This window comes from Gasterosteus aculeatus, chromosome 1, assembly GCF_964276395.1.
Source record: "Gasterosteus aculeatus chromosome 1, fGasAcu3.hap1.1, whole genome shotgun sequence".
Taxonomy (NCBI): Eukaryota; Metazoa; Chordata; class Actinopteri; order Perciformes; family Gasterosteidae; genus Gasterosteus; species Gasterosteus aculeatus.
The window spans coordinates 7,527,430-7,769,280 of NC_135688.1; the positions used below are offsets into that span (position 1 = coordinate 7,527,430).

General features: G+C 42.5%; 10 protein-coding genes across 28 annotated transcripts in view; 4 read left to right on the forward strand and 6 right to left on the reverse strand.

Annotated features, from left to right (window-relative positions):
• pdgfd (platelet derived growth factor d) overlaps window positions 1–3,941 on the reverse strand; it is a 38,667-nt gene extending 34,726 nt beyond the window's left edge. The window contains exon 1 of the mRNA XM_040187316.2: window positions 3,294–3,941. Coding sequence (XP_040043250.2) covers window positions 3,294–3,411 — 118 coding nt within the window. The 5' untranslated portion in view covers window positions 3,412–3,941. The remainder of the gene's footprint in view (window positions 1–3,293) is intronic.
• Window positions 3,942–52,996: 49,055 nt separating this feature from the next.
• Window positions 52,997–131,515, forward strand: gria4a (glutamate receptor, ionotropic, AMPA 4a). Of its 5 annotated transcripts, none has more exons than XM_078104052.1 (18): window positions 52,997–53,459; window positions 56,253–56,411; window positions 84,204–84,443; window positions 87,048–87,100; window positions 87,328–87,459; window positions 89,947–90,000; window positions 91,085–91,243; window positions 94,452–94,619; window positions 95,131–95,235; window positions 95,740–95,850; window positions 102,999–103,205; window positions 105,643–105,858; window positions 106,271–106,431; window positions 114,618–114,816; window positions 118,152–118,399; window positions 121,312–121,426; window positions 124,322–124,569; window positions 128,694–131,515. In XM_078104052.1, exons 1-17 carry the CDS (start codon window positions 53,366–53,368, stop codon window positions 124,565–124,567), a joined length of 2,667 nt encoding a protein of 888 aa, XP_077960178.1. In that variant the 5' UTR covers window positions 52,997–53,365; the 3' UTR covers window positions 124,568–124,569; window positions 128,694–131,515. The 5 variants fall into 5 exon arrangements, with proteins under 5 accessions (XP_077960178.1, XP_040032313.2, XP_077960171.1 ...); XM_040176379.2 differs by having other exon boundaries at window positions 124,322–124,459; XM_078104045.1 differs by lacking the exon at window positions 121,312–121,426 and adding an exon at window positions 122,564–122,678.
• Window positions 131,516–134,375: 2,860 nt separating this feature from the next.
• Window positions 134,376–138,971, reverse strand: msantd4 (Myb/SANT-like DNA-binding domain containing 4 with coiled-coils; the record flags this gene model as incomplete). The annotated part of the gene is made up of 4 exons (XM_040184913.2): window positions 134,376–136,840; window positions 137,674–137,973; window positions 138,065–138,160; window positions 138,702–138,971. Coding segments are annotated over 4 exons (1,404 nt in total), but the record flags the coding sequence as incomplete, so codon positions are not given.
• A 1,112-nt stretch (window positions 138,972–140,083) lies between these two features.
• On the forward strand, window positions 140,084–147,302 carry aasdhppt (aminoadipate-semialdehyde dehydrogenase-phosphopantetheinyl transferase). Of its 3 annotated transcripts, XM_040184901.2 has the most exons (8): window positions 140,453–140,880; window positions 141,000–141,113; window positions 141,500–141,629; window positions 143,153–143,274; window positions 143,843–144,004; window positions 144,440–144,488; window positions 146,209–146,277; window positions 146,709–147,302. In XM_040184901.2, exons 1-7 carry the CDS (start codon window positions 140,737–140,739, stop codon window positions 146,226–146,228), a joined length of 741 nt encoding a protein of 246 aa, XP_040040835.1. In that variant the 5' UTR covers window positions 140,453–140,736; the 3' UTR covers window positions 146,229–146,277; window positions 146,709–147,302. The 3 variants fall into 3 exon arrangements, with proteins under 3 accessions (XP_040040820.2, XP_040040835.1, XP_040040829.2); XM_040184886.2 differs by lacking the exon at window positions 144,440–144,488 and having other exon boundaries at window positions 140,084–140,880; XM_040184895.2 differs by lacking the exons at window positions 141,000–141,113; window positions 144,440–144,488 and having other exon boundaries at window positions 140,467–140,880.
• A 7,488-nt stretch (window positions 147,303–154,790) lies between these two features.
• On the reverse strand, window positions 154,791–183,084 carry gucy1a2 (guanylate cyclase 1, soluble, alpha 2). The gene is made up of 9 exons (XM_040182012.2): window positions 182,075–183,084; window positions 176,805–176,866; window positions 175,662–175,786; window positions 173,666–174,570; window positions 166,152–166,364; window positions 165,047–165,319; window positions 164,209–164,352; window positions 159,952–160,106; window positions 154,791–159,846 (listed from the first exon to the last, which is right to left on the reverse strand). The coding sequence occupies exons 1-9, from the start codon at window positions 182,387–182,389 to the stop codon at window positions 159,627–159,629; spliced, it is 2,412 nt and encodes an 803-aa protein (XP_040037946.2). The 5' UTR covers window positions 182,390–183,084; the 3' UTR covers window positions 154,791–159,626.
• Window positions 183,085–186,428: 3,344 nt separating this feature from the next.
• cwf19l2 (CWF19 like cell cycle control factor 2) lies at window positions 186,429–200,347 on the reverse strand. 2 transcript variants are annotated; one of them, XM_040191695.2, is made up of 19 exons: window positions 200,142–200,347; window positions 199,237–199,347; window positions 198,838–198,954; window positions 198,367–198,477; window positions 197,951–198,070; window positions 197,544–197,637; window positions 196,506–196,621; window positions 194,974–195,577; window positions 194,567–194,786; window positions 193,397–193,511; window positions 192,555–192,656; window positions 191,030–191,158; window positions 190,382–190,519; window positions 188,350–188,562; window positions 187,770–187,886; window positions 187,485–187,640; window positions 187,278–187,358; window positions 187,043–187,144; window positions 186,429–186,739 (listed from the first exon to the last, which is right to left on the reverse strand). In XM_040191695.2, exons 1-19 carry the CDS (start codon window positions 200,232–200,234, stop codon window positions 186,599–186,601), a joined length of 2,880 nt encoding a protein of 959 aa, XP_040047629.2. In that variant the 5' UTR covers window positions 200,235–200,347; the 3' UTR covers window positions 186,429–186,598. The 2 variants fall into 2 exon arrangements, with proteins under 2 accessions (XP_040047629.2, XP_040047620.2); XM_040191686.2 differs by having other exon boundaries at window positions 196,506–196,624.
• A 421-nt stretch (window positions 200,348–200,768) lies between these two features.
• On the reverse strand, window positions 200,769–209,180 carry alkbh8 (alkB homolog 8, tRNA methyltransferase). The gene is made up of 12 exons (XM_040191709.2): window positions 208,929–209,180; window positions 208,239–208,372; window positions 208,036–208,136; window positions 207,754–207,885; window positions 207,503–207,598; window positions 207,230–207,334; window positions 206,651–206,721; window positions 205,016–205,122; window positions 204,265–204,425; window positions 203,838–204,112; window positions 201,751–201,900; window positions 200,769–201,516 (listed from the first exon to the last, which is right to left on the reverse strand). The coding sequence occupies exons 1-12, from the start codon at window positions 209,064–209,066 to the stop codon at window positions 200,866–200,868; spliced, it is 2,121 nt and encodes a 706-aa protein (XP_040047643.2). The 5' UTR covers window positions 209,067–209,180; the 3' UTR covers window positions 200,769–200,865.
• Window positions 209,181–211,644: 2,464 nt separating this feature from the next.
• On the forward strand, window positions 211,645–212,938 carry sln (sarcolipin). Of its 2 annotated transcripts, none has more exons than XM_040191854.2 (2): window positions 211,645–211,786; window positions 212,222–212,938. In XM_040191854.2, exon 2 carries the CDS (start codon window positions 212,329–212,331, stop codon window positions 212,422–212,424), a length of 96 nt encoding a protein of 31 aa, XP_040047788.1. In that variant the 5' UTR covers window positions 211,645–211,786; window positions 212,222–212,328; the 3' UTR covers window positions 212,425–212,938. The 2 variants fall into 2 exon arrangements, with proteins under 2 accessions (XP_040047788.1, XP_040047780.1); XM_040191846.2 differs by having other exon boundaries at window positions 211,647–211,786; window positions 212,229–212,938.
• Window positions 212,891–217,834, reverse strand: kbtbd3 (kelch repeat and BTB (POZ) domain containing 3). Of its 2 annotated transcripts, none has more exons than XM_040191731.2 (10): window positions 217,550–217,834; window positions 216,998–217,260; window positions 216,754–216,919; window positions 216,261–216,443; window positions 215,690–215,863; window positions 215,311–215,592; window positions 214,901–215,143; window positions 214,503–214,793; window positions 214,248–214,397; window positions 212,891–214,064 (listed from the first exon to the last, which is right to left on the reverse strand). In XM_040191731.2, exons 2-10 carry the CDS (start codon window positions 217,255–217,257, stop codon window positions 213,942–213,944), a joined length of 1,872 nt encoding a protein of 623 aa, XP_040047665.1. In that variant the 5' UTR covers window positions 217,258–217,260; window positions 217,550–217,834; the 3' UTR covers window positions 212,891–213,941. The 2 variants fall into 2 exon arrangements, with proteins under 2 accessions (XP_040047665.1, XP_040047681.1); XM_040191747.2 differs by having other exon boundaries at window positions 216,998–217,257; window positions 217,550–217,801.
• Window positions 217,835–218,819: 985 nt separating this feature from the next.
• fam168a (family with sequence similarity 168 member A) lies at window positions 218,820–240,745 on the forward strand. 10 transcript variants are annotated; one of them, XM_040191835.2, is made up of 8 exons: window positions 218,820–219,051; window positions 228,559–228,666; window positions 229,360–229,451; window positions 232,175–232,255; window positions 235,013–235,158; window positions 235,294–235,480; window positions 235,606–235,732; window positions 235,831–240,745. In XM_040191835.2, the coding sequence occupies exons 2-7, from the start codon at window positions 228,605–228,607 to the stop codon at window positions 235,716–235,718; spliced, it is 681 nt and encodes a 226-aa protein (XP_040047769.1). In that variant the 5' UTR covers window positions 218,820–219,051; window positions 228,559–228,604; the 3' UTR covers window positions 235,719–235,732; window positions 235,831–240,745. The 10 variants fall into 10 exon arrangements, with proteins under 10 accessions (XP_040047769.1, XP_040047752.1, XP_077961123.1 ...); XM_078104997.1 differs by having other exon boundaries at window positions 218,872–219,051; window positions 235,249–235,480; XM_078104993.1 differs by having other exon boundaries at window positions 218,876–219,051; window positions 232,175–232,254; window positions 235,000–235,158; window positions 235,249–235,480.
• Window positions 240,746–241,851: the final 1,106 nt, after the last annotated feature.

Here is a 241,851-nt window from a genome sequence, read left to right on the forward strand (position 1 = left end):
AGGAGTCACTCATTTGCATCCTTTTTCTGCAAGTATTTCTATGCAAAAGGCCTTATTGAACATTTCGGATAAACATGATACACACCACCTGATAGGAGGACAGGGCAGGTTTGAGTACTGTAATTACACTCACACTGCTGCAGACTGATGACATCATGTCCCCACTCCATTACGCCAAGAGGTTACCCGAAGACGTTATGGTGCAGCTGTAAAATCTATGTATCATACTGTCGGATGCCAACAAGCTACTTAACCTCACTGCCGATGAGCTGCTGCACAATACAAATGTTCTGAATACGGATTTTCCTTGGTGCTTTACTATCATTATAGCACAGTATGGCCCCGAGGCCACGCAAAAATGACACGAGTGAGATGGATGTCAGATACACCTCTCTGCTCTTAAAGCTGGGCGTATAACCTCCACTGCAGTGTCAAAGAGACTTTTGTCTCTTTTGCTCCAGCTTCATTCGATAATGTGTGTTTTGTGAGAAATTGTCGTCAGAGGCAACGCCACCGTAAGCTGTCAGACACAGTAAATGGAGCACGACATCACACTCACCTGTGGCGCCTACGCCTCGCTCAACTCAGCGTAAGGACACATGTCAGCACTCCCACTGCATATGTGCATATTAGTAAATAACCTGTTCCTTTTTTTAAGGGGGGGGCTGACCCCGGCTTGGATGTCCATCTTTAAAATGTATCTGCGATGTACGTTCAAGTGTCTACAAAGGTATTACCCCCCCGCAGGTGGTTTGTGTGCTGTGTAAGTGTGCTGGTGTGCGTCCCCGTGGAACTGTTTGCCACATTATATTTGCTCACGGAGGCGACAGGGTGAAAAGGCTTTTGATTAAAAATGAAAGATGGGGGAGATAAGGGGAGACATGAGAAAGGGAGATTGAAAGAGGAGGGTCTGGAGAGATGGAGTGATATGTAGCCAGGCAGAGACTGATAAGACAGCCCTGACAGACGAAGGCAGAAGATAAGAGAAGACCTATTTTTGGGAAAGCAGAGGAAGGACCAGAAGGACGCCAGGAGCCTTTAGAAAGTATTGTGCTACTTTCCCTGAGTGGCAGTTATATTATCTGTTGAGTGGCCTTAATGGCCGCATGATACAGATACTGTGTGTTGCAGTAACAATTCCACTGACTAAAAGCGTGGCCATCTTCTTCAAGCAGCATCTCAATTGTTTCATACTTTTGAGTTAAACTGTCACTTAAGATAAAGGTAAAGCGTGTGTGTTAGAAAATAGTGTTGCATAGCTATTTCGTCCTTAAGTTAGTTATGCAATAGTCCAGGTGGGCCATGCAGTTAAACACTTCCGGTCAATATGTCGACGTGCAACATGAAAAGGGAGTCTGAATAGAATATTGTAGCTTTTCAATTAGTGACGTAGACTTCAGAACAGAGTGAACACAGATACAGGCATCCCTAATTTCAACTATAGACGAACACCTGAAAATAGAATTAACAGAACGTTACAATCCAGAAAGCTCCGGCAAAACGAAGGACTAGAAGGTCCCAAATGTCCAGCTGGGGCCAAACATTCAACTTTCAGAGACCAACTATTGAAAATAGAAAAACAGGAGCATCTCACACTTAAAAGTAGATTGATAATACTGTACTCCCTGGTTCCCTCTGCATACAAGTGCTGCTTATACACACACACACATGATGTGTAATAGTTTTTATCCTATTTGGAAAACTTGGTCTCTTCATCAGAAGTATGTTGTCGGGTCAGAAATGCAAAATTGTGTGTTTACAGCTGTTTTGTGAGTTTAGTTTTCTATAAGTACACTCAGGTCCCCTTTCCTCAATACGCACACAAACACGCTTCAATGTGAGGCCAAAGCAACGAACCCTGAACAAATACAGGAGAAAAAAACCTAGAGGGGAAATTCCTGAAAATGAGCTATTACATTCCATCGCAGCATTTAGATACACACACACACACACACACACACACACACACACACACACGCACGCACACGCGTACAAAAGTAAACACAGGGACACGTTCTCTGGCAACTCCATCAAGAACATCTTCAGAGAGTGGCAGTGATCAAAAACAGTCACGCCATGGCGTCCGTCACACTACGGTAAATGATTAAACATTCACATTGTTTTACAGACAACAACTCTCCTCTGAAATATTAGAGGCCTTCGCAGTGTGTTACACCAATTATGTGTGTTTTGTAACGGCAAGTGGAGACAGCAAAGGGAAATGTCAATCAGGTAGTCTATTTTCTTGCAATTTAAATTCCAGCAAATTAATCAGGCTTAAGTATGTGTTTAAAATAAATATATGAGAGGCCTATTGGGGGGTTTAAATCACTGCTGACCACTAAACAAAAGAAGTTTGACTTTTTTCGCCTCAAAAAGGTACGTACACTGTTTATTTAGTAGCAACAACTGAGATGCAGATTTGATTAAATCCTGTTGGAACAAGTAATAAAAAATGCAAAGAAGCATAAAAGCATGTTGGAGTTTTGTCATTTCCTGCTCCGCACTTTTTCCCCCCCTGTGACAGAACAGACCAAATTCTCCACCACATTGTTGGTGCAGCTGTCATCTCCTGACAGTGTCAACTTATATTTTTGGCGATAAGCGGTTTCCTTGTCATCACTCTTCTGTCAGCCGGCTTTGTCTCACAGTGCAGCTCACCAGTTGCTACGGTGTCTACGATGCCATTTCTAATCTTTAGTTAAATCCATGACTTGCCATAACCATGTTATTACTATGTTAATAACACAAACACACATACACACAGGAGTGAGACACCAAGGTTACAACCTAATACAGCAGAATTTATATAATTCATTTGTTGACTAGCACAGTGTTGTCTGGGACAGACATGAACTAATCTGACTAACAATTAGGGGCAGTTTGTCACACTTTCTCTTTTGTTTGTACTGTACATCATTTTACTTTTCTTTCTCTTTCCTTCTGACCCAACAACTAGTTACACAACAAGTCAAGTGTCACACGAACAAACAAGTGACCACAAGGCAGATAGAAAGAGTTTTAAATTTAAATATGTCAATATACCATTGATCTATCAAATACAGGAGTTCAGCTGAGAAAGATTATACATACAAAAAATCCCAAATATCCAATATAATATATAATTTCCTGATCTAAACAAAAATAATAATAATAAAGACCAGCAATTTTCAATGGGTCAAGTTAAGACTATTAGCTACAGGCTGATTAAGTATTTTTTTTACCTTCACATCATGATCACTACAACCAGACACACTGAGCACAGAGGAAAAGAGAGCAGAAAGAAGACTCACCGTCCCTCCTGGTGTTGCCCCTCAGCACTTTGAAGGTGGGGACCTCAGCACTCACGGCCCCGGTTAAAATCCCCAACAATAAAACCGTCCACGTCTGGAAAACCGCCGGTGACCTCATGGTGAGTAACAACAAACCGGTGCAAACTTACGAACTTGTCCCGTTCTCCTTCCAGTGGCTTCAATTAAATGCGCTCCAGTCGAAACGGTCCTCGGTACAAACACGGCTTCCCATTCGGCGACCCGCACGCGCTTTTTATAGCACCTCTTCTCCTGCCGCACGAGAGCCACTTGTTGACTTCTGCGTCGGACGCCCGGCGCGCGCGATGTCCCGCCTGGTGCCAAAATGCCCCCAAAATTCCAAATATTTGTCCTCGTCTGAAAGTTACGTACGCGGACCACCGGGAGCAAAAAGTTTAAAAAAAACTCCGACGCAATTAAGCGCAGGTGAAAAGGAGTCACGTTGAAAGTGCTGCTTTCACGGTCAGACGTGAGCTTACAGGCGCCGCGCCTCTTATCACCGCGAGGCAAACGAATGATTGTCCGCTCGCTCAGAAATATCCCGCATAGTTTACTGGTTTGTGCGCTACGAAAAGTTGGCGCCTCAAAAACATTTAGTGGCGCGCGCTGTTTGCGCGCTCATGTGTGTCTGCGTGTGCCCGTGTGCGTGTCAGGGAAGAGGAGGAAAAAGACAATTTAAGAGAGACTTTGGTGGGGTGCAAAAATCTACCTGCCCAACTATGTATCTACCTACCTGTATATCTATCTACCTGTCTGTCTGTCTGTCTGTCTGTCTGTCTGTCTGTCTGTCTGCCTGCCTGCCTGCCTGCCTGCCTGCCTGCCTGCCTGCCTGCCTGCCTACCTATCTATCTCTCATTAATATACCTGACGCTCATGTTGATGGACTTTCGTCCTCAAAGTGGATCGAGGCCGACATCTTTCTAAAGGAAACCCTCAGAGGAGAGTGCAGTCATCAGCTCAACAGGGAGGAGGTCTCTCTCTCTGTCTGGAGTAAGATCTTCCCTGGTAGGCATCACATAGTGAGCCAAAGAAACAGCTGACATGACATAACTGTGATTCTGGTGACAGAAAGAAGGCCATTGCGTACCATCAATTAGGGCTATAATTTTTTTTTTTTTTTAATAATCTTGACTGTCCTTTTTCATAGACTTACACGTTTTGGGGATTTTAAATAGCCTATATAATCATCGTGTTGCCTGGCTCTGTGGTATTATGTTATTCAGATTATTATCTGTTTAAATTAAGCTCCTGCAACGCGACACAGTTGACATGGTTGCACTTGCTGAGGATTTTAAGGGGCAGAGCCGGTTAATGAAATGCCAGAAATGATTCAATAGAAAGCTTTGTGTAAGCCAAGGGCTGAGTATTTCAGTATTTTACCGAGTATGTTCCAGAGTTCAAAAAGCCCTCGCAGTAAATGTCAAGGTGCTACATGCGCTACACTGGCCTCAACACTTGTACCCTCATAAGAGTTATAAAGTGTATTCAACGTCCACATTTCTTTTCAGGCCACTTTTTCACACACACGTAACACCTCATTCCCCATTTAGAGTTATTTTGACTTAATGATATTCACTTGCCAACTTAAAGTTTCTGCTGACTCAGCACAATGCCTCCCCATTAGCAAGCAATTGGCTAATGAGTAATGCAGCACCTTTAAAATTTACAACCACTTAGGGAATGATATAGGTTATTAATAGAGAGGGGAAATGAATTAAAATTAAAAGATATTAGACCACCCTCCTGAGCTTCAAAGGCATAATTCACCCGGGGAGTGAATTTCTAAGTACACATAAAGATCGCTGGTGGGCACAGATGTGTGGCTGGCCTCGCATTGCACACACACACACACACATATATTTAATCTGCCTCCTTACGTCGCAACGGCAGCCTGCCAAGGCCGTAATAGGATGGAACATTTCTGGAAATCAACAAGAACAATCATTTCAGAAACGAACACAATTATTGACGTCAATGGTAAAAACAGACAGCAGGGCCCTGCCATGACTCAGTGCTATGAATACAGCTTTTAGCAGAAGGTTTGCAGTATTATCCAGTGGATCGGTGCAGATTCCGTAGCGGATAAACTATTTTAGATACTGTATTTTCTCCTGTGCGCGTGTCTGCTTGAATGATCTGGCATTAGTCTTGCCTTCCCTTGAGAGGCTTCACGGTGAATAGAAACAGGCCGCCGTCGAGTAACCTTCCCCGCATAGCGTGCGTCTGTGTGCGAGGGGGCGGCAGGCCGGCCTCAAGGCTGAAACGCCAATCACTCTATCAAAAGGCAATGATTTAATCCCCGGCACTGATAAGAGATGAAGTATATTAAAAGAAAGGAGAAGAGGTAAAAAGGAGTAAGAAATGGTAGCAATTGGGAATGAAATATTTTCACTTACAAAATGAGAGCTGACTTTTCTTATTGGGGAAATACGACAGAAGCAGTTTAACTGAAATTAAGGACTTTTGTAGACAGAAATGGTGCAGTCAGTCAGTTACTTAGTCATCACTTGTTGCTTTTTTTATTTCCTATGGTTAATAATTCCTTTTTTATTCATCTCTGAGTCCCTTGTATTCATTCATGGCTTATCAAGTCATTTAAGTGCGAAAATTCTTCAACCTCAGTTTTGTTCTGGAGAGAAATGACTCATCAAGTGTGGGTGTAGAAAATTGTCTTGTATGTGACTGAAAAAGTGATAATTGAGAAAAAAAAATATATAATGCAACTCTGAGGTTAAAAGTTCAAATTAGAAATCATGTCGTGCCTTTTAAAACGCAGATTTATTTTCTCCTGTGTGCAGACACATGATGTGAGATGTGCTTCACAGCTCACAGCCCAGACAGCACAAGTCATAAGTGAAGAGAGCGAAGATCTCCCCCTTTTCTTTTTTATTTCTCTTCATAGTTCTTGTTTTGTCTTTTCCTTCTAGTCCCCTGATAACGTCTTCGCCCTTACTTTTTTTGTGAATTCCACTGTTTTAACTAATATGATTTCAGCTTATAAATATGGGCTCAGACAGAAACAGTGTATATGTTTTTCACAACGGATGTAGCATCTGTTTATGTTGAACAAGAAACATTTCTTACTTCAGTTAGTACTTAACACCTAGTACGTACACCAGCTAATCACAAGGTAAAACAAACAAAGGACCATATTTACAGTAGATGTGTCCTTTTCCTGTTAACCTGTTAACGCAAGGTTTCATTCAAATGTTCTCCTTTTCTTTTCACAGATTGAACCAAAACACTAGCAGTGAGGCCGACTTCCATAATAGTCTGGATAATGATAATAATAATTTCATAACAATGAGCATAAACATGAAATAAAACTTTCGTTTTCGTGTGTGTTGGACACGATGTCATATTTACATGCATAACTATACTAATTATTGAGATCTGTTGGAGTTGGAACAAAGTCAGACTATGGAATTAGCTGTTAATGATCCAATTCATTCTGTGTAAATATACAATATTTTGCCAAAAGAAAGCAACACACGACATGTCACTAATCTATTGTTTAATTTTGCGCATGTCTTCAATGTGTCTGTTCGGGTCAGACGGGCAGATTCCTCCAGGTTCCCACAGTAGCCGCCTGTCTTGGCAACCCTCTGGGAATCTCTTAATGATCTCACCCACCGTGTGTGTGTGTGTGTGTGTGTGTGTGAACACACAACTCAAGTGTGTGTGTAGGTGTGTGTGAACACACAACTCAAGTGTGTGTGTGTGTGACTATGCATATTTGTGTATCACAATGTGAGAAATTGGGCGTGCAGGCGGGTTTCATGTGCTGTGGCGGAATTGTGTGACCGTGTAGGAGAGGAAAGCGGTGAGTTCACGTCTGTGGAGTGTGTGCGTGTGTGTGTGTGTGTTTGTGTGTGTGTGCGTGCATTTCTGTTCTGACAGGCTCCGTTCAGCTGTGTTCCACTCCCAAGGATCTGTAACTGCAAGGTGAGTTATGACATCCTGTAGTCAAGAGGGATGTGACCCTGTGACCATCTGTGTGTGACGCCTATTCACTTTGAACACACAAGATAAACACACATTTACAAGCACGTACAAATCACCTTTCATGATGGCAACGATATATATATGATGCAATATCCACCATTAATTAATTAAGTTTAACTTTGTAAATCAAAACCAATGATACCTCATGAAAATGATGCGACTCTCTAATGAGTGATTAACCTTGCCCACAGGATATAAACTGTGGCGGCAGGTTATTGAGCCTTCGTCTGTAAATCATTCATATATTGTCATAGTTTTGTATGAAAGAAAGTTTATTTACGGTTTAATACATTACTTCCATCTCAAACCATAATGCAAATCCCTGTCCAACAGCATATTTTACTCTTTTGCTTTAATGCATTTTAATTTATTGTTATAGGTTTAAAATAGTTCAGAAGCAATCATTTGGAAAAATAAGAGAATTTGTCCCTTTGTTAGCACTTTCTTCATGTTGATCAACAATTACCATTTGAACAGCTAAATTGTACTATCGTATCATGATAGAATCAACTTGCTACGCAAGGCAGCTTTTTATGGTATAATTTCATGTTCTTCTGGTGAATTCATGTGAATTCTGCTTGTGTGTCTGTCTGTGTAACTGTGTGAGTTGTTGTCTGATGTGTTTGTGTCAGATTATTTGAGGGCATTAAACTGGTGTGATACAAAGGATGAAGGGAGGGTTATTGTCAAGCTTATCTGTCATCCGATTCGCTGCACTCCGCCGCCACAGTTCTCACAGTAAACAACACAAATGCAGATCCTGCAGGACACATTTGCACACACATAGAAAAACATACAAGCACTCATAGGAACACATGCCGTCATGTGTTGGATGAAACAGGAGGACAAAGTAGCTCGTCACACCAAGTAGTGAACAAAAGTTTGGTTTAGTACATCACTTCCATTATTATAACCATGGTAATAATAAATCAAGCAGGGAAATCCTAACTAGCACGGCCCCCTCAAAGCGCCGACACCTCCTTCATCGCCATATGCCTCGTCTCAGAGTTCACTGAAGCCAAACAATAATGCCTTTATCTCCTAATTTACACTGCGCTTCATCGGCCAACGCGGAACCCTTCCACCAAGTTTCACCTCCTTCTCCCTTTGGTAGATGCTGAAATGTTTAATGCACCTCAGTCACAGGACATTATTATTTAAATGATATGTATTTTTCTGTTTGAACTAGTTCAAAGTGGAGTTTGAATTCTTGCTTTATAACACAGTGATGGCAAAGAGTTATTGGCTAATTTGCATGCTAGGCAAACGTGATAGAGGTATGAGTATGTACGACCATGTATGGGTAGTATGTCCCGGTACCGTGTTGCTCCTTTGGTGCATGAGAATAAATGGGTATAAAAAATGTGGAGTGGACTATAATGGCCCCAAACACACATGTGAACACATGAAGAGGTGGATTAGACAAAGAGTCAGTGACAACCTCCCTCTTTTGTCTTGGTCTCTCCTTCTCTGTAAAGCTGCGTACAGTTCTGTTCCCCCTGAATGTAGCAGAGGACTCAGGATAAGATGGTGTGTGGGATCCCCAGATGTTTAAATTTACAACAACTGCCATGCCTGAAGGTCATCCGTTCAATTTGATGTGACCATGTAGCTTTCGATGGAAATGTCAGAACGTATTTTGTTTAATTTCAGTCTCAAACTATTTAACGTCTTCTCAAGGAAGGAAATATACTCCACAGCCATCAATCACATTTATGACAGAGTGAATGTTAATAAAATGTTAATCACCTGTCACTCACGGCATTGCCTTAGCGTCCCGACCCTCTAAGTCGGTTTTATACCAAGGATCTCAGTCCACTGCAAGACCTGCGCCATCCGTTCGAGGCCACAGCTGGCATGCATTGTAAATATCTGTAAATATCCGGTAATAAACGATGCTGTTCCAGATTACATCCAATGAGACAGCATGTGTAGAGCAGCTTTGTATAATCCCAGGCAAAAATGAATCTCAAGTGGTGAAATTGCTGAACCTAAAGCAAAGTATGCAAAGTAAAAGTGATTACCCGCCATGCTCCCCAATTATTCTGAAAAATAATTCTCTATATGTCTCTGCTGGGGCTCAGTGGAAACAGGTCAGTGGCCTTATTTTGCATTTCATTTTACATTTATTTTAAACTTTGTTTATAAAGGGAAAGTCTTCTCCAACAGTGGCCTACTTTACATTCATGAACTTTCTTCACACCCAACAGGGAGCTACTGTTGACCAGGTCAGTTGAGGATTTAGGGGTTAAAAGGCCTTGTTTTTGTGGCTCAAGGGATCAAAACGAAGGATCCTTTTCACAAAGGCTGTCTTTTCTCACGGTTAGGTTGCTGCAACCCAAATTAAATAATGAAAGAAAACGTTCATCGGGGCAGATCAGAAGGAAGTGTTTTAGATTCTGATTATTGTTGTTTTTCTCCTTTAAGAGTGTTGCACACTCAGCAGATCCTTACCACCAAGTGTCAACGACATTAAAACTGATAATAGTTTTACAAAAGCCTTTCTGTGTGCATACAAATTGAAGACGCACAAATGATTATACTAATGAATGAATGGCCGCACTGCAAAATGCAAAAATGAGATTAACTGAAGATTTATTCAGTATTACGAATGACTTTGTTTACTCGGCCCAATCCCAAGCTGCTGGCTGAAGAAAGAGAAAGATGAATATAATGTCTTTGTGACCCATCAGGCAACAACTGCCTGCGTGCATAATCCAATCATTTATCAGCGAGTCATTCACTCCCCTCCAGCTCGTGGAGCAATGTGATCGGCACACAATAAATACATGTTTGTCAAATACAAAAGATTGTGAATTCCTCGGTGCCGGCAGTCAGGCTTGGCTAAAAGAGATGTATTGCTTGCTAGTCCAAACGAAGGTGTCAGGCGGTTCCTGCCATTTCGCTCGCGGCACCTTTAGGCATTCTGAATGAAAGCCCCCACTTACAATCGCTTAGTGTGTAAAACATTTTACGGTATGTTTTCGTATTCTTACGGTCAGGGCCTCGGGGGAATGATTTTTTTCCACAAATTTGCCCACTGAGCAGAATTGGTAATCGTGTCCGGGTGAGAAAAATGGAGAAGATGGGGATGTATTGGAGAGAGAGAGAGAGAGAGAGAGAGAAAGAGAGAGAGAGATGCTTACAAAGTCAAGAGTATGATCATCAGTACGCTGCTGATTCAGCCGGGAGGATCAAACATCCGTGTCTTTTGTCTTGAATTCGCAGATTCTATGTTTTTGTCTCACATGTTTTTTCGGCTCTTTCTCTCTCTAATCAACACTTTCTCTTGGCTTTCTTTTAGCCCTTTTTTAAATCATCCCTCCAATCCCTGTTTTTGTGGACGCAAAGCTTAGTGTAGACAATCAAACAGTGAATTCAGAAGAAGGTGCTGCAGGTAAAAAAGTTTGAGAGGCCTTACTCAAACATTTTGTATTGATCCAAACACTTCCATCTTCTATTTTCATTGGGTTTGTTCTAAATTGTTGGGACATTGACATTTAGGAAAATGGAAGATCTAAAGCCGTGACTTTATTTTAAAATCATGGTCTTCTCTTTTTCTAAACAAAACACGTGTTTATTTGTATGTTTATCATCCATGCCCCATCATTGATTGATGATGCTTTTAAAGTATTTGTAGCCAAACAGGATGGCAAGAGTCTGGCATCTGCCACTTTACTTCAGGCCGTGAAGTAAATGCTGTGTCTAATTATTATATGACTGTTTGGATTGATTCTCAGGCACTTTTGTACACAGTCATTGTCTCCAGAGGATTAACTCAAATTACTTTGATTTATACTGAATCAATGGTGCGGAAGGAGGCACTATCCCAACACTAACGTATTGTCTCTCTGCACCATCAATTCTACCATCGACTTCTGATTTTAGCAACAATGAGCTGATGTTAGCATGCTTAAATGCTAATCAAAGATCTCAAACGTGGTCAATATGATGTGATTATGTCCAATTTGAAAGCACAACCTCCCAGAGCCGCTCAGATGAGGGAGGCTCATAGTCTTGTTAAAATGTCCCATTTCAGTAAATGCCTCATTCCGACTCTCCCACCTTTTCTTGGAACGAGCACTTGCTTCCTTTTTTAACATAATCACTACTTCTCAGGCTCTCCCTGTCACATATACACACACAATCCTTCACCTCCTCCTCCTCCTCCCTCCCCTCCCATTGTTACGCACCATCGTCAATGCCTTTCATCCTGTGTCCCTCCATCCCTCTGTGCTCTCCCACCTCCCTCCATCCTCTGTCCTCTAATCATCTCTCCATTTTTAATTTCCCCGGCAGACAGCTCCAGTGCTGGGCCATTTAGTCATGGGCTTTAATTAGTAAAAAGCAGATTAGGAAGACCACTCGCTACCGTGCTAATGGTATACAGTAAGCACACACACACGCACACGCACACACACAGCCTTGCATGGCAATATTATTAATTCTCAAATGCTCACTGATTTTGTGTTTGTCCATGTTTTAAGTGAACATATTTCAGAACACATGCTGGAACCTAACGGAGGTAAAACTGTGCATTGGAAAGGTGAATGTATTGTTTTCAAATATGAAGAACACCCCCACACGCACTTTGTCAAACACGCTGAGACTATTGTGATGGGAATCATTGAACGTCGCTGATGATGTTAGTTCTATTTCTGGGGTTTGTGTTTACTTTAAGAGGCCAGCTGGAACATTCATGCAGAAGCCTTATTTCAATTCAGAATCAGAAATGAGCTAATCTATAACGGTGGGTCCAATCAGAACTCCCCTGACACAGCTGTCATTTAATGGCTTTAGAGGATTTATAACAAAGTCTAACTCGTCTAGTTTAAGCAGGTTGATGACTTATTAAGCTTTTATATGTAAGAATGACAAGTTGAACAGTTGTTCCGATTGTGGTATCATCTTTAAGTGAAGGATTAAAGTAATTCTGCTTGATCAGGTAAACAGAAGAGTAGAATTATGACTGATGAAAAGTCCTCTATGGATGTGTGGGAGCAACAATGCCAATCACAACCATCATTAAGCCCCACATTTAAGTGAAAACCGATAACTAGTGCATTTGCAGTTTGAACAGAATGTGTCATGTACTATAAATGTAAAGATCCCGATACTCTTTCTTCAGACCTTCAGATGTTTAATCCAACTTGTAGCAAAGAAGATTATCAAAGCAGACAAGAAAGTTAACTCTCTCTCCGAATGCTGCAGCTGCTGGAATAGAATCTTGTTTGGATTAGAAGAAATGTGCGCTTCTTCTTCCCAGCACCGACCAGCGTATAAGCCTGTTTGTGTACAAGTGTGTGTGTGCATGTGTGTGTTATCTTCCAGTTGTCTTGTAGATTGCATGTGTCTTAATGTGCGCAGTGGCCAAATGAATATGCCTGAATCATATTAGGTGCTTTCTGTACGTGTGTGTGTGTGTGTGTGTGTGTGTGCATTTACTGTTTTCTGTCCGTGTTATCGCTCCTAATAGTTGTGTGAATACACATTAATTTGTCCTTTCCTTCTTTTTTCAGCTGCTGCAGTATGCAACATCAACAGCTGTTCTCTGTGCTCTGTAGCACAACAAAGACAGACTTGATCGTGAAATGCACTTTGAGGGCAAGTTTGAGTGTTGCGTTCAAATTTAGACGTGACTTTCCATTGCGTGAGACGAGCACAAACTTATTTCTGAAAGTACAAATTGTTGTTGTGTAAAATGCTTTTGGTTTGACGTCGTCATACTTTACCGCCCCCCCCCCCCCCCCCTGCCTTTCACTCTCTTTATCTCTTCTACCAGTTTTCCAAACACTTACTTAGTTTATTCGAGTTGCACTTTTCAGTTTCTTGTCTACTAACATTTCCTTTTGTTCTCTGTAAACACCCACACACGTCCAAAAGCTAAAACTGTGACTCACACTGCGTGAGTGGCTTTAAGTTTAACTAAACGGTCTGAATATCAATGCTCTGTTTTGCCTATTAAATGTGTGGCCTAATCTCTGTATTATTAATCTGACCTGTGTTCTATGTTTAGGTCAGTGTAATTATCAAAGTTAGCTGTCAAAACAAAGTGATTTAGTGAAGTATCCGAGACACTTTTAGGAGAACGGGAATAAAGTGATCCTTTTATATACAGCCAAATTACTCAGCTGCTTCTATAGTATTGGGAACAATTTGTGAGAACCAGGAAACAGGAGTCAATATTTTTGAAACACACAAGTATTCCCACAAATTTCTGCCATTAACTCATATTATCTCTTTTTTAAGAGATGGTAGCCTCGCAAACCCAAAACACAACGTATTCATGAGATTTAAAAGATTGATGCCATTTACGCTCCCATTTGGAGAGAATAAAATTCTGTTTTCTTGATAGATTCGATGGCAACATCTCATTGTTTATCCTCATTGTGCCAATGTTTCTTCTTTTTTCAGAAAGTAATTCCAACGTAAATATTGTCTACGGATTATTAAGTGTAATAGAAATAAAGAGGTTCAGGTGCACGCTAGCAGGTTTTGTGCTCTCATCCAGTCAAGAGTGCTGAGGTTTCAATTTAATGTCTCAGTGAGTGAGACAGCTGTCAAGAATCTATTGTACAGCCTTTAAATAAATCTGCCTTAAATTCATCCATGACCTTTCCACACACACCTTCTCCTCTGCACTGTTGACTGGCTGGAGGAAATGGATGATTGAATTCACATGCCGCACGTGTGTGCACAAACAAACTAACACACACACACACCCTGCTTGATTGTTAATTAATGGTGAGTTTATTTGTCTTAAACTACTTTACCAAACATCTTTCACACACCGATTCCATTATTATTCCAAAGCTTAGCTTTTGTACATAAAATATTGCCAGTAACTGGTCAGTGTGTTTCATCGTTCCGTGTATATAGTGTAGTGTGAGAAAAGCAGCTTTCAGAGTAGAGTCAGGAAACTCCAAGAAGCTCTTTCATCTCCGAAGATGAGACAAACACTTCCCTGTCTCTTCATCTCCATTTCTGACTGCATAAAACTGCTCCTTAATCAACCACTTAGCTTCAAACTCAGTCGGCCTCTTTTTCACACAGGGACACACACCTACACACACACAGGCACACAAAACACAGACACACGTGCCGTGATGTCTGTGAATGTTTGTCCTCCTGCCTTCAATTCCTCCAGAAGGTCACGACTACCTCTAGAATGCGCTGGTGTTACGTGTCTGTCATCTACACTGCATCTTTGTGTGCACCGGTCATTATTGTTTATTATGACCGCTATGGACCAATACTGTACCTGCCAATTACCCCCCACACAAACACACACACACACACACACACACACAAACACACACGGCTACACCGAAGGCGTTGTGTTTTCCTGCCACCTGGATTGAATTCCAAGTGGCAGAGCTTTGCACTGCGGATACGGCCAATGCCGATTAAACTGCTATAAAATAAATGACACAGTGAGCTGCTGATGGGCCTTCCACTCATTATCCAAGCCCGACAGGCCCCATCGACCCGCAGGGGAGATGGCTGCTTACGTTGCCTCTATGTGCGCAGGAGAATGTGCAAGTCGTTATGATGCACCCGTGTGTTTGTTGTATACTCCATATCTCATTATTGAATATGTTTGGATTAAGTTCAAAGCAAGCAAGTATGTATTTTGTGAAATTTTGCTTTATTAGTTCATAAACCGCCTACTCGACTGGAACATTTTGAGAAAAAGGACACCCGCACGAGAAATGTTTTCACTCAAAATCGGGTTTTTAGATGCCTCAAAATATAGTAAAGACCAATAATAGATCCATAAATGATCTCTGTTAAGACACGTTGGATTGTTACAGTGCACACAGTGGGAGTGTTGTGCAGTGTGTGGTTTGACTGACTATGTGGGGTTTTATTGGAACGCTGTATTAATGGAAGCTGCGTGTGTTTCAAGGTCCCAGCTGGTTTCGGAGCAACACACTCAAGTAGTGTGCTGATTACCTTTACTTATGTGTGTCTGTATTTGTGTGTGTTAATTAGTGTTTATAGTGTTGCTCCCTAGCCAGTAAAACCAGACCAGCTGTAAAACAACCTAATTGCCTTCACAGCCCCGTGAGATAGAGGGACAGAAGGTAACAGGGACGGAATGGCTGAAAGAGGGATGGAGCAGAGAACGAATAAAAACCAGGGCAATTAGCTAATAGCAAAATGCCTCTTTTAGAGTGAATAAAGGAGGAATAAGAGCCGATCTGTTCAAAAACGATATATTCATTGGAACAAGTAAGAAAATGGGTTAAAAAAAGCTCTGAGTAAACTCTCACATCAATACCGTAGTCCTGTTTTTTTAATTGATGCTTACATCAGACTGACACAATTCAACTATACGTGACTCTTGCAGATGTTTTCACTTATTTGGACTAATTATATGGATTAAATCAATTTGATTTTGGTGCATCTATGCTGGGAATTGATGCGGTCAACGCACTTTATGTGCTAACTGCAGGTAGTTGATCCGCCCCGACAGGTGCAGTCACAGTATTTAAACTGAAACACAGTGCTGAGACGAGCTGTTAATAGCTAATGTAAAAATGCGTAGGTGATGAACGGCATTTAATTGAGTTCCAGTTTAACCTGCATTTGTAAAGAGAATATGAAACCAATTAAATGCTAAAGTCTAGCACATGTCTGTCCTTGCATGTGGACGTAAACGTCATTGTACGGATTGTGTGTGTGTGTGTGTGTGTGTGTGTATGTGTGTGTACCGAGGCCTCGGAGGTTCCCCTTGTCATGCATTCTGAAATTCACCCCGCGGCCGTTCCACTGAGCAGCTGCTCCCTCTCATCTTCTGCTCCCATTACTCTCAAGACCTCCCTCTATTTTTCCGTCTGTTTCTCTTTTCCCTCTTCGTGGCTCTCATGTGGTGTCAATCGTTGGATTAAGCTCATGCACCGCATCTGTTAGGTAAAATAATTGACACGGACTTCCACCTGGCGACACCTCACGGATCTCATTATACTTCCACTTACTCTATGTTGGAAAGCTTGCTGTTATTTGTTTATTCCCACTGGAGAACCTTCTAGTATGAGTGTATTTTCCATTTATGTCATCAATTTCCAACTGATGTCTATTATGAAGCATCTCATTCTTTGTTCAAGTTCAAATTAGATAAGCAAGATACAACTTGGCCTCAAGTAACAAATCTAGTGCATTCGACACCAAATTAAAATAACAAGAATTAGAATTTGACCAAAAGCAATGAGCTGAACGTTGGCCTTTGCGCTTGAAACTAGTGAATGTTTAAAATCCCACGTTGCTGCTATTCCAAATTCAAATTCATTAACCCCCGCATTTCTTTCGTCAGATATTTTGTTTGGATTTTACTTTGTTTTTGATACAACAGATTGTCCTTATCATTGAACTCTGATTGCCTAATTGCCTTTCTGTAGTTCTCAGTCTCAGTCCTCCATCTCCCCTTTCAAATAGAGGAGGAATGAAAGTGAAACATGACATTTTTTCTATTTCTGTTGGCCGAGTAGAAGCAGGCTATTGAATACTGGATGAGAGCGGAGAAAGACGAGGACAAGCAGGACGGCTGCGGTTTGATGGAAGTGACTCTCTTTTCTCTCCTGCGTGGTACAAAACATAATCGCTCAATTGCTTATTTGGTGCGTGTCTCTCCCCTTTTGCTTTAGTATATCCAGCACTACTTTTAGTTTCCCCATCACTGTCACTGCTTCTTAAATCTCTTTTACCTGTCCTTCTTTTTCTTAAAACCTCTCTTCCTCTGTGTTTCTGACAAACTCTTTTCCGATCTACACCCCTATCCCCCCCCCCTCGATGGGCTCTTTAGATTTTTAATGAGCCTATATTTATCCTCGCTGGATAGGAAGAATGTTTCTGAAGCATTTTACCCTCAACAGCTTTTCTCCTGTCACCTTGGACATTTCTCCCCATCTGCTGTATTCAGTTGATGCCTTAGAGTCTCATCCTTATCTTGTACCAGCCCCATATTTCCTTTTAAGAGGCTTATTATGACATTGTAGATACATTAGTAGAGGAAATGATGGCCAAAAATACTTGTATTCAAATAACAACCAGCTTTTTCCATTAGCCATCGCTGATCCCTTTCTTATATTTTGTACATTTGTGGATCTGGTGACATGGAACGCCACCATTCATAATTTAAAGATCCCGCAAATATTTGCATCTCTAAAAAGAAAGGTAGCACTGCATGGTGAGAATGGTCAGATATTCTCCTTCAATATCTTACCAACTGAAGCGTTCTTAAGCAAGACTTTTAGGTAGTATTCTCAGGGCCAAATTTTTTGCAATTCTCCACTCTGCCAAATCTGATCTCAGTTAGATAATGTTTGGCGTCAGTTAGCGGTTTACATCCCTCCATTGACATTGTTTGCATACATGGTGTAAATATCATGTGAACTAGTGATTAAAGAAAAAAGAAATCCCTTCAAGACGGCTGGAGAGTAGTATGCACACTTTATTTATTAATCACTTTCCAAATGTAGGGCAGGTTTATCCTAAAATTACCTAATTGCTTGATTAGTGACCTTTAACATGACTAGTTCTCCTTCATTGCTGTGCTCTGGATCAGGTGATACTCGCAACAAGGCAAGATGAAAGTGGAAGGCTAATCTATTTGTTCTTCATAATCCGATCCAGATTTTCTAGGAATTGACCTACAGTGCTGCTGAAGCGTAACTAAGAGAAATGTATTATTTAAAATAGTGAAATCCCGTCGTACGTGCGGCAGGGTGTTGAGTTGCTTTGATTACGTTTCTTTCTTTAGAAAGATATTACATTACACTATCAACTTTATACTGGGATGAATAAAATACCCTACCTGAGTATTTGGCCGTTTCAGCTGGGCTCAACGTGTGTGTTCAGTGCTGGAAAGTATGCTCATGATTGTTGTGTTCACAAAATATAGAACGGGTTTAAAAAAAAGAAACTTTCCGAACACAGCCTGCCCTGACGCTTGACAAAAAGCCATGACCCCCTCATGGAAATTGTTGGCACTAAGACAGACAAATGAGTGCTGGGTGGAAGCTGAAGTGAAATACAATAGCAGGAAACACACACACACACACACACACACACACACACACACACTGATGGAACTGTGAAAACTGTTAGATGCACGAATGCTCAAGAGAGTACGAACATGCTGAGATAGGAAAAGACACAAATCCACACGCACAGGGCTTTTCTCTACTGATAAAACTGTTATTTTACGTTGGTCGGTGGGGCATCAGTGTGACATTAAACTTTAATAAGAGCCTGCTTCTTCTCTTACCACCTCGCTGTCAGGAAACGGTTCACCTTTGGATATTACACAAACACATCTACTCCTGAATACCTCCTCAAGTCTACCGCTCTTACCGTTCACACTTTACTCCTCTCGCTTAGTCCCACTTTCACCAGAGATCCATCCATACTTTCTGTTAGTGTGTGTGTGTGGACGACTGCATGATGCGGGCCGAACTGTTGGGATGCACTGGCCTCTGTACTCCTGTGTGTCAGCACATGTGATGGAGGACATTAGCAGGTGATCAGGAAACTGGGAACTCCAGGAAATTCCTCAGGTCATGGGAGAGTGCAGCTGCAGGAATGTGCAAAGACAGCACATGTCTTCAGATGAATCAATGCCCCCACACGTCATACACACATCATCAAATCAAGGACCTCACAATATGTGCAGCTTTTTTGGGGGGCTGGATTCATCCCCCAATGCAAAGTTACTCGTCAATTGAAAGTTTTAAGCAAGATGCATAATAGCAATCTGTCAGTTTATGAATGGGAAGTTTTTTTCATTCATTGCTGATATTTTTTTATTTGCAGACTATGGTAAAAACCATGTATTCACATTAGTTCTCTTTAAAAAAAACAAAAGAATAAATAGCTGTAACTAACGCTGGATGAAACTAATGTCTGTTTAAGTTGTTTTCCGAGAACCAAAAAAAGATAAGAATAGATCAAAATGATTTTGTGTTGCATTTTCAATGCAGGACCGAATAGGAGGCAGAAGTACATTCAGTTACATGAACGAGCAATAAATCAAATTGAAAATGTTGGAACGTCAACGTTTCTAGTTTTTCATAGTTGTATGGCAACATACAAAAGACAAAATGGCAGACATCTTAATAAAATAAAATATGCTTTTGTGGTAGTTCCTTCTTGTTTCCACAGTAGTTGTTGCATCTTACATGGTTTGTGACACTATTGCAAAGATAAAATATCTCGACACAGAGACAGATATGCAGAAAATGCCTGTCGAAGACCTCAGAAGTGTTCCTGTGGTAGTTCCTGTCACAGTAACTGTCCACGTTTTTTCATGATGAGTCACACGCACAGACTCACATGGTGCAAACCGTGCCAGCGTCACTGTCATGGCAGGTTGAAAAGCTGAGAATTGACTTTGCCTTATACCGAAATGATCCGGCTTGTTGTATAAGTGATAACAGAATGCTCACACTGTAAATAAAAAGCTACTTTAAGACACACACTGCTCTGTTAAGATAGACAAAAAAACATTTTGACCATATGCACTGCCAGCATCACAATTTATTTTATGTTTTTTATCACTAAATAATAATATCTTTCTCCTACAAATAATGCCAATCTAGACAGTAACGTCAAACCAACATGGCGGCCCTGCTGCTCTTATTATGGGGCGGGTGCTCTTTTTTTCCCCCTCTTTGCTGATGCCATTGCCATTGCCATTTGCCATTGACATTTGCCATTTTAGATGGGATCAATCAGACTCAAGGTTTGCACTCATTACTCTTTAACCTTGTATTAATTGTGTTTTGTTAGAGCCATTTTAACTGATAGCCTTATATTTCTGCCAGTACCCCACACGTCTGCCAATCAACTATTCCACATCCTTATGTTAAATGATAAGGCCTTGATCTCTGGTCAAATGCTCTCCTGCAGTACTCTGATCAAAAAGAGGAAATTACCACACTGGCAATTGTAACAGGAACCATGATGCAGTAACCAACAGGAGTTAGAACGACGTGTCGGGGGAGTGAAGTATGAAGGTGGGTTTGGGGCGCTGAACTTACCTGCTGTCTGCGAGAGAGGGAGAATGCTAATGAGACAGAAACAGACAAATGGTGTGTCAGGAGGAGACAGGGAAGCAGAGAGACAGAGAGGCGAATGGCAGAAGGCTGGGGAAGTAATGGGGGTGGTGAGAAAGAGATAAATGGTATGAGAAAGTTAATAACAAGCATTGTGATTCCTCAGCTCTTATAGGAGGGAGGAGGAAAAATGGCTGAAATGTGAATTCCCTCTGAGGTCTTCCACTGTGATAGAGGAGAGAAGAATGAGACAGGCAGGTAATGAGAATAAATAAGATGAGAGACGCCTCACGTTATTTTAAGGGAAATAATAAAAAGCACTATGGCCCACAAAAATAGTATTCACGTCAAATGTAATCACACAAGCAAAGATAATATTGGAAGGAAACAACCAGCTTCTGGTTGTTCTCGGATATTCCTGGGACACCTTCATGGCCCACTGTAGAGAAATAACAATAACCAAATAGGGACATTAATTGTGTTTGGTATAGAGATAAAGGGACAGTTCACACTTTCCTCTCACCTGTAGAGGTATTACTTCAGCTACATTGTTTGGGTGTGAGTTGCCTGGTTTTGGAGATATCGGAAAAACCTAAATCTCCTAAATAAAATGGAACTGAATGAATGCATAATATATTTACGGGAATTATGTGAGTCATTTTCCTTTCAAATATGGTCTTGAATGATCACAATTCCAGACATATTGCTTATTTGAGAATTTGCTTTAGCATTTAAGGTGGCACATACATGTTGGCTCCCAGTCAGCCCCCGCTAAGTGAGAGACAGATGCATAAGGTGGCGAAGGAGAAGCCGACGCAGAGCGAAGCGATTAGCAGAAGAGAGAAAAAAGAAGTACGAGAGATCGCGAAAGTGAAGACGAGGTCGGCTGTAAATGAGGTTGAAGGATTTCAAGGAATGTGCATGTGTGTGCGTGTAAAAGTGAGCAGCCTGTATGTGTAACTCCCACGATGCTATTTGCACCCCGTGCTGCAGTCCTTGAGCTCCTTATTGTAGAGGCAGAGAATGAATAAATGGAGTAAAAGAAGGTTTTAAATTCAGATGGTGCAACGGAAAGAGCTAAAGAAGGAAAACATAAGAGTGGCTGACGTTTAGAGAGGAAGGACAGAGGATGCACTCAGAACATCATGTAGCTTCGAGACTTATTTCTCTGTTTGCTTCTTAGACAACATCAATTAAAACTAATCATCAATCAAACAGAAAGATATCAAATAAATAAGCTGAAGAAAAGACAAATTTTCCATTGCGTATGTTTTCATTTGGCAATACAAAGAAATTGGACAAACAGAGATTGAACGAAAATAAAGAAAACAACTGAAAATGTCTTTTCAGCGAGAAAAGATTATTTAAAAACATGCAAATAGAGAATAAGAATGAGAAAGTATTGAATGTAAAACACAAAAGACATAAAAAGGAGAAACACAAATAAGTGGATGTTCCTCATAACATCGGTGGCAAACTTCAACAAATGTCTCTCAATTGTCAGTATTGTTTTGGGTTACTGATGCATTTGTAAACATTATTATTATCAGAAGCAGGTGAAATCAAATAATTCATTAATCGTTTTCTTCCTAATTGATACATTCTATCTTCATCGTCAGTTGGCCTCACCGTTGACTCATTTTATTTTACATCAAAAAAAGTATCCAACAAACATTTAATATATAATATCCACTGCACATTTATGAGGATTAAACCTAAATGATGACAGGTTGGCACAGATTGCCTGTATGGTAATCTCCATTTCCACTGCAAGGGGGGGCGGGGCCAATCGCGAGTTGAGGACAAAACTAAACAATGAATTAGTTAATGTGCAGTTGCACAAAAAAAAGAGAGAGGAAATGGCATTCCTAAGATCAAAGGTAAAGTTCCGTCCTCTAGTGCGTGTGTTGGAGGAAATACACAGCCGAAGAAACGGAGCGATGAATGAAAGATGAGCGCGAAGAACGTGGAGAGGAGGTTAATCGCAAAGCTGAGGTTCAAGGTGGTTGGAGAATAAAGCAGAAAGGAATCACACGGGAGAGAAATGTAGAGCGAGTCTTTTGAAAAGTTAAATCTTTAAAGACTGCGGAAAAAAATGGAGCTGTGAGATGATTCATAGTTAGATAAAAACATATCTTTTAAATGGTACAATAGATCAGGTAAGGTTTTTTACCCTCTCTCTCTGTATATAAATATACATATATATATATATATATATACGTACATACGCAGAAGACCGACCATATGTAACGTGTGTATTCAATGCTATCGTTGAAAATAAGCTCATTAGCAGAGGAGGCATAAAAAAGACACTGGTGTATTTTACATTCCACATTTGCAGCAGATTCAAATCTCCGGGGTGTGCGCACCTTGAGGCTGACACAACATTTGACAGTAGCAGTTGTAGAGCAATCTGTGTTGTTGCTCCCTAAACTACCAGATTCTTCACAAAGACAAGCCAGGCGCCAGCCGCCGGGTACAATATCGCTGAAGTATTTTTCTGCCAGTTGCCAAGGGACAGTGAAAATACAACTTCAATTTCATTTCATGCCTGCGAGCGCGACCGGCATGATTAATCCGGCCCTAACGGACCCCCATCCCACCTCCGACCCCCCCCCCCAAAAAATACTTGACATGGCTGCAAAGCCAGTCAGTAATGACGAGGTCGATCTTCTGCGTCCTCAGGAGCCTTTTCCAACATCTGCTGCACTACTGCATTTATTAATCGGTTCCTTTAAGTCAGTTAAACATCTGCGAGAGACGTGGGCCCACTTAATCGGATACTCGCTCTCTCTGTCAGAGATCATCATTTAAAAGTAGTCTACGCCTCAAACAGCAATTCTCCATGTCTACTGCAGCGTATGTTGTGTGCGTGTGTGTGTGTGCGTGCGTGTGTGTGTGTGTGTGTGTGTGTGTGTGTGTGTGTGTGTGTGTGTGTGTGTGTGTGTGTGTGCTCCCGGCCTGTCTGTTCTGTGCAGTGCAGATCTGTGAAAGCTCAATGACATTTGTGTTAGCTGCTAACCACTGTAGGGATGCGGAGGTTGGAGTTTTCAGTAGTATCATACGTTCACAGAGCGCACACACACACACACACACACAAACAGACAAGCTACAGGAAAACCGGCACACACTCACTGAACCGCACACAGCCACACACACGGTTGTTTGAGCACTTTTGAAAGCACACAGATGAGGTGCTGAACTGTGCTTATAAATGTCTGACCCTTTCAACACATGGACACACACTCACACTCACACATGCATGAGGCACAGATGTATCGGACACACATCTCTTATAACACTATGATGTTCTCCACTTAACTCCTCTTTTCAGTACGTTGGGCCTGTCCCGTCTCCCCTCTCCTCCCCCAATGACAAAAACTGCGTCACTAGCCATTAAAACGTGTTTTTGAATTTGCTCTTTTGTCTTTTCTTCACTGTCCTGTAGATGCTTCCTGCTCACAATAACCAGCCTTTCTTCATTTCCTCTTTCCGTTTGCCTTTCGCCCTCGCTCCACCTCCCTCTCCATCACTCCTTTCAGTGTTTCCTCACCTTTCTCCTGCTCCCTCCCCTTCTGTTTCCCTCATTCGTCTCGCCTCGCGGTGCTCTATGAACTCCTCTTTGTTTGTCTCTTTCTCTCGCTCGCCCCTCGCGCGCCTCTGCTCATCCATCTCTCGCTCTCTGCTGCGAGGGGAAAATTGAATGAGAGTTTAAATCCCATCTGAGATTCAAAGGTCTCCGCAGTTATTAATTACCTGAGATATTTCTATTGGCGTAAGCTGCAGGGAGGAAAAACATAACCAATACATGTACACATTTTTGTATATATATATATATAAACTAAATACAATAAGCAGTGAGCGAGGGGTAAACAGCCTTTTGTTTCTACTTCTTTAACCGTTAATTTATCTGTGTAAATGTAACATCACAGGCTGAACACACGTGTGCCGTCATCTTGGTTCATTGTTTCCGCGCTTCCGCTGGTTACCCTTTGTTTAATGTCAAATTACAATTCATTTTGGGTAACTCCCTTGAGGAAAGGCCAAGTGTAATGCTAATTCTGAGTAAGGGCTCATCAAGGACTTAAAATGTCTGCGAGAGAGCCCTCATATACTCATATATGCTCGCAACTTCTACAGCGGAACGGACCTAAACCCTCAAGGACGTTAGACCTGGACCCCTGAAAGTGAGATTCTGTGAGTGTGGAGATTTGGGATTGAGCCACAGGGGCGGAGAGAAAAAGGACTATGACACTTCAATGGGATCTATATTTCTCTAAACTGCATGCTTTTGGAGTATCAAACAGTGCGTAGTCTTGAGAGGTGGTTTTAAAAGGTTCATAGCCTGCCGCTGTTGTCAGCATGCACGTACATCTACAACAAAGGGCTGTGATCAAAAGAGGTTAATGACAACGTTCGGGGAAACTTCTCAAACCACTTCTGCAGCAAACCGAAAAGCAGCAAGAGATGGTTGAGCTCACTTGTTATGTCAGGGCTTCACAAGCAAAACATTCAGAACTAATGGAGGAGCCACTGTGAATAAATGAGCCTAATCTGTGATACCGGGGATCAAGTGACTGGACCCCCGGAGCAGCTGCTCTGTGTTGTACAGGTGCAGATATTCTTTTACACGCTGGTAAAAGAATATCATTTGTCAGAAGTGCTTCAAGGGTGAACATACTTGATCACAGAGAGGTAAAGTATTTTAGCAGAGACATTTTGATGGAGTCAAATGCAGTATCAGAGCTGGGGGCTGGAGTAAGGAGACGTTTATAGGCAGGGGGAACAAGAAAGAAATCCCCAATAAGATAGGCAGAGAAATGGCCGACTTACGGCCGGGATGGAGGTACACTGAGCACCACTCAGTAAACACATGAATATGTCTCTTGAATAAATCAATGCACTTGGGCTTCAGCCAGTCGATAGAGAGCTTCCACCCTTCAGTAATGGAAAATGAGTTTTAACGTTTGTTCCCATAATGCTTTGGTGTATGTCAACAGGTAGATGCTGCCATAGTTCACACTGGCTTCACTCTGAAACCTGGGATTTGCTCAAATTTGGTGTTCAGGCACCTTTGAAACAATGTCGAATTAGCTATTTGAGGTGGCTGTTGTCACTCTATGGATGGACCAACAACCATAAACCATTTCTTTGATACTAAACTGTTAATTCTTCTGCAAGTATTGAGTGACGAGGAGCATCTTTCTTTTGTTATTTCTCAGTGGATTTATTTATATCTTTTTACAGTTATAATTTGATTGAGCAAATATCCTCACGTTATCATGAGCTGAAAAGCTCTCTGGTCCTAAACACACAACTCTTCATTCCAGCTAATATGGAGGGGTGAAAGGTAGTTGCGTATTGAATTTTCTCTTTTACATTTGTTTTGTTGCGTAAGGCAAAATTGGGAACCTATTTATGACCGGTGTTCCCCGAGCTGTGAAAAGTAAAGTTGAGCATTTGAACTTATTGAGTACTACTATATAAAGCACAGAGCGTATTGCACACATTTAATACATGTTATGTTTGTTTGTTTCATGAGATTGTTTTATTAGGCAACGTGTCGCGTGTTACACACCAGAGCCACGTCAAATCTCTCTCGGAATCGATGGAAGCACAAATCAAATCAAAATCAGATTGGGATTTCAGGGGAAAGTCAAGCAGTTGTGTGTACGCACATACTTCTCCAGTCTGCTACACAGACGCACATAACATGGACGGTCGATTTGCCTTTTGGATGAATAGTCATTGGTGTGAAGCAGCTGTATCAACTGGAGGAAAAGCCTCTATTGATAAGGCCATAAAAGATGAAGCTTCTTAGTATTAATAACTGACCACAAAGCTCTTCTCTGTATATAATCCAGATATCATTAACTGTGGCCCTGCTGTCACACTGGTAATGGCTATAATCAGGCTTCTTGCAGCAGTCAAGTTGTGTGTGTGTGTGTGTGTGGGTGTCTGTGCACAGCTAACTAATGGAGGAGTGTAGAGGAGCCCTTTGAGCCTTGTTTTGATGGAGAATCGATGAAGCATGACTGGATGCGTAAAGGGAAAGATACATTTCACGTGGGAGTGGCTGATTGTAGTATAATTCTTACAGCCTGTAAGGTTTCATTACAGGGCAAAAAACAGCATTTGTCTGTCATTTACTACATGTTGACTATGTGTGTGTTTGTGCATGCCGGTATATAATATTTACAATACAAATTATTTTTGTTACGCTGTGAAAGTAATTCAGGTTATTGTAAATATTATAGCTATAACAATCTTCTAAATATAGGGATTTAGTAATCAAGGAGAAAACAAAGAAGAAGAAATGTTATTTTCAGAACAGATTTATTTTTGCTCACTCGTTGGCTGTCTGATGGACAAACAAATCTGCTCAAACCAATGCACACGCCAGCTCATGTGTTCAACCATGTTGAGCACATGAGCACATCTGTGCAAACACTGCAGTTGTGATAATACCAGAATAACACTGCTTCCATTTCAGAACACGGAAAATGTTCATAATTGATTTTGCGGCACACAAAGTAAAGAAATGGACAAAGACAAAGGACGGATGGAATTATTTTAAAATAATGTGGATTTTGACCATTTTTAATACAGTGAATAGTTCTCATTTTGCAATTTGTTGACCATCTTAAGCTTATAATATTTTCAAAAGAATTCTCACTCACTGCTCTCACCCCTTCATCCAGCATTTTCAAACAGATATTTATATATTCTATAACACTCAAGCACACTTATGCTGCAACATACAAATGCCCTCAGAAGTTTTCTGCTGAAGGTGGTATTGAGTGGAAAAGCTGCTATTTTAGGATTAAATATGCAGGAATTACCTTGAAATATGAAGAACACGGTTAATGCATTAGTGTGTGGGTGCGTGTTTAGTAGAACAGATGGGTCTATATTTTCACAGTGGTTCTCAGTATAACTCACTGTATTTCTGGTCCAATAAACCAGAACCAGACTATTAATGGCACAATTATCCACCCACATTTGTCCACAGCTAATCATTTGTTTTATGATTTACTTTTTTTGAAGGTACAAATACGTGTGCCATCCAAACAGGTTCAGTCGAAATGTTGCCGCCCACGTAGTTTGATGAGGTCAGCACCTCTGGTTGAGACAAAGCATTGACCTCAAGCTGTTAGGGTCTGGGTGGCATCTTAGTCAGGACACAGGACACAGGACATTAACAAATCTGGTAACCAGGGATTAAGGGTCAGGTCCTATTTTTACACAGAGACGATCGTACCTATGAAAGCACTGGGTTTAATAATGATATTCGTTTGACGCAGTACGGCTGATTTAAACCTTCTACATCAGCAGCGACCGAATTCACACAGTCACTCAGCAGTGAACATACTGAACGCCATGAAAGAATTATTGAAAAATAAAGTGCATATTGTATTGTCATTGTGACAATGAAAGCTTATTTACTAAAATGAACTTTCATGAACCACTTTATTTGAAAATTAGAATACTTCTTTCTTCTCTTATTGAGTTACTGACCATTCTTAATTTCTCATAAAACAAAGGGATTTGAGTAAAGTTGTCACTATGGCCGTTTCCTTCCCATTGTTTCCAGAAGCGCTGGAGGTTCCTGCCTGCACAGTGCTGTGCTGTTGTGATAAGGTGACAATAGTAATTGCGTACGTAACAATACACCATAGTTAATCTGTTCTTCTTTGCTTCATTAGTCAAATCCACACAATAAATACTGATAATCTAAGAAACACGCACGGACGGGGTTAGCTGTTGGACATGTTGAAGTATTTCGCTTGGGTGTCACAGTGAATAAATGTGGCTTTATGAACACATGATGTGTGTTGAGTTTACTGTAACGGCAGTAGGAAATCAACAAAAACATAAAGGACCAATCAGACTTGCTGAATATTTGTCTTTCTTGTGAAACGTCACTTAAATTCACGGTCTGTCTTCTGATCGTGACGAGCAGAAGCAGGACGAGCGTGAAGCCGTTGACTTGTGCAGGTTGTGCAGCGTCCGTGTGTGTGTGCGAACGAACTGTCAAATGGCAGTTTAGATATAAATAGAGTGGAAGTCAAGCAGGTTAAAAGGGGAAGTAAACCCCTCGGCCATTTATTATGAATGACATGACCGGACCACCCATGGCGAAGGAAGCCCTTAGCGCAGGAAAGACGAATTGCAGCGTAAAAACGAGAGAAGTGAGCACAAGTAGAAGTATAAATGATGATTGGTTTGGCAGATAATGGGTCGGGTTCCCTCCCCGATCCGCTAACACTATGAAGAGCGAGCTGCTACACGGAGCAGCAGAAGGTGTCTTTGCCTCATCGTAAAAGAAGAAAATGGATTTTTAATCATCTGGGGCCTCGTGTGGAATTAACGGTTTTTGACAGCCAACATTAACTGGCAAACACAAGGCCTTTGGTCTGTTTTCAAGGTCCGGGACTTGCTAACACAATCATTTCTCACTGACGGCCTTGCCTGCTGTAAAAGCTCCACCTCATCAAATAAAGAGCAAAAACTAAGATCAAGCAAACACTTTCAGAGGATGGGGGCACAGTGTGAAGCAAGAATAAGTGACTAAGTTGACTTCATCAAGTTCACTTTCATTAAATCAACTTAATCTATGCTGAAGTTTCTGATAGACTTATAGTTTAACTGTGCACTTCTCCACCACCATTTGTTTTACTTTTTACTCCCCTACATGGATTTAAATACTTAAGTTACTGATGATTTTCAGTTTCAAATTAATAATGTAAAATATAATGAAATAATACAACTTCCACTGTACCCAACATCCAAAATACTGAAACATAGTTCAAATAAACTCCATTCTTTAACATTGAATAATTTACATATACATGCGCTTTTTTTTAATCTAATAATTGCAATGAATGTATTAATAGCAACCGTCAGTCTTATACATATAGTTTGTATTGCATAGGATAGTATTTTCCAAATACATACTTTTCAAGTATTCAACCCCCTGCAAGTGATAGCATTTGTCCCTTGGTGAAGGCCGTAAACACATTATTCACATTATTATACACATCTTTATTAGGAAATGAAATATCTCTAACTAAACAATGTCAACACACCCCAATTAATTAAGTATGACGCTCTTATCCTTTCACTAATCAATGAAGCTCTTTATGCACTCCTGTAAATGCAATTAGAAGGCCTGATTTTTCCAGATTTGGTGGTTTGTGCGAAAACAAATAAAGTGAAGTGAATAAAGTGAAGGCTAGGTAGTGATAATAATACCGACTACAAGCATGTGTGTGTCAGTCTCACTTAAATTAGTTTGTTTAAACATCGTGACGTAATTACATATGTAGCTGACAGACAATGAAACGGGTTCATAGCCGTAGATACGTTAAATATTCTGAAAATTACCAAGCAACTACGTCGTGTCTCGTTGCGTCTTTGGGTCCCAGCAGCTGTTCCTTTGTACAAACACATCACACAAACACATCCACAAGTGTTGTATTGTTTTTCACTTTGTCAGCTCTTCAATACAGAGCAGGCACCGCACACTGTGGCTAAATAATTTCCCTGTAGTGAAGAGAGAAAGAGGCCAAAAGAATACACTTAAACAAAATAAAGGGAGTGCAAATATCAGAGCACGACGCTAGTGAATATGTGATAAAAGCTTTTTGAAACCAGCCTGCAGACATTTGACAGAGAGAAACACTGCAGGAAGATTAATGTCACAAAGTCATCGAGAGTGCATTCCCCTAATTCTTTCCTAATGTGCATTATTGGCGAGAGGGTGCTCTCTATAGATTATACTCAGAACAAATGGAAATAGCTTTACAAAATCAATTATTCTGAAATAAGATATGTTATAAAGTAAATTACTTATTGACTAATTTATTGGCGCATTGTTTATTGTGCATTAATATATCAATACAATAAGTTTGCCAACAGAAAAGGGAGAGAGGTTTTTTTGTATTGTAACATTTTTACTAATTTAACACTTAAACTTTTTGTAGTTTTGTCACTTCAACTTCAACAACTTTGCATTCTATTGCACTATTGCATTTTTTCTAAGCCCTACTGAGCTCTGCGGCAACGTTTATTCAAATCAACCCCCCTACTACCCGCCCCACAGATTTAAATAGACAACATGAACTTCAGTTTGACCCTCACTGACTTCAGATAAATAAGAATGCAAACCCAGGACCTTATGATTAAGTAACTGACATTACAAGCGAGCCAAAAAATCTCACAAATGTCTGTTACATCAGTGCATCCTTAAGAAGCACATATTACCCACCTGAAGTAGCTGGTTTACAGCTGTGACTATATGCCATTTAAATCCTATTACTGCTATCATGTAATATGTAACCAAATAACAAGGTCAAGCTGTTTTTGGATGTGCTGCAAACATTAAACAGCTCAGTTAGCAGACTGTAAAGTAGTCTGTTGCCAGATTGTCTTTGAATTAGCTACATTTCCTTATCTAAAGTGCTCACTTTTAATTACTGTTTGAGATGAGAGCGATTAGCATTAGTTGTGTGTAACCCTCTGGATTATACTTTATTATGATCCCTTTGGGTATTTTCCTTATGTTTCATGTTCAAAGTCATTTAGGATGTAATGTGCTGTTAATGGGTTTGGTCCGTGTACGGTGATACTGTAACACACAAATGCAGCCTCATTAGTTTTCATGAGAGGTAATAAGGTTTATAGGTAGAGAAGTAATAAACACAAAAATAAAAAATATTAGCCTGGCATGTTATCATCCTGTATTTTCCTGTTTAAAATAGAAATCTTTTTATGTATTAATCAAGATAAAAGTTTAAGTGCTTGGTATTGATTGGTTGGGGGGGGAGAGCAATTGTAGGGGTGTGTGAAAAAGACACACACACAGACATTCTCAGACATTGTGGGTGTGCACTGATTAAACACAACATTGTTGGTTTGCAAATGTGATTCAACAGGAAACAAAGAAGAACCTGGCTGTGATTGCTCCAGCAGTCACAGGAGCAGACCTTTACCCAACAGCAGCGCTGGTCCACTGGGAGCAACCGGAGCCGATCATTGGCCACTTCAAACAACGGCCGTGCCACAAAGAAGTGTGTCGAGTCGACTCAACGGCGCCATCGTTTACCCGCCACCGAGGCTCATTGATTGATCAGATTCATTCTTTGATATGGTAAAGTGTTCACAGAAAAGCATCCGGGGACAATTGAGCAGAGAAGAATCCTGCTTCCGTCCGGATAAAAGAGTTGCCATTTTTCACAGGAACTCACAGATGCTCTGCATCTGCTAACGTTGAACTGCCTCAGCTACCTGAAATATTTGGTCAATAAAATACATGTTATTTGATTATTTAAGATTGACCTCAAAAGGTGTTGTTTCACACAGGTTTAGAGTAAAGTTATAGCTCCCTGTTGACAGCTGTCCACCTCTCGCTGTGTATTAAGACTCAAGTGTATCTCTGTTTGGTCTACCAGACCCAAGAGTAATAAGGACAATTTGTATCTGTATTTTCGGCTTAATATGTTGATCAATTACTACATTTATTTAGGGCACAACCCCGTTGTTTTATGTGGTCGGTTTGTACCTCGGTACCAAAAATTTGGAGTAAAGTTGAATAAGACCATATATTCACACTTTGAATGTTTATTTTTCCTGTTATTTGTCAGACACTAATTCAATAATTCATAGTTTTAAAATACCATTGAGTTGATAGTAAACACCAGTAACTGTACAGAGGAGCAGTGCTACATTTGTCCTCAGTTGGGAAATTAAATCCAGACAATCTAAGTGCTGAAAATCAAGGTTTGATTTTGTGCAGACATTCGTAGTCTTTAGGGGAGGAAGTTTATTGATTCCGATCCCCTGACGCTTTTCTTTTAGCACTTTTGTTGCCAAATTGAAAAGTGAAGAACAGACTTTCCAAAATGTGGCCGATTTTGCCTGCATTAGCATTAACATGTGGGTCAAGACGCAGCCTCACTGAGCAGCTAATGAGCGTTTATCGCTCATGGACCGGCTGAGCGGTCAGGTGAAGGTCGAGTCAGGGCTTCTAACTGCAGGCAGTAATCTCAGAGTTTTTGTATTGATAACAAACATTAACAATAACTTGATGGAAACTAACCAAGATACCAAGATATCTTCTTTGCTATGTTTCATAACCAAGTAAAAGTTTCTAAAAGTAACTTTAGAGTCATCCGCTATTAGCGGTTTACTGATATTGATCTACATTTTGTGGGATTTTGTACTATTTTGAGAATCTTCATGAATCTGTTGTTCTAGAAACTTTGGGTTAGTGAATATTCTCTCAAGTAAACACACACACACACACACACACATCATACATTCACAAGGGCCAAGAGACAACCATCTCAGCCTTAATTGAAAGATGTAATCTTGCAAATGGAACTCATGAAACACAAGAAAAGAGAGAGGGACAGAGACAGAGAGATAGAGGGGTAGAGAGGGAGAGAGTCTGAGCCTCAAGAGACTCACTCAGGGACACTTCCGTCTGAATGAAAATAATAATAATACAGGTGACCTTCACTAATCTCTTTTCATCTCGTCCTCTCTCTTTTTATGCTCATCCATCTGTTCCTTCATCTTCTTCATCTTCCTTATCGTTCCCTTTATCTTTCTACTTCCGCACCATATACCTCCCCTTCTCCATCTCTCTTCCTCCCTTTCTCTTCAAATCTCCCGTTCCCTAATATCTTTCCCCATCTCTCACTTCTATTGCGCTCCTGTCATCACTGGCACTTGTCCACTCAATCACTATAATTTGCTCCTCCCATTCACGCTTGCTGCTGATAGGTACCACATCCCTCAGACCTTCCTCCTCATTTTTTTATACTCCTTCATATCTTCTCTTTTTTATGCCCATGTGTCCCCCGTAACATCTTTCCCTCTAAATAAAATGTTGCACGCCAGTAAAATATCTGTGTGTCTGGGAGTTGTTGCTGGAAGGCCACAAGCTCTGAGGGCCAAGTGGAAAAATCAAAGAAACAAATTCTGCACTCATCACTTTGACCCATCAAAGACAGCTCATAATTTACGTTCAAAGGGTTTTGCTGTGTTGCTGTATTTTTAATGGGACTTGCTGTTTTGTTAATAGACTTGGCTGCCTACAGTTCCTAAAGAAAACAAACTGATACAGGTATATAATAAGAGATATATAAGATTTCAATTTGTGTAGCAGTATACAAATAACATTAGTAACACTCATTGTCTGCCTTGTGGCAAAATTGTATTATGGTCTATTGAAACTGATCTCGGTAAAAAATTAGTGTCTTAACTTGTACAACAAATTATTTCTACTTATTATTTCTACTTCCAAACAGAGAACAAGTGCTGCAGGTGGACCGATGGGCTTAGAATACAGAACAAGAATACACTTTGTCATTGAAAGCATTGCAGTGTAAGAGCTGTAGGTTCAACACAGACCAAAAGCAATAATATAAAGTCCAGAGGAACAATTTGATTGACAGTCATGAAGAATAGCAGTGATAGATTGGCGCACCTGTAATACAAAAGGTGTACCTCTTGGGTCCGCGGGGATCCCAATTGGTTGCATGACGGTTAAACTTGTTATTGTGTTTGACCAACACGCAAATATTCCAAAGGAGAAAAGCGGGCTTCACCATAAGGAGCTTTAACAGAGCTGCTGCGTGCTTGTCTTCCTTATTTTTCTTTTGGCTGCTGGAGTGAAAAAAACAGAAAGAAAGCAAAGAAAGACGCCCAACCAGGTTCAAAGGCAATCGCTGCTGCTGACACCAGCTGATCACTAAAACTCACTATCAGACACCTGCAACAAAGACAAACTATCAGGGCCGCCTGTGGCTCCACATCACACAGGGCGAGAGCTGACCCAGATGAGCTGCGGCACACTGCTTTACCAACCAAAGAGTAAGTGATGGAGAATCAATGGGTTCGAGATACGGTCACAGTCTCACTCGCTGCCTGAAAGTGAGCGAGGAAGGAGAAAAACGCTTCGTCGAAGGAGCTCATCGGGAGGCGGAACACACCCGTTCGAGGTGTTCATTTAAAAAGAGATCAAGCTGATCGAATGAAACCTTTTGAGCTCATAAATGTTCCGCCTTCGAACAGACATCAAAGCATTGTGCTTATGATAGCGGCGAAATGCTCTGCATGTTCACACACCATGAGGAAAAACAGACACACTTGCCCAGCAGGGCCTTCACAGCTGGGCCTATCGACAGACAGGCAAAGGCCCGGTGAACAAAGTCATACTGCAGGTAAGCCAGGTACAAAATCAGCTCAATTTCCCGTTTAAAGGGAAAGGTCCAAAAGAAGGCGGCCCATTGGTATTTAAACATGTCTATACTATTTAGGCCTGTTTAGGTCTGTTGTGTGAGATATTCTATAACCGCCTTACTTATAATATTATTCTTTTTCTTATTTTCAGTTAATGTTTAAACGGTAATTATTGACACCCCTATGGGAGACTGAATCGCCCTATAAATTGTCCATAGAGTCTCTGGTGTCTGTTATATCAAAGAAGACTGCGTGAAGAATGAACGGGAACGTTTTAAATTAGACAAAATGCTATTAAATGGGATACATGTATCACATGGTAATCTGGAGCTACGTAGATCGACACAGAAAGTAAAAGGCAGAGACGCGTGGAAGGCTCGGGGTAGTCGTGACCGACAGTTGAGAGTTGAGGGTGAGGGGGGATTTTTAAAGGAAGGATTCTTTGAGGGAACTGAAAGGAAAAGAATCTGAAGCAAATGTGTGGCATGAGTGGAGAATATTTAATGTTCAAACGGTTAAGAAGCGAATCAAAACGAGCAGAACAAGAGCTACTGAGCAGTCGCCAGATAGCGAGCAAGCTCATTCAGAGGGAGAAATTGTCGCGGCAGACAGTTGTGAGGACTGTCGAGACGGAGGGGGGAGGGGGGGGGGGGGGGGGGGGGGGGAATAAACAAGAAGAAAAGTGTGATCCAGAAAGTGATGGGGTGCAGCGACAAGCTCAGAGAGGGGACTCGCCTTCCGCTCAGCTGTGTGTCTTGGCCGGCTGTGAAAAGCCGCTCTCTTCCTGTCAGCACAGGAAGCCCACAGGGCGCCATTGTAGGGGACTCAGAGGGAGAGACGGGGACTGAGAGAGACAGAGGCAGACGGACGCTTGAATAATTTAGTGGAATTATTGATGAATTTAAGTTTCAGAAGGTTAAGTGTTAGTTGATATTCAAGCCGCACTGGTTTGTTCTTAACAGGCCTTACTCTTGATTCTGTGTTTGCATGTCTGGCCACCAGGCGAGACTCATCAAGAATAATAAGTGGCGGATTTGTGTTTGTCTGATTGATTCACGTTACAAATCAGCACTAAACAGAATAAGGCTGCCTTTGAGCGTTAAATTACCACTGCTGAGCCCGGCCCTCAACCTACAACCCCCTTCCCTCCATCTGTGCGCTGTTTATAAGTTCATATAATTACGGGTAACTTTTACCCCGGGTCTCTGTTTCACAGTTTACTGCCCTATTTTAGGTAATAATTGTCCCCAATGCCAGGCACAGATTGGTGTCAAAGACTCTGCAGTGATGATTGGTTCTCCTCCAGGGAGATGACTCTTTCAAGCTCTTTCAGTGAATCGAGGAAATCTTTCGTTTCACTTCATTTTTGTAAGTGATTACTCAAGTCACATACCCAGAAGAACCACATTAACAGCTGTGCACAGCTGTGTGCACTGGTACAAAAAATGACTCATATCTTTTGACTCATTCTAACACTTGCATTAATTGTCCCGATTTGCACATAACAAGATTGACAGACAATCTCATGCGGTTTTATGTTTTTTTTCCATTATATAATGTTGATGTAATAGGTTTGGTTTATCAACCCTTAAACAGAATAAAATATTGCTTTTGAGATCAGATTCAGAGTCATGCAACAATCCCATCCAACTAACTGCAACCCCTCAAACGCAGCGTTGTATCATCAAACAGGCTCCTTGGTTCGTACGAGGCCAAAGCAGCTTGAGATAGACAGAGATGAAGACATTGTCCCCGCAGTGGAAAAGAAACCAAGAGAGCTTGGCATCTGTTTATTTGCTGATGTGGTTACGCATGATTTGCCGTGTTTACATGACTGCACTCAATAGCCGACGATGACGTGCAATGACACATCGAGAGAGGCCAACGAGAGAAAGAGATGCAGATCAAGCGGCGATTAGAGACAAGTGCTATTAGGGAAAAGAAGAAAAGAAAAGAAAAAGTCCCTAAACGTGTAAGAAACCCTGGAAAGAAAGGGGGATGGGAGAGAGGAAGTGAGGTAGTGGATGAATAAAATATGTTTCACACTCATCATAAGGTGCGTAGAGGGATCCAGGGATCTCCATTTTTTCTTTTTTAGCCGGTCTATAACTCCTTAGCTAAGTCCTGAGGTGACATGCCCTGTTACTCTTCTGCTGCCATTGGAGTTTGTAAGTATTGATCTGTAGATGATCTTCTACAGGTTATCTTCGTTATCTCTTTCTTCGTTACCAACCCTCTTTCCCATTCACACAGTTTTCTACTTCCAGCTACTTTTCGCAGCCTTATCCATGCGCCCCCAACCCTGTTTTACTCTCCTTCTTCTGTCCTGTTCCCCCTTTTGTGTCTTGGTCCAAATTTTAAGCCATTCTTTCCTTTCATCTTATCTTTCCTTATTCCCATTCTCCCATCAGACCCAATCCAGTTCCTCCTCCCATTTACTCCACTCATTTCCCTTGCTAATCCTGACTTCTTATTTCATCTCCTCTGCCCTCCTCCATGAGCTATTGCTACTACTCCTCCACCCCCAACACATGTCGGCATGGATCATTTGTAGGCCAGTCATAGTAGCCCGTTCACCACACGCCTTTATACTTAAGTAATGCCAACGTGTTGTATTGCGGGTCAGTAGACAGAGGCCCCGGTTTTAAATGGCTAAATTTGACTTTCGCTGATTTAAAAAAGCTTTTTGTGCTTTTTATAGGAGTCACAATCAGTGAAGCTTTCGTTCAAATCTGCATCCCTTTTACTTTTACTTGTTTACTATCTAACAAGACGCAAAATATGTCATGAAGCACATGGAATTACCTGTGAATTAATGTATCGTGCAATTTGGACCTAAAGAAAAAGCAATGACATATGAATCATTGTTAGATTGACAATGAGAATTTTCATAAACCTTCAATGAAATACAACTTAACAACTGCCAGTATAAACACGGCCTGTAATGGTTTACAATGAAAAAAATACCTTTTAAGTGGCAAATAAATTCAAATATATTGCCAGCTAAGTCCTAACCATTGTTGGAGCATCTAATCAAACTACTTTTCTTCTGCAGAATGACAAAATACTGCATTTGCATCATCTGGCAAATAATTGAATAAGAAAAAAAAATGATATGGTTGATATTTGAAAAATGACTTTAAGTAGCTGTCTCATTATAGCAAAGTTCATCTTCTGTGTGTTAGCACAATGCCCGTGTCCGATGAAGTGTTTACTACAGTGTGTTACTGCAGCAAAGCTGCGATCTGGAATGTGTTCATCTTGGAGTGGTGATGACAGCACACATTCACCCACATGCATTGGTAACACATAAACACACATTCCTCCCTGTCACACCCCTTTATCATCACGATCATTTATTAAACGCGGCTTCCGCCAAAACGAGTGAGGCTAAGACTGAGTGAGCTCAAGGGGAGGAGGGGTCGCTTTCTTAATTAAACGAGAGGAAAAAAGAAAAGGAGCACGGCGCCACAGGCTGGGCTCCTTTGAATAAAAAACATTTATCTCATTCACAGCATTCCCCTGCTCCTTGTTTCTCCCTCTCTACGTGGGCTTGGTTACTCCGTGGCAGAGAACAACACAAACACACACACATACACACTCAAACACATCGCAGTGTGTTCCGGCTCATTTTCCGTGAAGAGGTGTAACGTGACCATTGTTTCTTCTCAAGTCCCCAACTCGCTAAATTATGTTTATTATTGTATATTATCAATGTGAACCTGCCAATTTGCCACATGCGCTGTTAGACTTACATCTCAGCGAGTTTGCCTTGGAGGGCCAGCACACAGTGAGTTTCCTTTCACGTCACATGCAGCATTTATCATCTGAATTCAGGCATGCATGTCATCCAAGCAAACCTTCAGGTACACAGTAATTATGCTGTTTAAGTTCCACCTCACATGTGCATTCTCTCTATTCCCTGATCCCTTTTGGAGACATCTAAATGCTTCTTAACATCGTTAAATTGGTAAATATTCTGATAGCAGGCAGAATAGAACTTTCCCACCAAGAAGGAGATGGCAAGTTTGTTAAAATATTGAATCCAATTAAGGTTTAGATAGCAGCAATCTATTTTTGTGGAAACTCTACTGCAGTCTGTTACAGACAACCTAAGCTTTATTGATAGCGACAAAGTCACAAATGTTGGATGGTTATTCATGTTTCAGGGCACGCTATGCTTGCCAGCGAGGACACGCTGTCAACATCAAGCAACATTTTCCTTTTCTTAATGGCTGGATGTAACGTTCTCACGAGCAAACACGCCGCTCTCCTCAAAATGAGAAGTAGCTTGGGCGGACTGATGGTGAGCTTGTGTAAAAATCCCTCAACCTCAGTGCTGAAGTTATAAGCCATAGTTTTCTCGATATAGAGGACCTTAAATAATATGTACTGAATTCCAGTAGCGGCTGGACACATCGGGGAACAATTGAACAGGACAGGAAGGAAACCCTCATTTCCCCATTACTCTCCATTTATAGCTAGTTCGTGGAAACAGTAAGGACACTTATAATCATTCAACGAGGAAACAACCCTAAATTCAGCAGACCGATCCACTCGGCGGCCAATTCATAAGTGGCTTCCTCCAGCTGTCATCTGGCCTACTGGGCTTTCATGTAAGAAAACGCTCCCATGAACTAAGAGGACTGCCGGGTGGCGGCATCATTAGTTGAGTCACTCCCGTCATGCGCTTGGTTAGGTGCGTTCTCCTCACCAGCTGCTTCAGCCTGATCCTCACCAACAGGGGAGATACCAGATGAGGCAGAGGTAACGCATCAAACTGTTTTCCGCAAACGCAGCGACCCCCAAGAATTGAGTTAATCGTGTTAATTCAGGGAAAACCACAGGGGACAATGAATCTTAAGATAAAAAAGAGCGACTCTTCCGTCCGATTTCAAAGGCCTGCATCCGGTTGTGACATCAGCACTGAGGGCGGTTAGGAAGCAACTATTTCCAATGGGCTCTTTCCCTAAAGAGTGGCTTGAAGAGGAAGATGGAGCTTCCCATTTATTATATCCTGCGGTAATTTGATGTCCTATCAACAAGATTTACCATGTTGGTCTCCTGTCCTTCCCGTTGTGTGTGTAAGACACAACACAGGAGAATGAGTGTAACGATACGTTCCTAGTGGTTGAGTGCAGATTGACCGCCCCAGAGAAAGAGTTAGGTGTCACCGTCAGAGATGTTTCTTCTCAAAAGGTAATCTCTTATTTACTGTGTTGCTGGTGGTGCTGAAGAGCGTTGTACTTCTTTTCAGCCCTAAATCTTTCATAGCATTGGTTATTTTCTCTGCCACTACAAACATTGATTCAGATCTTTTTGGAAACGGTTGCACGTTATGTGATCACTTTATGGTAAATTAGTATTTTGACATTTTCACTGCTCAAAGAGTGGTTGCTAGAGGCAATGCACTCTAGAGGCAAAAAGACAGACAATGTGTGAAACGGAAAATGTCATTCATGAAATGTGAAGAATGCTAAATTACTAGAAATCAAAGATTACTTACCATCTTTATTATTCTTAACTCGTGATATACTCTGCTTGGATACAACACCTGTTTATAGCGAAATGGTATAACTACTAATATTTGGGGTTTATTTATAGGGAGATGTCTCGCGGCACTGTGGGTAAAGGTCATGAAAGGTTAGCGACTTCTCCCCCCGCTCACAGTCAGTGCTCAGTGTCAGAGAGAACACAGACGAGATGTGGAAGAGTTTGACAGGAAGGTGGAGAAAGATAGAGCGGAGAGACTGGGGTGGAAGTAACTATAACATAAATAGGTAGGTATGGGGAGTCAAGAGTGAAGAGAAGGTGAATGATGTGAACGTGAGAATGGGTTATAGGAAACGGAGAAGAGGACCATATATATGTAAAACAAAGAAAATAAACATAAGATAGTAGAAATAGGAGGAATTTAGGAGAGCGAGGGGGTTTCACACAGAAGACCACTGACGGATGGTTGGCATTTAGCTTCCCTCTACCTCCGGAAATAACTAATTAAGCATGGTATGGTGTGTGCGAGTGTGTGTGTGTGTGAGTAGACGTGTTGCATGAGGACAGAGCCAGGTGACGGTAGAATAAGGGATTTCATTTGAATCAGAAATGTGTTGTTCTATTAAAACCCATTTCATGTTCACGCTGTGCCCGGTCTCACAGCAGCATGACGACTTGGCTTCTTTGTAAATACAAACACAGCTTTATTCCGCTATTAGTTCAAGGTTTTATATCCTACGGGTTGAAACCTGAAACACACAAGTCCACTGAGTGATGTGTTGAAGAGCACGAGATGATCAAACTGCATATACTCTACATGTTGGCATGCAATTTGATCATGATTTATTTTAGACTACGGGCACAAAGGGAGGGGGTTTAACGTTTGCTAACGGTACCAGGTTCTGACACATAAGCTTTTGTTTTGATTACCTCTCCTGTCCCATCCACCTTTCATATTGTCAGCCTATCCTCTCTTGGAATAAATTACCATTTCTCTCAGCCCTTTTGCACGCACCTCACAGTGCTCCTAATGCCGCTGTGTCTGAGAGCTGTGGGATTGCTTTCGTGGAAGCATTCCAACACAGTTACGACGGAGGTATAAGACCTGCTGGCCAGTCCAAAGATTATTTTGGGAGGATATTTTCTAGGGCTGCACGGTATGGCCAAAAATCCATATCACGGTATTTAGAACGATTCTGACGGTATCCCGGTATTTGACCGTATTGCTTTTTCAAGTAAACACATTAATTCATTGACCCCGCCAGCTGTTCGCCGCTAGCTGGACAACTTGCTCGCAACTGGCCAGCGAGTTGTTAGCGCATTAGCTCGTCAGTGTGTTAGCTGGCTGCTAGTTAGTTAAGATCATGGCCTGTAGATAAACTTCTTTGTTTGGTTTAACATCCATATTATTGTCATGAGATATAAATGCAAAAAAACAACAACTAGATTCCATTGTTTAATACACAGACGTCAATATGCTTTGTAAATTTTGTAACAAATTGTTGCCATATTTTTCAAGTTTGTTGAGTTTCTAGCTCAGGGTTCTTAATAACATATTTATTCTCTCGTCCATCTGGTTTCCCTTTCTGTGGCATCTTTATGCTGTTGATTATGAATATATTAAGGATTACCAGTTAGTCAATAAGAAGTCCAAATATTTTATTTTGGATACTAAGAGGATGCTATGTGGCAAAAACTGTTTAATTACAGTAACAAAAAATGAGCACATTGGCCGGTCAGATCGTGTTTTTTCTTGAATAAGTACCGCTTCTCAGACTAATTAGTATAGTTTCAGGGTATTTGTCTGATTTAAAACAAATGCGTGGAAATATTCAGAGAATTGTCCACAAGTGTCGCCTCTCCTGCACTTTCGCACATAGGATGATAATAATTTGTGACAATTCATTTCAGTAACAGAATAAAAAGAATGAAAAAAAAGAACAACAAAACATCCAAATTGATCTGTGTTACCATAAATCTCGTTACATGCCCACGAGGACTTCAAATTTTGCCATCGATGCATTCTCCTCAACTAATCCATAGTGCGCATCCCTCTACTACTCACCTGAGCGTCTTTAGTCCTATGTGGAACCTAGTGTGCACAGCAATGGGAAGCAGAGTGGATAACCAAGCAGGCCTCTGAGAGAGCCCCGCCTGTGCACTATTGTTACCTCAATGCTGCAGAGGCCATGCAAACCGTCAGCACACATCGGCACACCTGTGCAGTGCTCAGCTTGAGTCCATTTGAGTGTTTCAAAGAGGATAAACATTGTTGAACATAACATCATCTGTTAGGCACTGTGTCAATTACTAGCTCACAATGGGGTCCTTCAGAACGGAGGGCTCAAAAGCCAGGCAGAGACAGGGAGGAGTGGGGTGGGGGGGGGGGACACCAAGAAAATTGACCACAATAAAGAGCTACGAAGAGAGAGGCATCTTCAGCTACTGACACCTATCACACTTACCCACACGTTCATATACATTTTGTGTTCATATACATTTTGAGCTGTCTGTGTACAATGCACACACCCGAACTCCGTTCTGCTTGAATTTGGGAAGTTGACATAAATAAAAATACTCACACCTCTGTTCTCATGTGTGTGTTAAATCTACACATATAACCTCAAAAAAGGATTGTAATAACAAAAAACACTGCTCATCCAGGTGGCACAAATTGTTGTATGTGGTTTTACAGTGTTAATCAGTCATATATATATATACGCCGATTAAAACATCAGCACAAAGGAATAAAACAGAATATAAATCAGGGCTTAAATAATTGATTGTAATTTAATTTGCCGACTGTCATGCACACAAGTATTGCCATGCGAGGCTCGCCACACACAACAACACACATACAATGCAAGTTGAGGCACATCTGTAGCGCAGATGAGAACGTCTTCGGTTCAGGGTGAAAACAAACGCTCCATTATTCATGTTAATTAAGAAAACAGCTCCGTTCAATGTTGCACACAAAAGCAGAACAATGAGAAAGGAAGACGTGGAAAACCGCAATTTTCTTTATTGTCAAAAACGTGCACATATTGTTACACACACACAACAAACTGCTTGCGTTCCACAACTGACCGATCAATCGGGTATCTTTTTTCTAGTTGCTTTGAGGCTGACTCACCCAAGCAGGTGTTTTACACTTTCTCTATTCGTAATCAATTTGCAAAACTTTTATCTGTAATTACTGTCTGTAAATTACATTGAATGCTTCATTTCATGCTGTCACACTACTACAGCTTCACATAAGCTTATCTGACATTGTGTCGATTTTACACTCATATTTTACCATTTATAACGGTAGTGTGCGTAAAAAACATGTTGAGCAGAACTTCTTGTTAGATCGAATCACAATATGTAGATGAAATCAAATTAGCAAAAAGTAGACAGGGCGTCATTGAAGGTTGTGGGAATTCAATATTTACTCTGATAACGCTGCGGTTTCTTTCAGGTACAACAGAAGTAAATAACCTTGAGATATGCCTGCCAAAGACTAACAATTTCCTCTTCTTACAGGAACTGTAAGAAAATAGTTCCCATGGTGAACTGAATACTGATGAGAGACAAGACGTGAGCAGGGAAGAAGCCATGTTGGTTCTAAAATGCTATAATTCTTTCAATTTCCACAACCCTATATCCCCTAAACACTTCCACCCACTCCACCACGTACATACATGCACGCGGGTAATGGTTATTAGGTGGAAAAGCAGACTTCCCCACTTCCTTCTTTTTGAATATTCATGAGCACCTGCTTTCAACCGAAACCTCACGAGATCCCAACTACAACATTATCAAGGACGAAGAAGTGCCCCTGTTACACTTAAGATCTAAAAAGATGGAATGCCTGCTCAGAGATAAATAGTTGTATTCAATGGGGGAGAGATGTGTAATTTTCTCTATAGCAAGTGGAAAGAGCCCTTCTGTATTACTAAATGTCTGGAGCAATAAATGTTGTATAGCTAAATATGCTCTCCACAAACTGTGTCCTGACGGGGGCAGTTCATCGAAAACCTCCTCGTACATAATTTAACCTATGTTATGGATGTTACGTAAATTAAGTTAAAGTTATTCAGCCTTGACTTATAAGATATGACATGAACAGCGGCCTTCTACTTTAAAGTTTGTTCTTTAAACTACGACATATGACTTCTTACTTTCTTACCATTATAATTGCTGCAGCAATTAGAGGCGGCCACCAAACAATTAACGTAAATATAGGTGATCATAAGCCGCTTGTACAAATTTCCCATGGGGTCCTTTTTGGGGAAAGGGCCGTCTCAGTAATACATGTTGTAAGGGTTGAGGTATTGTAGCATGAGTGGTCATTGTAGACTTCCTTTTAATAGTGGTTGTAATGCATCTTACATTTATAATCAGTAAGATGCATTGAATATCAAAATTGTGCAACCAGCCATATTCAAGTTTATCATCAGTTCTATGCATTATTAATATTTGAACAACACAGCCTTCACCTCTCTTTCTCTTTATCACTTCAAATGTTTAGGCTTCATGGTGGAATTAAAGTGAATGATATGTTTTGTCTGTGTGCGTCAGTATTAGTAGGAGGTGCCGCCTGTCGGTTATTGAGAGTGAGCTGCTATTTGGCCTGCTTAAAAGCCACGATTTGCTTACAAAGCACATTTTAATAGTAGATCCCAAATTACTGGTAACATTGCTCAAAGGGGCAATTACACAGATTCATTTGTACAATTATTTAATCATCAGTGGGCTCTACCTATCAACAATGTGATGAAATATAAGAACAGACTCCACAAGCTATTACGGGACGTATTATCATTTAAGAAATAGTGGTTTTGAAATCTTATTTTAACATTTTTAGAGAGGCCTCCTTGTTGTCTTTTGGGATCATTGACAAATGGTTTTACAATTAAACTGTTCTAAGAGATCAAATATAACATAATTCAGGACAATAATAACAAGCTGGAAGTCTGAATGGCGTAGTTCATTCTAAAGTTAATATTTTAGAATCCTCCACTTCCCTTTTACAACCTTCTGCACACGCATACTCTAAGTCTCACGTGAGGTCAGGGTGAAGCAAGGAAGCAACAACCATAAGTTGGAGATGATTCTTGTGATGTGCACAGACACAATAACACAGATGACAAGTGAAGCTGATGTAAAATTGTTAATGTAAACCCCCCGTCTAGCTCTTCCAATCCAAACGTGTCTCTGAGGCTGAATTCTCTTAAGGCACATTGTCATCACAGAGATGTGAATGTCATTTCCAAACACACGCATGCATGCACAGCTGTTTGACTGAGGCTAAGATCATTGTTGGGAAAGAGATTCGTCTGTTGGTTGTGAAGATATTTATACGTTATAGATTAAGAAAATCTGTGTGACGGAGTTTTAAGACGGGAAGAAAATTGAATTTGAAAAACACAACAGTTGTGCAAAGCATGTATTCAATTACATTGTGATTGTAATATTAGTGATAGCTTTAAAAAGAAATCCAGAAAAGAAAATCATTTTAAGGACTACACTATCCATTATTCATCAAAAGTACAGTTATCAAATGATCAAATCAAATGAAACAAAGAATTCCATAAATATATATATATATATTCCACACACGGTGTCTGGACTGGAAATAGTATGGACACACCAACGTCATTGTAAAATGAGCAATGAGATGTGATTGACTCCTGGTTTAAAATTACATTATCATAGTTTCTATTTTTTTATTGATCAGTATTTTTTACCAGAGCAAACCTATGCCCTTATTAATCAGATCATAGCTTATACCACAATTTGAAAATGCATTAGAATGTTATATTTCTGATAATACAAAAGATAGTTTCACTCCTATTCTTAAATATTTAACTATTTGACTATCAGAGATCATAATTGATTACACACTAAAAGTCTGATCTTTAAACCAAGCCATGAATAACAACACAGCATTGTTTTGTGGCTTCCTCGGAATTAGGCAGCAGGCTTTTCAGGTTAACTTCTGACAGTCAGAATTGTGTTTGAGATAAGTTAACTTTTCCTATAAACATGAAACGCATCCTGAAGGAGCTCATTAGCCACAAAAGCCTAAAGCAAAGAGTTAGAACTACTCAAAGTTAAAAAAGTGAAGCTTTTGGTGCCAAGGGTGGAGTGCTCAAACTACAACAAAGAGGCTTCGTATCCATAATCACTGTCATCTTTTGGTTGTGTGTTGCAGACCTCATGGGTTTTCTTCCAGGTGGAAGTGTTCAGTATAAATGCTGAAGAGATAAATACTCGGATTGAATGTATAATGCAAATATTTTGGATGGCTCTGGTTTCAATATCCTTTATTACTAGTCAGAAAGGTAGCAAGTCAAAAGCCAGAACAGCAGTGAAGAACAGCACATTGAATTCCCTTTTTTCTTAGTCTTCAAATGGCGAAAGGAAAAGAGGATAGAGACGGATACAGACAGAGAGGGAAAAGCAATATGATCTGACCAACAGGGAGGAAGAGACGGAGGCAGAGGTTTGTGACCGCCACATTAGCCTCTGTGCTTGTCTCCCTCCAGCATCATTAGCATATCATTAGAAAACATCTGAACTCACAGATGTTGGACTCTTAGCCTGGCAGGCTTGCTGGGAAGCCAACACACAGTAACACGTGCACAAACAAATCTAGCGCACTCTCAGTTTGAACAGGCACACACAGTGTGAACTCCCAGATGTTTTACGTTGGCCCGTGGCAGGATCAGAGGAGAGGAGATAGGAGCTGGCACAGATCTGACTAAGAGATCTGTCTGAGAGATGCACGGAGATATTCTGCCTGCGTTCATTCAGTAAAAGTAAACGAAAGTACAAAATATTGAAAAACGTGCCCGCAGACCCAACGTTACGTGCCGCAGTCTGTCCATTTTCCAAGTTTTAATGCGTGCACAAATGCATATGCATGTGATTAGATCTGTATTTGTATATCATGCATCGGTATCGGTGCACATTTTGGTTCATACGCCCATGTTATCAAGGCGGTTTATAGCCATCTGCCAGCCTGTGGGGACAACGCTGTCTATGATCTGTCAAACAGCCTGCGTTTGGTAGTCCTCGCCAAAACCCGTGCTGAGCATTTAGACAAGGTGTGTGAAGATCCAGGACCATCGCACAAGAGGGTAATGATTATCTGACAGCGACCCAGGGATGGCATTTAAGGGTTTTGGCAACTGGCCCAGCTAAGTCATTCGCCCGCCGGCTCGATACCATCTACAAGGACTCATAAATCAAAAGTGATGAGAACAACTTGAGTCCTGTGCATACAGCAGCTGCAGCTCCACAATGGATAAGGTTATTCTATGAATTATTATTGGATTCTGGGGTTTTGATGTAAATTATAAATTATAAGTCTATTCAGTTGTCAATCTGGTGTTTGGTGGAAGCAAGACCCAATTGCTTCTTGCTGAGCTCCTCCGTGAGCTTCTGTGCTTTTACATTTTATACAGATATACTAAACCCTGTAGTGCAATTAATTGCAATGGATCAGTGATAAGCAAAGGCTTTACTGGTGAAGACTGGGGAATTCCGGGAACAATCCTTCAGTATGAATTTCAGAGTGTGTGTATCTACTGTGTGTGTGTGTGACTGTGCGTATATATCTTGTTCAGTATTGAGATCAAAGTTTAATTGAAAATTGTAGGTCCTTACCTAACATTTTATTTCTACAGTCATACACAGTTCCTACAGACCAACCCGTTTTGTAGTTAATGGAACATCCTACCCAGAAAATATTCATCAACATCCCAGGTTGATTCAATGCAAAACAATTAATGTAGCAAACATATATTGTGTGTTGTTCTGTTAAATCACAATGCCCTCCATCTGCAGAAGATGATCCACTAAGAAACATCACTGCACCTTTTCTAAATCCATACCATTGTTGTTGATCACTTGAATTGCTACTTAAAAAATAATTTAAAATAATTTAAACAACAATGCGAATATGAATACCAACACAAATGGTAATAGTAATAATACTAGTTCTTATTATAATAATTATAAGGGACAACCACTTACTATATCATTAATATACGCATTGTCATGTAATGTCAACCTGAGCAGAGAAGAAAGTCTCCCACCATCTTTAAAAACAACAATGCATTGTGGCTTGTCGAGCAAAGCTGTGCTGGCTTATTCGCTGAATTAAAAGCTAAAACACAGGTCCGGGTGCCTGTAATATAACCTGGAATTAATTCTTTTCGCAGTCATATTGGTGAGTTATGCTGCCGCATAATACCATTTATTTACAAGTCACGGTTTATCGGTACGTGCCTCTCTAATTTGACAGGTCCAGGAAAGACTAAGTAGAGTCTCCAAACCATAATGAGAGTTCTTCTTCAGTCACTCATCAGTGTGCTGCAAACATCTTTCACAGTTCTTTAAAGGTTGGTGAAGCCACAGGATGCGTGGGCTGTTGTCACAGCCTTGTTCTGCTATAGAACAAGTTGCAAAGATTTCTTGTGACACTCTGTAACCCTTTAATTTGTGCAGACAGTTTTAACAGACTAACTCAAGTAGAGATGTGATTTTTAATAAAAAGTGAGAGGCATGAATCTTTAACTTTAAAATAACTAACACCCAGGACTATTTTGCATGCTCACTTCCTGTTCTTTGCTGGTGAAATCTCCCACCCATCCTTTCAATAAATACATCAGCCAACTCACACGGGTTGCTACTGCATGTTATTAATACGCTGTTCATCTGCAGCCATTGACTGGCATTGATTCTCACCTTACTTAGACTAACGCAACGACTCTCCAGCTGCAACCTAATAGTGCAACACCATCAATTGATTTGCATTTGCTGTTGTTCCTTTTGTCTGTTTGCAATGGGACACACGGAAGCTGCTACAGGATTGTGAGAGAAGAAGAGGTGAGCGAGAAAGAGCAAACGCAGATTTCCTTTGGCAGACATGAGGAGAAAAGAAGGGGAAGAGAGAGAGGATGGAGTAGAGAGGATGGAGGGATAGAGAGAGGCCTGGTGGATTCTGATATTACCCTAATGATCTGCTCAAGGAAAAGCAGGAGGGTAAAGGGAGGGATGGAAAGTTAGAGGACTATTCGACAGTTAAGGCAATGAGTCATGGGGCACGCAGCAAGCTAAAGTCAAAGATAAAGTAAAGGCAAAGCGACGCTGCGTGTGGAGGGCAGGAAATGGGGAAGGCACAGGGAGGAGCGTAAGGACGTTTAGATTGATGAGTCATCACACACATGGAATGGAAAAAGAGAAGGAGAAGAATGGATGGATGAATAACCAGTGATGAAAGTGATGGGAAGGAGGGTTATTCTTGTAACCTTTCAGGCAGGAGTGTTGACAAGTGGCCCGGATGACTGCTGGCCCTGATTCAACATAACGCCCGTGACACAATCGGCAACGATTTGTCAGACAGGCCGACGGACAGACAGCCACGCAGACAGACAGGCGTCACCTCCAAATATCGCTGTGCGAGGAGATTTTAGAGGTGGTTGTTAGCAGGGTGCCAGTACAGTATAAAGTACAATCCATGAGAAATCTTCTTGCACACATGTTCTGATATTTTTGCTCTGAGGACCATAGATATCTGTACAACATTGAATTGCAGTTTATCCAACAGTTGAGATTTCCTTTGAGGCCGCCGCTGGGCCGGCTAAGTCACATATGTTTACCTTGAGACATGGCATTATTGTTGTTAATTTCTTATTCAAACATGAGAATGTGAATATGATCTCAATCTGGTTGCTCTAGGAATTGGAGTCAAAAGCGTATAGTCTAATATATTCTTGTCATAAATGGGATTGCACATAATGATAATCTGCTGCCAAAATGTACTGTTGAAAACCCACCAGTTGAGAACGACTGTCTTAGACCACACCATGGTTTTGCCAAATTTTACCCAGTAGTATGTGAGTCTGAGTCTCAATTACCAAATGCCTACCGGACTCTAGGTTGATGGTCCTTTATTACCAAGAGGGTTTATTGACTTCGCACTAAGTAATTGACTTTGGTCAATTAAGGAGACCAGTATGACTTTATTTGGACGTATTGTATTCTGATATATAGATTAGACGAGCAATATTTTTAAATGTGACATTCCCATTTTGATTTTGCCCACAGCGGAACAGAAAAGTGTTAAGAATGTGAGTCCCAAAGAAATTGTTGGTAAGTAATTATTTCAATTGCCGATTGGATCAAACATTTGACTATATCCATAATTTAACATTTTTAAAAGAAGTAAATACGCAATAGTTCATGAACAGTCTGGGTTAAAAGGAAGAAAGGCAAAGATGGAGAGAGAAAGAACCTGACTTTTTCCCATCTGACTGACGTAACTGTTGTTAATAGAATAAAAACAAAGAACAGCTCTAACTCTACAAATGCTCACTCAAGCAATGAACCTAACAAATCTTTTACTGCAAATTGTCTTGTCTTACTCCTAATTTGTTTTTGGCAGCACTATAGAGCACATTCATGTCTCACTGAATACTACAAAACGACAGTTTTTACTCAAATATCTTTTGGGTTTAAATTTAAGCTGCACTACTACACCAGAGGAACAGGATTTCCACAAGATCCAAACACATTCTGTTTGCACTGGCAGTGCGTTTGTTGTAGTGGTGCAACCAAACCAAAACTGTTTGGTTGCATTATTGCGTATTTCACTAAACAAGCCAAAATCCTGTCAATGACAAATAAGGATTTAAAATATGACCTCATGTTGCATGGACGTCCTCAATGGCATCGGCCAATATATACTTTAGATGCGGCAAAGCATTTTCTTTTTAAAATTGTTTTTTCATCCTCCGCCTCTGTTGTTCTGCTTGTCACCTCAAACTAATGATCCCGTAATACAACAGATTGTTTTTCGCCACCTGATCAGTCTAAGTGTACACTTAAATATGAGCCATTTACATTTCCTTTTACATGAACTGTGTGTCTTTTAACTGGATTTTGATGCAAACCCAGTGGAGGAAAAAAGGACCAGGAACCGGAATCATAATCATGACAATCTTCCTGTAATGTTCACTTAGTCGTTTTCTCCTTGAACCACATTAATAAAACTGCAACGTGAATATTTTAGAATGATCGCGTGTATTCACAATATGGTTCCTTTTCTTAGGAGGCAAAAGGAATATTGTGCTGACCATTTGCTGACGAACCGTTGATCCCAGAGGACCAGGGAAAGAGAAGGCTGATGAATTTGATATTATTGGCTGTTTTTCAATAATTTCAACATTTCTAATGTGCTGTATATCTTCCTTGTGGGTGCCTGTTTCATATATGATCATCTTATTCAAGATATATGCTCTTCATGATTACTTGTATTGCTTACTGATGACAGAAAAAAGCTGAATAATCATAATTAAGGCTTTCTGAGTGCCACGGAGGTCATAGGTTGACCATAAAGGGGGTCATATGGAGTTCAGCGAGACAAATGCCATGTTAGATGCCTTTAAACACTCAGCAAGGCCACTTCGTGTAAACAGGACATTCTACCAATGAAATCTTACAAAGGTGCTGTGTGTAAGTGTTTGAACGGTTTTAGTGCAATCACATATTTCTTTTTTCTCATGTTTTAAGCTTATTCAGTAAGAACAATACCTTGTAGGACTGTGCAAGCATTAAAACGAGCTGCTGGAAGACAGAATGTGTCGTTATCACAGCCAGTACGTATTTGTTAAATAAGTAAGATGCAAACTGCCTTTCCGAAACAATTTTGTTTGTTGGTTTTAAACAAAAAATGAACTGCAGTGAATCCCCATTACAAACGATTGCACAGATGGCTTAAAGGCCACAGAGTCACAACCTGCAGCACCAGGCTATCTCACCAATTAGCACACCTTTATTCAGAGATAAGCAACTAATCGGTGTCATATCTCCCGTCGTGGCGTTTCTCTTTTTGCAGCATCACCTGCAAGACTTTCAGTGGCACGTGGTGTCAAGAGTGTCGAAGAGCCAATTCTCCCCTTTGCCCCGTTGCCCGCGTATTGCGCAGTTTGATTTCAGCACCACGGACAGAGCCCGCTGATGGTGGCGGGGGATCCGAGGGCGCAGACGTGCTGTGCTCGGTGTGTTGCAGCCCGCATTACACGAGTGATCGATCACACCGATCCGCTGAAACAACAAGTCTATTGTGGGCAAATGCACATGCGTCATATAAGCATCGGATGTTAAGTAAGCTTTGTCATTAAAAAAAAGGATTCAAGTGTAACCGAATTAGTATCCCGTCTGTGTCGGACCGTGGAGGGTAAAGTGTCAACATTGAATCTACTCGTGTGCTTAACAGACGACTGGGAGCCCCTCCGGGGATGGACAGACCGCGTCTCTCAACGGGACAAGCCGCGGAGCGCTTTTAGTTTTAGTGAAATGAAACTGTGTAACCGCGCGGTCCCACAACCGTCAGTCAGTTTTACCGACTTGCCACCAGCACATAAAACCCCTGCGAGTGGGGTTCGACAAACATAATGCACTCTAACACAAACTACTCCAGGCTTATTCATCGTCTCTCGCCGTTTTATTTCATTGCTTTTTTTGTGGTTTGCCTCATGCGTCCTTTTTTCTCGCTTAAACGCTTTTACCCATGAATGATCCGGGGTGTTGACCGAAGAAATGTGAGTTCTGTCGGGCTAAACGCTGTCAGGCTTACACAGAGGGGGGGGGCACGCAATACTGCGCGCAATAACGCACACGCACAATTAATCGCGCGGGTTGTCTTTTTTTTGGTTTTTCGTTAAATGAACCCGAATACAGCCTTATCAATACGTTACAGATGCTCGTTACGTTTTTGTTTTTTTTTGTTTTTTTTTACAGCGAGTTAAATGCGGGAGGCAAGCGAGCCACAGAGAGAGAGGGAGAGAGAGAGAGGGAGAGAGGGAGAGATAGATGGCGCGCATGTCCAGTTCTTCCGTGCGGCTTGCCAATCATTCTAGCGAGTTTCCCCACTCTTTCCATCCCTCTACATGTGCGCCAGACACACAGCTCTCCTCTGAGCGGACACTGCGGGGAAAGAAGCGAACGATCCCACCATGGAATAGGAATACTGCTGGACAAACCGGGGGGAAAAGCGCTCTCTCTCATCTTTCTTATTTTTTCCTTTCTTTTTTTTTCCCTGACGCCTTTTCTCTCTCCCCCCCACCCCCACCCCCCCTCTCTCTCTCTCTCTCTTTCTCTCTCCCCCTCTCTCTCTCTCTCGCCCTCTCGCATCTCTCCCCTGGTGTCTATCCCGATGTCTCTCAACAGTTTCTGAAGGGATTGAAGAAAAGAAAAATGAGGATTATTATTTTGTCTTGGCACTTTCTCGGGGTGTATTCCGCCCTTTGGGGGCTGGCGTCCGGGGCTTTCCCCAGCTCAGTGCAGATAGGTGAGTTGGAGGATTACTGAATTTACGCACGGGCACTCAGATCTGAGCCCCTTCACTGCTTCTTATTGGATTCTAGCCGACATCATTCACCAAGGAAAGGGGGGGGGGGGGGGGGGGGGTGTACCAGGACCGTCCAAAACACAGATCAATGGGGAACTTGCGAAAGAAATGTATGCAGGAAAGAAAAGAAAATACAAATATAGAAACACATTTTCTTCAGGTGCATATTTTTCCACTCATCTCTTAGACAATATGTTAAGCGAGAAATGTGTTTCTTTTCTATGGTTTTTAAATGCACACTTCCACTCTGCCTATCCTTTTACGGAATTTGCTTGTATTTTAACGGTTGCTCTGGGAGCTTTATTCCCTTCAGGCTTCTTTACTGTTAGGACACTGCAGTATTCTCCCTCTCTCCCTCTCTCCCTCTCTCCCTCTCTCTCTCTCGCTCTCTCTTTCTGTGTGTCTCTCTCTCTCTGCCCTTTTCCAGTTACCCTCCTGTCAGTGCGGAGGAAGCCTGTCTTTCAACCTGCCTTATAGTTTACAGATAAAGTTAACTGGATCTGGATCGTCACTGGTTTTCTCAGTGGGACCACACATGCATGCAGCGTCTCTCCCTCTCTCTTATACATACGGGCATGTCTGTGATAATGCATGCACTGCATCACTGATTGTGGGGCCAGCTGGGAGGTCCTATAATGAGATTCGCTCCTTGACTCTGTCTCCCTGCAGCTGCCGATGAACTTAATACGCTAAATGTTTTCTGCTTGGCACACACAAACAGAAACACACATATATTTGCAAACGTCTTCAAGCATGCCTGTGTGCCTGTACGCTATGTAGTCAAAAAAAATGCCCACATGATTTAAATGCTCCTTGTGCACAGAGCTGCAAACATGCATTCGCATATATGTATACTTTTTACCCAGGGAACATATGCACACAAAGGGTACACACGCGCATGGACATGCCTACTCCACTAGCACATTTGATCGTGCAGAAACACACGTGAATCTTTGCCACTGACGGCCCCCCTTAAACAATCCAATATACAGACGTGATCTTTCACTTGACGAGCAATTTGCATATCTCTGCATTGCACACAAGTGTAACGTCAGTGGAGGCACGGACTGATTCTTTTTGGGTGTGTAAGAGAGACGGACACAGATGAGTTTCTTTGAGAAAGTGGTGCAATAACGTGTCATTTTGGTACATAGCTACACTCCTGCAGTAGGTGTCTGTGTGTGTGTGTGTGTGTGTGTATGTGTGTGTGTGTGTGTGTGAACATGTATAATTCTACCCTAAAAGTATTCATGTATGTGGTTTTTGTTTTGCTTTGGTTACGCTATACTTTGGCGGATATTAAAAAAGAAAATGAGAAAATAACACAAACGTTTAACGAAACACAGGCAGACACACACACAAATGACACAAATGTTATGTGGTGACGATTGCTTGGTTCAATACGCTCTCCCTCCTGGCCACTCACCTCTCATCTTCCCTCCCAGCCTCCCTCCTCCCTCGCCTCCCCCTTTCTCTGTCTCCTGATTAAATGTCAAGGCTTCACAGTATGTCTGTGTAATCCAATTCAGTGGCGTTGAATCTGATTCAGTTAAACTTAAGTCACATCACTTTATTTGAGTTCAGTTCAACCTTCCGCGAGAAGCAATGTAGGACTAATGTACAGGATTAGCATTTAAAATCCATACAAATACCAATACAACAGGATGACAGGACCCTACGAACCCTTAGTAATACCCCTTTCACAAAGTTGACACATCTCATGTTGCCCGAAATTGTACCTCAAGCTTTTGGCATTTTCTGTGAACGTTTTGTCAATACATTGATTATGGCTCAGTTAAGGTAATTCTATCTTTGCTGGCCTGACCTACAAAGGGCTGGGCAAGATGTGGTTAATACGTGGGGATTTTATTACATGTTGTCTTAGCCTGATGCCTTTTATTCCCCTCCATTTTTCAATGGCAAGTAAATGTTATTTTTGATCCATTCTCATGTTCATTTCAGCAGTTGTTGGAATTATATTCCAGCAGCAGTATTACCGGTCTCAGGTTATAGGACACCTCTGAAAAGGTCACATGACCCAAAGTTGTCTCAATTTCAAGCAGAAGATTTGATGCATACAGTATCTTGAGAGAACACCTCTCTCTCTCTCTCTTTCTTTCGAACATGTTCTTCAACTACTTCCTCAACTCTGTCTATTTTTCTTTTTTTTATCATCATCCCCTCTGATTCTCATTTTCCCAGATGAGCCATAATGAGGGATTCTCTCATTTGATAACATCAACTCAAACGTAGCGCTCACCTCCCTCTCCCTTTTCTCTTTACATGGTCCACGCTCCTCCTTTATTTAATTAACTGACTGTCTACCTTCCTTCTCTCTTTTTTCCTTTATGTTCAGTCCAACTCATTATCTCTTGGACTGCCTTCCTGTCAGCTTAGTTGTCTCTCTTTTCTTCTCTCCTCCTCTCTGTCTTCCCCTCGTTTCATCAATGAAAATGTGCTGTATGGGTACCCACGTGTGTGTCTGACATAATGTTTAAGTGTATGTGTGAGAATCGTTTGCAAGACAAATTGCTTTTGGTAACAAAGCTAATGGAGATCTCTCTCCTCTCTGTTTTCTTTGCCGTCCTCTTCCTTATCTGTTATTCTATCCCCACATTACTCTCCTTCCTGTCTCTCTCTTCGTCTGCGACCACACTCCTACACTGCCCTTCTGCGCTGCATCACCTCCTTTCCACAACTGCATATTCATCTCCTCTTTGTCCCTCTCTCTAGGTGGTTTGTTCATTAGGAATACGGATCAGGAGTATACAGCCTTCCGATTAGCCATCTTCCTTCACAATACCAGCCCTAACGCTACGGAAGCTCCCTTTAACCTGGTCCCACACGTCGACAACATAGAGACCGCCAACAGTTTTGCTGTCACCAATGCATGTAAGTACTCGAAGCAGAGGCCCTTTCCCTCCTTTCTTTATTGCCGTCTCTCCACGTCCGCTGTTTGGCCTGATTCCTTCGGAAGAATTAACTTGTGTTGTTAAAGATCAGACTGCAACTTCTTTGGAACAGAAGTTTATGGTAGATATAGTTTGACTGTCTCGTCCACAAGTTGCTGAATAGCTAAAACCTTGAATATCTTGCTTTTAGGCATGATGAATACAAACGTTGCCTGACTGCCAGGCATTGTTAGACAATACACTTTGCACTACAGATTCCTTCTGCAAAAAAGAGGTAACAAAACCGTTCAGAGTTACAGCGTGTTTTAGCCCTCAAATCAGTCTCGGAACATTTGCAGACAGCGGTGAAAGTGGGCGGGTTCAACAGTTGGTGCTTGTGTCCTCTGTGATCTTTTGAATGATGACAGCGGATGTTTTAACATCCCTTTCTGTGAGTCGAGATCTAATCCCTCGCTTACTGTCCTCCTGGAATCATGTGAACAAGGATATGTAGGCGAGCTGAACAGTTCAGTGGTGCTTGGCACGCTGTCTGCACTGTATTTGTGCCGTGAATATTAATATGTGAACACAGGCCGATTATGGCCTAGCAGTGCATATTTCTTATGATGAATATCCGTGAGAATAGACATGGAATAAGGAACAAGCATGACAAGCTGGAGCCTTTTTGTAAAAAACGCGGGTTTAATTGAAATTATAGTATTCGTCGTTCACCAGCTGTTCATCCCACAATTCTGCTTTGCAGTTTTCCCCGAAGCAAAAGTGTGGGATGATACTTGTGATCTATTTTCCCCTTTTAGGTTTTACTTCTGTTTCTTCAACTTCATTCGTCCTGTCTGGCTGGCCTCTTGAGGCTCCACTTGCACTGGCATCACAATTTACTGAAACTGATTTGATCCTATTTTGTCATTACGAAGGACAATTATTGGCATAATAATTATTAATGTTTGCCAGGACCGTGAGATGTCCATATGGATTTGATTACTCTGGCTTCTTTTTTAGAGTGGAGCTTTACCGTGACTCTCTGCATGTATTTGACTTGGATGTTTGATTATTTGCTTTTGTGACATCTGCTGAGTGGCCCTTGTTTGTGCCACACTGATCTAAATGTCTTTAATGTTGTGTAGTGTCTTTCTGCTTTTGCTTGTGAATAGTTTGCTCTTCTGAGAACACATTTTTTATGTATTCTCTTTTTGTCTTTTATCTCATTCAATTTTTTTTCTTACCTAAAAAATAGAGTAGTGCGGCTGAGCAATGTGTGGTAATTTGGTGGATTAAATAGAAAACCACAAAATCAATGATTATCCATTTTGCATTTTGCTGCCTTCTCCTTAGAATCAAACTTTCCCTTCTCAGGTATGATAACATATATTCTCATTTAGACAGTGTCATGATTGTGCTGCAATGTTTCACCTCCTTATCTCATTAAACTCTAACAAATCGACCACCGGGTCTGTTAACTAGGCTGGACAAATAAGATCAATACAGTGTAATACAACAATACAGTTTTTCTCCTTTGGGTAATATCGTTTTGTTTAACAAGATTATTGAGGAATCTTGAGATTGTAAATGAAAGCTGACTCCAGCTACTCAAGTGTCAAACCATGCTACTGAAAATTGGTTCTCAAAGGAGTCCTGAAATATCTTCTAGCATTGTGCCAAGCATGAATAAAATATATTTGGACTATTTATGTGAAGTATTAGTGCAGGATTTAACTTCCGAATGACATTGTAATGTCCAAGTTTCTTTGTCTCCTATCCCCTGCACATGAATGAATAATCTAGTTAATGCAACTCCTAATGATTTGAAAATGAATAGTCAATTTATTACCTCCCACCCACAACCTGCTGCATCTATTTCTGTCCCCTGTTTAGCTGTTATGCGTGGGAAGGCACATGTTGAATGCTCATCAGGTGGCATTGTTATAATATGAGGGGCGTTGTATGCAATTTCATTCGGGATGAGTAAAGTGGTGTGCTGATGGAAAAGACATTGGGCCCCAAAGTTCTACGGTGTTTTCCTAAACGGGCTCAAGTACTGAAGCCCAACTGAGGCACTATTTGCTGGAAATCACTAGTTCTACTAAACCTAATGACCTGCTGGTGGTTCAGTTACAATAAAGGTCACACTGTTCCACTGGCTGTTCCTCGATTGCCATGAACGTGCTTTTTTTTTCACTAATGCACCAAATATGCATTCATCTATTGCTAAACACACAGACGCACATGCACACTCAAACAGTCATAAGACGAGGAGCTTTTGGCACAACGGAGCTCTCATATGTGATCCGCCTGCTCTCCGCGGGCTACGTTTAGCCTCCTCTCCGTCTCTCCCTATCTGCACCTCTCTTTGCCTCCCGCTCGACTTCTCACTTCTTCCATCTCTCTCATTCTCCTTTCCGTCGCTTTCTCCCATTGTCTCCCCGTTACCTCAAATTCTCTCTCCCCCTTCCTCGCCTCCTGTACTGTATACTTCGTCATGTTTTGCCGTGGCTCCCGTCTCCACGGAGATGGTGAATGGATCTCTAAATTAATCCCTGGCTCTTGCGCCGAGTGGCGAGCAATGCTTAGAATTACAACGGGGAATTCTGCCTCTGACCTTGGCCAGTTGCTCTGTATTCTAGTATTCAGGAAGCGTGAACGGATCATAAAAAAAACCCTGGTCTTCATCGTTTTCTATATTCCCCCGAGGAATACACTATAGTTTATTGTCCCAGCGCCACACATTAATATATCTCCTTCCTTGTGGTTTCCTGCGTTGTATTGCATACCTGTGGCTCTTTTATTGTATAATAATCCTACACTATATCTGTTTAGGTGTGTATTTATGTCTGACTTTTGCTTGCTGTGTTTTGCATACAGTACGTGTGTATATTTTGTATGTGCCTCGGCCAGAGAATCACACTATTATACTGGGCTCCTCACCAAATGTATTCAATGGCTTATAAAAAATAATGCACATGGATTAGCATGACCAAAAACCCACCATGCATGTGTGCGCATGTATGGTAATATTTCTGCCAATGCTGAAGGCATGTGAGAAAACCTGTGTGTCACCGAGGTGCACGGGCACATATGAGCGTGACTGTGTGTGTGTGTGTGTGTGTGTGTGTGTGTGTGTGTGTGTGTGTGTGTGTGTGTGTGTGTGTGTGTGTGTGTGTGTGTGTGCGCGTGCTGCGAAAAAAAATCCGCTGAGACTGAGCGTGATGAAGATAGGCAGAAAGTGATAAGGTGAATTAGGGACAAAGGAGAAAGAAATGGAGAGGAAAGGATTTGTAACCAAGAGGTGGTTATGCCTGGTTGGTCTGCCGGCGCTCAGAGACACAATGACGTGCTTCCACGGCTGTAAATGTGATTCTCCATACGTGTGGTAACACTTGTATTTGAAGAGATTCCGGTCCAAAATGAAGAGAAGTGTTTGATTGTATTGTATTTTGTCCACACGGAACAGTATGTATTAATGATAGTGATTATGATGTGTGCTGTGGCGGTTTGGATGATTGATGGTTGCAGTCACTCATTTGCCATCTAGAATAAATATTGATTGTGCTTATAGTGAATCATTTACAAATCAATAATGTTAATTTAATATTGACTGTGAGGTATGTGGATTGGTAATGGTAGTTAAACCGGCACTGACAGGCATGGTTTTTAGTGTCTGCTCTGAACCATTAATAAAGGCAGTTTTGGGGATTCTCAACGAAGGTACTAATTGATATTTTCATCGTATATCAGGAGCTTTAAAACTTTTTTCATTTTCTCATCCACTAATGGTCAAATACCGAACAGATCGTGTGTGTGTGTGTATTTTTGCATGGTGGCTCATGTGGGAGAACTGGGGCCCTTAAGGATCAGTGTGTTTCATCATTGTAGTGTAGCCTCAGCAGTAATGACCAACAAGTAAGCAATGTCATTAGACAACGCCGCAATCAATCCGCATGTGTGCTTCAGGTAATCTGATTTAATTTAGTCGCACAGACTATTCATTTATTTATTCATTTCTCATTTCTGTCATTAAAAAGTTGTGAATCAAAGCTGACATGTTGTTGCACGAGCTTTAACAGCACCAAATGTTCTCCTTCCACAGATAGGGCCGAAGGCTGTGGTGCACAGGCAACATTAGCCTCGACCATTATGACACACTGTATTTTAAAGAATACAAAACATCAGTTGTTCAGTCTCATAATATCAGTATGAATGGATGTTCAGACATCTCAGGGCATGTCAATTACATTCGCTAAGCAATGATGATAGTTTGTATTCCGGGACTTTAGAAAGCACAAAATAAGGCTTTAAAAGCAGAGGCAATGAAAAAAAACCAACAGAGGCAATTTTAATTAGGTATTAAAATGTTAATGTTTTGATTTTTTAAATACTGATAACATCACAACTAGTCTTGGACTTTAAGATGCCGGTGATAATCATTAAAGAGAGACTGACATTTGGGGCACAAAATGTTTTAGTTATAAGGGTAAACAAAAAAACAATGAAACAGCAGTTAGGGCAAGTATTCACTCGAGGCAAGAGGAGATGGGGTGAGACGCTCTTGTTGCAGGTTTTACAGACCAGGCAGACTGAAGCTGGTGGAGTAACATCCTCCGTCACATGCTGAAACTGTCAACCATTTTCCAATTCAATGGGGAAAAATGGTTGACAGTTTTTTTCTCCCACCCACACTTTTTTTAACTCTGTGGCGTTTGAAAGAGGGGTGGCCTGAGAAGAGCTGACAGCGGATTTGAAGTCCTACCCATTTCCTTTAGCAAACACGTGGGTGTTCATGCAGGATGGAGCCGTGCTCACAGTAATCGTCTGTGACGTCTTTTTGTTGTGCTTCAGTGTCTCGACATTTGCTGCTGTTGTTTTCATGTTTTCTGATCAAAGGATTCCCATTTCCCTTCTCTTTCATTCCCTTCAGTTTTTCTGCATGCATATGAGCATGCGCTCATGCATAATCACAAACACAGACATATACCTAGTTTATTTCTCACCGTCAATTTCCTCGAGTCATGCTCCCCATTTATCCGTTTTTTCCCTTTACAGTATGTTACTTAGTACCCGTCTCTCTGTGACTCTCTCTCACACCCACCTCTGTCTGTCATTGCCCCGTCTCGTTGCTCATTAGCTGCTAAGTGGCTTTTGGCCCGGGACGAGGCCGTGATGGATGCGTGGCGGATTTATTCGAACTCAAATGGCTACTGAAGCAATCACTACACCTGCATCTTCAAATATGTCACCAACAGGCCCTATGTTTGCTTTGATTTAATTACCCGTCTCCCTCCCATTGCCACAAACGATATTCAGCCCCACCCCCTCCTCCCTAAAACACACCCAGACACACACACCTGCACGCGACAAGAACTAGTCCCCAAACCCTTATGTGTGTTTGTTTCCATGGATTTATGGTGTGGATGAAAGGAAGGGCATTAGTTAATATTGATGAGTGCTGCCACTCTGTGCTTCTCACCGAGGCTCACTTAGAGATGAGAGGCCTGACCTTTACACACACACACACACACACACACACGATTTCACTTAAAAGAACCCAAGCAAAGGATCCGTTGGTTGTGTTTGCTCATCTTAAACACTGAGATTTTCCCAAACCTCAAGTGTCGGCATTGAAACAATTCATCCCTAATGGCCAATTAGTATTTTGCGAGTGTAATAGATTATTAGTTAACAAGCAGGTTATTCATCACACTTTACAAATAGGAAGCAAAGAAAGCTGTTTAACCGATGAGAGCAGCAGCGGGAAGAAAGAGAAACCCACCAATGGAAATGGAGGAATTAATTATGCACCTTGTGGCGATTATCATGGGGGGCTGATACACACAAAGAGGCCGCCATGGCAGTATGAAACATGAGACACAAACAATGTGCACACACTCGCACACATGCCCGGCGTTGCAGTTTAAGTCATCTGACCTTTTTACTAGACGGAGAGGTGGCTGCTGTGTATGTATGGTGCTGTTGTTGTTTGTGTGTTTACTGGCCGTAGAGGTCAATTTCTTTCTGACAGCATTGGTATTTGGTGAGCGTGTGTCCATAATTCAAAAGGCACATCGCTGTTTGACTCGCATTTGAACTCTTCTTGCTGAGGTATTTAAGCGCATCAAAGGGCAGTGCATCGGGCTTGATGCGATACGGTTTGAGTCCATTTGGACTTGTTTATCCTAACTGGCTCGGATGTAGATGTGTGTCTGCGTATGTGATGACGCTGCCTAAGCCCCGCCTCCGCTTTGGAGAGAACGGAGGCAGCGCGATTGACTAAAATGTAAAATGTGACATTTATTTATATTTAATATAAAAATAATCACAGTATCAAAAATGATCCCGTTCATTTTCATATATATATATATATACTTCCGGTTGTGTTTCATACTTCATATCCGCATACTTAGGTAGTTCCAGCGGGAGCATGTGCGCCACAGCCCCCGGCTTCCGCTCCGTCCTCCGGCGTGCGACCTGCCCCTCCACCCCCACCCAATCATCTGACCCCGCCATAATATTAGTAAGAACCACGGGTGCATAAACACATAAAAGGTTATTTTGGCAGTTTGGTAGTTTACAAATCCCCCCTTTAAACACACCAAAATCTATATTTTATTTGCCTCGTACCACTCAAAAAAGAGAAAGGGTAGAAGAAATACAGTAATTTGTGTCACACTCACAGGGGAAAACACACCAGGGCAAGAAGTGTAGTTAACCCAGGGACACCAGAGGCGGGAAACTACAAAATAAAACAGGAAATGAACCCACACTGGGACACTTCCACCACTGGTCATGCTCACCCCGTTTTTGATTTGGGTGCCTGAACAATCCTTTGATCTGGGTGAAGTGAACTGAAGTTCTCTTTTTCATGCTCATCCATGAAAGATGAATTTTGGGCAAAGTGAAGATCTGTACATAACGTCTAATGAGGCTGCATTAACAATTAACAATTATTATTGCACGGACAATCCACTGTATTCCTCCTTTTTGGAAAGTAAATAAAATATCAAATAACACTATATTATAGAAAATACTGGTTTGTGATAACCATAGTGACACTTCTTTAATCTGCACTTCTATGATGACAAACTCACTATTTAGTAAAGCATTGAGTTAGGAAGTGTACACTAGCTCAGCATCAACATCACCTCTTGGCAGTGCTGAATTAGTTCAAAACAAGGTCAGAGCCGTCCCATCTGGGGCCCTTTTAGTTGCAGGAGTCACCAGAGGGTGTTTACTAAATGGGATCACCAACTGCCTGGAGAGCCCCAGAGCTGCTGTTTTGTTTTTTCGCTGTGTAATATCCATAGGGATGGGGGCACCGCTCACTGTCCACCCAGAGTCATTTTGCAGTGGGTAAACCGTCTTCACACGTGCATAAGTTATCCCGAGAAGAACAGATGTATTTGAAGAATTCTCTTTCCCCTTTTGTGTCCATCCATCCCACTGCAGAAAAACATGTTTTGTAATTCCAGTAACAAATTAGCATTAATCAGGGGCTATTATTGTCTGTTGATTGAGCAGCTGGATGGAAACGCTCCACTAAGAAATCCTAGATTGCAATTGGCGATTGTCAGTGCAGACTTTAGACTGTAGACAGCACATATATCAGTCCCATGTAGGAACATATCAAATTTTATACAGGAGGAACCAATGACGGTTTTCTTACTTTCTTTCCTTCCTTCTTGCTGGCTGGCTTGATTTAAGAATAGCAAGCAATGTCAGCTGGTCCACCATTTGCCTCTAACATAGCCTTTTACACCACCAGCAGATCAATTTGTTTTCTCATCCGCTAAACAGCTAATAAGAAAATATTTATTTGCAAATTTAGCTAAACCTCAGCGTGTGAGCTTTCTTTCTTTCTTTCTTTCCACTTGTGGTAAAACGATCTGACGGACAGATGGAGGAGCAAAATTCCGTCTGACAAGTTGTGGTGTTTGTTAGACAGTATGTGAAAGTAGAAAGGAAGGATTTGGGTGGGGAATGGGTTTCATGTCTAGGATGGAAGGGGAGGGGCGAGACGGACGGGAGAACGGAGGGCGAAGCAGAAGAAATTAAGAAATACAGTTCAGAGCCCTGCATGCAGAGATTTACTAACTATGCCGTTTTTATATAATCCAATTTGTCTCTTTGGTGAAAAGCAGGCTGTGTGATAAAACACATAGTGGTGTCTGCTCGATGTTCTATAAAAATAGTGTCTGTAACGTATGCGTGAACAATGAGGATTGTGTCTGTGAAGACAGTAACAGAGTCATTAAAACAACTCCACCCACAAAGAGCATCAGCTATGACCATCAGCTCTGGACGTGGACTCTTTGTCTTATCACGGCAGTGCCGTACAAACTGTATTGGAACCAATGCACATACACGTCAACTCACTTTTCATCATGCTCATTCACACAACTATTGACACACACACATTGTCCTTCATCTCGCTTCGCTCGTCTCCCACAGGCCCTATCCTTGCACACACACACACACACACACACACATACACACACACACACACACACACACACACACACACATACACACACACACGCGCGCACACAGCCAGTCACACGCTCGAGGGGATGGATGATAGTACAGATGGCATACTGGAGTAATACTCTCCATATGGGAAGGTATTATTGTCAGAGCAGTCATCTGGGGGACGGAAAGAGGGAGATTAAGAGAAGCTGAGTTTCTGTTGTTTATGGCCACAAGATTGTAAATTAATGTATTGGATAATGTGGAAAAAATGCAGCGAATGTTATAGGTTCATAGTACGAAATGTAGTTATAAAAAAAGCTCAGGGTTTTTATTAAGCTACAATAGTTATACACAAATCCTTTTGTGTTTATGTATGTAATGTAGCAATATGTATATGGCAAGAATAAACTGTATAGCTCAGTTTTTAACATCATACCTTAGTATGCAACACAGACTTTCTTCTCACAGATGCTGTCTCCCAGGTAATTCAATGGGATATAGCAGATGGCTTTAGTTATTGTGGTGATTGATTGTAGTGATACTTGGTTACCCATTTTAGGGAATACCTGCGGGAATACAGATTATCTCCTTCGAAGGATCAGCACCATTAATAATACAATATTACAGGCTGTTTTCTCGTTTTAGCCACTTTGAATTTAACCAAATAATCATACCATCCAAACATACAGGGACTGTACAGCCTGTCGTAAATGTCCTTTTAGAGTTATATATATATATATCCTGACTGTATATCCTGACTGTAAATGTACATGTAATGGACTCAGTAATACAAATGAGATATTACCCCTGTTTATTCCCTGTTTAACTTTTGATATAATAGTGGAGTGCTTGTTCAGACAGGATGCTTGTCCTGAACGTGACGATTGCGATGCCCCGGGAGGCACAGCTTGCAGCGTTGTCAAGAACCTTGGCATGGGTGCTTGTACCTGCCAAGTGTGAAGTTGATTTAATAAACAGTTCTCAAGATATGCAAAAGACAGATATACACATGCATACACGCGAAAAACCCAAGCATGTAGCAGCATCGGCGTTGGCATTAGCATTGGCACCAGGGGGAATCCGACCAAAAGAAAATGCAGGAAAGTCTGGCGTGAATGCGGAGAACGATTTGGCAGCGAGTGAGTGAGTGACTGGGGTTTAAATACTGAAGTAAGTGAGTAGGGTGGACAGGTGAGTGTGTTCGGGGTGACAAGGTAAATGTTAACATGCACAGAATGAACTGATTAGGTGAGTGAGAGGTGGAAATGAGAGGGTAGACGTGACAGAGCTGAGACAACTTGTTTGTATTTTGATATCATTAGTCTGATGGATGGATGTTTCTGATTGGCTGGCTTATGTCTTTTAGTGGCTTCACTTTTGGAAATCCGATTTATTATTTTTTCCTGAAAAACCTGGACATTTTATAAATCATTGTTGCTTGTTACTCCATCTGTTCAGAAGGATGGTGGAAGGATGTGACAAAATCTCAAAAGGCACATGCAGTAACCCTGATTTTGCCACTGAAACAATTAAAAAAAACAATAACAAGCTGTTCAACAATAGCATTTCCCTCATAAGAGAAACTGCACGTCATTACTCTTCATACTCCTCCAGATCACTTCCAGACTGTAGAAACAACTCTAAAAGACTGAAGGCCATAGAATGTGGCATCTTTTTATAGAGCAAATCCATTTTTCATGAGAAGACTTCTGTGTTTGGTGTTCCCTGTAATTTCTGTATACAATGCTCACGACAGAGAAAACATGAGAGATGGGAGGAAGAGATGTGAAATAGACACTAACCACACGTTAAGCTTGGGAAACTCATTTTTCATTACAAATTGGATCAAGCCTTTATATTTTGTGCATTTGTGCTCATCTATTCTGCACCTTTGAATTCTTCTTGATATTTGAGTTTGTGTATGTAATTATCTGCCCTGTATTTGTGATTATCTGCATGCAAAGAGATCATTTTCAAGGTACAAAATTAGTCATTATCAAGCAGACAGCTTGAATGCTTATTGTTCAGGTAAGGTTCTGAAAGTTCATATCAACATGTGTAATATGGTATAAGCCCAGTGGTTGCAGGGAGATGTGTGTGGCTGACCTAAGAGACTCCTGTGTATTGTCTAACACATCAATGCTAGTTATCTGGTAAAAATATACAATTATAAGCAAAGCAAAGCAAATAAGCAAACTGATTTTAGCCTTGCAATCAATATCCTGCCAACGTACTGTCCTTTTCCCCCTGGTCCAAGGCAAGTTAATCTGTAATTGAAAATGTTTACTGAACTCAAGGTTCTAACATTTAACATGTCTTTGCTTTGATTGTAACATGCTTGTTAAACTTGCAGCTGTTCCCTTTGGCTGCACAAAAAAATGTCTGCGTTGCAAAAAGACACATTTTTACACTACAGGTCATTTAGCTGACGCTTTTATCCAAAGCGAATTACATTACATTTTTAACCCATGGCTTTTTACATTTTGCCCAGGGAGCCATTAGAGGTTAGGCATCTTGCTCAGGGACACTTTCGACATGGAACATGGGGCAGTCAGGAGTCAAACCACCAACCTTGTGCTTCCCAGCACACCCTCTCTACCCCCTGCGCCACGACAACACTTAAAATGTAATTTTATACAAATGTCAAGGGAAATCTCTTTCAGATAGCTTTCTAATAATTACATTCTGATGATGTGTGTGTCTTTCATAAACTATTTGTCACTGTATTCAGTGCAAATCTTCAGCATCGGATACCCTCTCCTACTCTATAGCTTTAAGATTTAATACATGTCTGCATTCAGGTTGAAAAACTGTGAGAACCTTTCAACTTCCACTGAGCAATACATATTGAGTTGCTGTTGAGAGAGGTTATAAGCACTACTCGTTACTTTCCCCTAACCACACTTGAACCAGCCTTCTTCTGGTCCAAGCCCTGTTTTTCCATATTACAATCTCCCGACAAATGGGTACACCTTGACATTTAGACATGTTTGTATTCTTAATTCTTGTAAGTCTATAAGATGTAAAGTAGGATAGGGAGTCCAACGGCAAAGAATTTCAAAAGCATTCTTTTTTTCAGAAGGAAAGTGAAAAGCCGCGTTTATTCTCCATGTATGGTTTGTTGTTGCGAGGCTTAAGTGTAACTCTTTCAACTATGACCATGTGTGGTCAAGTCTCAAGAGAACATCTGTTTATTTCATCATGTTTTTCATGTGTGTTTGCACAATTCATATAATAGGTGCAGTAGTGCAGTAGTGTTAGTATAAGTTCATCTGAGGTTATGATGTGCTCACTCCAGGGAAGTGCCTGAGCATCAGGCGCGTGCACAGACATGTTGGGGGGGCAGGGGCTCAAAACAAAACAAAAGGGCACCCATCGCCAATAAAAAAAAATAAAAAAAAATAAAAAAAATTAAATAAATAAAAATCACAGTAGAATATTTTCATTCTATGTATTTATTTTTGTTAACAAACTGACTCAAACCATCAAATTGAATAAATAAATGAATATCTGGAAAAAACATTACAAACATGACAAACGTCAGTAAACAGCTGGACAATCAGAGATTTTGTGAGTTTGTTTGTTTATTTTTTACGAGGGGCGCGGTGGGGCTCTGAGCACCGCGGAGCATGTTGGGTCGAAATTCTAATAACTCGAATAAATACCCCATCAGATATCAGAACACATGCGGGGAATTGATGACAGAGAGAGTAATTTTCATTCTTAAATATTGATTTAATTGGGCTCCAGCAGAAGGGGCACTTTTCTCCTCCGGGGCAAAAGGGCATTTGCTTAAGCACCACCAGTCTATCTGTGCACGTGCCTGCTGAGCAAACAAATGGTAAAGTGACTTGTGTTTGTCCGAGGCCTTTCTAGACCTCTCAAAAGCGTTTACACAACACGCCATTCACCCAATGACACCCCTTCGCACACTGATGGCAGGGTTATACCAGGGGAGGTGCTCCTGCCCATCAGGACAGTAATTATTCACACCCATCCACGCGAACGATGGTTAAGTGCCTTGCACCTTCTTACACCCAGTAATGCTGAAGTGTTTCTGTGTGTGCGTGTTTGCATGCGTGTCTCTTTAGCTTTCATCAGAAGAAGTTGACTTTTTGCCCGGGGATAAGTACTGTTTGCTGTGCCGCAACCCCGCGGTGTGTCTGTGTGTGGAGCCTCCCAGGGGGACTGGAGGTGTACTTACACTCAGTGCAGAACTGTGGATACAAAGGAACAATGAGAGGGAAACATCTTGCTCTCTGTTACACTCACCTCCGTCTCTTCATCGCACCATCCATCATTTTTTTTATACAAGTGTATTTCGCTGAGCCTTGAGAGACAATAAGTTAAAGAATTTCCGAAGATAAATACAGAGACAGACCCGTTTGTGTAGGCATTAGTTTATACTTTAAGAATACATGCAGCCACCCCTCTTGAAAGAGAGCTTGAGAAGTATATTTTCTTTCACATCAGTCTTTTGCGTTTTAAGGAACTAAGAAAAATGTTGTTTCCTCACAATGCTAGTTTAGTCAATGACCACTCATAGAATCATCATCCGTGATGTCGCCATGATAGTGGTCAAAGTTGGATGTTTTTCGGTTTTGTGTGCAATTCACTAGAAATGTCAGCTTTGACTGTAGGTGTAAACAAGTGGAACATCAAGGCAATCTCAATGTTTGGCTAACAGACAGGGGGAGTAAGATAAAATGTCTAAACACAATTACCATCACCATGCTGCCTCTTTTCTTTCAAAGTGAATTAAGGATGGATGTTTTAAATATATTTTTCATCCTACTTCTGAAATATGCAGATATCTTTGTGAGGAAATAATACTTCCATCTTCTGCATTTATATTGGAGATAACAAATATATGCAATTAGCCTTGTGACAGGCCAATCGAGGGGAAAACTGTTTGGGTGAAAGCCACCAATCATACACACTAAATCACCCACTATCAGAGAACATTCGCAATGAGAAGTGCAAGAATGAATTACAAAATAAAACCAATAGCAATGTAGCAACAAAAATATAATTGAACTTAAGTCGGTAAATTTATTTATATTAATTGCCATGCATACACCTGCATACTAGACTACAACAGTAGTGCACTACAAGTATTGCAATTAGTATGTTATTGTTACATTTTCATTTACAGTTGTTTTGCTTCCTTTTTCTTGTAGATTAGGAAGTTTAGAAGAGTTATCCCCCAACTAAATGGCCCGTATCTTGCACACTTACCTAAAGAATGCATCTTAGTCTTTTGTAACTTTCAGCAGTTATGTTGTTTCTGCATTTTGCATAAATTTCTTAATTTACTGGTAAAATCAATTTAATTACAGTTATTAGCTCTAGTAATCTAATAGGCTATATTCAGACTATTTACCATACAGAAACCTGCCACCACAGTAATCATGCAGATTATGCAGTCGTCACTTGCTAATTGGTGTCATCTGTCATGCTAATCCACATTCTTTCACACCAACTTCCCCCGGTTAATTCCCTTGTGTCTGTGGCTCATTTTAGTCCTTGACAACTACATTAGCATTAGAAATGCCATGTCATTACCAGACAAGTTTGTTTACAAGTTTTCTTTTAATGATTAAGGTGTTTGTTTCGGTTTCCAAAACCTTCTGTGTGAAGCGATCTATGTTTTGCCGCTCAGCGGGCGACACCCAAAATCGGGATGCTGTTTTTAAAAAAAAAGAGTATTTTCATTCACTCATACACAAAGTAGCATTTTCTCGCCCTCTGTCTCCTTCATGCTCACCACTTAAGCATTAAACATTAAACAGAAAAAGCATGAGCATATGCAATACGGTGGTGTCCTCCTTTAACCGCTGTTAACCACGTTCTGTTTGCCGAGGCACATATTCAGCAGATTCCACGTTTTCATGTCAAAAAGTGCCAGAACCTCATTTTTCTACATCAACAGACATCGCTGAAGGACCATCTTACACGTGGTCCAGGGGACTGAACCAACGATCATACCGTCAAAAGCACAACTGGCTCTACGTGTCTGGAACCACAGACATTCAAGCATATGCTGTGCTGTGATAAGACGAGCCAGTCAACATTGACGAGCTTTGAACTGAATTGAATTGACCAAATCACATCAAAACAAGTCAAATTCAATTTGATGGTGGAAGAAGACGCAGGAGACGAGCAGCACAACGAGGTGGACGGTCTGGAGGGAGAATAAGGAATGGGGAAGAGTGAGACAGCGGGAGAAATGGGTGGTGGGATGAAATTCACTTTGTAAAATCACTGCTCAGTTTAACCCTTGTGTGGTGTTCATTTCTCTGTCACACAGCCGGTGTTGTGGGTCCGTTTGACGCGCTGCATTTCGGGAGTTTTAATTCAACAAAAATTAAACAATTTTATGTTAAAATACCCAACACTTCATCCCAATAAGAAGCAATACAAACAACAGACTTGGTTAATATTGGGAGCTCAGACCTCATCGTTCTCACCGGGGGTCATCTTGTCCCAGCTTGTCTCGTGTCATGTTGTGTCCACTGAGTCCCTGAGCCATGTCCAGGACAAGTCTCATCCCTCGATTTATAGGAGGTGTAGTGGTGGTGAAGACATGTGACTGAAGGTACACAGGATCTAAAATGTACACGCTTTTATTTGCCTCGGGTCCAGTGGACTGAACACCATGAATGCAATATAAATGTGTTGGGGGGGGTTAAGGCTGCCGCATGCTTCTGCGTCTGCGTCGTTGCGTCGACGCACTCGTTTCAACTCATGGTTCTAAAAGGGTTGCGTGTGTTGCAGAGCAATTCACCTCTAGAAACAGGTGGAGTAACGTGTTTTTGTTGAAAAAAACGTCTTTGTGTGTGGAAGTCGATGGTTTGTTTGTTTATTTTTCATAGACTTTATTGCCCCGTGCATCGCCACTGCTGCTTTTCATCGCGGACACATTTGTCGCGTATTTTCCTCCACAACTTTGTTCACTTCTCGACCGGCAAACCGGCGTTTGCGGCGATCTCCCTCCGTGAATCCAACCCGCTTCTACAACCCGCCAATGACGGCTTGTATAAGCGGTCATATTTACACATTTCTTCCGACAAATTCTTCAATCTGATCCGTTCTCTCGTCAACATTCTTCGTTTTAATAATGGCGGTGTCGGGCTATGAAAGCGGAAATGTGAGACTCCGTAAAGGACGTAGTTTGCGGACCAATCGCAGCCTGGTGCGCTGCGGGAGGCCTAGAAAAATGGGTTGAGAAACGCAAGGACGCAAGGGGGTGTGAAAAGGCACGCAAGGGACACGCAAGGGGGTCTTGCGTCTGCTTCGCTCTGAAAACGCAGAAGCACAAACCAGGCTTTACAGTGTGCAGTCGATGAAAATGGGCTCTGATACAGGTTCTTTGCAGAAAACTAGCCGGGGACAAGAAGTCGAGTTCAAAAAAATAATGAATCGTATTATTTTTGTTTTGATACAAAATGGTCCCTCAAACCTGAACACCATACAAGGGTTAAATCGCTAAATCCCTGTGGACGGCCTCAGCTGGAAGGACAGACACAAACAAACACCTGTGAGTGTGTAGGTATGTGTGTGCGTTAGGGTGTGTGTGTGTGTGTTTCACGCACACACAGGACATATTTGTAATTGTTTTTAGGACATTCTATTTAGTAATATTCTGCAATTGCATATGATAGATAGATGTAGTACACATACACACACAGACACACAAGCACGCACACGCGCACACACATACACACACAAAAAACACCCTTTTGAGCCAAAATATCCTATTTGCCTTAATATTGCATTCCTGTCTCATCTCACTGCTTCCAGCAGACAACACATTCACATTCACATTCAATTCAATCTCTCTCAAATGTTTCTCTCTCTCATGCCACTATCAAGCCATTCTTTTTACAGTGAAACTGGAAAAGACAGGGACACAGATGAAAGGATAGTCAGAGACGTGTCTTGCATTTTTTACAGTGACATCAGGCAAGGGTTGTTGCACTGCTCTGACTATCTCTGCAATCTGTCACGCTGCATTGTCATGCTTCAGTCAGCGGTCACCACTTTGTTCCATAAGGACGAGTGAGACGGACAACTTTTTCATGTTTCAATTCCTACATCAAACTGGAGATCAGATCAGTACGGGTTCAATGTCTCAGAGGGGCGTCTTCACTGTGTAAAGCTGAGTTATCTCTTCCCCGTGGAAACCGCGTGCCGCCCATAAATCCTCATCCGCACCGATGAATTCTAAGTGGAAATTACTAGACGTTTGGCACAACTTTGCACCCTCTAGTGCTTTTGTAATTCTTGACTTGTGTCCATCGAGAACCAAAGAGATCTTACTTTTAACTCAAACTATCCCAATCCTAATCAAGTAGTCTCTGCATAAACCCAACCAAAAGTTAAAAGTTAAATGTTAGCTGGTATAATGAATCTTGACGGAACAAACAAATTTTCCTGCCAGAACAGGAAAGGATTATGTATCGATGTGAAGGGGAACTTTCAGATTTCTTTTCACTTTAATCTGTAAGAGTTTCAATTCACTTCATACCAAATAGTCAACTGTTTGATTCAAATAGAACAAATTACTAATATAGTTCCAGCAGTCAGAAAATACATGCACACTTCTGCTATAATATCCACATATGTTATCTTTCTGTGGGATTGCTGAGCGGAACATTCCTCATGTTTGGACACTCTTTTAAAACAGAACAATCTTCCTTGCCATGTTACCATTTTGGAAAATATGGTCTGAGGACGTTGTGTGAAATTGAAAAACTCTTAGAAGGTTTTTGCATGTCTACAAAACTGCAAGAAAAAGTATAAACGCCCATCTGAAGAGAGGAGTGCATGCCACGAGTGCCATAACAAAGGGAATCAGTGGTTTCTGCAGGTTTGTCCGTGTGATCGCTCTTTCAGACGGAGATAAAGGTGCCTTAGTCCTGCAGTATGAGTCTAGCATAGTGAGTGAGCTTCTTCTCCCTTCCTTACTTTATCCCCCTTCTCCCCCTGTCTGCTGTGATGAATGGTTTTGATGTCAGCCTTGCGTGCATGCATATGTGTGCGTGTGTGTGTGTGTGTGTGTGTGTGTGATGAATGACTACGTTACCGGACAGGCCCACAGGGCTTTAGCTACTGTTAGTAATGCTTAAAGATGACTGGAGTAAAAAGGCTCTCTGTCAAATCCCCCCCCCCCTCTCTCTCTCTCTCTCTCTCTCTCTCACACACACACACACACACACACACACACACACACACACACGCACACACATACACATATATGCACTCACAGATTAGCCCTGTTTAAAGGACTCTGTCCTTGGGGTATATGGCAAAGCACCATGGCAGGTGACATGCAGTTTCCTTCCACTTTTCTATTACCTTCTCCTTGCCTCCTTCTCCCCTTCTCTCTCTCTCTCTCTCTCTCTCTCTCTCTCTCTGGGGCTGCAGGTCTCATTGGTGAGGTAAAGCTTTCACATGGTCAGTATAGTATATGCAGCTGTGTGTGTGGGTGTGTGTGTGTGAATGCATTTCTTATGCTGGGAGCGGACATGATTTGAGACACAGTTTTACCGTGAGACTCTCAGGTTTAGTATAAAAAGATTCATAACAGACCCCAGTGACCACAGGTCCTGGGGACTTATCTTTTTTAATAGTGTCACCATAAAAAAAACATGAGTAATGTTTTATTCCTTGCAGGGATCGAGCTATAAAAGGCTGGAATGCTGTATAATATTGCTGATTAAATGTTCAACAAAAATATTATAATAATAACAGCCCTTTGCCATAGTGATGTATTTTATAAAGGGCAGGGAAGAAACTGCTAATTTCCATAACAATGACATTAAAACGCGTATGGCAGCCTTTGTTAGCTTTGCCCGCCAATACATTCAAGGATCTTTATTAGGGAAATACTTTCTTATATTTTTGAGTTAATGGTCAAGGGCTGTGAATGCAAAATGGGGCATTGAGAGATACTATGGTCACAACTCCTGGTTTGTTCATCTCGTTCCTGTTTAGCTTTACAGCTCAATTCATGAAATGATTACATTTGTGATTATTTAAAATGTTGTGGCCAATTATGTTTCTAGGTGCTCTCTTTACTCCACTCCCCCTCCAAGGACTCTCTGCTTGGGGTCAGTTATCTGACATTCTTTGATATTGTTGTGACCATGTGCCGAACATCGTACAGCATAATACTTCACTTGCCTCTCGCAATGTTACACTACGTGTGTTAAAAGCGCCACAGGTTATGGAACGCTCCAATCTGTGAGTGTATGTGTGTGATCGGCTCTGCCAGTCAAGCCTCATGGTAATGTGCTGAGCGAAAGTATATGAACTGATGAAACTAATGAAGCGTCATAAAAATGTTGTTAATTTTCTCATGACTTTACAGAAAAGGAAACAGAAGTGCTGATTGGTCATATCCATGCCTCATTGGACTGAGATAGTACCAGCTACAATAAACGATCAAGCCTTCGATGTTCAATCGCTTTTGCACATAATTATCTGCCTGCCCCCTTTCTTGTCCCTCTCCATTTTCACTGTTGACTCATGTGGAGAAATTCCACACACTTAATATTTAGCAATGCCTATTAAAGACCTGGATTACCTTAATGTGCCGCGTGGCAACAGGATATAAAAAAGTTGTGAAATCCAAAATTGTCGACATATTAAATGACAATTTAATATTAATGCTACATATTGCACATTATATTTTTCTTTTATCTTGTTTTCTTTAAAAAAAAATGTATGCATGTCGGAGTAGGGGGTCTCATGTCCATGTCCAAGCAGAATGAAGATCACTTGAGTTATAGGAGAGCTGTCTTTCTCAACATACTCTATTAATAGATGTATTATTTGATCAATTATAGACTAACTAAGCTCATATTAAGTTTCCTTGATAAATCTAATTATGTTGTATTTATTTTTATGTTTCTGCTACAAAAGCCACATGCTCTACTAACTAATCTTAGATTGATGTTAGATTTAAAACGGTATATCCAGATATATTATATATATCTTAGTTTCAGTATCTTAGTCTTCTTCTCAGGCTGCAAACACACTCTGCTAATCAGGTTGGCAGCCTCTATGTGACCTGAAACGCAAAGAGCAGAAGAAAAGAAGGCAAAGCCCTCACTGCATTTCAGGCTGCTTGTTTATAGGTTTTTTTAAAACACTTTTTCAAAACAGCACGCTGTTTTTGAGCAGTTTTTCGAACAATAGAAACATATCAAGATGTAAATGTAAGCAGCAAGTCTGTTGCTCTAGTGGCACCAAATATGCACATATCTGAAGACTGCTATTCTTCCAGTAAATCAATCAAAACCGAATAGGAGTAAATTAAGAATACTGCTCTAGAGAAACAAAATAATACGTCAGCCAGTTGGAGACTTGAGTGAGGATCGATGCCAGCATCATCCTCTTTGTTCCCTAATTACCTGTGTGATGAATAGACTGTGGAAGCCGTTAGGTTCTCTCTACCTTCCTCATTTATTACACAGCCATATATACAAATGTTAATGCTTATAATTATTCTCAGGTGAAAACTGTATCCTTGCACAGGCGTTGATGACTTCCTATCTTTTTAAAAACAGCTTTCCCCTCTTGTCTGATTACACAAGGGAGGATGTCGAGTGTCAGCAACTATTAGCATATTCACTAACTGCGACAGCACCTATGGCCATAAAGTTGCCCCTCACCCCCCCCCCCCCCCCCCCCTTCTCCCTCTTGGGTACTTGCCCTCATTTTTCCTCAATCAGTACTCTTATTCTTAGAAGCTTTATTCATGCAGCTTGAGGGACGGGGCCTGGAGGAGAACGGGGAGGAAGGGTGGTGGGGGAGGACAGGTGGAAAGATGAAATCAGACAGGATGAAGAAGTGACAGCGTGGAGTGTGGCTTCTTTTAACCTTCTCACCCACTGTGCCCTCGCAACTGACCCACGGGTGCACGGGAACGAAAGAAATGGGCCCTGGCTATTTTTTTTTCTCCATCACATTCACACATATCAAGCTTTTGTTGAGCTTCACCCACACTGTAACAAAACCACCTGGTGACGTTGACGCCGATAACCATGGTAACTCACTCCTGCTTGTGTGCGCACGACCAGAGATGAGCTCCTGAGTGAGTTTATTCTGAGCAGCGGGTAAAAGGCACCGAGAGGTACGGCTGCTCGTGATGTCTTGGCCGTGGCGATCCCGCCTGAAGGCCCCATCTTTTCGGGGAACGTTTTTTTTCTCAGCGCCGCCCTTGTGCTTTGTCGGATGCGTTATTCAATGAAGGCCTGGAGCCCGAAGTGGGAGACGTGATTTGGCCTGCCCAGTGTCACTTAAGAAAAAAATACCAAGAGTCAATCTAACCATTTCATGGCACCGTCAAACACCAACAGGTGAGAACTTATAAGCACCGTTCAAGTCCTTTCTTATCCCTTGCTGAGTAACTAACGTTCTCTTACTGAAACCTTCTGCATGTCTGGCTTTTTTTGCTCCACGCTTCTTCTTTTCCTACCTCAATGACTGCAAAAGAAGCCCCCTCTTCCTCTCTACTCGAGGCGCTAGAGGCCGACAGGAGAAGGAGGCAGACAGAGGGATGAATGGCCTCATTCACTCAGACACACACCCACAGCACAGCACACAATACACTATCACTCACAATAATCACTGCCCTGTTTATGAAGCTATTGCGGCTCAGTTATCTTGTAAACTATGTTCTGGTGGAGAGGATCAGATATGAAATCCATAAGGTGGCTGAGCTCCCCTGCCGGACTATTGATTGCGAGGCTTTATCTTTTATCTTGTCTTTCTAATGCCGCTGATGAGCACACTTGAGGCCCGCTGTCAGTATAGACGTCTCAACAACGGAATATTCTACATTGGCATATATAGTTTTTTACGGAAGTATTTGGTTAAACTAAACGTTCTAGAATGCAATCTGTTCGTTTTGAGTTTTAATTACCGCGTGCCACACAAACAACACATTTTATTACCCAGAGGTCAATCAAAAGTTTTGGTTTGGTGCTCTCGCCTGAAAAGAGATGGTTATTTCTTGAATAAATCTCCCGTATGCCATCTCATATTTGTCTGTTATTGAATAGCGAGCACGCTCCCTCGAAGAATATTGATCCTCAGGCTTTTAGCTTGTCATCATCACACTGCTGCTGAGGATGGATGAGTTGTTATCTGGGGAAAACATATTCTGCCTTGTTTATCTGGGAATGAGGATTATTGTGAGTCTAAAGATAGCCGTATTTTAAAGTTATCGTAATAATTTCATGACATTATATCGTGTGACATAAAAAATTTTGAGAAATTGCTTTTCTAACCTCTCAGGTGGTAGTTTTTCTTTCTAAGAAGTCAATACATTGTGCCATAATCCATAGTGCAAAAGGGCTCTCTGCTAGATAGTGTGTTTATTGCCTCCACATGAGTTCAAAATTGATTTCACAGAGTGAAACAGTCATTAGTTTTACTTTGATATAATATAGTGTTTGATATCATGCAGTGAGCGATGCATCTCACAGTGTTGTGTGTCTCCTTGAAGTGGCTCTCAGACCTGTGTTTTGCTTCATGGTTCTACTTGGTAGTTTTTGACTTTTCCATTATCAATTTACCTTTTGATGAATTAGTCTTTTGCATACAATGTGTTGGATAATCCTCTACAGGATGCAGTGCAAATTTATGGAAAACAACACACAAAAAACACGAAACTGGAGCACAGATGCGTCAGACAGCAGTTTTTTTTCCAAATCTTTTCATGTGTCCGTCTATTTTCTTTGTCATTGTATTCTTCCAGTAATGGGGGGTGATGGTCCTGGTACGGCTGTTTAATAACGTTTTCTTTATTTTATGTTCAGCCTTGGTTAGAGGCCGCAGCAGCACCTTCGACTGGTAGAAAACGCTCTTCCCTGTTATCTGGAGACACTTTGGAAAGGACCAGAGATAGTTTACCAATATTATATGAGAGAAATGCATAAACACTTAAAAAAAGAGAACATTAATATAATTTTTTGATAAAAAACAATTACTAAAACAACAGCGTAAAAGAGGTCTAAATATATTATAGTAAGATTATAGTTTGCTTCATGAATAATTTCAATTTTTAGAAATAAATAGCTATCTTGTATGCAGAGGTGGTGTCCGTCGATATGAATAATGTTTTTTATATTATTCTGGGATTATAATAATGAACTAGTGTTTGGATTTTCTGCCCAAGAAAAAGAAAACATCCCAACTATAGATGGCATTTACATAATCTAATGTAATCTAATTTCTAATGTTGTACATTGTACATCATCTACATCCTTCATTACTGACCTCCAGAATTGACCTTGTGTCTAGCTTAACACTTCCACTTTGGAAAGCTGAGAGCAGCTATCAAACACTAGAGAAAAATAGGTGGTGCTACCCAGCAAGTAAGTACCATCCACCAAGTGAGAGCGGTGCCATTTAAATCACTACGGTAGAGAGATCGCCCCGTTTTTCAACAAACCAACGTGACCCAGAAAGCAATGGGAATGAACTGGCCTTTTGGAGGCACTTTATTGACATATGCTGAAAGAAAAAATGTGTTTGAGGTGTATTGTGTACCACCAACTTGCAACAGAAAGTATGTTTCTGCTCCCTAGTTTGCATTTTTATCGGCACAGTGAGAAAAACAACCCTAATAACTCATCAGTAAAAATGTTCATTATCGACACGTTGAATTGGTTTTCTGCCAAGAAATGTAATTTTGCATTCCAAAGTCTGAGTTTCATATTTAATAGACTTGTGTGAACCATGCTTCCCCCTCCTATTCATTCTGCAACTGTAACTTCAGTTCACACTAAAAAAATATTATCTAGTTTTTGGAAAAACAAATAAGCGATTTCAATGAGGGGCAGACAGAAGGGTCAAAAAAAGGAAAATGATGATATGAAGGAACCACACTGTCACGATGGAGCCAAGTAGGTTTTTATTCTTTGTTACAATAAGTCAAAGGCAAAAGCCCCTAATAGTATGCATAGCATGCTAGCGCTAATGCTAGTGTTTCATTAGCTAATGTTCTGAGCGAAAGTATATCTCATTTCAACCTCTTTGGGTAACAAGTGTCTCTATTACTTCCCAAGGCCAAATGTATAAGCATTACTCGCTCAAAATCTACAAAACCAGCATGAATATTAAGAAAATCCGAAACTATAGCGTGAGAATCTCGGAGCGTAGCTGAACTGTTGGTAGACCCTGATTTTGACCTGGCCATTACCACCGCTTCCGTATACTGAGGGAAAGGACATGACAATTGGTCAATTACGTAATTAAAAGTGCACCGATAGGATCTTTTGGAAATGGAAAAAACTATAGCAGCCTCCAAAAAACAACATGCTCTGATTGGGAAATGGACGATGATAGGAGTTTCGTTACTTCATTCCTCTTATACTTCCTTTTCCCTGTATGTGTGTATTTGTGTGTCTGTCCATGGCTAATCCTGCATTCAGCTGTTATACCTTTATTCTACATTTTGAACTAGTTGTGTCAGTCGGGATTAGAGCTTTAGACATTGCAGAAACTCCACCGCTTGCTGCGGGATGCTCCACTTTTCACTTCTCTCTTAAAAAAGATCTCTCGAATCCCACACAATGCTGGATCACAAACAAAAACGGAGCCCGCTTCCTTAGCCAATATTACCATATTACCGTGTTTCTTTGGCCGCCTGGAGAACGTCTCTGCAGCGAGAGGGTGATTCAGACTAACAGGCAAGAAGCAACTGCAGCATGAGGACCGAAAGTTGTTGATGAGGAAGTGGGCGTATGCTTTTGTGTGTTCAAAACGCGGATCGGGGACCATGTCTGTTATGTGTGTTTCTGTTTTTTTATCATGTGTAATAAAGTGTTAAATCAGGAGGAGATTTTCTGTGAACATCTGTTCTTGCTGTGATGCGTAATACAAACAAGTGGCCAATTTTGAGGAAGAGGCTGAGCGAGGTGAGGAAAGAAGGAGGCAGGGGAGAAGTATGAGCCACACTCGGAAAACCATTTGAGGGTAAAACTAAGCTATTTGTCTGTATAGAGCATCATATCTCCTTTTGAAATGAAGTGATCTGCCAAGCAATGCAAATGAATGACAGGTCCTTCTAAATGCCCTGTCTAAAGGACACAAGGTAAATGAATCAAAGAGAGGCAGGGACAGCTGCGAAAGGAAAATCTGCCAATGCCGAGCCTTGATATGCTATGTAGAGCAATGCAGCTAAAGAAGAGGTCTTTTAAAGAGATGCATGGAAAGGTATGCACAGAGAACAAAGAGCGAGCCGTTAGGAACCCAACCGGCAGGAGGGTGTACACCACAATAATCTCATATTGAGATGCTGAGACAACAAGCGAGGGGGAGGCAAGAAGATGTAGAGGTAGAGGAAGTCCCAGGAGACCTATTGTGTCCGACGCTGTTATATTGTGGCAATGATGCACCATGCCGCTGGTCCCCTCCTCCCATTAAAGTTTCATGAAGCGAGCTCAGTACCCATATTTACAATGACGCCACTGCCTTGCTCATTCGATGGTGGAGGGCATTGCAGAGAAACGAGCCTGTGGAGATGTGCATCAGAAAGGAAATCAAGGCAACACGTTTGTCGGAGTCAGGGAGGCAAAGCAAGCATCAGAAAATCAAAAATAAGGCAATAAAGCAGTGAGAAGGTGACTGATAGCAGAGCGAGAAAAAAACAGTAAGAGTTGGTGGATGAATGAAGAATACGACACATCAGGCTTTTGTTATGTGCTGTGGGCCTCTGTGTGTGTTTGGGAACAGATGTCTTGATACTGTTTAAAATAGAAGGTTTGGGGATTTAGGGTATCTACATTTGGAGATGGATGGAAGATGAAATATACAGACACGGATGCCACAAACCGCATCCAGGCCTCCACTCAGTCACCCAGGGAGTCGTTTTCATGAGCGGTCTATTTTTGCTGTGCTGTTTTTTCAATTTTCTTTACCAAAACACAAATTAATTTGAAAGCATAGCAATGGCTTTGCCATGACATTGCTGTTAAAGAACATTTGTTCTTTTCATCATTTGTTTGTTCTTTCCTTAGACAGTGTTTGGATCCCATTTCTATCAGCCAAGATACACTATTGTGAATGAACAGTAAAACAAGTATCCAAGTATATGAAACCTCTTACCAAACCGTCTCTGCTCGCTGTTCGCTTCAGTCCTTTTCATTTGGCGTTTTTTTTCTTTATTTTAGATCAACATTTATCCAAGGACAATAATATCAGAACCTGAAATAAACTTCAGGGATTCAGTGCAAACATCATTATGCATTCCAGTTGTTGGAACTGTATCATATTATTTCATCTACCCGTATACAATACGGGTAGATGAAATCCAGCGTTCTGATTGGTTGAGAGTGAGTCACGGGGGTTACATTATTGAGCGATGATGTACAGTTGCTGTTCAACAAATTAGATTTTGAGCAACCGTTGACATTTCAGCTTTTATCTTGGTGGTGATCGCCAAAAAAAAAACAGAAATCCCACAAATGATCGGTTTCGGGTAATGCAAGCATTTGCAACCGGACAATTAAAGTGGACGTCATGAGCGATGTGAAGGAATGAGATGGTGCGAGATCTTGCAAGGAGAACCAATGCTGTTTACATGCACGTACGGGGACTATTTTTTTACTGAAATTCGATCTATTCGAACTATTTTTTGCTGAAAGGCAGCTATTTACTTACTATTATTTCTCTGGTAACCGTATTATAAAAGCAATAAGGTACTTGAGGCAGTACTTTATCTTCAATATTGTAACAGTTCGAGGCGTTCCCCTCTGCTGCGCGTCGGGCCTAACAAGTATTTGCTATCATTACCATCTGTCATGTTGTAATGTGCTTTGAATCAGCAAAAAAAACCAAGTGATTAAGTTTGTTTACTTTGAGGACATGTCTCAGCTCCCAGTGAATGACGCATGCTAGCATACGTAGTCTGCTAGTTCTCTGAATTCAAGACATTTAGCTGCTGTCAAAATCAGAGAGTAAATCCCTGCCTTATCACCTCCTGGGTGCAGGGTCCTCGGCTTTGTTTAATTGCCAAAAGCCAAAGCGTCAAAGCTGAATCTTCCTCAGTATTTACCCCCAGTGAGGCTTATAGCTGATAATGGAATTATTTTGAGTCCCAGGAGGAGGGAGAGAGGGAGGGACAGAAAGAGGAGGCAGTCACAGAGGAAGAGAGGGAGAGGAGATGACAGAAAATGAACGACGGAGGGATCAAGAAAAAATGATAGATGTCGTCGCTGCTTTCTAAAACAAAAGAGTGGAGAAAAACTATGAAATTAAGTGATGTGCAAGGAGATCAAAAAGGTTGTAAAGGTCACACAGTGAAAGCCGGTTGATGCCGAAAGCAAAGTCTCTCGTCCCTTTTCTCACGGTTTACTCCAGTGTGACGTATTGCAGGGTGGAGAGTGAATTATGACGCAGGATAGAGCTTATGCCTCCAAACATGCCCGCCTGAAAGAATCGAGCTGAAAGGATGAATGGGTCTAAAGAGAGGAAGGAGGAGATGAATTAAGCGGATGAAAGAAAGAGAAACATTAAATAGTGTAAAAGGAAAAAACGAGTTGACATACTTTCAGTCACTTCACTCGCCGGGTCCCCGGAAAGTGAAGCACGTGTTTTTGTGTGCGCATTTGTGTCACAAAAGGGAGGACTCTCCGACTCCCTACAGCATTTTTTATTTGTTGTGCAAACACAGATTTGGTCAAGCCGCATTGACGAACCGAAGAGATTCTGGTGGAAATAAGATTTCTGAGCGGAGGAATCAATGCATTTCTCTCGTCTCTCTGTCACGGTTGAAAGCTTTAGGGCATCTGAAGACTGAGTTGCATGGTTGTAGTGGAAAATGACTTCACATCTGAATCGAGCTTGCGTTGTTCAAGGGTTTTGTAACTGTGTTTGTGTGTGTATGTGTGTGTGCGTGGGAGTTTGCATGCATGGATGTTACACTGTAAGCTCCAAGCAATTTGGGCGGTTTGACTGTAATTTGAGAAGATTCCGATGTGGCTTGCAGGGGTTTTAGAAAATTCAGATTTTCCCCCATGTACGTGCAAATAACTGTGATTGTACGTTACGAGAATGTATATGAGAGAATGGGCGACTCTAAAAGAGAGGTGGTTTGCCTTAAATGCCATGAATCAGTCTCATGTTGTTTTGGAAGATATAAAAGTTTATAGAAAATTCACAGAATCCTCTATAAAAGTCTTCATTCATTCATTTATAAAGCTCCCAATTCTCAAAATGCCCTTGTCTTTCTTCTTTCCTCTTAATCCCCCCCCCCCCCGACCCCCCTACCTTCCGCCCAATTTCGTCCTCGCACCAGTCTGTTCTCAGTATTCAAGGGGGGTCTTCGCCATCTTCGGCCTTTACGACAAGCGCTCGGTGAACACGCTGACGTCGTTCTGTGGGGCCCTGCACATCAGCCTGGTGACGCCCAGCTTCCCCAGCGAAGGAGAGGGCCAGTTCACCCTGCAGCTCCGGCCGTCAATCAGAGGGGCTCTGCTGTCACTGTTGGACCACTACGACTGGAGCCGATTTGTCTTCCTCTACGACACGGACAGAGGTGAATGCACAATGACAAATGCATTAGCAACTTCTAAAGAGAGTTGGCGTTTCAACATAAAAGAAAAGTCACACAATCTGAAAACCGTTGACTTATTTTTACCAAAATAGAATTTACGTCTTGAAATGGGTTTCCACTTGAAAAAGTGTGAAGAATTATCTTGAAAAGTCGATCCTTTCTTTCAAAAGATAGAATCAAACGTTTATTCCAATTCCGATAAAAAAGGTCAGAGAGGGATTAGGAGCAAGTATGAAAAAGAGTCTGTTGTCCCTCAGTTGTATATTCTGCATTGAATCCGAATGACTGTGACTTGAGCGATGTTGTGTCCTCATGACGCTGCCGCATGACACTGGGTTTTGAATATTCTTTTCAGAACTATTATTATAAGGCCTATTTTGCTTGTTTAGGCTTCATTTAACTCCCAGCTACTGGCTGGGATAGTGAACCCGCTCTTTCCTGGTGAAAGGGTCTAGCTGCAGAAACAAGGATGTAATTTGGCACTTTTCAGCCAAAGACCACAGGGTTTGGCCTCGACTCTTGCACCATTCACCTGCCTTCAATTTAATCATCCCAACAGGCAGGGCACGTAGCTTAGTGGAGCAGGCACAGCTGGAGCCCACGGCCCCAAACCACTGTCATGGGAATGCTTGGCACGTTTTCTCTCTTTTTCTCCCCCTCTCTCTCTCTCACAGTCGCACACACACACACATACACTAAGCCGCTGCCACAGGGGGAAAAAACGCAGGTCAAACATGATGCAGAGTCCCCAGACCATAGTATAGTTGCATGTTCGGGTGGGAGAGTGTGTGTGAGTGTGTGTGAGCGTGTGTGTGTAGTTGTGTAGGTGTGTGTCTGTGCCTCTGCCACCTTCCCTCTGGTCCGGGTTGTCTGGTTTAGGACCCAGGGGGGGAGCAGAAGGAGAAAGGCGAGGGACAAAGGGGAGCCGGAGGGACAGGTAAGGTGAGTCAAACTGCAGGTGCTACCCTAAAGAGACAGCATAGGAAAGACAGGTGAGAAAAAAAGGGAGGAGCAGACAATCAACATGACAGAGAAAGAGACAGGAAGAAGGAGGGGGGGGGGGGTGGGGGGGTTAAGGAAAAGGGCAGGCAAGTAAGAGGACAGTAAGGATGGAAAGCCTGTGGCGATATACAGTAGCACATAACAGGAGGAGGGGTTCGACATTGAGAGGGAAGAGGGAGAAATGGAGCGGAGGATGGATACTTAGTCTGGGCTTGACTTGGCCGAGGCAGGGCCCTTCATTATAGGCTCCCATCAGGCCCTGCTGCTGGTAATGTGCTGGAAAATGGGCAGCAACGCCGTGATCTGTTTTATGCTCCCCGCTCTACTCTGCTCCACAGACGGCCTGCTGACACACACTCACACGCACGACCCGAGGTGTGTGTTTGCACCAGCGTTCCAAGGCGAACGCGTGCCCAGATTCACGCACAAATTCACATACAGCAGATTGATGTTTCCACATCCATGCATGAATTAGATTCATGTAAATTCAACAACATAAGCAAACTGCGTGGACGTTAACAGCTCGCCGACATGCGTTATCCGAAGCATTCATTCAGGACACGGAGAAACGTATTTACGATATCACTTGAGAGGCTGGGAAAGACACACCACACAAAAAGACAAACACATTTCCGCACACACCGTGAGAACTGAGGTTCAGATGTTCCTTTTTTTCTATTCCACTCAAGCAGCAAATAGCTGCTTGCACAAAAGCTGAACAACAAAATGGTAGTCGGCACTTGCACCGCTGTGTGTATATTTTCTACAGATCCCATTCTTTTTCAAAGTCAACGAGATTTTTAGAGGTTTGATATAGATTTCAACAATCGTTATGATGAAAATGCAGCAGCTGTGTAACGATATTTGACCATGACCATGAAGGGGTTTTTGCTCATTATTGTTATTTTTACAATTGTTGTGACCCATCTTGGCAGCTTTCCAGTGTAATACACTTGAATTCGTTTTCGCCTGTGTTTTCACCTGCTGCTCATGGGATCATATTAACGCATAGCGACTTATCCAATCCCAACGAGAGCCACAGCCCAGTTCAATCTCAATTGTGGAGGAAAAAAATGTTCCGTTCTGTGATTTGTTTCGGGATATTAAATTGCTGAATTGATTGAAGTGGTTTTCTACTACTACTATTTGACAACAGTTAAATTGAAGTTTGATGTCAATGAAATGTCACTATTGAGGGTCTATGTTGTTTTTGGACATGGCACGTTGTCCTGATGGGCTCCTTGTGCTACTTAAGGCTTTTGGGAAGCATTTCAAGCAACAACCCTCTTAAAAGTAACGTCACATCAGAACTAAAACGCTGAGACTAAGACTTGTAAGAGTACGCTAGATTTGAAAAGGTCATCTAACCAAAAGACCTAACTCTGTTCCAACAAAATAAATTGACGGCACCAGCCCCAGATGTTGTTATTTTGTGCACATTTTGAGGTATTGAGTTTTACGTTTTAAGATTCACCTGAGAAGTAAACACACAATATGATTCATCCACAAGCCAATTACAACTCCTACCCATCAGCTTTAATTCACCCTTTCTCTCTTTCCCTTCCGTTGCGGTCTGTTGTCTAGGTTATGCAATACTGCAGGCAATTATGGAAAGAGCGGGGCAAAACGGATGGCAGGTCAGGACACACAAAAGCACAATTTCCTGGAAAAGGCTAAAAAAAACACACACACACAACGACACTCTTGTGTGGCAAACATGAAGAGCATGTTTGACTCACACAATCACACATTCAACCAACTGAACCAATGGTTTTGTGGTAAATGCGTTTGTATGCATGACCTCATTCATACAGTGCATGCTTTTAGTGTTTGTATGTATATGTAAGCATATGTTTTAACCCAGGTGAGTGCTATCTGTGTGGAGAGCTTCAATGAGGCAGCTTACCGCCGACTCCTTGAGGACCTGGACCGACGTCAGGAGAGAAAATATGTTATCGACCTGGAACCTGAAAGACTACAGAGCATCCTGGAACAGGTGATGGCTGTTTCCACTGAATCGCTTTCAAAATTGAACTTTTACATTTTTTTTTCAGCATTGTTTAAAAAAGCACATTCTTTACTATTTATTTAATTTGTTTGATTCATTTTCTTGAAGATGGCTCATGTAAGTAACAGGACTTAGTTGGTTGCATTACACTAGCAGTATGAAATGACATGCGTACAACTGGTTTACCAAAACCTTCCTTAAAAAGATGATATAGGCATCGTTATTGTGTGTTGAGATTGAGTGGGTGGAACCTTCGTTTTACTTTTCTATGTATGGTTCTTCCTCTTGACATGTGACTTATACTGGACTGAATTGTGGACTGAATTATTATTATGAATTGAAAAGATTAGGATCTTTTTTTTTTAGGATCCTAATCTTTTCAATTCAGTGGGAGGAAAAAGGGATTGATCGATGAATAAAAATCTTACAATTAACCATTTTAGATGCCAAACAGCTTCATGTAGCTATTTATTATTGTACATGAGATGAAGTATTACTAAACACAAGTCCCTTGCTACAATAAATCACACAATAAAACAACAAATCAATATTAGTTTACTATAGGTACGGAATGATATTTGACACTGATCTCGGACCTAAAGGACCCTGCAGCCTTTTAGATCATGACATTCTTCTTTCATGGAGGCCACACTATAGTTCCATATGCCACTGTTACTATTACTGACAACACTGCAGACAGGCCTCATATTATATAGCTGCATTTAGCACTTAATTACATGGGAAAAACATAAAAATGACATTATTAATACCTTAAACCATAGAGTACATATAGTCTTTGTTGCAAGTAACCTTCATTGAATTCATTGAGAAACGTAGTAATCATACTACGCCATATGGTTTGTTGCGTATTACTGGTGTCTGTCTCCTTCACTCCTGCAACAACCCTCCTTATTCTCTCTGACATCTGCAGTAAAAACAAGATTTCAGTTTTTCCCTGGAGTTCATAGTGTGGAGTGAAAAATGTCACTTCCCCAACAGTTAAATCAGCGAATGATTGTAGTGTATTGTGCATACACACCTGTACACACATATAGAGGCACACACTCTGGCACCTTGCACTTGTCCATGTTACTTATATCATCTGTCTTGCTTGACAGTTTAGCTCTGACAAGGTAGTCCAGATTTGGGCTGTGTGTGTGTGTGTGTGTGTGTGTGTGTGTGTGTGTGTGTGCTCTTCGACTCTGGTGTCACTGTCACCGTATCACATCGGCCCACTATCTGCACACCTGAATAGCCCAGTGAAACCCGGCCCTCCGTGCCCATATTACAAACAGACACACCAGATTTTAAATGCTCCGTGTCATACAACTACACACATATATACACAAACATACACACACACACACACCAGTAGCAGCATCCCAGAGATACAGACAGCAAGACGGTTTCTTAATTGGCTTCTGTTGCGAGTAAACAGACAGACAGAGAGACTCACACTGCCACTCACACACACACACACAATTCTATACAAAGACAGGCCAACAGACACAAACCCGCACTCCCGACACAGTGGGCTCTGTAGTGAGGCGTTGGCAAGCGTCGCTGCTCTGAGACAGCGGATGCTCTGTTTGACTGCCCCTGCCAGCTGCGATCTGTGTGCGTTTCTGTGTGTGTGTGTGTTTGTGTGTGTGTGTGTGCGCTACATAGCTTTTGATATGTGTGGATGACAGAGATAGAAAAGAAAGTGAGACATTTATTCATTTAGTTCAGGCACAATTTTTAAAATGAAGATTCCTCCCTTGTTAAATATCTCACAACGTGTGATGTTTCCCGCCGTCCTGCTGAGCAGTTGCAACAATGACAAAATCATTCAACTGATTTCAGTGTTACGCAGAATTACATTTTCAACATATAACCGCTGTACCGAACTGTCTGCTATGCAATCCCACACAACCACACATTAAATCATTGATCATTTCAGGCTTTATTTGGAAAGAACTGATGCTTTAGACAAAGCTGCACAGCGTTGATGATGTGTTTTTGAATCAAGGCCTCTTTTTCAAGGTTAATACAAAAAACAAGTGAAACATTTTCCTCTCATGGGATGCAGGTTTTTTATTTATTTCATGAATTTGAACTAGACATTTTAACAAACTTCTAACCCAGAGAACCTGTTTCTGAAGCGAAATATTCCAAGAGGCTGCAGAGTCTTAGACAGCGTGGTACTAAGGACAAGTGAAGTCCTCACCGGCTCACCGCCCCCTCTGCTTTTAATCAGTATAAGAATATAACCACGACCACAGATGGTAGGGTCTCCTTTATTTGTGGTATCAATTGCTTTCCCTTTTCTCTGACACTGAATGAACTTTTAAGGTATCTGGCAAGTTAATTAACTGGCCTGTCAATTAATTGTGAGTTTTACATTGTGCGCCCTGGTTTGCACGCGCATGCATTGTTGATTGAAGAGCAAATAAATGATGTTTTTCTTTCTCTCTCTTTGTTTTTTCTCTCCAGGCTGTTAGTGTGGGGAAACATGTAAAAGGTTACCATTACATCATCGCAAACTTGGTAAGAACTCTAAATGGCATTGCTGGTTGTTGGCTGTTATTCTGCTAAATGATTTGCAGACTGAAGGTGTAGTGTTGTGTGTACATTTTTCTTTCCTGCAGATAGTGCAGACCAGAACTCGAATCAGTAAATTAAGTATCGCTTCAAGCGTAATAACTAAAATCATGTTCCACGGCAGTTCTCCCCGGGACGGTGAAAAGGGGTCCTGTGAGATCAGGTCGGGTTAGAGAGGCTTTTAGCAATTAGCATCCATCAACCCATGATAACCCTCACATGTTTTTACACTCTAAATCTGTCTTTGGCCTGTTCCCAAAAGGATCCTCCACTGACACTTCACCATGAAGTGTCACCGTGCATGAAGTCACACTCTCAGCTGTAGAAGCCCCTCATATTGAATAGACATAAATAATGTGATAAACTAATGGAGCGCATGGGTCCCCGACCCTGTGTTGGAGGAATTTGACGTCCACTCTCACCGCTGTGCAAAATACCAAGTGGCAACTGGGAGGTTCCACTTACCTTGTAAGCCAGTGTTACACAAATGGTGACGTCTACACGGACTCATACGCAATATGGGTCAACGAAATGTTGTGGCTGCAAGCCGAGGTAATCCACAAGGCTGCACGCACCGTGCACACCCATTACCGAGGCTACAATTGTTAACAGTTAAGCCGCAGACAACTACAAAATCACACAAAAAGACAAGAGAACCCGGCTCACGCTCACTCGCCGTCCAGCTTTTTATCTTACACACGAGGTCTTTACCTATTCAATCACGTATTCAATCGTACAATCAATATATGAAGGAAGAAAAAAAATTCTGTAGTAATATTTGCAAATAAATGCTTTGCGGTTTGATTGTTGGATCCTGCCGGATAGAGTAACATTTTGAAAGAATTTCATAGTGACAAATACTTTTTAAAGATTTTCCCCATTGATCTCCCACAATTTAGCTGTTGAGGCTATGAGGGGGTTAATCAGGGGATCTCTGACCCTCCAGAGACACCAAGTATTTTGCACGTGGCGCTTGCGTTGTTCCATATTTCAGTCTTTCTTTCCATCTCTCTTTCTTTCTCTCTCCCAGGGGTTTAAGGACATATCTCTGGAGCGGTTCATGCATGGCGGGGCTAATGTGACGGGTTTCCAGCTGGTGGACTTCAGCAGGCCTATAGTTATTAAACTGATGCAGCGTTGGAACAAATTGGACCAGAGAGAATACCCCGGATCTGAGAGCCCACCTAAGGTGATATAAATTTCCAATCCTTAAATATAGGAACTGGAAAGATTCTTCCCCAACAAATGTCATTTGAAATAGTTGCAGTATCGCGTTTTGATTAAAAAAAAGTCATTTTCATTGTCATTTTGATGCTTAAATTGAATGAAAACCAAAATGCAAAACTTTAATTTACTTTAATTTAGCTAAAGATCCCTTTTATTCTATTCCTTCTGATGTTCAACATAAACAACAACATAACAATTTTCCCAGATAGGAATGAAAACATGTGTATAAGATTCAGTTATTCAGTGTCAAGATTAACGTAATGAGATTAACGCATGCCGATTCTTCGGATCTATTTCTTATGTCTGTCGTGCATAATATTTCCTCATTTTATATGAGTCAACTTCATCTTTTTCCTCTCACCTTTTCCTAGATTTTCCCTCACCATGTCCAAGGTTCTGTATCCAAATGCATCTGTATTGTATATGTTTCTCAGCCTCTCACCGTATTTCCCTTCTCCTCTCCATTCACCATTCTCTGTGGAGTTACTCTCACTAACCATGTTTCATGATAACTTGTAATGGTTACAAACTGATTTGTCAGTGGACAATACGCTAACATTCTGACAGACTGTGTTTTTAACTATGATCACAGGATATTTGGTTACAGGTTGGTGATGCTCTTTCGCCTTCATTGTTCCCTGTGAAGTGATGTGATGTAACTCTGGTACATTTGCTGGACTCTGTTAAAATTCTTTAACTGCAAACGGTCATACGGTTATTTCAAGAGGCCATTTTGATACAAACGTTTTTTTTTTAAGTACTGACATGCGGCACATAACGTTTGATTTGTGCTTATGTTAACTGGAAATATGTCCACCTACCTATTAAAAAGACACAATATTGCCACAATCTGGCTCTTTGGCTCACACCAACGTGCACTCACTCCTGGAGGACACAAACAGCAAGTAGTTGTGATGAGTATTAAAACGCTGCGTTTTTATGTTGATGTTCTTTTGTTATTGGAATGTGATTTTTTTTTTACCAGAGGACCAGTGTCAACTGGCTAATCATCGCTCCCGGATACAATATACCCAATTTATTTTAACTGTCAGGTGAATCAATTGACTCGTTAGTTTGTTTGTTGGGAATATACTAATTGTAAATGTTTGTGACAAAGAGACAGTGAACATGATCGCACGCATTCAAAGGTTCTCTTCCCAAAATGTTGTTTTACCTCTGACTTTTTGCAAACAAATACATTTCAATTATTTATCACAAATAACACAAAAACAGGTATCTCCAGTGACAGCAGATGCCACCAAAACGCTCGAGGCTAACCGGTGGCTGCGTGAAAACTGAGCTCAGTTAGCCTTGGGCCAACTGCTAGCCTCGGGCCAAGTAGTGTAATAATGCGGCGTGTGAAGAGCATTGTGGAGACGGGTCCCTTTCACCCTGAAGAATGGAGCCCTGGCGAGCTGCTTTTGGCCTTCGATCAGAATCTCCTAAACCGTTGATTCCCAGCTGGCTCGGCTTTGAAGCGAGCTCCAGTGTGGCGGGAAATATGTTGAATTATAATGAAAATGTTCGGTTGTATCTCAATATTTTTTAATGAGTGTTATTGTAACTGCTGTATGAAACGTTGCTCGTGGCTGACTGGCTCGAGGCTCAGTGTGCAGTGCTGGATGTCCTTGAGCCATAAAGTTGGTAGTTTGAACCTCAATACATCTGTGTGTCCTTGAGGGAGTCACTCATGTTGCTTCGCTGCTCTTGAGCACTTTGGAGGGGTTATTATAGAAGTCACATTTCGTGAATGTTATGCAATGATTGAATCAAACCGTTTAGGTTTTACTTATTTATTCCGTATTGCATGCAGCCTTTATAAATCTTGGTCTGGGTGCGATGAACTTGTACGCGGCTGTTCGAGAATGCGTGTCGGATTTTACCTGATCTCGGAGATTTGAACAGACCCAGAGAAGACTATCCAGAATTAGACGTTTTTAAAAACCCATACTCTTTTCCACATGACCCAAAGCTGTTTTCCATCTTGTAAGAGAAAAAAAACAGCATGCTAGCTGGCTCAGTTTTGTTCTTCTAAAGTCATCACACGTCAGTTTGCCTAAAGGCGTCTTTAGATTCAAAGGGGAGAGATGAAAGGAGGACGACGTGGTTGTGCAGCCTTCCGCGCCTTGTGGGATGCAAATTAGGGGACGTTACTAAGAGAGTAAAACTACCTGCAGAGGCTCGGAGAGCGCCGGCTCAGTCTCTCAGCTGACGTCCCTCAGCTGACGTCCCTCTTTCCTCCCGTTTTCATCTCACCACTCATTTCCGCCGCGATGTGACGGCGGCCCGCTGTGTGTTTGAGTGCCTGTGTCTGTGTGCTGCTGTGTCTGTCTGCGTGTCGGCTCGGTGGGTTGTTGCTTCTGAGCGTGTGCCGTTGTTCCCAGCTGTGTGTTGCCTATTATGAATTTGACAAAACAGTCGGTCACGATCACCACTGAGTTTCATCAGAGAAAGGAGATAAAATTATGTCTAACTATTTCACTTTTCCTTACTCACTGTAATGTTTTAAAAGGCCTTAAAAATAATACATTTTTGTAATTTACTCTAGCGAACTTACAAACAGCTTCTTTGTATTTTATGAAACCGTATTTATAAATCTTGGGAATCTACAATCAAATGGAAGAATATCACCTTATCAGATTAACAATATGCTTGAAACACATTTTCATGTCATTGTAATGACCCGGAAACTGTATTTGAAAACTATAAGCTTGTCTAAAACTGATACATTACATTTTCCAGTGATGCGGAATGATGTTCTCTGGTTTTAACTGTGGAAGTCAAATAAGAGTTGTTGCACAGGTCAGCATGTTTGCATGTTGGTGAGTTTGGTTACATGGATTGATGCAGTAATACAGCTCTTGTATCAGATTAAATTGGTTGGTTAGCACACTACTGCATTCTACCTTTGCTCAGAAACACAAAATTCTTTACTGATTTTCTTCAGCTTTATATTTTAAAAATAAAAAATGCAACAGGGTATTGTTATATTTGTTTTAGGAAACATTTTAGCACTTCAACTTCAAATCAACTGTATGAATGGAATTCTTCCTGTAACAGTGTGTACTGGGTGACAAAGAAGAGGTATTCATCGACACGGCAATTTCTTTGTTTAAAACTTTTCACCAATATAACATTTGTTTTCGCTCTGTTTTCCCTCCATTCTTCAGTACACCTCATCCCTTACATATGATGGCGTCCTTGTGATGGCCGAGGCGTTCCGCACCCTTCGGCGTCAGAAAATTGATATCAGTCGCCGTGGCAACGCTGGTGACTGCCTGGCCAATCCAGCTGCTCCCTGGAACCAAGGAATAGATATGGAACGTGCACTGAAACAGGTCGGCAAACTCTCAGACAGGGGTTCACACCCACAACCAACACACAACTTGTATTGGTATAATTGTGGGGATATTGTGATGTCCTTCATTCACATCTCAGGTCTCATCCCACCCCTTCCACAACCATAAAGCAGTCCCAATTCTAACCGCAACTTTAGAAAGCAAAGTTTCACTCTAAAATGGACTACTTGTTAACCTCGTTAGAATTTTTGTTATGTGACTACTAGATTATTTTTGGAGAATAAAATAATCATTAATGATTAAGTTAGAATCCTCAGAATTTGTTCTAAAATCAAACCCCATTCTGGATACTACTCATGGTCACCATTGTTTCTGCGTTTCCCTCACTGGATTCAGAGGTGATGGGAAGGGATGCACAGGAAACTATGCACGCGGTCAATCCAGCATTGGTGTTGTTAATATTATCTGACAGATATTTGCCTCACTGCTTACTGGTTGTGTTTGGATGCCATATAAACGGATATGAGTTTTTTTCTTGTTATGAATGCAGGTGCGTATTCAGGGCCTGACTGGAAACATCCAGTTTGATCACTACGGCCGGAGGATCAACTACACTATGGACGTGTTTGAGCTGAAGAGCAACGGACCACGCAAGGTCGGTTGTCCTCATAGAAACAATAATAAACTACACTTTGAATCTGTCCGTCTAACACCATCAGAAAAATACCAAATGCAACTTCCATTTCCATTCCATTCAATTCTTGTCATTTATTGTCAAGCTGTTGTGCTGAAAAGCAATGTAAAATGTGAGAAAATTATATATAGTTAGTGTTTTTGTAAAAGGATAATAACCGTAGTTTTTAGCTTTAATCCGTCACGATTGTCAGTTTTTTTTGTAGCTGCAGCTGAACCACCGTCTCTTGAGTTTTTATACATTTTGGGGAGTACATTGAGTACCAGCTCCCAGTCAATCTAAGGGTACATACAACTCAAACTCTACAAAAAGTTGGAGGAGGAGATTTGGGTTACTAAAAAAACTGTAGCATCTATGATAAAGAAATAGACCTCGTGTTCCAGCTTCCCAATTAAAATTAATTGATCTATACTGACTGACTGATCGGATGTTTTTTTTTTTCTTCTTTTCCTCTGTGTCCTGTAGATTGGCTACTGGAACGACATTGACAAACTCGTGTTGGTCCAGAATGAAAATGCTCTGACCAATGACAGCACGGCGATGGAGAACCGCACGGTGGTCGTGACAACCATCATGGTAATCTCAGACTCCTTTCATTTCTCATTTATTGTGGGTGCTGTTTGAGATATTTTGGAAGCTGTCCTTCAACACACAACAGTCTTTTCAATTTCTGTGTCACCAAAACCTTGCACACACCTGATTTTCCATCTCACATCTGCTTCATGTCAAGGCTTAATGTTTTTGGAAAGGCAAGATTAGTGCCAATGCAAGGTGATTAATAAGCAATTTTAGAATTGCTAAATAACAATTCTTTGGTTTATTGGTCAAGCATGAATGAGGTTAAACAGCACTAAAAATAAAATAAAATGTGTTACAGGCATGCCTTTACTTCTACACTATTTATTTTCCGAGGTCACAAGCTGATTAACAGTAAAGAAAGAAAATACTTCTAATTGTTGCCCAAAAGGATACAGAAAGCCAAAGGGCGAGGTACAACGTGTGGATGTGATGTGGCAGAGTTGTGTTAATGCCAAAGAAAACACAGGCTGGAGCAAGATGGGCGCGTACAAGTTGAAGAGAGCACACAGAGCTCTGCTGGGAGGGAGTGGCACTTATCCAGCTGGAAGATTACAATAATGTCTCATTAGTGGGGAAATCTAAAACTGACCTTAGATCATTTAGAAGTGACCTCGAATGGCTTTCACACAGACACCCGTCTGCAGCCCAGTTTAATTGCTCGTCTTTCTTACACAAACAGGGATAAAGGACGGCTAATTGCTGGATTTGTGCACATCCTCTGCTTACATTTGATTTCACTTCACCCATCTGCAGCCTTTTTATGGTGGCCATCCTCTTCCTGTAAATTCAATCAGTCTAATTCAATTGGCCGTGCAACATGATGCAAGTGAAAGCAACTCAAAAGAATATTCACAGCCCTGAGATAAAACAAGCCACAGGCGTGTCAGCCCGGGCAATTCGGCACTTTGTCTCAAGCCACTTTCGGTTTATGCAGCAAACAGAAAGTATGACTAAAATATCTGTAGTTGTACTGCTTGTGTGATTTGAAAAGAGGGTGAAAGTCTACACCCTGTGGCCGGTAGTTGCACCGGCTGGTCAGATTTTCACAGAGGAAATAAAACACAGGAAAGAGTTCAGACAAAAGAATTTGAGCTTGACTAATTGTTCTCAGCAAAAGTCCCGCCTCCACACATAACATGCACAAATGCACTGGCAAGTGCAGGCTGTGTGTGGTGCCTTTAGCCCGGCCCAACACAAGTAAATGGAAATGTATCAAAACAAACAAATAAATGAAAGGGTAGGTTGTTTTTTCTTCGACAGGAATTGTAAAATATATATAAAATACCATTAATAATGCATCAATTTTATGGGGTTGAAAAAGAGGTTCAGCTTTACTTTACTTATTTGATACTGTCGACCACTCAATACTTTTGGACAGGTTGGAAAACTTGGTGGGGCTCTCAGGCACAGTCTTAAGCTGGTTCAGGTCATATCTACAAGACAGGAACTATTTTGTTTCCATTAATGACTTCGTATCAGAAACAACCGACGTAACGTGTGGAGTCCCCCAAGGTTCGATCTTAGGGCCGACAACATCTACATGCTCCCACTAGGACAAATCATGCAAAGAAATAAAATTGACCACCATTGCTACGCTGATGACACCCAAATCTATGTAGCGCTATCACCAAACGACTATCGCCCCATAGATTTTCTGTGCCAGTGCATTGAGCAAATCAAAGACTGGATGTGTCAAAATTTCCTACAACTAAATGAAGACAAAACTGAGATCATTGTATTTGGTGCTAAAAACGAAAGGTTTAAAGTAACCCAACACCTTCACTCTCTGTCCCTGAAAACATCAAATAAAGCCAGAAATCTGGGGGTTATTATGGATTCAGATTTACACTTAGAGAGTCACATCAAATCAGTAACAAAATCTGCCTACTACCACCTCAAAAATGTAGCACGACTTAGAGGACTCATGTCAGCTCAAGACGTAGAAACACTTGTACATGCCTTTATAACTAGTAGGCTAGACTATTGTAATGGTCTCCTTGCAGGTCTTCCAAAAAAAACTGTCAGGCAGCTCCAGCTTGTTCAGAACGCTGCTGCTAGAGTTCTAACAAAGACCAAAAAATGTGAGCACATTACACCAATTCTTAAATCCTTACATTGGCTCCCAGTATGTCAGAGAATTAATTTCAAAATCCTACTGCTCACATATAAATCACTACATGGTTTAGGGCCAAAGTATATCACTGATATGCTTCCACTACATAAGCCTTCAAGATCACTAAGATCTTCTGGCACCAATCTGTTAGTGATTCCCAGAGTAAATACAAATCATGGGAAAGCATCATTTAGTTACTACGCAACAAACAGCTGGAATAAACTTCCTGAAGATTTAAGACTTGCCCCAACTCTGACCACAATTAAAGCAAGACTGAAAACTTTTATGTTCAGCTTCGCCTTCTGCTAAATTTTACCTACATTGCACTTTTAACCTCTGCTTTTAATTAAACAATTTAAATAAGATTTTAATTTATAATTTTATTAGCTGTTTTTAATTGTCTTTTAATTCCTACATTTTATTTCACTTTATTGTATCAAATGTTATGATGTGAAGCACTTTAAGTCTGCCTTGTGTATGAAAAGCGCTATACAAATAAAATTGCCTTGCCTTGCCTTGCCTTTACTGCATTCGCCTTTTCAATGTCTGTTCCCTCCCGACTTTTTCCCACCCGTGTCTGTCTGTCAGCTGATTCTTTCCAACCTCACGGTCCCCTTTGTGTCCCTCTCTCTAACTGTCTCTTGTGGTCTATCTTTAACGCCGCTCATCTCATCGACCCCCACGCTCCTCATTCTTACCTCCTCTGTGTATTTCTGTGGATGGTGACCTCAGCAGGCCTCGGCTGACCTTAGCTCAGCCACCTCCTCCTCTTTGCAGCCTCTGATGAAGAGGAAGCCTCTGCTGCGACACTGATGCCGGGTCTGCAGACAGAGCGACAGGAAGACACGCACGCTCACCTGGGTTGTGAAACCTCGGGAAAGACAGAGGACAGACATACTGATAGACGGAGCGTCTCTATGGCTTTGTAAAAAATAATCATTGTGCTTTGTCTTGGTGGCTTTTGACCTTTTTGATTGAAAGAATTGAATCAGCATCAAATCAGAATAAATTGCAAAAAAAGGAACAGATGAGAAGGAGATTCACTGCCCGCCAGGCTCTGGGTCGCCTTACTCACTGTGCTGCTCGCGACAAAAGCTGCAGTTGGACGGGTACCGTGGCTGCTGTCAAGATTTAACACTTGGCTGCACAAAATCATCAGACCATCAGACAGCCCTGTTAATTCGGATTCTTTTCCCTCCCTTTGACGATACAACGATCGCCAGCACCCTCTCTGCTAACGCTGCAGAGAACTTGCGGGAGAAACTACCTCACCAGAATGTATCATTCGTTCTATTGCTCTGAATTATTTTGTTTTATTTATTGGCGGAGACTGAAAAGCAGACAGCTCTCTGTCTTGCACCGCGCTGCTCACCTCCCACCATGTGACACAACTCTGACTCAATCTTCGTCTTTCTGCTGTGTCACTCTGTAAAACTACTCAGTCAAACCTACTCGGCCAACTTTCCTCTACTGAATTACTGAATCACTGCAGATCCCCACATGGTGGCATTATAAATGTTTTACTGCGTCTAACTTTCCCACTTCCATTGTAGCAAAGTGCATTAATGGGGATTGATTGTGCGTTGACGTTTACTTCACTTGTTAACAAAGTCCTTGAGGAATTGAGATCATTACAGCCTAGCGTACAAAGCGATCCTTTAGAGATTTTAATATTCAATTTTAATATTAATTAATTAATTAGAAATATATAAAAGCCAATGGACTTTTATATAACATTTCAATATAACAGACTTCAAATCGATTACATTTGTAATATTGACAAATATTAAGACGATTGGTATTATGAAAACAGAGAGTGACTGCTTTTATTTTTTTTACTGATCGTCTGCCTCACCTGCTTAAGGGTGAAGTTGCTGCAAAATAATCAAACCGGCTCACTGGCCAAATACGTCACTGGATAGATGAATACACTGATTGCAGTATTAAAAGTGCATGAACTGCCTGACCAACCAAGGATTCTTGCCTGACTCGATGACGGAACAGTAGGGGGGCTGTCATTGAGAACAGCAGGGGGTCTGTCCAGCAAGGTGCACGACTTTTCCGTAGCTGTGCATCATGGTTTACATAGAAACTCCTGCCTGGCTTTTTGACTCCAGTGTGTTTTTTATGTCTTATCAGCGCCAAACATTTGCTTTTGCAGAGCTGTCTTCCCTCTTTCCCTCTACCCGTTTTCCCTCTTGATCTCCATCTTTTCAATCTTTTTTCCGTGTTGGTTTCCTCCTTTTCACATTGTCATTTCCCACTGTCTCTTTATCTCTCCTTCCCACTCCCTTTGCTCTAGCTAGTTATCTTCTCTTCTCTCTGTAGCCGTCTCGGTTTGTATTCCGATCTGCTCCTTGATCTTTCTTCTGTTGTGCAGCCTGCACAACCCACATCCATATCTCCATCACCATGTCCATGTTCTCCCTTCATTTTCCTTTTAACCTCATCCAGCATTGGTGTTATTACCTTCACTCCAAGACAAATGCATCTGGGGCGAACTGATAATAAACCTTGAGGAGGCTTTAAAGTGAAACTGTATCACCATGGCGGAGCTCCAACTGATTTGTGTGCATCTGTATGTGTGTGTCTGTGTGTGTGAGTGTTTAGTTTCTGGTTGTGTGTAGTTTGTTACATGATATATAATTAAGTAGCCTGCTCTGATTCCAAACCCTTAACCATCTGCTATGATTAATAGGAAGGCAATTTGAAGGAAGAGCTAATGGAGATGCTCGCATACTCCTTGTTAGTAAATGGTTCCCTTTGAGATTCAACGATTTAATATTAAAATTAGCTTTTTACATTTTTGTTGGGGGTCATCAATTATATAATCCCTGTGTGACACACCAACTAGAACGCTGAATAAATATACTCAACCCATAGTTCAACATTTTGAAAAATACTGGCTTTGGATTCTTTGAGGCAGTTCATGGAGAATCATTGATAAAACTCTCTCATGTCTGTTTGCTTAATGTCAGCGGAGCCTGCAGCGAGTTACCTTCAGCATCATAGAAACTGGAAACAGTAACTTTGACTAAATAATAGGAAATGCACTAACTAAGATGCCACTGGTCTTATACGATCTCATTTGAGTGAAAAACAAAGAGTAACAAATGGCAAAAAATGGCTGTTTTTTGGTTTTGTTCCCTGCAACCAGACGGTGCCGATAAGACAGTTAATCACGGTGCTAAGCTAAGAAAATCTTCTTTTGGCTGAAGCTTAATATTTCTCAGACAGATCGTAGTGGCATCAATCTTCTGTTCTAACTCTCAACAAGGGAGCAAGTAAACATATTTACCAAGGTGTCATTTGTTTAATTTAATACCTATTTTGATATAATAGTCAAAAAAGCTGAATTGATTTACAATGAAAACTGTGTGAAGTGCTCATCTTTTGTTGTGGTCTTTAAAAAGACGTCTACCTACTTGTAAAAAACCCACACAAAATATTCTCATATTACCATTATTACTTTCGTTTGCATGCAACAAACTCTGTATCATTCCAAACTTTTTGGATCTCTGGGCTGTTTAATGTCACACCAGGTGGGAAACTATCTGGTTTATGATGCAAAGAAAAAATATCAAAGAGAAAGAAACACAGCAAGAGGATTGTGAAAGCTGTAAGTTGCGATGAGCAGTGATTAGGGCACAATCATGAATCACACTTGGATTGAATCGTGCTTTTTTCAGCTGTGTGAAATCATTTGTTTTAAACTGTTTGCTGTTTATTATCATTAGGATTCATGTTGAGTCGATGGCATTAGTGCCCCAGAACACGCTAATGTGCTTGGTAATGATATTTTAGGGAAAGTGTTTCTTTATGTTGACATTGAACACAATGATGTGATGACGGTGGCCATTGGGCTGTGTTTTTTGTGTCCGGAAATGTTATATTTATGACTGAATAGTAGTTTTTGAGAAATGTGACAATGCTTTGCACTGGATATCTTTGTTTGTTTTTTTCTAAACTTTTATGTAAATAATTATTATATTTGTTGATTCAAATGCATGAATTACGATTCATACATATAGATTTCCTTCAAAGGATATTGAATTTCCCAGATTGAAGAATGATCTTTCGAAACCTTTGTCAGAGGGATTATGTTGCTCACTTGGCCCATTTAAAAGCATGTACGAAATCTAATTTGATTAAACAATACTTATTTCCACAATGAAACAATTTCCTGAATGAAGAATTGAATCCAAAACATGTTCTCATCTTTTATTGTGTTTTATGATCTTTATAAGTGTTGGATATTATGAAAGCCGGTTTGATTAATTAGATGAGATTAGTCTTTGATTAAAAAGGGTTTGATAGCATTTTAATAGGCTTGGTTTCAGTTGGATTACAGGGTGAGCAGCCTCAGGCATTATACCATAACTCACTGCTCCTGACAAATGAGCTGCCACTCAAAAGTCACTGTGTGTATCTTTTCTCTGTGGGTATCCTGCATAGGTGTGGTAATGTCCGAGCGTGATCCCTAACACGCCACCTTGTTGCTAGACAACATTAAACTCTCTTTGCCTTCATCTTAATTTTCCACATGCACATGAATCAGTCTCCCTCTACTGAAACATCGCCTCTTTTTTCCCCTCTCCCTCATACATTCCATCTCCTCTCAGCGTTAGTGTTGCACTGAGTCAGGTGCAGGTCCCAGTGGAGGCATGTTGAGTCAGACAAAGGCATAAAGGCACTAGATGTCAGACACGTAACATATAAAACATCTGCTCAAAAGCTGGTATCTCCCCCATTTTCTCAACTGTACAACTGTTTCTGTCACGTTTTAAATGGTTGCTGTGTTTTCCTGACAATATGTGTATCCTGTATGGTCAAATCAGTCTCTTATAGCACATACATTTTAGAATATTAATGTTCTTATTTTGATGGTGAGGTTGGTGTCCAGGTGAACGTGGCATTTGTGCTTATCTGTGGTACAATGTTAATATACCAAACTGCTTTATTTTTCCTCTTTCAACAACCGTCATCTTCCTCCAAACAGTTGTTTTTTTCTCCCCTTATGCTGGTTTTGTAGGAGGGTCCCTATGTGATGCTGAAGAAGAACTGGGAAATGTACGAAGGCAACGAACAGTTTGAGGGGTACTGCGTGGACTTGGCCTCGGAGATCGCGAAACACATTGGAATCAAATACAAGATCTCCATCGTACCGGATGGGAAATATGGAGCCAGAGATCCAGAGACCAAGATATGGAATGGCATGGTTGGAGAGCTCGTGTATGGGGTAAGTTTGCGTGGCAAATATTTGCACTATTGATTAATTTGTTATTGAAGTGAGTGAGTTTTACTAATGATGGTAAATTGTGATTAACACGGTAAATAACATTACAGAAAGATGAGACCTCATGCATCAAAACTGTAACAAACTGTTTCAGAAATGTTGAACTTGCCTTAATTTAAAATGTTGTGTGAAAGTTTAATTTTAAAATGTATTAATAAATCATTCATTTATTTTATATCATAGATCATACAATCGTTAAACATAGACCTTATTTAATGCGTCCAACCAAAAAAAAACGTTTAAAAAGTCTGTGAATTTAAGGTGAGCGAAACCGTAAAAAGGAAGAAAATGCTCATTTTTAGGAGTCAGCACTATTGATGCTGTTAATATTACACAGTAAGCTTCTAGGAAAGACAAAGTGCTATGTACTGTGTAGGTGGATTTATTGTTCAGCAATCCAGTACCGTAACATTACAAATAATGGCCTTGGAAATATTGTGTTGAATCAACACTTCTCTTGCACAGAGTTCACTCAATGCATCTTACAGCAGCGCTATTACATGGCGTTTGTGTGTACCCGCTATTGCGACCTCGCCACAAGCTATCCTGCAACAGATGAAAAATGCTAAAAAAGAACTCCTGTACTGTACATAAACTTATCCTGATTCCTCCGTCCTCCTTAGCTTAGACAGTTTCCTGCAAAAATGCCGCGTCTTGGAGGGTTCACTTATCCTTGAGAATTTGGCAAGCATGCTAATTGCCTGTGACGCGCATGCATGGTCTGGGATTCCACGCTGCTCGCTTGTTGCAAACTTTATCAACATGCAGGAGAGAATGTCAGTTGACATTTTGCGGAAGAGTGAAAGTGGAGACGCTTTCCGCGGAACATTGACAGAATTAATTAGCTTCCAGAAGCTGTATGGTGAAAGGCGACGGAGCCAAACAGCTGCATTGACTAACCGGGTTTGATATCTTGCAAACGCTCATACTCATCTTTTAAGACTGTTCTGCTACATGCTTCTACTGCTTCTACTTTCACATTATTTTATGTAGTGTATGTTATTTTGTGTATTTTGGGCATTCCTCTGCCTTCTCCCCTCCGGGTTCTCTATTCTAAATATATATTATTTTATATATATTATAAATATATATTATATATTATTTTTACCCCGCCTGCATAAAAGGAGGGAGGATGATACACATGCAAAAGGGATTGCAAAGCTTTTGTCAAAGCCCTCTCAAGAAGTTAGTTATACTGTCAAAGATTGAGTGTGCAAGATTTTGAGGACCCCATCTCAGAGGTTGCATACACCATAAAAGGGACGTTTCTGTCTTGTGCCAAGCGCGTATAAGATCTACGGTAGCTGACGCCAAAGTGCTAAATCACAAACACAGAAATGGTCGTATCCGGGGACAGTTTTTGGTTTACTCGTTCAGAGCGACTGTAAATACTTGGCAGCTGGCCGTGTGAGGAGCACCTGCTCCCTATGTAGATACAAACCGCACATTACTTTGCAAATAAAACTTAATTCCGGTGAATATGCACTCAAAAAGAACATAATAAATAATGTTATCTTCCCTTTCATTCTAACACGCAGCTGCATTGAAATAATTCTTGTAGACTTTGTGGTAGTTGGAGCGCATTTATATGGCGTGTCTTCTCAAACAAATGTATTTTTGGACGCAGTGACGCTACGCAATGACACCGGTGTCATGAAAAATAAATAATCTGGTGAATCCTTCCTCTACCTTCCTTCCTTATCATGGGCTTACATCTTTACCGTGTCTTAATGGCCTATGAGAGGTTCGGGTGGATTTGGCGTTCTGGAAAGGCCCTTCTCTCGATCACTGTGGCTCTTACGATCCACACATCGACCTTAAGCACCTTAACCTTGCCTCATGGATAATTGCAACTAAGTGTAAAAAGGCCCAATTTCCCCATTGCTAAAAAAATGTATGGGTTTGTTTGCGCTGTAAACTCATGGGCGCAAAATCGTTTCAGTTTGGGACCTTTGCAACGTGCGATCAACCACACTGTCAGCAGCCACACTCCATTGTTTGTAAAGTATAGATTTTGCCTGTGTGCATTCCACCAAATGTCCTTGCAGACTAATTTATATTCTGTCAGTGTGACTTTTCACGTGTGAATTGCTTCTCTGTCATCCTGTTTTTCCCTTTTACCTCGTCCATCTCTTTCAGCATCTTCCCTTCCCCCGCTCCACCAGAAATCCCTTTCCCTGCCTCTTTTGTTTCTTTCACTTCCTTCCTTTACCCTCACTTCAAACATTTGAGATTTTTTATTGTGCCGGTCTACGTTACCTGCTCCTTGTGTTTTCAATTTTTTTTTTAAGATCACCATCACTCTCCTGATGCACTTCAGGTCCATGTGCACATCGCTACAATATGGCTGACACCATTTTCGCCCTCATCGTCTTTGCAGAAAGCAGAAATTGCCGTTGCTCCACTGACCATCACTCTGGTGAGAGAAGAGGTGATAGACTTCTCAAAGCCCTTCATGTCGCTGGGCATCTCCATCATGATCAAGAAGCCCCAGAAGTCCAAACCGGGGGTTTTCTCTTTCCTGGACCCGCTGGCCTACGAGATCTGGATGTGCATTGTTTTCGCTTACATCGGAGTCAGTGTCGTGTTGTTTTTGGTGAGTGATTTTTTTCAAACTAATAGCCGTTGGAGTTGGATTGCAGGTGCTTGAAGCACTTTTTAAGTTTTAGGGATAAGAGAAGAAGTGTATTATCTGGCTGACGGGATAAAAATGAAATGTGTTTAAAGAAATACAAATTTGAATTCAGAATGAATTGAATTCCAAAAAAATTCTAAAGGAAACATTCTTAAATAGCAGGTTACATCACATTGTGCGACTTGGTTTTTCCGTAAGTTTTCTTTTGTGCGGGATGTTGTTTTTAAAGTTTACATCGTCAAATCAAGTTGGCATGACTGCTATTATAGTTAATTGTCTGCATATTCAAGGAAACAATTTTTTTCTTCCAGTAAAGTAGTCAACCATTCCTTTGTGGACCTCTAAAAACCTCCACGCCACTTGTGTCTTCCAGGTGAGTCGCTTCAGTCCGTACGAGTGGCACGCGGAGGAGCCGGAGGAGGGAACCACAGAGCTCGGCCCCACTGATCAACCGCCCAACGAGTTTGGCATCTTCAACTCCCTCTGGTTCTCGCTGGGAGCTTTCATGCAACAGGGCTGCGACATCTCGCCACGGTGAGGCCGGGAAATGGAGTGTGTGAGAGAAAAGGAGTGCTCTGTTGTGCGTGAGAGGCCCAGAGCGGGTAAGAGATACTGTTGTTTACAGGGATGTGTTCGTAAGAGAGCTTGAGGGGACGGAGATGACGTGTGGCCGTCTAACTGGGCGTAACGTTAGAGTGCTTCGGTATTAAGCTGTGGTGATTCAGACTCTTGTCCATGTGAATCACTCCCTCTGCACTTTTAGAGCTTTCTAGCTGAACTGGAAGGCCGCTGCGGAAGCTTAAGATGTGCAAATGAATTCACTCATACGTGCACGTGCACAAAAACATGGAGGTGAGGAGAATACACCGGCACACTGTCCAGCTGTCATGTCCATGCGGGTGTGGTGTGGTGGGAGATTTAACAGTTTGCTGGATGTGCATGAATTTTTAATTCAGGACGGAAGAGGCAGAGTCCGGCTGTATTTTTAGAATATTTATAAGAATATGGCATTTTATTATTGATAAACTGAGAATGCAATTTAGTGAAATATTCATGCCATCATGCTCGGGACCTTTAGGGAGTGAATCTAAAGAGAGGAGCAGATAGCAGAGAGTGATCGAGGATGAGTTGAAAGAAGGGAAAGGTGTGAGCGGTTGTGCAAACTGCGTGACAGAATAATAAGAACTGGGAGCAAAGATGTGTGAGGACACTGCCAGCTTCATCACGGCCACATCGACACCACAAGTGGTCAGCGGAGCTATGTAAAATTCACATTTACTTTTAATTTCGCACAGATACAACATGTTGCAGCGAAGCGTGCAGCCCCTGCTGGGATGTTTAGCCGTATATGTAAAGCATTTCTTAATGATAACGAATGGAGCTTCCTACATTTCGTTAACTCTCCATTTGTTTCAAGCAAACGGTTGAGATGACGTTGTAAATATTAAAAACCGTATACACAAAAACACATTAGTCGCTGTGCAGGGTTGTGCAATTTTTTACATTTTTTAGGGTTTTATCTTTTAGCTGTTTTGAATACTAAACGTTCAGGATTATGAAAATGTATTAAACGGCTTTCCGATTTCTTTAACCTCAGAAAGCCTCTTTGTTTCAATAATAACTTTAATTCATGACCAGACTCACTGACACGTATAATCTTTAAGAATCTGGTTCTCATCTCACAGGCTTTACTTCGGCTTTAAAATCTCGTTAAAAAGCGTATCTTCCAAACGTTTCCGCTGGACCCCCATTAACATTTCAATTTTGGGAAAGCAATAAAAAGTTCTACATTGGCTGTTCTGCTTCTCATTCGACCTCCTCCTGCGCTCTCTCCTCCGTCTCTTTCACACTCCTCCCCCGCTCCCCGACACCTGTCGTCTCCTACTCCTCCCCGCTACACTGTGACTGACAGGCCAATTCTATCCGCGACACACAAAATGGAAAGAAGACTCACACCAGCCGCACGCACACACACACACACACACACCAAAAACACACACGATATATGCGCACAGAGTAAATACACACAAACATTTCACACTCTAGCATTGCTCATGGGCACATGCAGAAAAACACCCACTCGGCAGTTTCACAACAATCCAACACACGCATGGCGACCTCTCCAATCGCTGGCTTCGCCTTGTCGTGGCTGTGTGTGCGTGCGCTACAGCTGCCGTGGCGATAATGTGGTGCTTAACGCGAGGCCAGTGTTTGTCATATAAATCACCTGGCCCATGTCACTTGCAATAAAGCCCGACCAAGATTACCGCAGTCCTAAATGCCCGGTTCCATTAGTGCAATCAGAAATCTTTCATCTTTTCTTCATGGTTCCAAGGAGGTTTCAACGAGAACGTCACAACCGCCTACGTCTCTCCCGCTTGACGACAGCTCAAACAATGACGATTGATCATGTAAATCCAAGCTGATGTCTAATGAATCATCGCAATGATTCAACACAGAGCAAAGGCAGTAGGTTCTACAGGTGTGTTTAGTGGCACGTCTCTGTTCTCAGGCTGTTCAGACGGCAGATTGAAGGCAAATTGAGTCACCGTTTGTTTTTCCAAATGGATTTCATTTATTTTCTTATCAGAACAGTGTATTAAATGGCGTGTATATGAAAAGAGTGGGGCGAAAGGTGTTGCTCGTAAGAATAAACCTGCAGCTCCTGTCAAATAGCTCGAGCTTACAATGAGTTCAGCTCAACCAAACCAAAACAGCACAGACACTGTTTTGGTTCAATATTACTGCTCTTGTTTTCTTCCACAGCACAAACACTTAAATTAAAAGGCCGTAGTCGAGCATTGGGCAGCTTAAGAGCCACATATTTCCTTGGAGTTAGATTCTAAGTAGCAGATGTATAAGTAAGCTATAATTCAGCTACATTGATCTATAGGGGGATGACTCCACAATGTCGTGTTCACAGCAGCTTTCCAATGTCCCCAAATGGTCAAAAAAATCACTTGTGGCATTTCTAATTAAGATACTCAGAGGACAACGGCGGATGTTGAAAGGAACCAATTGGTAGAAGGTGTCATCCAACCACATCTTATGTCAAAAAAATACACACCGAAGTCAAGTTGTGCTGCGCACAATACGCACTCCACTCTTCACCACCACACTTCGCTTTTTAATGTGCCGCGCTCTGCTGAACCTTTTGTTCTGCCTAAGCTGCTGCTGCAACATCGCTCACCCTGAGCATCCCGGTCCCATCATCGCTGCAGTCACCTGCAGCAGCTGATTAGTAGAGTTCCTTCCTAATCTCTCCATGCGAGACCTTAAGTGTGCTCTGCAGTGAGTGATGAGGCCCGACTGACTCGCTCAGACGTCATGTAGTCCAACTTGTACCCATTTATAACCATTCCGCGCGAGCTGACTGACTGGTATTAAGTAATGACACAATTTCTGATAATGCTACAAAAGGAGGACAGTGGCAGAAGAGTAAAATGAACATGTTCGTTCGATTAATTGATGAATAAATGATATAATCCTTCAGACCAGGCTTTCTGCCATGAAATCCCGATGGATGAGCCTTCGCCGTGACACCGTTCTCCGCAGTGACACTGCATCAGGCTCTTAGAAAAAGGAGATCGTGCACATCATCATCAAGCATATCATTTTTCTATTCTTCAGTACATTTACTTTCCCATTGCCTTGTTCGCCTTTGCAGGCCGACAACATGGGAAAGCCTACTTCAGTTGGCAGATATGTGCTATACGAGTCACTACGTCAGCGTAAACCTGCACGCATCTTTCAACCTCACAGAAATATCAGATGTTTGAAAGTTACTTTCATTACAACATCAAGGACACTGCGAGACACGTTTGCTTATTCTCTCTTTCTCTCCCTCAGTAATTCACTCAGAAAAGAGAGTAGAAGAATAGGAGTTGCTCTACACTCTGCCAGAGTATCAAATCCACAGGGTCTCAATTACAGTAGCACTCTTTTACGCTTGGTTTAGGCCAAAAAGGCAGCTGTAACTTTACAAAGAAATGTTGGCCGGTGGAGCTTAAGTTTGTGTGTGGATCGATGACACAGTAGATCTTAAAAGGCACTTACACAAGGTGGCTGCGATGAATGATTAAACACTGTTAAAAGAAAATCTGTTCTGACACAAAATAACGTACTAAAGTGATTCTATCAACGCCATATGAGTCAGAATGCAGTGGTTGGTATTTTACGTAAGCGCTTGCAAATTGGACCCGCTGAGTACCTTCCACCATTCCACCAACTACTTTCTTTGCCTCACGAAATGTGTCATATTCAACTCGTTACTAGTTTCATCCTCCATTCGTCCGACCGCAGGATGCTCTTCCGTGCACCGGTATTATCCATTTCATCCGCCCTCACACTTGTACCGTCTCCGGTGGGTATCAGGCATTGAGGTTGTCATTAACTGTGCAGCCGGGGGGAGAAAGGCAAGGAGGCGCAGGTAGATTTTCTTTTTACAGACTGCTTGAAATGCCTTTCACATTTATCTCATATTTTTATCTCTGGTTGGCTTCTCACCATTATTAGGAGTCTCTGTCTGTTAACTGCTCTCAATCTAATACACTGGTTGTTTGACTTTAAACACTCGGCGTGTGTGTGTGTGTACTGTGTGGGTTGGAGTATTGTGTAGTAAGCTGCCGTATAGGTCCATTGGTATTCAGTGTGGGTCCCTCTCTCCCTGCTGCAGTCATCTCTGCAGTCTGGCAGACACAGTACAACACACACACACACACACACACACTTCTATTCAACTCACCCACTTTGCCTCCTCCTTCTTGATCCATCTGTAATTCTTTCTTTTGTTTCTCGGAGCCTTTTTTTTTTGCTCTTCCACTAAAGGCCTTTCATGCTGTTTTGTGGTCTATCGTCACCTTAGTCAATGGATCTTTCTATAACTACAAATTACTGCGTGAGTGTGCTGGCATGTGTGCGTGCTCATGATAAGAAAAGTTTTATTTTCTGTGAGACAAACGCGTCCTCGATCTTTTGTAAACCGACTTCTGTTTCTTTCACCTTCATCAAGCTGAAGCTAATGCCTGGAAGCAGACCTGAACGCACACACTTTAGAGTGACCTTGAGATGGCATTTTCACCACACACACACACACACACACACACACACCTGTCATATTTCAGCCCGGGCTTCTGTGTTTGTTGTGCGACGATCGGGTCGCCTTCCCTCGCCAGGGGCGGTGACATGGTGATGGGCAGTGAGGTGATGGGTCAGGAATTCTTTCTCAAGTGGAAATCTATAAAAGGGCCGAAGAAAAAGTGACATGTTGTGCATTAAGGAAGACTGAGAGTAAATGTAAGAGGGGTAAAGAGAGGTGAACTGAACATCTGAGAGGGATTGGATCTGTCTCCGTCAATAACCGTCTGACATTACAGCTCTCCTGTGTGCGGATGTGCATGTGACTGCTGCTAGGTGAGAGCACTTCTGCCTCTGACTGTGAGTGTGTGTGTGTGTGTGTTTGTGTGTGTGTGTGTGTGTGTGTGTGTGTGTGTGTGTGTGTGTGTGTGTGTGTGTGAATGTGTCGTGTGTAAGTATTGAGCTAATGGCCTCGGGTGTGTTGAATAGTTAATGACAGCAACAGCTAACGGTTGGACTAACTAACTAACTAGAGAGCACTGAAGCTTACTGATTAATGATCTCAAGGTCGGTGACTCAAACTGTTTTTACCAGTAATAGTTGTTGTAGGGACACACTGATCTGCCTTTTTCAGTCCAGAAATATCCGGACTTTGAGAATGCCAACCATTAATCCAAAGAACAGCGCTTCTGCAACACTTCACACATGTAAAACTGCTACAGCATATGTGATATTATATCATTAAAAAAATATGTTTATAAATCCGGTTACTGTTTTACTGACAACAACTATCCGGCGCTGGCTCATTTAGTGGTTTTGGGTCGGTACTTGTATGTATGTATGTATGTAAGTATGTGTTGGTGCCGATTAATGTGCATGTGTTTGCTTGAATGTGCTTGTGTGCTCTTATGGCAATTACATTACATTCCCAAGATGTTCTTCTCAGATGATTGTGAGACAGCGTGACCTGAGGTGAGAAGTTGATGTTGATCTCTGTCTTCCATTAGTCCTACTAAGAATAAAACAAAAACTAGCGTGCAAGATCAAAAGCACACAAAGCCTTAAACATATGTTAGGTGAGGGAATTCAAAAATGCAGTGGATGAAAAGAAAATGTGTGTGTGTGTGTGTGTGTGTGTGGGGCGGGGGGGGGGGGGGGTGACAAAGTGTGTGTTTGAGAGGGAAAGAGAGAGCGGGAGAGGGGAGCAGCGTGCCATTAATCTTTCAAACAGAGGATTGGGGAGGCAATCTGTCGGCTATCATAGATGATACATGAGCCGCCATCGAACATGTTGCCTGTTGCATACCAACACACACACAACACAGCTACACACAGGGGGAACACGCACGTTAGCACTGCCACAAACGCATGTGCATGTCGCCTCCTAAGCGGCCTGCATGCACACTCTACCAGTCTCATTCGGTTGGAGCCTCCAGAAGGTAAACTTCACTCCCAGGACAAACACTAGTGAATAACTTATTCCTCTCTTTTTTCATTTAGACACATTTAAAAAGATACACACTGCCAATCATGTTCTCAAACAAAAATAGTTTTTCACTTTTCTATAGATTTGTTATTTTTTTCATGCCCACCGAGACAAAGAACTATATCAGGTGTTCTGTCTTATGCTACAAACTCACAGCGACATGTTCTCTGTATTCCCAGGACTGTGCATTCACAGATTGAAGCAAAGCTGCTGCAGTGAACGAGCAGAGTTCTCTTGCAAATATGAGGCGGAATATATTGTTCAAGTGGCAATTAACACTCCTCTATGCTGGACGTGTCCTTCTTAACCCTCACAGCAAAAATAAAATGTGAAGAAAAGTAGTTACTGGATGTAACAATCGATTGCAGTATTGCCCCACAATGTAAAACCCGAATAGTACATGAGGAAAGATCCACTAAGGTTTTGCAGTTTGCAGGCTATTTAGGTCTACTATTAAACACATCTAGTTCTGAAGCTCAAAGCTTCCAGTTTCCTCACATTCTGGTGAAATCATGACGGTGATGAACGTACAGATTGTCAAGCTGCCCTTGAAACTTCTCTCCATCTCTTCATCTGTCTTCCTATTTCTTCCTTTGCCGTGGTTTGCTTTTATCTTCCACCGTTCCCTTCGGATGTTCGCCGTAATTACACCTTCACTCCATCTGAACAGATTAAAAATGCCCCTCGCTGCCTGTTTACAAGGGAACCAATTAAATTAGACGCCCATGTCGGCCGTTGGTTTTGAGAGTCACATTTTCAGTCAAAAATGATCTCTATCTTTCCAGATAAAAAGAAAACATCCCCGCTGTCCGCTAATAAGTATGAAATGAAACAGCTCTTTCTCAGGAATCCATACAGTGTATGCCAGATGCATTCATTCAGGTAAACAGATCAATACCTCAAGGACACATGCCATCAATTTATACTCGCATCCGTGTGTGTGTGTGTGTGTGTTTGAGGATTGAGAGGTTTGCTGCAGAATGTCAAGTTTCTCCAAAGGGGGACATCTTTTGCCGAGTCAGTCATCAATGCACCTTTCTTGAAATTCGGGCCGCATTCCTTAAAACCCGTCCTAAAATCATCTGTGTATGAATGCTTTTACATCAGGGGGCTTTTACCAAACAGCAACAAAAATGTTGGGCAAAAAAAAGGCTTTCTGCAGAAGTTAGTTAATGCCGCTGTAATCCATATTTTTCACATTAACATTGGCTCAATGGATTGTGCGCCATGTCAGAGGGGTCACTAACAAACAATTAGCAACCATATCTGCTCTTTACCTCAGCTCTGAATAACTGTGATAAATTGTATTAATGTAAATGAAAAACATAAGTCAATTTAACCTGCCCTTTGAAATATCTGTCATCTGAATGTTAGATGATGCAACAAGGCCTTTCTCTCCAAATGTTTTCTTGAACCGCACTTCTTTTTTGTAAGACCTGAAACCAAATATTACAAGTCTTCCTTTTAATTCTCCGTAAATGTGATGGCTCTCATACACGTCATATTCAATCAAAATTAAAAAAAATATTTTTTCCCAGTAGCGTCTCCTTTTTCTTTCTAACCTTTGTTAAAGCACGGACATTTTTATGGCACTTTTTGTACCTATTATAAATTCAAGGTCTTAAAAGAAAAAATGTTACTTCTTTCTCTCGTCTCTCCCTCGTATTTCTTTAAAATGCTCACTCTCGGCCGCTCTCTTCTCTTCCATTTTACCCAGTGCAAACAAGTTTACACAAACAAAACAAATTGCCACTTACTTTGATGCTTCAGTTCGCAATTGGTAGATAAAGCGAGTAAACAAGGAAAGGGAGACGTGAAGGAGGATGAGAGAGATGTGGGAGTGACCCGATTACAATCTGTTTCATGGCGCCTTTGTTAGTGTTAGCGCTCAATTGGTTCAAGTTCGGGAACACAATTACTCTGCCGCAACTATCTTTTTCACAGTTAGGTGGCGAAAATGCTTTATTAAACCATGGCGTGTTGTGTTGCATTTCTCTGACTCGGGAACTAACCTTGATCATTTTTCCTTTCCCTTTTCTATTTCTCGTCGTCCCTCTTCTCCTTCTGCTACTTTCTCGCCTACAAATCCTTTTCTTTCTGTCGTCGTTCTTCCCCTTTTGTTTCCTCCCCACCTCTCCGACGTCTATCTCCTATGCAGGTCTCTGTCTGGACGAATAGTCGGAGGTGTGTGGTGGTTCTTCACCCTCATCATCATCTCCTCCTACACGGCCAACCTGGCCGCTTTCCTCACGGTGGAGAGGATGGTGTCGCCCATAGAGAGCGCGGAGGACTTGGCCAAACAGACAGAGATAGCCTACGGGACTCTGGACTCGGGCTCTACCAAGGAGTTCTTCCGGGTATGGACTCTGCACACTCAGTGAATTCTTCAGTGGTGTCGGACTTAAGTTGAGTCGAGTTATTGCCACCGAGCTGAAACGCGAAAAGCTCCACATAAGCAGCAGGTCTCAATGTTGATGCTACTATTAGAATCCTGATCAGAACTTAACACAGCTTATTTATATGCTTACAGAACTGTATTTGAAACTTTTAACACAGGTGTTGACCACTAGCGTTGCTTTGAAGTTGTATTTACGAGCTGCTTCCCATTTTGGTTGCATTCCAAAGTACAAAAAAAGGCCAAAAGCGAGCAAATATGTACAAAAATCCAGGTTCCATAACATTTGAAAACATGTAAGACATGGATGTACATTTTCATACATAGTGCTTGTGGTCTTCATTTCGTTCGTTATTTAAATATCATGGAGCATACTGTGTCCCTTGGAGGTGGGGAAATGCCAATCTTCACCTCCGTGCAATCTATAACGCATTATCGACCACTCATTGTGCAGCATAAAAAAAGGCATGAACACGGTGGAGGTGTCCACACAGAACATTGCACCATGTAAGGGGATCACAGCTCCAAACACAAACCCAACATCTTGGAGTTGGTCTGAGACACATGGAAGCAAATGAGAGGGAGGTGTTGCTTTTATTGATGTCAGACCAAAATCAAGCAGCAGAAACCAGCTCCGACTGGGACGAGAACAAGTGACAAATGACAATGTAAACCAATTTACTGTGAGCAGGTGGGTGGAAGGGGTGAATAGATGACTTTTCCTTCATTTTGAACGGAGAGCGTTACTTTACGCTAAGTGAGGCTGAAATGCGTGAATTGATGGGCTTCATCAAAGTTCACACCAAGGTTTCTCGTCTCCAATCCGTCAGATGAAGCAACGATCATACTAAAAATGAAAATAAAGCAAAATAAAGGGCAGTGAAGTAGAGATGAGCAGTAGAGGTGGACAGAGCGGGAACAGAAAAGTCCGCCGGGAGCTGTTGCCGTAAAAAATAGTGCGCAAGAAATTACAGCGAGTGAAGTGGCCCAGAGGAGACCTGTAGTGGCTTCACCCATTAGCCTATTCACTCCAGTGGATTGCAATTACATAAGCAAGGTAGAAACACAAATGGGTACAAAGCTGATGAAGACAAAAAAAAAAAAAAAGAATGATTCTGCAGACAACGGCAAAAACAAATCTGCTCCGTTGGGTAGTCACGCTCTGTGGGAAAATTGAGAATCGTTTGTCCACTCATGCCTTGTGTACATGCGTATATATTATATATATATATATATATATATATATATATATATATATATATATATATATATATATATATACATACCAACTTGAAGTGATGCTTTGAAAATGTGTGTGCACCAGTGTGTGTACATGCGGATGTGGAGGAGGGGGGGAGGTTGTAGCAGACAGTTTGTGTTTCTGTGAGCGGCTCTGGCATCATCAACATAACGAGCCGGCTGAAATCTGTGGAGGGTGAAAAGCAATTTACTCTCCCACAGCTGAGGGGGATTCGCCACCACCATTAATTATCGGTGTGTGTGTGTCTGTGTGTGTGTGCGTCAGTATATTTGTGTGTGTACTATAGGTATGCCCATATGTATATTCGGCCCCATACGTAGCCATGTATGTGTGCGTGTGAGTGTGCAGAGCAGATTTGTGTGTGTAAGATGTATATTTAAAGGCGTTGGCCGAGGCGTGGATGCCTGAAGGTGACTTGCAGCATCCGTTTCCTCCTTCCCCCCCTCGCTCATTGTTAAAGAATATGGAAAGAGTCACACCGCGTTGTCACACATCCATCCCTTCATCGTCACTCACACACACACACACACATACAGTCAGATCCAAATACACACAGTGCACAACACACATTAGTGCATACACCTTTTTGCTGTGGCCAGAAACAATGGAGCGTAGTAAAATAAGATGAATGGACTGAGGAACGAGGATTAAGGAAGGAGAAGGACTGGAGGGGGTGATGATGAGAAGTCTTTTTTTTAATTAATGATTCTAAACAGAGTGAGAAATGATGAATGGGGAGAAAGAGAGAGAGAGAGAATAGGTAGAATGGAGAGAGGAGGGTCCTGCTGGTCTTTATCGATGTGTGTGACATTATAATGGAATAGGTGTCCGTCACGCACCAGTAACACACTTACACAGGCGTACACAGACCCCCCCCCCAGACCTCCCTCCCGCCCCCCAGGCTCTGGTTTCTGTGGCTCAGGCCGCGGCTTGTAGCTCGCAAAGCGACAGAATAATGCTTAATCACCGAGAGAGAAAGACAAGAAAGAAGCAGAATGCTTGCGGAGGATGACAGTTTGACTCCTCTGCTTGTTATTTTCACTCTTGAGTGAACACATGCAGTGAATTCATACAAACACGCACTGTATAGACTGGTGCACGTGCACACATACACACACACATGCCCAGAATATAATACCATCCTTTGCATCACACCAGAACAATGTCCTCTGACATTGGTCGTCTGAATTAATGACCGCAAAACCAGATCAGTATGCAACTATTCCAGTCATAAACTCATTTAAAGTAAGACTGATGGTTGACTTGCCGAGGGAGGTGTAGTGTTACATTTCAAATGTGGTTTTAAATATCATTATGTGCCAGAGGATCAAACTGGAAGATGGAAGACGGAGCCCTCCATCACGAGGGTAATTGTATTCAAAGGAAAGGAACAATCAGCCTCAGCTGTTTTCTCCACATCACACAACTCTGGAGCAATAAACGAAATGCAGTAAAAAGCACATCAACTAATGATGTGAACTTTGCACGAGCTTAATCTCCAAAGTATGCTGTTGTTTATGTTGTTCACGTGGGAAAAGCACTCATCTCTAATATATAAATACAATTGAATGTCATTCTTGTTGTTTGTTACTTTACGTGTATTAATGGTTCTAAACTAAACCTTCTAATACGCTTATGCATCCCTGAAGTGAACACAACATTCTGTGGCAGAGCGCACACTAGAGACAGCACATGTGCTACCTTAGCAATAAACATTGTACTTATGGGCTTTCTGGTCAGTGATAAGTCAGACGCATGGGGAGGGAGATGGTTTGGTTGCAGGAGGAAGAGTAGGGTCAGGTCTTCACCGATAGAGGCTGGGCATTTAGTCACTTTGTTTCAAGGTCTGGACCAAAGCTATGTGGCCATGAGCGGTCTGGCCTAGATGGACTCTCTCCCCCTGGTGATCTTGTCCGCCCTGGACTATGAAATCGGTCATCTGTCAGACAATCTGGCCTGGTATGTTAGCGGAAAGATGCCCACTCATCCCTAATTAACACCCGCTCTTCTCCTCCCTCCGCCCCTCCGCACCACAGAGGTCCAAAATAGCCGTGTACGAGAAAATGTGGTCGTACATGAAGTCTGCCGAACCAACCGTCTTCACCAAAACCACGGCGGAGGGCGTGGCGAGGGTCCGCAAGTCCAAGGGGAAGTACGCGTTCCTCCTGGAGTCCACCATGAACGAGTACACGGAGCAGCGCAAGCCGTGTGACACCATGAAAGTCGGGGGGAACCTTGACTCCAAAGGATATGGGATTGCTACGCCGAAAGGCTCACAGTTAAGGTGGGTGGAATAGTGTGACAATAGGAGACAGTAACAAAGCTGATACTGTCCTATTGCTGCGATATTCCACCTACCCTGCTGTGCCTTTTACCCTTCACATAGATACACCTGTCACTGCTGTCGGGTGAAAATCCCCCACAAAAAGGTGGAGGATTCAGTTACGGGTGACCATTATTCGGATATTGATTGTTCGTCATAACAACTACAAAATTCCCTTTAGCGATTTTGTCACCAGTCCAATTTATGTATTTTTCTATCATTAAGAACTCCAAAAGACATAGATTTTCACCCAGCAGCAGCGATACTATTGGTATTGTACATTGAATATGCCAATTTTCTTTTTTGTTTTCATCCTTTCTTGTTTGCTTGATTCCTTGATTTACACTTGGACATGCTGACATCCTCTTCAAGCATTTTTTCTCCATCCACGCTTGTACTTTTAGGGCCTTTTAGCTCCATTTTTGTGTCCTCTGTCGCTGTCATTTGTCTATCCCTCTATGGACACGTCCCATCCGTCTTTCCTGTTTTAACCACTCTGTTTTTCCACAGGGCCATCTCGCAGGTAAATTTGTCCATTTGTCTGCCGTCTCGTCTCTTTGTTCCTTTCATCCTCAGTGATGCAAGTCATGATAGTGATGATAGTGATGATGATGATGATGGTCATGATTATTGTTGAAGAGATTTATTTACTCAAATTGACTGCAAGGAGGGGCAGAACCTCAGACTGCTGCTGCTGCAGCCAAAGCCTTGAGGGGGAATTTATAGAAGAACAGGAGGCGAAAAATGAAAAACAGGAAGTAGAGGGGCCTGGCCAATGGGGGGACTAGAAACTAAAAATAACACAGGATCCCACATCAAAAGCTATAAATGAGAGAAAACGAAAATAGTTCATTCAATTGTACACAGACTAAACAAAAAACATATTAATGGTAATTGGACAACAACAAAATAAACCCAGATCCGAAAGTAATCATTAGTTTATTTGAATAAAATGCACATCACGGTGTGTAACCCTTAAAAAGAAACCATAAGCTGGAGGAAGTGATGAGAAAGTGAGTTTACGCTCTACAGTTGGTCCTCTTGTTTTGATTTCACCTCAGCAGATACTGAGCCTACAGTAACAGCCCCTGTCTGTTTAACTACAATATCAGTGCAAGTAATTCATTTTTTCCCGTTGCCTGTGTGACAGCAATATACCGAGACTTTGCGATGTTACAAGTGACTGAGGGAAGAAAATTGGCCAAATTCAGCAAAGCCGGACCACTTGCTCTCCCCTTCTCTCTCTCTCTCTCCATCTCTCTCTTCCAGCATTTCAGATTTGTCTCGTGAAAAGTAAAAGACAAACAGCACATTAGCCTCACATCCTGTCCTGTAACTTTCCCCTGTGTAGTGTGCAAACAAGTTCCACTGAACCCGAGTCACTTGCTGTTTACACAACGGTTTCTCCGTTTATGAGGGAAAAGTGACAGACAGCGAGTGAATAGGTCCTCTTTTTTTTAAGCCCCCTTCAGAAGACATTTCTGGGACTATCCACGGTTGTCTCTGGCTTCTCTCAATCAGCGGGAACCCGATCTAACAGGTGCACAGGAGGCAGGTCAGGTGAGCCTGCCTCTCCTCTCGGTGCGCTAATTATGCTGTTAATTTGACTTGATGATGTTGAGAAAGAGGTTGAATACTGGTGATGTTAGGACTGTATGTTTTTTCTGAATATATAGCTGCTTTTGAATTGATTATTGTTATGTGACTGCTATCATAATGGCTTAAACAGCTATTTTTGAACTGTTTTCATCCATACCTCTTTTGTTGATGAGATCAGTCATGGTTTGTAGATATGATCACCCCAGAGAACACTGTCTCTTTCTCAATCTCTTATATGTCTTCGCTAAGAAGTTTTACTCTCACTTTCCTATTATAAACTGACAACCTTTCGGTCACAGGTACGCTCTTACCTGCAGTCTTCTCACACACTCTGTGATGACGACTTCCAGGTGGACGCCTACGGGCAAAGAGGCAGAGTAGAAAACAAGCAGACAGCAACTGCACTGACATTTCTTGTATAAGAAAAACAAAAGCAGGACAAAACATGAATTATAAAGGGCATACATGAGATAAGTTGGCAAAATCATTCAGCCTCCGCAGCAATGTTTTGCAGACACTTTTCTGGCGCTAAGGGAGCAGGCACGTTTGAGGCAATTGAGACTTTCGCAGGAATAGTGAGATGGTTGTTGGAGCAATTTAAACATGCTGCTTTCAGATCAATCTACTATAATCTTTGATATACTTTATCAGAATAAAAAATATATATATAATGTAATGTAATGTAATGCATATTGCCAGGCAGCCACACTGTCAAAAAACGGGTGGAGATTATAAAAAAAAGAAGTAAATCCTTGATTTCAATATCATCATTAGTTGATGAAGGGCTTAGAAGAACACACAGGAATTAGCATGCGTTCCTGATATTTAGCCTTGTGTATCTGGATTTTGTTTGGAGTAACACACATATCCAGAACCACACACAGAGAGTCGTAGTAAGGCAGGAGAGCATCGGGGGGGGAGACAATAGCACCATCAGCAGGCTGCAGAGAGCTGGTTAAGACACCTAATGTTACAACGTGGTGCATCTTGTGTTGGTGCAGCCCGTCGCGAGTGAGCAAACAAACACAGAAAAAGTCAATCAAAGCGCTTTTTAAGTATCTTAATTAGAAAGAGAGTCAAAGAGACAGACGTTGCCTGGGGTGCATCGTTCCCCACTGAACCGCCTTAGTCTTACACGGAACCTCCTAATTTCTCTGCCCCCCCCCCCACCTCCCCTTTTTTCCTTCTGGCTGTGGTCCACGTCCATCTTGTCTGTCTGTCCCTCCAACCTCTGACCAAACTATCTTATCTGTCCCTCCCTTTTTTACTTAAAGAAATGCGGTCAACCTGGCCGTGCTAAAGCTCAACGAGCAGGGCCTGTTGGACAAATTGAAAAACAAGTGGTGGTATGACAAAGGAGAATGTGGCAGCGGGGGAGGGGATTCCAAGGTTAGCCCTCTCTGTCTGACCACACCACCACTAGGGGGACGGGGGGGGGGGCGCCCGCCAGCTAGCTGGCGGCGCGGCCCCCCCGTACCGAGAGTGTAATGCATGCATCTGCCCTGGCAAGAGTAAAGCAGCACGCAGGGAGGGCAAAAGTGACCCCGTAATGTCTCCCTGGGACGCCCTGCAGCTTCAGAGAGAGGCACAATGTTGCATCTGCTGTCAGTGAGGTGTGCCTTTTTATATAAAAAAAGGATCAGACCCAGTGGCAAAGGTACAACACTTGAGCTTGTTGAGTCACAAGAAATGAGACACCCGACATTATTTTAAGATCAATATGCAATCGTTTGCGGTTGAATCATTAAAATGTGTTCATTTTCATGATCACGCAGGGACATTTGTCCCTTTGGCCAGTGAGTTCGTGACACGGGTGAATCAAGCACACGTTCATGATTAAAAAAAAAAACATTTTCACCGATCCGGTGTTGCCCCTCCGAAAGGACAGAGTTTGAAGGTGGAGAGATAAAGACAGCAATTACTGTTAAGACGGGAATATTTGCACCCGAGTGGCAGCTCTGGGGAGACGAGAGAGAAGAGGAGGAGATTTGAGTAAAAATTAAATTGCAAGAAGTAAAGAAACACACCAAACCGAAGCGCATAACTTCTTTTTTTATTCATAGAGTCAAGTGTATTTTTAGGACAGGAGTTTCCTCGCGGCCTTCAAAGTCTTTAGACTTCACGGAATCAGCCAAACATTCCAACGTGCCTCGTGTGGCAGCTCTCTCTCCCAGCTGTGGCCCCGTGCTCGCCCGACGCAAACAGACCTGACTTAACAGTACTTGTCTGTAGCCTAATGTAGCATCAGCTGGGGCAGAATGGGTGTGTTACCTGGAGTGACAAAGGTGGGTCCCACTCATATGTCTGTAGCTCGCCTTAGCTCCTCGCCCCCCTCTCCCCCCACGCCCCCCAGCCCCTCCTCAACGAGCATACACACATGTACTCAGTGGGATCCGTCCTAGGTCACTCGATGTGAACAAGTGTACTTTTCTGTGTAACTGAGCTGTGCAATGCAAATGTGAAATACCATAATAACATAAAATAACATGACCTATGATGTTATTTATGTTATTTTTACACGCAAAGAACCCCGGTAAACCTCGCAGTTTTGAAACTGAGCGAAGCAGGAGTCTTAGACAAACTGAAAAACAAATGGTGGTATGACAAGGGAGAGTGTGGACCCAAGGACTCTGGAAGTAAGGTCAGTCTCACGCTGCTGCAGCCCTCAGAACGCTAGCCTGAAACTCTCACCCTGAATACGCTCCAGATTACTGCACCTACTGTCTTAATATTTTATATTAGCTTGGAACAATTGATCTTACTAGATTGATCACACTAGACTTAAATGTCTATTTAGTGAATACCGGCAGCATTTTCCTACCTGCACTTTGATGCTGAACCATATTTACCTACATATGAAGCAGGATAACTCAAATTCTTACACAGTTTCTGTAGCAATCTGTGGCAACCCCATCTTCATTGCAGTAAATTTTAATTATCATCGGCCAATTTCCACATTTATGCTGTGGCTTTTTATCTCATACACTAGCCCATTTTCCAGAAGGCAATATTAGTTATATAACAAATTTGTACTGGTAGATAAATTAAATTAGTTTTAACTTGTCACTTGCTAGCTTCTGTTGTTTTTTAGCCTTAATGTTTAAGACATATTCAGGGCATAGGATATGCATTTATTTTTTGGAGTAACCTATGGTAATGCTTAATTTTACAGGTCCATATTATTTAGTTAAAATCCTCTGTAGTTTCGTGGATGGTTATTTGGTGCTAATTATAGGGCAATATAGGGTGAAGTTCAATTGCAAAAGTAATTAGCAATTTATGCAAATGTATTATTAGTGCACACAAGGTCAGCTGAAGTTTTCGTTTTTTTAACAGACAAGCATTTAATTGTATAATCAATTCATCATATATTTATTCAATAATAAATGAATACTAAGTTAATAATGAAATGGGTTTAAGTGGAGCAGTTTTTTCCTCTGTTAATATGCTCAACACAACCTACTTAATGTTGACTAAATTTGGACCCAAATGATGACTTGTTTCAGAGGGTTCCTAATACAACATTTGTAGAAAAGTATGGACTTGTAAAATAGAACGTTGCATCCTATATCTACCAGTTGGATAATATATAGTTGAATGTCACTATTTTGTTTCTGTAAAGAAAGAAAAAAAGAAAAATAATGCAAATTATAGGAGCTGCTCCACCTTAGATGTTGAGAGTTTTAGAGCTTTTAAAATACATTCAAACTGCAGTGAGAATAATCAACTCTCAGATTAAAACCTACTGTTCTTGACCTGATTTAAATGTTTGTTTATGCAGCTCTGATATCTTGTTACTATGCTACAGTGGTAGAACCATTCTATATATGTATTGACTAACATAGATGTAAAGTATGTAGTAGTTGTTGTGGTTATAGTAGTAAACATTTTTAACCAATGTCATTTCAGTTTTAGTAAAGTTTAACACTAAACATAACTTTTTTTTCTGAGCCGATATTCATTTCTGTGTTTAACCCCGTGTATCCATTGTCTCTCTTCTTACCCCCCCTTCTATTCCATTACATCCACCCACTACCCATTCATGTCCCTCTGATTCCTCACGTCCATTATTCTTGTTTTCTTACCCCCGTATTCCACTTTACTGCATCCCAACTTCAATCCTATATTCTCTTTTTCACTGACCGACCTAAACACATCATCTTCCCAATCTCTTTTTTACCTTCATTTTTTTTTTTCGTTCAATTTTTCCTTTATCTCCACCCCACCATCTGGCACCTTCACCTCATCTCTTCTCCCAACCCTCATCCCTCTACCTCTCCCCAGGACAAGTCCTCCCAGGCTCTGAGCCTGTCCAACGTGGCCGGGGTCTTCTACATCCTGGTGGGCGGCCTGGGCCTGGCCATGCTGGTGGCCCTGGTCGAGTTCTGCTACAAGTCAAGGGCCGAGGCCAAGCGCATGAAGGTGGACCTTAGCCCCCCCCACTGCCCCAGCCCCTCCCCCAGCACCCAGAACCTTGCCACTTATAGGGAGGGGTACAACGTGTACGGCTCCGAGGGGGTCAAGATATAGGGGTAGGATTTAGAGGCTCCCCTATAGGTGGGGTAACGGTGGTGTTGATCATGGTGGTGGTGCTGTAGATCATTGTGTTGTTGTTGTAGACGCTGATGCAGCAGCCAACCGTGTTGTGATGAGGATGTGGTCAAGCATTGTGGAACCAATATAGCTTTTTATGTTTACTAAAAGATTTTGGCTGTTTTCTTTCTTCATAAAATCTTTCTTAGATATTAAATATTGTTTTGTTAAATTTTGTTTTTAATTCTTCAGCATTTCACCTCTTGTCATAGTGGGGTTGTATTTGTGTGACCTCAGATTTGGTTCCATCGTCTTTGGCTGCAGATGATGATGACGATGATGGTGATGCTCTCGGCTCATGACGTGATTAGACACCTGCATTGTAACTTCAGCTAAAAGTTAACAAAATATGACGGAGAAGGGATGCACAACTCCATCCTCGGGGATTACTGTTGTGCAGAGTACATCTTTGTATACTGTATTTAGCTGCAACTAACAATAATTTTCATCATTGATTAAAATTCCAATTAAGTATGAATTATTTTAAAATATTTTATATGCATTATGCTATTACATTAGAATGTAAAACAGGGCATTCTAATAATAAAGTAGTTACAACTTTAAAAAGTATTCTGCCCCCCCCCCCCCCAAAAAAATATATATTTTAAGGTTATAGAAATTCTATATTGCCAATTCACTACCTTGACTTCACTGTTACTGTGGGGTTCCTCATTAAATGTGTTTTGCTTAGAGCTACAAATTAATTGGCTAAAATGATGGCATTAATCATAAGTCATTTGGGTCTGAGTGAGATATTTCAGGAATTCAAAAACACTATTAAGTTGTTTTTATGTCAGTTGGTGTCTACCCTAATTTGTATAACTGGACCAGTAGGATCCCTGCGATGCCAGAGACTTCTATGGGCATGACTGCGTGTGAAATACCTTGTTTCTAAAGATCCTGAAAGTCTGTTCACCCCGAGCCAAACCAATTTAGGGACTGCACTTAGGTACTTTTAAGGACACCACACTTTCAAAATGTCCCTTAAAGACCTTAATTTAATCTTGTCCATTTAGGTAACATGCATAATTAAGTAAGTTTGAGTCTTTATGGGATTCACTAAACGTAGCGGGGAAAAATATCAGGATTTTGTTTTTCCTCTGCAGCAGTTTTTAATTGGTTTTTCTTTTTGTCTATAGATGATAGCCAACCTGCTGCCATCATTTAAATTAGTGGCATTACGTCCTTTAAAATGTTAAACTCTGAATCTAATATGTTAATTATAACCCAATCCCTTGTGGTGAAAACCTTTACTAATCCTGCTAGGAACCCATTAAAATAGATGGAGTGGTTTCATTTTGATCACCTGAGATGGACTCAAGAATCAATTGTTTTACATCCGATGTCAATCTCTCAGAAACATCAAGTGTCCACATGGGACTCAAGTTTACAGACGGCCCAGTAAGGTAGATAAATATCTGTCATTGCCACAGTTTAGTCTTACCGAATTGGCATTTCCCAGTTGTGGTGGCGAGCAGTCTGCACTGTGTCCCATCCATCCACTGCACTTTTAATGCGTCGCCCTTAAACTGGAGTTGTGTACTCCTGCCGCAGATGGTCTAACGGAGACTCTGACTCATTCCAGCGTTAACAACTTCCAAACAGCCCAGTTACTTGATGGTATAATGCGCAGGAATAATTGATGAAGCAAACACTTCCTATAGAACGGCTACTCTGGGAAAAACACGACTGTGATGTTTATTGATATAAAGTTGCAATTGAGCGAAACAATCCGAATATACTGGACCCCCATTTGACGATCTGCTTAGCCAACCTTCAGAGGCATTATACGGTCAAATGTGATAATCAAACTTGAGTAGATCAATAACCAGCAAACGGAAATAATGACAGCTAATTGTAATACACACAATATTATTATTTATTTGTTATCTGTCTACAGCTTGTCACATCAAGTTTAAATGAAGTACAAGGTTTACCGCGGATAAACAACCGTTTTCGGACTAAATATATCTAGAGGTTCCTTGAATGTTTTCTTAGATGCTCCTTTAAAGTAGCCCGTTATGTTATTTCTTCGCGCTTTCATTGAGCACTACATCAGCATGACAACCCTGACTGAAAGAAGAGTAGGCAAACATTTGCCTTCAGTCACAGTAGACACATTTTAAGAAACGTACCAATCAGAGAGACTCAAGCTACACCCGTTTTACTCATCGCGTGTTGTCAAAAGGCGCACAGCCGATTGTAAGATATGAGACATGACAGCGAAACATCACAGAGTAGCCCGTCTGGTTGAAGTGCCACCCTGCTCAGAGCAGTATACTCAGTCACTCCCTCTCTATAAATCTGAAACCTTAAAGGAAAAATCACTCCTTCATGTTTTTTCCTTTTGTCTTCTTCCAAAGTCCTCACCTTCTAAATGCTTTAAAATCCTCACTTGTATATTTCCGCTTACAAAAACCCAGAAACGCATGGTCACCTTTGAAATGCAGATGTCTACAACCCAAATCCACTCGTCTGCTATGTACATGTTTGTTGTCCCGGCTTGTACTTTTATTTTTGCTGTTGGTTCAAATATGATGCTGTTGCATTTGCACTGTGAGATTTGAATGTGCAGTTTGGGATCCACTCACATATTAAGTCACAGGTATTTGTACCTCCAGTTCAGTTTGTTTGAACAAAGAGAATTGCCTTTCATACGTTGATTGAAATCAAATACATGCACCCAGAGCGTTAGAAAACCAAATGCTATTTGGTGAATTTTGGTCAGAGAGATAGTTCACCCAACAAATATATAAATTGTGTAGCATTCACCTCTCAATGCTCTTTGTCTTCCCAGAAAAATTGTTATGTTTGGATTTCTACAAACCCAAAGCTATATGAAATACACTTTATAATACTGCCCAGTAATTCTTATTTTGTGACACTTTGCTGTCTCTTAAAACTTCCACAGTACTGTTCTGGCTCTGTGTGTGAATGCATCCTCAAATACCTTTGTGTTCAGTGTTTATACTGTACAGGCACATGCATGAAAGTGTTTTTTGGGCATGGGTTTTTATAGAAACTTCTGTCTTTAAGAAAATATGCTGTTTCACAGTTGTTTTAACTCACTTCACCGTCTACTGAACTCTAAAGGTAACATTTTCCGCCAATCACGATGTCAAGTTTGCCAACTGAAAATGTCCATAAGAGGAGATGACAAATCAGGGCGTAAAAGTGTGTTTACCCCATCGTATGTACATACAGACTGCGTGCCTATTCCCTCCCCCCCTAATGTGAGGGGCAAAAATAGAAGGGGGATACAAGGATTACATCTGCTTTGCCAAGTACGTGCTTTGAAATATTCTGTTGAGCACATGGCCCCCATCCAACGCAGTGAACAGCTGTTCATGTGCTTCAGAAATGGTCGTTAAGCCCCATCCAAGAAATGTCTTGTGGGATAGCTTATTGAGTACATCTCCCAGGCCTGCAGTCAGGCAGGCGAAGATCCTCCCACTGTGGCCCGCCCACCCCCCCCCCCATACACCACCCCCCCCCCCCCATACACCAACATGTCCCAGGGCCCTTTGATGATGCAGGTAATTTGGTGTGCCGTGTGTTTTTGACCTGTGAAGGGTCACATAGCTCTACCAAATTCAGTCATATACTACGGTTTTAAAGAAGTGGAGGGAGGGGGGGGCGGGGTCTGTGGTAATAAGTGGAGTTAGGATATTGTTGCGTTGTTGCAGGGCTCGCATTCACCCGGCTCCATGCGCAGGCCGAGTTGTGTACGCACAAGCGTAGCCCCTCCTCCCCCAGGCCTCCCACGCCGCTCGCCGGAAGAGGGCATCGAATGTCCAGCAGCCTTCTGTAATGCGGGGTCGGGCCGGCGGGAAACAAATGTCCAGCTACGCTTATGCACAATTTCAATGGGCAAAGAAAGCTTGTTATCGGAGGAGAGTTTACCCATAGAGTTGCAGACAAGGGTGCGGTTTGTGTTAATAGAACTGGTGTTACGAGATCATGACCTTTGCATATGCCAATGACAAGATTTTTTTCTTCCAGACTAAAGTTCTACTCTGCCATCTTTGCTCTCTTCTCCGTCCACACTCTCTCCCTCATGTAGCTGTCTTTTTCTGAAGCCATGCGGAACAAGGCCCGTCTGTCCATCACGGGAAGTGTCGGGGAGAACGGCCGTGTACTGACGCCAGACTGCCCCAAAGCCGTGCATGCTGGCCACGCCTCCCTCCGACACCCTGGCCTTGCAGTGATCTCCTCCGGGCTGCCCTGAAAACCAAAAACACCTTCTGTGCCTTAACGACACTCAAACATACAGACTCCGACAAGGACGCAAACAGACCCACATGCAATTACACACATGCCATTTTTCTGTTGCATAACACAAACTTGCACAGACAGATACACACATGAATATATATATAATTACAGATTTGCAGAATACTCATCATTTCACTTTCCTGCTGCCATCGACTTCTTTTACAAGAGATGAGTGAAAAACAACTATAAAGTGAACAATGGAGAAAAAAACAATGGACAACTAAGACTATCGCACTTGCCTGCAGCATTCTTTGAATTTTTTTTGGGGAGGACACCATCCGGAAATCAACAAACCGACAGGAAAGCCAGCACGGACTTGAACATGAATTTAACTATGAGCTGTGAATATGACCGCAAAATTGATCATGATGATGATGATGATGATGATGATGATGATAAAGATGGTTGCAGCTGATCGTACAAAAAAAATAATAATAATCTTCGTTGGACAGTGTTGGCTAACGTGCCGCACCCTTGACAGCGCCTTATTAAGATTCCAAACATCATCATCATCATCATCATCATCATCATCATCCTCATCCTCATCATCATGGTCATTGTCATCTTAACTCGCCTGCAAAGAGTGCCAGGTACTACCACCCTTAGAAGACCACAAAACTGTAAGCTTGAACCTTCGGACTGAGCAAATTTGCTACTTTGCCACGGAGGGTTCAAATTGAATGAAATGCTTTCTTACGACGCATATGGGATGATTTCTTGCTCCAAAACCAGCGAGGTAATCAGCCAATGCAGGTGTGAACAGGAGCAACCTCGAAAAACAGACACGTGTGGCTGATCTTGGCCACAGAATTCACAGGGGTTTGTAAATGAAAAACTAGTAGTAATGAACTAAGTCCTTCATCAACAGCATCATCATGACGGTAGAAATCCTAAATAGCAAATTGAAGAATACCTTTTGCTCAATGGCAAAGGCAAAGTTTAAACTGTATATTCAGTGATGGAAAGAAGAAAAAAAATTGAAGGCATGGGCGGATCTCAAATGGCTACCAAACAAAGTGCTTCTCAACACGGATGCTGGGTGAAGGAAAAACGAGTGGTGGAGCAAATGGGAATAATTAATCCGAATAACAAGCAATAGAAAAGGTAAATCAAAGTTCATCATTCGTCGACTGTTTCCCAGCAGGGGGGCGAATGCAGCAGTTTTGTTTCGAGGTGTTGAGAACCACTGGTGTACGGTGGGTGCGCTTCGTTTCACTGCAACTATCGGTATCGTTTTCAATTTCTCTTAAGCTAATGACTCTAATGGGAAGTTTTGTCGTCATTTGAGATCTTCGGTCTTTTTCAGTGGCCCGGGGAACGGTATCGGAATCAGAGAGCTTGCTTTTTAAAACTGTTGTAAATAACTGCGTAGCAAAACAGAACTCACCTGTCTTTTTTAATCATCTTAAATAACAATTCATTGCAATAATGAATATGAAAGAAAATGCCACTTCTTGTAATTAAGATCAAATCTTTTTTTATAACTCTACATATTATATATACGACAAATAAATAAATCTATATATATCTATACGTCTATAGAGAGCTATAGAAAACATTGATCACAGATTGTCCGAGGCCATGGCATACATTCTGTTCTATGGCTGTTTTTTGATAACTTGAGAATAATAATAAGCCACAGTCTCTGTGTGTCCTGCTCAACACTGAATGTCCATCTGGCAGTAACACGGACACACACGTAGAAACGCACGCACACACGTCGTCGCATACACAGGGTTAGCTGAGATCACTCCAGCACCGTAAGAGGTCCGGACCGTTTTATGTGTGTTTGTCTGTTTGTTTCACCAGTAGTTATTCACTGATTTTCAGTGTCTCAACACCAACCTTCAGCTGGTGGCCCTCTGAGACATCATGTAGGTGCCAGTATTCAGCACTGGAGCTCTTAGGCGAGCCTCTGGAGAGGATGGGCTACTGCGATAAGGGAAACGAAGCTGTCCCGACATTTGGCAGGTGTAGCATTTGTGTTGCTTTTCCTTCCCGCCTCGATGCTTTTTGTTATTTGTCTTCTCATCAGATGTAAGTCGGCTTCAGACTGAAAGCTGAAACAAACTCAGAAGGGTTTGCACGCGTTGAGGACGTGATTTCATCCTGCAATAGCAATCTGTCAAACGGCATATGGCGGCCGATGAATTCCTTCCGGCTCTCGTGCTGGACATTCGTTTTACATCACAACCAATCAAAACACTGAAAAGAGTCTAATTGTTTTGTGAAACTCACGCACAGACCTCAACCGCATCAGTCTGCATGTATTCAAGTGAAACTTAACAGACAGAAGTAGGCTGGAAATAATAAGGAAGGCAGTTTCCACCCCTCCTCTCAGCCCGGAGCAGCACTGCATCAATCCCACATGAGAGAAGTGCTGGAAATAGTTCGTACAGTCGATACATTTGTGGAGCTGATCAAACCGTCGCCGCAGCGGGAGGCAGTGAAACTGTACATGACACTGTTCTGTTTCTCTTTTTTCCACCTCCAGCACATAAGTAGACGGCAAAAAGCAGACTGTACACATTCTGGCTTGGACATTATTTCTTTACTTCTTTGTTTTTTGTCTTACCATTTGGTTTCTTTTTCTAGTAAAACATCAATGCTGAACCTGCTCTCTCTGCGTGGTTATTTGTGTTGTAGAGGTCATTTTGTTCACCATATTACATTGACATCTTCTCTCTTTAACGTGGAGTTAATCGGTGTCACTCAGCTCTGTTACAGACTCATTTCCTCACCTTTCCTCCTCGACCGCCTTGTCGGTCAAAAGGTGTCGATGTTCAAACATAAATGTGTGCACCACTTGATATGCCACACTAATCCAATAAGATGTCCTAGTCAAAGCCACACACGTCCGTCCTCAGGTTGACAATTGTGTGTAAAACAATGTGTGCCGATCCGTTTCATGGCTCTCAAGATATTTCCACCTGGACCAAAGCGCTGGACAGAAAAGAAAAGTCATGAGCTTGAACATTTCCATTGTAATTGTGCCCGTTGGGGACTGGAAAATGACCGCACGGCTGTAATGAGGGATTTAACCATCAAATCACGGCTCAAATCAATTACTCGGTGGCTTTGAAATGTCCTCGACATAACTGAAGAATTTAGGCCTCACCAGTTTTGAAATGTATCTGTTCCGTTTACGTGAAGCCTCACAGTGTTCCGTCTCCCCCGTCGGAGACCAGGTGTTAAAAGTCCCTGCTGTGATTTCGTCATCTGGGCTCGGTTTTTCAATCCGTGGGGACCCGACGCCTCTAATGCGGAGCCATCACTGACAAGTATTTCCCATTATTTCCCATCTCTGTCACACACACACACACACAGCATGCTGGGTTACTGCTGACAAGTATTTCCCATTTACCCAAAGATGAAGCAAAATAACAATTTGAGCTGGTTGAGGCCAACCTTTTAACCTTGCACTTTCACGTGCAACTGAACACACACACACACACACACGCCGTGAATCTTCCTCCTTTATTGTCACTTTGAAGCCACAGCAGCCTTTTCACCTTTTCATTATTATTGGCTCATTTCGTCTCAGTCTCGGTCTTCTCTGCATTACCGTCCTCCGGTTCAGCCCGTCCTTCACTTCCCCGCCTCTTTTCCTCTATTCCTTTTATCCGCACACCCCCTTCTTAATTTACCCATTTTTCTGCATTCCTCTTTCTCATTCACAGCTCCTCACTTACTTCATATTTGAGATGTCTCTCACAGTCGGACAGGAAGTGGAATTCCGAGCCGCTTGTGGCCTTGCTGTGTTGACCTGGTAGTTGTCGTAAAGGTGGTTTGCTGAAACGTGCATTCACTGCATACCGTACACACTTAACTATTCTGTATACAGACTTTATGTCACACAAGACATGGCAACGAACACACGCACAACATGACTTGATCACTGCAAATATCCCTTTTTTTGATCAAATTAGCAATGTTTGGGACTATTCATTTTTAATGCAATCTGTGACTAAAATAGGTTTGGTTCATATTAAAGAGTGAATGGAACTGATTACAAGATGGGATCGGGAAATTATTTTTTTCAATCTGATTAATGTTTATCGCAGCTCGTTTCAATCACAGTGGAAATACAATATGTGTTGCATTGCCTCCAACTATTCCCTCATCCTGTGATACATGAACAATTTTCTCATTTAATTAGGAGTAAAAGTCAATTATCTGCAAAACTCAGAATAAAATGCATAGAGGCTGACGGAGACAGAAATCAAATTTATCATTGAAGTATTGAAGCTGGATGCAAAAATCAGTCACAAGTGCAGACACATTAAACCCAAAGTGTCTGCACAATATTTTGAGGACATCATAACAGAATTTGGGTCGTGTTTTACTCTGAAAGCCTTAAATATTTCTTGGCCATCCGCTCTGTGTCAGAACACGCTGCCTAACTTAGAGTGGCAGGAACTGAATTGTGGCACAAAGTAAACTTCAAAACCTTTGTGCTTTTTAATTCCAACTAACATTAATAAAACAATGTAGCTGTGCCATTGTAATGTAATTCCTTTAAATGGCTTTCCAGTTCTGAAGAACTTCCCAATCTCAGTCTGAAAGTCCACCAAAATTGTTAAAAACAAAATCCCGACGGACAAAGTTCAAGTATATTGTGGGATAGTGTGAGGAAAGTGTTTTTTGTACATTAAAGCATGTAAACATGTTTGAGTTCAAAGCCGAAATACATTTACAAAGCTGAAAATGGAATGTTGTTTCCTTTAACTATCAAACGTATTTTGAACGCTAAAAGCTCTCTCCATTTCATGAGAAAAACGGTATTTCCCATCTACACTTTTAAAAGAAAACCTCAGTGAAATGGAACATCTGAATCAATCATGTCTGCTCATGAAGACCTTGAGATCTTCTCTAAAATTGAAAATGTTTCAGCATCTTTCAGCTTTTTCGGCTCCACTAAGAATCCTTTATGTTTTTCTTTCAATTCAGATGTGAAGCTCTGAACTGTAAAATTGCATAGGCTCCTGACTTGATACAATTTTCCTGCTTTGAGGTGTGTGTGTGTGTGTGTGTGTGTGTGTATGTCTTCAGGTTTTTAAAGCATCCATAGCAGCAAAGGTGATTTAGGAGATTAAAAGAGCTTATTGTCTCTGTTGAATTAAAAGTGTATTGCTCCCTTCGGTAGTATATTGCTTTCATACCACTATGACACACTACAAGAAATGTAAATATTAAACGCAAAAAAAAAGACCATCACTGGAATATATAACTTTACTGAAATCCTCCAAAAGTCGACTCTTCAAAGATGCAGGATTCGTGAATCAGACTAATGCTGTCAAACCGATTTCAAACGCCCGTCTCTTCTTATTAGCCTGCATCGATCCAGAGAACACACAGGAGAGGAATGTTTTTGTCTAATTATCTTCTCATTCTCTCTTTCCATTATTCTTCAAAGGCGGAACATCAATGCGAGAGAGGGGCCACACAGGCTGACCGGTGAAAGCAGCACTTTGGGGAACACACATTTTATTTAACGGATCATTAAGGACTTTTTCTGGAGGTCACATTTATTTTCCTCACCAAAAAGGATCAAAGTATTTATAAACACAGATGAAATCATTTTTTAAAAGTTACCCTCACATCAATATTTACATATATTGGAAGAAAATCCTTTTAAAAAGGGCGGCTGGTTATGTGACCTGATGTCAAGGGGCTCGCACACACAATCGCTTAAAAAAAGGAGGTTTGGTTTACAAAATAACCAAGTGCACGGTGTGTTTAATGGACGTAAGCTCAAGCACACACAAGCAAACTATAGTTCCCAGCAGCCCGTAACACAGTTCAATATATTCATAGCACAACAAAACTAGAAAGGGCTGGACAAAAGCAAAGAGGATTTCATTTTCATTTCCTAGCATGCAATAACTTCCAGCAGCAAGTCCACAAATCTTAAAGGCAGGAACAGTAAATCCAGTCAGTTTTTCACAGGAGATTTTTTTTGACACATCACAAAAAAGGTGGAGTAAAGGGTGTTAAAAATCAATTAATCATGGCTGGATTCCATTTGGCAGCTTTTTTTCAGGTCCCTGTGTAGTCTGTAGTGACTGCGAAGTAAATATATCCCGTTACGCTCTCCACAAGTGACGCGGTATAAAATGCAAAAGTGGTTTTCTCGCCTTAACCTAAACTGCATTACCGTAAAGTAAGTCTTCAAGTCTAAAAAGCGAAGCAAAGTGCTTTAAACTTGCATTCTCTCTACTGACAAGCAGGGGGCGACTGTTTGCTAGTTTTTATTCATCAATATAGCATTTTTCTTCAATTTTGGTCTCTTTAAGAGTATGCATTAGGTTGGGCTTAATGTGATTGACAGGTCACTGCCCATAACAAAGGCGTCTATATGCCACTCGTTCTCATTCAAAATACTGCAAATTCTGTTAAAAAAGACGACAAAATGGCCGCCCTTATTCAAGACGGCGACGGCAAGATCGCCAAACTCAAGGCTTTAATGACTATTTGTCTATGGAATTGACGAATTGAAATGTCTGCATAGAAAAATAGACGGCATATGCGTTTAAAATTGGCAGGCAAATATACAAAGTCGCAAGCATTACCATGTAAACTATATTTTAACACATTGACAAACAAAACAAACAACAAATACCATAAAAATCCCTCTCTACAAGTAACAATTCTGTGCGCTCATTTTTGAATGTGAAGCTCACAAACAAGCGCCCATGCAGCAGAAAGAAATTTGGCGCAAGAATACAGAGCAAGTCTCCACGATCCCATTCTTTCATGTAAAACACTTCTACAAAAGGGAAGATGTTTTGCATTCACAGCCTAGCGTTTCATGTTTAACACTGCACGTTGTGTGCATTCGTGTCCTTGAATGAGGTACTAAATATTTCATAAAACAAATAAGTTCAAGACAAACAAGCTGTTCCGATCTTAGATTTAATCATCGTGGCGTCTTTTCTGTCCCATGGCCCATTTTGTGAAGACATCATAAGGCACTGCTTCACCGTGTCGGTCATAGATATGACAGCACTCTCTCTCAGTCTTGTCCGTGGCCAGATTTTAAGTCAGGAATGCTGATGTGAGGAACTTGATAAAAAAAAAACTGTTGCTGATGCAATTCACATTGTGGGTTGTTTTCAGTATTAGACGTACTCATGGATCTAGTAAAAAAAAAAAATCTAACATATTCATCTCTCGCTCTCTTAATGGTCCTTTTTCTCAGTGGCCCTGATGGTCTTTGTGCAGCTGCATTCTCTCTTTCTCCACTTGGAGGCGCTCTCTCTCAATCTGGAGTCTGCCTGCCTCAAACCTAAAAAACTGCAGCCTCTCTTTCTCCAGATGCAGTCTCTCCTTCTCTAGTCTTATCCTCTCCGTCTCCAGATCCACCATGGGCATCCAGCCTTTACCTTCTTTGTCCCTCTCCCTCTGTCCGTCGTGACCGGTAGATGAGGAAGACGTGGAGGAGGAAGGCGGGCATTGTTGTGGCCCCGTGTAAAACGAGGAGTTGACCTGCTCCGATTGGCCGAGCAGCAGGAGCCTCAGCCTTTCCCTTTCTATCTGTAACCGCTCTCTCTCCAGCTGCAGCCGTTCCCTCTCCACCTCCATCTGACGAAGTCGCTCCTTCTCCACCGCCAGGCGCTCCTTCTCCACCGCCAGGCGCTCGGTCTCCACCGCCAGGCGCTGTTTTTCCAGCTCCAGCCGCTGTCTCTCAAAGGCGACCAGGAAGCCCGTCCCAGTGTTGTCGTGATTGGCGTGTCCACTCACAGCATGGGCCGCCGTCCCCGTCGGGCCGACTTGGGGTCCCCTGTTGGTGGTGGAGGTTGGAGCCTTTGAGGAGCCGAGCATGTCCAAGTCGCTGTGCGGGTAAACGTCCCCGTGGGACTCGATGTCGCTGAGGAGGGAGGGAATATCATCTTCGTCTAGTTCCTCATCTCCCATATCGCCATCACCATCCAGCTACGGGAGAGAGGGACACTCTTAACGGGACACTCTGTAGTTTTCCTGCATTTGCATGTTTAGGTTACATTCCATGAGGGAGTCTCAGATATGAGGCAGATGATGAATGGGAAATTTGGGGGAATACAGGATTCAGCGTTTGCGGAAATTGACCAATTGAGACAAAAATGATGGAATCGGCCTGTGCGGCTTTGTGTTTTGTGTGGGATTTTTTAAATTGATAACACTGAATACAGATAAGGCTCAACACCAGAGTTACTATCGCGGACTGATATTATGTAGACTGGATACGGGTTAATTATACTGAGATGGAGTGGGAGTACTTTTTAGAGAATATTTGTGGAAGATTGCAATACCACCGTTTAAACATATGCAGATTTTATCCGGGGACACATTTAAATATAATTTGAAAAACAGTAACATTCACATGTCAAGTTTGAATAAATCATAACGAATTAACAGTTTATCGTAAATCTTTACCTCGTGGACCTAAATGAGCCCATTCAAAAAGGACGGCTTAACGAGAGCCACTTGAGCTACAACATCTGCTGGCATCATCGCTGAGCGAGGTTTAACATAACCACCTCTGCCAACGAGGATATTAATTAAACCAATGAAACACATTAGAAGGTATTTGCATCTCAATATTGGCCACTTGTCTCAATTTGAACACCCGTTAATGTGAGCTCTTCATCAAAAAACCTGAAGGTGTTTGAAAAAAAAGACAGGCTAATTTAATTGATGGAGGCTACGGCTCAATTTGCACATCTAATCTATAGTTATTGTACAGGCCCAGGCACCCATGTGGCACCATGAGGAGTTGTGTTTCTTACTCTGTATTCACTGACATCGTCCTCCATCTTCACACCCGGGGGTGCAACGGTGGCCTGCCCGTTCGCTTCGCCCAGAGACGCCAGCTCCGGCCAGTCGCAGTGACAGTCCTTCGAGAGGCACGAGAGGTCGAGCAGCTGGTCGCACCCGGATCCCAAAGAAGCCGCCTCATGCTCCGAGGAGGACTGGTCGTACTCGGTCTTCGGGGCGGCGGACGACGACGAGGAGGAGGGGAAGGACAGCTCCGCCCGGAGCTGTTTTCTCTTCACCAGCGCACGCCAGTCCAGGTATCGGCGCTTCACCTGCAAAGGAAACGAGGAAGGAAAGGTGGCGGTGTTTAACAGTTTTATATATCTTCATGCGTACACAAATATAAAATGATGATTCAAATACCTCAGCAGCAGTGCGCAGCTCCCCCTCCCCCAGGGAATTAACACCCTGAGCCACTTCCTCCCAGGCCTGTCGCTTCAACTCATTAATGGCTGTGTTCTGATTGCAGACGCAGAGAGAAGAGAAGAAAACACCACATTTTGATTGTTTTACTCTCAGAATTCCACCACGGCTGTTTGTAATGACAAAGCATGAACAATGCAGGTTCCTGTAAAAAATAAGTGTTGGTTTTATATGTAAAACAAAGATGGTTCTCGACAGTACAGCCAAAGGATATTTTTCAGGCCAATATCAATGTATGGATTTGGCACTTTACATGTATTTATACACATACGGTACATCAGCTTAAAAAAAAACATTTGCGGATGCGGTAAGAATCCCGTATGTGGATCCCTGTGTCAGTCTGGTGGTAATAATGGAAAGTATAAAAATAAAATGTATATTTTTGCCTTTCTGCTTTTTTTTTTTAAGCTGACCTATACAAGTTAATTGTGAAAGACAGAAAGTGTTTTGTATGTAATGAAAGGAATAACATAAAAAACTCATTCTGAAAACTATTTTCATAAATTTTACAAGGAGGTTAAAAGTGACTTGAAGGAAGGAATAAGTGGATAAGTGATATTTGTGAAGAGGTCCATACCTGCTGTCTGGAGAACAGCACGTCGGTCCTCTTGTGGATTTCCCTGATGAGTGTCTGTGTTTCTCTCACACTGTAGTTGCTCTTCCTCTTCCTCTTCAGATGCTTCACTTGCAGGAAATCCAGCTTGGCAGCAAGCGGGGGACAGAAACCCCAGAGACAGAGAGAAAGAGACAACTGGGGAAGGCAAGCAAGCAGACAGGCCAGGTGTAGGTATGGATTAAGAGATGGAGAAGATAAAGTTAGAAAAGGGGGTGTGGGTGAGAAGAGACATCACATGAGACATGTCAGAATAAAGGGGGATGTGATTTCCTTCAAAATCACAGTGATTTTTGTGGCTCAGGTATTCCCGTAATTCCCAGGAAAGTCTTCCAGCCCAGATGTTACACTAGATGCTGCCTCTGTGATGCCACGTGGGAGAGAAGTGCGTGAAGTTGCAAAGGTCACACCTGGTCCGCTGGAGGATTAAATCATCAGAAGTCTTCTCATCTCCCAGCGGCAGGCTCCCTTTCGCCTTGATGTGATGCGGATTTGATGTAGCCAACGCCTCAGAGTAACAATCCGCACTGCTGCCAGGTGAGCATGCACAGGTAGAGAAGCATCATTACATTACAGGTCATTTTATCCAAACCAACTTACATTACATTTTTAGGGGAGCTCTTAGGGGTTAGGTGTATTGCTCAGGGACACTTCGACATGGGACATGGGGCAGCCGGGATTCGAACCACCAACCTTGTGGTTCTCAGCGCAGCCTCTCTAACCTCTGCGACACGACGACCCTTTCACCGGCGGAAAGGACTCCTCCGTCTTCCGGTATGTAAATCACAGGTTGGGGTTGAGGTTGTCGCCAAAGAAATAGCGTAGATGTTTACATTTGCAAACATTCCTATTCGATGGTTACTTCTTAAAGTGGGCTACTATAATATCGACCGAATATCTGTGGACTAACGTTACTGAAATATTAAAATCACACGTGTCGCCTTTGCAGGTTTATTGGCAGTATATTTGCGCTGTGCGTTTCTTATTGTAGCCTCCGCGTAGAAAAAACACCTGGAAGCAGTTTGTGCTTCTAGGTTATAATCTTATGTATCTCTCAAATATTTCGGGTTAAAAAAATCGGGGTTTTTTTAGGAACGCTAAGCTATGAGACAGGGTTTTTCTAACCAAACGAGTTTCATCATCAACATCAGAAATGCAACGTAATCCTGTGCGTTCGCTATCAAAACACCACCTCCAGTCAAACATGCTGTGCCGTATATTGTGAAGACAACTCACCTTACACTCACAAACGTACCGTAATCAAAACAACATCGTAGAGGTACAATTTAATGGTGCTTTCAGGTATAACCCGCAAAATAACACACCACGTAATCGAAACAGTAAATATGCCCCTATAAATGGAAATCTAATCAAATTACTTGAAGGAAAAGAAAATGCCCGGAACCGCGCAAAAAAAAAAATTTTTTGTTTACGTTCATCTTCAAATTTTGTTTAAAAAGACACATACGATTTACTTTCAAGGATGGTCCTCAGGTAAGCGTTTTTTTTAATTGCACGATTGAATTACACCAGCTCTAAAGTCAATATACATCAGAGTCTCCCATATCACTCGGTTATTAAAACAAATGATCAAATTCCTTGATACCAAAACGCGTTTTCTTTGGTATTTACAATATTCCCGAGGACACCTGAAGGTGCCGTAAACTGTGCACAGTTACCACTGCTCCTATTGGATCAGTTATCAGTTATCCACCGCGCCCACTTATGACGACATCGAATCGCTTCCGGCTTTCTCTGCACGCTCAGGGCCGTCATACACAAAACGTCTGACGGAATCTCCTTTATTAGTTTCCCTCGGTTATGCACCGCACTGACAACCACCGTCAAAGTAGTAAAGCATCAGATAAAACCTGTGCGGAGTTTTTATTTTTATTTTCTTCATTCAAACCGTACGTGCTAACGCGCGATGCTAACGTTAGCGCAGTAACAACTGGTGGGAAGCCTGGAGTTGTGGTGAAGTCCACATGACTGTTCGAAGATGGGCTCTGTTCGCTGGGCTTTTCGCTGCGGGACGTGGACGCCAAGCAGGTCCGAGTGGCTTTTCGCTGCTCGTTGCGTTCAGCGGGAGGAGAAGGACAGGATCGGACAGTTTGTGTTTGCCCGGGATGCCAAGTCAGCCATGGTGAGTGACGGTAAAACATTTGTTTCCGCCTGTCCACCTTCTGCGCGCCGACTCATCCATCAGGCATCCACCCAACCTGCATCCTTTTCCCATTGTCTGTCACTCCGTTATCTCCTCAGGCCGGAAGGTTGTTGCTGAGGAAGTTGGTGCATGATAGGGTTGGGATCCCCTGGTCGGAGATCAGACTTGATCGATCCCCCAGAGGGAAACCGTACCTGGCAGCACCACTGAAGGTTCATACCATTATTGTTATTATTTCACCTGAATGGGTCTCCATAGAGACGCATACAATCTGTGGGTGTGATGCACAGCATGAGGTTGTAATAAGTTGTCCATCAGTGGGAGACAATTTGATACACCTAACCTCCACTTTAATAGCGGAAATGAAGCTTGAGTCACCAGAACTCACTTACTTACTTATATTATTACTTTTGATGTAACTTGGGCTTGGGTAATATTAGGGACTCATGACATAAAATTAAATTTAAATGATTTAACTTAGCTTTTTTGTGTTTTGAAACTCTGCATAGCTTTCTCCACTCTAATAGCTTTTGGAATATTTGTTTGTCATAGAATTGAAAATATCCAGTTTGATTATTGTCTTACTTTCTGCATCCAGGTCGGTACAGATTCCGTTCCCGAGCCGCCGTCCTGGAGTTTCAACTTGTCCCACCAGGGAGAATACGCTGTGCTCGCTGCAGAGCAGGGCATGCAGGTGGGGGTCGATATCATGAAGATCACAATGCCAGGTAAATGCTGTGGGTAATAGCTGAAGCAGCAATAACAATATCAACAGAAAACTGCACATACATTGAAATCACATTATGTTTTACTGTCAATTAGGTCTTAGGAAAAATAACACTAAGCTGAATGCATGATTGGATGTGAACAGGCTGAAAAGTTTGACATTCATTTGGGGATATTTGCTCTCAAACAGTTAAATTTGAGGTAAGGATTTGAGTTGCTGACAAAATGAGCACACACACACATTGTAACAGACACACAAGAAAAGTAAATGTAATGAATGATTGCCATGAGAAACTTCTCAGTCTCAGTTCTCAGTGTCAGTTCTCAGTGAGTTATGTTGATATCTCCTGTAATGTGAGACTTTGCAATTATTAATTAAATGAATAATGCCAAAAGCTGGAAGCTCAAACTATAAAAGCATTTGTCAGCGGTTTATTTAATCCACTCCAGACAGATCGGCATTATAATTAGATAACATATACATCCTTTTGTATTTTCTAACTTGACCACAAGAGGCCACTGTTGCCTTTTAAATGTCAAAGGTTGAGGGCAAAGCTGCTTGATAGTGGAAATGTTTAGATATGTGCGTGTGCGCCACAGTTACATTCATATTAAAATCACTTTTCCTCCATCCATCTTTGTCCGTCTCGCCTCCATCCTTCTTTCTCTCTCTCTCCTCCTCCCCATCTTTGGCCCTCTCTCTCTCCTCCTCCCCATCTTTGGCCCTCTCTCTCTCCTCCTCCCCATCTTTGGCCCTCTCTCTCTCCTCCTCCACATCTTTGGCCCTCTCTCTCTCCTCCTCCCCATCTTTGGCCCTCTCTCTCTCCTCCTCCACATCTTTGGCCCTCTCTCTCTCTCTCTCTCTCCTCCTCCTCCCCATTTTTGGCCCTCTCTCTCTCTCCTCCTCCTCCTCCCCATCTTTGGCCCTCTCTCTCGCTCCTCCTCCTCCTCCCCATCTTTGGCCCTCTCTCTTTCTCCTCCTCCTCCTCCCCATCTTTGGCCCTGTCTCTCTCTCTCTCTCCTCCTCCTCCCCATCTTTGGCCCTCTCTCTCTCTCCTCCTCCTCCTCCCCCCCATCTTTGGCCCCCTCTCTCTCCTCCTCCGCCCATCTTTGGCCCTCTCTCTCTCTCCTCCTCTTCCCCCCCATCTTTGTCCCCTCTCTCTCTCCTCCTCCTCCTCCCCATCTTTGGCCCCCTCTCTCTCCTCCTCCGCCCATCTTTGGCCCTCTCTCTCTCTCCTCCTCTTCCCCCCCATCTTTGGCCCTCTCTCTCTCTCTCCTCCTCTTCCCCCCCATCTTTGGCCCTCTCTCTCTCTCTCCTCCTCCTCCTCCCCATCTTTGGCCCTCTCTCTCTCTCCTCCTCCTCCTCCCCATCTTTGGCCCTCTCTCTCTCTCCTCCTCCTCCTCCCCATCTTTGGCCCCCTCTCTCTCCTCCTCCGCCCATCTTTGGCCCTGTCTCTCTCTCTCTCTCTCCTCCTCCTCCCCATCTTTGGCCCTCACACTTTCTCTGCCTCCCTTTTCCCTCTAGGTAGCAGCTCTGTGCCAGAGTTTTTCCGCATCATGACTCGTCAGTTTACAGCTTACGAGTGGAGCGTCATCCAATCAAGCGGCTTGGAGCACCAGCAGCTTGCCGCGTTCTACCGCCACTGGGTAACCATGGCAACCATACTGCCCTGTTGTCACATTGCATTGCTACTGGGCATTTCACATCATCACCACGGTCTCACATAATAGTTCTTTCTTTCACTCTCGGTTGTTTTTTTCTTTTTTCTTTTTACAGACACACACACACACAGATGGACAGTAAAAGTGGTGCTAAGTAAAGATGTGGCAAGATTGAGAGGGTGGCACAAAGACGTCAAGCTCTGATATCATCACCACGGTGTTGACTAATGGGAGAGTTCGACGGTTGCCATAGCGATTAGCCGTGTAATACTGTTATTGTGGCTCATTGGCTGCCGAGCAGGCTTGTTTGTGGCTGGACACAAACACATTCACACAAAGTCCCTCTTTAGTGTACACACTGTTATGCATGTATGGATAATCACCATCTGCTCTGCTATTCTGCCACTGAGCCAAAATACACCAAAAAACACACAAAAGAAGCACAAAAGACTGACAATATTGTCTTTGTCAGGCAGACCGATGTCTTTCTCCTCGTGTGCCGGTGATCCTTTTCTGCGTGTAACTAATTGAGTTTCTTCCCTCTTCAACCAAGGCCTTGAAGGAGAGCTTCATCAAAGCCATCGGCACGGGCCTGGGCTTCAACCTGCAGAGGGTGGAGTTTCACCTGCCCCCAGAACCGCTCTCACAGAAATGTGCTCTGCGCCAGACCAAGATGCTTCTAGACGAGGAAGAAGAAGGCGACTGGGTTTTTGAAGTGAGTCTGTTTTGAAGACTGGTGTGAAGAGTGAAGCAAGACAAAAATCAGGATTTAAAAAGACAAAAACAAGAAATACGTCCGTCTTTATTGGTCAAATAAAAAACACCAAAACCTCATTTCAGGACTAGTTTAATTTTAAGCTATCATCTTATTTCCTGTGACCTCTACTATTGTCTTAGCTTGTTTAACATTTTCTATTCCGTTGAATTCTATTTATGTGTTGAATTGCCCCAGAGGAGCTTTGCACCAGGCCAAATGTCACATATTAATGCGCCTACTGGTTTCTTGCCACGGTGGGGGGGTTGAAGAAATACACTAAGCTCATATCCGTCTCGTTAAATTCAAAGCTACAGCAAGAATAACGTAAGCTGGAGGGGACGAAATCTGCCCCTAAACACCTTCATTAATTCTATTTTGTTTATATGATGTCAGATAATTTTTGCTGGTTGCCTGGCAACTTCACACCTCCAACAAGGCTTTGGTAAGCAACTACGCACAACATGTCCTTTTTTAAAGAACTCTTGCCTGAAACCTAAATATTTCCCAAAATGTGAAACCATTACTATTCTATTTCTTCTACTGTTTGTAGAAATGATTTCCCATTTTAATTATAGGTAGGCAGGTAGAATACTGCAGCTAGTGTTTATATAATAACGTCCCAGGTGATCTTACGGAGAAATAACCACAGTGATTGCAGTAAGCGAGACTCCTGCACCTCCTTGTCACGACAGAACAGTCTTCTGTCGCCATTTATTTCCCATTTTAATTCCCCTTTCCTGCTCCTGTGCTCTCCTCAATTCCATTCACCGGCGTCTCTGCATTTCCCTTCAATGTTTCCCATTTTCTTTCCCATCTCTCTCTCTTTCCATAGTGTTTCCCCACTGCTCTATTTTTCCTCTCTATTCCCCCTCGCCTCCTCTTGCTCGTCACTCAGTGGCCGGTGGATTAACAAGTGACTGCTAAAAGGGTACCACTGGTTTAGAAAGCCTGATGTTAAGCCTGATGTTAAGTCTGCTTTCTCAATCTCCCTTGGGGGTCATGGAGGCTTAATGCGGTTTTGGTGTCTGTGTTTTCTCACCGGGGGATAAAAACACTTTAACTATAGGTTGGACGGCAAAGTGAAGCAACCCCAACATACAGGAAGTTTTTAAATTTTAAATTAAAATTTTTAAATTTATAGAGAGTTAGAGAGGTCAGAGAAAGAAAATTAGGGAGAGATAGACGTCAATATTTTGTAATAATCTAGTAGTCTCATTTACGGCTTCTTCACTCCTTGTTTGATAGGACGTTTGGTTTGAATGGCCGTCTGCTACCTCACCAGCACCATAACAACACTTCCATGTTAATGCAAGTAAATAAAGGCAAATCAGAGCTAAAACAGTCAATTAATGGATTTGTTGAGAGAATATTAATCTGTAACCATTTTAATAATGGAATCATTTCTATGATAAGGATCATTTTTGGAGTCACCTTTCAAGCAAACAAGCCAAACAAAAATGCTAATCATTTAAATCCAGCTCACTTTGAGCTTCCTTCTATGTTCCCTGACTCTCCTCTATTTTGTAACTACACACCACCACCTGTTACTCCCACATACACACACTCAGATTGTGGCCTTTAATGTGTATCTTTCCAGCTACAAAGGCAATTGCATTTTCGAGTAGTTGTCCAACATTAAACATTTTTTACCATTTTAAAGACTCAGTAGGTTTAGTATACATATTGTTTTTTGTTTTTTTTTTTCCATCAAGCATGTTTCATGCTACATTAAGGAGGTCAACGTTGAGTAAAAAGGCTTAATTCGTTTACATAAGCAAGGCTGGTTAACGGCATTAACCATGCTAGGAATCAGATTTACCTTTTAAGCTAAGCGTTAACATTTTCCGGTTAATGCATAGTTTGATGTTTCCTGGTATCAAAGGAATCTCACTTTGCTTGGGAATGTGTGACCTCTAAATGCAACACTGAAACTGGGCTCAGCCTCCTTAGAAATCATGCAAACAGATTCTATATTCAGTTGAAGATGCATGCAGGCCGAATGTCTGTATGAAAGTGTCTGATAGCGTTGCACATATTTATTATTCATCATTGATGTAGTATTTGCTCTGAACTTGAATGCATATAGAGGTTTTATTTATCATAATATGCAAGCTATCTAGTGTATGTGCGTTTGCTCATCGGGTGTGCACGTGTTCCTGCAGGAGAGCTTGCTGGATGCTGATCATCATGTTGCTGTAGCACTTGGACCAGCAGACCATGCAGGCTCTTCGGTGAGGGCACATTACACGTACAGCTGCTCTCATTAAGAATGTTTTTCTTAGAATTCACAACGAAATGGGCTTTTTTTTTTCTTTTTTCTTTTTTTTTTTTACAAGTAATCAATCAGATGATGGAGGGACAGTTGTAAACAACAACTTCAATTTATTTTACATACATTTTACCTTATTTGTACTTTAAAAAAAGGCCAAACATGTAGGTTTAAATTTCATGTAATCTAGAACATTTTTCAACCTCATCAAAACTCTTGTTTAGACGCAGCAGATTGTAACATTCAGGCCCTTCACAGCCTAAATAATGAATCTATAAACGACAAAAGAATCACTGTAATGTAAAAACTGACCAATTAACCATTAATTGTAGCACTTAGACGTTCACCTCTATTGCACTAATTAACATAATTTCCCTTCTCTCTCACTGTCAGCGTCTTCGTCCTTCTCCTCCTCCTCCTCCTCCTCCTCCCACCTCCTTTACGCTGCTGTCATTCAGTGACCTCATCGCCTCGGCGTCTCCTCTGACGGAGGAAGACCCCGCCTGCTGGGACAGCTTCAAGATGAAGGCTGAAGCTCCTCAGAGACAGAGGGAAACACGCGCATCCGAATAACCACCTGTCTCATGCTGAGGCCTGCCCGATCCCCCCGACAAACCGACAAACCGACGCACCGGCCTGTAAAAAGTGCAAAAAAAAAAACAACAACTCTGGAGCTGACGTCTCTCAACACAATTCCATTCAAGCCAAGTTTTACAAAGAAGCTGAGTTTTGTCTCTGAGGCCTTTAGAGTTCATACCGCATCTGACACGTCTATCTTTAGATCCTTTACTCGGATGAAAGAAAATAAACCCCGACAGACCAGATACACTCACGAACCCACTGTGCAGTACTTTTATTGTTGTGTATATAGATTGATATCTTGTGAAATTTACAACATTATATTTTTATTTTTAAAAGATTTATTAGTGAAATGTATTTATTTTAACCATTGCAGTAGACTTTCTTATTAAAACTACTGCTCTATAAGTGCCGTATGATTTGTATGTTATGAGAGTCGTGTGTCTGCCTCATTTCTTTCTCCTTCCTTTCTTCATCCTCATCTCTTTAAGTTTGTCTCTTTCTTTTCTTCTTTCTCCATCTTGTCTCACCATCTGTCATCACATCTATTTCAATCAGGAATATTAAGTCAACCAAGATCTTTCCTCTCTCTCTTGAGGACGGCTCGTCGACGCAGTCGTTCTCCATTTTTACCTGGGGACCGATGCGCCTTACTTTAAACACAACATGCCTTACCAAAAACTAAGACTATTTACAGTACCACATTTGTGGCATCACCCACTCCAGCTCGCCTCATCAAAACCTGAGGAAGGCCGATGCGCTCAACGTAAAGGCACAAGGTGTCTGCTGATCTCGGCTCTTGTCTCACGGCGTATTTATGAATTATTGAACTGTTCTCCGCCAATTGAGTTAAAGTCAAACTATTAGAAACCAAGAAACAAAGACAGACAGACAGCCTGAGAGCAGGAATAATGTTGGCTATTATGGCAAATATACCATTTTGTGAACCACCGTAACCTCACACACACACACACACACACACGCGGCCCTGGCAGGCCTGAGGTGTCAGGACAACACATCTTCATGCCACGTACCCCTCGTTCGGGATTCCTTCCACCTGCTTTGCTATTTTCTCACACATGATGATATCGCAAGCGGCGGTTTCTTGAGGTCTTTTGTGTTTAAATGTGAAACACACACGAGTATAGACAGTGTGTCGGAGGAAAATGGGATGCGGCAGAGCATTTGCTTCCACCTTTGCATTCTTTGAGGGGAAGAAAGGGAGCTTGAAAAGCCCACACGTGAAGTCACTGCCTCCAGCTGGAGGGAATCGAGCCTCTCCGCCATCTTTAGTTTCCTGTTTGCTGCAGCAGGGTCCGACTGGAGTCCCACAGACTCTCCTTAGACAGAGGCCATTTTTAGATGCCAGGTGTCAGAGAGGATATCTTTTTTTTTTTTAATGCACAGACTAGTGGGAACCTAAACGCATCAGACTGGGGGAAAATAAGAAGCCTGACGGTGGTAATGTGCTTATCGGCTGAGCAGGTCTCATAACCTTTGCTCTCGAAATATCTTTCTGGCAGAGAGATGGGAAGATGGATCCCACCGACACATCCGTTAGAGTGTCATTGTAGCCTTATGAAAAAAGTGTCCTTTACGTTTTTTAAAGGTTAATGATATAGTAACATTTTTTTATTATTTTTTGTTGTACAAATAATACTTAAGGATAAGTATCTCTAAAGAACTTGTATAGAAACATCATACTATTGTGTGTTGAATAGGAGTCTGAAATCACTCTCAGTGTTTATTTATGTATTATTCCGTCTCCTTGTTCACTCTTATTGTGTATTGTTTATGGTAAAACATCATCCTCATCTTTATGGAATTGTATATTCAATATGTGAACAACATGAATCCTATTTGTCTCGCAGAATCATTAAAAGAAAGGTAAGTTTCAGACAAACTTAAAATTTGTGGAAAAAAGGTTTGATTAATAAGATTTAAGATTCAGTCGACAGAAAGTTTTCTTTGTATTTTGCTCCCCGCAGAGAGCAGCTGACAAGCTGTCAGCTGGTTGAATTTTGCATAACCTTTGTTCCATGTGCAGATCAAGCGTCCTCAGGACACAAATACATACATTCACATTACTTAATCACAACGACTATCGCTGTGTGTGTGTGTGTGTGTGTGTGTGTGTGTGTGTGTGTGTGTGTGTGTGTCCAGCCATCTGCACAAATGCAATCTAGTGCTGCAGGCAGATCTCTAGCATCCGCCACAAGGGCCTGATGAGAGGAAGAAAGCAACAAGATAGTTAGTCCTGTTTCCTTGGTAAGAAACAGGACGGGGACGCAGAGAAAGAAGCCGCAGGATGTGTTGAGGCTTTGAAACAAAAGAAAACAAATGCAATATGATATTACAAAATGAGCAGAGAAAGTTAATAGGTGATATGACAAAAATGAAATGAAATACTTGAATGCCAACAGTTGACGTTAGGGCTGCTAAACTAGTTCTCCCGCCTGGCGGCAGAAATAGTATTTTTCAAAAGAGCCTCTAAACTGGTGACGTGGAGCCTCCTGGTCATGCAGAAACTCCTGTTTTGAAGAGGGGAGATGAAGAGAAAAATGATGCTGGGTGCTGCAATTTAAACAGAACTTAAACCTTAGAAAAGATAAATGAACGAAATGGCCCTTTGGGAGAAGTATAGTTTTATGCCAAGAAGCCTCAAGGCAGAAATATAAACCCACTTATGTTTATCAAAGGATCACGTTTTGGGTTGAAATAAACCCTTTCTGGTCAAAAGATCTGAATGCAAAGTTATCCTTTGTGAAATTACACGAAGACAACATTTTAATCTAAAGCATGATGAGAGGAAGGACCGGAAAGAAAGACACAGGGTAACCCTTGTACACGTACAAACACATCTTTCGTATTCCTTGTTCTGACCTCTAATGTTCAACAAACCTATCAAAACAATAATTCCACATCAGTGTATTTTGTTACACGTTGTTCACAAGCAAACACAGCGAGGATTGTTGTTTCAGCTGAGAAACACAGATCAAATGTCAAACCGGCCGGGGGAATGTTTACTGTTAAACTTCATTTAAACTGTGCGTGCTTCTGGCAGACAAGCCTGACCGTCCGTGGACATTACACCACATACAGGGAAGTGTGTGTTTATGCAGCGTGTATGTGCCTTGTATGGGGTACATGCTTATCCGCCGTTTTCACCTTCATTTACTTTTTGTCTACTGCTTTTTCCCTTTTCGTGTGGCAGATCTATGCAGCAATTAAAAAAGCCATTGAAAGAGAGAATCGTTTCTCCTGGAAATGAATATGAATTCTTAAGAGACGTGTTATTTTGGAATGTAAATTTCACTCTCTCCAATGCTGCTGGAGCTTGTTATGTTGCGACAATAGCAAAGAAAACGTATTTATGGTTCGTATGTTAGGGAAAGGTTGCATGCAATTTATCTCCTGCTTGGCTGCGAATATCACTTGTTTCTATCATTTTAATTCTTTGAACAATGAGGTATAATATTATTATTCATCTACAATGTTATTAAGCAGTAATAAAGGTTTGAGAAAAATACCACGGTGCTAGTAACTTAACGGTTGGCTCCGATATGTGTGTTTGTTTTATCTTGATTGGCAGGTGACTGAGTCCCATAAAGATTGTTTGTTTCACCTCACCACTAATCCAGTGCATGGCCAAAATTCAAATATTAGATTTCAGAGTTTAATTTTATTTGTTTTTAGAAGAATCAAAAGTCTTTGACTGTACAACCATTTTGATGTGTAGTCCGTTATCTTCTTCAGACTGAGGCAATGTTCTTTATGTAATAAGAAAGTAAAATGGCCCGTGATGATCAGAAAATTATAGTAAATGTAATAAAAATATTAATTGAAATGAACAACTTCAGTTGTCTCTGTACGAGTAATAGCTGCATATGTGATTTGTCTTGAAATAAAACTCAAACAAACCCAACAACCAGTGCAAGTGTGGCAGTGTATCAGGCGTCTTAGATTTGTGTACGTGTGCTTCCTTACATTGTTTCCTCCTCCCTCTGTGCATTTCCATTCATCTCGTATGCCTCCCGTAAATCAATGTAATTTACTCACTTACTATCAGTTGCTCTTCAAGCAGATACCAAATAATCGAATCCCCTTTTTTGCTCCTCACAATAACCTCTGGCTTCCTTTTCTGTGAGGTGAGACAGTCAGCAAATAGCAAATATGTTAAAAAAGACATTAAAATAACAGAAAATACACAGTTTCTAAAACACGCAAACACATACTCGAGTGAAAACACATTCAGACTTCCTGAGTCATGATGATCAAAGCCAAGTTAAAGTCCCTCCCAGGGCTGCACATAACTCTGAGTTATCACCAGGTCAGGGCGACCGCGTTGTCTCTCCATCTATAGCTCATATTATCCAAGAGATCGGTATTCAGGCCACACACACTCACTCCCTGGTACACAAACATGCACCACAGGGTTACACAAAATACACAAACTCTTCGGTATATCCTCCAATGTCTGAACCCAAACCCGCTTTTAAGAGGTTCGGTTAAACCACAATGACACACAGCGCGCAGCAGGTGGTGCGTCCCAGTTCTAATCAGCTGGATGATTGCAGTAATAATGGATTCCTCTCATAACATCTTGGGAATGATTCGATTACAGAACGATCTGATTGGTCTGAACGGGTATCTAACGAGAGCAACTAATGAAGTTACATGATGTTCCAGGAAGTAGGAGGGTATTGAGAGCGCGTCCTTAAAGCCCACCCATTACAACACACACACACAGACGCACAGACACACACAGTAACAAGGGGTTTGTTTTATCAGCCGTGTGTCTGTGACCTTCTCGTTCCACTGAGCAGCGATGGGCTTTAAAGCCAAACGGTCTGTGTGTTTTTGTGTGTGTTTTCACTCGTCCTTTAGGGACGTAAATCTGTTGACACAGTTTGCGACGGCCCGTTGAAGGAAACCGCCGTCCTTATAGGAACAAAATGTACATTTGCATTAAATAGATTCTTACAGAGTAGAGAGTTAGCGTAAGGTTAGGGTCAAGTATGAGTAAGGAGTAAATAATTAACGGTTAAGTCAGATTGAGTAGCATCTCTTGTGTAGCTGTAGTTAAAATGTCTGATTTGGTATTTTGTTGGACCACTCGTGTCACTTCTGGTTGCAAAGAAAACAAGATGGCGACAGACAAAAAGCCCACAGACCAAAATCTACATTGTAAAATGACAATGACATATCGATGATATGTATGAAAAGAAACTTAAATGCTTTGTGAAGCTGAGACAATGTGTTTTTTTGCGACATTTGGGTGAATGGCGTATTTTCTAGATCATGCGGATAAAAACGCTGTCTCTATGATGAGGAATATAATCTGAGATTAACCAGGATTTCACTTCTACAAACGATATACATCCAGGTTATGGTCGGAATAATGCGCATCACTTTGTCCGTCCTATGAGGATTAACGGAAGCCAAATGTACACATAGTTGCATCCAGAAGAGTAGAGAAAGATGAACAGGGAGATGGAGAGGTGGGGAGGTGGGGGGGGGGGTGGGTACAGGCTGTCCCACACAGACGCACACATGCAGGGTCACGGCCTGGTGAGGTCGCCTCTATGATCTTTTAATTTGCATGGATCCACGCTAATCCCCAATCCTGCTCATCTCTTTTCCCTGCGAGAAAGGCAGGGCATTTGGATTATTGCTTGTTGGATATCGTCGTCTGAGAGTCGTCTCCTTGTAGTGGGCGTGAGTGGAAACGCCCTGTTAGTGACAGTCACTGACAGTTTATTACCTTACAAGAGCCAAGAGTAAGACGAAGGTCAGTGCTTCTTTCTAACGCTTAATATACATACATCTTCACAGCCTCATGGAAACATATTGATCTGTTGAAGGTTGATGAAGCCCCCCCCAAACAACACACACCCCCTAAAACTGCTATTGATGAAATAATGATAGCAGATATTCCATGACAACTGTGCAAACTGGACACAGGCAGCGGAAAAGCGGATCAATGACTTTGTTTGTTGTGTCAAACCGACCTTACACTTCAGTACAACCGTTCTCCAAAGATATTGAGTCCAATTTTGAACAAAACTATTTAAATTTGGCAACGTCCCCTCAAGCAGAAAAGAAAACATGCCAAACCACAGTCGACGTTCTTCTATACAACGATCAGAAGGCTTCTCTTCTACACGTGCACCCATGAATGAATGGCTGCATAATTCATTGTGATGCAGAGTCGTCTGACACACACTCACACACACACACACACATTCAGTACACACTCCTTAACCCCCACGACACCCTCACAACTCCCTGTCAAACTGTAATGCTGTCAGCAGCCCATAACTCCGCCCTGCTTTATTGGGTTAAATGACATGACCTTTCATACCTTCAATGAATCTATGTGTGTGTGTGTGTGTGTGTGTGTGTGTGTGTGTGTGTGTGTGTGTGTGTGTGTGTGGCATTTCCATTAGCGTGCATGCCCACGCCATGTTGTGCCACAGTCGTACCCGCTCTTCTGTGCAGTGAAGATGGTCTGAAAAATTCAAACCTCCCAGAGCCAATTATTGAAAAGGGGGCATGTTTGCATGTAGAGGGTGCGAGGGGGTAAAAGATAAAGGGCAGAAGGACGGACGGAGGGCTGCAGGGTTGGAGGAGAACATAACAACGGAAAAGGGGAGAGGGAGAACTGTGAGTGCGTAAGAGGTTTCGGGCTTAAGTGTTACTTGAGCGTTATTGCAAATTTAAGCTCCGCTGTGTGGGAGTGACTCTACAAAAAATTACAGGAGAACAAAAATGTAACAGGGGACATCAAGAGGGAAAAAAAAGAAAAAAAACCTCGGCTGGTTACCTTAGTTTACATGGCAACAAATTCCATTTAGCACATTGCATGCAGGCTGAAAATCAGCGCAGGCAGTCGTCTCCTGTCGTTGTTCTCGTCATCTTCTAACACTTTTAACGGTCACTTCTTCAAAACACATCTGAAACTGTTCAGTTACCGAGTGGGTCCATAGATTCCACAACTTCCTCCGACGAACTCCACTCATATTTTGGTGGCAGTACTTTAAAAACCACAAGAAACTAAACAGTACAACAACAAAGTGAATTTCAGGAGCGTAAATCCAACAAAGGATTCAAAAATAGTCAATTGCGGTTTAAGATTCTGGCACAATTGAGTAGTGTGTGTTCTGCGGGGAAGTTTAATAAACTCTTTTACGGTTCTAGATTCCCAGAACTGATTTTGACATCTTGTTGGTCACCAAGAAACTGTTTTTATTTAAACAATGTTGTTAAATAAAGTCTGTAATATAGACTACTGTGAAATGCTCCATGCATAATGTGTGAAGCACTGCGCTCATCCCCCCAATAAGGCGCTGAAGCACAAATAGACAAGGCTGGTAATAGTTTCAGAAAATCCAATGAAACAACCCAAAACAAAAATTAATTCATCACACGTTAATGGAGTCTGACTGGTTATTATTTAAAACCTAATAAGAGAAAACAGTTTAGGTCAGTCTGAGATACACTGACACAGTATACAAGGTGACAATGTGAGGGATGTCTTTTGCAAAAATGAATCCTACACAGAATATTAACCTGAATCTGCGGCTCCCTTCAGCATTGTAGAAACCACGACCATTGCGGTACATTAAGAATGATTGTAACTGATGATTGAAAATCCCTCCTTAACTGAATGTATAAATAAGAAACTGTGTGTGATGTGTTTTTTTAACCATTTTTTTCTGCTGCTCTCATCAGTCACCAAAGAAATGTGTCTCTCCCTGACCCAAACTAAATTAATGTAATATATAATATATAACTAGGGTTTTTATCACAGTATCACTAAAGTTTTCCGACATTTTTATTGTCATTTACAAATGTGTAGATGCACGGATAAACAGTCACAGTCTTTCCTACTTATTAAAGATACTTGGTGTTTTTTTTATTTTATTTACATCATATAAGACAAAAGATGTGCCCTAATGTCAGTCATAAGCAAACAGCTGTCATCAAGCCTCTTCCACATACGCAGGTGACTCCAACAACAGAAACAAACATGGTTCATGCCCAAGGTCGCCTCTGCAAGTTTAGAACATGAAATCAAAGTACCAAACATCGTCCCATTTTTTTAACACTTTGACGTCCACCACTGGTTTCCAAGGAGACACCTGAGTGAGGTCCCAGTGAAATGTCGTAATCATAATATTAGTCTTGACGTCAAGCTTGGGAACAAATGTTATGGCAGCTACTATTCTCATGTGGGTGAAGCTTTACAGATTGGAGATGGATAACATGCGTCCTTAAGGGGGCCGGGATCTTTTTGTAAACCCTGGACGTGGATAGCAAGTGGCCACCATGTTGGCTTCTGCTGTTAAAACCAGGCAAATGTTGAATAGGAACCAGTTTCCCACTCCGGGACCCACTCCGCTGCAAGTCAATGGGGGGGGGGGGAGTGGATGTTGGCAACAAGAGAGTTTAAAACAAAGTCCTGCAAAAAAAAAACACACGTTAAGCAAATGTCTCTTTCAATGACAATGACAGTGTCACGCTCATTTGGTCGCTTCAGAAATCCATTTAAAATTTGAGGAGTAACAAAAAAAGAAGAATATAGTGGCAATGGAAAAATCTACATTTTATTTCTAAATTCTTGAAATAAAAATACTTGAGGGATGGAAGGACACTGGCATGTTGGGAACCCAGCCTGGCTTTAGATGGCACATGTACTAACACAAAGAATCTGAAATAGAAAACGTACAACAAAGCAGTGCAACATGTAATTATGTCGAAATCATTTTGTGAATTATAGCCCCTCCCCCCAAAAAATCAGCAGATTTTATAACAATGTCCATATTTTTATATATTAAATAGATCTAAATTGTACAGATTTGTTACAATAGGCTTGATTAACAAATGTTTGTACACCTACAGTATGCACTGCAGTCTAACGGTCCATTACCAACAACAAGGTGGAAAACAAGTGCCTGCAACCCCAGCGCTTCATAACAGCATCAAACGTTTAATATTACGCTGAGAACTCACATACTTGAAGACATGAGGGGTGGACACAAGTTGCGTGGGTGTAACGCTGGTGCGATGTCCTTTATTTAGCCAAGATACAGAATTCCGGCACTGCTGAAGTTGTATGCGAAGGACACCCGCTCTAGATGTTTGCTACAATTTATTCCTTCAGGACACATAAATGCACATTTGCATCGTAGAAAATGATGGCAGTCAGAGATTGCGGAAGCTGTCAAATACATTTAACAGTGGTTTGCCTACATTATGGGACCCCTAAATCTTTTTTTCTGCTGGGCACGATACTAAAATAGTGTCGGTGCATTTCTCTGCGTAGTACTGACTAGTCACGTTCAAACAGTCTTTGAATGCAGGTAAACAGTCCAAAGGGAGAGCAAAGGAGGTACAACACATTGGCTGAAATACGATTTCTGAGCCCGCCGTCTGTCCATGATTTGACTTTTTATCGGTTTAAAATGTACTTGCAAACAGCTGTGAATCGATTCCCGACAAGCTGTTGCTAAAACCGACTAGCAAAAAATAGCAGCTCATGCGGAAAGAGTTCTTTACGTCTTTTACTCATTTGCTTTACCATCAGGGCAAAAAATGAGGCTCAGCTGTATCCACTATCCCAGGACTTCAAGACTCAGAAACTTCTTACGTGTTTTTGTTAAAAGATGAACCGTTCGCTGGTGTGTTTGGCAATTTTATTGAACCCATTGGAATTTTATTAGGCAGGCATGTCGATATTACTATAAAGAGAAATGTCAAAGTGCTAATCATCTGAACCACTGATGTGTGCATATACACTCTGTGTGTCTCACTGATGTCCCAGGTAGTTTTTTTTGGTTCTCTGTGACATCACGAGAAGATTCAGGTCTTTTTGTTTCCAAGAAAGCGATAAAATCTTATGCTGCTTTCTAAGCAGATGTGGCACAAAAAAAAGCATATGCTGACTTAAATTTTGAGTTGTCTTTCAAATTGCTCAGCTTTAGATTACATGGCTGAACCTAAGTATGGCACCTAGTTCATAGTTAATACACATTTCATTGTAACTATGGCACCTAGTTCATAGTTAATACACATTTCATTGTAACTATGGCACCTAGTTCATAGTTAATACACATTTCATTGTGTTCCTGATATTTTTAGGCTAAAAACTATGCTCCCAATTCTTCAAACATTGGGATCTGTGGTACGATGTCATACAGTAGTTGTCTAGACTGTTTATTGAAAGTAACAGGACATTTTTTTGAAAGTAGGTTATTGTTATTTTTGTTTTGAAGAACAATGACGTGAATGGAAAATATGTTCATTGCCAAAACATTTTGAGGACCTTTTATAGAAAAGTGTTTTCTGGTAGTTAATCTGTCGGGGAATCTGAGGGAAACTGTTGTTCTAACTATGTGTGACAATAATAACATTTAACCAAAGTATTTCACACATTGAAAACATCTTTGATTCAAACACTAGCAGGTCGAAATGCAGTCTCTACATCCCCCTCCTCCCATCCTTTCTTCCTATACGGCACACGGCTTTCTGATGCTGGCGGCAATCTCAGGTGGAGGCAACAAAGCCCTTTGGCGGGTGAATCTTTTGACCACATGGGCTTAAGTTTTCATCTCCCAAAGTGTTTTTCCACGAGCTATCCTTTACTTATTAACGGCAGCATATGTTCCCGCTTGAAGGCCACTGAGTCAAACGTCAAATGTCAAAATGTGCTGATCCTGCCTTTAACATCTGAACGTACACAGCAGACAGCGGGAAACAAATCCTTTGCCTTAGAAAAATGTGCCTAGTGCTGTTGTTGACTAAGAATGTATTTGGCATCATCTTATCTGATCTATTGGAGTTTGAGCAACCACTGTATCGTGTGGTGGCTAAATGGAGAGAAATTCCATTTCCCTTCTTAGTCAAGGTTAAAAAGTTTTACTTCTCTTTACACTAAGATGGTAAGCAGGCACAGGAACTACCACTCATTTCAATTTAAACCAGCTAGATCATTTCAGAATTATTTTGTCATTAATAGGTTAGAATTAGGACATAATGTTGACGAACGTTATATTTACTTGGTTTGATATTAGAGCATTTCATTTATTAATAATATCAATACCGCTAACTAATTAATTCTTCTCAGTGGACATGTGACAACCAGCTATTCAATTGGTTATGAACTAAATGCAAAATGTATATTTAACTATGTCACATTTACAAAAACAAGGACAGCAATGTAGTGCAAGTTTAATTAGGTAATTGTTCAAATAAGTCAAATTAATGACGTTTCTCTCAGACAAAAGTTATTTTCCTATGTCTGTTTGTTGAGCTACACAGAAGTCTTCGGAGGGCCTGAGTATTCCACTGATTAAATCATATTCATTCTACCAACAAACTAAAGAGTCCTAATTTGCATGGGGAAAATTTGATATCCACGTAGTACAAAACTATGCAATAAAAAAAGTTAATGTATGTAAATGTGATCTGTGTCAAGCATGCGTTCTGTGACAATGTGTACAAGTATAGTACGATATTATCAGTACTATATATTATTGGTTGACTGGACAGAGAAACAGATTAATAGATTTTCAAATATTTGAGCTATTTGAGAAGCGCTTGATTTATCTTACCAGTTAAAAATGAAAGATGCAACTAGTCGGGACTCCTGACGGTTTGGTCCGATAAGGTTACTTGCAACAAGGCTGCGCCGAATGTGGCCTTGAGCACACAAATTTCCCTCCAGTGTTCATAAAGGATGTCTTGTAACAAGTCAAAGCATAAGATAAACAAAGCGCTCCTTTTGTTTCGCTTTTCAAATATTCAAACAATATCTTGTCCTGACTCGAGCAGTAAAAAGGCACTGAGCTGGGAATAATTTTCAGTCCTCAACATGTTACCTGCAATAAAATGGCTGGATTGTTGTTGGTTATAGTTTGCTGGGGGTCAGAAGCAGAAAAGGTTCCAAGATCAACTTGGTAATTGTTTTTGGCGTTTGTCTTTAGACGACCCCCCCCTTTTTTTTCGAACCTTGTTTACGCCTCTCATCGCGGGTTCCCCACACCGACCAACCAGTCGGGTCATGTAACGAGCAGAAGTGTGTTTGGCGGAGCATGACATGATTGACAGACAGTTGAAAGGGGCATCTGTATTGTCCTCACTAGTGGTCTTTGCTCTGCAAGAGGCCACGATGCACAGCAAACAGGTGTGACAACGTTCTCAGAGTCCATACATCCGAATTCCTCTGCGTCCGCTCTGTTGGCAGAAAGTTTTCACTTTTTGGTTGCCGTGATCCCATAAATAGAGTCTCTCTGGGTTTTTATTCTAGCGTTGTCGTCTGTGGACCCGTGTCAGGGTGGTGTTTGTGAAAGAGGACCAGCGAAGAGAGCCGAGGAATCCAGCTGGTTCACCATGTTTTGTGTTAAGGTTTCTCTGCTAATTGACCCAATCAGTACACCTCCTTGGGGAAGGGTCCACGCCAGACTCGCACGGTTGCTGATCCTCCAGTCTCTTCAGCCACACCTCCATCGCTCAGAGAAAACAAGGGCATGTTGTTCTTTTCTCACCGATAATGAGAGCATTTCCTTTAAGTTTCAGTCATATAGGCCATCTCGGAGGTCTGAATCCAAGTTTCAAAACAATGCATTGCATATCCCAAGATCCATGTGATCCATATCCTGCATGTTGCACAGGTTCACCTCCAGCCTCTCACACGATGAATAACTGTGTATGCTAGTCTGCCGACGGGACCTACAGACTTGTTTCTCTTAGAAACATGGTCCCAATGCTGTAGGAGACTTTCCTCATAGAGGCCGGCGGAGCGGAGCGAGAGCTGGTCAACGAGGCGTGGCTGTGAGACGTCCCCGCCTCCAGGAAATAACACGTCCCTTGGATCTCTTTGGGGAAATTATCCGGGAGCTCCAGCCGTGAGCGAGGGACGAAGGAAAAAGAGCGGTCGTCTTTCAGCAACCTGTTGAGTAGAGAGGGGAAGCTCTCTTACGTTACCCTTTAATAAGTATTTACTGTTGTGGAGGTAAGATCGCACATTTCTTTGTGCGTACGTGTCCTTACTTACTGGTGAGTTGTGGGACTAACGTTGATGCACCTCGGATGGCTCCCCGATTCAAACTTACTGGCCAGCGTCACGTTGTTCCCAAACAGGCAATAACGGGGCATCTTAACCCCGACCACGCCCGCCAGGACCGAACCTGTGTGGATCCCTATCCGTAGCTAAGAGAGAAGGAGGGGGGGGGGTTGAAGTATTAGTGCAACAACAACAACATCGGCAGGATTTTTAAAGGCAGAGAGTTTAAATGTGTGGTTCGTGCACCTTCCTCCACAAGACGTTTGCACCTAGACGGAAAGCCGAAGTTGGGCTCTTGATTTTGTTGCTGTAATTTCATGTCACTAATGCCTACACTGTTTGCATGGAGCTTAATTGCTCAATCAAGATCCAATCAAGAGGTGAAATGATTAGATGCTGTAACGTATTAGGCAACTTTTTTTGAAAATCAATTAATCAATCAAGTCACTCATCAAACAAGCCTCTAAACATTCCCTCGTTCCAACGTGATGATTCCTCGTGCCTTTGAGAAGCGTGTTGTTTTGAACACAAGGGTTATGTTTGCACTGATCCACTTACTGTAAATTATAGTGTAGCAATAGTGCCTCCATGTTATTATAACTGTTATATGTTTGTGGCAGAATATTTGAAAATCCATAAAATAAATAATTGCTTATAACTGGCCGAAAATCTGTCCGGGCTATGAATCTAATTTGACCACACCACTTCATTGCCAGTCGACCAGCAATCGATTTCACGCAGAGAGCACATATGTGCAACACACACACACACACACATTCACATTCATGACACAGGCACATACATACATGTATATACACACACATTCACATACACACAAAATCTAGTGGAACCCAGCAGATTTCTAATGATCTACTTGAGCAGCTCATCCTCTACGTATTCTCAATGTGCATGTCAGCACACTGCGACGTAGTCATGGCAACAAGAGGCCATGGGGGTAGTGAGGAAGAGAGAGCACAGAAAGACAGAAAGGAATACAAAAGGTGAGAGAGGCATACAAGTAAACTTATAATTAGATAGCGGAACCTTGTAGGCACAGGAGGACAGAAAAAGACGGCAAGCCAGAAAGCGTGCGAGAGAAGAAGAAAGAGAGAGAAGAGAGAGAGGCTGGTAGGTGCACTAGTTTGACCTATTTTTCAGCTAAACTGCTCCCAGATGGCAATGCACTTGTCTGCCCATCTCTACAACAGACAACCGGGGACAGACACACACCCACACACAAGTAAATCTGCATCCAGCACGCTCTCGCCTCTTTATTTCGGGGTCTTTAAAACGCTGCCACAGTAACGCTCGTGCACTCTTCCCCTCCTTTTTGCATATGTGAGTCAGCATCCATAGCGCATGGCCTTCAGCAAGCCAATGAGCAAATGGCACAGCAGCACGGACGACCAATCACATTGCAGCCTCTGACCGAGCTGACAGAAGCATGCAGAGATGAGGTGATTAAAGTCAACTTCGTTGCAATCAGTTGGAAGTTCGTTAAGTTAATCTATCTTAAAGTAATCCAATCTGAAGCAGGACTCCTGCAATACCTTCTACAATCATGCAGGTTATAAGATGTAGAGAGAAGTTCATTCGACTACATGATCATTTTGGAGGATGTTGCCTGGGGTGCTGTTCAACTGCTTTGCACACATTACTCAGAGAGGTGGAATTTTTATTTTAGCTTATAGCCTCATCGGAATAGACAAGATGAACCAAAATGTTATAACCGTTAGGATTGGGGGCTTCATTGCGGCGTTGTTGTATTAGACTGTATTCGTTTAGCTAGATGCACCTAAGAAACTGACCACTGAGTGCACTTCAGCTGCTCTCACTGACTGTGACACATGCAAGCAGAGGAAGACGTTTTATGGTTTTCAGTACTGAAACAATCCGTCTCTCAATTGATTTGTCTAACCTCTGTGCAACGTACGACATACTGCCGATGTAACGTGCGATTGTTTGGAATAAGCCCACATGAATTCATTTGAACAATATTAGCAGTGACAAGATAAGCAATGAAGTTTGTTTTCTCTACGTGTTTCTCTTGTGATATCTCTCTTGTGTCTATTTTTCTCCGTGTCCCATCATCACTCTCTCCACTTCTCTCTTACGAAAGAGTTTCTCAAGGCTTTCATAAATAGTTTGCATAACAGTGCTACATTGGCTACAGTGAGTGCACTCACCGAACAGCATTTATCATGCCGGAGAGATGAATATCCATAACAGTTCTTATAATAACATGAAGTCAGGAGGGCTAAAAAAGAGAGGACAGCACGACAGAGAGAGTATAGTAAAGGACGAGGACGGAGGTAACTGTGAGGAAAAGAAAGTTAAAAAATAAAAGGGGAAAATTAGTTGGAAAAAGGTTGTAGAGGACAGATTGATAGAAAACAATAAAAAAGAGGGGAAGACGTGAGAGAGAGAGAGCGAGAGCAAAGGAGAGGATCAGACCAAAAATTTGAAGATCCGACCAAAGAATCTGGGCACGGCCTTTGTATTTTGAGACAAATGGCCAATACTGGAACCACAGAAGTATACAGATGAGTGTCCTGTCTGTTATTTAGTAGCTATCCATCTTAGCTTCTCTCACACATACACATTTTCAGTCATGTGTTTTTCTAAAACAATATTTTTCAACTCAGTTTTAAAGAGTAAGTCTGCTGCTCTTCCAAACTTTTCTTATTGATGACACATTAGCACAAATAAAGAGCAATTATTCTCTCTCAATAATTAAAACTTAATCACAATAGTCAAATAGATACGTGGCACATAGGAATCTCATGATTAAAAGGGTGACCCACTTCGTGCCGTAGCCGCCCCAAAATGACCCGTGTGTTGCGAACAGCCCCAATCAGCCTCTAGGGCTTCTGAATACATCTGTTTTTAAAGGCCAGGCCTTTCCTTGAATGTTACTCTAACAGAAGTAAATAATGCACTTTGTGAAAGGTTGATTTCATATTTCATAAGTGTTGGTTGCGTTAAAGATGTAACATCAGCAGCATTACCAAAAGAAATAAGTCAAAAGAAATGCAGATTGTGATTCCACAGACATCGTTCTAACTGACTTCATCTATTGCAAATGTTTGTATTTGTTCATTCTGTTTCACTAATAAAACGTGCAATAAAATGCTACCTACTGTATACTATGCTTTGGCATTGCAAGAACAGCACGCAGAGGAAAGCAAACCAAAGGCAGCCCAGCCCGAGGATGCCATAAATAAATAATTTCCTCTTTTCATTCAACTGAATTAACAACAGGTTTGAACTCTATTCCCACAGTTGACTTCTTTCCATCCGCTCCTAATTAATAAAATTATCTTTTTCCGCAAAAGAGAAGTTTGTCTCTCTAACTCCATTAAATACTGGTAAATGGAATTCCACATTGACACATAATACGGATTCTGAAGGAGGATGAAAACTCACAGCAACAGCTGTGTTCTATCTTTACCAGTTATTTATTATTATTTATTTTTAGTTATTTAAGTGTGAAATTGTGTAAATTTACTGTCATTGATATATTGGACACAATATACCAATATGACGCAATCAATATGATGATACTGTTTCTCTATCGTCATAACTGTTTGAAATATTCAGAAAAGGAGGGATGGCGAGAGAGAAGATTAGAGTAAAGACGACTGAAAACAGACACACACACACACACACCAGTCAGAAGCATATGGTACACAAATAGAACAAAACATCACGTGCATACACCCACACGGCAAACACAGGCACATACAATCATGTCCCACTGTAAACACATATGCATCTACAAAAAGAAACATCCACGGATACTAAAGATTCCGGCTTTACTCTGAAACAAGCTCACTGCAAGTCGGAGGAAAAATTCAAATACATTCTTTCAAATTCCATTCAACCATCTGCCAGTGACTCTCACCTATAAACTTAATTATTGGAAATAATGGTCTCTTATTTGTGGCTACCTGCAGCTAGAGTCTTTCAAAAAGAGGAGGAGAACCTCACTCCTTAAAAATCTCCATGTAAAGAAAGGTTTGACTCCCCAAATGATCATTCTGGTACAGGGGAAGAAACACTGTAGTTTGGCCCAGCGCTTGATTGATTGATTGATTGATTGATTGATTGATTGATTGATTGTACATTTGTTTCAGCATTAAAAAGAAGTAAAGGCCTACAAACGGAATACATTTAAATATGTAGGTAAACAAAATATAAAATGGCACACGTTGATAAAGTTGACAAAGGAGGAAAAAAAAAACTCACCTTGATAGGTTTCTCATCCGGTGTCAGCACCTCCTCAGAAAGTTCCATCATCTTCAGAGCCATGTGTGCAATTGGCTTTGCATGACTATCAACCTTCTTGTGAAGTCCTCCTGCCACGCAGTAAGCATCGCCTATTGTTTCGATCTGTATGAAAAACAGCAGCAGCAGCAGAGCTGAAATAAATTAGTGAGTCTTCGGGAATGTGCCATTCACAGCAAGAGTTGGTGACCTCAACAAAGACACACTCGCAGCATCTTGCGTCCCAGTGGCCAAAAAATAAATAATAAAAACAACAAGCATTTATATTGAGTCGAGACGCCACGGCTTTAATCCTCAAGATTACAGAAACACTATCTATCTATACACAAAGTATCTTTATTAAAAGTCTTAAAACAACTTTAATACGATTCTATCAAAGTAATTACAGGTTTATTTTATTATATTGGTAAGGAACCATGAAGAATATCAAATACAAATGCTGGACACATTGTGCAGTGTTAGAGATTAAAGATAGCTTAAAGATAATTCATGTATTCTTAGTGGACAGACATACTTTAAAGATTTAGCTTTTAATACAACTGCAAAGTTTCAAAGACTCCAGGGGGCAGGGGGTGGGGGGCGGGGCTCTAAGTTCTTGGGAAAACTGTCACTTCCTGGAGAACATTTATCTTTAGCAATGAACTCAGGTGACCACATGAACCGGTAAGCAATACCTTAAATGACATTTGACATTCATTCACAGTTTAGAAATGGCCCCAAAGAATCGGGCCCCATCCCGTCATCCCGTCCCCTACTGCGCCGCATAAGGAAACCAGTGTGCGTCTTTCCGTCTACTGACCTTATAAACATCCAGAATGCCACACTGGTAGTCAAAGCGTGTGTAAAGCTCGTTCAGCATGGAGATGACCTGCATAGGTGTACACTGGGCACACACAGCAGTAAAACCCACGATGTCTGAGAACAGCATGGTCACATCATCAAATTTGCGAGCGGGCACTGGCTCACCCTGCCAGAGTTTCTGTGCCACATCGCCTGGAAATATGGAATAGAGGAGATCCACGGTTCTCCTCTTTTCCTCCTCCAGTGCCTGGTGAGTCCGCTCTAATGTGGCCTGAGAGAGGAAGAAGAAAAAAAGAGAAAGGAAATGAATGTTCTGGTCGCTTTGCTTTGAGGAAAGCGCCGGCGGCAATGATTCGAGGATGTGGGGGGTAGTGCGGCAGATTTAAACAGCCGGTGCATGTAAAATGTATTTGTGTATTCATTGGATGGGGTTTGCTTACGAGCGATTGTGTCTGTGGGCGAGCTTCATAATGCAAAAATCTGTCTCATGCGCCGGCCGCTATACCGTTGATGGGGCGAGCAAGTGAACCTCCGATGTAGCTATTTATAACAGCGGCCTGGGGGAGCGGCGGCAGTGAGAGAGCGTTGCAGTGAGCAGATGCAAAGGCTTGGGTCAAAACTCAGTGACTTGTTCAAGGGTACTTTGAAAGCAAATTACAAGAGCCAAGGAGTCCCAGGGGCCACGTTATGAATCCGTCAGCGCAGCCCAAGCATTGGATTAAACAAACTCAAGCATGGACCTGCGGATGTGCAGAATGTTTTTGCGCATTCCACGTTGTGTATTCTCAAAGACGCTGTGGACATCGGTTGTCATTCGCCATTTAGATTGTTACTCGATTGACAGGGTGGCGGGTCTCGACTAATGTGAGCCTGTCAGGGACACAAGATACTTCCGATGTGATCCGCTTTTTGTACATTTAAACAATTGACATATGGATGAACGAATGCGGAAGGCGGAACGTAATTGACTTTTAACATGAAGCCACAAAGGAGCAAAACATCTGAGTGGCTGATGGTGAGATCCGATGAACTGAAAGCTCCTTACTTGTCATGTACTGTACATATACAGTATAGAATAAAACCCCGAAAATGAACCACTCTACCTTAAGTTTGTCCATTCTCTTCTTCAGGCCATCCTGGGCCTTGGCCTGCTCCCCCACCAGGATCACGTCCCGTGTGGCATCGTGGATGGGGATGTCCGACAGGTAGAGGCCTCGGCCCATGAGCTCCTCCAGTTTATCAACACGCGGAGAACCCAGAAACATCAGGGAGCAGGACTCGGGCACGTGGATCATCTGACCCTTCAACTCCATAACCTGTTAGAGCAGTCACATGGGAAAGGAAGGAGTTACTACGGTTGAGTCGTTTGTCAAGGCTGAGTAGATGCAGAAATACACTAAGACAGAGAAGAGTGGTTAGTTTGTTTTCAGCCTCTCGCTACTACGGCTGATTTGTGCTTTTCTTGAACCCACGTGCTCCAATGTAGGGACTTCCACACACCAAATCTGAAAAATGTCTTTAAAACTCTTTTTTAATATAGTATAGTTTTAATTTAGCAATACAAAGTTGAATGTATAATGCAAGTTGACCTGTATAAGAGGAGGCTGTTAAAAACTGGGTTGACCTAGTTATTAGTCATCATCATAATGTCACTGTTTGACCCACATTCTACCCAGATGCCCTTGAACAATTGTCACAAAACAAATCGAGAAGCAAACTTGTTTAATATTAATATTTCCGTCAGAGAAAAGAAACACTTGGGAGGCTGCAGCTCTACCAACAACTGCACCGTTATTGCCAACATAATAAAACACTGCGATTGTTGGTGAATACCAATTGGTTGCAATAGCTTTATGACATGTTCCACACGAGCCCTAAACCGCGCTGACGACACCCACAGGTTAGGGGAGAACAAGCGTATAAGCCTGGAGGTAAAGAGGAGAGCGATTGAAACATGCACGCTGCCGCCCTTAACAATATGACTCCAGCTCCGTCGTTGCCCCGTCCTTCCCTTTCTTTAGCTTCTCCTTTTCTCCCCACGGTCACCTGTCTTTCATTCAGTCGCTCTCTCTCTCTCTCTCTCTCCATAGTGTCAGATAGATTATTCCGCCAGCGAGCACACTGCAGCCCTGTTTTATTTATAGCACACGGCTCTCCTAGGTCTGCATAATAGATACAGTCTACTTCTACACACACACACACACATAGTATGTTATTACACACATAAACACAAAATACATCCAACTGGGAAATCCACAAACTGCTTCCGACTGTCTGTTTCACAGGAACACACATAAACATATATGCAGCCCAAGAATCAACAAATGCAAGTCCCCGGAAACACAACTTGCTGTGACCCACTTTGTATGAACTACTGATTGAATTGAACTTCCAAATTTATAATACTGTTTTTATCACAATAGAATATATTGTATTCAGTTGAAATGACTAATCAGTGAGATCTGGGAACACAACAGTCAAACGACACACTGATTACACAATTACGATATGTGATGAGACTGCTGCAGGTAAAAGTGAATGATTTGTTACAAGTCAGCAACGCAGAACGTACAGCTGGGCTTTGCAACCTGCTGTTCACAACTCCTACTGGTGTGAACCTTGAACAGGCTGCGCGTTAAAGCTGAGGCCACTACGCAGTGCAGACTGAGTCCTGTTTGCACCCAGGAGCCTCCGATGGGGGTTTTCCCTGCATCAAAGCATCCTGATCCAGCAAACTCACGATCGGCGCGGCCTTCCCTCACCGCCAAACCACCTCCAATGCCGCCCCTTCTCGCTTTTTGTTTCGTCGCATCGCCCCGTTACATGAAGACGACTGAAACATCCATCGAGCGACTGCCGCTGCTTTTTGAATTTGTGCACAGTGGGTAGGATGTGACCGGCGTCTCACCAGATTACTCCGCGTGTCCGCCTGTGAACATCCGTCGCTCTCATTCCTGTCACACACACACACACACACGCACGATACGAACATACATGACAAACAACCACACACACATCCCCCTGGAGGCAGCAGCGCTGGCCTAGTTGTGCGTCCGTGTTTAACTCAGCGCTCTCCTCTCCTTCTGCCTGCGTCTCTGGCATCACGGCACAGTGGAAGAGGACGTGAGTGAGCGAAGGAGGAAGGAAGGGCGAAATTAGTGCTTTGGAGAGAAAGCGGCGCACAGTAAGAAGGGGGGAGGGAGGGAGAGACACGAGGCAGAGAGAATAAGGCGGGAGGGCAAAACAAAATAGAAAAAATGTGAGAATTAAAAGCATTGTAGAGACTATATATATATATATATAGCTATAGATTCACAAAGAGGGAAAGGAAATGTGAGGAAGGGAAAAGTAAAATGAAGACAGTGAGACAAACAGTAGGAAACATGCAATAGAAGGCCTATAGCCAGATGGCACAGGTGAACTTCAGAATAATAATAATAATAATAATACAAAGAGTATTTTTTTTTCTGAAAGCGTCTGAAAACAAAGCAAACCGCTTTGTCCTCGTCAACATTCAATAATGATACTTACAATTACTTACAATCAGTCCTTGTTCAAGGTGACTTCATTGTCACCACAGGGAAATAACATTCTGCATTCTGCTGTTTATTTCCTCCACTATTCAGATCAAACCTTTATTGATTGATACCCTGAAGCTTTGTGACCTTTCTGCCACCTGACTTCACTCTGTGTACGTGTTTGTGTTTTCTGTATTTCCGCATGATTGAGGTTTGTTATATACCGCATACGTTTATTCTAATGTTTTATGTCTTTTAGTAGCCAGACCTGAGCAGCACACCCTGCGATGTCACATTCTACATACACCAGATCTATCTTCTTAGTGCACAGATGCAGGCTCCTATCGCCATAGGCAACAGGGAGCTGGAGACAGATGAAAAGGAAAGGATGGAGGGGGTGAGAGTAAAAAGAGCCAGAGGTGGATATACAGGTGGGAAAGAGTGAGGGACAAAGAGAGATAACACAAGAACAAGACACACTGGACTTGACGTACAATCGGCAGAGATGGAGAGAAGGATAGCGGGAGGTGCGACGGACAGCTAATGGATTGTCTTTTGTGAGGGGACTCTGGCATGTCAACACACATTTGCATGAACAAGCACCGAGAAGCAAAGAGTCAATGAGTCAGCCTCTCTCATCCCTCTCATTCTCTCTCTCTCCAACACACACACACACACACTCGTATCTCGTTAGACCCGAGCCATATTGTGCCGTATTCTTACATCCCACTCGCACAGTAAATGAAATGCACAAACTCACACACTAACTGTAGCCCAGATAGACATTACATTTAAATAACAAAGCAAATGCATTTGCATGGGATTTGCTTGTACCTTCTGGTTTGGAATGAAACCAAACAAAAAGAATACGCCATTGGGATAAATTCATTTGAGAGAAGAATCAGAGGTCAAACGAGTCATATTACAGGATCTACGCAAGGAAAGTCGGCATACATTATATTCAGGTAATCGACTAAGAGGATTGTTTGAGGCACATTTAAATGGATTAACAGGGTGATGCGACACACTTTTAAAGGCTATAGTTTTTGCTACATCTTTAACCAACAAAACCAAAGGGCATGACTGTGAACAACTGCTTTAAGCCGTTTCGTGCAAAAATGAATGAATAGCCAATTCCAAATTGAAAAATATCGGGTTAGTCTGTTCTTTTTCAGTCCTGATACTGATGGAAAACCCAAGAACAACCCAGCTAAAAACTGTATGTCTGTGGAATAGATACAACAAGCAGCCGTAGAACTTTTTGGCATAGCAAGCTTGAAAAAGAGCTGATGTGCTGGTTGTTAGTCCATACGGTAAAGCGGCGTGCTGCTAGCGGCGTGCTGCTAGCGGCGTGCTGCTAGCGGCGTGCTGCTAACGGCGTGCTGCCAGACACAAAAAGCATTTAATTGAATAGAATGATCAGTCCCATTGTCACAGAAACCCCAATAAAAGGATTGGATTCAGTAACAGATCTATATCCGATATCTGCATCGGATCAATGCATACCTAGAGACTTATTTGAAATACAGATTTATTTGGGTTATATTTATAAAACTAAGACTCATCTGTATGAGTCTGTTCGTCCTGCTTACTATTGACGCGTATTGTTTACAACCATCCTCGAGGTTGTAAACAATACGTTATATTTTTCTCTTTGAATAAGAAAAGTCTCAAGGACTTCTATTATTTTTATCCTTGTTACAAAAAGCACACAGAGATATTTGTTTCTTGTTTTATACTTCTGATATTTCCGTCTTCTCTCTATGTCTGGTTTTCTTACTCCATTGTGTTTTCATACGCCCCGTTTTGTAAATGTATCAAGAGTGGACAGAAACAAAGGAGGCACTGATTTTCAAAGCACTTTCTATACTGAGCAAACAAAACATCATAGCAGTGATTTATCCAGAACCAGATCAAGGGTGGTGCTAATGTCAAGATGGCCTTTGTACTCTGACACGCAGCTGCTCACATGCAAAAAACAAAAACACTCATTTAGCCACCAAATAGCAAGTATTACACTACATTGTAGTTGAACATCCTGGCTGGGCCTCACAGACGTTCTCCTTTGCTTTCACAAGTCTTCCCTATCCTTCATCTCCCGCAGCATATTGTATTTGTTGCACACGTCATAGGGAAGAGCAGGGTTTGTCTCACGGAGACGAGACAACTGCTGGTTTAGGGCACCAGCTGCACACACACACTGTTCCCCTAGAGGCATGAAAAGCACCGCCTCATCCCAACCACAGCTTGGACTCCATGACCCGAAGCAGGTGCACATCCGCAGCTTGGACCTGGTCCCAACCAAGTGTTTCAGCGTTTACATTCTCTGTCGTAGTAGGCCAAATCATACATTTCTCAAATAGTGAGTGCATAACCTTGTTGGTATGTCCTATAACCAATAAAAGTGTATGCTGCTGAGTTCAGCACTTCTGCCGGTCACTGTACAGTCGTGGCATCACAACCGGACGGAAGTCCCGACTGCTTGATTTATAGCAGTTTAACTCAATACGGGCAGTCCGGATCTCTTCGTCATGATGAAAAAGTAACGGGGACATCTGATAACAGAAAAGGATAAAGCAAATAGTGGTGTAAAGGAACCATGAGAAGAAGTGACCAGGTAGAGGAGAGCTTTTGAGGACAGCTTCTGTGTGCTGATTACAGCGCTCACACCAAGCGGGGAAGGCAGAGGGAGACTTGACCTTTTCAGTAGGTCTTTGGACGCCCCTTGCACATGTCCCTGGGTGAAAAAAGGAAACTGAAAATCCACTACAGGCTATGGACACACATAAGGCGACACGGGGGACGGCTCTTTTGTGGCCTCTTTACCTTGGCCTGCCGCCTTCTCTCGCTGCCCTTAAAATGTCAAGCCCATCCTTCTCGTTCTCTCCCACTTTGTTCTGCTTTTCAGCTCAGATGAGCAAGGATTTTTATGGCAAAAATAAAGCACAACAACGTCCACCCAACCCACCGCCGGTGATGGGGTTTGGAGCTCGGAGCCGGTGTCTAACTTAAAACTACAGCAGCATAAGCTGTGAGGCAGCTAGACGGAGTCACTGAAACCTGCACCGATGTGCTGAGGAACATTTCTTCATTCAGTGGGCTGAGGGTTAAGAGATAAGAAAGATTATAAGGCCACCACGAAAAACCAAAACACTGATGCTTGAGCCGACCCTGAACTCCCTTGCTGTCCTTCCGCTGTACTTCCTGTCTACTATCTGGTATCACACAAGGTCAAACCCCCCCAAACAATAAACAGACTAAAGTTGGTCTCTCTTATGGGAGAAAATAAGTGAAATGGGGGGCCCTTCTTGGGTAATTGCTGATGTTTTTCCATTCTTGAGCAGTAAAACCTTTTTAAATCGAGGAAATGCCTGAATGCATAAGAGGACGCAATTAAAGAAGATGGGAACATGTTACGGCGGAGACATTGCAACGTGAGGCAAAAAATAGAAATGTGTAGGAAGCAGAAAGGAAGAGATAATGATGGTGAACTTCTGCGAGACACTGACACAGTGGATGACAGATAGAAGACGAGATGTCTTGTGTTGCTGACTATGAGGAGGGGAATCCTGCAGCTCCAGTGAGGGTTTTATTTATGTACTGTATGTATGGAGGATCTCTGAAGCCACGCACCTGTTGACCGGCTGTCATCCGTTTTGCCGAGGTTTAGATTAATGCACTTAACCCGGGGGTCGGTTCATTTGGACAAGATGCCCAAATATGAGCTCAGTCCACACAAAACTGAAACTAGGCCCAACAGAACAAATCCATAACTAAGTCTGGTTCATCTACAGAATCAACCGTCACCCTGACGACACGCCCCAGAAGAGCGCACCACAAAAATGAGAAAAAAACACACAAAACGAATCCTCAAACGGCTCAATAAGCAGGAAAACATTGGGGGAAATTTAATTTCACTAAAACCTGTTCATAATCAGTTGTGTTAGCAATACGTGAGTACTACATGTTTTTATACCCGTCACATTTTTATAGGTTCACATTTGCATTCGTCGAGCGACCGAAATGTACCTTTAAACAACATTAATGAGCCAATTTCAATTGACATGTTTCCAGCTTCCCACTTACCTCTGTAACAAGATCATTCTTTTCAGAAAAAAAGGGTTTTAAAACGAAAACTATTTCTTCCACAAAGTGGTTTTAGTGTCACTTTCATAATAGTTTCCTTCCATACTACCACACGTGAAAAAATGGCCGTTCGTGTTCACTGGATAAAAGTACAGAGCCTCTTCAAAGTGGCCATCCTTCTCGTTCTCTCCCAGTTTTACAGCAGTTAAACTAATTTAACTGCTGTATACAAGGTCAGTAATGCCCAACGATATGTTATCCAATCATTCAACATCAGTAGTCAATCGTAATAAAGGATGTTGTTGGTTATTTTTTCTTCTGGCGGCGTGACAAATCAGAGGACAACAAACAAACACTTACACACTTACACGCACATACACACACACACACACACACACACACACACACACACACACACACTTTGGCTGGACTGATCCTTCTCCTCTCTCTGAGTTCTATTAATCATCAGGGTGTTTGGTGCTAGACATTTACAGCCTGCGGAGACCAACCAATCAATAAAGAACTGGATCATATATTCAACTCTGATGTATTTCTATTTCCTGGTAAACCAACTCAAGCCTCCTAATTGCCATGCAGGAAACATCACAGTAGACAACATACTACTGTTACACCCCCAAAAGACTAAGACTAGAGCAAATGATTGATATGTTCAACTTCACTATACTCAGAAACAAACTACAACTTCTCTAAACGAGGCGGCCTTGCACTGCAGCTATGTCGTTTCATTTGACAAAGCTCTCATTCGATTACGTAACAGCACACAGATAGTGGTTTCTTTTCTTATTGTTATCATTTAGAGTGAATAAGTCACAAAGTATTTATTAATAAACGTGATACTCGGACAGGTGGATTTCATTGTGTGTCACACTGATTATACTCTCATGACATGATCATATCATTTTGGATAGAAAACTTGATTAGAGTTCACCAAGCACTAACACTACAATAAAATACGTGGTGAAAAGTAGAACTGTTATGCATGAGATCTTTACCTTCTCGTTGGTGCCAGACTGCGTGGTATCAGGCTTGGTGCGGATGGTAAACGGGGATGCGAGCCTCAGCAGGATGCCCTTGAACGACGGCTCCATCTTGGGTGAGACAATCTCAAAAAAGTCCCTGAACAAGAGGGTCCGGTGAGGCTCAATGCGAGCCTGTTTCCTCAACCCTTCCCCCAGCTGCAGCAGCTCCATGCGGGGCCCCAGGACCAGGTGAAATGGAAAGGCACGGCAAAACGTGGCCAGGCCGATGCACAGATCACTGGGGTTGGTGGAGAGTGAAAGAGGGGGCCGACTGGTGCTCACTGAGGCAGCATTTGGGACGGGCGGTAGACAAGGGGGGCTCGTCTCCTGGATTTGGAAGGACAAGCAAACTGTGGGAACAGAAGTTGGAAAAGGAGAGGGAGGGGACGGGGAGGGCGTGGCAGCGGGGGACGCAGTCGGGGTGGGCGCCGTGGGGCCTCCGTCGACGTGTTCTGCATCTTCATTTGGCAATAGGGGAGTCAGAGGGGGCACCTCTTCCACCTCAACTTCCGAATGGAAGATCCGGCGGGCCACGGCTCTGATGAACCCCGGCATGACCAAGCCAACGACAGAGGCCGGGTTGAAACAGTGAAGGACCCAAATGTTTCCTCTTCCATCGCTTTCTCCTGGCTTGCCAACTTTATCCAATTTTCTTCTGCCTTTGTCCTCCTCGTAGGGGTCCTTGCACTGAAAGGAGGGGCTCTCAGACGAGGCGCGGCGCCCCGTGGAGGTGCGAATGTGTTCCAAAATGGCGTCAAAGCCATTGAAGAAGTCTTGGAGGTTGCCTCCCACAGCCCGAAGCACTCGTTCATTTTCTTCAAAGCAGAGGCCAAAGAACTCCTCTCCGAAATGTTCTCGCAGCTCGCAGAAGGGCACTCCTGTGAAAGAGAGGAGGCCAAACATCAAGGTCAGCGATGCCAAAGAGTGGTCTTTTGAGGATAACCACCAAAAATACTGATATTAATACAAAAGGCAGATGTACAACAGAACATCTAACCTGCCCACATTCACATAAGCGAATACATACACCAAAATTTTACTTCCAAAAACAAAAGACTTGGATCACTGTCGTTAAGAAATAGTTCTCAATGCGTCCCCTGAGTGCTTTTACATGAAATGAGGCTTTACATGTGCTCCTTTAAATTAACAATTTAAACTCAACAAAAATATTTTAAATCTCAGTTTTCCAATTACAAAATAAAACTGTCCAAAGCAATCAAAGCCATGTCGAAATAATGGATATTGATGAGATAAAACAATCATGTCACATGCCTACTAAGGGAATAATTACTCAGGAGAAAATAGAATCAACAGATTATAGCTAAATTAAAACAGATATGTATTCATGTATTATAAATACAAGTTGACACCACAAAAATAGAACAAAAACAGAAAGAAATCTGGTCAAACTGCTTAACCCGTGCCTAAGAAAAGACACCTACTCAGCACAAGATACACTGTGTGCAACGTGCACAGGAAAAACTGAGCTTAGGACAGCAAACAGTTATAGTTATATTGACAGTGAGATTGATGGATGCATGGAGCATTGTGAACTGGGTTGAAGAGGGTGCTAATCCTTGTGAAGTGAAGATTAAGGGTTTTCTTTGCAGGATTCCAGGACAAATTACGGACCTTGGACATAGAGTGGAACTACTGCTCGTGCAAATTGAAATGAGTGAATCGAGGTGGTTTGGGCACAGAGGCCTTTAATGGCAGCGAGGCCTCCTGGACACCTCCCTGTGGATGCATTTCAGGCATATCCAGCTGGGACCAGAACTGGGAACACCTTGGCATCTCTGTTTGATAGTGTCACACACGCATGTAAACAAACAATACTAAATCCAGAAGACCATACATTGGGGAAGAAGAGAAGGAATAAATACAGGGCAAATAAATACATAAACAAAGTCATTAACACACCAATTTGTAGGCCGATGTGACCATCCACACACACATCTCCTTTATTTACCCAGTATGGTGGCCATGTACTGGAGGATTTGTAGGACATCTTCTTCTGAACCAGAATTTTCTAGAAAGGGGCACTTTTCTTCTCTCCTCTCTCTTTGCCTCTCCTCATTGCCAACTTCCTGACACCTGTCAAAGACATGAATCGAACACGCAGAGCGGAAGCCACGATTAGCCATGACATTGACGAATAAGAAGAGACAACAAGGTGGCAAATGGTTAATGAACCCACATCCCATCTCTTCAATGGACGGGTAAGAAAAGTAGTTGGGGAGTGGTGGCAAAAATCCAACTGAATAGATGTTTTTGTGATTTTGTGGTCAATGTGCAGATTAAGTGAAACAGCTGGACAACAGAAAGGCAGGGAAATGTTCCCAAGGTCACATCACCAATGTCAATAAAGGAAGAGCAAGAGATGCTCTTTCACTTCCCAAAACAGATTTATTTCAGTCTGGGAATTAGACCACAGACACTCTGGTCACGAGCCTCATTTCTAAACGTTGCACTGTTCCTACATGTGTGTGTTGTCCAGCAGAAGCATTACTTTTTTTTGGATTCTAAATAATTGAGATACTAAATAAATATATAAATATTAAAGGACCACTGTCTTTATAAGGTTAAAACATAAGTAGGTTGCAGTGTAGACGAATGACACCAGGAACAAGTGAGTGACAAAAGGTAAGGGCATCTCTCCTGTCTGCACAATCGTCATTGTTACATAAAATTAAAATGGATGGTCGGGCAGTAAGGGCGAATAGCCGAGGAAAAATAAAACCCCCAAAGAAAGGTCCCAAAGAGTTTTCTATATTTGTGTTCAGCATGTGCTTCATGGACAATGTCAGTGTGCGTCGTGCCCGGCTGAATCATCTCTCCTGCGCTCTACTGTTTGGACACGGACAGTAAGAGAGAGGCAGACACATGAGGTGAAAGAGTGTGTCTATATATATACACACACAGAAAGAGGGCAAAAAAAAGTCAGAAAAATAAAGGCGGAGAGGAGAAAAAGTGATGGATGGGAACGCTAAGACAAGACAGCCGGTGGACAGCCGGTGGACAGCCGGTGGACGGCACGTAGACAGCGGGTGCGCAGACTAATAAAAGACGGGAGTTAGAAAGAAAAACCGGCAAGTGGTGAAGAAAGTCTTACCTGATCTCTTGTTGTCTGTAGAACTGTAGAGTTCGCTGCAGAGCCTCCTGAACAGTCTGCGTCTGCAAGAACAAGTACAAGTACACACATTCAATGTGTATTTGTGTGTCCACTATTCATGCAATGGAGCAAAAATACTGAACACTTTCACTAATCCACATTAAAATCATTGCAAAAAATATATTACGAACTGAATTGTTGGCTGTCTTTCTTGCAGCTTGTTATAAGGTTGCATCATTCTCTGTTAAACCAAATATATCTACACAAAGTCACACCCAGACTTCACGCACCACCGATGATTACTGTCATCATTTCATTTCATATTTCTGTGGGTCGTTTAGACAAGTTCTACTAATAGCCCAGCCTCTGTAAAATACCTCCATCAAACTCTGAGGATGTGTGTGTGTGTGTGTGTGTGTGTGTGTGTGTGTGTGTGTGTGTGTGTGTGTGTGTGTGTGGAGCTGGCCTATTTTCCGTGACCGTCGGTCTAAGCCAGAGGAGGCGGGTCCAGCGGGATTATCTGTGACACGGCTCAAACGCAAAGACCATAGTGACAATACTGGAACACAGTGTGCCAGCTGGGGAGGTCATCCTGAGGCCTCCGGACACATACAGGAGGGTTTTCGTGTGTGTGTCTGTGTGTGTGTGTTTGTACGTGTCAAGAGACGGAGAGGTTGTAGAGAATGTGAAGAAAATCGACATATTAGTCAGCAGATGTTTTAGGTGAACATGGTTATTTCACCATCAGGTTAAATGAGAATTAGACATGATATTATAGCACATTAATTGGTGTTACATATATCTGTAGCTTCTCTTCTCAGTGCTCTTTTATTTTAAAGTGTATTTAATTTTGAGAACGGTTGTTACAAAAATACTTTCCACCCTATTAGCTTTATTGAGCCAAAGGGAAATAATGTCTCCTCGACCTCCTCTTACTGCATCCTTCATTCAGCTACTCATTTACCACAGAACATGCGCATTATAGTGCGAGAACACAAGATTCCTACAACATGACCAAACACACATGCATTAACTGCTATCAGCCACACGTGCACACATGTGCAAACACACATACGTCGTCATTAGTCCACGTTGTTGCGGTCCCTGGCGTGTTTGCTGTACACACAATGCTAAACCTCAGCACACAATAATCTCTCTAACCAACCTTACTAACAGCTAGTAGATTGTTTGGTTGTCAAAAATGAGTAAAATTAGGATATAATTGGTAAAAACAACAAATTGTTATTTTTATTAAGTAGATAATATCATTGTTATTGATGGAATGCTTGTAGCTGAGTAAATCTTTTTAAATAGGATGTAATTGAGACGATGGTGATTGTGTGTATTCAGGATAAATAAAAGGGAAGATTGGAAAAACTAATTCCATTATAGGAAAGCGGCCACGTAAATTTTAGCTTCAAATTTAAAGTCAAACTTTCTTTCTTTCTTCTTTTAAGACCTATTCTCCTTCCCTCCTTGTCCTCTTCCCTGTGGCCTTCGTCCAAACCATTTGGTCTCATTTGTTTGCTTTGTTTCTTTACCTTGGGAGGGGAGCAGTATCTCACCAACACCCTCTTCATCCCACTTGCTCTGTTGCTCTGCATTGCTTTCCTTCACAAATAGGTCCAGTCACACTCTTCTCCACTATGTGAAGGTGCCTCCGTCTCTTTTACTTATTCCTCCCCTCGGTTTATAGCATCTCCAAATCTCCAAAAGCCTGAACCGTTGTGTGGTCCCCGGTCACAGTGCACTGGGTAGTGGTGCTCAAGCACCAGATGAGACCCTGCAAGATCCCAGCATGGGACACATACCATTGTGTTCAAAAACAAAAAAGTTAAACAGGTCAGAATTGCCTTTCTTACATTTATTTAACGTTGCAGTGAAAATATAAACCTAAAAGAAATGGTCTTTACTCAAGATTTACTTGTCTTTTTAAAAGACGATTTGAATATATAATGATATGTTGTAATTAACCTTTCCAAAGCAATTTTAATTGAATATATCAATACCAATTTTTATCAAATGCAGCTTAAACTCGACAGGTGTGTCGTTCTACTTTGCACACGAGCAGTATGTACCGATCACGTAGCGAATGACACTCATTAGTGTTGAATCTTTGTAGCATGAATTAGCTGATCGATGACATCATAATGTCTTAAAAACCTGCAAGGACTTCACAACAAATCTACTGACAAATCCAATGCTAAATATTAGGCATCCATCTGTAGCTTCAACGGACTTAGTGAATGAATGAATGAATGAATTTAATGTCGGAAAAGATTGGAAAAGAGATGCATGCAAAATGTGTAGCGTACTATTTCATTCTAAATGATGCTTTTTGCAGCAGTTGCTCAGAAATGTTTGTATGGCTTCATCTGTTTTCATCCCTTTCAAAGCTGCCTCCCCACAGCAGGCGAATGAACCGATCAACGTGCCCGGCCTGCAGGTCTGTGTGATACGAAACCTAAGGTTAAACATAACGCTGAACGCATAAAGCATAATTCCAGTATGATTAGTGAAGTGAATTCTGGTCACTTGAGGACACAATTACGTATTTTTTAAATCGATGAGAAGGAAACCATGCGAGTTGAAATAAACCTTGTGACTTACAAGCCTCTTGTGCATCTATCAATTCTACTGTAGTTCTCATTTTATTAACCAACAGACCGTATTTATTTCTATAGTTTGGTAATCTGGTTTTTTATAGGGAAGATGGAGCTGGGATACGGATTTAAAAGAGACGACAGAAACTAGCACACTCACGCAAATGTTGCGCACTGTTCATATTTGTGGGCAACACTCATGGCCTTTAATCAGGGTCACGGGTTAATGGCCACCTTCCATGTGAATACATGAAAGCGGGACCAGGAGAAGGAGCGAGACGGAGAATGAATGTTTGCACACGTGTGTGTGTGTGTTTGAGTCTTAGTTTAAGGTTAGGGTCGGGCTGAGCCTAGTTTAAGGTCAGGACTTGGAAAGGTAGCAGTTACGGTTAGTGTTAGGGTCTCCAGGAAATGAATGAAATGCCCCTAAAGGTCACGCAAGCACAACTGTGGGTGTGCGTGTCGTTGCTTCTGGGTCAGTGTGGTCAGGGTGAAGACAACCACAGAGAGCTTGCTCTGTTCTCTCCGTCACGGTCCATTGCAGTCAACAACAGACGCTGCCACTGCACGCAGCCACAGTGTGTGTGTGTGTGTGTGTGTGTGTGTGGAGTGCGAGTGTCAGTGAATAAACACTGTGCCGTTTTGTTGTTAGTAAGCGAGGGGATATAATATGTGTATGTCTATTGGCTAATTTGATGGTGAATGCTCCTGCTTAGTTCGCATTGTTTTCTTTCATGGCATTCTTTCTACGTATTAATTATAAGCACTGAGCTAAAATGTCATCCACTGTGGCTGTTTGTTTGAGGGTGTGAGCCGCTGAGTTCAGCTTACATGCAAATAAACATCCATCAGACAACGACGAAAGGACCTTGGACATTTAATCTTTCCCTGGAAGCAAAGCACGACACCGTAATGACCCTCACATACAGACAGAAAAGGGCTCCATTGACACAGACACCAAGCTGATGTCTGTAATTGCACTTAAACGAAATCATACTTACACAGAGACACACATGCACGCAGTTTCACAATGCCAGTGGATATTGTTGTGTGGTACAAACCCGCCTTTAAGTGTCCAATCTGCGCTATTGTTTTTGCAGTTGTATTAAAGATCAGGGCCAGTAAGAGCTGACGGTTAAGAGCTGGAGTTGGCTCTCAGTGGTCCTCTTCGATACACACCACCCGGATTTTTAGCTGCGCTGCTGAATTTAATTATTTTGGGGAGGTTGCGCCTGGGCAGCAGAAAATAAATAAATAAATAACAAAAGGCTGATAATCACTGCTCTCCCATATGGACTTTGCTGCAGCATCTACAATATTTCTCCCTGGAATGGGACCACAGGGTCTGAGCAATTGCAATTAGGAGACACTGCGGTGCTCATGTTATGTGCGTAACCAGCATAAATAAAGGGTTTGTCAGTTTGTCAAAAATCCCAAATGCATTTCTCCATGTTCCCTCTTCATATGATTTGGTTTCACGTTTGTTTCATACACGTGAAAACCAGAGCAACATGAGAATGTCCATGTAGTCTTCTCACCGGCCAACATGGTTTGGAGATGTTTAACTAGACCTTTTGGTGTATTTATTTATATGAAGTCTGTTGTCTGTGGATATTGATGGGGAATCTCAAATAATAAATAGGTTTGCTCTGTCAGTCAATTACAAAATATTTTCATTTGAGAGCAACGTTTCCTCACGCAGATTCACAGGCTGCAGACTGTAATTTAACTTGTTTGACCCGAGCTACTTATATATTAAGGACTGACATATAGAGTATACCATTCTTTCCCAACGCAAAAGGGGCCGGATTAGAGGAGATGCAATCAAATCTGAATGTAGCCTCCCGTCACAAAGGACTGTACTCTATAGCAAATGCCCTAATCGCACATCATCCCTCGTAGATTGACTCAGTTCCAATAGCTGCTCTATTACATTTGAGCCGGTATTACGACTGAGAAACACAGAAACAGGCTCCCTCGTCACACTCCTTACATATAAACACATAGAGCATCTCTCTCTCTCTCTCTCTCTCTCTCTCTCTCTCTCTCTCTCTCTCTCTCTCTCTCTCTCTCTCTCTCTCTCTCTCTCTCTCTCTCCCCCTCCCTCCCTCCCTCCCTCCCTCACAACAATATATTTGTTATATAATCGGCCAGATGATTCAGGCTGAAGGATGAAAAGAGGCTCTTTTTTTTGTTCAGACAGCACAGCAAGCGTCACATCATCATGTGAGAAAGGACATCGTCTGGGATTGCAGACAATAGCCTCCAATGGTGGAATACCACCTCCAATGAGGTGTCTTCAACTTTGCCGACAGCTGTTTGGAATGGAATGTATGCCTCTGGTGGTTCATCCTATTGACTTTCTCTCTCGAAATAAATAGGCTACCGAATGTCTACTGAAGACCAGAACAGTTATTGATTTGGTCTGCAATGTTCAGCTCGGTATACAGAATGACAAGCAAACTGGACCTTATGCATTCAAAGTGAGAATGCTCTAAAAAAAAAAGTGTGGTGAAACCATGCATTCAGTTAGAATGCGTGGCATGTAATTAACCGCACCCTGATTGAACATTAATAAAGTTGTTAATGCACAAGCCGTCTGAATAATAATGATAATAATAATAATAATGAATGATATTGTAGGTTCCCACCGAGCCGCAGGCCTACCGTGGGTGAGGTCAGTCTCCTCAGGCTCTCCCCCAGCGAGTCCAGGTTCACGCGTCTCCTCCTGGTGACCCTCTTGTGGGGACCTCCGGGCCCCTGCCTCTGCTCCTCGCCCGCCGGGCACGGGCCCGGGCCGCGGCCGTTCCAGAGCACCGCTCTGCGGGACGAGTGCAGGGAGGAGAAGGGGCAGCCCCGAGGCTCCTCCGCCGGGTCGAGCCCGCCGTCCCCTGCGTCTCCGCCGGGGCTTTCGAGCCCGCAGTCCGAGCCCACCGAGCTGCTGAACGACTCGGACGAGATCTTGCGCGACGACGAGGACATGATGATGCTGTTGGTGGTGTTGGTGGTGAGGAAGAGGAGGGTGATGGTGCCAGTGGTGGAGTCGAGGATGATGAGGATGCTGCTGCTACAGTCGGTTCCGTACCACGTCCACCTCTGCGCCGGGGAGTCATCAGATAGTGGCGGGTGAGAGGGTTGTTGGGTGGGTGAGGGGGGGTGAGGTCCGCTCGTACGACGGTGCGTGCATGCGACGTGCGCAGGAGACGATGTCCAGGTCCGTCTCCGCTCGTGAGACGCGTCCTTCTGCGCGTGAGACTCCGCAGCCTATTGAGCGGGAGACGGCTGGTCCACCGGGAGCACTAACGGCACGCAAACATTTATGTAAGGGGGGGGTCTCTCCTCTTGGAAAAAAAAAAAAACGTCCTCCTTTACCCCCCAAAACAAATATACGAACAGACAGACCCTGGCAACATTTCTAAAAAAATAAAATGTTTTTTTAGTTTTTTTATTGGTTTTACGTTAAAGCGGTGAGCCGACCTCGACTGACGGAATGGCAGAAAAGGGAAGAAGAAGAAGAAGAAGAAAAAACAAAACGATATAAAGCTCGCCAAAAATCCACATGCTTGTCCACCGCGGTAATTCCGACACGTGAATCATATTCTATATAAATATAGATTTATATATAGCCTATATATATATATATTTTTTTTTTTTGCTGGAGTCCGGAAGATGTCGCGTCTCCCCTTTGAGTCACAACAGATGTGTCCCCTCTGCTTCCAGTCCTTCTTGTCCTCTGCGACGGTGGCTCTGCTGTCTGTCCGCTACGCGTCCTCTCGTCATTCCTCGTCCTCGCCGGCTGCTGCTGCTCGGTTTTGGTCTCTGTCGGTCAGGTGCGTGAGATGGGGGACGCGGGGGAGAGAGGAGGGGGGGGGGGGGGCGGTGAGAGATGCGTGGAGTGGTTCAGTGGACACTTGACACCTTGTTGGACATTACCCATTGTTTTGACATATTTCGAGGAGTTCCCCGCGAGCGCATGGAACACAGCTCCGTACGCTCGTGAAGGGATTTGGAACCCTGTATTTTGGGTTCATTGTAATATTTCTTCCCTAAATGAAATTGATGGACAACATTCCATCATATTCAAGACAAAAAAATGGTGGAAAGTGGGCATTCATTCGTGATTGTTTTGCATATTGTCCAAGTCTATAGGACATCTTTTAATGGTTGATGCAAAAATTGGAACAGTTCACATGAGAACGATCCATCTCCATGGCAACTGGTATAACTCCACCAGCTGATGAAGACCAAGGGAAAAGCCGAGCTGGCCCTAATTGGGGATTGTATTGTAAAAAATATTATTACAGCATAGGGTTACGACTCTATACGTAATGCATATGTATATAAATACAGCAGGTGGTAGATGAGGGCGGCGGATCAACGACCAACCAGCAGACGATGGCCCCTCGGGTCAACCAACACATTAAACCGGCCGCGTGTTTGGGCAGCCATCCACTTTGTTTCAAATGTGCAATTTAAAATAACAGTAATTTAGAATTTTGGGTTATTGTTCCTGTCCAGTTTTACAGTGTTGTATGCGGTTTCTTTTCATGTAGACATCTGGTAATAAACAGGTAATATCTCAAACAGCAAATTAAGCAAAACACGATTGTAATCAATCAGTCACGGACATTAAACCAAGTTCACGATCACAACGTGCCAAATGTGTCCAACGTGGGTATTCAAGGGCAAATCACAGGCGCATAATGAAGCTGGCAGCGGTGGCACGCGCTTGTACGCTCCCATTAGAGAACAGAGTGATGCACACGTCGGCACTAATCACGGCCATGACCTTGACCTCCATTGGCAGAACATGTCTGGTCAATGAGGGCGCAGAAAGACAAGCAGAGAGCGAGGCGTTGAAAACCGACGTGATGCTTGCATGACACACACACAAACACACATTGTAATTTCCTGGAGGTGCCTACTAATTCATTTGACTTTCTGGAGCAGCATGACCTCAATAGATTGCATAGAATTTAGCTCATTCTCTCTCTGTCTGTCTCTCTCACACACACACACACACACACACACACAGTCGCTCTTCCTGTTTCCTTATCTGCTCGCTTGCTCTCAGCAATCAGCCTGCCATCCATCAGTAATAATGTGTCCATTTAATAAAGCCAACACAGCAATGGAATGAAATACGGTTCCAGGGAAGATAAGCAATAGCAATACTGAGTGCAGACAGGGCAACAGCTCGGTAGCTGCGTGCTCGGGCGATTAGAATAAATAGAAGGGGGCACCTCCTGGTATCCTGGTGATCTCATTCAATGGGTACTTCTGACATGGATGGCGTCAGCTTTGAGGAACATTGCCATGGATGGAGGAAGGATTGAGCTGCCTCTTAAGACCGAACTGAACTGAACAATTATGTGCAACAGACAGACTTAATGCACAGAAACATGGACTCATGTGGTTCAAATAAATACATGCAAAAATAAGAGAAAAAAAAACATTTAGACAAAACCAGCTAGGAGCAAACAGGTTCAGCAGAATCTTTGAGCCTGAAAATAATTGTTGTGGAATGCAGGAAGATAAGATTTAGTACGATGACACACACACACACGTACGCACACCAGTGAGTCAAACTCAGGTTTTCCACAGAGATAAGCAAGCACGTACTTGCAAAATAAAACAAAAAATTGTAAATTCATCAGTTACCTGCCACATCACTCACAGACACACACAAAGTACACAGAGTATTTGAATGTTCTGCGTATCATTGCCTTAAAAATGACCAGAAAGGAGATGTGTGCGCGTGTGTGGCTGAGACGGGGAGAATAAATGTCAGTCGTGGTCATAAATCCGCCCTCAGCCAATCTAATTGGCCATAACCGTATATCACTCCAGAGCGCTGTTCTGCTTGTAACCACAAACCTTGGCTCGCTGTCACTCGCCTGGTGTAAGAAGGCTGCTGCACTGTCCCAGGGGACGCGTTCAAAAAGATACAAATCGGGTTAAAGAGTAGCAAATTGCATGTCGTGGCGTTACGCTAAAAACTGCATTACGGACTCAGTCAACGTGATCACATTATGATCAAACCTTTGAATGCACATTTCGATTGCCCGTTACATCATATCCAATGAACAATCAATAATCCGCTCCGTTGACTTAACTTGCTCAAGGTCGTTAGAATAGTGACACAAACAATGCACAACTGTTGCTCTTCAGGGGAAGTGAACTCCCTTTATGCCGTTGTGTTGTGTAGGTTTCCTTTTAATGTGAGTTTAGCTTCAGCAAACGTTGTTCGGTGGGAAATGAAATGCAAGTCTAATAAATAAGCAGGCCACAGTGTTAGGAGTGCTCATGAGACCGCAATATTTAACAATGGATTATATGCAAGTTACAGATGGAATAAGTCCTGAACATTCGTACCCCTGTGACCACAAAGGGACAAGTACTCTAATAAAAGCAAAATATCACTCACTCAAATTCAGCACTAACCAGCTACACCCAATGACCACACGGTGCCTGCAACGACGCCGGTAAATAACATCGGTCTCCGAAGTGATGAGCTAATCAAAGAGCACGTCTGGGCAAAGTGGCTAATGGCACATGTGTGCACTTGCACATGTGGATGCCATGACACCGAAACCTCTTTGAATAAAAAAAAAAGACAGCTGCAAAGGATCACGAGGCCACACGGTGATAAATGAAATACCAGGATTGCAGAACAAGGACGGGCATTACCGGCAGGAGAAGCTTTAAATAAGGGTTTTTGACAGAGACGATTCAAATTGCTGCTTCATAGATTTTTCACAACCCACCAACTCTGCGGCATATGCGGAACTAGGTGAGATAATTAATCACGTTTGATTGAAATTACTTATGCAAATAATGTAATTGTTCGCTTAAAAGAACTAACTTTGACAGAAAGATTCTCTAGTCCTGAAAAACCTAAAACTACACACCAACTCGGTGTTTTGGCCTTGAGGGCCTTGTCAGCATTAATAAACAGCAACACAAAACAATTTCTGGCATGTGATGTTACGTTTGATGGACATAAAAATAACAATCAAAATCACGGTTGTTTTGTTTCTTTATTGAATTAAAAGTGTTTAATATTAGAACATCTAATATGAATTGTACATCAAATTCAGAATACATAGATGCAACAGTGTCTGCACCACAGTGTGTGTGTGTAATCTTCACTACTCTGCAAAGTGTAACCCTTTGTGAGAAGCTGCCCATCTAGTCCTTAGTCTTGGTGCAGTCGTACGGTTTCCACCACTGAGAAAACCGCAGGACTTTTTTCCTCTGGTCATCGAAATTCTCTCTGATCAACTTTCTCCAACGTCGCGGCTCCAAGTCCATCATGCCTCCCACCACTTCCTGTACGGGGAAAAGGGGGGTTTGGTCATATTGAAATAATTCTGTAAAATAAACAACAACAACAACTACTACACACTTTTGAAGAATAACATCATTCTAAAATAAAGAATTTAAAAACAACATTGGAATAATACTGCGAGTAAATCTACTTTAGGCGAGATGCACGACTGCATTTCTCACGTATGCCATTAATGCCCCTTCATCAAACCATCTGAAGCTGTGACCCACGGTCACACATGTAGTGTAACATTTCATGGGATATTTTCTTCTACTTCCAGTAGAACCAAGTGTAACAACACTAACCTTGCCGAAGTAATGGGGGAATTTTTGTTCATTTTCTATGACGTGAGCAAACCCTCCCTGAAGTCCAAAGTCCACGGCAAAATAGGGCAAACCTCGAGGAACCTATGACGCACAAAAAGAACAAGCACGGAATAGTTGACACGGATTGGAGCGTACAAGAGTCTGACAAAACCAGAAATATCGTAGAAATAACGGAAAGGAGTAAAAGACAGAAGAGAGAGTCACGGAGCCTTACAGAATGGCGGATGTCTTTCGAAGACAGTTCGACGACTTTCTTGTTCATGGCCCATTCCTCATCACACTCCATTATAGCTTTCTGAAGGCCCACAAAAACAGCATCAACGCGCAAATCAAAACCCATCCAGACAATCCGGGATTTCCAGTTTAAAACCTGACAAAGCCAGAATCAGAATGATGAGATTCAACGCTGACACATACGGACCTTAAAGTATATGGGCGCCATGTCGCCCAGTTCTCGGGGTAGTGGGATGCACTCCAGGACCATGTGTTGTCTTCTGCGTAGGTTCATGTGTGTCTCCATGAACACACAGTCCAGCTCCTGGGACTCAAACATCTGCACCAAAGTTCGCCGGAAAAGCTGGGAACACCGAAAGAAACAACAAAGTGAAGTAACTCAATTTGAGCCATTCTCTTAAATAATTAAAACGAAAAGCAGCATGTGGTTCTGATTGTATCCGACTGACGGTCTTGTGTCTGACTGGCTAACCTGCATTTCTGTCCACACATCCTCATCCAATCCAGTGGCGGAGCAGTGATGCTGGAGCGGACAGATTCGACAGTGGCCCTCGGCCATCGACATTCCCGCAGGGAGGCTCAAGTACACCTGCACACAAAATGGAAAGCACACGCACGCACGCACGCACGCACACAGAGAGAGAAGTTAGTAATGCAATTCATTTAGAGATTTATTCATTTTCAGACCAGCAGTCTAAACCTTGCGTATTTTCAATTTAAGGCTGTGACGATTAGGCCGTTGATCCGTTTATTGCCGGGAAATTAATCAGAAACAATTTAAATAATTTATTTGTGGTTCTGATGAGTTTTCTGACTCCAGTTAGAAAATATATGAATATCCGATTGTGTAATGAATATATTTGGGATTTGGGTAAAGGAAACCCTGTTAAAAAAACCTGCACATGATCATATTTGAGAATCACGAACAAGTGAATGATTTGCATTTTCTCTTGATAAAAAAGGACTAATTATCAAAATGAATCCATTAAGCGACAAATGGTGCCCCAACAAAGTCCGACATTCAAACCCCTCGTGCATTCGGCGTCCCTTACCTTGCTCCCTATTGCCACTATGAGGTGCTTCTGGAGCTCTGGGCTGCTGAAGCACTGCTGGCATTTCTCCATGCAGGCGGCCAGCCTCCTGCTCTCCCCGACGGCTCTGCTCCTCATCCTCTCCTCCTCCCTCCCCTCGCCCTTCCGCTGCGCCGCGCTCGACACAAACATGTCGTCCAGCGTGTAGTTGTCACCGTCCGTCTTGCCCATCATCTGGGGGGGGGTGGGGGTGGAGACGACGGGGACAAGCGAGGAGAGAAGTAGGAGGAGAGTTTTTGATCAGTTTTGGAAAAAACTTGTGTGTCCCCCCACACCCCCCCTTTATTGATGCAGCGAGAATATGCGGTTTCCCCTTCATTTCAGCTTTCAAAAGAAAAAACGTTCAACTCTGGCGCTTCCTAAAAGAGGCTCGGGAGTCTTTGCAATCGGACTGTGGAGTAGCCGGCTGTTCCGTGGGATCTCTTCTAGTTGGTGCACGAAGGTCCCGTCACAATATGACCATCCGTCAAACAGCGCTGTACGCGAGTGGGTCTCTGCTGTGAGTTAACAGTGTGAGGCAGGAGGAGTATCGAACCTGGCGTTCCAACGTCCGAGTATGGTCACCACGGCGACCGGGCAACAAGTTGGACTTGTTGTGCATGGGCGAGCGGGGCTGAAGTGTGTGTGCATGACTCGCTGTGTAGGAGTGAGTGTGCGAGTGAGAGTGAAAATTGGATTAGTTTAGTGACAGTGTGGGAGGGAATGTGTGTGCGAGAGTGTGTGTGTCCGTAGGAGTGAGTGTGTGCAAAGGACTGCGCCTAAGTGTGCAGCAGCACATGCTACATTGGTACAAGAGAGAGAGAGAAATAATCAGCCTTCACCGCTGACGATTGTCTCTTTACACGCCTCGGCTGGTGGACACATTCTGGACGCAGTTTAAATGATAGATTATCAATTCAGCAAGTAGCAGGCGAGTGGAAGGGGTTGACGCGTGTCTGGCACACTACCCATTCCATTGCAAAATACACCACATTAAATCTCTTAAGACAATGCATGTGTGCTAACAGACTTTATCCCTGACCAACGGATAAAACGGGTATTTATAGACGCCCTGCCATGGTAACTGTAGATGTATTTTTATTGTCACTCTTTCTGGGTGCAGAAAGTATGGGTGTATTTTTACACGCATGCATGTGTAATGAATGTGCGTGTGCGGGCGAGTAATTCTAATGCTGTGCCTGCAAGTGTGCGTGAGCGAGCGAGCGAGGGGAAGTGAGCCAGTGAGGTCAGAGGAAGTCGAAGAACGGAAACGAACACGGACGAAGCTGAAGCATTTTGTCTGTTTCTATCGCCATGGCAACTCGTCTAAACCCCCTTTGTTTTTCGATGCTTCCTTTTCCATTTTCCTGAGGCGCAAATACGCACACGCCCGTCAGTGAGGATCCCTACCAGGCAGAGAAGAAGTAAACAAAAACAAAAAGAGGAGACGGATGGAGGAAGGGTGCAGTCTGCAGAGCTGCCGAGAGACTGACACACGCAGCACAACCTGCCAGGACCCATCTGCTGATTTCAAGCCCACAGTGGAGGATAGAGAGAGAGGAGTGGATGGAATAACACCAGCGGATGATCGCAGAACCAAATGCATACAAGTCTGACAGAACAGATCCTCAACATCCATCCCTCATAAAAGTATAACAATAATTCTTCACATAAACACAATTGGATTTGTAGATTTACACCTTTACCGTGCCGTATTTCTATTGACCGTCATCTAACTTTGCTCAAAGCGCCCTCCAAAAAAACTTCTACCTACTGAACTAGACGCACCAACAGAAGGAAACATGTATCTATACTTGATACTCCTCACGTAAAAGGCCAAGGAGCTCAGCCGAGGAGGACGCAATAAACCTTTCGGTCTTGCACCGTCGGTTAGAAGAAGCAACTTTGCGTTGCCGTGGTGAGGAATAAGCCCAAAGACGCCACGTTGCTTATTTCTCCAGGACAAATAAGTCAAAAGTTACATTCATGCGATGAGATGAGATGAGATTCGTACCTTGGAAGCCATGCGAGAGTAGAGGGCGGTCTGATCCTGTGGAGTGCTCATCTTCTCCCTCCTCACCATCTCCTTCAGACCCACGCTGTCATCATCCTGGAAGTAGCGCACGCGCTCCCCGTCAACATGGGTCTCAATCTGATGAGGGAGGAGGAGAGCGGAACGTGTAAAGAACACCTTTGATTGAGAATGGCGGTTAACATGAAGTGACGTGGGTGCTGAATGTAAAGAAGAAAAGAAAGACTTTAAAGCCATTGGAGTTACAGCGAGGAAAAGAGGACAGACAACAAGTGACAACAGAGAAGAAATTGAGACCGAAATGGACAAAGCGACGTTGTGATCACGAGGCAAACAGAGGGTGAGACCGACAGGAAAGAAATCATGGGCCACTTAATAAAGTCATAATAACCACCGACTGAGAGTGGACTGCAGAGCTTTGCTTACAACACACACGTTTCAACTGGGAGTCAGGTGACGTCCTTGCTCTCTTTCCGCCCGCTGATGAATACCCACCGACATGGAACAAACAGCAGGACACAAACCTCCTCCTCCCCTGTTCTCAATCCCTCTCTTTTAGTTGCAACAATGTGCAGCATGTCAGTACTTTTCTCCATGCATTTCACCCAGTGTTCATCCCTCTCCCTTTACCGCTTTCTTCTTCCGCCGGCCTCCGCGGGGTTCCTGGGGTCCAGAGGGGTCGTTGACAGGCCAGGCGCGACCTGAATGGTCAGTTCTGAACAGCAGGACATCCTGGTCTTCGCTTGCGTCAACTGTGACCTAAAAAAAATAAAATAATAAAGTACGTAAAAGATAATGGCTCAATAGGGATTCATCAATGCTGTGATGATGCAACCCAGGTCAGAAAGGCTGACCGCATTAGTGGACACATGCATTAGTCATGGAGAGCCCCATGTTACAGGTTTATTCCAATAATAATCAGGGCTTGATCACCATAAAAAGACACAACCTCAAATGAACACCGATATGCACTCCAACTACAACATTTTCTAAATATATTTAAATGTTCTGTGTTGAATTAGATTAAAACTGTTCCTCTGTCAAGACAAATGCATTCGAGGAGTTATGCAGAGCTCTTTCAAACGATTGTTGAAACAAAGAACTGAGCTCTGTTCTAACTTCAGAGGTAGAATGATCTGGTAAAACTCCGGCTTCAGTGCCAGTGTGGCGCTGAACGCGGGATTGTGATTTTCAAAGATCAAAAAGTGGGCTTATTTTTACGGAGCTGAAGTTGCACAAAGACAAACGGGAATACGGGGGGAGAGGCGGAGAGGATGAGAGGCAGTCACAGGAAATGTAAACTGCACTGTCAGTGACAACATGACAGAAGAGGACATTTCCCCGTCTTCGGTCGACACAGTTTTAAAGCTCCACGACGTCGTGAAAATATGAGCCAGACAGGCAGCGAGTGTCCAAACACTGAATCGTGAAGACGAGCCAAAAGAGCGATCGGCAGGATCTCTGAAGAGTGCAAATCAACAGCACTCCATCTCTAGTGCTGACGTTCCTCTCCGCTCAAGAGTTGGGCTGTTTGGTCAGAACCCTTCCTGAGGGGTTTGCCCCTTCATTTTAGAGAGGACAGCCTTGGTGGGGACGGATCTGGCCTCCACTGGAAATGGTTTGTATAAACAAACTAAAATAAACCTTAGAGGAGCGCGTACGGGGTCCTCTCACACACGTATCACGAGGGCGACCTCTGAGCGACCTCTGGGAGGAGAGCGTCGTCAAGGCAGAGCGGCAGACATTTGTTTCCCATCAGGGTCACCGGCGCCCAACGGGAGCCTTTTCCACGCATAGCGGGAAAGATACTTCAAACAAACAAATTCCTTCTGCAAGCAGTCGGACTTAACGGGCAGAGTTTATTTTTCCATCGGAAGACAAGTACGCATGAATCACTTTCTTCCCCCAGGGAGGGAGAGGGCTGCTGTGTGTGTATTTATATACATATCTATGGTACACCGTAGATCTACAGTACACCATGTCTGCAGTTGGAAATGTGTGCGATTACACATGTAAACAACAGCTGTGTGTATCAACGTGTGTGATCCTGTGACATCTGGAACAAATCAACCTGTGTAGATATCAGCACAACTGTTAAACACCAAGTATACTAAAAGATGAGGCGTTATATATATATATTTTGTGTATTACAGACCTGCTTGGATTTCGCCGTGTCTTGCAGGATCTTCCGGGCGGCGTGGTTCTCTTTGGCTTTGTGTGCCGCGTCCAGCTGTGATCTCAGCTTCTCAACCATGGCCTGAAACACACACACATGCACACAACACCCATCGCAGTCAATAGCGTAGCGTGCACGTGTTGTGTCTTAAAGGGAAATCAAAGAACAGAATGAAGACTGTTATAAAACTAACGCACAGCCCAAAAAAAACCCGAAGCCAGACGGAAGAATTTTGACAGCTGTTACCGGATTACCCTCCGAGTGTCAGATATGTGAACAGAAAAACCACAGCTGCAAATGAGCTGCATTTTAATACACAGCTGAATATTTTCTGAATACAGGCTTAGATTGTTTTCTCTTGTGCATGTTGACAACCGGCAAAAGGCTTGAAGGCTTTAACTAGTGGAATGAGGGGAAAAAATGAATGTACGAGACAAAAAAGACATTTGAAGTACAGGAATATCGCAGGAATATCGGTTTGATTGCTTTGTCTTGTCGGAAGATGCTGGATGTCAGGTCCATATGTCCATTCATCATCAACGTTATAGACGGTGGCGGGCGAGTCTGTGTGTGTGTGTCAGGCAAGGTGTGTGCAAATGACTGATAGACAAACAACACAAATGTGTGTGATGTAAGATGTATGGAAATCATTCACGTGTCCCTTTAAGGAGAGACGAGGCTTCACAGATCTTCTCTCTGAGTTATTTCCTCTTTAAAAAAAGAAGATCATTCCTAGAAACAAGATTGTGGGGCCGGGGAAAAAGGCAAATCATCTCGTATTCAGCCCGACACAGAGACAAGCTGTAACACCACGTGCTCACCGCGTTGCCCATGATCTCCGCCTTCACCAATTTGGCTCCCAGTCGGTTCATCTCCTCCTCCGACAGCAGTGGAAGCTCTTCCTCCTCTTCCTCCTCCTCGCTGTCACTCTCACTCCTAGGAAAATGCAAAAAAAAGAGGTAGACCAAAACCATTTAAAAGAACTGGATGTTATGACTCTAATACCGTGTTAGTAATCCTAAACGTACTTATGTGGTTTTTAAATCGAACCATTCAGTTGTTTTCTTGTGCGCTGTCAACCAGAGATGATCACAGGCCTGAGCTGCAGCCTGCGCAGCACCGTTCAAGGCGATTACACTTTTCATTGCCTCATTTCGTGCCATGCCGCTTCATCTAAACGAGGCAAAACACAGCACAACTAACAGGGCCTCATGAAGCAGCGGTGTTCGGCACGTTGGCTCGACTACGCACTTTGTGAAGAGCATACCCGTGTCTAAACGTCTGCTACCAAATATAGTGCTTGAGATACACAGACGAAATAGTGCCGATAACATAAGAGTTCAGAGGCGGGGGGGATTATCCAGAGCAATGTCAGAAAGCAGATCCCTGTAGGTCCTTTGACACTAATCAAGTACACATGTGAAGAGACAGCCATGCTTTATGGAAGGGATTACAGTGAGAACGTCTCCAAACAAGGATTGATGCTTTTATGCACTCTGTCTGGATGTTCCATTAGTTGCTCTGGTTCTGTGCGTGTGTCCATGACAACACACACTAGAAACCCAAAATACACATGAGCTGCTAAGAGGACATGATTAAATACACCTTACTTGTACTTTTCTTTACACAATTAAAGGGATTCATTCAGATTCCATGAAGAGGATTAGGTTCACTTTGAAAGTAACCATCTCTGGGTTTAAGCTTTAAATTGGGGAGTAAGAAAACGTGGGATTTTAATGGGACCATCATTTCTATGTAGTACTGAATCCCAGATGAAAAATGGAATGTACAATTTTTAGGATGAGAAAAATAGAAAATAGTGATTTCAATAGTTTAGTGTTCATTAAGGTTTAAGTATCAGCAAAGCTACCGCTGTCATGTTTATGTCAACAATAACAAAATTTCCCAAACAATATTCAATTAACACGGTGGAGTTTGACGTCACTTTTGCCAATCTCCGTTCTCAGGCAACAAAACGCAAAGCTCCTAACCTGGACGTCGTGACGGCGGCTTTTCCAGCACGCGGACCGTCATCTGGAGCAGTGACGGTTTTCCCAGGATCCCTCTCTTTCTCCTCAGATTCCCGTGGCGGATGGCCGCCCTGCTCCCGGGCCGGCCTGTTGCTACCACGCGGACCAGAGTCCTCATCGTCGGAGCGCGGCTTCAGGAATCCCGTGGACGGCGGCGCGCGCGGAGGACGTCGCCGTGGAGCTGCACGGGAGGGAAGACGCAAAGCGCGTTACTTCAGGTATCGCTTTTCTGATTCGTGATATGAATTGAGCAGATGTGTGACCTATAGCACCGCTCCTTTTAAAAGATTAAAAAGAAAGGGAGCACAGGGTGCTTCACATATGACAGGTGTCAACATGCATCAGAAAAGGCCTCGACATCCACCCACCTTCACCGTGCTCATCGTCGTCGTCGGAGGGCTTGAGGAAGCGGCTTTTGAGTGAGCCAAGAAAGGGAGGACGCGGACTCCAGTTTTGACCGGATGATGACGCAGAACTTTCTCGATTTTTCTTTCTATTGTTTTCACCATCACTCTCTTGTTCATCATCTCTTTCTCTGTCTGTCCCTGCGTCCCTCTTCCTTTCTCTGCCTCTTCCTCCGTCCCTCCCTCTTTCGTCATCTCTTCCTCTTCCTCCATCAATGTCTCTTTCATCATCTCTTCCTCCGTCCATCTCTCTTTCATCATCTCTTCCTCCATACCTATCTCTAAACCTGCCTTCGTCTCGACCTCTCCCTCTCTCTAGATATCCTCCCCGCTCCCCACCTCTACCAGCACGGTGTCTGTCCGTGTCTGTGGGTGAGGAATTCCCTTCGTTTCTTCCCCTCCGCTCTCTCTCCGCCCTATCTCCATCTGTTCTCCTCCACCTCTCTCTGGCCTCGTTGCCGCCTTTCCTCCACCCGCCTCTCGCAGGTCTGCCGCTTTCACCTCCTCTGCTTTGTCCGTACACCGCTTCCTCCGCCTCCGCCAGTCTTTGCTGAAATTCCTCCATTGACTGTTGAAGGGGAAATGCATGTTGAGATCCTTTCCATTCTCAGGTAGATTCGTTTCAGCATTAGATAAACAAACAAAAAAATTTCCCCGCATCATATGAAAGTGTGATAAGTCTCAGCTCAGAAAAAGCAGAGAAATCATCGTCTACATTACAGGTCATTTAGCAGACGCTTTTATCCAAAGTGACTTACATTACACTTTAAACCCATGGCTTTTTCACATTTTGCCCGGGGAGCAATTAGGGGTTAGGTGTCTTGCTCAGGGACACTTCGACATGGAACATGGGGCAGCCTAGACTCGAACCACCAACCTTGTGCTTCTCTAACCCCTGCGCCACGACAACCCCGTCAACTCAGGTGGGTCCTCAAATTTTCCTACTCTGCTATTTCGAGGGAATCTCCATAAAACAGAAGGCTTCAAGATTTTCCTACAAATGCACGAACAGCATCATGCAACTATAATATTTATGTGCAAATACAAAAATGCATAAAAAAGCATGTTTAAAAAACATTGTAAATTACATGGTGGGTTGACAGCATACAAGAGGTTTATGCTTAAGGAACACAAACGGGGTGCACTGCTGCAGCAGAAACACACACACAGACATACACACAATGTTCTGACAGTGACATTCTGAACGCTGTCAACTGCCAGCATAAATGCTGACATTGCTAAAATTGACTTAACAAAGGACACTGACTGACTGCGTGCGTGCGTGAGACGGAAAAGAGATTAATAATAAACCAATTAGACACACGTCCCTCCAAAAAGAAGTGTGTTTGTGTGTGTATCCTTACGTGAGTCAGAGCAACTATGACTCATTATTTATTTATTTTTGTTTAAAACTCAAGTTACAGTAAAGTGAATATTACGATGTGGTGGATTAATAGCTAAACAGTGCACGCCATGCTCGAGCCAGCAGAACTCACTCCGTATCGCTCAGCCACCACGTCGTTGAGGCTGCGCTGCTGCCTCTCCGCCGTCTCCTTCATCCTCTGGTAGCTCTTCCTCAGCCAGCTCAGACCAGCATCGTTCACAACTGACCCTGCTGGGAACAATGGGAGGAACAAACGTTACAAAGACGCACAGACAAAAACGCGACGTGTTGTGTGTGGCGTTTAAAACTACTCGAGGTCCTCCAGGGAGTGACATGTCATTTGTCTCTCAACTTAAGTTCCTAAAACTATACAAATCCAAGTCATTCAATTAGATGCCGCCTGTAAGCTTAATGTGCACAACAGCCATACATAGTTGTTTTTTATATGAATAAACACTGCAATGATGAGTAAAAGGTACACTAACGAGCAATCTGAGAAAAAAGGGAAAACCCGTACACCACTTGAAATGTGCAATTCACAAACAGTTGATGACGTCCTCTAATAACACGACTGGTATGTTGTAAAACAAGTAATTGCAAATGAGGAAAAAATTGGACAAAGAAAAGCTGAAGCTGAAAAATAAATCCAGAAAAAAAAAAACATGTTGATTAATTAGTAAGAGGAGAAGAAACAAAACTCCCTTTGCACCATCCTTTTCCCATATATTAGAAATGTACAGTTTTAAGCTTCTTTATCTTCACTGAACATATCAATAGCTAATTCAAGCTTGTGGATGTAATTTTCAAGCACTTTGTTCAAGTTGATCTGAATAGAGGAAAGAACCGGAAATGAGAACATTAGGAATGACAGATACCACAGTAGAGCAAAGAGTATGTACCATGAAAGTGCATGAGCAGTGTGTGCGCGCAGAGCAGAAAGATTATATGAACTTCAACCAGGTTTTTATTCTACCTTTTCCTTAGCTGGAGGAGAATAGTGAGGACACTCTGTTCTACTGAGGACAGATTAATCAGAGACACTGACAACTCTGCCTTTCCTTTTGGGTAGCTTGAATATTAAGAGAACGCCAATAAAAAAAAAAAGAACGTGCCAGAATGTTCAGTGGGGTTGACTGAGATCTGTTAATACCTTTCTTAGCTGGTGTACCAGCCATTTCCCCCGGGGGCAAACCAGTTCCTCCATCTTTCCAGTATGGGTTTAGCTCCAATTTGTGTAAACCAGCCTGAGGGAAACACAAACATATATATACGCATAAATGCCAATAGTGAAGATGAAAACATCATGCAGAAAACAATATGAAAATATATATACAAAAAAAACATACACAAACAGTACGGGATTCTGTCAACTAAGAAGTGGCAACCTCTGTTACCTTGGTGACCACGCATGCGTTAGTGACATGACTGACTGAGAGTGTGTTTTCATATTATACGCATTCCGTACATAAATAAACGGGATCACTCTTTATCTCCCTCTCTCACTCAGGCAACGAGAAAAGGGGAGGGAGGCAGCAGGGCGCATTAATACACACATACCTGCTCAATGGCTTGCGCCTTTGCCCTCTCCTCATCTTTCAGTCGCTCTTTCTCGGCCCTCTTCTCCGCTGTAGACGTGGTTTTCATTGCCAGGAAGTCAAAGGTCATCCATTCGTCTCTCTACGTGACAGAGACAGAAAGGGTTTGTGTGTGTGTGTGTGTGTGGGGAAGAGGATGGGGGGTGGGTAAACAAAGACACATATATAGATGGACAGTTTGGTCTTATATACATGTTGTAGGTTTGGTAATTAAACCAGATGAAGCAAAGAATGCCTGTATAAAACACCTTCATATCTCGAGATACAGTATTACCTCGAGACACTCCATCCTGCTTCTCTATTCACCTCCATTGTGGGGAAAAGGGGAGCAGTATTGTTGTATTCACTGTGTTGTACCATGAGAAAAGAGAAAGTTACCTCGACATTGTGTGCAGGGTTGAGGTTGCTCTCTGGAGGTTTGGACTCACCAGCCACCTGCCAGGCTTTAGCAGCTTGTGTTTGAGCCTCAACCCACTCGTCCCCCGAGTCCTGACTCACAGCGAGAGGAAGAGAGGGGGAAATGATGATGAAGAAGGAAAACAGTGCAAGAGATTAAGGCATTCAAATAAAAGAGAGGAAAATTAATAAAGAAGGTGGAGGCCTAAAGCTAAATATAAAAAAAGTTAAATAAACCTCCCTGCAGGATTAAGACTCTGTAGTCTTGTAAAGAGTTCTAAATTAAAACATTACAGCTTGCCTGGAATGGTACTACTCTGGAGAAAATGCTCCCCGAGCCAAAAACATTATTAATATTTTAGTTATGAACCAGTTTAGCAGCATCTAGTTGCACTAATTAGGTGTTAGCAAGTTTAAAGGATTCCTGCACAGGAAAATAAGATAATGACCCACCTCTGAGCCGTCATTGGAGCCATCTCCTGTTGTCTTCTCCTTCTTGGTCTTCTTCTTTTTTTCCTTTTTCTTTTTAGATTTCTTCTCTTTCTTCTTCTTGCTCTTCACAGACCCATCCTGCAGATTCCATGAATAGTGTTATTCTTTTTTATTGGTTGCATTGGTTGTTATAATGATGCAATACACTCCTGGCCATCACTCTATCACACAAAGCAAAGGGGGATTCTTTGCTCCATGTTCCTCCATTTATGGGAGGGGGGTGTTTCACCAACGTATGATTGACTACCCTCATAGTTGTTGGCTTAAATTAAACTTCACTTTATTGTCACCTACTGTAATTATACTTGTGTTTTGAGATACAGTTGTGACTTGGCTGGGGTTTTGTACATTGTATCTTACTTCCTCGATCTCCTGCAGCCTCTGGTTGATCTCGGGGAGCATCCACGTGTCCTCTCCCCTCAGCCTCTTCAGCTCCTTCCTCCTTTCTTCCTTATCATACTGCTGCTTGGCCTCAATGACAAAAAGAAAATATAAAATCATTATTCAGGAAGAAAATAAGTAGAAAAGTGCGGTTTCCGACAGGTTAAAGGAATACGTTGGGCTGAGGTTATTTGTAAATGATTCTTTTATGAAAGACAGAGGATTTTATATTGGACAATATGAAAACAATCTACTTGAAGTGGCACTGCTGATGTGATTGATGATTTGCACATATTTGAGAGATTCATCACTCAGTTGCAATGAAAAGCAGCAGAATGAATGAGACCCAGTTAATCTCTTTGCTATGGTCCAGTTGGAGCACAGATGAGCGTAGACAGATACTGTGATTACAACCTTTAGCACCATCTGCTCTGTGGATCATGCAAACACAGCTGCTCGGCAAAAACACTAATATATACCTGAGTACATATGTGATTACAACAAAGTACACGGGGGGAGGCGATGAGTGACATAGAATCTATACTAAACAACACCAGGTCTCCTATCTGCCCCTGCAGTGTTTGTCCTCGGGTGGTAATTCCTTGCCTGCACGATCGGGTCAATGTGGAGAAACGCGGGGGCTGATTGCTTCCATGGACACAAAGATGCCGATTTCTAGCACGGTTAAGAACAATTCCACAGAAAAACTCAGTGTTGAGCCGCTCAGCTTATTCGTAAGTTAACTTACGGCAAACTAGCCGTTCGACTGCTGAGCTTGTTAGCTCGCATCTGGACTGACGTTAATGGTTTAAATCAAAACAGACGCTAATGAGCGGGACTCCGGATTACAATGGGATATTCACTACGACGTTTACCATTATTACCTTTTCTAACGCCTCTTCTCGCGCCTGACGTTTATTCTCCTTTCTTTCTTCGATGTAGCTCGTACTCTCAAAACTGACTCCCTGCGCCGCCATGACACTTAACGACAGTGCTGTCGCAAAGTGTCGTAAAGCGCCGCCGCGCTCTACTCAGCCGCTGCATTGTGGTTCTTGTAGTTCAAAAACAAACAGAAAACGCTTACGTGTGGAAATGGATCTCGTTGTTACCGTTTTGATTTAAAAGTGCTTATGCATAAAAATCCAGTGAAGGGAGGTCCTCAATTCATAAGTTATTGCGTGGTACTTTTACCCTTTTCATCGCAATCCTTGTAAATGAATCTTGACTGAGCATAGACTGTATATTGTTTGTTTACTGAACAAACAAGCGAAAAGTGTTTATAAAACTAGTAACATTTCTACTTAAAATTTCAACGCTGATTTTTTTTCTTTGATATTAGGATTAACACACACACACACACACACAAAACCAGGGTATATTTACAACCTTTTCTTTTCAACAATCACCTTAGGAGATATTCTCCAAGAGAACTACTTTCAAACCCCAGGATTGTTAGGGCCACATGTCAGACCTTTCCAGGAATGATGAAAGAAGAGCACAACAGACACATGTAATGGAAAAAATAAGAAGTTGTATTTCAGTTTTATGCTGTTAACATTCCATTAAAACTCTTGTTTGAACATTCATTTGTCTCTAAATTATCACAAATCATAAGTCTGTCCCCAAGGCCTTCTCTAAAATAACACACCAGTTCCCCTGATCGTGGTAACTGCTCTGCAGGGTGACTCCGGCCTCCTGACCACACAGCTGCTCCAGCTCCCCCTGCTGGAACACGTGGTAATAGCGGTGAAAAACTGGCGCGGCACTGATCTCAGACTCAGACTTCAGAGCGGAACCGCAGGTCGGAGTAGTGTCGCCGCTTGCACTGGGTTTAGCGCTGGTGTCCAGCCCCGATCCAAAGCCTGTGTTAGTCTTTTGGGATTTCTCTTTCGTTTCATCCTTCCTTTCACCCTCTCTCGACTCTTCATCCACTTGTTTTTTCCCTTCTTTCAGATGCCAGGGAACCAAAAGGTCCTGGGTGTTGAATGCGGTCCGGTTGGTGTGCACACTGAGTTTGCTCTCAGTCGCATCCTGCAGGTCTTCTAAACGTCTGCTGGTATGGATGCTTGATTCCCCGTGAGCTTCCTGGCTGCTTCCCGTTTGTGCGTCTTCAGTGGGGCTGTGCTTCTCAGGATGCTCTTTGAGGTACTTGGATCTCTGCTTCTTGTACTCTTGTTCAAAAGCCCAAACGTAGATGAGCGCTCGACCCCCCGGCTTCAAAAGTCTCACCAGCTCCCTCACTGCAGCCCGGCGACGCTCCTACAGCACAAACACAATTGATTTCACCACTTCTATCACACACTAGAACCCCGAATTGAACTCTTCCTTGGGATTTGGAGGCACAACCTGGAAACCTTCCTATTGAAACTGTGTTAAAGTCCCTAAAGATATTCCATCAGTCCACACAGTCCAGAAAGCTGCGACTGCTACTAACAATTTAGTGAACTGCTTGTATTCGTCTTTGAATAGAAATGAGGATCTCGGTGTGTGTACCTGTGTCGAGAAGTGGTGTATGACTGCTATCGAGATGCAGGCATCGCACGAGGCCGTTCGCAAAGGGACACGGAGAGCATCAGATACAAACGCCTGGAAACCCCTCTGTGCACAGATGTGGACAAGAGCACTGCTACGGTCACAGCCGACCTGAAAGGAGACACAAAACCAATCACCAGCAGGAACGCAGGCACAGAGAAATCCAAGTAGGAGGACCAAACAACACGACTTGATGTCGAGTGTAGGGATGCAGGGTTTTTATTTGACCTTTTTACTACTATAATAAAAAAATAAAATGCAAAAACTGAGAATACAAGCTATATTTCTTCCTGAACCAATGAAATGCAGCGTAGACTAGTTTAGAGAGAGAGAGAGAGGGGAGAAAACGAAAAGTGGTGAAACAAGAACAATAGAAATAAAGTAAGTAGAGTAAAGAAATGAGGAGCTGGAAAGAAAATGAAAAGAAATAATCGAACCAGAAGAAGGGAATTGAACGACAGCAATGATGATTTTTAACACATTCTTTCTCAGGGAGCCAATCAATTAAGCTTCAAATCTCTTCCCAAAAGAGAAGGAGGTGATAAGTGATGGTGAGGAAAACTACAAGCACACTTAATCTGTACCTGATGCAAACAAAGAAAGGTCGAGCTTCTTCCTTTCAATGGAAACTGGAAAATTGTAAAGTGTCAATCCGCCATGGGAGAGAAGTGAGAGGGGAAGTATAGTGAAGACAAAAAGAAGTTCAAGACCGGAAAAACAGCAAGATTCATCTCAGGACGTTGGTGTGTGTGTGTGTGTGTGTGTCATGATCACATGTTCTCAGTAATGATGTATCACGGTTCGGTCTAAATCAGGATAAGCTGCTTACACGCACCCCCAAATCCCAAACATTAATATCACAGTGTGCATTCGTAAACAGAAAATGTAGGATATCGCCATGGAAACTGAGCCAATACAAACAATGACAACCAACAGAAATCCGCAAGTTAGCAGCGCAGGCCTCCAGATTCCCCAAGTGAGTGAACTTTGAATGAGACATGAAGTTCACACTTGAGACTTAAAAGAAACTGCCTTCAGACTGATGTGTGTCATGGTTTTTATTCAAACATTATGACGTATTGTTGTTTGGGTTACTTACTCTCGTCTCTACCGCACTTGTCAAAAGATATCTTCGACCTCGACTCTGAGGCAAAAAATGCCCCCCTAACGTCTATTCCTACCCACTAGTCCTACCGTCTCTTCCTACCCACTAGTCCTACCGTCTGTATCCCACCCACTAGTCCTACCGTCTGTATCCCACCCACTAGTCCTACCGTCTATATCCTACCGTCTATATCCTACCCACTAGTCCTACCGTCTCTTCCTACCCACTAGTCCTACCGTCTCTTCCTACCCACTAGTCCTACCGTCTGTATCCCACCCACTAGTCCTACCGTCTGTATCCCACCCACTAGTCCTACCGTCTATATCCTACCGTCTATATCCTACCCACTAGTCCTACCGTCTCTTCCTACCCACTAGTCCTACCGTCTGTATCCCACCCACTAGTCCTACCGTCTATATCCTACCGTCTATATCCTACCCACTAGTCCTACCGTCTATATGCTACCCACTAGTCCTACCGTCTATATGCTACCCACTAGTCCTACCGTCTATATGCTACCCACTAGTCCTACCGTCTATATGCTACCCACTAGTCCTACCGTCTATATGCTACCCACTAGTCCTACCGTCTATATCCTACCCACTAGTCCTACCGTCTATATCCTACCCACTAGTCCTACCGTCTATATCCTACCCACTAGTCCTTCACCTCTTTGGAAAACGTCACTGGGTCAAGAAAAGATAGTTAGGAGAATTCATGAGGCGTTAGGAAAAGCATTGAAGTTCCTTTCCTTCGCATTAGAGAATTCGGTTTGTGAAACGGCGCCTACAGTCACGGCGTGATTCTGTTATGTGTTATTTACCCTGCGGATAATCCAGGAAGCAGTGGCGATAGAACCGTAATGGGAAAGGACATTTCTCCTTTTCCATTTCTCAAGTATCACAGACGCACGGACATTACGGTAACACACGATGACACTCACCGCCATCACCTCCGGGTTGACCCCCAGGTATTTCCCGTTTCCGCAGCCCACGTCAGCCAGCACGGCGCCAGCGGGGAGCGTGGACAGGAAGTGGCAAACGCGGGGCCAAGGGGAGTGGCGAGTGCTGCTGAAGTGTGAGGCGATGGCGTCATACACCCGGTGCACGTACTCCTCCTCCAGAAGGGCTGCGTCGGCATGGCAACAGGGCAGTGAGGGAGGAGACGGCGGTGGGGGAGCTAGAGGAGCTACCTGGCTGTCACAGGCAGAGGGGAAGGCTGGGGGGGAGGAGAGGGGGGGGTCCATCAGTACGTCGTGCTTTACAGTTGGCGATTTTCAGGGCAGAATTTAGCCTGAAGAGGTTTGATCCATCGATAAATAGGAATACAGTCTTCTCTTATTGGACATTGTGCGCCTGCATGATCCTCACCACAGCCGCAGGGTTCGTGTCTGATCTTGCGGAATGTGAGGGACGTGCGGGTGTCCCTCTTGCTCAGCGTTAGATTGCTGTACGCACTGAGGTCAGGCGCAGTGCGAGCAGGGGATTGTGGGCCGCGGGCCGGCACCGTGTCAAACTTCCGCGGAGTTATCCTGAGAGGAGATAGGGGACAGTTGTAGTGGTGTTGACTGGGAAAAACAAACTCAATAGGAGGCAATTTGTTGAACCCGCATATTTTGATGTGGATGTGACCAAACTGTGAGATCATATTTTTTATTAATTCATTTAATCTTTGTGTATTAAGGGATTAAAAAGGAGAGAGAAGAAAAAAAGAATAAACAGACTGTATGAAAGAGAAAGAAAGGACCTGTAACTCCTACTTAACCTAAAACTCATCGAGGCTCAACCGGATGAGGTGACCAGGTGCCTTTTGGACTTTACATCACATACCAGACATTTTTGTAATAGCTGCATTAGTGTAACTAAATATTGCTTTTAGCATCAGAAAAGGAAACAGACAATGCAGCACTGGACCGCAAATCACAGTACAAAACTTAGACTGCACACAACGTGACTGTCATAATTACTCTCATTATAAAGCAGACGTATAACTGCAGAGTGTCGTGACTACTGAAAACATACAGCGACTCAAATTGGCAACATAGACATGCTGTGCTCGTGTGGAGATAAAGTGACTCCCAGCGGAGGGGGAGACGGATCCATCAGACACGGTCCGCCTCACCCGTGTGTCCAGAGGTATCTGCTCTCCCCCTTCATCACCAGGAGGCTCCGCCCCGGCAACACCACGGCAACAAGACGACCGTCTGGATGACGGAACTCCATCACCGTCTGCATTTAAAATGAGAACATCCATCTCTTTATACAGCACGGAGGCCGTTTGTCGCAGCGGAGCGGGTGACTAAACAAACGGAGACGATTTTAGGCCGTATTTTAGAACGATAATGACAAAGATCGGAGTGGTCACATCACGCATACCCACACTTGATTTGGACTTTAATGAGGACATTATGGGCGCCTTTACCGGCCGGTCGATGCTCCTTATTGTTCCGTTGCTGCTACAGCCATCGGACTGCTTATAAACAAGTCGGTTTTAATTACCGTCGATCAATTTCTTCCCCATTCCAATATGTTGTTGTACAGCTGTTTGGTTTATGTCGAATGGAATCCAATTTACACAACTTTATAATAATCCAGCGGCGATGTCTCAAACTGAATATTCATTCGGTACTACTGTGCAGAATTTTGGTTTAACTGCAAAGCGATTATTACTCAGTCAAAACATCGTCAATGAATACATTTGAAAAACATTTGTTTTCAAATCCGAAAACCTTTACTCAGCAGTTATTAGCTAAAGAGGAAACAAACTAACACACACACACACACACACACACAAACTGTGCTGTTACCCTCTGAGGGTTTTAGCAAATCATTTACACTAGTGGAATGTGAGTAAATCGATGGTGATGCAGGCAGCACACAAGACTATTTATCAGTCTCACACACACCCACACACACACACCCACACACACACACCCACACACACACACACACACACACACACACACACACACACACACACACACACACACACACACACACACACACAGGAGCTCAATAAACCCTGTAAAGTGTAACACTGTTTCACATGTTAAACTGCGGCAGGCTGACAGGAAATTTGATGGCGCTCTAAAGAATTTAGTCAAAGGAGTTGCACCCACAGATTAAAGAAATAATAAAAACTGTCTTAGGCTTTGACTCCAAAGTCTCAAACACAATGGCTTAATCGCGGAAATTGTATTGTTGAGTGTGTGGTTTGTTTGTTGAATAATGGGGAGTCGACAACAATCACTTATAAGGAACTCAATCAGCATTGCGTACCATGTGACCCCATGTAGTCACACCTACAGCAGTCAAGGACAAAGTAAAACCAACTGTTTGTAGAATCGGTTTCTCTGCTCTTCATGAATTATTCAAAAAAATGTCCTACAACCAGGGACACTCGTCTGAGAGTCATTAAGGACATTATCTACCAACCGAAAGCCACAGTGAGCATGAGATAATAACAGATGTTGCAAGCAAGGGGACACGCTGTTTTCTGTAAAATCACAAGGACACACAATTCAAACATACGGTTTACTGCACACACACACATCTCTGACCCCTGTGTCCCCCGAGACAGAAGTAGAACAGTGGTCAGTGAAGTGACGGTTGATATGATCATTGTTGATCAAACACCACAAGGAATACAGGCAAAGCTGTGAATATCCATTGACAACCCTTTTCTAACTTTGCATCACTGTCTGATGTTGAAATGTAAAAAGGTTTCAAATCACAAAACGATGCACTGGCTTCTCACCATTGCTCCCAGGCTCAGCGACAGGATGGTGTCCTCAAAAGCAGAGTGAGTGTCCACGTGAGGAGGAATGCCTGTAAACATTGTACAATGGACATTTTCTTTAATAGTTAGAATAGTCAAAATGTATCACAGGTTAATAAATAAAAGTGACTCATTTTTCAACTCTTTGTTGTGTTCCTGACAGACATCATTGATGTTGGTGATGCATGAACTTAGTGATACATTGACGCACAATTCATTACCGTTAAAAACCTTAAAATGTTACTGTGTAGTGTAAATCTATGAACAGACCACTGAGAGGAACCAGCAACCTTCATCACCCCTCAGTAATGCATTCGAGATGTTCTGTTGCCACCTTGTGGAATAAATCAATAAAATCCAAATCAGTGCGTTGAACATTCAACCAATCAGAACACTGGATTTCGTCAGCCCAGACTATAATTATGGTAATAAACTATTGAATTTGTTGTGCTTGGACTACCTCGCAATTTATCTAGATGTGGTCAGCTATATCGACATGATTTTTGTAATAAGATCCCGGCGAGTCGTCATTGGAGAAACACCTGGAATAAAACTCACCCTGTCCAGACTCGTACTGGTTGACAGTCAGCTGGTCCGGCAGGATGTCGATGTGTTTGTTCTTCACACACCGCTCAAGGAAAGGTAGACACTCCTGAGGAATACCTGGATACACACACAGAATATGTACCGTCTTTACACAAGACCAAAAATAACACATGATGATAATTCTCCGCTGCATGCAAATCGCATGCATTTTATTTGAAGAAAGATTTTAGGACAACATTGTAATTAGTGAGTAAAAATGTATTTCAGGTGAAAATAGTTGCTTACCTGCAGCTAAAGGCTTGTCCTTGTCCACGTTGTTGTTGTCATAGCGAAATTCAAAGCCATAATGTTTGACTTTTCTGTGTTTCAGGGCTTTTTTTGCTAAAATGCATTAGAATAAAGTCAGCTCAAATTCTTGTGATTCATTAAGCATCTGTCATCTGACTAACACTCAAGTCTATGACTAGATAGAATTTCCTGAGTGAGCAAATAAAGTCCAAAATTTAAGAAACAGAAAAGACGACTTTTTCGCTCACCCGTGAAATCATCATTAGTAGACGACCAGTCTATAGCAGCGAGCAGCACAGCCTCTTCCTCCTGAGACACAAAATCCTCCACCAAGACTAATCCATCAGGCAAAGGCACAGATACTTCCTCTTCACAGGTTACTATGTACACAGAAAACACAGTGAGGATCACATTACTGGACATCCAAGCGATCCAGCTGTCCAACGTTCTGTTGAACTATGCAGTAAACAATGCCGCCGATGGCTTAAGCACATCTGACCGCAATTGTAATCTGTGTTTAGGGCGACTACCTGAGTTGACATAACTGAGGTAGAGCGTGACGCTGCTCTCTCTGCATTCAAGCTTTTCCCCGTTGAGGCGGACGTGGGCTTTCCGAGCACTCTCCTCAGACCTGGAAAACAAAGAGCACCAACGGGGTGAGTTTTAAACCAAAATCTTCCAGAGAGGTTGAAACAACTTGCAGGAGTCACATCTGTGACAGCTGTGCCTGTACCTGTATGTGACAAAGGCGTAGGGCTTGTGAGGATGCATGATCAGTGTCTCCAGCTCTCCCATCTCTCCCAGCGCTGCAGACAGCTCCTCCCGACTGACTCCGTTCCCCAGGCCGCCGTTTGCCACCACCAAAGTCTGAGGAAGAGAGATCGGGGGTCGACACGTAGGTTTTATTAGAGACCGGTTCCAGAGACCGGTGAAATTCCAGAACCAGGATACGGTTTGAGATGTCCAGAATTTATAGATTCTTCAGCTGTCAGTCTGATAAAACTGTAATACTTGAGACTTTGATAGATCCTGGAGAAACTTTATTTCATAACAGCTTCATTTTTCACAGTTAAACCTACTAAACACAAACCAGACTTGATTATTTATAATCAAATGAGCTCAACATGCATAAGAAAGTAGTTGATGGGGAAATCCATCGCAGGTCTAAAATAGCATACAAGATTTCAATTTCTATAATCTAAACCAGTTTACAGATGCAAGTTAATATTTAACAAGTACCGCAAGATTAAGCGAGCGATCTATCAGCGGGCACTCTTTTATTCAACTAAACTGAAAAACGACTTTTGTTTGCTACGCTTTAATAGCTGTAGAAAACCAAAAGACGTAACGCAACAAGAAGAGGCTACGTGTCGGCTAGCTCTCAGCTGCCACTTCCGGAGGATGCGTATTTACTTCCTGTTACCTTGGTAGGCTGCGGTGTTGTCCTGATGCCTTCGTGTTTTAGCAAAGTGTGACTGGCTTTTAGCTGTTTACGGAGAACTTTTCTGTCCTCTTTGCTCCTTCTGACAGCTCCCACGCTGTTTCCCGTACCGGCGTCCATGGTCCGTCCCCTTAATGTTGTCCGGGTGCAACGATCATCAAAGACTGAAGGTTCCCGACGAATCTCATCCCAGGAAAGCAGAGTCCCAGTGCCCGGTGCTTTCTGATGATTCAATCGCATTCCTGGCTCATTTGAAGCCCTTTTCAGAGCAGATATGTTGATATAATAACGCAGTAACACCATCTGGCTGTGTTACACCAGTAACAACGTCCAGTCCAGTGTGTTGGCCTATACTGGCCAAAGTGGTGACTCTATATTTACCTCTGGGTTTGTGCCATTCTGTAATGTGGGGTGCCGACTATCAAAATAAGGAAAGAAAATCTTTGTTACTCAGTCCAGTCAGATTTCTGTTTGTACTTCCCATGGTTAGTATAATGTTGAATTCCTCTATATAGCCATATTAATTACTCTGTCTACAGGCCCTTCGGGTGGGAGTGTGTGCTTCAGCATGCATGTTCTGTATGCGTGTGTGAGCACGAATCATTTGTGTGTGATTATACTCGGCCGTGTTGTGTAATGAAGCCCTCACCTGTCCTCAGCCATCTCAGTAATTACAGAGGCAGGCTGAACGCTGGCAAGTGGGAACCCTTCGTCGTCTTATCAGCGCTCAGCTTAGTCTACAAAACAACAGCTGGCTGCCCTCTTTCATACCATTACCAAACTCTGCTCCATTTTTCTTTTTTAAAACGGTCTCATAAATAATGAACATAAATAGTCTTCTCTACTTTGTGTGTGTTTGATGATTTCCAAAAGGCATTTGCTTTGTGACCAAGCAGAGCCCGCGGCAGCAAGGAATAAAGCTATGCTGCAATTTCTTTGTTTTCACAACACACATGATTTTATCGAGTGTCCAGGATAATGAATACTCAGGGTGGTTTGATTCAAAAGACATGTTCTTGGTCTGATGGCAAAAAAAACCCAATCTCTCGAGCACCTTAATTAGGTGGCTTCACTGGAGTTTTCAAACACACAATTTTCCTACATTTTTTTCTCAACATTCACCTTCAAAAACCATGACACTGCCCCCAGACTTCCCTCGAAATAAAGAGCGGCGTTGCTGCCTGCGCGTCTCCACACACAGCGTCCCAGAATGTGTGGAATGGTGTCTCTGAGGCCTTGTTGACAGCCCTCGTCTCTCAGCTGATCTAGAGGGTCGCCGTGCCAGAGCTTTTCCATCTTAAACACACACGGCTGTCACACTGAGCCCGTCTTTATTCAAATCGCCCTCGGCGCTGGATCTCTGGGACAACGGGAATACGAGTGTCAGATAACTATCGGCCCGCCGTTGGCAGGGCAGCAGGGGGTGGGGGTCAAATGGCAGCCGTTTTTTTTTTGATCTGTTAAATCCTTTGGGAAAGATCCTGGAATCCTGTGATGGAAAGGTTCAAGGGAGCCGAGCTCATACGCACTTTGTCATGCTGCGACTTCTCTGTGTGCACATGAGAAGGTGTGTCGGGGGGTTTAACATTAGATCAGAGATAACAGCCTTTCAAGCAGCTGTCAAGTGTGAGATGAACAGAGAGCTTCACTGTGGGGAACTGTCGAGATTATTTTGTAGAATGTAAAAGAACAGTGATTATACGACGGGAGAGAGAGAATAACTTTACACTAACAACATTGATCAAAAGGAACAGTTTTTTCCTTCTGGTGGTTGGATTAGATGAGAGGATTGACATTACATTACTTCAACTTAAAATAAACTGCTGGCAGGTGGTTATCTTAGTTTAGCATAAAGACGGGAAGCTGCTAGCCTGGATTTGTCCAATAGTAGCAGCATCTGCTCACTAATTAATGCATTGCTGGTTGCTCTGTAGGTCTCAGTTAACTCAGGTAACCAGGCTGACGGTTGTCCGTCATGCCGATTACAGGTGGTTGTTTCATCAGCTAATACAGTCTATTGGTGCACCCCTGTCCATCATTCTGTCTAAACATCCTTGAAAGAAACAGAATGAGATGTTGCTCAGCTGCCGGTGTTTGTGGGTCCGTTGAGAAAATAAGTTTACAGAAAGGTCATCACATTCACGAAAGAGCATCGATAGCAACTCAAGTGCAGCAGCATGATGTCACGCTTTTAAGAAGGGAGGAATCGCTTCCCTTTTCTGCTACTACTGGCCAGGCAACATGATGACCTGTGGGATCAGATGGACTTAAATCGGCACGCCCTCAATGTTATTCTTCTTTACCCCTGTGCATTGCTCAGACCCAGACACGGATAATGTTACACAATCCTCCATCCATCAAAAGACACGGGCATTGTGTTTGGAACAACTATAATCCACCTAGTAACCGCAATAATGTTTTATAAATAACCCAGAGTCCCTGCAGGGTTGTTTGTGTGCATGTCTCTGTACAAGAGCGAGACTCTGTAGGGTCAGAGATGGAAGACACCGGTTGATGCGATTGTGGAAAATAGGACTATTGGCTGTTTAGTTGGTGACTGACATCAGTCTGGGTGAATGTGAAACATGGGCGGGCCGCTATGGAGGGTGGGGAGGGGGTGTACTTTAGGAGCGGTTCCTTCCCCCCGGCGACCGAAGAGAGCTGGACAACAGCAAGAAGCAAGAAGATCAGCTGCTGATAGATGCTCCGGAGCAGAAGGGCCACAACCGCATTTTCAGTAAGAGGACAATCTATTAAAGATCAAGTACCACTGGAACACAAAAGATCATCTGCTCTCTCCTCTTCCTGCTCATAGTAAGATTGCTGCCAGAAGAAGAAAGGTAACAGCTCACTGGCTACATCCAATCTGAGCCTTTCAAAAATTGTACAATTGACAACTAAATAATGAAAATGCAATGGGTGCAAAGGGATTCGCATGTGTTTTGTTCACGCATCAATAACTATCCCATACAGTTCTTTCTCGCCCGATCAAATGTATGGTAGTGTAACATTGAGTATGCGTTTCTGGTGTGTGTATCATCTCCCATGTGTGTACATGAGACGGGATACTGTGGGCCCCTGTTGAGAGAAGACGTGTCTGATCCCTCTAATCTGTGATAAAAGAGGCATCAAACACATACATGCACTTGCAAAACACAGGACTTCCACTGGAGAATTATATACATATATATATATATATATATTTTCATTACTACAACATTATTTGCCTTGGTCATACCTGTATTATATCTTTCACTTCTCGTATCTCTCTACATCTCCTAGGTCCGGTGCCCCAGCTCTATAAAATACAGCCAACATCTGCATCCTTCGCACTTGTGTCCGTCTTCCCTCCCCTCCTCCTCTTCCCGAGCGTGAGGCCAACATGGACCGCTCGGTACAGGAGCTGCTCCTCAACTTCGTGATCGTCTTAATCACCGTGCTGCTGATGTGGCTGCTGGTGAGAGCTTACCAGGACTAAACCATGGAGCAACAAGAGACGAGAGGACTGAGAGGAAGAGGAGACAGAGAGATGATTGCTGTAGCCAGTGATTACTCTTCAACATCTTTTCATTCTTTTTGTTTTGACCTGTTCAGAGCTGTTTAATAGCGGTATGAGGTCTTAAATCATGTGATCGCTGCAGACAGATTGTCAATTGCAACAGTCTTGAATCATAATTTTCATTTAGATGTTTTCGGGAGGTGGCATTGAATCTTTGGAAGGACCCAAACGGGAAAGAGACAGAAGAGACTAACAATCAACAGGGCTTTCACAGCGACAGCTATTAGACGCGGTAATGTCACATAAACAGCATCCCATATGTCGTTCGTGGGGAGTTGATACAATCAGACATGCTCCCGGGACTAATCTTTGGTTTTCACTGAAGGGATTAATGTATCTATGCAGCTACTATATTACTCAAAGAAGAAGACATCTACACAAATAATTAAGCGTCATGTTCATTTTCTTTCATTAAACAGTCTTTCGTTTGTTGGATTAGTTTTCTGTTTCATTACACAAATGACTTTTGCATAGATGATTTACAACGTGAAGCCTATATTTTTCTACTTTACTGCTCTCTGAATCTTTGAGCTGTGTTCTTTGAAGCTACATGGTGTGATTGCACATTTTCATCTGAAGTTACTGAAGATTGACAAGGGCCTTTGTGGATTGAGCACATGCTGAATTATACATCATGAGGGGAGAAACAGGGCATGCGTGGATTCATGACAGCCTAAAACAGAATAAATGTTTAATATAATAAAGTAGTTTTAAATGAAAATCTATCCAGATCATCCACACAGTATTTCCACTAAATTATATAGTTCAGTTTTAAATGTAATATAATGTAATATTTATGAGCAGTTCTTTATCAGCTAAAAGCAAAGAAAAAAAAATAAAACAAATTTGGAAAAAAATCAGTTGAACTGTACATCCCAGCCATGAATATTACAACATAATGTGTATTTTCTAATCTGTACCATCTTGTACAGCACAAGTCATTTGATCCATTCACGGTGCAAACAAATTCACGAAAGAGCGTTGAATAGTACCCAACAAAGTATCATTTTCTATACTTGAGCTGTCAGAGAGCTGATAAATGAACACATACCTCTTTGGGGTAATTGTCCTGTTCATCCAAAACTGAAAAAATAGATACTAAAGTAGAATTTCTAAAATAGTCCATTCTATAGGGTTCCTCCATGGGAGACACCAGATGTTGAATGACACAACAGAGGTCCTGTGGCATAAGGGGCTTCACACATACAAAGTTAAGGAAAAAGTCAATAAATAAGAAAATGATCTGGCCCGGATGCCGTTGTGTTATGAAGATGTGTGAGTGATGCGAGGACAGTCTTAGGTCTTTCTCTGGCTCAGCTCTCTGTCTTGCACGGTTTGAAAGCTTTAACGGTGACTCATGGGTACCTGCATGAGTGAGTCCAACACCTGCATGTGTAGCCACTCAAATGTTTTCATGGGTGGGTGTCTCCTGTGTGTCACGCAGTGTCACCCCAGGGGTCTTTGTATCTGTTGAAGCTGATCAGCTGGCAGTGGAACTCGGTGAGTGCTCTGGGCATGGGAGTCACTTCCTCCCACTGGTTTCTCTCACTGTGGTACACCTGTACAGGTCACAAGAAGACGGTCAGACAATGAATAGCCTCTGTTTTTCTTTGTAGTGGATTCATTTAGATGCCAATGCTTCTCTGCTGCCGATCACGTCTCCAAGGCCTCATAAAAGCAAAGATACATTTGGCCTCCACCTTTAAAGCATCATGAAAAACTGAGTGGAAAGGTTCTCCTACCTGAACTTCGTCGGTGATCTCGTCGGGTGAATAGTCTCCGCCCAGGATGTAGATTTTGTCTCTCATACCAACCGCTCCGGCATTGAACCCAGCACACTCAAATGACCCTTCACCCTTCCACGTGCAGGTCTCTGGACAAAAACTGTAGACCTAGATGTAGCGAAATAGTGAAACTTCAGCTTTTTCTAACGCCATCACACAGCTACACGTTGAGGGGCAGCTCATCCATTCATCAGTGCCCATCTAAAGGCTCACCTTGTAGGTGGACAGGTCACAAAGGTGCAGCGTATCATTAATGGACACTGCCTTGACCAACGTGGCATGGAAGAACTGGCCAAACTCTGCCACCAGGCGGCTCCACTGGTCCTGCTGGGCGTCGTAGCGGAAGAAGCAGTCCAGCGAGGGGTTGAAGGAGTCTGTGATCTCCACCTCTGAGCCCAGTGTGTAGATGACACTTCCGCAAGCACTGGACTCTGGGTAGAAGATGGCAGTGGGCAGCGGGCTGACGGAGCACCAGGTCTGGATCAGAGGGTTATAATACTCCACCTAGGACATATGATAGAAAGGACCCACATTTGTATTGCACATAAAAAAGAAAACCCCCAATTTGTGCAATAAGGTAACCTAATTGTATGTAAAGGAAACACTGTCACCTCCAGCAGACTAGGAGCTCCACCTCTTGATCCCTTGGTCCGTCCTCCGATCACGTACACCCTGTCCAGGCAGGTTACGGCCGTGTGCGTGGTTCTGGGCTTTCGCATGGCAGGCGCGGGCGTGCAGGTTAGGGTCACGGGACAGAAGCACCAAACCTCATCCGTGGCGTCGTGGAACGGTTCTGCCACATGGAGACGTGTTGTCCGGCAACAGTTCCCCCGGCAACCACCTGTCACAAACATCTTAGATCCAGGGGAGGGACAAGAAGTTGGTGAATATATTACAGGATATATCAGAGAGAATAATTTAATAAAAATCACGATTTACTCTTGACTTAAAAACTTAGGAGTTCACATGTTAACAAGGCTCCAAACAGCAGCATGTCCCGGGCTTCAACCCCAAAACCTACCTTCTCTCCAAAGCTGGTAAGGCAGGATCCTGGTGGGTCTGGCATCGCAGCGCCCCCCTCTGTTCCCAGCTCTTTCCACTGGTCTGTTTCCAGACAGTAGCAGAAGGTGTGGCGGATCTCTCCATTCTCCTCCGTCTTGTGGATGTAGATGTAGGTCTGCGTGGTGGCTGGCCTGGCGTCACAGAGCAGGCCGCTGTAATGAACCTGCTTGCTTAGAGCCTCCGAGAGCAGGGCGAGACACGACTTACCATCGCAGAGCAGGGCGTCTGAGTCACGCAGAGTCTGAGAGAGAGAGACGGTGAGGGGGGAAACACATGTTGAGACAATCACACGACCACGACATAAAATCCTAAATCACGCAGGCGCAGCTGGCCGATACCTTTAGTACAGCTGCAGGTAGATGGTGGAGTCTGGTTAGAGATAGAAGGCCTGGCAACAGTTTCTGTCTTCTTGAGAGATCGTGACGTGTCCATCCAAGAAGTGACATCACCACGTCCTCCTCACTGGGCACGTTTAGAGCATCTGAACTTAGGCATGCCTCCAATACATTCACCTATGAAGCAATTGAAATAGAAAATGCTGACTTGAGTTAAGGTTTTTAGATGAAGGAAGAAGGATGAATAGTCAAATTAAATCACTTTTTACCAAGAAATGTACCACCCTTAAGGGCCGGACTTTATGATTATGGTAACAATGTTGTGAACTTGTGCAGAAATTAGATGAATGATGCATATTGACAAATATAACATTTAGAGGGAATGCTGTCTTTTTTCTCAAATTCCCACTTTATGTTATGAATCACAAAGAGTTACATGTGGCTGGTTATGAACTATGATTTGGAGTTGTTATGTTAATTAGTGAGAATGACCAAAAACAGGCAAAAGTGAGTCTACATTCATCCTTATATACTCTAAATTGCCTTCCTCATCTTGCCGTTTTTTAAGCAGCACCTGAATATCAAGAAACTCCTGGGTTTTGGAGAGGTCAAAGAAGTTCTGAACCACAAACTGGTTGGCACTTTGGAGAAGGGAAGCAGAGCCGTAGGCCTCAGCGAGGGACAAGAGGGACAGACAATTACTAAGATCCATTGTTCCTATCAAGAAGTTGCTGCATGCTCTGGACAGGACAGACACCTGGGGACACATACAGTTCATATTTAAAAACACTGGTACATGATTAAACAACATGGACTTTAATAACTGTTATTCTTTTTCTATAAAAGTTAAATATCAGTGTACAGCACCTCTAAAACATGGATGATGAATTAAGTTAAGGGGGACTTTGACTGATGATTCTAATAAAATTAATCAAAACAAAAAAATCAGTTTGTAAATATTTTTATCCTGCATCCTGCTTTATACGGCAACAAAAGCCAGATGAGGATGGCAAAAATTGGGCAAAAATGTATGTTCAACAGAAAAAAAGAAAGAATTGTATTTCTACCTGTAGAAAAGAGGCAAGCTGGAACATCATGTCTACATTGCCATCAGTGATGAGTGTCTCTCCGGAATAAGCGAAGTCCAGGAAAGAACCCACCGCCGCCGTGCACTGGTTACCCAGAGTGACTGAACCATCACCGCGCTCTCTCATGTCCACCTCGAACAGGGCCCTAAAGACAACGCAGTCACATACTGACCGATAGATGGATAGATGCATGATGGATGGATAGATAGACAGACAGACACACCTGAAGAAATCGCTGCATGCTGCTATGACGCAGCGGTGGCAGGGAAAGCTGCGTTCCTGGACCCTGATGGTGAAGTCAAACATCAAGCCTTGCTCCCTGAAGGACCTGAGCACTGCCAGCAGCTGGAGTCCGTGTGCCTCGGGCTCCCGCAGCAGGGCCCTGCGACCCGGGACTCCGTTGCAATGTGCAGTGCTGACAGATTCACCACTCGGGGGGTTGTCGCCGGAGTTGTGGGACAAGGACTCTTCAGGTTCATCCATCTTCTCAAATTTTGAAAGAATAAAAAAAAAAGAAATTCAATTTAAAATGCATTTCCACAGAACACGGCCGGCTTGAGAAAAAGAGGTGCATTGTGACGGGCCATAGCGAAGTAAGTTTAGAGAAAGGTCTGGTGTTTGTAGCACAGTTAGCACGTTGCCACGGTTAAAATACAGACATTAGGTCACACGCTGACTTAGATGACAACTCGCTGTTAAAAATCAAAACAGATAGGGATAGAAGTAGACGTGGAGTATTGGAGGAATGAAGAGGAACGCGCACCAGGCTACTCACTGTGTCAGCACCTCGGACAGCGCTCGCGCTCGCTCTTTCTCACGCCGCCACTCCAACTTCCGGAAACGTGAAATCACGCAACGACCCAGGCCGAATTTTCCGTTATGGCGGTAATATTTGTTTGCGGCGTCATACTCTCCGCTGCGTTATGTTACCGATACTGAGATACGTATCTTTTTTTTTTTTTTTTTAATCCTCGAGTAACGTGTGCCTGTATGCAGCTCTTTGTTTGCGGTGGAGGGATGCGCAATGGCTGATGGGAACTGTAGTTCCCTCTTCCTTTGTGGCCTAGAGCCATGCGAGTGTGCTTCTGTAGTGTAGCGCATTGGCTAGAGGTTGAAACGTTGTCGTTTTCCGAAATGCACAAGAATAATACATGTTTGTGTTCGTATTTGATTTGCACATTGTCCACCTTCACTTGTTTTAATGATTTTTGTTATCCGAAAGACATACGCAATCATTGACACGCGATTTGAAACGTACACCTTATTTTTGTAGCTGTACGGACGAAATTAACGTAACGGCAGTAAGATACATGGGCGGATTAGATAAACAATATAACGTAAGAACATGACATTAAATACACTGCATTCAAGCGAGAACAAAATGAAAACACAGCAAAGGACGTGTGTTGAAATTAGTTATTGTGGTGCATCGTTACGCATCACCACTGGGTGGCATTGAATTACCGTAAAGCGAAATGTGTGAGCTTGTGCTTTGTGTACGAGGCAAAACGCCTCTTATTAAATGAGTGAACGTGAACTTCGTTACGTTTCACCGCCACGGTGCTGCTGACCAAATAATACACTCGTTCCTGCGTGGAAATGCTGATTTCAAAATACCAGCAGCCACTTCTATTACAACATCGCGTATTCCTCATAGTAAAAGGTAGATTATCATCAATATAATACATATACAACACACTCACTCATTAAGGTGCGAAAACACATAAAACAGAACAAAGAAGGAGTTGTGTCCTCATACAATAGCCTGTCGAATACACCGTGTTCGTGTCATTTACATTCCCTATACGTGTAGAGTAGCATTAAATTGTCACACTAACCCGCAATGCTCTGTTATTGATTGATTAAAGGTAAAACCAGTTATATACGTCAAATATCAACAGCTAATCTCGTTCTCATTTGATCTTGTTCTTCCAGTAAATCTGAACTACATCAATCTGCGTGAGAATTGATCAATTATTATTCGGCTATGATGAAAAACCCCTCCGCTGTGAATTATCGGCGGGTCAGACCCCCCCCCCCCCCCTTTACATCCCCGCATCCCTCCCTTCCTCTTTTCCCTCCCGGCAATGCATCCCCATCCCCCACACGGTGGCCGTCTCTTCGGGTGAAAGCTGTCTTCTCTGCGCCACTGGTCCGACGAAACGCTGCCGTAGCAGAGCCAGTCCGCACCGACCCGAGGCAGAGCAGACACACGGGAGACATCACCGCCGCGCACACAGGGGGAATCTTTTGTATTTGTTCGACCGAGTGGCTTTGGTAAGTCTCCACCGACGTTTGTAACGGAGGTGCAGGAATGTCCATGTGTTGACTAGCTAGTTTTTCGAGGGTTCTTTTTTTTTTTTCTTCCTCCTCCGTTTCCCTTCAATTGTCCTCCGCCGTTGCCACGGTTGGGGGGGAACTAGCGGGCGATGCTAAACGGTGCTAAACGAGCTAAAATTGCGGAGTCCGACTGATAATAACGTTATATGTCGTGTCAGTTCTAACGGGTTTTTATTTATTTATCGTGAGCGGTTTGAGCCCAGGCGGCACCGACAGCCGCTATCGTACCGGTAGAGTCCGGTCTGACTCGTTTCATTGTCGTCGGCTAGTCTCTACTCGGCTAGCTGGCTAATTAGCCGTTTGAGCAGCGCGTGCCGAGGGATGCAAGGATGCTACTGTTTTTTTTAGGCTAGCTAAGCTAACCTTCCTAATACGTGAGACCCGCGGGGATTCCCGAACGCCGTGCCTTTTTTAGCAATGCTTCAATAGCCAAATGCTAACGGTGGCTAATCTGGTGATAATTGGCAAGATGGCATCTCGGAGTTGTTATCTAGAAATCGGTAGATTTTCAAAATGGTGTCTTAAGCTTGTTTGAGTGTGACCCTTTTTTTGGTCCAGCCGTGGCTGTTTTGACGTTGCTTGCTAACGTTATCTCAGGAATGCCGTCTGCTGCCATGCTCTGATGGACATGACGGTAGTTATCTATTAAATACAAACGCCTGGACGGTTGCTAACCTCTAGGTTACAACCACTAATATGTAAAATAAAGAATGTGTTACTAACTTGCCTTTCATGGAGTTCAGGGGCTGCGTCTGTTCTGTTGGAACATTGTTTCAAATAAGTAATAGCGTCTACACGTATTGTCAATTTTAATGGGTCACACATAATCTGCGCACTTCATCCTAGGTTCATAATAAACATGAGGTTCCTGATCGAGTTTGAGTTGAAGACCTCTGTTACTGTTGGAAGAAGTCCTGGAAATGCAGAAACTAATAATTATTGCTGACCAGTCATTTTTTTGATTAACAATTAACTTTGCATTCAGAATACGGTGTAAAAGGTCAGTACGATTCTTCAAAATACACAATGGCCTCTTCAAATCATTTTCAACTCTATTGAAGGACATTTATTCAGAGAAAAGCAGCCTGTACTCGGTTAAAGTTTGGCCGTCTTTACTCTGTAAAGAACTCAAAATGTGTGTCACTTCATTGTCTTATGATCAACTAATCATTCTGCCCTAGCAGAGATCCAGCTGGAACGTTTGTTCTCCTTGACACAGAATACAAAAACCAAAAAGAGCCTCTCATGGTTCCAAAGAGACAGGATTACACAAAAAGCTTAAGGCGTGTTTTCTTCTCCCTTATGACTATTCTTATCAGTGAAATGAATCCACTTCTTAATCATCCCTTATTTTTTTTTGGGGGGGGGGGGTAGCGCCTTAGTCATTGACTGCTAATCCAGTTCTATAGAAAGGGTTGGCCCCTCACCGGAAAGACACAGTTTAAGCTATCTGTGTTCAGTTCAAAGGGATATTCTGTAGGGGCACACGGCTCCATGTACGGTAGACATTTATTTTCTTTTTGTTATGTTACCTGAATGTAAAAATGTAGCCGGAATAAATACAAAACACGCAAATTACAAGCCTGCGCCAACTCCTTTCAAGACTAGTGAAGTCAGAATTGCATCCCCCTGATGACAAAGAAATATCAAATGCAGGGACAATGGTCATCCTTGAGAAATGCATTCAGAAATTGCAGTATACAGATGGATTTCAAACTATTGTTGCAGTGGACATAAACCGGAGCTTCGGCGAGTCCTGTCTGCCGTGATGGAGGACAGGGTGGTAATTGTGGGTTTCGGCATGCGTTCGGCGTAGTCTGGCTGTGAATGGTGGGCTGCACAATGCAACCGTAAAACTGTCAGACTGTATAAAGCCGGAGTCATTTAATGCTGCGACAGTCAGTGGTTCTAAAAAGAGACATCTTTTTTGGCCCTTTGGTCCCTTGTGGTTTGAACCACTTAACGAGTTTATCATCAGTGAACAAGATGCTCACAGACGGCACCTTCCAGAGTCCCGTCCCCGGGGTCCAGTTTACAGTGCCGTGACAAGAGGATCAGCATAAGAAACAACGAAGAGCAGATTTCAGATGTGGTTGGTTTGCCTGTAAAGTCAGGGATGTTTGACAGTACGGTTGTCACGTTTGAATACGCCTAAATTATATATTTTTTGTTTTGTTCATATCAATCAAATTACTCACTTCAACTTAATAAATAATCATATTCATCATCTTTAAATGTCTAATTTTGTTATTAATGTTTTAAAAACAGGAAAATACCCACATTTGAAAGGGCAAAAGTTATTTTTCTTTAATATTGACTGAAATGATCAATTAGCAATTCACTATCTGTTGTCTAATTGATGAGTATACAAGCCATTGTATTTCTAAATAATGACAATGTTTCATTGTTATCCACAGAGGTTATCGACCAGCATTGATACATAATTGTGTGTGTGTGTGTGTGCACGGTGGCAAGTAAAACATGGAAAACTTAAGGAGGAGGACAAGGATAAAAGGTTGAACTGATCCCTAGAGGTTAAGTTGTAATGCATTCCATGTCAATCTCAGTGAGGGGTGGAGGGTCTGCCACTGTGTACACAGGTTACCTGTAGTTTCATTACTGATCCCTACAGTCAGGATCAATAGTTTTTATTCATGCGGTAGTTCCATGTATCTATTTATACCAGAGGGGGAAAGACTGAATAGCTCAATTAAAAGAAGAAATGTATTCCTTAAATCGGCTGTAAAAAAGTAAACCCATTGTGTAAAGTGACGCAATCGCCATGTTTGTAAAGAAAAATACATTTGGCTGACCTTCCGTCGAGTTTGTAAGTAAGACGTTGGCATCAACGGCACCTCATTTTGTCTGAAGCGGTCGGTTTGAGTGCAGGCCCGTCTCTTTAAGGCCCCTTTCAAAACGCCCCGTCTGTTCCGATTGGCCGCCTAAAACAGGCCCCACCCACTTTCATACAGAGCCGACCATGTTTCGGTCCTCCACATCTGCTTTAAATCCATCTAAGCACAGCTGACTAAGTTTAGCTGCAATTCTGCAGCGATTAGCACCACAGTAACTGCTTCTAAACCTAAAAGCTTACAGTGCCTGAGGAGCAATCTGATAGAAGTCACAGTGTTACGGGCCGACGGTTGTAGAAGCAGAGCGGGGGATCCGTTTAATCTTAACTGGTAGTTGAGCCATCTTTGCTTCATGTTCCATAAAGCCGCTTTCAGGACATATTTTTATACATCCACATGACGTTTAACTGGTGGCCGTAGTTGATTTGAGTTGAATTTAAGGTGTGTGTGTGTGTGTGTGTCTGCAAGAAGGGACTTTTAGTCTTTGCCATTTTTGAAATTGAACATCCCACCCGTGAGCAAATGTGAACTTCTCACCCAGCAGCTCGTTGTTTTCTTATTACCGCAAAAAGCCCGGTGCACCAGCGCCCTCCCTTTTCCTAATAGTGTAGAATAGTTTACACTGTGTCGAGGATACTTGAATAACTGCTACCATGGAGGCAATCAGCGAGGGTTAATTCCCTCGCAGCCCAATTGTGGAGAGAAAAAACACGTCAGCTTGGGGCCTTGAGTTTCTGCAGTCGGATATTCAGGCGCATCAGTTGTGTAGCACGGCCGTAGACTTTGCAGTGCTATTGATCCAATCCCCCATTCGCTTTGAGAACTCATTGAGTCGATTACCTGATGCATTCTTTATAATATACTTAGACCAAATTTAATTCATTCATAATAAAGAACAAATTGTCGTTGAGGCAAACATTGTCACGGTAACACTGTTGACGATTTTATATTTCTTTGTGCATTGTGAACTCACATTTTGTTACAACCAGTATCGTATCCAAATGTTGATTTGACGATACCTTTTTTAAAAATTTTTAAATGTGGGCTTCTCCCTAAATGTGCGCTGTGCCAAGACTACAGCGAGTGTAGAAATCTCTATAAATGGATAATGTTTATGGGTATTTATTTCATGGCAACATTTTTATTTCCAGTGGGCTTTCCCAATAATCCAGAGATGCAGACCCACGCGGTGTGTGACTGATGAGATGATTTTGGAAAGGAGGATGAAATGGGAGGAAGCCGGCACAGAGGGAAGGGGAGATGCTGTCCCAAAGAGCACAGGGCTGTCCTAGATTAGAAATAGCCCGGGGCTGCTTGGAGGTTCTTGCTGGAGGGCAAGTCTGATTGTGTTCGGGGGGGGGGGGTTCTGACTCCATGAGACTGCCTTTGAGGACTGCAGCAAGATGGATTTGGTCCCCGACTTGATAATGGATGTCAGCTCCGACTGTGATGGCAGCTACTATTAGCTGGTCCGTCCCTCGGGTCTGTGTTTTGTCGAATTGCACGCTATAGTTATGATTGCTGCTACTTCAAAAGCCATGCAAACCTGCATGAATGCACTGTTTTCTATAAATATGAATTTCAAAGAGAAAATATTACAATATTAAACCAAGTTGCTTTGAGAGGCTTTAATGCATCTCTGTGGTTGTTTTCCAGTGGTGTACAGTAGGGCTGCAATCACTTTTACCATCAATAACATGCCTTCTATATTCTTGATTCATCTTTTAGTCGATAAAATGTCAGGAGAAAATAACTCCAGGGTGATATCTAAAATGGCAGGTTTTGTCCAAAGGTTTTCAGTAGACAAAGAAAACACTCATTTTCAGCTTTAGAGTGCAGCGAACCGATAAGATAATACGCTACTGGGAAAAAAAGAAAGACGCTGCCTGCGTTGCATATTCAATGTATGACTCAATATGGAGGTTGATATTTTCAGTATGACTGGTTCCCAACCCCCAAACATTAAATAATTACTATAATAATGAACCGCATCACATTCGGACAAATATAAATCATGGGACAATAAACTGCTGTTTCCTTTTCATATAACCCAAGTGAGATGCCGCCTTCTCTGGGATTAAAAAAAGAAGAAGCCGTTCAGCTCCATTCTCTCCCGGGCCGAAGCGTGAGGACGCCCACCGGTTTTGATTTGTTGCTTTAAAGAGTAGATGCCTGGTGAGGTATTATGTGGGAGGACTGAGTAGGTGTGGGGGTTGTGTTGTATTGTACATGTTCTCCAGGAAGGGAAGCTCTTTGTGTGTGTTTGAGTAAGTGAGCGAAAGGTTTATTCTTTCACAATCCTCCTCCCTCATTATTACCTCCAGTGCCCCCCTATTCCCCCTCAGGCTGCAGGAATCTCCCTTAAAGGAGTGCAACCACGGTTATTGTTCTGCAACGTACACATACATTTTATATTAACATACACAAATGTAAATGCGTGGGCTTGATCTGAAACGAGGCACCCGCCTGTCAAATGACTGAACATTTGAAGATGCAGGCGAGGGCGAGCCGTGCTCCTGTGCAAAGGCCTCCAGGCTATAGTGTGCGAGTTCAACACAAATGAGGTCCCACTAATGGGGTTTAAGCTTAACAAAGTCCTGGAAAGTAACTGGTTAACCGGCACGGAGCTGGAAGGTCTTTTTTAATAATGTCAGTGTGTGTGTGAGTTTGTGTGCCACAATGGAGCGCGAGTTCCTGACACACTTGGATGATTATTGATGCCGCAGTTTGGCTTAGCAGACACGATCAGTCGGTCGACGGAATTAGGAAACTATTGTGTTTATCGTTCCGTTGCTTCAGAAGAAAAAAATGATATTTGCCACTTTTTGTGCGGATTTGTTTTTAAAAACATTTTTTTTTATGTACGATTGTGACATTAATATGTTTGGGTTGCTTGATAGGATAATGAACAATGGTCTGTTTCTATTGTGAAATAAATAAATCTTCTCCTTTTCAGTGATATCCCTTTTATGTCCTCACGAAGAATAAATGAATTAACCAAGATGCAAAGAAATCTTTTGTTTTCTTTGGGCCTTTTTATGCAATAATGTAGCTCAACCAAGTAATAGAGAAGGCTCAATCGCGTTAGGTTAAGATGGAAACATTTTTCAATGATCTAGTGCTCCAAGATGACTCACTCTCAGTGTCAAAGGTATTTTAAACAATTTTTTATATGGTTGAATGTTTTCGTGGCCTTGAGACCTGAGATGACACATCTAATTACTGTTGAATTCGCTGTTGAAGTTTGAATAAAATGTGCCCTTTTAACATTTGGACAATGCTTGAGCGATGAGCACTAAACAAATCCAGGACACACAGCAAACAACATCCACTGGACAGTTTTCACCAGATGTTCGTCTGCAGTGCAGCAGCTTCACTTTTCAGTGCAAATCCAATTTTTCTCTGTTGCAGTGTCATGGATACACCAGCAGCTTGGTGAGGGGGGAAAAAATGAAGTGAGATCCAATTCATTTCACGTCGTGGATGGAAGACCGTTACAAGGCCAGGCATGTGGGAGCGTGGTCTCTGGTTTAAAGGAGTCAAAGTGCACAGTGGAGAGACAAAAAAAAGGTTTCACGTCACATGTAGTTTGATCCCCTGCAGCCTTCAGCCCGATGGAGGAATGTTACACAGCGGCGAAGCTGAAGGCTGCTGCGTTTGCATCCGGGGGAGAGCAAGGCCCATTAATCCGTTCTGACAAAATGAAGCCAGTGCGTGCCTGGTGAATTGTGGTGTAGCCGTACCAACTGCTTTTGATTAGTTAGTCATCGGCGGCTGCTGGCGAGACGGAGGATCTTTTACCTGCAGCGCTGCGGCTTCTTCGTGCTGGCTGCTTTACACCGACTCGAACGGCCCCGCAGGTTTAATGCATTTTAATCCACGTGCCGTACCTTTTTTGTATAATATCAAGTCTTTAGAAGCTTGTTCCCTGTAGCGTAGCAGCATATTGACAAATGAAGGGTTATGGGGAATCAGGATTGGGAAAGTGTGGTTGATGTAGATTAATTAGAAAAAAAAGCATGCATGATTAAAGCAAGCAATCATGATTTGAAGCCATTTTGTCTGACTGCAGTGTGGACGGTACGATTCACAGAGCGGCAGTTTGTTCCTCTCTTTAAAGTAAGAATTATAGAACAACTAAATCTGGCTTCATTGTGAGCAACCAAACCCTCGCCTCTGAATACCCAGCATCAGTTACTGTTTGCTGGATGTGATGTTTTCAGGAAACTTTCTTTTTCTAATGAATTATGCCTTAAGCACTACAGATGCTCACATCATGGAGATGTGTACACGTCTTCTTGCCCTCTACGCTGTTCAACAGGGCCTCTTTTATAGTGATGCTCTGGAGAATTGTCTTTTACAATCGTACGTGTGTGTGTGTGTGTGTGTGTGTATATATATATATATATATATATATATATATATATATATATATATATATATATATTCGTGATCTCTGGCACACAAGGTCTTCTGGAGAGAGAGGCTTTTTTTTCTTTTTTTTCTAAGGAGAGCCTGAAGCTCCTTCACAACCCCCCTATAAACAAAGAGAGTTGTGTACAGACACTCTCACTCATCACATGAATTTCTGCCTTCATCTACTCCTCAAAAACCTTAATCAGATTCATTGTGGGGGCCCTCTTGTTTGCACCCATTCACATGCGCGCGCGCACACACACACACACACACACGCACGTCTTTCTCTACTCAGGCACAGTAATTGGTTAATGTTTTTGCCGCACTAGACCTCAGGGTTAGCTTAGCCACCTGCTTGTGTGTTAATGGCCTTTGTTACCTCCCTCTACACTTAGCCGCACAATGCAACTCGGCTCACTTTAAAAACAAGCAGATTAAGCTCTTAAACTTTGATGTGGTGATGTTTTTGGATAATTGCCTGTTGAAATGAAAGAGGCGATGGATTAACAGGTTAGCATTTGTGGGTTCAGTGAAACAACTGGGATGGTTTGTAATGAATTCTGACCCACCGTACACGTACACACACACACACACACACACACACACAGGGTTTGGACGACATTCTGGGAATATCAGGCATTGTGATTTTTAAGTAATCAAGTGAAATAGATTTTTCTTTTATGTTGCAGTGTGGTACATTTGAAATAATCTTGCATCTGATGGTGCAGAGACTGATGGAATGATGATGTGGAGAAATCCAATGATACATTAAATGAAAAGGACTGAAGCAGCAGTGTTGTCTCAGAGGGAGAAATGAAATCCTAGGAGATCCGTTCGATTAATTACAACGTGCAGCGACGCATTCGCTGAAATCTTTTGCTGGCAGATATTTTTCACAGATATCATTTTCACTCACAAACACACAGGTTCTTGTTGCTGATCACTAGGTTAACAACCTTGCAGGGGCGAATGGATCGGCCGACGGGGAGGTAGTAGCAAGTAAGCTCTCTGTCTACCAGCATGTCGAGGAGTAACTTGTGCGCAACGAGGAGCCGACGATTGTAGATTGTAGTCTTGATAAATTCTTTGATAATTTATTTGGATCTATGCATACCTGTACATCTAAAGAATTTGTGCCATCCATGTGATTGTGCTCTCGCTCAGCTGCAGAGTGCCTCCTGGCGTTTTGGAGCACTGAGATGCTGTCGATTGATGCCGTTTGGCATCGCTACGGTTACTGTGTACGCGCGGGAATCGCAGCGGTGAAGCTATAATCACCTGAAGGATTGGTCAACTGGCCATGAAGCACGAACCCAGGGCGGGTCGGTCCAGATTGTGAGTCTTTTTGGTACAATCCCATGAACCCACAGGACAAATAATTGGACAAACTAGTGATGAGTCTGCAAATGAGGAATGGGCGACGTGCTGTGTGGAGAGAGCTTGCCGCCACATACTTCGTACATTCTAGTCCGTAGGAAAACGGACAGAGCCGGCCGGTTGCCCTGCCAATATGTACAAGCTCCCATCTCTGTCAGAAAAAGAAACCAATCAACACAAACTGGAAACATACGGCTCACGCATACACACCTTCCCTTTTTTAATTTGTTGCTCAGTTTTTCCGCTTTGTGTTTGTGGCTCCGGATCATGCTTACTCACCGCTCGGTGCAGGACTCCGGCCCTTTTCTACTATCTTTTGTTCTCCGCCACTTGCCCACTCACTGGGTGTGTTGTGCCGTTTTTTTCATTTGGCTGTCTTAATGTTGGCTTTGCTGCTCGTATTGTATGTTGTGTACAGCACGTCACACACACAATCATCCTGGACATGCACGCATCATACAGGATAAACACACAGAGGGGCAGCAGTGCTGGATACAAAGACAGCTGACGGTGTGAGGGATTTCAAGATGGAAGCGAGCACAACCTATTTCTCACAACGTACATAACATTACATTTATTGTTTTTCTTTTTTAGCACAGTTGTGCATATCAGTGGCAGAAGACCAGGCGGGCACGATGAAGGACTCAAACGCACATAAATCACTGTCTTCCCTGCTGCGTCACTAACCATTTGCTGTGGCACCAGTGCTTGCTTCTTCTTTCTTTTCTTTTTTTAGCTATTTTTTTTTCCCTTTTCCTGTGTTCGTTGTAATCATGACCTCTCGCTGTTTTAATTTCAGATTTGCATATCCACTCCCACTCCTTCCTCATTTGCATACAGCAAGAATGGCGAGCGGGCATCCCACAGACAAATTCAGTTTCATGTATCAACCAGACACGCACAAGAGGTACGGGGCACGCATGCACACACACTCACACACACACATGTATACAATTTGCCATGCCCATGTTTCTCCATGGCCAGGTAAGTTCGGAGACCTTCAGGTATTTTCATCTACATTAGGGAGAAAGATGCCTTTTTAATGGGAGATGCGGGATGAATGGCTATGATACTGGTCACCTTCGCCCCGACCACTGCCAGTCCCGTACATGTTCAATGGCCACTTTTGCGCACAATCCGGCTGTGGAAACCAGTCTGTCAGAGTTCGGCCCGCCTTGTTAGGCGCAGTAGTAAAAAATGAGGTAGATGTGCAACATTTGTACTTAATGCCGCACATCAAACCAAACCCTTATTTTCAGCGGACCCATGCGTGCGTGTGCCTCATTTATTCCCAAAGCCTTTGTTTTTTTTACATATGCTGAGCCTACTTGACGGTGAGATATCACCGGGCTTAATCTATCAATCATCATGAATTTTTGTTGCATGCTGGGAAAATCCTTCAGCTGGATGACGCCTTAAGAATCAGTTTGGGGTTCATGTGCGTGGTGAGCGTGTGCGTGTGCTTGATGATCGGAACAATTTTCTTTCCAATTTACACGGCTTACGTCTCTCTCTCTCTCTCTCTCTCTCTCCTCCTCCATTTTCCTTCTTTCTTCTCTCCTCCCCCACTGCCCCCCGCCACACTATTTCTCTTTCTCAGTAAGAACAGGTTAGCTTCAGCTATGAATCCCGTCTACAGCCCAGTTCAGCCTGGCACCCCGTATGGAAACCCTAAGAACATGGCCTTCACAGGTGAGACTAACACACACGTTTATTAATGAACCATCAGTAACAAATATAAGAGATGTGTTTGTGAGCATCGCAGGGAGAAGAGAATAAATATTGGGCCTGTAGCAGCATCCTTGTAGTAAAAACCTGTTCGGAGCCATTTATTCCCAAATAACTGGTATAAACTTCTCTTCAAACATTCGGTTATGGGCCTTTTTAATAATATAATTATTTGGCTCCCCAAGCTCATTTAATGTCTGATGCGTTCAGGGGTAGCGTTAATAAAAGGAAAGCCCGCTGTCACAGAACTGTTACAGGTGAACGTAACGTTGGGAATTGAATTGATTTGTGATGAGTTTTCTGCCTCGAGGCCTAATCTTTCTAGAGCGACTCGGGACGCATTTAGGAATGGATTTTTAAAGAATAGATTGCTTTCATAAAATGGAAAAAGTATTTAAGCTGTTGATTTAAAGTTAAAAGGAAGGTAATAGGTGATAGTTTGAAAGAGTGCAATCAAGTTAAATATGTCATTAACACCCAGTGCAGAGGAGTAGTGTGAGCCTGGACCATGACCTCAACGCGTCGACGGTCACACCGTCTCCGTGCCGTTAGCGATGAACACAATGACGAGATGCAGTCAAACCATTCCTAACAAATATACGCTGTTGGCAGAAGAAACAATGTGACAGAGAGGAACAGCTCAATGTTTCACATGGAGGAAACCGTGTGGTCAACATGGAAATGAGACCAAGTCAGAGAAGCACATTGACGCTCGTGACATCTTTCTAACGTGATGCAGAAGCATGGAGCTGGGCTCATTTGGCTGCTCCATTGTGTCATTGTGGTTCCCTTCTCTCCAGCGTTTCTTTGTGCATCAGTAGGCTGCAGGAATGATGTGTGTTCCGATGTTTCATTCACCAAGTTTCACACCCATTTAATGGTGTTTGTGGTGCGTTCGGGTGCTTGTGTAGCTTCCAGTTGTGGGCTTCCACGTGAAGACACATGAATGTGACAGTCCGACGAGCAACGTGTTTTTCAGGATTTTTTTTCCTGTGAGCTTGGGTTAGTAAGCAGTCCTCCTTGTGTGTATCCATTGATGCGGGAACCCTGGACACAAACTCTATAGACTCAATAAAAAGGTGCATGAAAGTCCATTTGCCTATATTGAAATCTTACTGATAGTAAACGGTCTCTAATGAATGTAAGGAAATGAGCCCCACATAACTTTCTGAGACCAGCAGGCTTCAACAGAGAAGAGAAAGGGGGAATTGTTTTGGTTGTTGTGGTTTAGATATTGAAGGGGTAATTGTCAGTTTCCTTAACGAAATTAATCTCAGGAATAAACGTATTAGCCGCTGGCTGCTAGATGTATATTTGCATCTAGATGTAGCATTTTGTTTTTTGGATTAGTTTTGCTTGTGAACTAGGTTGTGAGATGTTTTATTAACTCCAGTCATAATGTCTGAAGTAAAATACTATTTAATTTGTGAGGTAAGGATGCTACGTTAGCCAGCTGTTTCACTAGAGATAAGCAGCCAGGTACAAATAAAAGCAAAGATGATCTATACATGTACGGACCCCTGGTCATAAACCCCCCTCCCTTTATTTATTTTTGAAGCAAGAAACCTAAACATTTGTTTGTCTCCTCCACCCCCCCCATATTCATCAGCACGTAATATCCCGTCTGTTGTTGTATAATTTAATGATGGTTCTGAATCAATGCACATGACCAATTAATTTCACCATTCAGACATTCTGTCTCTTGAACGATGCACCACTGCGTAACGCCGCCAATTAGAAAAAACGAAATGAAAGGCTGTTTATATTTTTTAAGTGGACATATCCCCATTGTTGGGCACTTATTGAACGTGTTGTCTGCTAGTTATGCGTGTTGACTATTGACGTGGCCAGCCAATCGTTTAAGCACTTACAGTGGCATTATGGAGATTTAAAAACCCTGTGGTCAAAAAGCCACATTTTATTTCTGTAATCTATAATAAAAACATTAATTTGGGCTGAGCACAGGCCGATTAACCGCCACAACCCTGGGCTGCGGCGCACACTGATGCAGATATTTATCACATTACATCTGACTGGCCCACCCTGCAGCAGCCAGAGCTGGATTTAGCACCCGGCCTCAAGGCTGCGGAACCGACTCTGTGAGATCGACTGCCAATAATAGCGAGCAGCACTTCACTCTCTTACCGTCTCTCTCCTCTCTCCCTCCCTCTTTGTCTCGCTCGCTTCCAACTCACACTTTTTTCTTTTCTTTTCTTTATTTCTTTCTTTTTACCAGCGAAAGCGGGCCAAAATCTGCTTTGCTCGACATGTAATTGATGACACAAAAGAGAGAGTGTGTGCGTGTGCGCCCCCCTCGCACGTGTCTGCCTGCATTACTAATGTGTTCTTGAATGTGTCTCCTCCCACGCCATATTGGCAGGTGTGTCTAGTCTGTATGTAAGATGCATTCAGCCAACTGTGTTATTGGTGCAGACATTTTTTTTTTTTTTTTTAATGAGCGCCATCTGTGCACATCTTGTTCTAAACCAAATACTGTCGTGTGTGTGTGTGTGTGTGTGTGTGTGTGTGTGTGTGTGTGTGTGTGTGTGTGTGTGTGTGTGTGTGTGTGTGTGTGTGTGTGTGTGTGTGTGTGTGTGTGTGTGTGTGTGTGTGTGTGTGTGTGTGTGTGTGTGTGTGAGAGATATGTCCGATATGGTTTGTGACATCTCCTCTGTGATGTTCTTCAGGCTATCCAGGAGGGTATCCTGCCACGGCTCCCACCTATACACCCAACCTCTATCAAACAGGCAGTCCTGGGTATCCACCAGGTGAGCCCCAATACAAACGCACATCTTTTAAGCACTTCTTTTGTATTTAACAATGTAATATCAGTACCCTGCACATTTTGAGTGATAATTAGTGGGTTTTTATTGTTTTTTATTTTTTGAAGGGAAAAACCATAAATTAGCCACAAAGCTGGGAGAGAGTGTGAGGAAGTTTTATGATACGGTTGTCACAAAGACACTGGTACGTGCAGAGCATGGCACGGCGTTGTGTTCGGCCTGTACATAAACGATACTGTTGCCTATTGGTCCCTTTGTTATTTGCACAATACAAAAATGTAAAAAATGCACAGCAAGGTTAAACATGTTGAAACATGGGGAAAAGAATCTTGCAATGTTAACAAACGTGCGAACAGAGCCAGAAAGCCACCAGGGGTATTATTTCACCCCCATTGAGGATTAAACATCACATTTCATTGCCACAGTCGTCTTTGCAGACTTGGCCGTGTCATGCTGGTGGTGGTCACGGATCATTCGGTTCACACTGGAAAGCAGTTCAGTAAAGTGTTAATATTCCATTTTTCAATCTATGTTTAAAGTCTGGGAAAACTTTCGCTTTTTAAATTTGACATATCTTTCCATTGCCGACCCACAGAGCTGATTTCCTTTTTTTTTTTCTTGTGATTTCATTGTTTATGTGAACCAAAAATGTATAAATTTACTACTATAAAACACTATGCTTTAGAATACGTTTCACGGTGGAATGTTTTGAGCAGAGGAGGCGGTGTTAGAGCGACGCAGGGGGCGGTTCTAATGATGTGAAGGCGGACCGGACTAAGTGGTGATCTCAGCCTGACGACGGTGAAGGGAAGCGAGCCGCCAACAGCTGCCAGGAGCCGTATAGCAGCACATGCGTGCTCTGTTGGTGTCTGGTCCCCGAGGCAGATGGGAACGACAGTTGTCTCGATGCTCTCCTCATATGGGCCGCCTGCATGGATATATTAGTTTGGTATAGTGCGCCGGGGTGCTGAACTGTTCACCCTACACACGCCGAGCGAGTCCAATAGCATCTCACTGGGGCTTGTGTGTTAAGTGAAACCTCGATTAGGTAGTGACTTCAATTGGCAAATAGTGTTTTGGTAGTCGATAACTGGATAACTAGCGGGTGAGAGTCGGTATGATTTTGTATTCAAACGTTAAAACAAGGTTTTCCTGCTCCTGCAAGAGATTTATGGGACTACAGATAAATCCTCCCTGCCCCTTTTTGTGTGTAGAGTGTCCTGGGAGCATTTTCTTTTCTCTTTTGGAGGTTATTAAAATTTGCATTCAAAAATAGATGGGATGTATGTTGCTGAGGAGAAAGGACGGGTGAGATGATGAGACGGTTAAGGGACTTCTGGTATAATAAGAGTCTGAATAAAAATACATTTTAGTGTATGAATTCCTCTACTTTGGTCAACAAAAGACACGTTTTTTCTGAAGGGAGGGAAATAGATACTCAAATGTTTTCTAGTATTCTCCTGAATATTAAGTATCTCACCAGGGCAGGGTGTGTTTATAGATTTCATCTGGGCTGCGTTTGAACCTCGTCCCCTCCCCCAGTTTGCGTTTTACAAAATATCAAGTATAAATTGGTAGACCGCACGCAGCTTCCTTCCAACAAAAGAACCTAGATGTGTTTTTTTTGTTGCATACATACCACATAACTGCACATTTTATTCTGTGTTCTGCAGGGCTCAATGTTCGGGCAAATGAGTGTTTAGCTCTTGTGTCCAGACAAACATCCCCTTCCAGACAAGCCAGCTACGCTCCGATTTAAAAGCATTTCTTGGACAATGTCTTTATTTCTCATGACCATTGAATAGTGAACCGTTTTCCATCAGCAGGGTGTAATTGTCACACACACACACACACACACACACCATTGTCCTCTAGTGTGTGTGTGAGAGAGAGGGTATGTGTGCGCGCACACACACACATTCAGACATCCATAGAAGCAGCATCTCTTTGTTCCCTTGTCCTTGTGTGAGAGGAGGGCTTTCATAAGCTCCTCAGCAGCAACTAGCTAGTAGCATGTTTGACCTTCATGCTCCTCCAAGTGGCGGCTGGGCAGTACTGCACCCTGCAGAGCCCAGGTGACAGCAGACATCAATGCAGTGGTCTGAGTCAGATGCCTTCACTGTCCTACAGTAGCCTTTGGATGCAGTGTCAAAAGAGTAGCGTTCAATGGGGGCTTTGGCTAAATCGCGTGTGACTGACGCTGGCAGGCTGCTGTGCTGTATATTATCCGGTAAGAGGTGTTTCTATTGCCTACAGTAGTATTGCAAACTACGGGACTGTAGTACTACTACAGTCTTGTAGTATGCAGCAATACCATCTCGGAATATTGGTAAATGTATGGCTTTTATATCATACCAAATCCTTGGCTGCATTGTTTTGAGACTTGAGACCCATTTACAAGACTGCACCAGTCCCCCATCTGGTGGATTATTAAGGAAATGCAAAAGAGAACCTCTAAATAGGGCTGCAACTTATGATTGGACAAAACTATTATGATGAATTTTAAACCAAACAGCAACCGTTTGATCCCTACATTCAGAGTGATACAGGATTTTTTCAAGATGTTTTGGTTTGATTCAATATTAACTCATTTAACTATATATTAACTAATTTAAATTTAACACAAGCCAAAGGTTTGGACACACTTTCCCACTGAATTGAATGAGAAAATCCTTCCAAACGTTTGACCAGTACTCTGTTATTAAATCTTTCTTTCTTTTTTCCTTGTGGGCCTTTTTTTAGGATACACTTCGGCAGGCACCCCGTACAAAGTGCCCCCCACTCAGTCAAATGGGGCGCCCCCTCCCTACACTCCCACTCCCACCCCATACCCAACAGCCATGTACCCTATCCGCAGTGCCTACCCTCAGCAGAACCTATACGCACAGGTAAGGAGTGCAGAAGCAGTTGGATGTCTTTGCTCTCTGTGTTTTGCTTGTTCCCTTATAACCCGTTTTATTTGTCATACACAAATGCAGCAGACCCTAGGCTTCACCAACCATTTCCTGTGTCCGTCCCGACAGGGCGCGTACTACACCCAGCCAGTGTATGCGGCTCAGCCCCATGTGATCCATCACACCACTGTGGTGCAGCCTAACAGCATCCCCTCCACGGCCCTATACCCGGCCCCCGTCCCGGTAAACGCTCCTCGCAACAACGGCATGGCTGCCATGGGGATGGTAGCCGGGACAACCATGGCCATGAGTGCAGGTGAGACCCGGGCCACCGAGACCCCGAAATATACCAAAATAAATTCTAGAAATAATCTAAAATGGGTCGTCACAGGCAACAAGAATAAAAAATGAGTCGTTAATGGTGTTGCTTACTTCCTGTAGGGACCCTGCTGACAACGCCCCAGCACGCCCAGATTGGAGGACACCCGGTTACCGTGCCAACCTACAGGCCCCAAGGGACACCTGGGTACAGCTACGTACCGCCTCACTGGTAGAGCCCATCCATCATGTAAGTAAACCCCCCCCACACCTCCTCCTCCTTTCCAGGTTCTGAGGCAGCCTTAGAATTAATCACCATGGTGTACTTCTGCTCTTCTTTCCCACCAGATCTGGAGTCCACCATCGTATGCAACTGCTCAAATCTTACACGGGCTCCCAATGGTAACCATGGGAACCCAGCACCTGTCTGCAAGAACAAAACTAAAGTGCAACAGCCACTTTACTATTATTGTTATTGTTAGTATGCGACATTCTCTAACGTTTTTACAAAAGCTGCTTTTATTTTTCTCTGTTCATTTGCCAACCAGTCATTACCTTATTTTCTACGGTTATTTTTTTATTTTATCCAATTTTCTTTTCTTCTTTTTTTTTTAATGTGTCTGTCATTGGAACTCCAGAAGGAAACTTGACCAATCACGGGTGTCAGTTGCTCCTGTTTCTGTGTTGTGCTGGTATGTGTGGTCCTTCCTGCTGCTGCTTCTCGGTTGGCTGGAATATATTGGGCACTTATTCCTCATCACCATCTCCTTCAGTCACTACAAAGACTTATTGACTTATGCTGCCAAAGTTTTAACAGCTAGATTTCAGCACAGGGTTTTAACATTATGAGCAATTTAATTTTCTGGGTTATTTAAGTTTTATTTTTAATATTTTATTTTTTTTCCTTTTTTGTTTTTCTTTTTCGGGTTTTAATCTCAGCCGTCTTCCGGCGCGTTGCTGTCCGTCCGGCAGTAGTCAGTTCATCATCCCTGTCGTTCTATTGCCATCTAAGTGCTATGAGCAGAGCGCTTACTGGCCGGTACCCATCCTGCTGCGTGTCCCACTGGTTCCCCATTCGCATTACTTCGTGCTACGTACAATGCAGGCTAGTATGTTGTGACACTTATCGGAATCTTAACCTTAGCGTAGGTCAATGCGTTTTAGTGGGAATATTCATAATGGCTGTGCCAACGGCGCGAGTGGTCATGCTCACTTTCTCTCCCTCACACACACACACACACACACACACACACACACACACACACAGGGGCTCCTGTGGTGCGTTGGAAAAACACCGGAGTGGCACTTACTGCACAAAACCTTGTTACTGATCCACACACACACACACACACACACTCGCATAGAGGGATTTCTAGTGGTGAGCATGGCAGACAGCAGATAAGGAGTTTAAAGGGATTGCGTTTGCGCAGAGAGAGAGGAGAGCGAGACGAGACGGGGCGATCGGACATCGCGGAAGGAGGAGGAGATCTCACGGTCGGGTCGGTTTCATTTCAAGGTACAAAACATTTGAGTTTGTGACGTCTCACCTGCAAGAGACGGCACGAGCACTCTGCCACTTTGCACTACTTGTGTTGTACCTTGATTCCCCGCTGCGATCTCATCGCCTCCTCGTCACCTCCCTCCCTCGCTCCCTTCCTCCAGGCAAGGACTTAGTAACCAAACACTCAACGAATGGAAACCCAGACTCTCGAGCCCACAGTTAAAACTGGACCGGTCACATACATGGGTGCCGATAGATGAGAGTCCAGTCCACGTGTCCATTCCAACAAATGACACGTCGTTGTGCACCACGCTTAGGAACACATCGTGGCCAATGGGAGGGAGCGCCGCCGTGCGTCTGGGTGAACATTTTAACTTAGTGGGAATAGCAGGTGAACAGGTGCTGGTTTAAGTGGTCGTGTCTACAACAGTGAAAACAATGGAGGATACTTTAGCAGAGAGTGCAGAGCCGCCATGACGTCACTCTGCTTTCAGTCCAGTTGACTTTTTGGACTTTATTGAAAGGATGAATCCATATGTTCACTATCTTTTTGTCTGTTTCTGGAAAGAACGCACATCTGCTTTTACTGACTGAATTTTAAACTTAATTCTCCACTTAAAAAATAAATGAGGTAAAAAAAGAAAAAAATCCAGCATAACCTCCCGGGTCATTAGATTAGTATAATATTCGAGACATGGAACACATGCAGCCATTTTCTCTTGCCTTTTCATTCTCATACACATAAAGGCACTTGTGTTCACCGGCAGTACGATGACCCGTCTCAACACTACAAACACACCAAGTAGTAGTGGTTTAATATTCTGGTGATTCTTAGGTAATAAAAGATGTTATTATTTCTTTCAGGATCTAAACATTAAAAAAATGACTTCATGATCGGTATACTACAGATTTGTATAACAAAAGCATTTACTGTGCGGGTATATAGGTCAAGTGGTTTGATATTGCAATAAAACGAGAGGGAACCCCTCCAACTGTTAACACACAGTAATTATCAGCTTTTTGAATGGATTTTTTTATGCTTATCATTGTAATCTTTAACTATGGATTACGGGCTCTGTATGCAGCCTCCATTCAATAATTATTACAATTACTGCTAAGACGTGAAGTAGAACATATCAAGAATTTGAGTATTGAATAACTTTGAGGAAATATTGCACAACAGAAGACAAAAAAAAGACTTGATGACTATAACTTAATGTTAAGTAACAGGTACCTAGGCTTTGTAGTGCTGGAGGGAGGAAGAAGCAATTTATATTGTAATGAAAAATAAAACAATAAGGTTGAATATTTGAGGTATTCTTAGTCCAGATGTTTGTACACTAGTAGGTTAACTTAAGAAAATATTGCATAAAGCCGCTGTCGGATGAAAACATCAATCTTTGAGACTGATTTCTGGAAACGATTCTTCGGTGTTGAACAAAGTGGTCAGACATTCTTGGGTCATAACGTTTTCCCACCACATAAGAGCCTTTTACGCTTGAATTCAAGCCAGTTGATTTGAAACTAATCTGGAGAGTGTTTTCATGCGACAGCAGTGATGTTCCTCATCATAAGGATTTATTTAACCAACCACTACTTCAGTCAGTATTTCTCAGTTAAGTCTTATGGGTTTAATTTTTCTTCTTCTTTCACTCTGGTCACTTGAGCGTAATGAGTATGCATAATATTCAGGTGTATTTCACTATAGCATTGGATCTCTTAAGTTTAAAAAGAACCTGCAGTGTATTTGTACAGCCAGTGGTACAGTAATGTATTTCTAGCTAAGCATGGTTGCATCAGTGTGGCAGCTACTGTTTGTGCTTTTAATATATATAAATATATACACATATTTTTACCTCCTCTGCATCTCTGTCCTCCTACATACCGGTCGCTGAGGAAGGGAGTATGTTACGTCGAGGTCCGGCAACAAACTTGTGGCAATTCTCGTCACCAAAACGCCACTTTTTTTTTTTTTTAACTGTTGCCGAAATTTACCAACCTTGAGAGAGCCCCCACCCCCTCCCTCCCCCCACCCTCCGATGCTTCTGGAGGTCGCAGAGATGTAAGGAACCATGGATGAAAACCCTCGGCCTCCACGCCCCTTTTGTGCCGTGCCATATTTTCCCGAAAGTACATATTAGTTTCTCCTCCTAAGTGACTGGTGAACTCTTGAGTCCTTGTTATGTCTCGCTTCCTGTGAATCTGTGTTTTCCTATTACTGTCCCCTCCCTCACATTGTTGTTGGTGCGTATTCCCACGATTATCTTTCTTGCTGTGTCCTCTGTTGACCCTATTTTCACTTCAGATGCCATTCTGCATCCCTCCGACCGTTTAAACACTTTTTGTTTCATCCCGGGATGCAAAATGATGTCGGATCACATGTCCTGCTCCACCTCTCGCTCCTTTAACACGCTGCTCTGTGTTCTTGGTCTTCATGCGCTGCCAGTCTGACCTTTGCCACCCTCACCAACTCGTCTCGGTCACAACTTTTCCCCTTTTTTGTTGTCATTTTTTTTTTTTTTCAGTAATTGGAAAATCTCCACTGAGCCTTTTTAAACACTAGATGTCGCCTGTGACAGTCTGTAAGTGGCATCACCGGTTCAAGGCTTTGAGCCAAAGCGTCAAACGAATCATTTCTGGGTGTCGTTTCCATCTAAGAAGCACAATTGGACGACATATTTTGAGCACTGAGATCTATTCATTTTCTAAATTCCGATATTTTCTTTTAAAAACACCCTTTTTAAACCTCACAGGGTTTTTCTCCATGATGTTTATTTTACTTCGGTGGAGTTTTCTTTTCTTGGACTGTGGACCAACGCTCTTAAACTGTAACTCTTTTTAAAGGGGGGGCTCCGGAGAGAGGCTCAGGCCCACCGAGCATCGGGACGGTCGAAGTAAGGCCGCTTCTTCATTTCACCTCATTCCTTGCCTCTCGTTATATCCAATTTGCACTTAAGTGAAAATGAACAGTCGGACACTCTGATGTGTTGGGGGGAGGGGGAGCGGTGTGCAAAGAAATCTCAATCATGGGTCTTTTATCGTCTTTCGGTTTTCCTCTGTCAGCTTTGACATTTGTAACCCTTGAAAGGCCTCCAGCCTTCATCGCACCGTTCCTCCTGCTCCTCTTCCTCTACGTTTTGCCCTGCAGTGGCTCAGTCTTACTTACTTTCACAAGTATAAATGAAAACTCTACTATCCCAGTGAATAGTGGGCTCTTAAATGTCTTTGGTGTTCTGCTGCAGCTTTTCAATCATAATTTGTCATATCTCGTTGTTTAATTTGACACTAATTGTGATGCAAAAAGTGGAAATTCCTTGTCTTCCAAAAAAAAATAAAACATACTTGTACGCCCCCTCCCGACCCCCCCAGCTCCCCCTCCCGGAACGAGTGTTAGGAACAACCCCATCTTTGGAAGTTTTAGTTTGGTACCCAGTTTGCACATGCTATGGTATATCTGTTACCGTACGGTTGTGTTTGAAACTGAAGCCCAACGTGTGTTCAGCGTTGAGAGAAGTGAACTGTATGTTAGCTATTTGGTCCAGAGTGACGGACCAGCGTCAGGCTTGTGATATGAAGTGTAAATCTGTTTTCAATTTTTTCTTTTTTTTTCTTTCTTTTTTTTATGATTTCTTTTCTTTTTTTTGTTTTGTTTTTAAAGATCAGTTAGTGATCTAGTACTATAACTAAGCCAAGTTTGTAATTGTATATTTACTGTAAAATGTAGAACATTGAATAACTATTAAAATTTTCCTATAAAAGGAACAGCGGTTTGTTTGGTCTTCTTCCTTTAAAATCTGGTAACGGATGTTTTTACAGTCACCCGCCGTTAAATAAATGTTTACTCTGTTTTAATGTGAAATAACGTGTCAGTCTCAAAGTCTAACTAGTTTATTTTGTAGTGACGGAAGTGACTGGCCAAGAACGTGTTCCATGGAAGTGAAACGAATACAGTAATGAAAGTCCGAGGCTGCACCTTGACACAGAACTCTTACTCGCCAAAAGGGGCGTGGCACTTTCAGATGAAAGCGAAACGTTGCCCTTCAATGGGATTCATACATATTCCCCTCCAAGAGTAAAACTCATAAAATTGAGATTTGTCAACCTCCAAACGTGCAAAAAGAACTGAAGTCTGGCAAAGTGTTAGAAACAGGAAACTAGAATAGCGTCATAGATGGTTATTAGTTCATAGTTTGGGACAAGATTATTTTACTTGCAATTAAATTTAAGCAGTTGAGATTGCAAGTGTTACGTTACTTTTCCCTTTGACACACTTTAATGTGTCACCCCCCACCTCCCCCCCTCCCTTGTGTAAGGATACGGCGTTGAAATAGAAGAAGCACGAAGCAGCATTTCCTTTGTGACTGAAAAAACAAGACATTCACTCTTTCACTTCTCCCTTCATCCATGAGCAGATATCCGACTGGGTTGAGCAACAGCAAACACCACTCCTCCAGATGAACGCAGTCCTGAACAAACACTGACACACACCTACCCACCCAACACACACAACTCATGCGTTTATCACTGACGATTAATTGATTTCTGGTTGTGACGCCGGCCGAAAAAATACGTCCTGCCAACAGTAATCTGTCTATAAATATATAGAACAGTTGTGGACGCTTCAAGAAGTATTTTCCAATCGTATAACTGAGAAATTTGAGTTGCAGCGCTAGTTGTGCGTCTTCAGTCTGTTTAACTAGTGGTATCTGGTTTACTCCCTACTCCATCTCTCTCACACACACACACACACACACACACACACACACACACGCATGTGCATGCAGGCAACCGGAGCTTTAATCAACTACACAACCGGATGAATCCATCAAAGTGATAACTAATGAACCTCTACAGCCGCAGTGCTCAAT

Bases quoted from the DNA above. Each gene is read 5' to 3' on its own strand.
- fam168a (XM_078104982.1), top strand. From the start codon at position 227,683: ATGAAGCACGAACCCAGGGCGGGTCGGTCCAGATT. The intron at 227,718-228,558 runs GTGAGTCTTTTT...TTTTAATTTCAG, and splicing joins AGGGCGGGTCGGTCCAGATT to ATTTGCATATCCACTCCCAC. The intron at 235,481-235,605 runs GTGAGACCCGGG...TACTTCCTGTAG, and splicing joins AACCATGGCCATGAGTGCAG to GGACCCTGCTGACAACGCCC.
- sln (XM_040191854.2), top strand. From the start codon at position 212,329: ATGGACCGCTCGGTACAGGAGCTGCTCCTCAACTTCGTGATCGTCTTA.
- alkbh8 (XM_040191709.2), bottom strand. From the start codon at position 209,066: ATGGACGCCGGTACGGGAAACAGCGTGGGAGCTGTCAGAAGGAGCAAA. The intron at 208,137-208,238 runs GTACAGGCACAG...TTTGTTTTCCAG, and splicing joins TACGCCTTTGTCACATACAG to GTCTGAGGAGAGTGCTCGGA. The intron at 204,113-204,264 runs GTGAGGATCATG...CCTCCCCCCCAG, and splicing joins ACACGAACCCTGCGGCTGTG to CCTTCCCCTCTGCCTGTGAC.
- aasdhppt (XM_040184886.2), top strand. From the start codon at position 140,737: ATGGGCTCTGTTCGCTGGGCTTTTCGCTGCGGGACGTGGACGCCAAGC. The intron at 140,881-140,999 runs GTGAGTGACGGT...TTATCTCCTCAG, and splicing joins GGGATGCCAAGTCAGCCATG to GCCGGAAGGTTGTTGCTGAG. The intron at 143,275-143,842 runs GTAACCATGGCA...TCTTCAACCAAG, and splicing joins CCGCGTTCTACCGCCACTGG to GCCTTGAAGGAGAGCTTCAT.
- gucy1a2 (XM_040182012.2), bottom strand. From the start codon at position 182,389: ATGTCCTCGTCGTCGCGCAAGATCTCGTCCGAGTCGTTCAGCAGCTCG. The intron at 175,787-176,804 runs GTAAGACTTTCT...TGTCTTTGACAG, and splicing joins TACAGACAACAAGAGATCAG to GTGTCAGGAAGTTGGCAATG. The intron at 159,847-159,951 runs GTAAGTAAGGAC...TCTACTCAACAG, and splicing joins GTTAGTCCCACAACTCACCA to GTTGCTGAAAGACGACCGCT.
- gria4a (XM_040176379.2), top strand. From the start codon at position 53,366: ATGAGGATTATTATTTTGTCTTGGCACTTTCTCGGGGTGTATTCCGCC. The intron at 53,460-56,252 runs GTGAGTTGGAGG...CCCTCTCTCTAG, and splicing joins CCCCAGCTCAGTGCAGATAG to GTGGTTTGTTCATTAGGAAT. The intron at 106,432-114,617 runs GTGAGGCCGGGA...TCTCCTATGCAG, and splicing joins GGCTGCGACATCTCGCCACG to GTCTCTGTCTGGACGAATAG.
- cwf19l2 (XM_040191686.2), bottom strand. From the start codon at position 200,234: ATGGCGGCGCAGGGAGTCAGTTTTGAGAGTACGAGCTACATCGAAGAA. The intron at 198,955-199,236 runs GTAAGATACAAT...TGGAATCTGCAG, and splicing joins GGCTGCAGGAGATCGAGGAA to GATGGGTCTGTGAAGAGCAA. The intron at 187,145-187,277 runs GTAAGGCTCCGT...TGTGCGTCATAG, and splicing joins CGAAAGACATCCGCCATTCT to GTTCCTCGAGGTTTGCCCTA.
- kbtbd3 (XM_040191731.2), bottom strand. From the start codon at position 217,257: ATGGATGAACCTGAAGAGTCCTTGTCCCACAACTCCGGCGACAACCCC. The intron at 216,920-216,997 runs GTGTGTCTGTCT...CGTTGTCTTTAG, and splicing joins GCATGCAGCGATTTCTTCAG to GGCCCTGTTCGAGGTGGACA. The intron at 214,398-214,502 runs GTGAGCCTTTAG...CGCTACATCTAG, and splicing joins GTGACCTGTCCACCTACAAG to GTCTACAGTTTTTGTCCAGA.